Source organism: Anolis sagrei, chromosome X, assembly GCF_037176765.1.
Source record: "Anolis sagrei isolate rAnoSag1 chromosome X, rAnoSag1.mat, whole genome shotgun sequence".
Taxonomy (NCBI): Eukaryota; Metazoa; Chordata; class Lepidosauria; order Squamata; family Dactyloidae; genus Anolis; species Anolis sagrei.
In genome coordinates, this window is record NC_090034.1 from 4,688,736 (window position 1) to 4,967,374 (window position 278,639).

At 46.1% G+C, this 278,639-nt stretch overlaps 3 protein-coding genes across 4 annotated transcripts in view; 1 reads left to right on the top strand and 2 right to left on the bottom strand.

Moving 5' to 3' along the window:
- Nucleotides 1-15,915: 15,915 nt before the first annotated feature.
- Nucleotides 15,916-17,203, bottom strand: LOC137097862 (urotensin-2 receptor-like). Its single transcript, XM_067473059.1, has one exon. It carries the CDS (start codon nucleotides 17,198-17,200, stop codon nucleotides 16,058-16,060), a length of 1,143 nt encoding a protein of 380 aa, XP_067329160.1. The 5' UTR covers nucleotides 17,201-17,203; the 3' UTR covers nucleotides 15,916-16,057.
- Nucleotides 17,204-27,823: 10,620 nt separating this feature from the next.
- LOC137097891 (E3 ubiquitin-protein ligase RNF216-like) lies at nucleotides 27,824-168,040 on the top strand. Its single transcript, XM_067473263.1, has 17 exons — nucleotides 27,824-27,933; nucleotides 38,939-39,077; nucleotides 40,658-40,794; nucleotides 44,401-45,189; nucleotides 49,062-49,138; nucleotides 54,849-54,951; nucleotides 55,581-55,745; nucleotides 60,114-60,228; nucleotides 65,165-65,304; nucleotides 68,308-68,358; nucleotides 70,920-71,057; nucleotides 72,455-72,603; nucleotides 72,786-72,864; nucleotides 130,975-131,072; nucleotides 143,654-143,876; nucleotides 162,583-162,652; nucleotides 167,182-168,040. Exons 2-17 carry the CDS (start codon nucleotides 39,011-39,013, stop codon nucleotides 167,499-167,501), a joined length of 2,721 nt encoding a protein of 906 aa, XP_067329364.1. The 5' UTR covers nucleotides 27,824-27,933; nucleotides 38,939-39,010; the 3' UTR covers nucleotides 167,502-168,040.
- A 31,868-nt stretch (nucleotides 168,041-199,908) lies between these two features.
- Nucleotides 199,909-278,639, bottom strand: part of LOC132780001 (fascin) — an 87,078-nt gene continuing 8,347 nt past the window's right edge. The window contains exons 3-7 of one of the 2 annotated variants that reach the window (XM_060783524.2): nucleotides 274,224-274,509; nucleotides 210,992-211,148; nucleotides 208,904-209,025; nucleotides 206,964-207,131; nucleotides 199,909-205,105 (exon numbers count right to left, since the gene is read on the bottom strand). In XM_060783524.2, the coding sequence (XP_060639507.1) occupies nucleotides 204,903-205,105; nucleotides 206,964-207,131; nucleotides 208,904-209,025; nucleotides 210,992-211,148; nucleotides 274,224-274,509 (936 nt within the window). In that variant the 3' untranslated portion in view covers nucleotides 199,909-204,902. Of the gene's footprint in view, nucleotides 205,106-206,963; nucleotides 207,132-208,903; nucleotides 209,029-210,991; nucleotides 211,149-274,223; nucleotides 274,510-278,639 lie in introns of both variants that reach the window. The other variant, XM_060783523.2, reaches the window with a different exon arrangement.

A 278,639-nucleotide genomic window follows, 5' to 3' on the forward strand; every position in this document is an offset into this window, starting at 1 on the left:
AGTGAAAGTTAGAGATGAGCGTCATTAGTCTATTTCCCTCCAAGTGTGAAGTTTGCTCTGTAGTACACTACCTAAATGCTAAGTGCACGAATGCCGCTGCAATTAACCGCAAAGTAATTTCAGTTTATGGAGAGGACGTAATATGAAGACAGCATGTGACAAATTGGGTATGGAATATATTGTGAAACCATGAAGAGACTTTGCAGAGCTATCCAAAACAAACCTCGTGGGATGCTGATGGCGGGAGTCTGTCTCCTTCATGACAATGCGTGTACTCACACTGCTCATGCAACACAAGAGTGGTTGACTTCGTTTGGCTGGGATGTTTGAAGCCACCCCTCTCATAGCCCCAATCGTGAGGACCCAGGGACTATAATCTGTTCAATAAATGGAAGGGATGGAAAACACTTTTCTGACGATGAGGTGAAAATCGAAGTGGCAAACTGGCTGAAAAAGGCAGAGGGAAACTTATATGACAGGCATCAAAAACCCGTCCCACGGATGACAAAATGTATGCAATTTAATGGCGATTATGTGGGAAAATAATGTAATACCTATGCTACAACCCATGCAAGTTTTACTAGAAGATTAGAATTCTTTGTATTAAAAATAAATGTCACCTTACTTTCCGGATATCCCTTGTATTTTAACTACAGGAAAGTACATTATGCATACCATTTAAGACCTTTGTTGAATTCAAAGAAATAACAGTACCACACAGAATAAATACAATAAAATGTTTACTAAAGAGACAGAACCAGTCTGTTGTTCCGTGGTCAGTTCTTACTGTTGCTACTTGGTCCTTGAGGAATCTGTACAAGGACCAAGTAGCAACAGTAAGAACTGACCACGGAACAACAGACTGGTTCGAGATTGGGAAAGGCGTACGGCAAGGCTGCATCCTCTCACCCAACCTTTTCAACTTGTATGCAGAACACATCATGCGAGGATGTGCGGGGCTGGATGAATGCAAAGCTGGGGTGAAAATTGCTGGAAGAAACATTCACAACCTCAGATATGCAGATGACACCACTCTGATGGCCGAAAGCGAGGAGGAGCTGAGGAGCCTTCTAATCAAGGTGAAAGAAGAAAGCGCAAAAGCCGGGTTGCAGCTAAACGTCAAAAAAACCAAGATTATGGCAACAAGAATGATTGACAACTGGAAAATAGAGGGAGAAACCGTGGAGGCCGTGACAGACTTTGTATTTCTAGGCGCAAAGATTACTGCAGATGCAGACTAGCCAGGAAATCAGAGGACGCTTACTTCTTGGGAGGAGAGCAAGGTCCACTCTCGATAAAATAGTAAAGAGCAGAGACATCACACTGGCAACAAAGATCCATTGCCTAGTCAAAGCCATGGTATTCCCTGTAGTAACCTACGGATGTGAGAGCTGGACCTTAGGGAAGGCTGAGCGAAGGAAGATCGATGCTTTTGAGCTGTGGTGTTGGAGGAAAGTTCTGAGAGTGCCTTGGACTGCGAGAAGATCCAACCAGTCCATCCTCCAGGAAATAAAGCCCGACTGCTCACTGGAGGGAAAGATACTAGAGACAAAGTTGAAGTACTTTGGCCCCATCATGAGGAGACAGGAAAGCCTGGAGAAGACTATTATGCTGGGGAAAGTGGAAGGCAAAAGGAAGAGGGGCCGACCAAGGGCAAGATGGATGGATGGCATCCTTGAAGTGACTGGACTGACCTTGAGGGAGCTGGGGGTGGTAACGGCCGACAGGGAGCTCTGGCGTGGGCTGGTCCATGAGGTCACGAAGAGTCGGAAACGACTGAACGAATGAACAACAACAACAAAGAGACAGAATGCAAGGTCTCTCAACATAACCTCTGTGTCCATTGGGAAAAATTGCCTTCCATTGATGCGGCAGCAAAAGTGTGCATGTCCAGGTAAACCGATGAGTATTCTTGCATCTGTGGATATATTTGCAAAGCAGTCATCTGCATAGGCGTTTGAAAGCCTGCTTTAAATTGTGGGAATCTCCATACATCTTTCTCCCCTTTTTTGTAAAAATAAAGCTTTACATCTTGCTCCTGAGACTAGAGAATTGTGGGGACTTGCTGTTAGCAATTTTTTCAATACACTTTATTTGCAACCCGCCCTATCTCCCCAAGGGTGGTTTCCAGAACAAAAGTGGAAAACATTCAGTGCCGGAATTTACAAACAAAGAGGATGATTGTTGTAACAAGCTGTTTACATATATACATATATAATATGATGCTTAAACACATCTCGAAGCAAATACAGTAGATTCTCGCTTATCTGACATTCTGTCTTATCCAAAGCTTATGTATTGTCGAAGGCTTTCATGGCTGGAATCTTTAGGTTGTTGTAGGTTTTTTGGGCTGTATGGCCATGCTCTAGAAGCATTCTCTCCTGACATTTCACCTGCATATGTGGCAGGCATCCTCAGAGGTTGTTGGAAACTAGGAAAATTTGGGTTTTTATTTATTTATTTATTTATTATTTAAGCTTCTATGCCGCCACTCCCCTGGGGCTCGGAGCGGCTTACAAGAATAGTTAAAATCTAAAAAAAATTAAAAGCAGTTTAAAACAATTTAAAAACAACACTATCAAACATTAAAATCCCTGCTCTAACTGTGTGTAACTTCTACCACCCATGTTTCCATCTGCTCCTTGGCAGCTGCTGACTTGGTTGCTAATTTTATATGTGGGTAAGGATAAATGGAATAGTGCGAGGGACCTTGAATATAGCTTAACGGGACTGAAGTACACCTGGAAGGATAAGCTATGGCAAAATGCAATTATAACATCGTATGTAAACCATAACGATCCCTGGTTTATTAGTATAAGCACCAAATGCGTCATGGAGGAGGGAGAGGCTTCCGTTAACCGAGGAGCCCCCATAGAAGTCGTGGTGGGGAAGGGGAGATACGGGAAAAGGAGACCTTTAATTCGGCCTAGGGACCGTGGAACAACTTTAGTAATCCCAAATCGGTCTCCTGATACGGTAAGCAGGTGTAACCAGGATGGCGGTCCCTCGGGATTGAAAGTGGTGCTGTTGAACGCCAGATCTGTCAACGGCAAAACAACTGTCATCCAGGATTTAATCTTGGATGAGCGGGCAGATCTGGCGTGCATCACGGAAACCTGGCTGGACGAAGCTGGAGGTGTAAATCTGACCCAGCTTTGTCCACCCGGGTTCTCTGTGCAGCATCAACCGAGATCCGGAGGGCGGGGAGGCGGGGTTGCAGTAGTCTATAGAGATTCTATTCCCCTGACCAGGACCCCCATCCCGCAGTCAACAAATTTTGAATGCGTCCACCTGAGGGTGGGTGACCGGGACAGATTAGGGATTCTGTTAGTGTACCGTCCACCTCGCTGCACTACAGTCTCCCTACCTGAGCTAGCGGGGGTAGTCTCGGACCTGGCATTGGAGTCCCAGCGGCTGCTTGTGCTGGGGGACTTCAATGTCCATGCTGAGGCTGCCCTAACGGGAGCGGCTCAGGACTTCATGTCTACCATGGCGACCTTGGGGCTGTCCCAACAAGTATCTGGCCCCACCCACAGTGCTGGACATACATTGGACTTGGTTTTCTGTCAGGGATGGGAGGAAGGTGGCGGTGTTGAGGAGTTATCCATCTCTCCGTTGCCATGGACCGACCACTTCCTGGTCAGCTTTAGACTTACTGCGCCCCTTAACCTCCGCAGAGGTGGAGGACCTATTAAATTGGTCCGCCCCAGGAGGCTTATGGATCCGGAAGGATTCCTGATGGCTCTTGGGGATTTTCCCGCCACCGCGGTTGGTGATCCTGTTGATGCCCTGGTCGCTCTCTGGAATGGGGAGATGACCAGGGCAATAGACACGATCGCTCCAGAACGTCCCCTCTCAAGTAGCCGATCTAAACCGGCCCCTTGGTTTACTGAGGAGCTGGCGGTGCTGAAGCGAAAGAAGAGGGAACTAGAGAGCGTGTGGCGTTCGGATCCGAGCGAGTCAAACCGAACACGGTTTGTGGCCTTTTTAAGGTCATATGCCGCGGCAATAAGAGCCGCTAAGAAAATTTTCTTCGCGGCCACTATTGCGTCTGCAAAGAACCGTCCGGCTGAACTGTTCCGAGTTGTCAGAGGCCTTTTAAAACCCACCATTCAGGATGGGTGCCCTGATGACTCGGCTGTTCGCTGTGAAGCTTTTGCTCGGTTCTTTGCAGACAAAGTCGCTTTGATCCGCTCTGGACTGGACGCCGCATTAACGGCAGTCTCTGAGGATGTAACACGAGCATCTGCTTGTCCGATTTTGATGGATTCATTTCAATTGGTTCAAACCGAGGATGTGGACAAGGTGCTTGGAGGGATGAGAGCCACCACATGCATCCTAGACCCCTGCCCATCCTGGCTTCTAAAGGAGGCCAGAGGGGGATTGGCCGAGTGGGTTAAGGTGGTGGTTAATGCCTCCCTTCGGGAAGGCATTTTTCCAGCCAGCTTAAAGCAAGCTGTGATAAAACCGCTGTTGAAGAAGCCATCGCTAGACCCCACTCAATTGGTAAACTATCGGCCTGTTTCCAATCTTCCCTTTTTGGGCAAAGTCATGGAACGTGTGGTGGCCTCACAACTCCAGGCATTCTTGGTAGACACGGATTATCTGGATCCGGCACAGTCTGGCTTTAGGCCGGGACATGGTACCGAGACAGCCTTGGTCGCCTTAGTGGATGATCTCCGTCGGGAGCTCGACAGGGGGAGTGTGTCCCTGTTGGTGCTACTCGACCTCTCAGCGGCCTTCGATACCGTCGACCACGGTATCCTTCTGGGACGCCTCGCGGGAATGGGTCTCGGAGGTACTGTTTTGCAGTGGCTCCGGTCATTCCTCGAGGGTCGGTCTCAGAAGGTGTCACTGGGGGACTCCTGCTCTACCCCACAACCTTTGTCTTGTGGGGTTCCTCAGGGTTCAATACTGTCCCCCATGTTGTTTAACATCTACATGAAGCCGCTGGGTGAGATCATCCGGAGTTTCGGAGTGCGATGTCATCTGTACGCAGATGATGTCCAACTCTGTCACTCCTTCCCACCTGCTACTAAGGAGGCTGTCGAAGTCCTGAACCGGTGCTTGGCCGCTGTGACGGTCTGGATGGGGGCGAACAAATTGAAATTGAATCCAGACAAGACAGAGGTGCTCTTGGTCAGTCGCAAGGCCGAACAGGGTATAGGGTTACAGCCTGTGTTAGACGGGGTCGCACTCCCCCTGAAGACACAGGTTCGCAGTTTGGGTGTGATCCTGGACTCATCGCTGAGCCTGGAGCCCCAGGTTTCGGCGGTGACCAGGGGAGCATTCGCACAGTTAAGACTCGTGCGCCAACTGCGACCGTACCTTGGGAAGTCTGACTTGGCCACGGTAGTCCATGCTCTGGTTACATCCCGTCTTGATTACTGCAACGCTCTCTACGTGGGGTTGCCTTTGAAGACTGCCCGGAAGCTCCAACTAGTCCAACGGGCGGCAGCCATGGTATTAACAGGGGCTGGACGCAGGGAGCACACAACTCCTCTGCTGTTCCAGCTTCACTGGCTACCGATTAGCTACCGAGCCCAATTCAAAGTGCTGGTTTTGACCTTTAAAGCCCTAAACGGTTCTGGCCCTACATACCTATCCGAACGTATCTCGGCCTATCAGCCCACCAGGACCCTTAGATCTTCAGGAGAAGCCCTTCTCTCTATCCCACCTGCTTCACAGGTGCGGCTCGTGGGAACGAGAGATAGGGCCTTTTCTGTGGTGGCCCCCCGGCTTTGGAATGCCCTCCCTACTGAATTAAGATCAGCCACCTCGCTAATGGCATTTAGGAAAAAACTAAAAACCTGGTTATTTCAGCAAGTCTTCAATTGACCTTCGATGTGATGTTTTATCTGACCATGGATTAGCAATCAAGATAACGAATTTGGATGATGATTTTAACTATGAGATGTCCCGATCTGTATTGGTGGCCCAATACTGTGTATGTTTTTTGTATGTATTTTTAATTTTAATTTTATATGCTTAAATGAATTGTATATTTTAACATGTTGTAAACTGCAATGAGTCGCCGCACAGGCTGAGATATTAGCGGTATACAAGCATACCAAATAAATAAATAAATAATAAATAAATAAAATAAAAGCCTGTCGAAACAGGTATGTCTTACATGCCCTGCGGAAAGCTGGTAAGTCCTGCAAGGCACGGACTTCAGGTGGCAGAGTATTCCAGAGTGATGGCGCCACTGCTGTGAAGGCTCTGCGTCTGGTTGCTGTTAGATGCAAGGTCTTGACGCTGGGGACTTCCAATAGATCTTGGTCCTCAGAACGGAGGGATCTCTGGGGTTGGTAGGGGGTGAGGCGGTCCCTCAGGTACATCAGCCCCAGACCACGCAAGGCCTTCAAGGTGAGTACCATCCCTTTGAAAGTGATCTGGTGCTCAATTGGTAACCAATGCAGCTGCTGTCAGATTGGTGTGATGTAGCATCTCATTGGAATTCCCGCAAGAAGCCGAGCAGCTGCGTTTTGTACCAACTTGAGCTTCCGGATCACCGACAGAGGGAGGCCAATGTAGAAGGCGTTACAGTAGTCCAGTCTTGAGATGACCATGGCCTGGATCACCGTAGCTAGGTCATCCCTGGACAGGGAGGGGGCCAGCCGTCTAGCCTGCCGCAGGTGAAAGAAAGCGGTTCTGCTCACAGCGGAGACCTGGGCCTCCATCGTCAGCAGAGGGTCCAAAAGGACTCCCAGACTCTTGACCAACGATGACGGGCGTAGCGCCTCGCCATCCAGGGTGGGCAGATGGATGTCCCCACTGCCCGGTTGACCCAGCCATAGGATCTCCGTCTTTGCTGGATTCACCCTCAACCTGCTGGCACGCAGCCATCCAGTCATGGCCTCGAGGCACTGATGGAAACAATCGGGTACAGAGTCTGGTCTGCCCTCCATCTTCAGCACCAGCTGAGTGTCATCGGTGTACTGGTAACACTCCAGCCCAAAACCTCGAACCAGCTGAGCAAGTGGTCCCATATAGATGTTAAACAACAGAGGGGAGAGAATGGCCCCCTGAGGAGGAACCCCACAAGAGAGAGAGGGGGGACCTCTCAGAAACCAGGCCTCCCCTCTCCACTCGCTGTCCACGGTTGTGAAGGAAGGAGGGGAGCCAGTTTCAAGCTCTCCCCCTGACTCCAGCAACAGCAAGGTGGTGGGTCAAAAGATGGTGGTCGACTGTGTCCAATGCTGCTGGGAGATATATCTGTGAAAAGTCCAGGGAGACTGCATAGGGAAGCTGATGAGGAAACACAGCATATAAACTAAGAAAACCCAACAAATCCTATGTTCAGCAAAGGACAAGAGAGATCCTCTCACCTCTGCAGGAGTCTCCTTTCCACCTGCTACTAAGGAGGCTGTCCAGGTCCTGAACCGGTGCTTGGCCGCTGTGACAGTCTGGATGAATCCAGACAAGACAGAGGTCCTCCTGGTCAGTCGCAAGGCCGAACAGGGTATAGGGTTACAGCCTGTGTTGGATGGGGCCACACTCCCCCTGAAGGCGCAGGTTTGCAGCTTGGGTGTGATCCTGGACTCATCGCTGAGCCTGGAACCCCAGGTTTCGGCAGTGACCAGGGGAGCATTCGCACAGTTAAAACTCGTGCGCCAGCTGCGCCCGTACCTTGGGAAGTGTGACTTGGCCACGGTAGTCCACGCTCTGGTTACATCCCGCTTAGACTACTGCAACGCTCTCTACGTGGGGTTGCCCTTGAAGACTGCTCGGAAGCTTCAAATGGTCCAACGTTCGGCAGCCAGATTGCTAACAGGAGCGGCACTCAGGGAGCACACCACTCCTCTGCTGCGCCAGCTCCACTGGCTGCCAATCTGCTACCGGGCACAATGTAAGGTGCTGGCTTTAGCCTATAAAGCCCTAAACGGTTCTGGCCCCACTTACCTCTCCGAACGCATCTCCACCTATGAACCGACTAGGACATTAAGATCGTCTGGGGAGGCCCTGCTCTCGGTCCCGCCCGCATCGCAGGCGCGGTTGGCGGGGACGAGAGACAGGGCCTTCTTGGTGGTGGCCCCCCGGCTGTGGAACGCCCTACCTGTGGACATCAGACAGGCCCCCTCACTGCTGGCATTCCGGAGGAAGGTCAAGACTTGGCTTTATGAACAAGCGTTTGGCTAATTGTGCAATGAAACACAGTAAGATGGTAAAATTGATCATAGGAATTGGTATAAGGATTATGACTACGGATTCTGATTCTGATTTGTTTGCTGAGGCGCACGTTTATGATAATGATTGTTGTTGATTTGATATGTTTTGTTTTGTATAATGTGCTTTTAATTGCCTTTTTGATGTTGTTGTGTTAATCTTTACTATGTAAACCGCCTTGAGTCGCCATTTCGGCTGAGAAAGGCAGTATAGAAGTAAAGCAAATAAATAAATAAATAAATAACGTATACCATGGAGCTGTGGACAAGTCTACAGAGGGACCCCCAAACACAGACACGAATAAACATGAAAGGCACTGCAGACTTCTCTTGTTTGTATCCCTTTTCTCACCACTTTAATCTTTATTAATATTTTGTATATCATACTTGTTATCCCTTTTGAATGCTCATTTTCTTCTTTAGCCTGTTCTTTTAATATTTTCAAATTTCATTGGTTCTCTTTCCCCTAGAATCATAGAATCCTAGATTTGGAAGAGACCTCCTGGGCCATCCAGTCCAACCCCATTCTGCCAAGAAGCAGGGATATTGCATTCAAATCACCCCTGACAGATGGCCATCCAGCCTCTGTTTAAAAGCCTCCAAAGAAGGAGCCTCCACCACACTCCGGGGCAGAGAGTTCCACTGCTGAACGGCTCTCACAGTCAGGAAGTTCTTCCTCATGTTCAGATGGAACCTCCTTTCTTGTAGTTTGAAGCCATTGTTTCGCGTCCTAGTCTCCAGGGAAGCAGAGAACAAGCTTGCTCCCTCCCTCCCTGTGACTTCCTCTCACATATTTATACATGGCTGAGATCTTTCCTTTCCAGTTTTTGAACCATTGGTCCAGTTGGACCCAATAGAGCCATGATATATTTAATTTACCTAAGATTTCCTTAATGCTGCTCTTCTCCTTTATGTTCAATCCAATTTCCAATTTTGTCTAACTTCTTATTTTTCAACTCCTTACCCATCACATTTTTTTCCTGATTTTTAGGAAATTTCCCCTCCATTATAACTGGCATTATTTTAGAATTCCTTTTGATTAGGTTTTTCTTATATCTGCCGGCCCGTTTATGTTGGATAAGCGGGACTCTACTGTAATACGGAAAGCAAGTATGCAAAGGCATCTTTCCGCACCTTAGAGACGAACTGGGAGAACAACGTTCGTAGCATGAGCTTTAATATACTACTTTTGCTCTTCAGATACATCTATGAAGGCTTTGTTCTCTCATTCCCTAAGGTGCTACAACAGTGGTTCTCAACTGATGGGTCCCCAGGTGTTTTGGCGTTCAACTCTCAGAAATCCTAACAGCTGGTAAACTGGCTGGGATTTCTGGGAGTTGTTGTAGGCCAAAACATCTGGGGAGCCACAGATAGAGAACCACTGTGCTTGAAGATCTCCTTGCATGCCTGTTTTCAGTATCATTTGCTTCAAGATTCATTTGCCTCTCTTGTTCAAAGGAAACATGCAGGGGCGGCTCGTCCATTATGCGAAGTGAGCGGTTGCAGAACACTTTTTTTTTTTTGCCAGGGGTGCAGAGGCGCCTCTGTAAATGCCCCTCGACTGCCACTTGAGGAGCGCCCCCTCCGCTCACAACAGCCCTAGCAGTCCGGGGGGAGCCTTGGCTTTCTTGCCTCGCTGCTGGGCGATCCTTTTCCCAAAGGGGCCGGGCCCTTGAGCCTCGCCTAGCCCCTCTCGTTCCTGCTCCACCCAGCCACCGGGTGCGCGAGCAGAGCCGGCGCTCAATCGTTCTCCTCGTTCGATCCCTTTCCCATGACCGGCTCCCTTTCCTGATCCCCCGGCACTCCACCCACCTCCTCTCCTCTCCTCTCCCCAATCTGCGGGTGGGCCAAGGGGCGGAGCCGCCGCACCTGGCCTGCTTCGGGTTCGGAGGCATGTCTGAACACCCAGGGTGCGCACCAAAAATCGACTCTTCTCCTGACTTTCTCTTCAGCCATTGGGACCAAGAGAGAGAGAGAGAGAGAGAGAGAGAGCCCCTCCAACTGGAGGTATCTCCCACCTCCGCTCCCTCCTTTGTTTTTGCGCCTACCTTCAGGAAAGGTGGGCATCTCCACCTCTGTGTCTCTGTCTCCGTCTCTCTCTCTCTCTCTCTCTCTCGGTCCCAATGGCTAAGAAGAAAGTCAGGAGAAGAGGTGACATGCAGGGGCGGCTCGTCCATTACGCGAAGTGAGCGGTCGCAGAACATTTTTTTTGCCAGGGGCGCAGAGGTGCCTCTGTAAATGCCCCTCGACCGCCACTTGAGGAGCGCCCCCTCAGCTCACAACAGCCCTAGCAGTCCGGGGGGAGACTCGGCTTTCTTGCCTCACTGCCAGGCGATCCTCTTCCCACACCGGGGTCTTCAGGCACGCCTCCGGACCCAAAGCGGGCCACGCAAGGGAGCAAGTCCGGCAAGTGTAGTTACTGGGATGTATAGTTCACCTACAATCAAAGAGCATTCTGAACTCCACCAATGATGGAATTGAACCAAATATGGCACACAGAACTCCCATGACGAACAGAAAATATATATCAATGATTGGTTTGGGGGGGGGGGGGCGCCAAAATACTGTTTGCTTACCGTTGAAAATTACCTAGGGCCGCCTCTGGAAACGTGGCAGCCCTGACTTCTCCATCCCATCCATTGAGAAGGAATGAGTGCATATGAACTCTTAATGGAGAGAAATGCTGCCGCCCCACGTGCCTTTCCGAAAGTAAACCTGACAGCACGTGGGGAACAACCGCTGATGCACTGATCTGGGCTGTATTTCTCCTTCCTCCTTCCTTGGGAGGAACAAGGGATTGCCTGTAAATGGCTTGAAGCAGCCAGTTGGTGTCAAAGGCACTTGTGTGAGACCGGCAGCATGGTGCCAACCTCAGTCCGGCACGTGTGAGCAATCTAGCAAGATTTGCCTCAGGCCTCTTGGACACATGAGATGGGAAGCCTGATGGATTAGATCTATGCACATGTCTGTTGTTACTTCCCTAAGAGCCAGGACTTTCCAGCTTTCCTGCTTCATCAGCCAGTTTGAACTGTTTGCCTTGGGATTCTTTGTCCATCCCAGAACTTCTGGGAACTTCAGACATTTCTGGAAAAGAGGTCTAAAATTCCCACCAAAGTTGTGCTAGTGTAGTATAGGGTTAGGGAGTTTTGCCGCTGCTTTTCCTGGAGGCACCAGATCCTTCTAAGCAAGGGCAGGTGTGATTAATATTTGGATGAGAGACTACCAAGAGATGCCAGGTACTGTCGGTTATATGTTATTTACTCACATCTAATGCACCATCGAATCTATTGTGCACTTCACTTTCAAAACACCGAAACAAAACAAACAAAAAAGGATTTGCTGCCGAATAAAATGTGCAGCTGCAAAAAGTGCCCAATTTGTAATTTGGCCCCAAAAGGTACACATTACAGTGGCTGCCTGGTTATAATTCCTTCTTTAAAAACAAATTAATGGGCTGCGAAAGAAGGCTGATGCCTCACCAAACTACAAATCCCAGGATTGTATGAGCCATGGCAATTAAATTGGGGGTTCCCATCTCTCAAACAGCTTGGGTGTGACCCTGGATTCATCGCTGAGCCTGGAGCCTCAGGTCTCAGCGATGGCCAGGGGAGCATTTGCACAGCTCCGGCTTGTGCGCCAGCTGCGCCCGTACCTCGGGAAGTCTGACTTGGCCACGGTAGTCCACGCTCTGGTCACATCCCGTATAGATTACTGCAACGCGCTTTACGTGGGGCTGCCCTTGAAGACTGCCCGGAAGCTCCAGATGGTCCAGCGCTCGGCAGCCAGGTTGCTAACAGGAGCAGCTCTCAGGGAGCATACCACTCCTCTGTTGAGCCAGCTCCACTGGCTGCCAATTCCCTACCGGGCACAATTCAAGGTGCTGGCACTAGCCTACAAAGCCCTAAACGGTTCCGGCCCCACCTACCTCTCCGAACGCATCTCCTCCTATGAACCGACACGGACATTAAGATCGTCCGGAGAGGCCCTGCTCTCGGTTCCGCCTGCGTCACAGGCACGGTTGGCGGGAACGAGAGACAGGGCCTTCTCGGTGGTGGCCCCTCGGTTATGGAATGCCCTACCAAACGACATCAGACAGGCCCCTTCGCTGCTGGCGTTTAGGAAGAAGCTCAAAACCTGGCTCTTTGAGCAAGCGTTTGGCTAATCAGCGCAATTGAACACAGAATGACGGTAAACTGAACATAGGAACGGCATAAGGATATGAGACTGGATCTTGTTTGTGATCGAGGCATTGGTATGAATGCTGTGTGTTTGCTATTGTGTATGCTGTGTTTTAATTGTTATTGTTGTGGTAATTAATATTGTGTAAACCGCATTGAGTCACCTAATTTAGGTTGAGAAACGCAGTATAGAAATAAAGCAAATAAATAAATAAATAAATAAACAGGAGCTCCAGACGCTTAGAATCATAGAATCCTAAGAGTTGGAAGAGACCTCCTGGGCCATCCAGTCCAACCCCATTCTGCCAAGAAGCAGGAACATTGCATTCAAAGCACCCCTGACAGATGGCCATCCAGCCTCTGCTTAAAAGCCTCCAAAGAAGGAGCCTCCACCACACTCCGGGGCAGAGAGTTCCACTGGTGAACAGTTCTCACAGTCAGGAAGTTCTTCCTCATGTTCAGATGGAATCTCCTCTCTTGTAGTTTGAAGCCATTGTTCTGGGGAGGAGAGGGAGGCATTTTTAGTTCAGTCTTACAGAAGGAAACTAAGCTAAAGGACGTGGACCAGCTTCGCCTGCAGAAAAGCTTCATTTCTTAAGAATTTCCGGGGGAAACAGAATTTCCAGGGAATTTCCACGGGAAAAGTCCCAAAGCTTTGGCTGGGAGCTTACAGCCTCTCAGCCTTACAGCATGTATGAATTGTTGTTAACTATGAATTTGTAATAATTTTTGTATTGATTGTTTTGTGACGCGGGCATCAAATGGTGCCTTGCTTTTGTAAGCCGCCCTGAGTCCCCCCCGGGGTGAGAAGGGCGGGGTATAAGAACCTGTAATAAATAATAAATAAATCTGGGGAAAAACAGCTTTACAGACCCAAAGAACTCCAGCTGGAGAATCTACAAGCCTTGACTGGTAGGTCTACTCGGTGCCCAAGAAGCAGTTTGGATCCGGTAGTAGAGCCCACATCAGCAAAGCTTAGATAGTAGACAGCCTGGGAGAGGTTAAAAAAGGGTTTTCCTTGTTAAAGAAAGAAATAGTTCTACAAGCAAGGTGCCTGTCCATTGTAGACAAGTTAAGAAGCATTTGTTTGACTCATTGAAGATTTGGGAAGTATTTGTTTAATTTGTTCAGTAATAAAGGACTTTGTTAAACCTTTCAAGCCTCTAAGACAATTGTACAGGAAAATCTTTGAAGGCCTCTCTTTCGAGGCGCCCTGGCTTCCCGCTGGGCACAAAGTGCACGTCCTATTCAAAAGACAATTTTTACAGGCCCAGCGCGTGACAGAACAATAGCCATGTATGGGGCTATGCTCAGGAGGACAGAAACGGAGAGGCTGTCCTCTCCTGGTCTGAACTGCACAAACTATCACTTACTCGTGATAGTAAGCTCCTACCATCCTACAACAGCGGGAGACAGCACCAAGGTTATAACCCTCTTATTTGTGAGCGACAGCATTGCACAGCAATGCACTAAATCAGTGAGACCACCAATCCCAAACACACAGCACTGACCAATAGTATGCCAGTTGTTCCCAACTATAAGATCCCGGGAAGTTGGATTTAAATGAAGATTCAACTTCAGAAAGGCAGATTGGACCAAATTCTCAGACATGTTAGATGACAAGAACATGACCATACAGCCTGAACAACCTACAACAGTGTTTCTCAACCTTCCTAATGCCGTGACCCCTTAATACAGGTCCTCATGTTGTGGTGACCCCTAACCATAAAATTATTTTCATTGCTAATTCATAACTAATTTTACTATTGTTACGAATTATAATGTAAATATCTGATCTGCAGGATGTATTTTCATTCACTGGACCAAATTTGGCACAAATACCCATTACACCCAAATGGGGTTGAGGGCGGTTGCTTTTGTCATTTGGGATTTCTAGTTCACCTACAATCAAAGAGCATTCTGAATTCCACCACTGATGGAATTGAATCAAACTTGACACACAGAATTCCCATGACTAACAGAAAATACTGGAAGGGTTTGGTGGGCATTGACCTTGAGTTTTGGAGTTGTAGTTCACCTACATCCAGAGAGCATAGTGGACTCAAACAATGATGGATATGGGCCAAACCTGTTACAAATACTCAACATGCCCAAATGCGAACACTGGTAGAGTTTGGGGGAAAATAGACCTTGACATTTGGGAGTTGTAGTTACTGGGATTTCTAGTTCACCTACAATCAAAGAGTATCCTGAACTCCACCAATGATGGAATTGAATCAAACTTGACACACAGAATTCCCATGACTAACAGAAAACACTGGAAGGGTTTGGTGGGCATTGACCTTAAGTTTTGGAGTTGTAGTTCACCTACATCCAGAGAGCACTGTGGACTCAAACAATGATGGATATGGGCCAAACCTGTTACGAATACTCAACATGCCCAAATGCGAACACTGGTAGAGTTTGGGGAAAATAGACCTTGACATTTGGGAGTTGTCGTTACTGGGATTTCTAGTTCAAACACAATCAAAGAGTATCCTGAACTCCACCACTGATGGAATTGAATCAAACTTGACACACTGAATTCCCATGACTAACAGAAAATACTGGAAGGGTTTGGTGTGCAGTGACCTTGAGCTTTGGAGTTGTAGTTCACCTACATCCAGAGAGCATAGTGGACTCAAACAATGATGGATATGGGCCAAACCTGTTACGAATACTCAACATGCCCAAATACGAACACTGGTAGAGTTTGGGGAAAATAGACCTTGACATTTGGGAGTTGTCGTTACTGGGATTTATAGTTCACCTACAATCAAAGAGCATTCTGAACTCCACCAATGATGGAATTGAATCAAACTTGACACACAGAATTCCCATGACTAACAGAAAATACTGGAAGGGTTTGGTGTGCATTGACCTTGAGTTTTGAAGTTGTAGTTCACCTACATCCAGAGAGCACTGCGGACTCAAACAATGATGGATATGGGCCAAACCTGTTACGAATACTCAACATGCCCAAATGCGAACACTGGTAGAGTTTGGGGGAAAATAGACCTTGACATTTGGTGTCGCAGCTATGGTGTTGCTGCTTTATAGCTGGAGTTGTATTCAAACATTCAAACCACCTTCTTGGAAGCTGCGCCCCGTTGAGAAAATAATGCAATCCACAGAAGACAAACTTTCTTCAAATAAAGTAAATGTTTATGCCACAGTAACAAATAACAGTTTCAGTCCATCCCAATACTCCAGCAAACCTTCCTTGAGCTTTTACAGGAATCTATTCCTCTTCCTTGCTCTCATCACCATCATCAGCATTCTCTGCTCATATTCTTCTCACACTCTCCACTCTCCACTCCACTCTACTCTGTTTCTTCTCTCAATTTGTAGTAGCTAAGCTCTCACAGGTGCTGGTCATACAATGACTGGACATGATTCCTGCAACCACTTATCCATTTTTCACTTAAGAAATGATCTACATAACATAAAACTCTGACATTTGGGAGTTGTAGTTACTGGGATTTATAGTTCACCTACAATCAAAGAACAATCTGAACACTACCAACGAAAGAATTGGGCCAAACTTCCCACGCAGAACCCCCATGACCAACACAAAACACTGTTTTCTCTGATGGTCTTTGGCGACCCCTTTGACACCACCTTGCGACCCCCAGGTTGAGAAACACTGACCTACAACAACCAAGATCATATTGGTCGCCCCAATCCCTGAGTCCTGTGTTCACACATTGGTCACCCAATCCCTGAGTCCTGTGTGCTTTGGAGGCTGATGCCCTCGAGGTGGGCAGTGTCCATGCTCTCTGTGCATGCCTGGCTTCCAGAGAGCATGGATTTCCTTGACAAGTCCCTCTTGGCCTTCACCTTGGAGAGGAGGGTGCTGTTCTTCTGCTGGCTCCTTAGGTACTCCTTGTAATTCTTGGAGAGCAGCGTATAGAGAAAAGGGTTGATGCAACTGTTGCTGTAAGCCAGGCAAGTCACCAGGAAGTTGATGCAGACCACCGCCGGGCTGTTGAGCTTCGCCAGCTGGTGGTGATGGTAGACACTGAGGAGCTGCCAAAGCCAGAAGGGGATAAAGCAGGTCCAATAGGTGAGGATAATGCAGAAGATCATGTACAGAACTTTCCGCTTAGGGCACCGCTTCACGTCGTGGTGGCCAAAGACGGCCGCTTGGGATCTCCAGTAAGTCCTGGCCAGCTGAACATACAGAAAGCAGATGATGAGACCTGGGGCCAAGATGCTGGTGTTGAAAAGGAGGGTGAGGTAGACTTTGTAGGACTCCAAGCGCCACGTGGGGTGGCACATGCGCTTGGTCACGCCTCCTCGGCTGCTCACCTGTAGGTCAATGAGGATCATGGTGGGCAAGGTAAGGAGGAAAGAGGCGGCCCACACAGAACCAGCAATGGCTCTTCTGTAGACCTTCCTCCTGAGGGTCTCCAAGGGCTTCACAACCGCCAAGTACCGCTCGGTGCTCATGACGGTGAGCGTGAAGATGCTGGCATGCATGGTGAGCAAGTCCAAGCCAAAGAGGACCCTGCAGCCCACCTCCCCGAAGTACCAGTCCTTCATGACGTAAGTGCAGATGACGAAAGGGATGGTGGAGAGGTACAGGAGATCCGCCACGGCCAAGTTCACAATGTAAACATACATCGAGCCGTTGAGTCTCCTGGAGAGGCTGACCACCACCAAGGTGTAGATGTTCCCAACCATCCCAATGAGGCACATGGTGGCTAGGATGCCTCCAAGGAACGTGGTGACCAAGACCTCGTTGGTGTTGATGAGAACTTCTGCTGTAGCGCTGCCATTCATAAGATCAGATTGATTGTCATGTGGGCTTGGTTCCATCATGTCTGAATCATACTCTGGGTCAGCATGCATTGGTAGTTCAGGTAAGTCTTAACCTCCCTTCCCAGAGATCTGTAGTATCTTAACATATCTATTTGCCAACTAACTTAGTGGCACAATTTTATGGTTGACTCCACAGCCTGGCTTGGTGTTGATCTTCTCCTGATGCACAATTTTCTGACTTGCAGCACTGTTTTGCCCAGTGGAAAATGTTCAAGCAGAATGGAAGGCTTGTAGGCTTTGTCCCAATCCAATTCCCAGCAAGCAAAGTAAATTGAGACAATTATAGCAAGGGAGTTGGTTTGCAATAAACTTCTTGCAATAGCAGTTTTGCAATTCAGAACAGGAAAAAAACACAAACTAAGCTCAACTTTGAGAACTCCGCTCCTTTCCAGAATCAGCCTTACCTTCCTGCAGGTGTGGAAAATGTCTCCATTTGGTGCTGCTCGCTGTGACGGCAACCCTCTCCAGACCTTTCCATGCAGAACAGTGATCAGTAAATGCCGACAAACTGAGCAAAAATACTTTTTTGTCAGACGAATAATTGCATACTTTGCTGGTTGGAACACGAGCAACTCACTTGTCTGGGAGATGTGAACATGCAAATAGAGAACGATGATTGAGCGCACTGTTAATGTGGGCACAGTTTGTGCTGAATGCAAGTGCTGGAACTCGGAGGTGAATTGTTCTGTCTGCCTTTTCCTTCTTCTATTCTCTTTGCCATGAGAAGCAGGAAGGAGATGGATTTGCTGGAATGCCAAGTGGAGTTGCCTCCCATGTGAGAAGACGTAGCCAACTGCAGATCAAATTCTGGCAATTGGTTTATTATTTATTTATTTATTTAGAGGTTTTCTATACCGGCCTTCTCAAACTTGACGAGGGACTCAGGTCGGTTTACAACATATATAAAGTACAATCATATAAAAGAACAACAGGTACAAATCATTACATAATAAAATAGTACAACACAGTACAATAAAACATCATCATTACATCATTACAGTTTCCTATGCCAAATTGTCAATCCAGTCATAGTCATGTTCGTAGTCACAGTTCATCATAATTCATCACAGGGAAGGTTCTAGGTTCAGTCCTCGAATGCCACATTCCAGAGCCAGGTTTTTAGTTATATCCTGAATGTTAGGAGGGAGAGGGCAGATCTAACCTCTAGTGGGAGGGAGTTCCAAAGCCGGGGAGCCACCACCGAGAAGGCCCTGTCTCTCGTCCCCACCAACCGTGATTGTGAGGGTGGTGGGACCGAGAGCAGCCCCCCCCCCCGGAAGATCTTAATAGCCTTGATGGTTCATAGGGGAGAATCCGTTTGGACAGGTAAACTGCGCCAGAGCCGTTTAGGGCTTTATAGGTCAAAACCAGCACTTTGAATTGTGCCCGGAAGCTGATCGGCAGCCAGTGGAGCTGGCGTAACAGAGGGGTTGTATGGTCTCTGTACCCTGCCCCTGTTAGCAATCTGGCTGCCGCACGTTGGACTGATTGAAGCTTTTGGGCAGTCTTCAGAGGCAACCCCACATAGAGAGCGTTGCAGTAGTCTAAACGGGATGTAACCAGAGCGTGGACTACCGTGGCCAAGTCAGACTTCCCAAGGTACGGGCGCAGCTGGCGCACAAGTTTTAATTGTGCAAAAGCTCCCCTGACCACCGCCGAGACCTGGGGCTCCAGGCTCAGCGACGAGTCCAGGATCACACCCAAGCTGCGAAGCTGCACCTTCAGGGGGAGTGTGACCCCGTCCAGCACAGGCTGTAACCCTATGCCCTGTTCGGCCTTTCGACTGACCAGTAGGACTTCTGTCTTGTCTGGATTTAGTTTCAATCTGTTGTCCCTCATCCAGTCCGTTACAGCGGCCAAGCACCAGTTCAGGACTTCAACAGCCTCCTTAGTAGCAGGTGGGAAGGAGTGACAGAGTTGGACATCATCTGCGTACAGGTTGGCCACTTTGTATTAGGGCAGCCCTAGGATGTTGACAGGATCCTTGGGGAAGCGAGACCCACCACATGCATCTTGGACCCTTGCCCTTCCTGGTTAAGCAAACTAGCCAGAGGATGGGTAGACTGGGTGGTGAAGGTAGCGAATGCCTCCCTCACCCGAGGCAAATTTCCAACTAACCAAAAAACAGCAATATTTAGACCACTGCTAAAGAAACTGTGCTGTTGCACGCTGAGCCTGAAATAATGTCTGTTTAGAGGACGTGCTCTCTGTATGCCCAACGGGACGCCGGGGTGCCTCAGCTGAAGGGCCCCTTAGATTTCCCAACACAAAGTTCTATTGAGGCTTAAGATAAGTTAGACAAAGTTCTTTATTTGGGCTTAAATCTTCAAACAAATGAATCAAACACTTTATTTATTGGGTTGTTGTAGGTTTTTCCGGGCTATATGGCCATGTTCTGGAGGCAATTTTTCTCCTGACGTTTCGCCCGCATCTATGGCAAGCATCCTCAGAGGTAGTGAGGTCTGTTGGAAGTACGAAAAATGGGTTTATATATCTGTGGAATGACCTGGGTGAGACAAAGGACTTTTGTCTGCTGGGGCTAGCTGTGATCACCTTGATTAGCATTCAATGGCTTGGAAGGGCCTGGGGGGAATCTCTTGTTGAGAGTGATTTTATGTGCCTGTTTGTTTCCCCTCTGTTGTTTTGCTGTTGTAATTTTTGAGTTTTTTAATACTGGTAGCCAGATTTTGTTCAGTGACCTGTCGGTCTTCAGTCCTGCCGGCACAAGGGTTTAACCCACTGCGCCACCGGGGGCTCCTCTCATTTGCCACAGAATATAGACATGTCAGAGCAATTTCAGAAAAGGTCAACAAGAATCAAGAACAGGTAAGACGGACTACTCTACCTGTAATTGATCTCAGAGCCCCATCTGGTGGTGCAGACTGGCAATTTTACTGTGATGCCATTGGGGAAGAGACAAAAACCTACACATATTAAATTCTGACTGGGAAGACAATTTGGTCAACAGAGGAAAACCAAGACCTGGGAGGCCATGATGGCAAACATGAGGCAGAGCCCCTAAACTAGCAGAGGACGTGGTAGTTTGCTTTTGCAGAGCCAATCTCAGGAAATGGGGCCAGAATGCAGAGTGCAGGACATGCGAGTGTGGAGAAGAGCAAATCACAGACCACTTACTACAACGAGGTCTGAGCTCTGCCACACGCACAATGGAAGACCTTCTCACAACGACACCAGCCACATTATCACAGGATGTTTACGCCCAACACTGCTGGAGAAATCATACTGTTTAGCTGATATTGCACCACCTGACATCTGCTGGGAAGTAGCAGCCAATAATGGCAGTGACATCTCTGGCCCAGCCTCTGTTCGGATATCAGTCAACATGTCACTGCGTTAAATCAAGAAATGACTTCCCAAAATCTACAGAGATACTTGCAGAAGCACCTTGGCAAGCGAGAGTCCAAAAGTGGCAGGCTAAAACCTGAAACCTCAATTCATGGTGGATACCAAATGAGAGACCCCCCTGGGCACACAGAAGACTGGGTGACTTGGAAGGAGCTGAACAGACTGCGTTCTGTCACCACGAGTTGCAGAACCAGCCTTAAGAAATGGGGCTACAGGGTGGAATCCTCGGCATGCGAGTGCACAGAAGAGCAAACCACAGACCACCTACTATAATGCAGCCTGAGCCGTGCCACATGCACAATGGAGGACCTTCTTGCAGCGACACCAGAGGCACTCAAAGTGGCCAGATACTGGTCAAAGGACATTTAATCAACTACCAAGCTTGCAAACTGTGTGTTTTGTTTGTTTGTTTGTTAAAAATGCAATACAACTGTTTGGTTTGCTCCTGAGACGATAAATAAGCGACACCAGTGACCAGCTTCTGGTCAAAGGACATTTAGCATCATGCCAAGTTTTTAACTTTGATGTGGTTTTTCTATATATTATAATTGCATTCTCAATTCACTCCTGCCAAGCCATCAAATGCTAATCAAGGTGGTCACTTGAAACATTCACACCTAGCTCCAGCAGACAAGAGTTCTTTGTCCCACCCTGGTCATTCCACAGATATATAAACCCATTTTCCTAGTTCCAACAGACCTCACTACCTCTGAGGATGCTTGACATAGATGCAGGTGAAACGTCAGGAGAGAATGCTTCTAGAACATGGCCATATAGCCCGGAAAAACCTACAACAACCCATAGAATCATAGAATCAAAGAGTTGGAAGAAACCTCCTGGGCCATCATCCAGTCCAACCCCATTCTGCCAAGAAGCAGGAATATTGCATTCAAAGCACCCCTGACAGATGGCCATCCAGCCTCTGTTTCAAAGCTTCCAAAGAAGGAGCCTCAACCACTCTCCGGGGCAGAGAGTTCCACTGCTGAACGGCTCTTACAGTCAGGAAGTTCTTCCTCATGTTCAGGTGGAATCTCCTTCCTTGTATTTGGAAGCCATTGTTCCATTGCGTCCTAGTCTCCAGGGAAGCGGAAAACAAGCTTGCTCCCTCCTCCCTGTGGCTTCCTCTCACATATTTATACATGGCTATCATATCCTCTCTCAGCCTTCTCTTCTTCAGGCTAAACATGCCCAGCTCCTTAAGCCGCTCCTCACAGGGCTTGTTCTCCAGACCCTTGATCATTTTAGTCGCTCTCCTCTGGACACATTCCAGCTTGTCAATATCTCTCTTGAATAAGATAACCCAACAAGATAACCCAATACTAAAAACACTGAGATTATGGTATTACGTGGATCTAATGCACACCCTGATTTGGCAAGATAATTTAGCCAGAAAAGGTGAGCATTAGAAAGGAGTAAAGATGATGTATTAAGTCTCCTTTTCTTAAGAAAACAAATTCGTGATCCGCAAGCAAGAGATAGACTCCAGAAGGCTGCAAGCTGCTTGTTATGTTCCCCACGAGAACCGATCCTTGTTTTCTTTTGTCTTCTGCTGCCAAGGCTTTTACCTCGGTAATTAATAAACCCATTAATGCAGTTAGTTATCCTTGTGAGGCTCGAGGGAGGTTCTTGAAGCAGCCAGAGTCCAGTTTTCTCTGCTGCCAACAACAAAAAGGGGTTGAGTTTCATGCCGTTGTCGGAAAGAGATGGCGCCCAAATGCCATGGCAAGAACGCTACTCTTTGGCACTGCGCTTAGAATCATAGAATCATAGAATCAAAGAGTTGGAAGAGACCTCATGGGCCATCCAGTCCAACCCCATTCTGCCAAGAAGCAGGAATATTGCATTCAAATCACCCCTGACAGATGGCCATCCAGCCTCTGCTTAAAAGCTTCCAAAGAAGGAGCCTCCACCACACTCCAGGGCAGAGAGTTCCACTGCTGAACGGCTCCCACAGTCAGGAAGTTCTTCCTCATGTTCAGATGGAATCTCCTCTCTTGTAGTTTGAAGCCATTATTCCATGGAAGTCTCCAAGGAAGCAGAAAACAAGCTTGCTCCCTCCTCCCTGTGGCTTCCTCTCACATATTTATATATGGCCCTCACCATGTCTCCTCTCAGCCTTCTCTTCTTCAGGCTAAACATGCCCATTTCCCTAAGCCGCTCCTCATAGGGCTTGTTCTCCAGACCCTTGATCATTTGAGTCGCCCTCCTCTGGACACATTCCAGCTTGTCAATATCTCTCTTGAATTGTGGTGCCCAGAATTGGACACAATATTCCAGGTAAAGTGGTCTAACCAAAGCGGAATAGAGCATGGGGAGCATTACTTCTTGGTCTCTCTAACCCAAAAGCAAGGCACTAGCTGCTGGAGCTGATGAACAACTGCACTGCATCCTGTCAGATCCCCAAAATCTGGAGGAAAGCAAGAGCCATCACCATCTTAAAGCCAGGCAAAGACCACAATGATCCAAAAAGCTACAGACCAATCTCCCTGTTGTGCCACCTCTACAAAGTTCTGGAGAGACTTATTTTGCATAGAATTACGGAAAAAATAGACCCATGTCCAATTCCACGGCAAGCTGGCTTCAGGAAAGGCAAAAGCTGCACATCGCAAGTGCTGAACCTGACTCAGCACATAGAAGGTGGCTTTGAAAGGCAGCAGATCACAGGAGCTGTCTTCATAGACTTGTCAGCGGCTTATCATACTGTGAACCACCGCCTCCTCCTGAGAAGAATGTATAATATCACAAAGGACGACCACCTCATCCGCCTCATAGGAAACCTGCTACAAAACAGGAGCTTTTTTGTTGAGTTCCAGGGCCAGAGAAGCAGAGGGCGGAAACAGAAGAACGGCCTGCCTCAGGGGAGCATGCTTGCTCCATCCATGTTCAACATCTACACAAATGACCAGCCACTGCCAGAAGGGACAGAGAGCTTCATCTATGCTGACGATCTTGCCATCGTCGAAGGCTTTCATGGCTGGAATCACTCAGTTTTTGTGGGTTTTTTCGGGCTATATGGCCAAGTTCTAGAGGCATTCTCTCCTGACGTTTCGCCTGCATCTATGGCAAGCATCCTCAGAGGTGAGGTCTGCTGGAACTGGGAAAAAAGGGTTTCTGGTTTCTTCCGCAGGGGAGAGACCACCGCGTCTTTTAAACCCTCTGGCAAAACTCCTTGCTCAAGGGAGCTGTTTATAATCTTTAGGGCTTTATAGGTTAACACCAGCACTTTGAATTGTGCTCGGAAGCTAATTGGCAGCCAGTGGAGCTGGCGCAACAGAGGAGTAGTATGCTCCCTGTATCCTGCTGATGTTAGCACTCTGGCTGCCGCACGTTGGACTAGTTGGAGTTTCCGAACATCTCAAAGCTCCCTGCTTGAGCGGTGATGGCATGATCGTCAGCATAGATGAAACTGTCAAAGGCTTTCATGGCTGGAATCACTCAGTTTTTGTGGGTTTTTCTGGCTATATGGCTATGGTCTAAAGGCATTTCTCCTGCCTCTAGAACATGGCCATATAGCCCGAAAAACCCACAAGAACTGATAGATGAAACTCTCTGTCCCTTCTGGCAATGGCTGGTCATTTGTGTACACAAATATAAAAGTAATAGGATCAATCTCCCCTTCTTGGGCAAAGTCTTGCAACGTGTGGTGGCCTCACAACTCCAGGTATTCTTGGTAGACACGGATTATCTAGACCCGGCACAGTCTGGCTTTAGGCCGGGACATGGTACCGAGATAGCCTTGGTCGCCTTAGTGGATGATCTGCGCCGGGAGCTCGACAGGGGGAGTGTGTCCCTGTTGGTGCTGCTGGACCTCTCAGCGGCCTTCGATACCGTCGACCACGGTATCCTGGGACGCCTCGCAGGGATGGGTCTCGGAGGGACTGTTTTGCAGTGGCTCCGGTCATTCCTGGAGGGTTGATCTCAGAAGGTGTTATTGGGAGACACCTGTTCAACCCCACAACCTTTGTCTTGTGGGGTTCCTCAGGGTTCAATACTGTCTCCCATGCTGTTTAACATCTACATGAAGCCGCTGGGTGAGATCATCCGGAGTTTCGGGGTACGGTGTCATCTGTACGCGGATGATGTCCAACTCTGTCACTCCTTCCCACCTGCTACTAAGGAGGCTGTCGAGGTCCTGAACCGGTGCTTGGCCGCTGTGACGGTCTGGATGAGGGCGAACAAATTGAAATTGAATCCAGACAAGACAGAGGTACTCCTGGTCAGTCGCAAGGCTGAACAGGGTATAGAGTTCAACCTGTGTTGGATGGGGTCGCACTCCCCCTGAAGACGCAGGTTCGCAGCTTGGGTGTGACCCTGGACTCATCGCTGAGCCTGGAACCCCAGGTTTCAGCGGTGACCAGGGGAGCATTCGCACAGTTAAAACTCGTGCGCCAGCTGCGACCGTACCTTGGCCACGGTAGTCCACGCTCTGGTTACATCCCGCTTAGACTACTGCAACGCTCTCTACGTGGGGTTGCCCTTGAAGACTGCTCGGAAGCTTCAAATGGTCCAACGTTCAGCAGCCAGGTTGCTAACAGGAGCGGCACTCAGGGAGCACACCACTCCTCTGCTGCGCCGGCTCCACTGGCTGCCAATCTGCTACCGGGCACAATTCAAGGTGGTGACTTTAGCCTATAAAGCCCTAAACGGTTCTGGCCCTACTTACCTCTCCGAACGCATCTCCTCCTATGAACCGACTAGGACATTAAGATCGTCTGGGGAGGCCCTGCTCTCGGTCCCGCCCGCATCGCAGGCGCGGTTGGCGGGGACGAGAGACAGGGCCTTCTCGGTGGTGGCCCCCCGGCTGTGGAATGCCCTACCTGCGGACATCAGACAGGCCCCTTCACTGCTGGCATTCCGGAGGAAGGTCAAGACTTGGCTTTACGAACAAGCGTTTGGCTAATTGTGCAATGAAACACAGTAAGATGGTACAACTGAACATAGGAATTGGTATAAAAGATTATGATTGCGGATTCTGATTCTGATTTGTTTGCTGAGGCGCACGTTTATGTTAACGATTGCTTGATTTGATATGTTTTGTATAATGTGTAATTATTTTGTATAATTTAATTATAATTGTATAATTAAATAAATAAATAATTAAATAAAAAATAATAATAATGGGGTTTTAATAGTAATAATAATGTATTGTCGAAGGCTTTCATGGCCGGAATCACTAGGTTCTTGTGGGTTTTTTCGGGCTATATGGCCATGTTCTAGAGGCATTTCTCCTGACATTACGCCTGCATCTATGGCAAGCTTCCTCAGAGGTAGTGAGGTTCTGTTGGAAATAGGACAATGGGTTTATATATCTGTGGAATGGCTGGGGTGAGGCAAAGAGCTCTTTTCTGCTGGAGCTAGGTGTGAATGTTTAGCTGATCACCTTCATTAGCATTTGAAGGCCTGCCTGAGCCTGGGAAAATCTGTTGCTGGGAGGTGTTAATCTGTGCCTGGTTTTTTCCTCTCTGTTGTTTTGCTGTTGTAATTTTAGAGTTTTCTAATACTGGTAGCCAGATTTTGTTCATTTTCATGGTCTCTTCCTTTCTGTTGAAATTGTCCACATGCTTCTTGTGGATTTCAATGGCTTCTCTGTGTAGTCTGACATGGTGGTTGTTGGAGTGGTCCAGCATTTCTGTGTTCTCAGATAATATGCTGTGTCCAGGCTGATTCATCAGGTGCTCTGCTATGGCTGACTTCTCTGGTTGAAGTAGTCTGCAGTGCCTTTCATATTCCTTGATGCGTGTCTGGGCAATGCTGCGTTTGGTGGTCCCTATGTAGACTTGTCCACAGCTGCATGGTACACGGTAGACTCCTGCAGAGGTGAGAGGCTCCCTCTTGTCCTTTGCTGAACGGAGCATTTGTTGGATTTTCTTGGTGGGTCTGGAGATCGTTTGTATGTTATGTTTCCTCATCAGCTTCCCTATGCGGTCAGTGGTTCCCTTGATGTATGGCAGGAACACTTTCCCTCTGGGTGGATCTTCATCTTGACTCTCGTGGCTTCTTCTCGGTTGTCTTGCAGCTCTTCTGATGTCTGAGGTGGAGTCTCCATTGGCCTGGAGAGCCCAGTTGAGGTGGTTCAGTTCCTCTTGGAGGAGAAGGTGGGCTTCGCAGATTCTTTTTGCACGGTCTGCCAAGGCTTTTGAACTGTGGTGTTGGAGGAAAGTGCTGAGAGTGCCTTGGACTGTGAGAAGATCCAACCAGTCCATCCTCCAGGAAATAAAGCCCGGCTGCTCACTGGAGGGAAGGAGACTAGAGACAAAGTTGAAGTACTTTGGCCACATCATGAGGAGACAGGAAAGCCTAGAGAAGACAATTATGCTGGGGAAAGTGGAAGACAAAAGGAAGAGGGGCCGACCAAGGGCAAGATGGATGGATGGCATCCTTGAAGTGACTGGACTGACCTTGAGGGAGCTGGGGGTGGTGACGGCCGACAGGGAGCTCTGGCGTGGGCTGGTCCATGAGGTCACGAAGAGTCGGAGACGACTGAACGAATGAACAACAAGCCAAGGCTTTAATGGTGATTCTTTTTATTAGAGAACACAAAAATGCTGGACCACACCAACAACCACCAAGTCAGACTACACAGAGAAGCCATTGAAATCCACAAGAAGCATGTGGACAATTTCAGCAGAAAGGAAGAGACCATGAAAATGAACAAAATCTGGCTACCAGTATTAAAAAACTCTAAAATTATAACAGCTAAACAGCAGAGAGGAAACAACCAGGCACATCTTAACACCTCTCAACAAAAGATTTTCCCAGGCTCAGGCAGGCCTTCAAATGCTAATGAAGGTGATCAGCTAAACATTCACACCTAACTGCAGCAGGGAAGAGCTCCTTGCCCCACCCCAGCCATTCCACAGATATATGAACCCATTTTTCCCACTTCCAACAGACCTCACTACCTCTGAGGATGCTTGCCATAGATGCAGGCGAAACGTCAGGAGAGAATGCCTCTAGAACATGGCTCTATAGCCCGAAAAAACCCACAAGAACCTAATAATAATAATGATAATACTAGGAATAGGATTTAAATATAAATATAATAATAACTGGGCATCAATCAACCTCATCACCAACATCCTCAAAGGGAAATCCCGTGGCTGTCTTCCTGTGGGAAGAGAAGAGAAACAGCTTTCCTGAAGGGAAGTCCAAACCCGGAAGTCACGTGGCGCGGCTCCGACCAATCCCGAGCGCCGTTTACCATGACCAGCGAGAGGGGGGCGTGGCTTGCCTCCTGCCCTGAGTGTGTCAGGAAGGGCTCGGACCGGAAGTCGCGCGCCACTCAACCGGAAGAGCGGAGGGCGGAAGCCGGAAGAAGAAGAAGAAGAGGAGCAGAAGAAGAAGGGGGCGGAGGAGAGAGAGAAAGAGAGAGAAAGAGAGAGGCAGAGCCGTGCGAGGTGAGTAGGCCTTTCCTCCCTAACTTATTCCTACCGTAGGAAGGAACCCCCTTCTTCCACCCAAGCCTCCCCGACAGATGGCCATCCAGCCTCTCTTTCAAAGCCTCCAGCAAGGCCTTCCTTTGGCAAACCTCTTTCCCCACCTTGTGACCTTCTTCCAAGCCAACTAGTCCAGAAGATAATACTCTTAGGTGGGTCTGGAAAGGGGGAAGCGAACTAGGCCAATCAAGGCTATTATGGGGGGTCTGGAAGCACTGATTGAGGTTCTGGGTTTGAGCCTGCCACTTTTGGACTCTCGCTTGCTGAGGTGTTCCAGTGAGTGTCTCTGTAGATCTTATAAAACTATTTCTAGATTTAAGTTGTTGACGTGCTGGCTGATACCCAAACAGAGGTTGTGCTGGAGACGTCTCTGTCTTGGTCCTTTCACTATTGGTTGCGACTCCCCGGCGGATGTCAGGTGCTAAGCATTCTGAACACCACCAATGATGGAATTGAACCCAACCTGGCACACAGAACTCCCATAACCAACTTGGGAGTTGTGGTTACTGGAAGGGTTTGGTGGGGATTGACCTTGAGTTTGGGAGTTGTAGTTCACCTACATCCAGAGAGCATTGTGGACTGAAATAATGATGGATCTGGACCAAACTTGGCACGAATACGCAATATGCCCAAATATGAACACTGGTGGAGTTTGGGGAAAATAGACCTTGAAACTTGGGAATTGTGGTTGCTAGGATTTATAGTTTACCCACTATCGAAGAGCATTCTGAACTCCACCAATGATGGAATTGAACCAAACTTGGCACACAGAACTCCCATAACCAACTTGGGAGTTGTGGTTACTGGAAGGGTTTGGTGGGGATTGACCTTGTGTTTTGGAGTTGTTGTTCACCTACCTTCAGAGAGCACTATTTATATTTCACCTACAATTCAAGAGCATGCTGAAATCCACCAACAATGGAATTGAACCAGACTTGGCACACAGAACTCCCATGACCAACAGAAAATACAGGAAGGGTTTGATGGGCATTGACCTTGAGTTTGGGAGTTGTAGTTCACCTACATCCAGAGAGCACTGTGGACTGAAATAATGATGGATCTGGACCAAACTTGGCACAAATACTCAATATGCCCAAATGTGAACACTGGTAGAGTTTGGGGAAAATAGATCTTGAAACTTGGGAGTTGTGGTTGCTGGGATTTATAGTTCACCTACAATCACAGAGCATTCTGAAATCCCCCAACAATGGAATTGAACCAAACTTGGCACACAGAACTCCATGACCAACAGAAAATACAGGAAGGGTTTGTTGGACATTGACCTTTATTTTTGGAGTTGTAGTTCACCTACATCCAGAGATCACTGTGGACTCAAACAATGATAAATCTGGACCAAACTTGGCACGAATACTCAATATGCCCAAATGTGTGCATTAATGAAGTTTGGGGAAAATAGATCTTAACACTTGGGAGTTGTGGTTGCTGGGATTTATAATTCACCTACAATCAAAGAGCACCCTGAACCCCAACAGTGAGAGAATTGGGCCAAACTTCCTACACAGAACCCTACACAGATTACGAGGTGGGATGTAGGGGTAGATGCGTTCGGACAAATAAGCTGGGCCAAAACCGTATAGAGCTTTCTAGGTCAAAACTAGCACTTTGAATTGGGCTCCGAGACGGACCGGCAGCCAGTGGAGCTGGCATAGCAGGGGGTTCATATGCTCCCTGTATGCCGCCCCGGTTAGTAATCTGGCTGCCGCTCGTTGGACTAGCTGAAGTTTCCGAACTGTCTTCAAAGGCAGCCCCACGTAGAGTGCATTGCAGTAATCTATTTGGGATGTAACCAGAGCTTGGACCACCGTGGCCAGATCAGACCTCCCATGGTCCATATGATCTGCTGTGAACTGGATGATATGAGTCCACACTGCTACATAATCCAGATCAAAGCAGAGAATCTGGATATTATATGGCAGTGTAGAAGGGGCCTCTGTTATCTGACTTCTTCCCCCTCTCTTTACTTTCCTCCTTCCCAAAGCTATTTTATTTCCTTGGAAACATAGCTCATTGTGGGTAGTTATGGGCTGGCTCCTTTGGGATTGGACTCATCTTCCTACGGTAGATTACCAAGGGAGGAATCTGTGGCCCTCAGTATGTTGGTAAAATAGTATTCCAGTCACTGTTGGCCGGGTTTTATTTATTTACTAGCTTGGGTACCCGGCGCTGCCCGGGTTATTAGAGAAAGTGGGTAATGGGGGTTCTGTATGCCAAGTTTGGTCTTTATTGGTCATTGGATAAGAGTTGCAGTGGTTTCAGTAAGTGAATGAAGGTACTGCAAGTCCCATCATCCATGGTCCATCCTCCTTCAAACTGCAATAGGATGTAGAGTGGGTAATGGGGGCTCTGTGTGCCAAGTTTGGTCTTGATCAGTCATTGGATGAGGGTCGCAGTGGTTTCAGGAAGTGAGTGAAGGAACTGCAAGTCCCATCATCCATGGTCCATCCTTCAAACTGCAGCAGGATGTAGAGTGGGTAATGGGGGCTCTGTGTGCCAAGTTTGGTCTTTATTGGTCATTGGATAAGAGTTGCAGTGGTTTCAGTAAGTGAATGAAGGTACTGCAAGTCCCATCATCCATGGTCCATCCTCCTTAGAACTGCAGCAGGATGTAGCTAGGGTCATGGGGGCTCTGTGTGCCAAGTTTGGTCTTGATCAGTCATTGCATGAGGATCACATTGTTTTCAGGGAGTGAAGGTACTACAAGTCCCATCATCCATGGTCCACCCTCCTTAAAAGCACAGCAGGATGTACAGTGGGTCATGGGGGCTCTGTGTGCCAAGTTTGGTCTTGATCAGTCATTGGATGAGGGTCGCAGTGGTTTCAGTAAGTGAGTGAAGGTATTGCAGATCCCATCATCCATGGTCCATCCCCCTTAGAACTGCATCAGGATGTAGAGTGAGTCATGAGTACTCTCTGTGCCAAGTTTGGGCCTGGTCTGTTAAAATGAACTAAATTTCCTTTGACCAGGTGCTGGCCACTCTGAGTGTTTCTGGTGTCACTGTGAGAAGGTCCTCCATTGTGTATGTGGCAGGGCTCAGGCTCTATTATAGTAAGTGGTCTGTGGTTTGCTCTCTTCCACACTCGCATGTCATGGACTCCACTTGGTGGCCCCATTTCTTAATGTTGGCTCTGCATCTCATGCCAGAGCGCAGTCTGTTCAGCACCTTCCAAGTTGCCCAGTCTTCTGTGTGTCCAGGAGGGAGTCTCTCATCTGGTCTCAGCCACTTATTGAGGTTCTGGGTTTTAGCCTGCCACTTTTGGACTCTTGCTTGCTGAGGTGTACCTGCGAGTATTTCTGTAGAATTTAGGAAGCTGTTTTTGGATTTAAGGTGTTGGCGTGCTGGCTGATATCCGAATAGGGGATGGGCCGTAGATGTCACTGCCTTGGTTCTTTCACTATTGGCTGCTACTTCCCAACAGATAGCAGGTGGTGCAATACTGGCTGAACAGTATAATTTCTCCAGCGGTGTAGAGCATAGACATCCTGTGATAATGCAGCATGTCTCATTAAGATCCACATCCACTGTTTTAACGTAGTGATAAGTTTTCCACCCTGGGCATGCATATTCAGCAGCAGAATAGCAAAGCACAAGGGCAGATGTCTTCACTGTGTCTGGTTGTGATCCCCAGGTTGTGCCAGTCAGTTTTTGTATGATGTTACTTCTAGTGCCCACTTTTTGCTTGATATTCAAGCAGTGCTTTTTGTAAGTCAGAGCACGGTCCAGGGTATCTCCCAGGTATTTGGCTGTTCTGCAATCTTCCAGTGGGATTCCTTCACAGGTCATCCTCTGAGCTCGAGATGCTTGTCTGTGTTTAAAATGAAAAGCACACGTGTGCGTTTTAGATGGATTAGGAATCAGCTGGTTTTCCCTGGAATAGACAGGAAGAGCACCTAAAGCTTCTGAGAGCTTCTGTTAAACCATTTCAAAGCTCCCTGCTTGGGCGGTGATGGCATGATCGTCAGCATAGATGAAACTCTCTGTCCCTTCTGGCAGTGGCTGGTCATTTGTGTAAATGTTGAACATTGATGGTACAAGCTGTTTTTCCCTATAATAGGCAATAAGAGCATCTAAAGATTTGGAGAGCTTCTGTTCAACCATTTCAAAGCTCCCTGCTTGGGCGGTGATGGCACGATCATCAGCATAGATGAAACTCTCTGTCCCTTCTGGCAATAGCTGGTCATTTGGGTAAATGTTAAACATTGATGGAGCAATCACGCTTCTCAGAGGCAGGCCGTTCTTCTGTTTTCTCCATCTGCTTCCCTGGCCCTGGAACTCAACAAAAAAGCTCCTGTTCTGTATAATAATAATAATAATAATAATAATTATTATTATTATTATTATTATTTATTTCTTACTTGCCTATCCTTGTGTCTCGAAGTGGGTTACAGCATCATTGAAATACATATTGTAAAAATTCTATAAATATACATATTTTTATAAAATACGTGTATGAATATGTATTTTTGTAAAATGCATATTAAAATACACAGAACAGAGATCAAACACAAGAGATGAGTTTAAAATCCATGCTTAAAAGTGGCTGGTTTGAGTGGAAATCTGCATACATCCAAGGACCGTCGTGGAGTTGGGCAGAAAACTAATTCCCGACTTTTGAGTGACATAAGCAAGTCTTGGTTCTTGTGAGAGTTTCCCGCTTGTAGTTTTGATTGGGGTTTTGATTTCTAGAAAGTTGGTTGTTTACATCCATTCCAGGCTGTAAATTGTGCAGAACAACATCTGTTATAGAACTTCAGTATGCTGATGACAACGTCATCTGCGCACATTCAGAAGAAGACCTACAAGCCACTCTAAACACCTTCGCAGAAGCATACGAGAAGCTCGGCCTGTCATTAAACATCGAGAAAACCAAAGTGCTCTTCCATCAGTCACCAGCCAATCCCTCTCCAACGCCAGAAATATAGCTTAATGGTGTAACATTAGAAAATGTGGACCATTTCCGCTCCCTTGGCAGCTACCTCTCCACAAAAGTCAACATTGACACTGAAATACAACACCGCTTGAACTCTGCGAGTGCAGCATTTTTCCAAATAAAGCAGAGAGTGTTTGAGGACCGGGACATCCGTAGGGAGACCAAGGTGCTTGTCTATAAAGCTATTGTCCTCCCAACCCTGATATATGCCTGCGAGACGTGGACTGTCTACAGACGTCACATGCAACTCCTGGAACGATTGATCAGCGCTGCCTCCAAAAATCTTGCAAATCTCTTGGGAAGACAAGCAGACAAATATCAGTGTGCTGGAAGATATCCGTAAAAAGACCAAGGTGCTTGTTTATAAAGCTATTGTCCTCCCAACCCTGCTCTACGCCTGCGAAACGTGGACTGTCTACAGACGTCACATGCAACTCCTGAAAGGATTCCATCAGCGCTGCCTCCGGAAAATCCTGCAATCTTTTGGGAAGGCAAATGGACAAATGTCAGCATGCTGGAAGAAGCAAAGACCACCAGCATTGAAGCGATGGTCCTCCACCATCAACTCCGCTGGGCCAGCCACCTTGTCCAGATGCCTCATCACCGTCTCCCAAAGCAGTTGCTCTACTCTGAACTCAAGAACGGAAAACGTAATGTTGGTGGGCAGGAAAAGAGATCGAAAGATGGGCTCAAAGCCAACCTTGAAAACTCTGGCATAGACACTGAGAACTGGGAAGCCTTGGCCCTTGAGCGCTCCAGCTGGAGGTCAGCTGTGACCAGCAGTGCTGCAGAATTTGAAGTGGCACGAATGGAGGGCGAAAGAGAGAAACATGCCAAGAGGAAGGCGCATCAAGCCAACCCCAACCGGGACCACCTTCCACTTGGAAACCAATGCCTTCATTGTGGGAGAAGATGCAGATCAAGAAAAGGGCTCCACAGTCACCTACGGACCCTCCCTGGAGGATTATCCTACTCGGACAACGAGGGATCGCCTAAGTAAATACGGAAGCCTTGTCCCGTTCGGGTTCCTTGCCCGGCAGCTCTGTCAACTTTCAGTTCCAGTTCCCGAGAAGGTTGCTTAATTGGCGTAGTCAGAGCTTTTGCTCCATCTCGCTACGGAGGCAATTTCCCTCTGTGGCTGGGATTGGATCGAGGCTTCGGCATGGTTAACAAGCCTTGGCTTTCATCTCTGGGATTCGCTCCAGTAACTCAGCACATTCCTTTTCCGCCACGCGGGCATTCTCTGAATTACTACTGGTAAGATCTCGCGCCACGCTGCTGCTTAGGCAAGGAGAGCGTTGCCCAGATTGGGTTGTTGTAGGTTTTTCCGGGCTATATGGCCATGTTCTGGAGGCAATTTTTCTCCTGACGTTTCGCCTGCATCTATGGCAAGCATCCTCAGAGGTAGTGAGGTCTGTTGGAAGTAGGAAAAATGGGTTTATATATCTGTGGAATGACCAGGATGGGACAAAGGGCTCTTGTCTGCTGGGGCTAGCGGTGAATGTTTCAGCTGATCACCTTGATTAGCATTCAATGGCTTGGAAGTGCCTGGGGGGAATCTTTTGTTGAGAGTGATTTTATGTGCCTGTTTGTTTCCCCTCTGTTGCCCAGATTGTCTCGTGCCCAAAGGCTGGGAGACTTGCAGAATTTTCCGACTGGCACGGCCACGACTTGTGCTGCTCCTGTGAAAGGGAAAAGTAAAGTGATCCAGGAACTTCAGCTTGCAGTGTTGAGTCACTGTGATGCATCTATATAAATAAAAATGTAATGTTCATTTGTGGGATGAACAAAACTCAAAAACCACTGGATGAATTGACACCAAATTTGGACACAAGAAACCTAACAACCCAATGTATGACCTTCACTAAAAAAAAAATTGATTTTGTCATTTGAGAGTTGTAGTTGCTGGGATTTATAGTTCGCCTACAATCAAAGAACATTCTGAACCCCGCCAATGATGGAATTGAACCAAACTTGGCACACAGTTCTCCCATGACCAACAGAAAATACTGGATAGGTTTGGTGGGCAGTGTCCTTTGGTTTTGGAGTTGTAGTTCACCTACATCCAGAGATCAATGTGGACTCAAACAATGATGGATCCGGACCAAACTCTACACGAAGACTCAATATGCCCAAATGTGAACATTGGTGGAGCTTGGAGAAAATAGAATCTTGACATTTGGGAGTTGTAGTTGCTGGGATTTATAGTTCACCTGCAATCACAGAGCATTCTGGACCCTCCCAACAATAGAATTGGGCCAAACCTCCCACACAGAACCCCTATGTGGACCACAGCAACGCATGGCATGGGATGGCTAGTATACATAATATCATAGTATCCTAGAGTTGGAAGATACCTCGTTGTCCATCCAGTCCAACCCCCTTCTGCCAAGAAGCAGGACAATTGCATTCAAAGCACCCCCAACAGATGGCCATCCAGCCTCTGTTTCAACGCCTTCTCCTACAATCAAAGAACATTTTGAACCCCACCAATGATGGAATTGAACCAAACTTGGCACACAATTCTCCTATGACCAACAGAAAATACTGGAAGGGTTTGATGGGCATTGACCTTGAGTTTGGGAGGTTGTTGTTTTTTTTTGTCGTGCAGGAGCAACTTGCAAAACTACAAGTCACTTCTGGTGTGAGAGAATTGGCCGTCTGCAAGGACGTTGTCCAGGGGATGCTCGGATGATTTGATGTTTTTATCTTCTTTGTGGGAGGCTTCTCTCATGTCCCCGCAGGGAGGAGCTGGAGTCGATAGAGGGAGCTCATCCGCCTCTCCCTGGAGGCGCAGTTTGGGAGTTGTAGTTCGCCTACACCCACAGAGAGCACTGTGGACTCAAACAATGATGGATCTGGACCAGATTTGGCACAAACACTCAATATGCATTGGGATTGTGGTGCAGCTGGCTGAGTGTCAGCTGCATTAAGATCACCCTGTCCAAAAAGGTCATGAGTTCGAAGCCAGCCCGGGTTAGAGTGGGTTTCCAACCAATTGTGTAGCCCGTTGTCGACCTTTGTAAACCCGAAAAACAGTTGCATCTGTCAAGTAGGAAAATAAGGTTCCACCTTAAAGTGTGGGGAGGCTAAATTAACTAATTTATGAGGCCATAAAGACTTCAGCAAAAGCATGCAGGGAATGCAGAAGTACTTCATCAGTGTCGCAGATCTACGATGAAAGCGACAGCTCCCCTGGCGGCCAGAAAAAAAAGTTAAATAGCCTCTGTGTATGTCTGTATACAACAACAACAGACTGGTTCAAGATTGGGAAAGGCGTACGGCAAGGCTGCATCCTCTCACCCAACCTTTTTAACTTGTATGCAGAACACATCATGCGATGTGCGGGGCTGGATGAATGCAAAGCTGGGGTGAAAATTGCTGGAAGAAACATTAACAACCTCAGATATGCAGATGACACCACTCTGATGGCCGAAAGCGAGGAGGAGCTGAGGAGCCTTCTAATCAAGGTGAAAGAAGAAAGCGCAAAAGGCGGGTTGCAGCTAAACGTCAAAAAAACCAAGATTATGGCAACAAGAATGATTGACAACTGGAAAATAGAGGGAGAAACCGTGGAGGCCGTGACAGACTTTGTATTTCTAGGTGCAAAGATGAGTGCAGATGCAGACTGTGGCCAGGAAATCAGAAGACGCTTACTTCTTGGGAGGAGAGCAATGTCCAATCTCGATAAAATAGTAAAGAGTAGAGACATCAGACTGGCAACAAAGATCCGCCTAGTCAAAGCCATGGTATTCCCTGTAGTCACCTACGGATGTGAGAGCTGGACCTTAGGGAAGGCTGAGCGAAGGAAGAGAGATGCTTTTGAGCTGTGGTGTTGGAGGAAAGTGCTGAGAGTGCCTTGGACTGCGAGAAGATCCAACCAGTCCATCCTCCAGGAAAGAAAGCCCGACTGCTCACTGGAGGGAAAGATACTAGAGACAAAGTTGAAGTACTTTGGTCACATCATGAGGAGACAGGAAAGCCTAGAGAAGACAATTATGCTGGGGAAAGTGGAAGGCAAAAGGAAGAGGGGCCGACCAAGGACAAGATGGATGGATGGCATCCTTGAAGTGACTGGACTGACCTTGAGGGAGCTGGGGGTGGTAACGGCTGACAGGGAGCTCTGGCGTGGGCTGGTCCATGAGGTCACGAAGAGTCGGAGACGACTGAACGAATGAACAACAACATGTCTGTATATGTTGTATTTTGTATGTCAAAATTGGCATTCAATGTTTGTGATATATGTGTACACTGTAATCCGCCCTGAGTCCCCTGCAGGGTGAGAAGAAGGGCGGAATATAAAAGCTGTAAATAAATAAATAAATATGCCAATATGTGAACACTGGTGGAGTTTGGGGAAAATTGACCTTGGCATTTGGGAGTTGTAGTTGCTGGGATTTATAGTTCACCTACAATCACAGAGCGTTCTGAACCCCACCAACAATAGAATTGGGCCAAATCTCCCACACAGAACCCCCATGTGGGCCACAGCAACGCGTGGCAGGGGATGGCTATTCTATAAATAAAAATGTAATGTTTGCTTGTGGGATTAACATAACTCAAAAGCCGCTGGGCGAATTGACACCAAATTTGGACACAAGACACCTCTCCGGCCAATGAGTGACCATCATTCATAAACACACTGAAAAATACAGTGGAAGAGACTTAAAAAGCCAAAAAAAATTAACCATACATTGCAACGCATGCACAAAACCACCTATATACACACAAGCGTACACATATGCACAAATATACACACACATATATTACTTACTTACTTAGGCGATCCCTCGTAGTCCGAGGATGATGGTCCTCCAAGTTCGGTGTCCTGGGGGTGGTTTCGTAGGTGGTTGTGCAGCCCTATTCTCACAGTGAGGGCATTGGTTTCCAAGTGGGATGTGGTCTCGGTCGGGGTTGGCTTGACGCGCCTCCCTCTTGGCACGTTTCTCTCTTTCGCCCTCCATTCATGCCTCTTCAAATTCTGCAGCACTGCTGGACACAGCTGACCTCTAGCTGGAGCGCTCAAGGGCCGGGGCATCCCACTTCTCTGTGTCTATGCCAGAGTTTTTAAGAGGTTGGCTTTGAACCCATCTTTAAATCTCTTTTCCTGTCCTCCAACATTCTGTTTTCCATTCTTGAGTTCGGAGTAGAGCGACTGCTTTGGTAGATGGTGATGAGGCATCTGGACAAGGTGGCCGGTCCAGCGGAGTTGATGGCGGAGGAGCATCACTTCGATGCTGGTGGTCTTTGCTTCTTCCAGCACGCTGACATTTGTCCGCCTGTCTTCCCAAGAGATTTGCAGGATTTTCCGGAGGCAGCGCTGATGGAATCGTTCCAGGAGTTGCATGTGACGTCTGTAGACAGTCCACGTTTCACAGGCATAGAGCAGGGTTGGGAGGGGAATGGCTCTATAGACAAGCACCTTGGTATCCCTCCCAGTCCTCAAACACTCTTTTCGAAGGCACTTCATGAGGATGGCAGTGAGTGTGGTGCAGGCTTCTTCTTTGGAGGCTTTTAAGCAGAGGCTGGATGGTCACCTGTCATTGGTGCTTTGAATGCGATTGTCCTGCGTCTTGGCCGAATGGGGTTGGACTGGATGATAGCCCACGGGGTCTCTTCCAACTCTAGGATTCAATGAGTGTCACTGATTTGTAGTCCTGAAAATTACCAGGAGGGAATTTTAGTGTGGGGAGGCTAAATTAACTAATTTATGAGGCCATAAAAAAGACTCCAGCAAAAGCATGCGGGGAATGCAGAAGTGCTTCATCAGTGTCGCAGATGGATGATGAAAGCGACAGCTCCCCTGGCGGCCAGAAAAAGTTAAATAGCCTCTGTGTATGTCTGTATATGTTGTATGTCAAAAATTGGCATTGAATGTTTGCTATATATGTGTACACTGTAATCCGCCCTGAGTCCCCTGCGGGGTGAGAAGGGTGGAATATAAAAGCTGCAAATAAATAAAATAAATAAACTTCTTTGGTGTGTGACCATGTCGATCTCTTCTTCTTCTTTCCAGGAGCCCTTGAAGGAGCGAGTGCCATGGTCCGCGGTTGGCTCTTGAGTGCATAGGGTTGTGTTTTTTTTTAACATGGAAGAAGGAGGTGGAAAAGAAGAAGTCATCGACCTGAATAGTTTCCGGAGCCACCGAGGGAAAGGTAAATTGTGTTCTTTTCCTTTCTTTCAGGTGTGTTGCATGTGGATTGTGAAAACATTTTCCCACCCTTTGTGTTTGATTTTTATTATGCTACTAGCTGTACCCGCCACGTGTTGCTGTGGCCAACCTTCCCTTATTGCAGCGCAGACTTTGGAAACATACTTCAACGTGGAGTCACAGGGAGTACAGAATAAATATAAATAAATAAATGAGAGGGTGCTCACCAATGCTTCACCCTGGAAAGAAGTGACGAGTGGAGTGCCCTCAGCAGGGTTCCCCCCTGGGCCCGGTCCTGTTCAACATCTTTATTAATGACTTGGATGAAGGGCTAGAAGGCAGGATCATCCAGTTTGCAGACGGGACCAAATTGGGAGGGAGAGCCAAGACTCCAGAGGACAGGAGCAGGACTCAAAGGGATCTTGACAGATTAGAGAGATGATTGGCCAAAACTAACAAAATGAAGTTCAACAGTGACAAATGCAAGATACTCCACTTTGGCAGGAAAAACGAAATGCAAAGATACAGAATGGGGGACAATGCCTGGCTCGAGAGCAGTACGTGTGAAAAAGATCTTGGAGTCCTCGTGGACAACAAGTTAAACATGAGCCAGGAATGTGATGTGGCGGCAAAAAAAGCCAATGGGATTTTGGCCTGCATCAATCGGAGCCTAGTGTCTAGATCTAGGGAAGTCATGCTCCCCATGCTCTATTCTGCCTTGGTTAGACCACACCTGGAATATTGTGTCCAATTCTGGGCACCACAATTGAAGAGAGATATTGACTCTAAGCTGGAATGTGTCCAGAGGAGGGCGACTCAAATGATCAAGGGCCTGGAAAACAAGCCCTATGAGGAGAGGCTTAAGGAGCTGGGCATGTTTAGCCTGAAGAAGAGAAGGATGAGAGGAGATATGATAGCCATGTATAAATATGTGAGAGGAAGCCACAGGGAGGAGGAGGGAGCAAGCTTGTTATCTGCTTCCTTGGAGACCAGGACACAATGGAACAATGGCTTCAAACTACAAGAGAGGAGATTCCATCTGAACATGAGGAAGAACCTCCTGACTGTGAGAGCCGTTCACCAGTGGAACTCTCTGCCCCAGAGTGTGGTGGAGGCTCCTTCTTTTGAAGCTTTTAAACAGAGGCTGGATGGGCATCTGTCAGGGGTGATTTGAGTGCAATATTCCTGCTTCTGACTGTGAGAGCCGTTCAGCAGTGGAACTCTCTGCCCCGGAGGGAGTGTGGTGGAGGCTCCTTCTTTGGAAGCTTTTAAACAGGGGCTGGATGGCCATCTGTCGGGGGTGATTTGAATGCAACATTCCTGCTTCTGACTGTGAGAGCCGTTCAGCAGTGGAACTCTCTGCCCCGGAGTGTGGTGGAGGCTCCTTCTTTGGAAGCTTTTAAACAGAGGCTGGATGGCCATCTGTCAGGGGTGATTTGAATGCAATATTCCTGCTTCTTGGCAGAATGGGGTTGGACTGGATGGCCCAGGAGGTCTCTTCCAACTCTTTGATTCTATGATTCTATGATTTATGAGCTGCCGTAAACCTTTAGCCGGTCGATAAGTGTCTCCTCCTTCCTTCAGATAGGATTAACCACAGAGACGAGGGGCTTATCACCATTTCGGACTCTTCGGATGAAGACTTGCCTGTGATGCTGGACGTTCCCGTTCACAGACAGTGGGAGGATGAGGAGGATGATGATGTCGTCATCTTGATGGAGGTAAATCTGTCCCCCCATCTCATCAATACGCAAAATCAAACCTTTTATATGTTTCCATTGGTCAACAATAATCTGATGGATTGCTGTGAGTTTTCTGGCCATGTTCCAGAAGCATTCTCCCCTGACGTTTCGCCCACATCTATGGCAGGCATGCTCAGAGGTTGTGAGGTCTGTTGGAAATTAGAACAAAATGGGTTTATATATCTGTGGAATAATGTACAGGGTGGGAGAAAGTCCTCTTGTCTGTTTGAGGCAAGTGTGAATGTTGCAGTTGATCACCTTGATTAGTTAAATGTGTGTGACACACATTTGTGCAACACACATTCTGGACACTGTATTCCAAGCTAATCTACCCCAAAGAGCTGTTAAGAAAGCATTAAAAATTGAAATTAACTAAAAATTGAAATCAACTGAAATAATATTGCAATTGATCACCTTGATTAGCACTGAATAGCCTTGCAGCTTCAAAGCTTGGCTGCTTCCTGCCCGGGGGAATCCTTTGTTGGGAGGTGTTAGCTGGCTCTGACTGTTTCTTGTCTGGAATTCCCCTGTTTTTTGAGTGTACTTGTTTATTTACTGTCTTGATTTTAGAGTATTTTTAAATACTGGTAGCCAGATTTTATTCATTTTAATGGTATCCTCCTTTCCGTTTGTGTTTCTGGTTTTTCTTTATTGTAATTGTTGTTTGGGCTTGACCTCATGTAAGCCGTTCCGCGTCCCCATCGGGGAGATGGTGGCGGGGTATAAATAAAGATTATTATTATTATTATTATTATTATTATTGTTATTTTGAAATTGTCCACATGCATGTGGATTTCAGTGGCTTCCAGACAAGAAACAATCAGGGCCAGATAATCACCTCCCAAAAAAGGATTCCCCCGGGCAGGAAGCAGCCAAGCTTTGAAGCTGCAAGGCTATTCAGTGCTAATCAAGGTGATCCATTGCAATATTAATTAACTTCAATTAATTCCAGTTAATTTCAATGTTTAATGCCCTCTTAACAGCCCTTTAAGAGAGGGCTGCGCCTCTCTTAAAGAGAGGGAGCCCCCGGTGGCGCAGTGGGCTAAAGCACTGAGCTGCTGAGCTTGTTGATCGAAAGGTCGCAGGTTCGATTCCGGGGAGCGGTGTGAGCTACCGCTGTCAGCCCTAGCTTCTGCCAACCTAGCAGTTCGAAAACATGCAAATGTGAATAGATCAATAGGTACTGCACCGGCGGGAAGGTAACGGTGCTCCATGCAGTCATGCCGGCCACATGACCTTGGAGGTGTCTACGGACAACGCTGGCTCTTCGGCTTAGAAATGGAGATGAGCACCACAACCCAGAGTCAGACATGACTGGACTTAATGTCAGGGGACTACTTTTACCTTAACAGCCCTTTGGGGTAGATTAGCTTGGAATACAGTGTCCAGAATGTGTGTTGCACAAATGTGTGTCACACACATTTAACTCTCCCTAACTGAGATGAGGATTTGAACTCAGGCCATCCTTGGACCATGGTGAGTGTTGCACTCCAAGGCTGGGAACCCCCTCTGTATTTATTTATTTATTTACTTTATTTATATACCGCTTTTCTCAGCCCTCAGGCGACTCAAAGTGGTGAACAACATCAATACAAAACATCACAAGACAAGTATTTGGCAATTAAAAACAATTGTAAGATAAATAATTAAACATCAGTATAACAATCATTATAATTAACACAAACTCTGTACTTAACACAAACTCCAGTAAAAGAGCAAAGCAATTTATTGAAGAATATATATACAAAGCAATTTAGCAAAATAATATAAAAAACCAAAGTCCAAATATCAGGAATAATCTACAGAAATCAAAATACATTAGTAGCATCAAAAACCAGAAATACAAAAGCAGAATAAATCCAAAATTTATTTTGGTTGAAAGTATTTTTAAAAAGCTTGGCCAACCGTGAGGGTTGACGGGAAGGATGATTGATTACACTGTTCAACGGAGAAAAAGTTTCGGGCCTGAAAGTAGTTGTTCTTTTATGATTTTGGGGTGCTGAAAACGAAAATGACATTTATATATTGGCTCTAGTTTTTATGATATAAGCAATCACATGATCACGTATGGTTGAAAAAATGCATGTTGCGATTTACTTAGGCGATCCCTCGCTTTCCGAGGATGATTGTCTTCCAGTGTTCTTGTGGGTCCGTATGTGGCTGTGGAGCCCTATTCTTGCTCTGCATCTTCTCCCGCAGTGAGGAGGGCATTGGTTTCCAGGTGGAAGGCGGTCTCGGCCGGGGTTGGCTTGACACGCCTTCCTCTTGGCACGCTTCTCCCTTTCACCCTCCACTCGTGCCTCCTCAAATTCTGCAGCACTGCTGGTCACAGCTGACCTCCAGCTGGAGCGCTCAAGGGCCAGGGCTTCCCAGTTCTCAGTGTCTATGCCTATGAGTTTTTAAGGTTGGCTTTGAGCCCGTCTTTAAATCTCTTTTCTTGCCCTCCAACATTCCGTTTTCCATTCTTGAGTTCGGAGTAGAGCAGCTGTTTTGGGAGACGGTGGTCGGGCATCCGGACAACATGGCCGGTTCAGCGAAGTTGGTGGCGGAGGACCATCGCTTCAATGCTGGTGGTCTTTGCTTCTTCCAGCACGCTGACGTTTGTCTGCTTGTCTTCCCAAGAGATTTGCAGGATTTTCCGGAGGCAGCACTGATGGAATCGTTCCAGGAGTTGCATGTGTCGTCTGTAGACAGTCCACGTCTCACAGGCGTAGAGCAGGGTTGGGAGGACAATAGCTTTATAAACAAGCACCTGGGTATCCCTACGGATGTCCCGGTCCTCAAACACTCTCTGCTTCATTCGGAAAAATGCTTACACTATGGAAGATTCTAGAATACTCTAGAAAGTTTGATGACGCAGTATTAGTGCCGTGTGCAAAAGCCAGAAAGCCCTCTATAAGGCCAGACTTTTGAACGGTGAGGGTCAGTCAGTTGAAGACTGAGACAGTATCGTTAAACATCATTTTACATTGTTCTTTTGACTGTCGTGATGCCTCCTCGCACGTGTGTAAATAAAGCACTATGGAAAAAAGAGATCAAGGCCAATGGACTCCGTCAATGCTGTCAGACTCCTGCTGGAGCATTGGAAGAGGGAATCCTTTCCTTGAATACAAAAGAAAAGTCAAGAGAAGCAAACAGGATATAAACTAAAGTCACGATTAAAGCAACATTTACACTTTCAGACTTTTCAACTGCATTAGGCCTACTCATATAGTTTCTTGCTGCACAAACATAAACAATAGACTAATTAAATAAATATTTCTCATGTATAAACTATTGGCAATATAATTTGACTAAAATTTAGTAAATATTCACGGTTTATATACATGCAATAAGGTTAGGCGCATTATCATAATTATTAAAGAATTACCTATTGTGGAGAAAATTGAAATAGCTGTTGCATAAAAATTTAATTATTATATTTGAATTCAGCATGTTAAATTTATTAAGAAACGGCACATTTAGTTTCCGCAACTGAGAAAAACTGAAAATTTGCAGAACAGTGTTATCACTGGGATGATCTCAGGTTCCGTGTCCTGTGTTCATCTCATTGCTCTCTATGTCTTTTTTGTTTTTGTTTGAAAGACGGCTTCCAAGAAGCTGCTGCGCCCCAACGTGATCCGTCCGGCCGCTCCCTGGCAGAGTGCAAACAAGTCAGGGGAAGGCGGATCTCAAAGCGACATGACGGCAGGGTCAAACGAGAAGCAAAAGGCGAGGAGCCCTCCTTCTCCGAGACGGCACGGAACCCGTCGGAACTGCGTGACGTTGGGCCGGCAGGAAAGCCAGGACGAGGTCTTGGAGCTGCTGGAGCCCCCGGAGCCTGCGGGGCCAAGAGGAGCAGAGCCCGGTCCCAGCGTGGCTCGGACACACGGCGACAATAAGGAGATCATTAACGTGGAAGAAGTGGTCTTGATCGCGGATCAGGAGGGGCCGGACCGGGAAGAGCCGCAGCCGAGGCTGGTGCCAAACCTCGTGGGCGCCGTCCGGTGCATCGAGGAGAACATGAGACTCGATCATCCTTACTTCCAGCCGGCCGAGAAGGAGGCGCACGCCGTAGTCAACCTCCTTTCTCCTCGGCACGTGCCGTTGGAACTTGAGCTGGGAGGGCCGTTGCCGAGGGTCTACCAAGAGGAGATCCCCGGGCCCGCCTTTCCCAGGCCGGAGCCGCAGCAAGACGGGATCCCGGGCCGCACGTCCCCTCAGCTGGCTCACCCGCCCGAGGAAAAGGAAGGGCAGCCGGCAGCAATAAACGAGCAGGCCGGCCCGGCTTTTCCGGTCCAGGGGTCGCTGGATTCTGGCGCCAGCGAGATCCCAAAGCAAAGCGCTGCTGTTCAGCTGGACAAAGACCTCAAGGCTCTTCTCGTCAGAGAAACAGTAAGTGGGTTTACTTACTGTAAGGGCTGGAATGGGCAGTGAGGTGGTTTTACTTGTTAATTATTGAAAGTCTTACAGATTTAATTCTAAAATGCTGTATATACTCAAATATAAGCCGAGGCACTTAATTTTGCCACAAAAAACTGGGAAAACATATTGACTGGTGTCTAAGCCAAGAGTGGGAAATGCTGCCGCTACGGGTAAATTTCGAAATAAAAATACGAGTAGATACCAATAAAATTACGTTAATTGAGGCACCAGTAGGTTCAGTGTTTTGTATCTATATAAATAAAAATGTAATGTTCGTTTGTGGGATTAACATAACTCAAAAACCACTGGACAAATGACACCAAATTTGGTCACAAGACACGTATCAGGCCAATGAGTGACCATCATTCATAAAAACATTGAAGACAGAGCAGAAAGGACTTAAAAAGCCAAAAAAACAAAAAATACATTGCAATGCATGCGCAAAACCACATATATACATGCAAACACACATATATACACATATACACAAAGATATACACACTTATATTTATTTATTATTATTTTATTTATTTATTTACGGTTTTTATATTCCGCCCTTCTCACCCCGCAGGGGACTTAGGGCGGATTACAGTATACACATATATGGCAAACATTCAATGCCAGTTTGACAGACAACGAATATAGACAATACACAGAGGCTATTTAACTTTTTTCTGGGCGCCAGGGGAGCTGCTGCTTTCATTGTCCATCAGCGATACCGATGAAGTTCTTCCACATTCCACATCCCGGAGTTTTCTTTATGGCCTCATAAATTAGTTAATTTAGCCTCCCACACAAGGTGGTCCCTTATTTTCCTACTTGACAGATGCAACTGTCTTTCGGGTTGCAAAGGTCGACAACAGGCTACACGATGGCTGGACATCCACTCCAGCCTGGGCTGGCTTCGAACTCATGACCTTTTGGTCAGAGTGATCTTAATGCAGCTGACACTCAGCCAGCTGCGCCACAATCCCGGTGTTATATGCATACATACACACACAAAACACACACACAGAAAGGGGGAAGGAAGGAAGGAAGGAAGGAAGGAAGGAAGGAAGGAAGGAGAGAAGGAAATAAAAAAGTGAAAGAAGAAAGGAAAGAGAGAGAGAAGGAAGGAGAGAAGGAACGAAAGAAAGAAGGAAGGAAGGAAGGAAGGAGACAAGGAAGGATGTAACCAAAGAGCAAAGGAAGAGAGGAAAGAAACATGTAGAGAAGAAAGGAAAGAGAGAGGGAACGAAGGAAAGAAGGAACGAAAGAGAAAAAGAGGGAGGGAAGGCAGAAAAGAGACAAGGAAGGATGGAACCAAAGAGCGAAGGAAGGGAGGAAAGAAACAGGTAGGGAAGGAAGGAAGAAGAAGGGAAAGGAGAAGAGAAAGAAAAAGAAGGAAAGAGGGAGGGAAGGAAGGAAGGAGAGAGAGGGAAGGGTTAGGGTTACAGCTAGTATTTACATAAAACTGTAATTTAAGATATGTGTCGGGCTGGCTTATACTCAAGTATATATGGTAGTTTGGAATCCCTGAGTCCCCTTGAGCTGGCTGCCTTTCTCTTTCGGTGATAAGGGGCCTGTAGTAAAGTGAGCTAGAATTGGATATTGACACCTCACATATACATACAACTTTTATTTTATTACTTTTTCTATTCTCTTGTTGTCTTTTGTCTATGATTTTAGTGTATCTATATGTTTTGGAATCTGTTCGATCTTCATTTCCCACAGCTATGAAATGCATGGTGGACGTGTGATTTAAAAGTACCGGTATTTAAAGTAAATCCATAAAAGGGAATTCAATTCCAATTGATCTGAAGATCTCAGGTGCACAATAACACCTTTAGAAGATAACATTGAGTGCAATTGCAGATGTGCAGACCCTGGAGTGGGAATGTTTAGCTTCATTACTTGGTTTGTGCTTTTGTGAATTGAAAGTCCTTTGCGACTTGTTTGTCAGTCAGAATATTTATTTGCTAATTATGTCTCATATTTTTAATTTCCAGTCTTCTTCAGTTGGGTTTTCTTTGGTCTTCCACTTTCTAGCATACACAATTCTGGCTGCAGTAGTTATGTAATTAAATAGAATATCTTGAATCTTGTCGAGTTTCATGTCTGTTATCCTGAATAGATAGTATTCTGGTTACTTCCTAATAGTAACTAATACTACCTAATTCTGGTAATAAAAAATAGTAGACATAATGAACATGGACACATTAACCTATTATTTGAAATCACATCAAGGCAAACATAAATCTGTAACCGATTGGGCTTTATTAAGGAATTTTTTGAAAATAAAAGAAAATAAAACAAACACAGGATGATGGAGAGAATAACTAGACTCAATAATCAATGGATATAAAACCAAGACAGAAAAAATTGGAAGTCAAACATCAACTCTCTCTCTCTCTCTCTCTCTCTCTCTCTATATATATATATATATAAATAAAAAAATTAATGTTCGTTTGTGGGATTAACAGAACTCAAAACCCACTGGGGGAATTGACACCAAATTTGGACACAAGACACCTAACATCACAATGTATGTCCTTCACTCATAAAAACACTGAAAAACATAGCAGATGGGACTTAAAAAGCCCCAAAAAGCTAAATGACGAAAAGCTAAATTACAATACAGAAAAAAGGGAATAAAGAGGGAGGGAAGGGGAGAAAAAGAAAGAAAGAAAAAGAAAGAAAGAAAGAAAGAAAGAAGGAAAGAGAGAAGGAAGGAAAGAGGTAGAAAAGGAAGAAAGTAGAGAAAGAGGAAGGGAAAGAAAAAGGGGGAAAGGAAAGTTAGAGAAGGAAGGAAGGAGAGAAGGAAAGAAAAAAGGGAAAGAAGGAAGGAAAGAGGGAGCGAAGGAAGGGGGGAAGATGTAGAGAAAGGAGGGGAAAGGAAAGAAGGAAAGAGAGAAAGAGGAAAAGAGAGACAGCAGAAGAAAAAGAAAAGGGGGAAGGAAAGAAGGAAGGAAGGAGATAGAGAAGGAAGGAAGAAGAGAAGGAAAGATGGGAAGGAAGAAAGGAAGGAAAGAGGGAGTGAAGGAAGGAGGGAAAGAAGGGGAGAAAGAGGGAAGGTTGGCCACAGCAACGTGTGGCGGGTACAGCTAGTGTGTGTGTGTGTGTGCGTGTATGTATATATATATATCTTTTTTCTCCTTTTCCTTTCTTTTTTCTTCTTTTTTCCCTTTTCCCTCAGTTTTCCTTACCATATTCTTACCCATATAGTGTGAGTAATATTCGGCCTTAATGCAACTGCTATGAGGCATGCAATGAAAACAAAGTGCACAGTCTTCCATCAGCTTCAAAGCCTTGAAGCAGCACATTTATTTAGTTACTTTCTAACAGCTACATAAAAATAACAAACATAACTATGTACAAGAGAAAACACAAACACATCTTGCTTCTTCTCCGGCATGGCTGGAAGAAAAAATGCCCAACAGTCCGTTATCTCAAATCCACATCATTGGAATGTGTGACGTATACAGGAAGAGCTCACCGTTCACTCTCTAGGCAGTAAATCACTCTATGCCTTTAACTCTTGCATAGCATTACGTTCTTTGCAGGACACCCAGAGTCTAAAAACTATAAACTATATTTCACACCAGTAAAAACGCTATTGTACTGACAATAGTTACCCTTTTTCTCCCCCACCCCCTTTTTTACCTTTTCTCTGAGAAACTTTCCCACCCTTTCTTCCCAAACCTGCTACCCTGAGTTTTCATAAATAAATAAAAAATATTTTTAAAAAAGAATATTTATTTGCAATATTTATATATTTGTGATATTTATATACTGCCTTTCTCAACCCTGAAGGGGACTCAGGACGATTCATAGAATAGCATTTGTCTTTTTTCTCTGCCTAGGAAGCAAGGTTTCCAGATGCAACAAAAGAGTACATTGAGGAACTCATACAGAACAAAAACTGCTGCGACTTAAACATGTAAGTATGGGAATCTTTGCGGTACAATCACAAAGTAATGTTAATGAGGCTTAAAAATGGGTGAATGAACAAAGAGAGGCGGCAGCCCCCTTCGCTCTCCTCTAGCAGAAATAGAGACAACGTTCAGAAATTTGAGGTTTGATGCATACTGTATTTATTCCATTCTAAGACTCACTTTTCCCCCTATCTCTGCACATGGGGTGCATCTTAGAATCAGAGATGTATTTTATGTATTTTTGTTGTTGGTGATGGTGTTGAAATTAGGGTGCGACTTATGATTGATGACATCCTACCCTTGAAAAAATGTGATAATCCCCACCCTCACCTCACCCACCCCCATAACATAGATAGCAACGACCCACCACTTGGACACATGTAGAATGGTGTCTGTGGGCCATTTACTTAGCCTTACAATAGAACACAGATTCTCCAGTGGTCCGAAGATCAACTGGATGAGAGCACAGTTTTGTAATCACTGTGTTGCCCCCCCTCCAGGCCTGAAGCCACCTATGACCGTAGCACCCCACAAGATTCCAGAGTAGAAGCAAACAAGTTATTGCAAAACACACACACATATATAGTTTTTTTTTTTGTCGTGTCAGGAGTGACTTGAGAAACTGCAAGTCGCTTCTGGTGTGAGGGAATTGGCCGTCTGCAAGGACGTTGCCCAGGGGACTTATGCCCAGGGGATGCCCGGATGATTTGATGTTTACAGTAAAAATATATAATAAAAGTAGGAATAATGACTAGAGAAGACAATTATGCTGGGGAAAGTGGAAGGCAAAAGGAAGAGGGGCCGACAAAGGGCAAGATGGATGGATGACATCCTTGAAGTGACTGGACTGACCCTGAAGGAGCTGGGGGTGGTGACGGCCGATAGGGAGCTCTGGCGTGGGCTGGTCCATGAGGTCACGAAGAGTCGGAGATGACTGAACGAATGAACAACAAAGGAATAATGAAATAAGGTATAGAATCCAAAAGATCAGCATTCAGTTGTTTCTTATAGATCCAAAAGCAACACAGTCCAAAAATAATCCCAAAATCCAAAGGCAGCTTAAGTCCATAAGCAAAACTTGAACAAGAATACAAAACAAGAACATGAAGGACTTCCAGAATATTTAAATCCAAAACCAAGACTTGAAACAAGAACTAGAGAACTCAGGCCTAGCTATACTTGAAAGCCACGTTGCCTGAACTGAAAGCAGAGTGTCTGTGAGCTCCTAATAAACAGACATGAAAGCATTACATCTGCCCTGGAATTTCTGCTTCCCGTGAAGGTTTTTTCTGTGCTTTTTAATTGTGGAATATTTTGGATTTTGGAAAAAGGCAAGCCCCCCCACCCCCAAAAAATCTGTAACACAGTATATTAGTACATGCCAGTGGTTCCCAACCTGTGGTCTGTGGACCATCATTGGTCCACAAGAACTAAAAGATGGTCCACAGCTTCACTGTTACTACACCATTGCAACAAGAGCGACTGGTCTCACGCAACCCTCTTATAGTGCCAAGGCTTATGAAATACGGTTTTCTGTGAGCGAGCAGATGGCGACTACTGCGTGGCATATGTTCTGTATCAGAAACTAGAGCTGATGTGGTTTATCCAATGCAATTTTCTGAATCAGCACCCCAAATAACCAAACCGAATCTAAAGTTGACCAAACCCCTTTTAGTACTAATGTTGATGTGTGGTCCTTGGTCAGAGTGGTCCCTGATCAAGTGGTCTCTGGTTAAGTGCTCCCTGGTCAAAGTAGTCCCTGGTTGAGTGGTTCCTAGTCAAAGTGGTCCCTGGTCAAAGTGGTCTCTGGTTAAGTGGGCCTTAGTCAAAGTGGTCCCTAGTCAAAGTGATCCCTGGTTAAGTGCTCCCTGGTCAACGTGTTCCCTGGTCAAGTGGTCTCCGGTTAAGTGCACCCTGGTCAAAGTGGTCTCTGGTCAAGTGGTCTCTGGTCAAAGTAGTCCCTGGTTAAGTGGTCCCTAGCAAAAGTGGTCCCTTGTTAAGTGGTTCCTAGTCAAAGTGCTCCCTGGTCAAAGTGATCCTTGATCAAGTGGGCCCTGGTCAAGTGAGCCCTAGTCAAAATGGTCTCTGGTTAAGTGCACCCTGCTCAAAGTGGTCCCTGGCCAAAGTGGTCCCTGGTCAAGTGGTCCCTAGTCAAAATGGTCTCTGGTTAAGTGCACCCTGCTCAAAGTGGTCCCTGGTCAAGTGGTCCCCAGTCAAAGTGGTCTCTGGTCAAGTGGTCCCCAGTCATAGTGGTCCCTGGTCAAAGTGGTCCCTGGTAAAGTGGTTCCTAGTTAAAGTAGTCCCTTGTTAAGTGGCCCCTAGTCAAAGTGGTCTCTAGCCAAGTGGGCCCTAGTCAAAGTTGTCCCTAGTTAAGTGATCCCTGGTCAAGTGGGCCCTAGTCAAAGTGGTCCCTGGTCAGTGGACCCTGGTCAAAGTGCTCCCTGGTTAAGTGGTCTATGTTCAAGTGGTCTCTGGTCAAAGTAGTCCCTGGTTAAGTGGTCCCTTGTTAAGTGGTCCCTAGTCAAAGTGGTCCCTGGTCAAAGTGGTCCCTGGTCAAAGTGGTCTCTGGTCAAGTGGTCTCTAGTTAAGTGCTCCCTGGTCAAAGTGGTTCCTGGTCAAAGTGGTCCCTGGTCAAGTGGTCCCTAGTCAAAATGGTCTCTGGTTAAGTGCACCCTGCTCAAAGTGGTCCCTGGCCAAAGTGGTCCCTGGTCAAGTGGTCCCTAGTCAAAATGGTCTCTGGTTAAGTGCACCCTGCTCAAAGTGGTCCCTGGCCAAAGTGGTCCCTGGTCAAGTGGTCCCTAGTCAAAATGGTCTCTGGTTAAGTGCACCCTGCTCAAAGTGGTCCCTGGCCAAAGTGGTCCCTGGTCAAGTGGTCCCTAGTCAAAATGGTCTCTGGTTAAGTGCACCCTGCTCAAAGTGGTCCCTGGCCAAAGTGGTCCCTGGTCAAGTGGTCCCTAGTCAAAATGGTCTCTGGTTAAGTGCACCCTGCTCAAAGTGGTCCCTGGCCAAAGTGGTCCCTGGTCAAGTGGTCCCTAGTCAAAATGGTCTCTGGTTAAGTGCACCCTGCTCAAAGTGGTCCCTGGCCAAAGTGGTCCCTGGTCAAGTGGTCCCTAGTCAAAATGGTCTCTGGTTAAGTGCACCCTGCTCAAAGTGGTCCCTGGCCAAAGTGGTCCCTGGTCAAGTGGTCCCTAGTCAAAATGGTCTCTGGTTAAGTGCACCCTGCTCAAAGTGGTCCCTGGCCAAAGTGGTCCCTGGTCAAGTGGTCCCTAGTCAAAATGGTCTCTGGTTAAGTGCACCCTGCTCAAAGTGGTCCCTGGCCAAAGTGGTCCCTGGTCAAGTGGTCCCTAGTCAAAATGGTCTCTGGTTAAGTGCACCCTGCTCAAAGTGGTCCCTGGCCAAAGTGGTCCCTGGTCAAGTGGTCCCTAGTCAAAATGGTCTCTGGTTAAGTGCACCCTGCTCAAAGTGGTCCCTGGCCAAAGTGGTCCCTGGTCAAGTGGTCCCCAGTCAAAATGGTCTCTGGTTAAGTGCACCCTGCTCAAAGTGGTCCCTGGCCAAAGTGGTCCCTGGTCAAGTGGTCCCTAGTCAAAATGGTCTCTGGTTAAGTGCAACCTGCTCAAAGTGGTCCCTGGCCAAAGTGGTCCCTGGTCAAGTGGTCCCTAGTCAAAATGGTCTCTGGTTAAGTGCACCCTGCTCAAAGTGGTCCCTGGCCAAAGTGGTCCCTGGTCAAGTGGTCCCCAGTCAAAATGGTCTCTGGTTAAGTGCACCCTGCTCAAAGTGGTCCCTGGCCAAAGTGGTCCCTGGTCAAGTGGTCCCTAGTCAAAATGGTCTCTGGTTAAGTGCACCCTGCTCAAAGTGGTCCCTGGCCAAAGTGGTCCCTGGTCAAGTGGTCCCCAGTCAAAATGGTCTCTGGTTAAGTGCACCCTGCTCAAAGTGGTCCCTGGCCAAAGTGGTCCCTGGTCAAGTGGTCCCTAGTCAAAATGGTCTCTGGTTAAGTGCACCCTGCTCAAAGTGGTCCCTGGCCAAAGTGGTCCCTGGTCAAGTGGTCCCTAGTCAAAATGGTCTCTGGTTAAGTGCACCCTGCTCAAAGTGGTCCCTGGCCAAAGTGGTCCCTGGTCAAGTGGTCCCTAGTCAAAATGGTCTCTGGTTAAGTGCACCCTGCTCAAAGTGGTCCCTGGCCAAAGTGGTCCCTGGTCAAGTGGTCCCTAGTCAAAGTGGTCTCTGGTTAAGTGCACCCTGCTCAAAGTGGTCCCTGGCCAAAGTGGTCCCTGGTCAAGTGGTCCCTAGTCAAAATGGTCTCTGGTTAAGTGCAACCTGCTCAAAGTGGTCCCTGGCCAAAGTGGTCCCTGGTCAAGTGGTCCCTAGTCAAAATGGTCTCTGGTTAAGTGCACCCTGCTCAAAGTGGTCCCTGGCCAAAGTGGTCCCTGGTCAAGTGGTCCCCAGTCAAAATGGTCTCTGGTTAAGTGCACCCTGCTCAAAGTGGTCCCTGGCCAAAGTGGTCCCTGGTCAAGTGGTCCCTAGTCAAAATGGTCTCTGGTTAAGTGCACCCTGCTCAAAGTGGTCCCTGGCCAAAGTGGTCCCTGGTCAAGTGGTCCCCAGTCAAAATGGTCTCTGGTTAAGTGCACCCTGCTCAAAGTGGTCCCTGGCCAAAGTGGTCCCTGGTCAAGTGGTCCCTAGTCAAAATGGTCTCTGGTTAAGTGCACCCTGCTCAAAGTGGTCCCTGGCCAAAGTGGTCCCTGGTCAAGTGGTCCCCAGTCAAAATGGTCTCTGGTTAAGTGCACCCTGCTCAAAGTGGTCCCTGGCCAAAGTGGTCCCTGGTCAAGTGGTCCCTAGTCAAAATGGTCTCTGGTTAAGTGCACCCTGCTCAAAGTGGTCCCTGGCCAAAGTGGTCCCTGGTCAAGTGGTCCCTAGTCAAAATGGTCTCTGGTTAAGTGCACCCTGCTCAAAGTGGTCCCTGGCCAAAGTGGTCCCTGGTCAAGTGGTCCCTAGTCAAAGTGGTCTCTGGTTAAGTGCACCCTGCTCAAAGTGGTCCCTGGCCAAAGTGGTCCCTGGTCAAGTGGTCCCCAGTCAAAGTGGTCTCTGGTCAAGTGGTCCCCAGTCATAGTGGTCCCTGGTCAAAGTGGTCCCTGGTAAAGTGGTTCCTAGTTAAAGTAGTCCCTTGTTAAGTGGCCCCTAGTCAAAGTGGTCTCTAGCCAAGTGGGCCCTAGTCAAAGTTGTCCCTAGTTAAGTGATCCCTGGTCAAGTGGGCCCTAGTCAAAGTGGTCCCTGGTCAGTGGACCCTGGTCAAAGTGCTCCCTGGTTAAGTGGTCTATGTTCAAGTGGTCTCTGGTCAAAGTAGTCCCTGGTTAAGTGGTCCCTGGCCAAAGTGGTCCCTTGTTAAATGGTCCCTAGTCAAAGTGGTCCCTGGTCAAAGTGGTCCCTGGCCAAAATGGTCCCTGGTCAAAGTGGTCCCTGGTCAAAGTGATCTCTGGTGAAGTGGGCCTTGCTCTGGTCAAAGTTGTAATAATAATAATAATAATAATAATAATAATAATAATAATAATCTTTATTTATACCCCACCACCATCTCCCCAGTGGGGACTCGGAGCGGCTTACATGAGGCCAAGCCCAGACAACAATTACATAAAATAAAACTGAAAACGCAAACAATAAACGACAGCAATGTAACTCTGCCAGCGGTGGCCCTTTCCAAATAACCGTTCCTCTTTTCCTTTGCAGACTTTGTAATTTTCTATTGGAAAACCCAGATTATCCAAAGAAGGAAGGCAGAGTGATGTTGAATCCAAACAGCAGCCTGCTCTCCAGCCAAGATGAGACAAAGGCGAGTGAGACACGCTAATTTATGCGCCTTCCTTCACGTTCTGTAACACTGATCTGTTAGTTTTGTTCTGTTTTTAATCCATCTCAAGAGCTTTGTAGTGTGAGAAAGTGGGGGCTTTATAATTGAATTTTGTACTCCTGGCTTGATTGCATCTCCATATTTTGCTGTGTAATTACCGCTTTCCTGTAATGGAAGTTGAAGACCTTTATGAAATTTTTGTGGTTGGTTCGAACTGTTGAGAACCAGTGTTGTCTAATAGTTAGAGCAGGCATGGGCAAACTTGGGCCCTCCAGGTGTTTTGGACTTCAACTCCCACAATTCGGCTGTTAGGAATTGTGGGAGTTGAAGTCCAAAACATCTGGAGGGCTCATGTTTGCCCATGCCTGGATTAAACAACTCTAGAAACCAGGGTTAGATTTCCCATTTGGTCATAGAAACTCAATTGAATGACTTGGGGAAGGTCACATTCTCTCAGCCCCACAAAAACCCTGTGATGGGTTCACCTTTGGGTTGCCATAAGTTGGAATCAACTTGAAGGCACAAAACAATAGCAAAAATTGTCTGAGAATCGGCTGACTTTCTCCTCTCTCTCCCCACGTTGCGCTCACACCCCTGCCCATCCCTTTTAGGTGCCTAAAGTGGACTACTTTGATTTCTCCAAGCTCGATCTGCTCGACCAGCGCTGCTTTATCCAAGCGGCGGACCTCCTCATGGCGGACTTCAAAATGCTGAGCAGTCAGGATATCAAGTGGGCGCTGCACGAACTCAAAGGACACTATGCAATCACACGAAAGGTGGGTTCCTCCCTCTCTGCCCCTTGAATCCAGCTCAGTTCGGTTTGATTCGGTGTTCGGGAAAAGACAGACCTCTGTACAAGCCTCTGAGGATGCTTGCCACACATGCAGGTGAAGCGCCAGGAGAGAATGCTACTGGAACATCTATATAAATAAAAATGTATTGTTCGTTTGTGGGATGAACATAATTCAAAAAACACTGGACGAATGGACACCAAATTCGGACACAAGACACCTCTCAGGCCAATGAGTGACCATCACTCATAAAAACACCGAAAAACACAGCAGAAGAGACTTAAAAAGCCTATCTATCTATCTATCTATCTATCTATCTATCTATCTATCTATATATACACACACACATTACAATGCATGCGCAAAACCACACATATATACACAAACACACATATACACTCACACCTATATGCATATACCTATACAAAACACATACACAGAAAGGAGGAAGAAGGGAAGGAGAGAAGGAAGGAAAGAAAGAAGGGTAGAGAAGGAAGGAAGGAGAGAAGGAGGGAGAGAAAGAGGGAAGGAAAGAAAGAAGGAAAGAAAGAAAGAAGGGTAAAGAAGGAGAGAAAGAGGGAAAGAAGGAAAGAAAGGTAGAGAAGGAAAGGAAAGAGAAGGAGGGAGAGAAAGGGAAGGAGGGGAGATAAAGAAGGAAAGAAAGAAAGGTAGAGAAGGAAGGAAAGCAAGAAGGGTAGAGAAGGAAGGAAGGAGAGAAGGAGGGAGAGAAAGAGGGAAAGAAGGGGGAAGGAGAGAAGGAAAGAAAGAAAGGTAGAGAAGGAAAGGAAAGAGAGAAGGAGGGAGAGAAAGAGGGAAGGAGGGGAGATAAAGAAGGAAACAAAGAAGGATAGAGAAGGAAGGAGAGAAAGGGGGAGAAAGAGGGAGGGAACGAGAGAAGGAAAGAAAGAAAGGTAGAGAAGGAAAGGAAGTAGAGAAGGAGGGAGAGAAAGTTGGAAAGAAGGAGGGAAGGAGAGAAAGAAGGGTAGAGAAGGAAGGAGAGAAGGAGGGAGAGAATGAAATAAGTGAAAGAGGGAAGGAAAGAGAGAAGGAACAAAAGAGAGAAAGAGGGAGGGAAGGAAGGAAGGAAGGAAAGAGACATGGAAGGATGAAACCAAAGAGCAAAGGAAGCGAGAAAAGAAACAGGTAGAGAAGGAAGAAAGAAGAAGGGAAAGAAAAAGAGGGAGGGAAGAAAGGAGAGAAAGAAAGGAGAGAAAGAGGGAGGGAAGGGTGGCCACAGCAATGCGTGGCAGGTATAGCTAGTCTATATAAATAAAAATGTAATGTTCGTTTGGGGGATGAACATAACTCAAAAAACACTGGACGAATGGACACCAAATTTGGACACAAGACACCTCTCTGGCCAATGAGTGACCATCACCCATAAAAACACTGAAAAACACAACAGAAGGGACTTCAAAAGCCCCAAAAGCAAAAAGACGCTACAGCCCATGCACAAAAACAACTCCCCCTGGCAAGCAAAAAACACAATAGTATATCTACACTCTCTTCCAGACTCCAGCTCCCAGCATCCCCTAGACCAGGTCCTTTAGGAGAGGAGGATGCTCCAAATGCACAGCTTCCAAGCTGAAAGCTTGCTTCTCCTTGGATTTCTTTGAGAGCATCCCAATCCCTGCAGATTTCCAATTTCTTATTCCTGGACTGCAACTCCCAGCAATCCTCCAGATAGATTATAGATAGATTAAATAGATAGATAGATTAGATAGAGATAGGTAAATGCACTTTACTATGGATCTAGGAATGTCTGCATGCCCCATCCCTCTCTGAAAACTCTATCCTAGTTCATTTTTCATCTGTTCATGCTCAGCATTATCTTTAAGTTTTAATTATTACATTTGGCCCAGCCATAGTTTTTAATTGTCGTTGCGTTACTGTTAATGTTTATAGCTTATTTTTGTTATGAGTTTTATTTTATTGTTTTGTATTATTTGTTGTTATTGCTTTATTATTGATGTATTGTGGGCTTGGCCTCATGTAAGCCGCACCGAGTCCCTTGGGAGATGGTAGCGGGGTATAAATAATAATAATTATTATAATTATAATTATTATTATTATTGTTATTATTATTGATAGGTAGATAGATCGATCGGGAGGACTGTTGGGAGTTGCAGTCCAACAATAGGTAGAGAAGGAAGAATGGGGAGAAAGAGGAAGGGAAAGAAAAAGGGGAGAAGGAAGGAAAGAGGAAGAGAAGGAAGGAACGAGAAAAAGGAAGGAAGGAAGGAAGGAAAGAGGAAGAGAAGGAAGGAACGAGAAAAAGGAAGGAAGGAAGGAAGGAAGGAAGGAAGGAAGGAAGGAAGGAAGGAAGGAAGGAAGGAAGGAAGGAGAGAAAGAAAGGACGAGAGAAAGAGGGAGAAAAGGTTGGCCACAGCAACGTACAGCTAGTAATAATAATAAATGATTATTATTTATCGTGTCATCAGCAACCAGACCATTGTATTACATTTCTAACAGAACAAAACAAACAAACAGATAAAAAAGCACAAATTTTGCAAACTTGGTAGTTGATTAGATGTCCTTTGAGCAGTATCTGGCCCCTTGGAGTGCCTCTGGTGTTGCTGCAAGAAGGTCCTCCATTGTGCATGTAGCAGGGCTCAGGTAGCATTGCAGCAGGTGGTCAGTGGTTTGTTCTTCTCCACACTCGCATGTCGTGGATTCCACTTTGTGGCCCCATTTCTGAAGGTTGGCTCTGCATCTCGTGGTGCCAGAGCGCAGTCTGTTCAGCGCCCTCCAAGTCGCCCAGTCTTCTGTGTGCCCAGGGGGGAGTCTCTCATCTGGTATCACCCATGGATTGTGGTTCTGGGTTTGAGCCTGCCACTTTTGGACTCTCGCTTGCTGAGGTGTTCCAGCACGTGTCTCTGTAGATCTAAGAAAACTATTTCTTGATTTAAGTCGTTGATGTGCTGGCTGATACCCAAACAAGGGATGAGCTGGAGATGTCTCTGCCTTGGTCCTTTCACTATTGGCTGCTACTTCCCGGCAGATGTCAGGTGGTGCAATACCAGCTAAACAGTGTAATGTCTCCAGTGGTGTAGGACGCAAACACCCTGTGATAATGTGGCATGTTTCATTAAGAGCCACATCCACTGTTTTAGTGTGGTGAGATGTGTTCCACCCTGGGCATGCGTACTCAGCAGCAGAATAGCATAGCGCAAGGGCAGATGTCTTCACTGTGTCTGGTTGTGATCCCCAGGTTGTGCCAGTCAGCTTTCGTTCTTCCTCATGTACAGGTGGAATCTCCTTTCTTTCCTGTAGTTCGAATCCATGGTTCCATTGTTTCCTAGTCTCGAGGGCGCGTCCCCCATTGTATATCTTTTCATTTCATTTTTTCTTCCTAAGCGGAGTATCAGACACACTTACGATCCAGAGAAAGGTTAAATCAAAACAAGCAAATCAAGAAAGACAAATGACAACACAGAGAAGAAAAATAAATTCCAATAAACATAGTAATTATAGGGGTTGTTGTAGGTTTTTCCGGGCTATATGGCCATGTTCTGGAGGCAATTTTTCTCCTGACGTTTCGCCTGCATCTATGGCAAGCATCCTCAGAGGTAGTGAGGTCAGTTGGAAGTAGGAAAAATGGGTTTATATATCTGTGGAATGGCTGGGGTGGGGCAAAGAGCTCTTTTCTGCTGGAGCTAGGTGTGAATGTTTCAACTGACCACCTTCATTAGCATTTGAAGGCCTGGCTGAGCCTGGGAAATTCTTTTTTTTTTGTTGAGATGTGTTAAGATGTACCTGGTTGTTTCCTCTCTGCTGTTTTGCTGTTGTAATTTTAGAGTTTTTTAATACTGGGTTTATATACCTGTGGAATGACCAGGGTGGGACAAAGGACTCTTGTCTGCTGGGCCTAGGTGTGAATGTTTCACCTGATCACCTTGATTAGCATTCAATGGCTTGGAAGTGCCTGGGGGGAATCTTTTGTTGAGAGTGATTTTATGTGCCTGTTTCCCCTCTGTTGTTTTGCTGTTGTAATTTTTGAGTTTTTTAATACTGGTAGCCAGATTTTGTTCATTTTCATGGTTTCTTCCATTATAGTTATAGTTATAGTAATTATAACTCACAAACATCACCCATATCACTATAAAAGGTTACAACAATTAAGACATCTAGCATCACTAACGTGGCCAAACAGCCCAGAAAACCCATAACAGACCATTACGGATCCTATCTACCTATTGAACCTGAAGTCTTGGAAGTCTGTGTTAGACCAGGCTTGGGCAAACTTTGGCTCTCCAGGTGTTTTGGATTTTGGACTCCCACAATTCTTAACAGCCGGTAGGTGATGATAATGTGTGTTCGCTTGCTTGAATTTTTTTTTTGCTTTGTCTCTAGGCCTTTTCTGATGCCATCAAAAAATGGCAGGAGCTGTCTCCCGAAACCAGTGGCAAGCGGAAGCGGAGGAAAGAAATGAACCAGTATTCCTTCATAGACTTCAAATTTGAACAAGGTGAGGGGTCACTATGTGGATAGTGTTTTATTATTATTTATTTATTTACAGTATTTATATTTCACCCTTCTCACCCTGCAGCGGACTCTGGGCAGATTACAATGTACACATATATGGCAAACATTCAATGCCAAACAAACAGGCACATAAAATCACTCTCAACAAAAGATTCCCCCCAGGCACTTCCAAGCCATTGAACACAAATCAAGGTGATCAGCTGAAACATTCACACCTAGCCCCAGCAGACAAGAGTCCTTTGTGTCACCCTGGTCATTCCACAGATATATAAACCAATTTTTCCTACTTCCAACAGACCTCACTACCTCTGAGGATGCTTGCCATAGATGCAGGCGAAATGTCAGGAGAAAAATTGCCTCCAGAACATGGCCATATAGCCCGGAAAAACCTACAACAACCCATTCAATGCCAAAGACACACAACAGATAGAGACAGATAGTCAGAGGCTATTTAACTTTTCTGGCCGCCCGGGGAGCTGTCGCTTTCATCGTCCATCTGCGACACTGATGAAGTAGGTTTTTTCGGGCTATATGGCCATGTTCTAGAGGCATTCTCTCCTGACGTTTCCCCTGCATCTATGGCAAGCATCCTCAGAGGTCGTGAGGTCTCTTGGAACTAGGAAAAAGGGTTTATATATCTGTGGAATGACCAGGGTTTAGCATTTGATTGCCTGGCAGTGCCTGGAGCAATCTTTTGTTGAGAGGTGATTAGATGTCCTTGTTTGTTTCCTCTCTGTTGTTGTGCTGTTCTAATTTTAGAGTTTTTTTTAATACTGGTAGCCAGATTTTGTTCATTTTCATGGTTTCCTCCTTTCTGTTGAGGTTGTCCACATGTTTGTGTTATTTCAATGGCTTCTTTGTGTAGTCTGCCATGGTGGTTGTGAGAGTGCTCCAGCACTTCTGTGTTCTGAGATAATATGCTGTGTCCAGGCTGGTTCATCAGGTGCTCTGCTATGACTGACTTCTCTGGTTGAAGTAGTCTGCAGTGCCTTTCATGTTCCTTGACTCGTGTTTGGGCATTTCTGCATTTGGTGGTCCCTATGTAGACTTGTCCACAGCTGCATGGTACACGGTTGACTCCTGCAGAAGCGAGAGGGTCCCTCTTGTCCTTTGCTGAATGAAGCATTTGTTTCAACAGAAAGGAAACAAACAAGGACATCTAATCACCTCTCAACAAAAGATTGCTCCAGGCACTGCCAGGCCATCAAATGTTACTCAAGGTGGTCAGTTGAAACATTCACACCTAGCTCCAACAGACAAGAGTCCTTTGTTCCACCCTGGTCATTCCACAGATATATAAACCCTTTTTCCTAGTTCCAAAAGACCTCACTACCTCTGAGGATGCTTGCCATAGATGCAGGCGAAACGTCAGGAGAAATACCTCTAGACCATGGCCATATAGCCCGAAAAAACCTACAACAACCCAGTGGTTCCGGCCATGAAAGCCTTTGACAATACACTGATGAAGTACTTCCACATTCCCCACATGCTTTGCTGGACTCTTTTTTAATGGCCTCATAAATTAGTTAAATTAGCCTCCCCACACATAGGTGGTACCTAATTTTCCTACTTGACAGATGCAACTGTCTTTCGGGTTGCAAAGGTCGACAACAAGCTACATGATTGGTCGGAAGCTCACTCCGACCCAGGCTGGCTTCAAACTCATGACATTTCAGTCAGAAGTGATCTTAATGCAGCTGACACTCAGCCAGCTGTGCCACAGTCCCGGTGCTATAGTGTTCCCTCGCTACTTTGTGGTTCGCTTTTCGTGGATTCGCTGTTTTGCGGTTTTTAAAAAATATATATGAATTTAAAATATACAATACAAGTAGCGAGGGAACACTGAAAAGAAAGGCCGCGCCAATGCATGAGTATGTGAGAGAGAGAGGCACCACGTCGCCGCCTGGGCCCTGTCCCCAGTTCTTCTTCTTCCCTCGAGGGGTGGCTCTTCTTTCCTCCTTTCCTTCCTTCTCCTCCTTGGCGCCTCCCTTCCCGCCAACAGGCCTAGGCACCGCGGTTGCTGCTGCTCCAGAAACAGCGGAGGAGGCACCTCGTAGCTGCCTGGACCTCTCGCCGCCACTTGGGCCCAGTTTCTGGACCAGCAGTAGTTGCTGCGTGATTGCGGACACAGTGGAGACGTTGTGAGGCCCAAGTGGTGGCAAGAGTCCCAGGCGATGACAAGGTGCCTCTGCTGCAGTGCAATTGAGGAGGGGGCGGAAGCGTCGCAGGGCCGAAGCGGCGACAAGGTGCCTCTTCTGCTGCTTCTGGAACAGCTGCAGCCGCGGCACGATTGAGGAAACGGCGGAGCCGTTGCAGGGCCCAAGTGGTGGCAAGAGGTCCAGGCTGCGATGAGGTTCCTTATCCGCTGCTTCTGGAGCAGCAGCAGCCGCAGCGCAATTCAGGAGGTGGCGGAAGCGTTGCAGAGCCGAAGCGGCGACAGGATGCCTCTTCTGCTGCTTCTGGACCAGCAACAGCCGTGGCGCGATTGAGGAGGCAGCGGAGGCGTTGCAGGGCCCAAGCGGCGGCAAGAGGCCCAGGCGGCGATGAGGTGCCTCTGCTGCAGCGCAATTGAGGAGGTGGTGGAAGCATCGCAGGGCTCAAGCGGTGACAAGGTGCCTCTTCCGCCGCTTCTGGACCAGCAGCAGCCGCGGCGCGATTGAGGAAGTGGTGGAGGCGTTGCAGGGCCCAAGCGGCGGCAAGAGGTCCAGGCGGCAATAATAATAATCATCATCATAATCTTTTAATAACTTATTAATCGCCCTCCATCCAAGAATGCATACATACAAAAATTAAAAATCAACAGAGATCGAATGCTCTAGTAAAAGTGCGAGAGTAAAAGGCCCAAAGTCACGCATGGCTCTCATGTAGGGCGGCAAGGAATTCCACAAGGCAGGGGCAGAAATAGAGAAAGCTCACCTGCGTCTGGTCCTTTCCAAGGGCACTTCTCTAGGACCCGGTATATGGAGTAAGTCACGTTGGGCTGGTCGTTGCTACCACCGCTGATGGGAGAAGGAGAGGCGGTTCCTAAGGTACGATGGACCCTGGCCGTAAAGAGTTTTAAAGGTCAAAACTAACATCTTATTCAGGCCACGGTACTCAGTTGGAAGCCAATGTAAATGTTGCAGCACTGGTGTTATATGGCATTATTTCATGGGCGTTCTTGTGAGTAGCCTGGCTGCCGCATTCTGAACAATACGAAGCTTTCTGGTCGTAGACATCGGAAGGCCCACATACAGGGCGTTGCAGTAGTCCAGCCTAGACGTGACCGTGGCATGGATGACAGTTGCCAGAGCCTCGTCAGATAGGGAGGGTGCCAGTTGCCTCGCTTGTCATAGATGGAAAAAGGCCTGTTTGCTGGCAGCAGTGACCTGAGCTTCCATTGTCAGCTGTGAATCCAGGACGACACCTAAGCTCTTAACAGTGGTCGATGGAGACAGGGCGGCACCATCGAAGCTGGGCAATGGAGAAGTTAGACCAGCCAGGCGGCCATGCCAGAGAATCTCAGTCTTCGCCTGGTTCACCTTCAGTCTGCTAGCACGTAGCCAGTTTGACAGAGCTTCCAGACATAGGGTGCAATTGTCTGGAATTAACGTTGCTCCAGGCTCCAGGTGCAGAAGGAGTTGGCTATCGTCCGCATATTGGTCGCAGTCCAGGCCAAAACTCCGAGCCAAACTAGCAAGGGGTCTAACGTAGATGTTGAAGAGAAGAGGAGAGAGAATTGCACCTTGGGGGATCCCACATAGGAGGGGTGATCTATCGGAGACTTGATCCATGTACTCCACGCGTTGACTCCGGTTCCGGAGAAATGAGTTGAACCAATTGAGGGCCTGACCACGAACCCCGGACATGGCAAGACGGTGAATCATTAGATCGTAGTCAACGGTGTCAAACGCTGTGGTAAGTTCGAGAAGTACCAGTAGTGCGGATCCACCGTTGTCAGACTGGCGACGGAGTTCATCCGTAATGGCAACCAGGACTGTCTCCGTCCCATGATCCGGGCGAAAACCTGACTGGAAAGGATCCAGGCCAGCTGTGTCATCCAGGAATTGCTGCAATTGTCCCCGCCACCATCTCCCCAGTGGGGACTCGGAGCAGCTTACATGAGGCCAAGCTCAAATGACAATTACAATAAAGCAAACCAAAAACGCAAACCGAAAACGCGAACAATAAACAATAACATCATAGTTACACAAAAGATATGAATACATAACAATATAAAAAATAAAAAATACACACAGGCGCAATGAGGTGCTTCTTTGGCCACTTCTGGAGCAGTCACAGCATCTGGGCCGGGCCTGTTGGCAGGAAGAAGAGCACCGAGGAGGAAGGTAAAGAGGGAGAGGAGGGAAGAAGAGCCACCCCTGGAGAGAAGAAGAAGAGCCAGGGAGGGGGCATCCCTACTTTGCGGAATTTCACTTATTGCGGGTGGTCCTGAACGTAACACCTGTGATAAGTGGAGGGAACAAACACTGTTTGTTGTTGTTCATTCGTTCAGTCGTCTCCGACTCTTCGTGCCCTCATGGACCATCCCACGCCAGAGCTCCCTGTCGGCCGTCACCACCCCCAGCTCCTTCAAGGTCAGTCCAGTCACTTCAAGGATGCCATTCATCCATCTTGCCCTTGGTCAGCCCCTCTTCCTTTTACAAACACTGTATACACATAATAAAAGTGAAAATATGTATGCACGTTTTTGGCTGGGGTGCCCACTTACACATATAGCCTCCTGCCTCCAACGACACTTCTCCGTCGTGGTCCCTGTGAATCGCACATATGGCCCCAGTGTTAGATTCTAATAAGAATTTGCTTTGCCAAGGTTGCAGATTTGTGTGCAGCTTGTGCTTCCCTCCTCCCTCTCTCCTTCCTCATTAAAAGGAGTGTTTGTATTAACCTGCCAGCCATTCTTTGCAATAACGTTTTAGGAGATATGAAAATCGAGAAGCGCATGTTCTTCTTGGAGAACAAGAGGCGGCACTTCAGGAGCTACGATGCCCTCGCGCTCCTCCCGGCCGTGCAGATGGAACGGGAGTTTTACGAGCAGAAAATCAAAGAAATGGCAGAGGTGAGTAATAAGTAAGGCCTTATTCCTAGGTTTTGAAGCTTTGGTGGCAACTGAGGCTGAATGAGGCTTAGATCAGTGTCTCTCAACCTTCCTAATGCCGTGACCCCTTAATAGAGTCCCTCATGTGGTGGTGACCCCCAACCATCACATTATTTTCGTTGCTACTTCACAACTGTCATTTTGCTTTTGTTATGAATCGTCATGTACATATCTGATATACAGAATGTATTTCCATTCACTGGACCAAATTTGGCACAAATATCTGATACGTCCAAATTTAAATACTGGTGGATATGGGGGTGGGGTGATTGATTTTCTCATTTGGGAGTTGTAGTTGCTGGGATTTATCGTTCACCTACAATCAAAGAATATTCTGAGCTCCACCAGCAATGGAATTGAACCAAACATGGCACACAGAACTCCCACGACCAACAGAAAATAAGGGAAGGGTTTGGTGAGCATTGACCTTGAGTTTGGGAGCTGTAGTTCACCTCCATCCGGAGCCCCTGTGGGCTCAAACAATGATGGATCTGCACCAAATTTGGCACAAACCCTCAATATGCCCAAATGTGAAAACCGGTGGAGATTGGGGAAAATAGACTTGGCATTTGGGAGTTGTCGTTGCTGAGATTTATAGTTCACCTACAATCAAAGAATATCTGAGCTCCACCAGCAATGGAATCGAACCAAACATGGCACACAGAATTCCCATGACCAACAGAAAATAAGGGAAGGGTTTGGTGGGCATTGACCTTGAGTTTTGGAGTTGTAGTTCACCTCCATCCAGAGAGCACTGTGGACTCAAACAATGGTGGATCTGGATCAAACTTGGCACAGATACTCAATATGGCTAAATGTGAAAACTGGTGGAGTTCGGGGGAAATAGACTTGGCATTTGGGAGTTGTCGTTGCTGGGATTTATAGTTCACCTACAATCAAAGAATATTCAGAGCTCCACCAGTGATGGAATTGAACCAAACTTGGCACACAGAACTCCCACGACCAACAGAAAATATGGGAAGGGTTTGGTGGGCATTGACCTTGAGTTTGGGAGCTGTAGTTCACCTCCATCCAGAGAGCACTGTGGACTCAAACAATGATGGATCTGGACCAAACTTGGCACAGATACTCAATATGCCCAAATCTGAAAACTGGTGGAGTTTGGGGGAAATAGACTTGGCATTTGGGAGTTGTAGTTGCTGGGATTTATAGTTCACCTACAATCAAAGAGAATTCTGAACCCTACCAGTGATAGAATTGGGCTAAACTTCCCACAGAACCCCCATGACCAACAGAAAATCGTGCGTTTTCTGATGGTCTTTGGCTACCCTTCTGATACCCCCTCATGACCACCCCAGGAGGCCTGACCCCCAGGTTGAGAAACACTGCATTAGGTGCTTTCAGAGAAAGAAGTAGACACAGAGACCCATTACTGGTTTTATCATAGCTATATTGGTTACACAGACAAAAGGGGGAACATTCACATTTACTCAGCATTCACTCTACATACATTCATTTACGTTCATACTCACCACCTTCTTTATTCAGGCCATTTTGGAAGGAGGCGGCGGGTGGTCAGGCTCAGCATTCCTCACACATCTGCCACACTTTTCAAAGAAGAAAGGGTCTCTTTATGTAGCAGTATGGATTGATTGACAACTTGTTATTCAGCTAAAACTTGTGGAAGCTCGAACAATTCCAATTGTTTTTCTTCCATTAACATAAGGAACCATTGTTTTTTTACTTCCTTAACTTAAAGAATGTAACCATGTAAACATATCCTGTTTACACCAAAAAACTTCCCAGGTCAGGTATTGTCAGTTCAGCAGTTTTCTGCCACTGTCAATCTTCACCTTCTCCGTAATGTCATTTTTGCCCCCAATTTTCATAGGTTTTTCCTATCTTCAGTCTTGCCAAGCCTTAATGCAGTGTTTCTCAACCTGGGGGTCGGGACCCCTGTGGGGGTCGTGAGGGGGTGTCAGAGGGGTCACCAAAGACCATCAGAAAACATAGTATTTTTTGTATTGTCGAAGGCTTTCATGGCCAGAATCACTGGGTTGTTGTAGGTTTTTCTGGGCTATATGGCCATGTTCTGGAGGCAATTTTTCTCCTGACGTTTCGCCTGCATCTATGGCAAGCATCCTCAGAGGTAGTGAGGTCTGTTGGAAGTAGGAAAAATGGGTTTATATATCGGTGGAATGACCAGGGTGGGACAAAGGACTTTTGTCTGCTGGGGCTGGCTGTGAATGTTTCAGCTGATCACCTTGATTAGCATTCAATGGCTTGGAAGTGCCTGGGGGGGGGGGGATCTTTTGTTGAGAGTGATTTTATGTTCCTGTTTGTTTCCCCTCTGTTGTTTTGCTGTTGTAATTTTTGAGTTTTTTAATACTGGCAGCCAGATTTTGTTCATTTTCATGGTTTCTTCCTTTCTGTTGAAACAAGGTGAGAACCTGTACTAAGGGGTCGCAGCATTAGGAAGGTTGAGAACCACTGCCTTAATGGAACGGTTGAGGAATTGAACAAGAAAACATAGTTTTTTATAATTTTTATTGTTTATTGCTTTTATGGTTTTTGAATGTATTGTGATGTGATTTTTTGCTTTTAATCGATGTATATATTTTTATATATGGCATCTAATTGTTACCGGTTTGTACACCGCCCTGAGTTGCCTTCGGGTTGATATGGGCGGGATAAAAGTGACGTAAATAAATCAATTAATAGGCCCTTAGCCAGACATCAATCATGCAGTTTCATTCATCCATCTACTCATGACACTGGTTTTCTCCTTTCAGCTCTCTCTTTTGAGGTATAGAACATAGGTCATTTGCACACTCATACAGAATCATGATAAGCATATGTAAGAAACTAGAGCTGATGTGGTTTATCCAGTGCAATTTTCTGAATCAGAACCCAAATAACCCCAGGAACAGACCTGAAAACCAAAAACTGTGTGTGTAATGAAGGTCTGGAGGTTCATGGTTGGACCATCTTCTCTCGTTTCAGCATGCGGACTTTCTCCTTGCCCTGCAGATGAATGAAGAACAGTATCAAAAAGTAAGTTGTTTGGTGTCCTAAGCAGAGACTTCCATTTCAAACTTTAATAGAAAACGACATTTCCCTGATTTCAGAGGAGGGGGAGAGGGAGAGGGAGGGTGGAGTAGACGCCCAACTCTACTACTCCTTTCCACCTAATTCCAAGGAAGCACCTTGGGTGCTGGACGAGTTCCTGACCTCTGCGATGGTCTGGATGAGGACAAATAAGCTGAGGATCAATCCTGACAAGACAGAGGTCCTCCAGGTCATTCGTAGGCCGGATCGAGGTATAGGGTGGCAACCTGTGCTTGATGGGGTTGCACTCCCCCTGAAGACACAGGTCTGCAGCTTGGGCGTCCTCCTAGATTCAGAGCTGATGCTTGAAGTTCAGGCATGGGCAGCGGCTGGGAGGGCCCTCGCACAATTGAAGCTCGTGTGCCAGCTGCGACCGTACCTTGTGAAGTTGGACTTGGCCACGGTGGTCCACGCCTTAGTTGCCTCTAGATTGGACTATTGCAATGCGCTCTACGTGGGGCTGCCCTTGAAGATGGCCCGGAAATCCTAACTGGTCCAACGATCACCTGCGCGACCACATTTCCCTCTACGAACCCACACATAGAATCATAGAATCAAAGAGTTGGAAGAGACCTCCTGGGCCATCCAGTCCAACCCCATTCTGCCAAGAAGCAGGAATATTGCATTCAAATCACCCCTGACAGATGGCCATCCAGCCTCTGCTTAAAAGCCTCTCTTCGATCTTCTGGAGAGGCCCCCCTCTCACTCCCGCCACCTGGTGGGGATGAGGGAGAGTGCCTTCTCTGTGGTGGCCCCTCAGCTCTGGAATTCGCTCCCCAGAGATATTAGGCAAGCCCCACTCTGGCAGTCTTCAGGAAGAGCCTGAAAACTTGGCTGTTCCAATGTGCCTTCAGTGATTGATTACATGATAATTATTCAAATTTATAAAGCTCAGAGCGGCTTACAAGAACAACCTAAAATCTAACATAATTTAAAAACAATTTTAAACAATTTTAAAACGATTTAAAAACAACAATATCAAAGATCAAAGGCCTGTCTTACATGCCCTGCGGAAAGCTGATAGGTCCCGCAAGGCACGGACTTCAGGTGGGCAGAGTATTCCAGAACGATGGTGCCACTGCTGTGAAGGCCCTGCGACATATGAGTGTCACATCTTCAGAAGAAAAACCAGATTGGGTGGCCATCTGACAGGGGTGATTTGATTGTACTTTTCCTGCTTAACAGAAGGGGGTAGGGCTGGATGGCCCGTGTGGTTTCTTCCAACTCGATGATTCTCTAAAACAGTAGTTCTCAGCCTGTGGGTGTTTTGGCCTACAACTCCCAGAAATTTCAGCCAGTTTACCAGCTGTTAGGATTTCTGGGAGTTGAAGGCCAAAACATCTGGGGACCCACAGGTTGAGAACCACTGCTCTAAAACATGCCATGGTCTGGATGAGGGCGAACAAATTGAAATTGAATCCAGACAAGACAGAGGTCCTCCTGGTCAGTCGCAAGGCCGAACAGGGTATAGGGTTACAGCCTGTGCTGGGCGGGGTCACGCTCCCCCTGAAGACGCAGGTTCGCAGCTTGGGTGTGATCCTGGATTCATCGTTGAGCCTGGATCCCCAGGTTTCAGCGGTGACCAGGGGAGCATTTGCACAGCTCAGGCTCGTGCGCCAGCTGCGCCCGTACCTCGGGAAGTCTGACTTGGCCACGGTAGTACACGCTCTGGTCACATCCCGCCTTGACTACTGCAACGCTCTCTACGTGGGGCTGCCCTTGAAGATGGCCCGGAAGCTCCAGCTAGTCCAGCGCTCGGCAGCCATGTTACTAACAGGAGCGGGACGCAGGGAGCATACAACGCCCTTTTTGTTCCAGCTCCACTGGCTGCCGATCTGCTACCGGGCCCAATTCAAGGTGCTGGTGCTGGCCTTCAAAGCCCTAAACGGTTCCGGCCCAAAATACCTGTCTGACCGTATCTCGGCCTATGAGCCCACGAGGACTTTGAGATCATCTGGGGAGGCCCTTCTCTCGATCCCGCCTGCCTCACAGGCACGCCTGGCGGGGACGAGGGATAGGGCCTTCTCGGTGGTGGCCCCCCGGCTGTGGAACACCCTCCCTGTAGACATCAGACAGGCGCCCTCCCTTATGACATTCCGCAAGAGACTAAAGACGTGGTTGTTTGAGAAGGCGTTTGATTAGTGCTACAACAATTGGCAATGACGATTGGAACGGAATTTGGAAAACGAGATTGGATTGTGATTCTATGATGAGACGTCGCGAATGATTTAGTGTAATTGTATTATTGATAGTGATGTTGTTATTGTTGTTTGTGATATTGCCTTTATTGTAAATTGTTTTTTATATGCTGTACACCGCCGTGAGTCGCCCTAGGGCTGAGAACGGCGGTCTACAAATGCAGTAAATAAATAAATAAATAAATAAATGGCCAAATAATTGATTTTTTCACTGGCAACCTCCCAAACAAGCGGGGCTCCTATTAATAGAGAAGTGGCGGCATGTTCGGGACGACACTAGTGAACTCACCTTTGGGAACCTACTTGCAGGATGGCCAGATGATCGAGTGCCGCTGTTGCTATGGGGAGTTTGCGTTTGAGGAGCTGACGCAGTGCGCCGACGGACACTTGTTTTGCAAGGAGTGCCTAATAAAATATGCTCAGGAGGCGGTCTTTGGCTCTGGAAAGGTAAGAGCGTCTGATTGGGGAGCGAAAGCAGCTAGTCTAGGCCTTGAGCCAGTGATTGCTCATCATTTCAGCTCAGGTTACTGTTCTTTTTTCTGGGATTTAAACTGAGTATTTGTGTCTTAGTGAGAGTTGTATATCTAGCAGTGAAGTTTTCAGTGTTCTTATGAGAATGGTAATTATTGTTATGAATATTTTTTACCCACCTCTCCTCATAAATAGAGTAAAGGTAAAGGTTTTCCCCTGACGTTACGTCCAGTCGTGTCCGACTGGTGGTTGGTGCTCATCTCCATTTCTAAGCTGAAGAGTATTTACAGCATTTATTTTATTTACACCATTTATATTCTGCCCTTCTCACCCCGCAGGGGACTCAGGATGGATTACAGTGTACACATACATGGCAAACATTCAATGCCAATTATGACATACAACGTATACAGACATACACAGAGGCTATTTAACTTTTTCTGGCCGCCAGGGGAGCTGTCGCTTTCATCGTCCATCTGCGATGCTGATGAAGTACTTCCGCATTCCCCGCATGCTTCCCCGCTGGAGTGCTTTTTGCTGGAGTCTTTTTATGGCCTCATAAATTAGTTAATTAGCCTCCCCACACATAGGTGGTACCTAATTTTCCTGCTTGACAGATGCAACTGTCTTTCGGGTTGCGAAGGTCGACAACAGGCTACACAATTGGCTGGAAACCCACTCCAACCCGGGCTGGCTTTGAACTCATGACCTTTTGGTCAGAGTGATCTTAATGCAGCTGATACTCAGCCAGCTGCGCCACAATCCCTCCAAACACCTCCATGGTCATGTGGCCACTGGCATGATTGCACGGAGCGCCGTTACCTTCCCGTCGGAGCAGTACCTATTGATCTACTCATATTTGCATGTTTTCGAACTGCTAGGTTGGCAGAAGCTGGGGCTAACTGCGGGAGCTCACCCCGCTCTCCAGATTCGAACCTGTGACATTTCAGTCAGCACGTTCAGCAGCTCAGCACTTTACCCCCCTGCGCCATCAGCATAAATACATACGTTAAAACATATTGCAATGAAATACGTATAGTGAGATACACAGAACAAAGATGAGACTGTCTTCCTGAAGAAGAATGGAAGACCCAATGTGTAGGAAAAGCTTGAGGAACAAGCGATTTCCCCAGATCTGGTTGCATTGCAGAACATAGTTTAAAAAAGACATCATTCTAAATACATATATTAAATTGCAATGAAATACATATATTAAGATACACAGAAGATAAGGAGAATGGAAGACCCAATGTGTACGAAAAGCATGAGTCCAAAACACCTGGAGGGCCGAACTTCGCCCATGCCTGGTCTAAGCATCAAATTAACTACTACTAATCCATTTTCCTTCCTTGCTCCCTTCTTTCTGTATCTAGTCAGAGCTCAGCTGCATGGAAGGGAGCTGTACGTGTTCCTTTCCAACCAGCGAACTGGAAAAAGTGCTTCCTGAAAACATACTGTGCAAATACTATGAGCGGAAAGCTGAAGAGGAGGTGGCTGCGGCCTGTGCGGATGAATTAGTCAGGTAAGGGTTGCGGTTTGTGTCTAAATAATTTGGGGAACTGTGAGGCTCTAAAAGTTGTGAGATCAACATTATGATTTGGTTAAAGTAGGCATGGGTCGACTTCGACCCTCCCTCCAGGTGTTTTGGACTTCAACTCCCACCATTCCTAACAGCCACCATTTCCATGTCTTCTTGGTTCCCAGGTGTCCCTTCTGCAACTTCCCGGCCCTCTTGGACAAGGACGTGAAGCGGTTCAGCTGTCCGAACCCTCGTTGCAGGAAGGTAGGAATCGGATATTGGGTTCAGCAATTTACTGCTGGCCTTGTTGAAGCACCGAGGCTGTTGAAACAGCTACAGAGTGGGACTTGGAGGTCTCAAACAGGGAACTTGGCATTCTGGTGTATTTCAGGGTGAATAGTTGTTTTTTTCCAGGGCTGCTTTGCAAGAAGTGTCGTGCATCTTGATAGGTTTTACGAAAGGAGAGCTGGGAATATCATTGGGGTTGCTTTGGGTTTTTCAGGCTGTATGACTATTTTCCAGTAGCATTCTCTACTGGAGGGAATGCTACTGGAACATGGTCATACAGCCTGATAACCTCACAGCAAGCCAGTGATTCTGGTCATGAAAGCCTCTGAGATGTTATTTGGAAGGTACGAAGGTTGAATGAAAAGTAATGCCTCCACCTACGTATGTTGGGTTTGGATGGGAATATTTAAATAAATCAAACACAGAAATCACCCTTAGGATGTGCTCTTTAACGACCACTATTCACTTTTCCACATAATCACCAGACAATTGGATACATTTCCACCAACAATGAACAAGTTTTCTGAAAGTCACGGAAGAAGTCAACACTCTGTTTCCGCAACCAGCGTCTCACAGTTTTATCCATGTACCCATTGTGCACAGATCTTCCGATAGCACAGTAGACTCTCTTCTACAGTTCCATTTTGGTGGGAAGCCTTAGCATTGAACAGTTGTGTTGTTATGTTAAAGTGCGAAGTATGGAACCCTTTGCAAACGGTCAGTCAATGCGACTTAAACAACGTGCAGTCATTGAATTCTTGACAGCCAGAGGTGTCACCCCAAAGGAGATACCTCAGAGAATGCTAGCTGTTTATGGGGTTGTGTTGATGTGAGTACTGTGCGTTGTTGGGAGAGTAAGTTTAAAGATGTTGAGGTGGGAACATCTGACTTGCGTGGCAAACAGAGAGCTGGACGTCCTGTGACAGCAACCACCGAGTTTCACAAGTTTCTCCAGTGGTGTAGGGCGCAGACACCCCGTGATGATACGGCATGTCTCATTAAGAGCCACATCCACTGTTTTAGCATGGTGAGATGTGTTCCACACTGGGCATGCATACTCAGCAGCAGGGTAGCCAAGCGCAAGGGCAGATGTCTTCCCTGTGTCTGGTTGTGATCCCCAGGTTGTGCCAGTCAGCTTTCGTTTCTACCGCCCACTTTTGGCTTGATATTCAGGCAGTGCTTCTTGTAGGTCAGAGCAAAGCCCAGAGTGACTCCCAGGTATTTGTGTGTGCTGCAATGATCCAGTGGAATTCCTTCCCAGGTAATAATCCTCAGAGCTTGAGATGCTTGTCTGTTCTTACGGTTAAAATGGATTAGGAATTAGCTGTTTTTCCCTGTAATAGGCAGTAAGAGCAGTAAGAGCACCTTCTGTTCAACCATTTCAAAGCTCCCTGCTTGAGCGGTGATGGCATGATCATCAGCATAGATGAAACTCTCTGTCCCTTCTGGAAGTGGCTGGTCATTCGTGTAAATGTTAAACATTGATGGAGCAAGTTGGTTTTCCCTGTAATAGGCAATAAGAGCATCTAAAGCTTCAGAGAGCGTCTGTTCAACCATTTCAAAGCTCCCTGCTTGAGCGGTCATGGCACCATCGTCAGTGTAGATGAAACTCTGTTCCTTCTGGCAGTGGCTGGTCATTTCTGTAAATGGTAAACATTGATGGAGCAAGCTGGTTTTCCCTGTAATAGGCAGTAAGAGCACCTAAAGCTTTCGAAGAGCTTCTGTTCAACCATTTCAAAGCTCCCTGCTTGAGCAGTGATGGCACGATCGTCAGTGTAGACGAAACTCTCTGTCCCTTCTGGCAGTGGCTGGTCATTTGTGTAAATGTGGAACATTGATGGAGCAAGCTGGTTTCCCTAGTAATAAGCAATAAGAGCATCTAAAGCTTCAGAGAGCTTCTTTTCAACCATTTCAAAGCTCCCTGCTAGAGCAGTGATGTCATGATCATCAGCATAGATGAAACTCTCTTTCCCTTCTGGCAGTGGCTGGTCATTTGTGTGAATGTTAACATTGATGGAGCAAGCTGGTTTTCCCTGTAAGAGCATCTAAAGCTTTGGAGAGCTTCTGTTCAACCATTTCAAAGCTCTCTGCTTGGGTGGTGATGGCACGATCGTCAGCATAGATGAAACTTTCTGTCCCTTCTGGAAGTGGCTGGTCATTTCTGTAAATGTTAAACATTGATGGAGCAAGCTGGTTTTCCCTGTAATAGGCAATAAGAGCATCTAAAGCTTCAGAGAGCTTCTGGTCAACCATTTCAAAGCTCCCTACTTTGGTGGTGATGGCACCATCATCAGTGTAGATGAAACTCTGTTCCTTCTGGCAGTGGCTGGTCATTTCTGTAAATGTTAAACATTGATGGAGCAAGCTGGTTTTCCCTGTAATAGGCAATAAGAGCATCTAAAGCTTCAGAGTGCTTCTGTTCAACCCTTTCAAAGCTCCCTGCTCAAGTGGTGATGGCACAATCGTCAGCGTAGATGAAACTCTCTGTTCCTTCTGGCAGTGGCTGGCCATTTGTGCAAATGTGAAACATTGATGGAGCAAGCACGCCTCTGAAAACACATTTACACACCGCCAAAGGGAGAGAACCGCTAGGTGGCAGCATTGGCTTGTTGTCAGCCAAACATTGTCTTTTTCTCTGATTTTTTAAAGCTGGCTTGTCCCTTTAGAAGCCAAACAGAGTATTTTTCAGCCTGTCACGTTTTGTAAGCCCTCTCTTCCTCTAAGGAGTTTTCCCATTTAATCCTGAACTCCACCAACAATGGAATTGAACCAAACTTGGCACACAGAACTCCCATGACCAACAGAAAAATACTGGAATGGGTTTGATGGTCATTGACCATGAATTTTGGAGTTGTAGTTCACCTACATTCAGAGAGCACTGTGGACTCAAACAATGATGAGTCTGGACCAAACTTGGCACGAATACTCAATATGCCAAGATGTAAACACTAATGGAGTTTGGGGGAAATAGACATTGAAATTTGGGAGTTTTAGTTGCTGGGATTTATAGTTCACTTACAGTCAAAGCACATTCTGAACCCCACCAACGATAGAATTGGGCTGAACGTCCCAAGCAGAACCGACATGACCAATATGAAATATTGGAAGGGTTTGATGGTCATTGACCTTGAGTTTTGGAGTTGTAGTTCACATAAATCTAGAGAGCACTGTGAACTCAAACAATGATGAGTCTGGACCAAACTTGGCATGAATACTCAATATGCCAAGATATAAACACTGATGGAGTTTGGGGAAAATAAACCTTGACTTTTGGGAGTTTTAGTTGCTGGGATTTATAGCTCACCTACAATCAAAGAGTAGTCTGAACTCTACCAACGATGGAATTGAACCAAACTTGGCAAACAGAACTCCCATGACCAACAGAAAATACTGGAATGCGTTTGATGGTCATTGACCTTTACTTTTGGAGTTGTAGTTCACCAACATTCAGAGAGCACTGTGGACTCAAACAATGATGAGTCTGGACCAAACTTGGCACAAATACTCAATATGCCAAGATGTAAACACTGATGGAGTTTGGGGAAAATAGACCTTGACATTTGGGAGTTGTTGTTGCTGGGATTTATAGTTCATTTACAGTCAAAGCACATTCTGAAACCCACCAACGATAGAATTGGGCTAAACCTCCTACGCAGAACCCCCATGATGAACAGAAAATACTGTGCTTTCTGATGGTCCTTGGTGACCCCTCTGACACCCCCTTGTGATCCCCCCAGGGGTCCCAACCCCCAGGTTGAGAAACACCGTTCTGCAATATGGCCAGACAGCCCGGAAAACTCACAGCAACACAGTGATTCCAGCCATGAAAGCCTTTGACAACACAATCAGTGGATCAGTGGCCAGTGGATCTTTGGTGACCCCTCTGACATGCCCTCGTGACCCCCCACAGGGGTCCCGACCCCCAGGTTGAGAAACGCTGTTCTGAAATATGGACAGACAGCCTAGAAAACTCACAACAACCCAGTGATTCCAGCCATGAAAGCCTTCGACAACATGATCAGTGGCTCCGTGGCCAGGGGCTGCCACTCCCCACTGTTCAGGCAGGAAAAGCTGTTCCGGCATTGCAGACTGGGCTCCGAAGCAACTTTATGATTATTGGAAAGGTTGTCTTTCCCAAGCTAGTTCCACAATGTCTGAAAGAACATGTCGGTTTGCAAACAGGGCTTCCATTAAGATGCCATTATTTGCTGGGCTGGGGAAATAGGTTGAAAGCTTAATTCATCAAATGCAAACCGTGATGCCAATATTGAAGAATGCGCTGAACATTTCTCTTGTTCAGCGCATGCAAAGCAGGCTCTTCCAGATGCATTTGTAATTTGGTATTGATAAGAGCGAATGGCTAGCATCCGAGCGCCATGCTGCTTTTGCAAGAAAATAATGAAACTTGCCAGTGAAATTGCATTTTGCATCCAGAGATGAATTTCTAGGCATGTTTTCCTATGACTGAATGGATGGTTTGGGGAAAATAAACCTTGACATTTGGGAGTTGTCATTGCTGGGATTTATAGTTCACCTACAGTCAGAGAGCATTCTGAACCCCACCAACGAGAGAATTGAGACAAACTTCCTACACATAATCCCCATGACCAACAGAAAATACAGTGTTTCGTGGGCATTGACCTTGAGTTTTGGAGTTGTAGTTCACCTATAGTCAGAGATCACAGTGGACTCAAACAATGATGGATCTGGACCAAACTTGGCACGAATCCTCAATATACTCAAATGTGAATGGTGGAGTTTGGGGAAAATAGACCTTGACATTTGCGAGTTGTAGTTGTTGGGATTTGTAGTTCACCTACAATCAAAGAGCATTCTGAACCCCACCAATGATAGAATTGGGCCAAACTTCCTACACACAACCCCAATGACCAACAGAAAATACTGTGTTTGGTGGGCGTTGACCTTGAATTTGGGAGTTGTAGTTCACCTACATCCAGAGAGCACTGAAGACTCAAACAAGGATGGACCAAACTTGGCACGAATACTCAATATGCCCAAATGTGAACACTGGTGGAGTTTGGGGAGAACAGACCTTGACATTTGGGAGTTGTCATTGCTGGGATTTATAGTTCGCCTACAATCAAAGAGCATTCTGAACCCCACCAATGATAGAATTGGGCCAAACTTCCTACATGGAATCTAGATCCAGGGAGGTGTTTTCTGATGGTCTTTCTGATGGTCTTTGACCCCCTCCCCAGGTTCTGAACTCTATTATTGAAGATTGAAGATGGATAGATAGATGGATCATAAATGGATGGATGGGTGAATGAATGGGGTAGTGATGGAGAGAGAGAGGTGCCTTTCCCTTCCTTCATTCTCAATCTGGACAGATAGATGGTGGCAGATAATCCTCTTGGATCCCCCCCCCCTCCTCCGTTGCCTACTACACCAGATGTGATTGGTGTAAACTATGTGTGTGTATGTGTGTCTTAGCAGGCAGCCTGCTTGCTGACTCTTGCATTTTCCGTGCCAATAGCGTACATACCCTTGTTGTATATCACGGGCGGTCTGTTCCTCCTTTGCAGTCTCAGCACAGGGCACTGCAGCGTTTCCAGCGAGCTGGAAGACGGGGACGTAAAAGATACCGTTGCCATGGCAATAACTCATCTTTGAAAGGGTACATCATCCCGCTCGCTCGGTGCCGGGGAAGGAGTTGGGGCGGAAAGGTGGGAGTTTAGAACATCAGAAGCTTCGCATGCGTCTCCTTTCAAGTCCCCCTTCATTGCCAGGCATCAAAGCGCAAATAAATTCCACCTCCTTCCTGGTTTGGAGGGCTTCGTCTTTTAACTATGTGTGTGGGGGAGAGTTGTCTTTCCGTCCCTCCCTCTGGTTTATTCACAGACCATCTATGAAAATCAATAGTTGGTTGTAGTAAAGGGTTTGGAAGTCGACCGTTGAATGGGAGTTGGGTTAGGGTCATTGAGTGTTTTTAGGCATCCTCAAAAATTGGATAAATAATTCAGTTTTCCTGCACTTTTCCAAGGCACAGATGTTCACGTCAGGGCATCTCCTGCATACTGGGAATCACCTCTGCACTCCACACACACTCCAGTCCAAGGTAAAATAGCAAAGCAGCTTATTGGGGCAAGTGACCATGTGCTCCTGCAATTTGAGGTACAAAGGAAGGCCGAAACTAAGACAAGTCAAACCCGCATTTTGGACTTTAGGAGAGCTGATTTCCAAAAAATGAAGGAAACGCTGAGCAACATTCCGTGGACACAGATATTAAAAGACAAGGGAGTTACGGGTGGATGGGAATTTCTCAAGAGTGAAATACTCAAGGCGCAATTGCAAACCGTGCCAACAAAGAGAAAAAATAGGACAAGTGCAAAGAAGCCAGAATGGATGTCCAAAGAACTTCTAACTGTGCTAAGACACAAAAGAGACATGCACAAGAAGTGGAAAAAGGGAGAAATCACCAAAGAAGAATTCAAACAAATAGTCAACACCTGTAGGGAAAAGGTCCGCAAGGCTAAAGCAAAAAACGAGCTCAGACTTGCCAGGGACATTAAAAACAATAAAAAGGGCTTCTATTCTTATGTCAGTAGAAAAAGGAAAAACAAGGAGGCAATAGGACCTCTTCGAGGAGAAGATGGGGCAATGCTGACAGGGGATAGGGAAAAGGCTCCTTCTTTGGAAGCTTTTAAGCAGAGGCTGGATGGCCATTTGTCAGGGGTGATTTGAATGCAATATTCCTGCTTCTTGGCAGGGGGTTGGACTGGATGGCCCATGAGGTCTCTTCCAACTCTTTGATTCTATGATAATATATATGAAAAGCAATTCAGCAAAATAGTACAAAAAACCAAAGTCCAAATATTTATTTATTTATTTATTTAGGCCATTTCTGCCCCGTCCTTCTCAGCCCCGAGGGGGAACTCAGGGCGGCTAACACAGGCAACAATACAATGCCAACAGTATCAAAACAACAATATAAAATCCATTACATAACAATTAAACAGTGATATTAATTGTATTGTCGAAGGCTTTCATGGCCGGGATCACTGGGTTGTTGTAGGTTTTTCCGGGCTATATGGCCATGTTCTGGAGGCAATTTTTCTCCTGACGTTTCGCCTGCATCTATGGCAAGCGTCCTCAGAGGTAGTGAGGTCTGTTGGAAGTACGAAAAATGGATTTATATATCTGTGGAATGACCAGGGTGGGACAAAGGACTTTTGTTTGTTGGGGTTAGCTGTGAATGTTTCAGCTGATCACCTTGATTTGCATTCAATGGCCTGGAAGCGCCTGGGGGGAATCTCTTGTTGAGAGTGAATTGATGTGCCTGATTGTTTACTCTCTGTTGTTTTGCTGTTGTAATTTTTGAGTTTTTTAATACTGGTAGCCAGATTTTGTTCATCTTCATGGTTTCCTCCTTTCTGTTGAAATTGTCCACATGCTTCTTGTGGATTTCAATGGCTTCTCTGTGTAGTCTGACATGGTGGTTGTGAGAGTGGTCCAGCATGTCTGTGTTCTCAAATAATATGCTGTGTCCAGGTTGGTTCATCAGGTGCTCTGCTATGGCTGATTTCTCTGGTTGGAGTAGTTTGCAGTGCCTTTCATGTTCCTTGATGCATGTCTGGGCAATGCTGCATTTGGTGGTCCCTCTGTAGACTTGTCCACAGCTGCATGGTACACGGTAGACTCCTGCAGAGGTGAGAGGAGCCCTCTTGTGCTGAACGTAGCATTTGTTGGATTTTCTTGGTGGGTCTGTAAGTGATATTAATTGAAATTACATAACCACATAGAGCAGATCACATAATCACAGGTCATAAAGCCATTTCCAATTTTCAAACAATCCTATTGTCCAAGTTCAGTGCCTAAAGTGCTGTTGTGCCCATTAGCCAAAATCCTGGCTTCAAAACCACGTCTTTAGTTTTTTCCTAAAAGTAAGGAGGGAGGACGCCGACCTAATCTCGCTGGGGAGCGAATTCCATAAGTAGGGGTCACCACCGAGAAGGCCCTGTCCCTCGTCCCGACCAGACGCATTTGAGACGCTGATGGGACCGAGAGCTGGGCCTCCCCAGTAGATCTTAAATTACGAGGTGGAACGTAGAGAGAGATACATTTGGATAAGTTGGGCCAGAGCCGTATAGGGTTTTATAGGCCAAGACCTATATCAGGATAAATATCAGGATAAATCCACAGAAATGAAAGTACACGAGTAGCATCAAAAACCAGGAATACAAAAGCAGAATAAATCCAAAACATGAGGTTCAGGAACAGTCCACAAAGACATGGAATCATGAAAAATGAACAAAAAAGGAAACATGGAACTGGAAATCTCTTGACTTGACAGAAGTTTTGTACTTAAACATCAACATTGCTTCGACTGGCAAAACACTTTGTTGATCTAGCTAGTATAGATAGAAAATCATACCTTCTCCCCTGGGAAACTGATAAGGACTTCTTGGCTAGTAGGCGTCTTGACCTTTGTTCACTCTCCTGAGAAGCTCTATGTTGACGAAACACAAGTTTCCTATCTAACTGCTCATTAGACTGTCCACCTGGAGTTTCATTTCCATCCTCTGAGCTCAGTTCTGTTTCTGAGCATGAACAAAATGGAAACATGGAACTGGAAATTCCTTGACTTGACAGAAGTTCTATACTCAATTACCAATGTTTCCTCGACTGGCAAAACAGTCTGCTGGTCTAGCTAATATAGACAGAAAAGCATGCCTTCTCCCATGGGAAACTGATAAGGACTTCTTGGCTAATAGCCGTCTTGACCTTCGTACACTCTCCTGAGAAGCAAATCTCCTCTCTAACTGCTCATTAGTCTGTCCACCTAGACTTTCATTTTCATCCTCTGAGCTCAGTTCTGTTTCTGAGCATGAACAAAAAGGAAACATGGAACTAGAAATCCCTAGACTTTACTCAAACACGTTGCCTCAACTGGGTTGTTGTAGGTTTCTTTCGGGCTATATGGCCATGTTCTGAAGGCATTTCCTTCTGACGTTTCGCCTGCATCTTTGGCAAGCATCCTCAGAGGTCATGAGGTCTGTTGGAACTAGGAAAAAGGGTTTATATATCTGTGGAATGACCAGGGTGGGACAAAGGACTCTTGTCTGTTGGAGCTAGGTGTGAATGTTTCAACTGATCACCTTGATTAGCATTTGATTGCCTGGCAGTGCCAGGAGAAACATCAGGAGAAAATGCCTTTAGAACATGGCCATATAGCCCAGTGATTCCGGCCATGAAAGCCTTCGACAATACATTGCCTCAACTGGCGAAACAGTCTGCTGGTCTACCTAGTATAGACAGAAAATCATGCCTTCTCCCCTGGGAAACTGATAAGGACTTCTTGGCTAATAGCCGTCTTGACCTTCGTACATTCTCCTGAGAAGCTCTATGTTGATAGGACGCAAGTCTCCTATCTAACTGCTCATTAGACTGTCCACCTGGACTTTAATTTCCATCCTCTGAGCTCAGTTCTGTTTCTCAGCATGAACAAAAAGGAAACACGAACAAAAAGGAAACATGGAACTGGAAATCCCTTGACTTGACTCAAACACCAACGTTGCCTCAACTGGCAAAAGAGTCTGCTGGTCTAGCTAATATAGACAGAAAATAGACAGAGACGGCTCATTTTCAGAGCTCAAAATCTCTTGCTGGCTCTCCTGCTGACTTACAGACCCAGAATCCCTAGTGTCATCAGGCTGACTAACAGGCCCAGAATCCCCAGAGAGATCAGGTGCAGGCACAATCAAAGGCTGAACTACAACACATACCTAGATTCATGATTTATCTATTGCATTTCATGGGTTTTGTTAGTATACGTGCAGATCACCAGTCCTTGAATGCTGCAAGTCCTTTCAACTCAAGATGGTGATTGCCAAGCCATTGGCTACCATAGAATTATAGAATCATAGAGTTGGAAGAGATGTCATGGGCCATCCAGTCCAACCCTCTGCCAAGAAGCAGGAATATTGCATTCAAATCACCCTTGACAGATGACCATCCAGCCTCTGCTTAAAATCTTCCAAAGGAGGAGCCTCCACCACACACCGGGGCAGAGAGTTCCACTGCTGAACCAGTCCTTGAAGTGTTTCTTGGAGAGAGAAAAACAACTCTGGTTAGTGGGCACAGACTACAATGCAGGCCTTGGGCACAATTGGGAAAGCACAAGGATTCATCTGCATCAGATATAAAATGGTATTGTTGGGAAGAGGCAAACAAGCACAATGGATGTATTTGCTGAAATACTGATTCCTTGTCGCTTTTTCATTGTTCTTGGTGATGAGACACAAACAACCACAATGGACTTGTTTACTTAAACGGAGTTCCCATGTCACCTTTCCATTGTTATTCGCCTCCAAGGTTAATAGAAGAGAGTGATGCCATTTTAGAGGCAGAACTAAATTATCCCAGCTAGTTAAGATAGCAGGAGGAAGGAGAAGCCAAGGAGACCATTTCACAACTCCCTGATTGAATGGCCCTTGAAGGCGTTCTGTTTATTTCTTTATATCCTGCAACTTCCAAAGATTTTTAAAACACTGTTTAAAAAGAAGGATTCATCTCTTGTTTTAAAAAATGCCAATTTAGTCAGTCGCAAGGCCGAACAGGGCCTAGGGTTACAGCCTGTGCTGGATGGGGTTCCACTCCCCCTGAAGACGCAGGTTCGCAGCTTGGGAGGGATCCTGGACTCATCGCTGAGCCTGGAACCCCAGGTCTCAGTGGTGGCCGCGAGAGCTTTCGCACAATTAAAACTTGTGCACCAGTTGCGCCCGTACCTTGGGAAGTCTGATCTGGCCACGGTGGTCCACGCTCTTGTTACATCCTGAATAGACTACTGCAACGCTCTCTACGTGGGGTTGCCCTTGAAGACTGTTCGGAAACTTCAACTAGTCCAGCGAGCGGCAGCCAGACTGCTCACCAGAGCAACATACAGGGAGCACACCACCCCGCTGTTGTGCCAGCTCCACTGGCTGCCGGTTTAGTTCCGAGCACAATTCAAGGTGCTGGTTTTGACCTACAAAACCCTGTACGGTTCCAGTCCAGCGTATCTGTCCGAACGCATCTCCCTCTACGTCCCACCCCGGAGTTTGAGATCAGCTGGGGAGGCCCTGCTCTCGACCTCACCACTGTCACAAGTGAAGCTGGTGGGGACAAGGAGCAGGGCTTTCTCAGTGGTGGCCCCTCACCTGTGGAACTCACTCCCGGGGGAAATCAGGGCATCATCATCCCTCCTTTTCTTCAGGAGGAGGGTGAAGACGTGGTTATGGGACCAGGCCTTTGAGCAATCTGGCAATTAAATAAGACAATCAGACGAGTAAGACCAGCAGGATTGACGAAGTGGAATTGAAAATGAGAACTATGAGTTAGCGAACGCTGACCATGTAGGAGGAAGAATTGGGTTTGTATTGGTTTTTTATTGATTTTATTGGTATAATGCATGAATTGTTGTTAACTGTGAGTTTGATATAATCTTGTGTTTGACTGTTCTGTGTTGCAGGCATCAAATTGTGCCTAGCTTTTGTAAGCCGCCTTGAGTCCCCTTTGGGGTGAGAAGGGCGGGGTAAAAGAATCCGAAATAAATAAAGGGTAGGACAAGGTAACACACAATTAAGCCATAGTGGTGTCTGGGAGGGCTTTTGCACAATTGAGACTCGTGCGCCAACTGCGACCGTACCTCGCAAAGGCTGATCAGGCCGGGGTGGTCCATGCCTTGGTCACCTCTAGATTGGACTACTGTAATGCGCTCTACGTGGGGCTGCCCTTGAAAACGGCTCGGAAATTCCAACTAGTCCAACGGGCAGCGGCCAGGATGTTAACTGGTGCTCCTTACAGAGAGAGGTCAACCCTCCTGTTCAAGGAGTTCCACTGGCTGCCATTTATTTTCCGAGCCCAATTTAAGGTGCAGGTGCTTACCTACAAAGCCCTGAACGGTTTGGGACCAGCCTACCTGCGTGACCGCATTTCCATCTACGAACCCACACGTTCACTTCGTTCATCCGGAGAAGCCCTGCTCGTGATTCCGCCAGCGTCGCAAGCGCATTTGGTGGGGACGCGAGACAGGGCCTTTTCTGTGGTGGCCCCCCGACTCTGGAACACCCTCCCAAAAGATCGTAGAAAGGCCCCTACATTGGCAGTCTTTAGAATGAACTTGAAGACCTGGTTGTTCCGATGTGCCTTCCCAGATTAGGAAAACTCCAATAACAAGTCCCAGAATCACTTTATTAGAACTAAGATTGCCGCACACTGCACACTGCACTTACCCTATAATCCTTACATATCACCTGTCACATCAGCACTTTTAACCTTGTACCCATTACTCTGGCCCGGCCCAGTTTTATAGTGTCTTGATGTATTGTTTATTGCTTGTTGTTTAATATTGCTTAATTGTTTTTAATTTGCTTTAGGTGTTGTATGGTTATGTTGTGTTTTGAGGCCTTGGCCTTTGTAAGCCGCATCGATTCCTTCGGGAGATGCTAGCGGGGTACAAATAAAGATAATAATAATAATAATAATAATAAATAAAGGATGAAATCAACAGTCCATTTAAACATGTTTTGTTGCATACCTTTTAAGCCAGCAATATGACCGTCCCAAAGTCTCTGGGTTAGACAGAAAAGCAGGGCATAAATAAACATAAACATAATAATAATAATAATAATAATAATAATAATAATAGGTTTGCAAAGGAAACAAACAGTAGAAGAAGACAAACATGCACTGGCAGATGATGTGAAATGCAGTCAAGAACCAACATTCAGGGAAGTCAATAGTAGAAAATTGCTCAAAGTGCAAATGACAGAAAGGGAATGCCATAAAAAGACAATCCAGAGCAAAAGAGAATACTGGCCAAAGAAGGCTCTCTCTCCATGGACAGTTCCTGGGAAATATGGAGAGCCAAATGGACAAAGAAAAAACATGACTGTGGCTCACAAATGGAACTTGGAAAAAGGAGACAAAGGAGGGCCTGATTCTGGCAGCCCAAGAACAAGCCATTAGAATGAATCCCATCAAAGACAGAATTGAAAAGTTGACAACAGATCCCAAGTGCAGACTCTGCAAGGAAGCAGATGAAACAATAGATCAAATCCTCCGCTGCTGCAAGAAGATCGTGCAGAGAGATTACAAGCAGAGGCACAATACTGTTGCTCAGATGATTCATTGGAACTTGTGCCAGAAAGACCATCTACCTGCAACAAAGAACTGGTGGGATCACAAGCCAGAAAAAGTTATGGAAAATGGACTCTAGGACTTTCAAAATCAGACCGACAAGAGTTTTGGAGCACAAGACTCCTGACCACACGATCGTGGGGAAAAAACCAAATATGAATTGCCGATGTTGCAATTCCAGGTGACAACAGGATTGATGAGAAGCAACTGGAAAGGTTTACACAAAACTGGGATTTAAAGATTGAACTGCAAAGTCTCTGGCACAAGCCAATCAAGGGGGTCAGAGTGGTGATGGGCACACTGGTGCAGTGCCTGTTGAAATGAAGTTCACTTAGTACTCCACTTAGGCAGAAGATACAGAATGGGGGACGAGGCCTGGCTCGAGAGCAGTACGTGGGGAGAAGATCTTGAAGTCCTCGTGGACAACAAGTTAAACATGAGCCAACAATGTGATGTGGCGGCAAAAAAAAAGCCAATGGGATTTTGGCCTGCATCAAGAGGAGCCTAGTGTCTAGATCTAAGGAAGTCATGCTACCCATGCTCTGTTCCGCTTTGGTTAGACCACACCTGGAATATTGCGTCCAATTCTGGGCACCACAATTCAAGAGAGATATTGACAAGCTGGAATGTGTCCAGAGGAGGGCGACTCAAATGATCAAGGGTCTGGAGAACAAGCCCTATGAGGAGCAGCTTAAAGAGCTGGGCATGTTTAGCCTGTAGAAAACAAGGCTGAGAGGGGATATGATAGCCATGTATAAATATGTGAGGGGAAGCCACAGGGAGGAGGAGGGAGCAAGCTTGTTTTCTGCTTCCTTGGAGACTAGGACACAATGGAACAATGTCTTCAAACTACAAGAGAGGAGATTCCATCTGAACATGAGGAAGAACTTCCTGACTGTGAGAGCCGTTCAGCAGTGGAACTCTCTGCCCCGGAGTGTGGTGGAGGCTCCTTCTTTGGAAGCTTTGAAACAGAGGCTGGATGGCCATCTGTCAGGGGTGATTTGAATGCAATATTCCTGCTTCTTGGCAGAGGGTTGGCCCATGAGGTCTCTTCCAACTCTTTGATTCTTTGGTTCTAAGACCTTGGCCTGCACTTGAAAACAATTGGCGCTGACAAAAATCACCATCTGTCAGGTGCAAAAGGCCACCCTACTCGAATGTGCACACCAATACATCCCACAGTCACGTCCAGCCTGTGATCCAATACAACAGGCAGCAGAGTGTTGTGTATCTAATGATGATGATGATGATGATGTACGAAGCAGTGTTTCGCTGAGTCGGCCCTTTGGTCCCTCTGTTTCAGGCATGTGTATTCTAGGTGTTTCTGGAGCTTTGCAAATTCATTTTTGGGCTATACGCAATTCCACCGCTCTCCATCGAGCATATCTGGTGTTTTGCCAAGCTCTGCTCTTCCCACCGTGGCCTTAAGTAAGTGTGGCCTCTGATTCCAAGCTGTTTTGGGGTGAAAATGCGTGAGAGTTGAGCCTGGGACTTCCTGCCTGCAAAGAATGTGCTCTGGCCACTCCTCTGGTCCTTAACAGCACTTTTGCAAAGGCTTATGCTTGGAGCAGTGGGTGGAAGTCTGTCTAAATACATTGACAACTGTGAATGGAAAAATCCAGCCTGGCCATTGATTTGGACATCAATGTTTTGTTCCTTCCTGGCCAAGGTTGGTCTTCTCACTCATATTATCAGCAGGGAGAGAATTGCTCAAGTTGGATGTTGTAATTCTCACCCCCCAGTCGTTGAAGTCTTTGCTGATTCTGAACTCTCACTTCCTCTCTGTGGCAACACATTTTTATCATTCCATGACCAGGTTGTGCTCAGAAGCGCAAAGCCTGTGCTGATACGGCAGAATGCACATTTCTAAAGCAAACTGCAGTGCCTTCTTGCCCCAGTTCGCTTTCCATTAAGCTTTGCTTTCTGTAGGGTGAGGTTTGGTCACTCGCTTTGCTCTTCCTGCCTTCTGCAGCGTACACCAGGCTTGAAGCTATCTTCAGCGGATGGCTTTTGGGAGGAAAAAGAGAGAGATCTTTGTAGGGTGTCCAAAGGAAAGTGCAGTTGAAGCTCAGTAATGGATGGACATGAGTGTGCCAGTGGTCTCCATGACCCAGATTGGATGTGGAGGGGCATGTCTTTAATTTCTCTAATATTTATTTATCGTGTCAGGGGCAACCAGACCATTGTATTGCATTTCTAACAGAACAAAACAAACAAACAGATTAAAAAAACTCAAAGTTTGCAAGCTTGGTAGTTGATTAAATGTCCTTTGACCAGTATCTGGCCACTTGGAGTGCCTCTGGTGTTGCCGCAAGAAGGTCCTCCATGGTGCATGTAGCAGGGCTCAGGTTGCATTGCAGCAGGTGGTCTGTAGTTTGCTCTTCTCCACACTCACATGTCGTGGACTCCACTTTGTGGCCCCATTTCTTAAGGTTGGCTCTGCATCTCATGGTGCCAGAGTGAAGTCTGTTCAGCCCCTTCCAAGTCACCCAGTCTTCTGTGTGCCCAGGGGGGAGTCTCTCATTGGTATCAGCCATTGGTTGAAGTTCTGGGTTTGAGCCTGCCACTTTTGGACTCTAGCTTGCTGAGGTGTTCCAGTGAGTGTCTCTGTAGATCTTAGAAAACTATTTCTAGATTCAGTTCTTGTGGGTTTTTTCGGGCTATATGGCCATGTTCTAGAGGCATTTCTAGATTTGCTGGCTGATACCCAAACAGGGGATGAGCTGGAGATGTCTCTGCCTTGGTCCTTTGACTATTGGCTGCTACTTCTCGGCGGATGTCAAGTGGTGCAATACCGGCTACACAGTGTAATTTCTTCCATAGTGTAGGGTGCAGGCACTCTGTGATAATGTGGCATGTCTCATTAAGAGGCACATCTACTGTTTTAGCGTGGTGAGATGTGTTCCACACTGGGCATGCATACTCAGCCCTGGAGATGAGGAGACCGAATAATGGCTTCAAATTACAAGAAAGATTCCACCTGAATATTAGGAAAAACTTCTTGACTGTGAGAGCCGTTCAGCAGTGGAACTCTCCGCCCCGGAGTGTGGTAGAGGCTCCTTCTTTGGAAGCTTTTAAACAGAGGCTGGATGGCCATCTGTCGAGAGTGCTTTGAATGCAATATTCCTGCTTCTTGGCAGAATGGGGTTGAACTGGATGACCCACGAGGTCTCTTCCAACTCTAGGATTCTATGAATTGATGTCCTGTGCACAGCATTCAGGCACGTTCCCAAACTCATCCGTTGGGATCTTCCCGTGCCCAGCTGAGAACCTTGGCTTTGTTTTGTGCCCTTGGCTACGATCAATGGTTAGGTAGCGCTGGCGTGGCTGGGAACGTGCTGCCTTGACTCCTTGCCAAAGCCACAACAAATGGCAAGTTTCCGCCAGCTTGCGCGTGCTCCTTCTCTCCCTCCCTCCCTCCGCACTCGGCTGCTCGGCAGGCAGTTTTCATTTTTCTACCATAAAAGGGCAGTGGAAACTCCTCAGCGGCAATTGCGGTGTTCTTGAGCATGAGAGGAACGGAAGAAGGCAGAGGAGAAGCTGGGCCACGGCAATGGTGGAAGCCTAGCTCCACTGCAACCAAGTGGCTGGCCACAGAGCCAGAAAGCTCCAGTTCTCTGGGAATTATATCTACACCAGGCATGGGCAAACTTGGGCCCTCCCTCCAGGTGTTTTGGACTTCAACTCCCACAATCCCCAACAGCTGGTGGCGCATGCCTGGTGTACACATAGCACCATTTGATCCTGCAAATTTGAGCCCCTTTGTGTATCTTGCTTGGATGAGTTTCTTTCTCCCTAGAGCCAACAATGTGATGTGGCGGCAAAAAAAGCCAATGGGATTTTGGCCTGCATCAATAGGAGCATAGTGTCTAGATCTAGGGAAGTCATGCTCCCCATGCTCTATTCCGCTTTGGATAGACCACTTTACCTGGAATATTGTGTCCAATTCTGGGCATCACAATTCAAGAGAGATATTGACAAGCTGGAATGTGTCCAGAGGAGGGCGACTCAAATGATCAAGCCCTATGAGGAGCGGCTTAAAGAGCTGGGCATGTTTAGCCTGAAGAAGAGAAGGCTGAGAGGAGAAATGATGAGAGCCATGTATAAATATGTGAGAGGAAGCCACAGGGAGGAGGGAGCAAGCTTGTTTTCTGCTTCCATGGAGATTAGGACAAGGAACAATGGCTTCAAACAAGAGAGGATATTCCATCTGAATATGAGAAAGAACTTCCTGACTGTGAGAGCCGTTCAGCAGTGGAACTCTCTGCTCCGGAGTGTGGTGGAGGCTCCTTCTTTGGAAGCTTTTAAACAGAGGCTGGATGGCCATCTGTCAGGGGTGATTTGAATGCAATATTCCTGCTTCTTGGCAGAATGGGGTTGGACTGGATGGCCCAGGAGGTCCCTTCCAACTCGCATATTGTGGACTCCACTTTGTGGCCCCATTTCTTAAAGTTGGCTCTGCATCTCGTGGTGCCAGAGCGCAATCTGTTCAGTGCCTTCCAAGTTGCCCAGTTTTCTGTGTGCCCAGGGGGGAGTCTCCCATTTGGTATCAGCCATTGATTGAGGTTCTGGGTTTGAGCCTGCCACTTTTGGACTCTCGCTTGCTGAGGTGTTGCAGCAAATGTCTCTGTAGATCTTAGAAAACTATTTCTTGATTTAAGTCGTTGATACCCAAACAAGGGATGAGCTGAAGATGTCACTGCCTTGGTCCTTTCACTATTGGCGGATGTCAGGTGGTGCAATACCGGCTAAACAGTGTAATTTCTCCAGTGGTGTAGGGTGCAGACACCCCATAATAATGCAGCATGTCTCATCCAGAGCCACATTCACTGTTTTAGCGAGGTGAGATGTGTTCCACACTGGGCATGCATACTCAGCAGCAGAGTAGCATAGTGCAAGGGCAAATGTCTTCACTGTATCTGGTTGTGATCCCCAGGTTGTGCCAGTCAGCTTACGTATGATATTGTTTCTAGCACCCACTTTTTGCTTGATATTCAGGCAGTGCTTCTTGTAGTTAAGAGCATGGTCCAGAGTGACTCCCAGGTACTTGGGTGCGCTGCAATGCTCCAGTGGGATTCCTTCCCAGGTCATCCTCAGAGCTCGGGATGCTTCTCTGTTCTTGAGATGAAAGGCGCATGTCTGTGTTTTAGATGGGTTGGGGATCAGCTGGTTTTTCCTGTAATAGGCAGTAAGAGCACCTAGAGCTTAGGAAAGCTTCTGTTCAACTATCTCAAAGCTCCCTGCTTGAGCGGTAATGGCACGATCATCAGCATAGATGAAACTCTCTGTCCCTTCTGGCAGTGGCTAGTCATTTGTGTAAATGTTAAATATTAATGGAGCAAGCTGGTTTTCCCTGTAATAGGCAATAAGAGCACCTAGAGCTTCAGAGAGCTTCTGTTCAACCATCTCAAAGCTCCTTGCTTGAGCGGTGATGGCACGATCATCAGCATAGATGAAGTTCTCTGTCCCTTCTGGCAGTGGCTGGTCATTTGTGTAGATGTTGAACATGGATGGAGCAAGCATGCTCCCCTCAAGCAGGCCGTTCTTCTGTTTCCGCCATCTGCTTCTCTGGCCCTGGAACTCAACAAAAAAGCTCCTGTTTTGTAGCAGGTTTCCTATGAGGCGGGTGAGGTGGTCGTCCTTTGTGATATTATACATTTTTCTCAGGAGGAGGCCGTGGTTCAGAGTCTCATAAGCCACTGACAGGTCTACGAAGACATGAGAGAAGCCTCCTCACAGGATTGCAAGACATCCGGGCATCCCCTGGGCAACGTCTTCATAAATGGCTGATTCGCTCACTCCAGAAGCGACCAGTAGCTGTCTCCAGAGGAGGGTGACTCAAAGCGTCAAGGGCTTGGAGAAGAAGCCCCGGGAAGAGTGGCTTCAAGAGCTGGGCATGTTTAGCCTTTAGAAGAGAGGAGTGAGAGGAGACATGATGAGGGCCATGGATCAAGATATGAGAGGAAGTCATAGAGAGGAGGGAGCTTGTTTTCTCCTGCCCCGGAATAGGGTGCAATGGAACAATGGCTTCAAACTACAGGAAATAAAGGAAATTCCACCTGGACATGAGCAAGAACTTTCTAACTGTGAGAGCTGTTCAGCTGTGGAACTCTCTGCCCCAGAGTGTGGTGGAAGCTCCTTCTTTGGAGGGTTTTAAGCAGAAGCTGAATGGCCATCTGTCAGGGCTGCTTTGAATGTGACTTTCCTGCTTCTCTGGCCCTGGAACTCAACAAAAAAGCTCCTGTTTTGTAGCAGGTTTCCTATGAAGCAGGTGAGGTGGTCGTCCTTTGTGATATTATACAAAGCACTCTGTCAGGAGTGCTTTGAATGCAATTTCCTGCTTCTTGGCAGAATGGGGTTGGACTGGATGGCCTTCCAGGTCTCTTCCAACTCTAGGATTCTATGATTCCGTTGCTTCCAAAGTAGGGTAGTCCCATGGAGGCTGGACCAAACGATGGGCCTAAAAGTGTGCCTCCAAATGATTGGAACTGAAATAAGCATCGTTGGGTTCCTTCACGCCTTGCAGATGAAAATCCATATTGGAATCTATAGTCTGCAAGGTTTGCAAATGTTCTGAAAGGATGAAACAGACTTGGAGGCGGATCTCTCTTCCAAAAGGCAGATGTCCAACGCTCCTTTGTCCTTCTTCTCCGCCTCCCCTTCCAAGCCCCAAATTACTTGTGGTTGTGTGTATTGCCCCAAATCTCCAAAAAGAGGAATTCTCCAACCACTGGTTTATAAATAGACTCTGCAAGTTTGGGAAGCAAAACTTTTGTTTCTTTTTCCTTTTTGCCCTGCCTTAGGCTCCTGCCATATATAGCCATATCATTCGGGGAGAAGATGATTCCGCGTTGGGCCTATCAACTTGGGAAATATACCCATAAGAGGCTGTCTCGGTTGTCTGGCGCTTCGGCTTGGTCGACCTTTGGGCTCAATCAAGCCGGAAGCAAGGCTGACCGCATACGTTGCTGGAGAAATGGGTTGTTTGAAGGCTGATCTGGTTCAACCCAAGAATAGAAATTCATTGTTTTACTTCCTCACATGCCCAGCTTGGGGCATGAGGAAAAAGTGGGCACCTGGGGTGCAGAGCCTTTATCACCTTGGCATTTTCTAAAAGCAAAGGATTAAAAATAAAAATAGAAATCTGGGTTGTTGTAGGTTTTTTCGGGCTGTATGGCCATGGTCTAGAGGCATTTTCTCCTGATGTTTTGCCTGCATCTGTGGCAAGCATCCTCAGAGGTGAGGTCTGTTGGAACTAGGAAAAAGGGTTTATAAAAGGGTTGGAAATCTATATAAACAAAAACATAATGTTCATTTGTGGGACTCACAAAACTCAAAAACCACTGGACGAATTGGCACCAAATTTGGACACAATACACCTAACAACCCAATGTATGTCCTTCACTAAAAAAAAAAAAAAAAGATTTTGTCATTTGGGAGTTGTAGTTGCTGGTATTTACAATCAAAGAGCACTCTGGACCCCACCAACGATGGAATTGAACCAAACTTGGCAAACAGTTCTCCCATGACCAACAGAAAATACTGGAGGGGTTTGGTGAGCAGTGTCCTTTGGTTTTGGAGTTGTAGTTCACCTACATCCAGAGATCACTGTGGACTCAAACAATGATGGATCTGGACCAAACTCTACACAAATACTCAGTATGCCCAAATGTGAACACTAGTGGAGTTTGGAGAAAATAGAGTCTTGATATTTCATATGAACATGTGGTTCAATGAGAGGCCGAGCTTCTCGTATGCTTCTGCAAAAGTGTTTAGAGTGGCCTGTAGGTCTTCTGAATTTGCACAGACTGTGTTATCATCAGCATATTGGAGTTCTATAACATGTTGCTGTGACCTTGGTTTTTGCTTTCAGCTCACTGAGGTTAAAGAGCTTGCCATTGGGGGTATTTGAACCCTGGTCTCCAGAATATTAGTTCAGTGCTCAAAAGATAGACAAGATTATTGAACCTGAAAATAGTGGTAGATGTGGCTGCCTCCCTTCTTTAGGAGTTTTTTGCATGCAGCCCAAGACAGTGCTCAGCTGCAGTGGTCAGAGAGGCCAAATGCAGGCCAGAGTGTCTCAAATGTCCATCTTTGTAGAGTTTGTTTCCTAATTTGGTCACATCATAAGCCAGGCTGTCTTGCTTAACCTCTTTCTTGCTTTAGAGGGGAGGGAGGGAGGGAGGGGGGAAGAGAGCTTCCTTTGTTGTTGGGAAGCAAGAAGAGGACACTTTGCACAGAAGATGACTTCAGCTTTGGTCTCACTTCTTCTGCGTGGAGCAATTCACTGGATTTGTTTTCCAAGTTGCACCTTGGTGCAAAGGGCTGTTTGAAGTTCCCTGAGTACCTGGGGAGTTTGTTTTGTCAGGATGGAAATCCAGAAATACTAAAAACATGAGAGTTAGTTGTGTGTGTCAAGTCCTGGCGAAGGATCCGCCGCTGCGTCAGACCTGGGAATGTCGTGGATGGAGCGTACCTGGATTTTAGGAAGGCCTTCTTTGACAAGGTCCCCCATGACCTTCTGGCAAGGAAACGAGTCCAATGTGGGCGAGGCAAAACTACGGAGAGGTGGATCTGGAATTGGTTAAATGGACGAACCCAGAGGGTGATTCTCCCCAAGGCTTCCTCTTCATCCTGGAAAGAAGTGACGAGTGGAGTGCCCTCAGCAGGGTTCCGTCCTGGGCCCGGTCCTGTTCAGGATCTTTATTAATGACTTAGACGAAGGACTAGAAGGCATGATCATCATGTTTGCAGACAACACCAAATTGGGAGGGAGAGCCAAGACTCCAGAGGACAGGAGCAGGATTCAAAGGGATCTTGACAGATTAGAGAGATGAATGGCCAAAACTAACAAAATGAAGTTCAACAGGGACAAATGCAAGAGACTCCACTTTGGCAGGAAAAACGAAATGCAAAGATACCAAAAGGGGGACAATGAAGCCTGGCTTGAGAGCAGTACGTGTGAAAAAGACCTTGAAGTCCTCATGGACGACAAGTTAAACATGAGCCAGGAATGTGATGTGGCGGCAAAAAAAGCCAATGGGATTTTGGCCTGCATCAAGAGGAGCATAGTGTCTAGATCCAGGGAAGTCATGCTCCCCATGCTCTATTCTGCCTTGGTTAGACCACACCTGGAATATTGTGTCCAATTCTGGGCACCACAATTCAAGAGAGATATTGACAAGCTGGAATGTGTCCAGAGGAGGGTGACTAAAATGATCAAGGGTCTGGAGAACAAGCCCTACGAGGAGCGGCTTAAGGAGCTGGGCATGTTTAGCCTGAAGAAGAGAAGGCTGGGAGGAGATATGATAGCCATGTATAAATATGTGAGAGGAAGCCACAAGGAAGAGGGAGCAAGCTTGTTTTCTGCTTCCCTGGAGACTAGGACGCAATGGAACAATGGCTTCAAACTACAAGAGAGGAGATTCCATCTGAACATGAGGAAGAACTTCCTGACTGTGAGAGCCGTTCAGCAGTGGAACTCTCTGCCCCGGAGTGTGGTGGAGGCTCCTTCTTTGGAAGCGTTTAAGCAGAGGCTGGATGGCCATCTGTCGGGGGTGATTTGAATGCAATATTCCTGCTTCTAGGCAGAATGGGGTTGGACTGGACGGCCCATGAGGTTTCTTCCAACTCTTTGATTCTATGATTCTATTCTATGATTCATGTTCAGGTGGAATCTCCTTTCTTGTAGTTTGAAGCCATAGTTCTTTGTCCTAATCTCCAGGGAAGCAGTAAACAAGCTGGATGGCCATCTGTGGGGGGTGATTTGAATGCAATATTCCTGCTTCTTGGCAGAATGGGGTTGGACTGGATGGCCCATGAGGTCTCTTCCAATTCTTTGATTCCATGATTCTATGATTCATGGGCCATCCAGTCCAACCCCATTCTGCCAAGAAGCAGGAATATTGCATTCAAATCACCCCTGACAGATGGCCATCCAGCCTCTGTTTAAAAACCTCCAAAGAAGGAGCCTCCACCACACTCCTTATTATTCTTATTATTTGGGACAACCCATAGGAGTTGTATAATCATCAGACAGGTGTTAGAAAATAGGACCACCTCTGTCTGCAGAAATACAATATAATACCTGGCACAAAAGGGAAAAAATGGAATAGGAAACGGAGAGCAAACATGAGCAAGCCGTGCCTTCGGAGGCTACCCGATCTCCCTTAGCCACAATATTATTCCGGGCAGACAGAACGCCCAGCCTTATTTATTATTTATTTATTTTGGTTTCTTCTACCCCGCCCTTCTCACACCGAAGGGGACTCAGGGCGGCTTACAGAGGCACTATTCGATGCCAGCATCACCTAACAGTAGTAAACAAATAGCAGCAATTAACAATTAAACAGCAGTTCCTGCATTACAACAATTAAAACCAATAAAAACCAATACAAACCCAATTACTCCTCATTGACGGTCAGCGTTCGCTATCTCATAGTCCAAATTCCAATTCCACATTGTCAGTCCTAATCGTCAGATTGCCCACAACCACGTCTTTACTTTCCTCCTGAAGGAGAGGAGGGATGTTGATGCCCTAATTTCCCCCGGGAGTGAGTTCCACAGGTGAGGGGCCACCACTGAGAAGGCCCTGCTCCTCGTCCCCACCAGCCTCACTTGTGATAGCGGTGGGGTCGAGAGCAGAGCCTCCTCAGATGATCTCAAACTCCGGGGTGGGACGTAGAGGGAGATACGTTTGGACAGATACACTGGACCGGAACCGTGTACGGTTTTGTAGGTCAAAACCAGCACCTTGAATTGTGCTCGGAACTGAACCGGCAGCCAGTGAAGCTGACACAGCAGGGGGGTGGTGTGCTCCCTGTATGGCGCTCCAGTGAGTAATCTGGCTGCCGCTCGCTGGACCAGTTGAAGTTTCCGAACAGTCTTCAAGGGCAACCCCACATAGAGTGCGTTGCAGTAGTCTATTCAGGATGTAACAAGAGCGTGGAACACTGTGGCCAGATCAGCCTTGTAATGACCCTTGCTCTGGCAACTGGTAGAAGATGTCAGGGCATGTTGGGTCCTCGGAAATCCCATCTCTTTTGGGGCAGGGAGCCTGCCATGCTGATATTCCGCTCCAGCCGCCAAGCCCTGGCAGCATCTTAACCTTGAGAGCCTCTCTCTGCCTTGTTAATGCATTCAGGCTCAAACGGCTCTTGCATTATTAATGGAGTTACATCAGGCTGTCTCGAATGCTGACATTTTGGAATTGCTATTTGTCGTGGAGGAGTGAGCGGCTCCCGTGTTGCAGAGAGCGTGGTATGTGGTGCACATTCCATTAAATCTGTGCAGAGGAACATCTGAAGCGCTGAGGTCACGAAGAGTCTGAGACGACTGAACGAATGAACAAGATGGCAGGCATCCTCAGAGATGCAGGCAAAACATCAGGAGAGAATGCTTCTAAGAATATGGCCAGACAGCCCAAAAAACCTGCAACAACCCAGGGATTCCAGCCAATACATTGCTTCTATGTTCCATATCTCCTCATAGAATCATAGAATCAAAGAATCAAAGAGTTGGAAGAGACCTCCTGGGCCATCCAGTCCAACCCCATTCTGCCAAGAAGCAGGAATATTGCATTCAAATCACCCCTGACAAATGGCCATCCAGCCTCTGCTTAAAAGCTTCCAAAGAAGGAGCCTCCACCACACTCTGCAGCAGAAAGTTCCACTGCTGAACGGCTCTCACAGTCAGGAAGTTCTTCCTCATGTTCAGATGGAATCTCCTCTCTTGTAGTTGGAAGCCATTGTTCCATTGCGTCCTAGTCTCCAGGGAAGCAGGAAACAATCTTGCTCCCTCCTCCTCCCTGTGGCTTCCTCTCACATATTTATACATGGCTATCATATCTCCTCTCAGCCTTCTGTTCTTCAGGCTAAACATGCCCAGCTCCCTAAGCCGCTCCTCATAGGGCTTGTTCTCCAGACCCTTGATCATCTTAGTCGCCCTCCTCTGGACACATTCCAGCTTGTCAATATCTCTCTTGAATTGTGGTGCCCAGAATTGGACACAATATTCCAGATGTGGTCTAACCAAAGCAGAATAGAGGGGTAGCATTACTTCCTTAGATCTAGACACTATGCTCCTCTTGATGCATGCCAAAATCCCATTGGCTTTTTTTGCCGCCACATCACATTGTTGGCTCACGTTTAACTTGTTGTCCACGAGGACTCCAAGATCTTTTTCACACGTCCTGCTCTCGAGCCAGACATAGTCCCCCATTCTGTATCCTCCTGTCGTACCTCTAATATGTGGTGACTTCTGGGATGGATTTCACTTGCTAGGAAATTGCAAATTGTAAATTGCAAAACGTATGAATGCGTCCTCCTTGGAAGCATGGCAAGGCATGGCTTTTTGTGCTCCTTCCACCACTGCAGTGCCTGGACCCCATCCCCACAAACGTGTCCTTTCCAGCCACCTCTGTAGCGAAGCAGGGCTCAAAGGGGGGTGTTGAGAGGAATGGTTCCCCCTTCCATTTCTCCCAGTGCAAACGGAGCAGATGTTTCCACGAGGGGGAGCATTCATGGAACGCATCGTCCAGGCCAAGCGAAAGCATCGCTGCAATTTTTTCAGAATGAGGTCAGCACCACTCAGAGTTGATGGGCGCTCAGCAGTAGATGTGTCCTAAAAGCAGCAGAAGGGAAAAGCCAAGAGGTCAGTGGGGAAAAAGAGCAACTAATGGAAGAGCATGAATGCTCAGGATGAACCCGAGTTGAAACACCACTTTGCTGCCCTGAGCTGTTGCTCCTCACAGAGCGTTAACTGCTCACGACCCAGCTATGTTTTTCTCCACTTGGTTCGTTCTGGTTTGGTCTCCAGCTTTTGTTTCGTTTCAACAAGCAGAGTGATGGCACAATAGTGTCCTCTGTTTGCACACCCAAAAATAGCACATGCTTGTATGTTTTAGGTTCCATGGTGGAACCATCTTTTATTATTTACTATCTGTACCCACCATGCATTGCTGTGGCCAACCTTCCCTCCATCTTACCCTCCTCCCTTCCCTTCTTCATTCGCTCCCTCTTTCCTTCCTTCCTTCCTTCCTTCCTTCCTTCCTTCCTTCCTTCCTTCCTTCCTTCCTTCCTTCCCTTTTCTTCTACCCTTCTCTCCTTCCTTCTCTACCTCTTTCCTTTCTTCCCCCTTGTCTTTTCCTACCTTTCTCTCCTTTCTTCCTTCTCTACCTCTTTCCTTCCTTCCTTTGCTTTTTGCTTCCATCCATCCTTCCTTCTCTCTTTCCTTTCTTCCCTCTTTCTCTCCTTCTTTCCCTCCTTCCTTCGCTCCCTCTTTCCTTCCTTCCCTTTTCTTCTACCCTTCTCTCCTTCCTTCTCTACCTTTTTCTTTTCTTCCCCCTTTTTCTTTTCCTCCTTTTCTCTCCTTTCTTCCTTCTCTACCTCTTTCCTTCCTTCCTTTGCTTTTTGCTTCCATCCTTCCTTCTATCTTTTCTTTCTTCCCTCTTTCTCTCCTTCTTTCCCACCTTCCTTTGCTCTCTCTCTCCTTCCTTCCCTTTTTTCTTTCTTTCTCTCCTTCCTTCCTTCTCCACCTCTTTCCTTTCTTCCTCCTTTTTCTTTTCCTCCCTTTCTCCCTTTCTTCCTTTTCTACCTCTTTCCTTCCTTCCTTTGCTTTTTGCTTCCATCCTTCCTCCTCTCTTTCCTTTCTTTCTTCCCTCTTTCTCTCCTTCTTTCCCTCCTTCCTTTGCTCTCTCTCTCTCCTTCCTTCTCTTTTTTTCTTTCTTTCTCTCCTTCCGTCCTTCTCTACCTCTTTCCTTTCTCCCCCCCTTTTTCTTTTCCTCCTTTTCTCTCCTTTCTTCCTTCTCTACCTCTTTCCTTCCTTCCTTTGCTTTTTGCTTCCATCCACCCTTCCTTCTCTCTTTCCTTTCTTCCCTCTTTCTCTCCTTCTTTCCTTCCTTCCTTCACTCCCTCTTTCCTTCCTTCCTTTTTCTTCTATCCATCTCTCCTTCCTTCTCTACCGTTTTCTTTTCTTCCCCCTTTTTCTTTTCCTCCTTTTCTCTCCTTTCTTCCTTCTCTACCTCTTTCCTTCCTTCCTTTGCTTTTTGCTTCCATCCTTCCTTCTCTCTTTCCTTTCTTCCCTCTTTCTCTCCTTTTTTCCCTCCTTTCTTCGCTCCCTCTCTCCTTCCTTCTCTTTTTTCTTTCTTTCTCTCCTTCCTTCCTTCTCTACTTCTTTCCTTCCTTCCCCCTTTTCTTTTCTTGCTTCTTTCTCTCCTTCCTTTCTTTGCTCTTTGCTTCCATTCTTACTTCTCTCTTTCTTTCTTTCTTTCTTTCTTTCTTTCTTTTCTTCCTTCCTTCCTTCCTTCCTTTCTTTCTTTCTTTCTTTCTCCCCTTCCTTCCTTCCCTCCCTCTTCCTTCCCTTTTTTCTGTATCATCATTATTTAGCTATTTATCATTTTGCTTTATGGGGTTTTTAAGTCCTTTCTACTGTTTTTTGGTGGGATTTTATTAGTGATGGTCACATGTTGTCTTGTGTCCAAATTTGGTGCCAATTCATCCAGTGGTTTTTGAGTTATGATAATCCCACAAACGAACTTTACATTTTTATTTATATAGATTTATTTACAGTGTTTGTGTTCCACCCTTCTCACCCCGCAGGGCACTCAGGGCTGATCACAATTCACATATACATGGCAAACATTCAACGCCATTAGACACACAACATATATAGACAGACACACAGAGGCTTCATGAGGGTATGCTTTGAATTCCAGCCACCGGGGGAGCTGCTGCTTCATCGTCCACTTGTGACACTGCTGGAGTACTTCCTCATTCTTTTGCATGCTGCTGGAGAGTTTTATGGTGTTGTAAATGGCAGGAAAGGAGATTCCACTTCAACATTAGGAAGAACTTCCTAACTGTAAGAAGAGCTGTTACCAGTGGAACTCTCTGCCTTGGAGACTGGTGGAAGCTCCTTCCTTGGAAGCTTTGAAACAGAGGTTGGATGGCCATCTGTCAGGGGTGCTTTGATTGCACTTTTCCTGCATGGCAGGGGGTTGGACTTGATGGCCCATGTGGTCTCTTCCAACTCTATTATTCAATAATTCTGTGATTTGTCAAGCTGGAAATACCGACTTGTGGAAGCCAATGTTTACCACTGTATTGATATTTTTTACATCAAACAGACGTCAAACAATGTGTGTTATGAGAGCAGATCCATGAAGAGGAGAGAGATAAGGTACATGCAAACCATGGTTACCTTTACAAGAAAGGCAGGTACCAAAGTGAAGCTTCTACCACATTTAATTTATTTATTTTTATTTATTTACAGTATTTATATTCTGCCCTTCTCACTCCGCAGGGGACTCAGCGTGGAGCACAATGCACATGTGCATAGCAAATATTCAATGCCGTAGACACACAACATATATAGACAGACACACAAAGGCCATTTAAAATTCCAGCTTCATGAGGGTATGCTCGAATTCTGGCCACCGGGGTAGCTGTTGCTTCACCATCCACTTGTGACACTGATGGAGTACTTCCTCATTCTTTTGCATGCTGCTGGAGAGTTTTATGGCATTGTAAATTAGTTAAATTAGCCTCCCTGCATAAGCAGTGCCTAAATTTCCCACTTGACAGATGCAACTGTATTTTCAGGCTGAAAAAGGTCGACAGCAAGCTAGAGAAATGGTCGGAAGCTTACTCCAACCCGGGCTGGCTTCGAACTCATGACCTTTTGGTCAGTAGTTATTTTTAATGCCGTAGACACACAACATATATAGACAGATACACAGAGGCTATTTAACATTCCAGCTTCATGAGGGTATGCTTTGAATTCCGGCCACCGGGGGAGCTGTTGCTTCACTGTCCACTTGTGACACTGATGGAGTACTTCCTCATTCTTTTGCACACTGCTGGAGAGTTTTATGGCATTGTAAATTAGTTAAATTAGCCTCCCGGCATAAGCAGTACCTAAATTTCCCACTTGACAGATGCAACTGTATTTTCAGGCTGCAAAGGTTGACAGCTAGGTAGACAAATGGTCGGAAGCTTACTCCAACCGGGGCTGGCTTCGAACTCATATATAGACAGAGACACAGAGGCTATTTAACTTATAGCTTCATGAGGGTATGCTTTGAATTCCGGCCACCGGGGGAGCTGTTGCTTCACCGTCAACTTGTGACACTGCTGGAGTACTTCTCATTCTTTTGCACGCTGCTGGAGAGTTTTATGGTGTCGTAAATTAGTTAAATTAGCCTCCCCGCATAAGCAGTACCTAAATTTCCCACTTGACAGATGCAATTGTATTTTCAGGCTGCAAAGGTCGACAGCAAGCTAGACAAATGGTCGGAAGCTTACTCCGACCCAGGCTGGCTTTGAACTTATGACCTTTTGGTCAGTAGTGATTTTTAATGCAGCTGCACCACAACCCGGTCCGTATTATTACCGGACTCCTGTCTTCTCTTCTGCCATTGACATATACTGTTCTTCCTATAGAGCTCAGCGTGTCACAATAAATCTGTTGGGTATCAGAAAAGCATCATGGATCACCAGAAAAGAGTAATCGAATCATAGAATTGTAGAATCATAGAATCAAAGAGTTGGAAGAGATCTCATGGGCCATCCAGTCCAACCCCATTCTGCCAAGAAGCAGGAATATTGCATTCAAATCACCCCTGACAGATGGCCATCCAGCCTCTGCTTAAAAGCTTCCAAAGAAGGAGCCTCCACCACACTCCAGAGCAGAGAGTTCCACTGCTGAATGGATCTCACAGTCAGAAAGTTCTTCCTCATGTTCAGATGGAATCTCCTTTCTTGTAGTTTGAAGCCATGGCTCCATTGCGTCCTAGTCTCCAGGGAAGCAGAAAACAAGCTTGCTCCCTCCTCCTCCCTGTGGCTTCCTCTCACATATTTATACATGGCCCTCATCATATCTCCTCTCAGCCTTCTCTTCTTCAGGCTAAACATGCCCAGCTCCTTAAGCCGCTCCTCATAGGTCTTGTTCTCCAGACCCTTGATCATTTTAGACTTGGAAGAGACCACGTGGGCCATCTAGTCCAACCCCCTGTCATCCAGGAAAAGCACAAAGTATCCCTGACAGATGGCCATTCAGCCTCTGTTTAAAAGCTTCCAAGGAAGGTGCTTCCATTGGACTCCGAAGCAGAGGGTTCCACTGATGAACAGCTCTCCTTACGTTCAGGAAGTTCTTCCTAATGTTCAATGGGCTTAACACCTCCAGGTGTTTTGGACAATTCCTAACAGTCGGAGTTGAAGTCCAAGACAACCGGAGGGCTGAAGTTTGCCCATGCCTGGGATAGAAGTTTCAAGACCTGCAGGCATATTTCTTGCCGCTCGTCCTCTCGATCAGTCAGAGAGAAGAGGACCATATTGAAACCATTCAACATCTGCAGAGGGTTGTACAGCCGATGACCACGAGAGGGCTGTATAAGCTTGGGTTTTCGTTTCTGTTTGGCGTGAGCAGCCTTTGTCGTGGCCAACTTTTGCAAAGTGGTTCAAACTCACAGTCTAGGTCAGGCCTGAGCCAACTTTGGCCCTCCCTCCAGATTTTTTGGACTTCAACTCCCACAATTCCTAACAGCCGGTGACTTCCTCCCAGAGGTTTCAAAGATTGTATTTATTGTGTTGTTCAAGGCTTTCATGGCCAGAATCACTAGGTTGCTGCGAGTTTTCTGGGCTGTATGGCCATGTTCCAGAAGCATCCTCTCCTGACATTTCACCCACATCTTTTTTATTATATTTCATATCAAAAGCATTGCATAAATTAGTATAAAACCGATAAAAAATAAAAGGAGCACAGGTGGCTAAATATCTTTTGACCAAAATCAGGCAACAGTAATGGCATTGTCTGTAGCCTCGAACAATTCTTCTGCTGTGCATGAGGCAGGGCACAGTGGACAAGCATACAGATGCAGAGTGGTCTCTTCTACTCTGCAGTCACATAATTTTTTTAACCCATAGATGTGGGCGGAACATCAGGAGAGACACAGTATTCGTTTGATCCAGATCTATCATTGCTTGAGTCTACAGTGCTCTCTGGATGTAGGTTAACTACAACTCCAAAACTCAAGGTCACAATGCTCACCAAACCTTCTCAGTATTTTCTGTTGGTATGGGAGTTCTGTGTGCCAAGTTTGGTTCATTTCTATCATTGGAGGAGTTCAGAATGTTCTTTGATTGTAGGTGAACTATAAGTCCCAAACTCAAGGTCAATGCTCACCAAACCCTCCCAGTATTTTCTGTTGGTCATGGGAGTTCTGTGTGGCAAGTTTGGTTCAATTCCATCGTTGGTGGAGTTCAGAATGCTCTTTGATTATAGGTGAACTAGAACTCCCAAATTCATGGCCAATACCCACCAAACCTTCCCAGTACTTTCTGTTGGTCATGGAAGTTCTGTGTGCCAAGTTTGGTTCATTTATATCATTGGTGGAGTTCAGAATGCTCTTTGATTGTAGGTGAACTATAAGTCTCAAACTCAAGGTCACAATGCCCACCAAACCTTCCCAGTATTTTCTGTTGGTATGGGAGTTCTGTGTGCCGAGTTTGGTTCATTTATATCATTGGTGGAGTTCAGAATGCTCTTTGATTGTAGGTGAACTACAACTCCCAAACTCAAGGTCAATCTTACCAAACCCTCCCAGTATTTTCTGTTGGTCATGGGAGTTCTGTGTGGCAAGTTTGGTTCAATTCCATCGTTGGTGGAGTTCAGAATCCTCTTTGACTCTAGGTGAACTACAACTCCCAAACTCAAGGTCAATACCCACCAAACCTTCCCAGTATTTTCTGTTAGCCATGGGTGTTTTGTGTGCCAAGTTTGGTTCATTTATATTATTAGTGGAGTTCAGAATGTTCTTTGATTGTAGGTGAACTATAAGTCCCAAACTCAAGGTCAATGCTTACCAAACCCTCCCAGTATTTTCTGTTGGTCATGGAAGTTCTGTGTGCCAAGTTTGGTTCATTTATATTATTAGTGGAATTCAGAATGCTCTTTGATTGTAGGTGAACTACAACTCCCAAACTCAATGTCAATGCTCACCAAACCCTCCCAGTATTTTCTGTTAGCCATGGGAGTTCTATGTGCCAAGTTTGGTTCATTTCTATCATTGGTGGAGTTCAGAATGCTCTTTGATTTTAGGTGAACTACAATTCCCAAACTCAGCAACCGTAATGGACACCTTGTGCATGTGGCAGGGCTCAGGGTGCATTGCAGCAGGTGGTCAGTGGTTTGCTCTTCTCCACACTCGCATGTTGTGGATTCCACTTTGTGGCCCCATTTCTTGAGGTTGGCTCTGCATCTCGTGGTGCCAGAGCGCAGTCTGTTCAGTGCCTTCCACGTCGCCCAGTCTTCTGTGTGCCCAGGAGGGAGTCTCTCATCTGGTATCACCCATGGATTGAGGTGCTGGGTTTGAGCCTGCCGCTTTTGAACTCTCGCTTGCTGGGGTGTTCCAGCGAGTGTCTCTGTAGATCTAAGAAAACTATGTCTTGATTTAAGTCGTTGATGTGCTGGCTGATACCCAAATAAGGGATGAGCTGGAGATGTCACTGCCTTGGTCCTTTCACTATTGGCTGCTACTTCCCGGCGGATGTCAGGTGGTGCGATACCGGCTAGAAAGTGTAATTTCTCCAGTGGTGTAGGGCGCAGACACCCCCTGGTAATGCGGCATGTCTCATTAAGAGCCACATGCACTGTTTTAGTGTGGTGAGATGTGTTCCACACTGGGCATGCGTACTCAGCAGCAGAGTAGAATAGCGCAAGGGCAGATGTCTTCACTGTATGTGGTTGTGATCCCCAGGTTGTGCCAGTCAGCTTTCGTATGATATTGTTTCTAGCACCCACTTTTTGCTTGATGTTCAGGCAGTGCTTCTTGTAGGTCAGAGCACGGTCCAGAGTGACTCCCAGGTATTTGGGTGCGCTGCAATGCTCCCGTGGGATTCCTTCCCAGGTAATCCTCTGAAAATTGAGGTGTGCATTAGATTCAATTTTGTAGTGATAAAGGTAGGTCTTTGCTTTGTGAGTGTTACTTTCTCTGCAGTGTGGGTGGAATACTGCAAGTTCCACAGATGTTATTTTTCTTTCTGTTCCATAGAACAGATGCAGTTTGTGTTCCTTCCCCTTCTTTTGGGAAGACGGTATCTGTCGCACCTGGCCCATTATTTCAGGAGAGACAGCTGGTCAGAAACGATACGCTCGTTGAAGTGAGGATTTTCAAGGCCTTTCTTCAAAATAACTCCTCCCCAAACAATACACAATGGGTAATTCTGGTATATTTATGGGCCATCTTACTCATCATGTTTTCCCCATTTGACGGGTTTTGTTTTGGCAACGGCCTTCAAAACGTCCCCCTAAAAAACATCAGACAGGGTTGGGCTGCTTCCCAAATTCAGTGGAAGTGTCGGGCTCTCCGTGCATGTGTTGTGTGGGAGAGCAATCACACATCACGTCCAGGTCAACCAATTCCTAAATTTTTGCAAGCAGTAGCTCATTGTGTTATGCTGCCTAGCAGAATTGTTTTTGAAAGGAAGGGGAGGCTGTTTCCCTCCCCCAAACAGCCAATAGCATGTTACATGTCGGGAGTCGGCAACTCAGTAGGTGTCAGGCATTTGCTCCATCAGCAGAAATCCAGGCATAAATCTGAAGTAGCGTACTATGTCTTGTTCTCATCCCATACCTGTAGTTGAGGTTCCTTTAGGCCAGTGTTTCTCAACCTGGGGGTTGGGACCCCTGAGGGGGTTGCGAGGGGGTGTCAGAGGGGTCGCCAAAAAAAAAACCACAGTATTTTCTGATGGTCATGGGGATTCCATGTGGGAAGTTTGAGCCAATTCTATCGTTGGTGGAGTTCAGAATGTTCTTTGATTGTAATTGCGAGGAGGTGATCAGAGTGGAGAGAAAGCACACGTGCTGTCGTGTGACAGGAGAGTAGGGGGGAATTATTGTTTATTTCTCTGAATTCTGCCACCAACTGGTATAGTGGAGGCCAATTGTTATTTGTAATCTATGGTAACTGCCACCAACGTGAGATATGGGGTATTACTGTGAGATATGGCAATACAGACGCAGAATGGATGGAGATGAGACTGTCTTCAACAAAAATTAACTGGTTTATTGAGTACAAAGCGTGTGGTTGCAAGATTGTAACTTATTTTATAGAACTTTGAATAATACTTGGTTAGTTAAACATTTCACTCTTCCAGGTTACACAGTATCTTACTGAGGTGAAGCTCTTGTTACTAAACAATGTTTCAGTACAGGAATATCTTCCCTATTTGATCTTTCCCTGATCAAATAAATTAACAAGCTTATCCTTTAAAAGCCTTCCCCTTGACTAAAGAAAACTGGCCATGTTTCTCCTTTCAGCCTCCTTAGACTGAGAAACCTCTTGTAGCTATTCAGGCTTCCCCAAAGCCACAATTCTTTGCTTCACACTTCACTCTCCCACTCTACTCTTCACTTCCACTCTTTTACTCCTCTCAGATACAAAATCAACTCCTCACTGACTCTCAAACTGTTTTTTTCAAAATTCTCTCCACTTGGCTCCTCCCACTTCTCCTTCTGCCAGCTTGCCTTAGTCTCCATGGTAACGCTGAGGATCTCTGAAATAGGCTGCTCCAGTGTTACTGTAGCTAACCCAAACACATATATATACAGTTTAAAACATGCAAAGTATTAATAACTTCTGCACAGTAATGAACTATAAATCCCAGCAACTACAACTCTCAAATGTCAAGATCTATTTTCCCCGGACTCCACCAGTGTTCACATTTGGGCATATTGAGTATTCGTGTCAAGTTTGGTCCAGATCCACCATTGCATGAGTCCACAGTGCTCTCTGGATATAGGTGAACTACAACTCCCAAACTCAAGGTCAATACCCATCAAACCCTTCCAGTGTTTTCCATTGGTCATGGGAGCCAAGTTTGGTTCAAATCCATCACTGGTGAAGTTCAGAATGCTCTTTGATTATAAGTGAACTATAAATCCCAGCAACTACAACTCCCAAATTACAAAATCAATCCTCCCCCAACCCCACTACCATTCACATTTGGGTGTATTGGGTATTTGTGCCCAGTTTGGTCCAGTGAATGAAAATGACTCCTGCATATCAGAAATTTACATTGTGATTTATAACAGTAGTAAAATGACTGTTATGAAGTAGCAACGAAAACAATATTATGGTTGGGGGTCACCACAACATGAGGGACGGTATTAAGGGGTGACGGCATTAGGAAGATTGAGAACCACTGCTTTAGGCGATCCCTCATTGGCCAAGTAGGATAGTCTTCCAGGATCAGTATTCTTGTGGGTCCGTAGGTGGCAGTGGAGCCGTATTCTTGACCTGCATCTTCTCCCGCAGTGAGGACATTGGTTTCCAGGTGGAAGGCGGTCCCGGTCGGGGTTGGCTTGACGCGCCTTCCTCTTGGCACGTTTCTCTCTTTCACCCTCCATTCATGCCGCTTAAAGTTCTGCAGCACTGCTGGTCACAGCTGACCTCCAGCTGGAGCGGTCAAGGGCCAGGGCTTCCCAGTTCTCAGTGTCTATGCCAGAGTTTTTAAGGTTGATTTTGAGCCCCTCTTTCAATCTCTTTTCCTGCCCACCAACATTCCGTTTTCCGTTCTTGAGTTCGGAGTAGAGCAACTGCTTTGGGAGACGGTGGCCGGGCATCTGGACAACGTGGCCGGTCCAGCAGAGTTAATGGTGGAGGACCATTGCTTCAATGCTGGTGGTCTTTGCTTCTTCCAGCACGCTGACGTTTGTCCGCCTGTCTTCCCAAGAGATTTGCAGGATTTTCCAGAGGCAGCGCTGATGGAATCGTTCCAGGAGTTGCATGTGACGTCTGTAGACAGTCCACGTTTCACAGGCGTATAGCAGGGTTGGGAGGGGAATAGCTTTATAAACAAGCCCCTTGGTCTCCCTACGGATGTCCCGGTCCTCAAACACTCTCTGCTTCATTTGGAAAAATGCTGCACTCACAGAGCTCAGGCAGTGTTGTATTTTGGTGTCGATGTTGGCTTTGGTGGAGAAGTGGCTGCCAAGGGAGCGGAAATGGTCAATGGTTGAGCTATGACAGAACCCTGTATGAAGCTGTGGGTTTTGAAGAGGCACAAATAGAGGGTGGAAGGGAAAAATAGGCTAAGAGGAAGATGGTGCGTCAAGCAAACTCTTGCTGAGACCGTCTTCCATCTGTGAAAGATCATGAGGCTCCAGAGTAGGTCTCTACAGTCTCTTATGAACCCACCACCAAGACTCTATCCTTGGACGACAATCATTCTTGACCACGAGAAGATGTGTCATGCATTTGCTCCATCAGCAGAAATTCATCTGAAGCAGCATATGGTCTGGGTTGTTGTAGGTTTTTCCGAGCTATATGGCCATGTTCCGGAGGCAATTTTTCTCCTGGCGTTTCGCCTGCATCTATGGCAAGCATCCTCAGAGGATGCCATATAGCCCGGAAAAACCTACAACAACCCATTGATTCCGGCCATGAAAGCCTTCGACAATACATTGAGCATATGGTCTCTTGTTCTCATCCCGTACCTGTATTTAAGGTATGACACTTGTAACAGAACCCTGTAAGAAGCTGTGGATTTTGAAGAGACCTCCTTCCATCTGGAAATGTATGTCCTCCCTGCAAAAGGATCCAGAATAGGTTCCAGAATAGGTCTCTGTAGTCACTTATGAACCCACCAGCAAGACTGTACTCTTGGAAAACAGTCATACTTGGCCACAAGTGATAGCCTATGCTGATGATGTGTCAGGCATTTGCTCTGTCAGTGGAAATTAAAGTATCAATCTGAAACTGCGTAAGGTGTCTTGTTCTCATCTCGTACCTGTATTTGAGGTATGACAGTCCCAACGGAACCCTGTAATTTTATAAAACGCTTTGCAGAAACTGTGTTCTGTAGTAGGTAACTGCAGGTGTTCCAGATCCAAATCCTTGCATGTCCATTGCCTCATAACCTCATGTGTTCTTGCCTTTACACAAATACTTAATGATGCATCACAATTGACAACATCCACCTTGACTGTACCATGGATGGGGAACCTTTGGACGTTTTCTGGTTTCTCCAGATGAGCCCATCTTTTTCCTCATGATACTATTTGATGATTTGAAGTCCAGTGGTGTCCAGCCTTTGATCCTCCAGGTGTTTGGGACTCCAACTCCCAAAAGTGCTAGCCAGGCTTGCCATGAATTCTGGGAGCTGAAATCTGAAAGTCCTGAAGGACCAATGGTTGGACACCATTTTTCCAGAAGGTTGAGAAGTAATGCTACCCCTCTATTCTGCTTTGGTTAGACCACACCTGGAATACTGTATCTAATACTGGGCACCACAATTCAAGAGAGATATTGACAAGCTGGAATGTGTCCAGAGGAGGGCGACTAAAATGATCAAGGGTCTGGAGAACAAGCATTATGAGGAGCGGCTTAAGGAGCTGGGCATGTTTAGCCTCAAGAAGAGAAGGCTGAGAGGAGATATGATAGCCATGTATAAATATGTGAGAGGAAGCCACAGGGAGGAGGAGGGAGCAAGGTTCCTTTCTGCTTCCCTGGAGACTAGGACGCGGAACAATGGCTTCAAACTACAAGAGAGGAGATTCCATCTGAACACGAGGAAGAACTTCCTGACTGTGAGAGCCGTTCAGCAGTGGAACTCTCTGCCCTGGAGTGTGGTGAAGGCTCCTTCTTTGGAAGCTTTGAAACAGAGGCTGGATGGCCATCTGTCAGGGGTGATTTGAATGCAATATTCCTGCTTCTTGGCAGAAGGGGGTTGGACTGGATGGCCCATGAGGTCTCTTCCAACTCTTTGATTCTATGATTCTATGATCTCTCTCTTTTTCTCGAGCCTTAAACTAAAGGAGGCTTCTTTTTTTATCTAAACCAGTAGTTCTCAACCTATGCATCCCCAGATGTTTTGGCCTTCAACTCCCAGAAATCCTAAAAACTGGTAAACTGGCTGGGATTTCTGGGAGTTGCAGACCAAAACACCTGGGGACCCACAAGTTGAGAACCACTAATCTAAACCTTTTGTTTTTGACCATGCCCAACACTGGACTGAGACCCTCTAAGAAACTGAATAAGTGGGTTGTTGTAGATTTTTCCGGGCTATATGCCCATGTTCTGGAGGCAATTTTTCTCCTGACGTTTCGCCTGCATCTATGGCAAGCATCCTCAGAGGTAGTGAGGTCTGAATAAGGCCTTCAAGCTCACCATCTTTTGATCAATGCAATTCTGGGTTCCTTGGAAAAGGCTGAAATAGAACCCAACTCTGCCCGTTTGATCTTTCATTTGATCAAAGGTGGAGAGCTCTAGGTTCTTGTGGGTTTTTTCAGACTATAGAGCCATGTTCTAGAGGCATTTCTCCTGACGTTTCGCCTGCATCTATGGCAAGCATCCTCAGAGGTAGTGAGGTCTGTTGGAATTAGGACAATGGGTTTATATATCTGTGGAATGGTTGGGGTGGGGCAAAGAGCTCTTCCCTGCTGCAGTTAGGTGTGAATGTTTAGCTGATCACCTTCATTAGCATTTGAAGGCCTGCCTGAGCCTGGGAAAATCTGTTGCTGGGAGGTGTTAATCTGTGCCTGGTTTTTTCCTCTCTGTTGTTTAGCTGTTATAATTTTAGAGTTTTTTAATACTGGTAGCCAGATTTTGTTCATTTTCATGGTCTCTTCCTTTCTGTTGAAATTGTCCACATGCTTGTGGATTTCAGTGGCTTCTCTGTGTAGCCTGACATGGTGGTTGTTCGTGTGGTCCAGCATTTCTGTGTTCTCAAATAATATACTGTGTCCAGGCTGGTTCATCAGGTGCTCTGCTATGGCTGACTTCTCTGGTTGAAGGAGTCTGCAGTGCCTTTCATGTTCCTTGATGCGTGTCTGGGCGCTGTGTTTGATGGTCCCTCTGTAGACTTATAACAGCTAAACAACAGAGAGGAAAAAACCAGGCACAGATTAACACCTCCCAGCAACAGATTTTCCCAGGCTCAGGCAGGCCTTCAAATGCTAATGAAGGTGATCAGCTAAACATTCACACCTAACTGCAGCAGGGAAGAGCTCCTTGCCCCACCCCAGCCATTCCACAGATATATAAACCCTTGTCCTAATTCCAACAGACCTCACTACCTCTGAGGATGCTTGCCATAGATGCAGGCGAAACGTCAGGAGAAATGCCTCTAGAACATGGCTCTATAGCCCGAAAAAACCCACAAGAACCTAGTGATTCCAGCCATGAAAGCCTTCGACAATACGGTGGAGAGCTCCTTTGCAAGTGTGACATCAGTGTATTGGTTCTTCCTTTGAAGGAAGCTTCCTGCAAAGCCCTGCGTGCAGCTGGAGGGTGTCTGCTGCTCACCTGCCCCAATCCTATTGCCTGTTTTGCGGCCCAAAATGGAAACCACGACAATTCCCGAGAGCTGCAAAGGCCACAAGCTGTGAGGAAGTCCCTTTAGTTCCTTGATCATGCTGCTTGCTGGTGGCCTTTGTTCTTTCCTTATATGGCTAGCCTGCAGCTGGTTTCCTGTTCACAATGAAAGACCTGGTCATATATGGGGCAGAGAGTGTTGTGTTTGTGGAGGGTGGAGACCTTCGGCCGGCAATCAGAGATGAATTTCAACCTCTTCGGAAAGGTGTTGCTCACTCTGTGATCGCTCCTTACATGTCATTCCGGTTACTCAGAGTGGCCCAAAGCGTTCCTGATGGTCTTCTTAGCCTTTACTCATTGAAATTCTCGAAAACTCCCCAGATAAACATTGAGCTAGGAAACGCCTTCAGTTACAGAGCAATGATGCATTTAGTGTGAGCTTATGAAGCCAAGAAGGTTGTTGTAGGAACAGATATTGGGAATATAAGAAGGTAGCTATGAGGCTCCTCCGTTTTCTTTCACAATATAGATCCAAACCAGTTGCTAAGCTGATTTATATGATTACATTTTTATCCTTACATCAGCTTCTCATCATTGTAACAAGAATTTCAACCAGAATATGCAGAATACCACCCAGAGTTTCTTCTTACTGCAGATCTGGGCTTCTTAAACTGGGCGTCACAACCCAAAATTATCCTCTTGACTAAATGTTGGAGTCCCAATACATTTTCCAAATGCCACCTAGTGGCTGTTGTAGACATTTATATGAATCTGGTGTGTAGTGTCGAAGGCTTTCATGGCTGGAATCACTAGATCCTCTCACTCTGCAGGAATCTACCGTATACCATGCAGCTGTGGACAAGTCTACATAGGGACCACCAAACGCAGCATTGCCCAAACACGAATCAAGGAACATGGAAGGCACTGCAGACTACTTCAACCAGAGAAGTCAGCCATAGCAGAGCACCTGAGGAACCAGCCTGGACACAGCATATTATTTGAGAACACAGAAATGCTGGACCACTTTCACAACCACCATGTCAGAGTACACAGAGAAGCCATTGAAATCCACAAGCATGTGGACAATTTCAACAGAAAGGAGGAGACCATGAAAATGAACAAAATCTGGCTACCAGTATTAAAAAACTCTAAAATTACTACAGCAAAACAGCAGAGAGGAAACAACCAGGCACATCTTAACACCCCTCAACAAAAGATTTTCCCAGGCTCAGCCAGGCCTTCAAATGCTAATGAAGGTGGTCAGTTGAAACATTCACACCTAGCTCCAGCAGAGAAGAGCTCTTTGCCCCACCCCAGCCATTCCACAGATATATAAACCCATTGTCCTAATTCCAACAGACCTCACTACCTCTGAGGATGCTTGCCATAGATGGAGGCAAAACGTCAGGAGAAAATGCCTCTAGAACATGGCCCTATAGCCCGAAAAAACCCACAAGAACCTACTGGTGTGTATGTTTACAGTTGTCTTTGCAGAAGTTACTTCAGCTGTACTTCCTAAAAAGGAAAATCAGGCTGTTTAGCAGGTCTTGTTATCAGTGTACGTTGGATTTTTGTACCTATTTCATATGCCTGTATACCTGGGGTCATAAAAATATTTCTCAGGTTACGAGGGATCCCGAGTGGAAGAGCTGTAGATAACAATTCAAGAGCAGTGTCCATTGAAAAGACAAATAAATCAACCCTAGAGTAAATCAGGTCTGAGCTCTCACTAGAAGCCAGGATGCTTAAACTGAGGATGTCATACTTTTGACATATCATAATGTGCCTCATTGAAAAAGTTGGTGATGTTTAGTAAAGCAGAAGTCAGTAGAAGCTGAGAAAGACCTCCCAACAGGTGGAATGATTCACTCTACAAAGCTACACTCTTCAACTTGCAAGATTTGCATGTGGATGACCAGAAGATCTCTCATTCGTGGAGTCACCATAAGTCACAGTTGACTTGATGACTTCTTTCTTAAGTGATCCAAATCCCTGGCTGTCTTCAATAGCCCTCCAAATGAGCCCTTCTCCAGGATCATCTACCCACAGAACACCCTGAAAATATTGAGGAACATAGGAACAAACTGAAGACCTCCGTCATCACAGCCTGCGAAGAAACCTTTGGATGCCAAACTAAGAAACATCAAGACTGGTTTGACAGAAACGACAAAGAGATCCAGCAGTTAATTGATAAGAAAAGGAAAGCCTTCCAAACATGGCAGAAGGAGACCAACTGCACTGCTAAGAAAAGATCTACAGTAGTGCAAAAGCTGAGGTCCAAAGAAGGACCAAAGAACATTTGGGGACAAAGAAAGCTGAAAAAATCCAACACTTTGCAGATACCCATGATGTTAGGGATTTTTAAAAAGCCACAAAGGTCATCTACGGACCAAGAAATCATGGCATACATCTTCTGCGCTCATCAGATGGAACCAAACTTTTGAAGGACAAAAAATCAGTTGCACTACGTTGGAAAAAGCACTACCACAACCTCCTTAATCACAGCTCCAATGTGGCCAAAGAGGCTCTCTCACAAATCTCTCAACTACAAACCAAGGGTGAACTTGCAGAACTTCCTAGTTTGGAGGAAGTCAACAAAGCCATCAACCAACAAAAAATAACAAAGCCAGCGGACCTGATGGGATCCCTGCTGAAATCTTTAAAGAGGGTGGACCTGAGCTGACACAACAACTCCACCAGCTCATTGAAAAAGTGTGGGTGACTGAAAAAATCCCAGCAGACTTCAAGGATGCCACTTGATGGCTAATAACAATAACAAAGGGCTTGGGGATGATCTCCATAAAGTCCATGTCTCCCCACATTTGTGGACAGTACAGTGTCTGTATTCCACCTTCAGTCTCAACAACACAAGACTGTTTTATGGTTTTGTTTTGTTTTGTTTTGTCAAATCTACACTTCAACTTTTGTCTGTAGTAGAACGGAAAGGCTTGGTGTTGCGGTTGAGGAACTATGGGTCTCAATCATGTGTAGTCCAGTGACCGTCATCTGCTGCTTTGTCGACTTAAATTAGATTCCTCTGTGTCTTGTGACTTTTCAAAACATCTTTATCTGTAGGGTTAGTCTCTGTCTCTCGCTCCGTCTGTGTGCGAATCGATTCAGTCTGCGTCATGCTGATTCATGGCAAATTGCATACTGGGCCAGCACTTTTTAAGGCTGGTTTTCAATCAACAAGACATTACTTCTCTTCCTTTGAAATCTAATTGGAATTTAGCATAGCCAGTGGGCTGTAAACTTGCGTACAGCGATTGACTTTTAACTGCCGTCAAATGAACTTTGACATGTAGATTTGAGGGCCGGGAGAATGAGAAAACAAAGAAGAAAATGCCCCAAACTGGAAGAATGTGAGATAAAAAAATAAGTTGCGAGGAAGAAGAAAGCCCCAGGCTTAATCTTCACTCACTCCATGGCTTTTTTAATTACACAATTTTCTCTGTCGGCCTCAGCTATACATCTCTATACATCATGATGGGCCACAATGCAGATGGGATGTATATATCATGCTCTTGGAGACATTCTTGGGCAGACTGCAAAAGTTTTTTTAAACTATATTGCACTAGGAACTTACTTACTTAGACAATCCCTCTTAGCCTGAGGATGATGGTCCTCCAAGTAATGTGTCTTGGCGGTGGGTCCATAAGTGGCTGTGGAGCCCTATTCTTGATCTGCATGTTCTCCTGCAGTGAGGACAAATCTTTTATTCTACCCTGTTCACATACTGGGTGCTGATGTTCCTACTGCTATTGTCCTCCCAACCCTGCTCTACGCCTGCAAAACGTGGACTGTCTACAGATGTCACACTCAACTCCTGGAACGATTCCACCAGTGCTGCCTCCGAAAAATCCTGCAAATCTCTTGGGGAGACAAGCGGAGAAATGTCAACGTGCATTTGACTGGCCACGTTGTCCAGATGCCCGGCCACTGTCTCCAAAAGCGGTTGCTCTACTCTGAACTCAAGAATGGAAAATGGAAGAGAGCTGGAATACTGTGTCCAGAGGAAAGCGACTCAAAGTATCCAGGGTCTGAAGAACAGACCCTATGAGGAGCGGCTTCAAGAGCTGGGCATGTTTAGCCTGCAGAAGAGAAGAATCATAGATCATAGAATCAAAGAGTTGGAAGAGACCTCATGGGCAATCATCCAGTCCAACCCCATTCTGCCAAGAAGCAGGAATATTGCATTCAAATCACCCCTGACAGATGGCCATCCAGCCTCTGTTTAAAAGCTTCTAAAGAAGGAGCCTCCACCACACTCCGGGCAGAGAGTTCCACTGCTGAACGGCTCTCACAGTCAGGAAGTTCTTCCTCATGTTCAGGTGGAATCTCCTCTCTTGTAGTTTGAAGCCATTGTTCCCATGTGTCCTAGTCTCTAAGGAAGCAGAAAACAAGCTTGTTCCCTCCTCCCTGTGGCTTCCTCTCACATATTTATACATGGCTATCATATCTCCTCTCAGCCTTCTCTTCTTCAGGCTAAACATGTCCAGCTCCTTAAGCTGCTCCTCATAGGGCTTGTTCTCCAGACCCTTGATCATTTTAGTCACTCTCCTCTGGACGACTGAGAAGAGTGAGAGGAGACATAGAATCACAGAATCCTACAGCTGGAAGAGACCTTGTGGGCCATCCAGTCCAACTTGATTCTGCCAAGAAGCAGGAAAATCACATTCAAAGCACCCCCGACAGATGGCCATCCAGCCTCTGTTTAAAAGCCTCCATAGAAGGAGTCTCCACCATAGAATTAAGGCGGATCACCATAGTCATAGAATCCTAGAGTTGGAAGAGACCTCGTGGGCCATCCAGTCCAACCCCATTCTGCCAAGAAGCAGGAAAATTGCATTCAAAGCCCCTCCGACAGATATCCATCCCACTTCTGCTTCAAAGCCCCCAAAGAAGGAGCCTCCACCACACTCCGGGGCAGAGAGTCCCACCGTTGAACAGCTCTCTCACACAGTCAGGGAGTTCTTCCTAATGTTCAGGTGGAATCTCCTTTCTTTCCTGTAGTTTGAAACCATGGCTCTATTGCGTCCTGGTCTCCAGGGCAGCAGAAAGGAAGCTTGCTCCCTCCTCCCTAGGACTTCTCATCACATATTTATGGGAACTTGATAAAGATGCCCTCGAAACCTTCATCCAAGTCATTAATAAAGATGTTGAACAGCACTGGGCCCAGGACCGAATCCTCTTTATGGCACCAAAAAGTCACTTCTTTCCAGGATGAAGAAGAGGAACCATTGGTGAGCGCCCTTTGGGTTTTCTCATTTTCCTGGAAAGGAGCGTCTTGGATCACCAAAAGAATCTTAGGCCACCAGATGTTGCTGGACATAGATGTCTGGAAGTCCTTTATGGCAGAGATGCTTTATTCCTGGCTTCCAGGATGGAAATGTTACATGCACCTTGTGTATGAAAGCTGGGATGTGTCCAGAGGAAGAGGATGACTCAAAGGATCAAGGGCCTGGAGAATAAGCCCTATGAGGAGTGGTTTCAAGAGCTGGGCATGTTTAGCCTGCAGAAGAGAAGGGTGAGAGGAGACATGATGAGGGCCATGGATCAAGATGTGAGGGGAAGTCATAGAGAGGAGGGAGCTTGTTTTCTGCTGCTCTGGAGATAGGGTGCAATGGAACAATGGAAGAACTTCCTGACTGTGAGAGCCGTTCAGCAGTGGAACTCTCTGCACCACACTCCGGGGAGTGTGGTGGAGGCTCCTTCTTTGGAAGCTTTTAAACAGGGGCTGGATGGCTATCTGTCAGGGGTGATTTGAATGCAATATTCCTGCTTCCTGGCAGGGGGTTGGACTGGATGGCCCAGGAGGTCTCTTCCAACTCTTTGATTCTATGATTCTGTGAACTACAGGAAATAAAGGAGATTCCACCTGAACATGAGCAAGGACTTTCCGACTGTGAGAGCTGTTCAGCAGTGGAACTCTCTGCCCCGGAGTGTGGTGGAAGCTCCTTCTTTGGAGGCTTTTAAGCAGAAGCTGCATGGCCATCTGTCAGGGCTGCTTTGAATGTGACTTTCCTGCTTCTTGGCAAAATGGGGTTGGATTGGATGGCCCGCAAAGTCTCTTCGAACAATGATTCTATTATTCTATGTGTTATATCTATTTCATTGACTCATATTTCAGCAAAACGAAAATACATGGACTGGAAGACGAGCTTAGTTGTTTTGATTTTTCAGATACTCTATGCATCCTGAGGGATGGGTACCCCAAAACCACCACAGCATATAGATTTGGGGTTTTCCCTGCCACCAAATCTCTCCTTGAGGTCGGACGTTTTGCCCTCCTCCTTTGGGCCACATCTGCATGCGTTTTGCGGGAAAGTTCTGAGATGTGGTTCCTCAACGGAGCAACACTGTTCTTTCCGTTGTGCAACGGTCAGCTGTAAAACAAAAGCCCACGTGGGGCGTGGAGCAAAAGTCACATTTCACAACCCCTCTTTCCCCGTAGCAGGGCCATAAACACGACGTGCAAATGAACCATGGAAATTTACTCTTGTGTTTGTCCATGGGTATCGGTTTCCCTTATCGGAGGAGAAAAGCAAATGTCATAGGCCTGTGTCAGCTGGCCATTCAACTTCCTTATCCTATGTGTTTCATTGTTTTGGAGGATCGCCTTATATGGGAAACCACCAAAACAAAGGGCACGCAGGGTTGCAACAAAGGTATGAAGAGGGAAACAGAGATTGTTAAGGGAATGTGGGGAAGAATAATACAATAATAGAATAATAGAATCCAGCCTCTGTTTAAAAGCTTCCAGGGAAGTAGCGTCCACTGGACTCCAAGGCAGAGAGTTCCACTGCTGAACAGTTCTTCTTAAAGTCAGGAAGTCATGGAATCATAGAGTTGGAAGAGACCTGGTGAACTATCCAGTCTAACCCTCTTCTGGAAAGAAGCAGGAAAATTGCATTCAAAGCACCCCCAACAGATGGCCATCCAGCCTCTGTTTCAAAGCTTCCAAAGAAGGAGCCTGCATTACACTCCAGGGCAGAGAGTTCCACTGCTGAACAACTCTCTCACACACAGTTGGGAAGCTCTTCCTCATGTTCAGGTAAATTTTCCTTGCTTTCCTGTAGTCTGAATCCATTGCGTCCTAGTCTCCCTCCTCCCTAGGACTTCTTCTCACCTCTTGATCCATGGCCCTTATAGTGTCTTCTCACAGCCTTCTCTTTCAGGCTAAACATGCCCAGCTCTTTTAGTCGCTCCTCCTAGGGCTTGTTCTCCAGACCCTTGATCCTCTCTGGACACCTTCCAGCTCAGAGTCAACATCTCCCTTCAATTGCGGCGCCCAGAATTGGACTCAGTGTGATTCCAGGAAGAATATAACAGAGGGGTAGCATGACTTCCCTGGATCCAGGCACTAGGTTCCTCTTGATGCAGAACAACGTCCCATTGGCATTTTGAGTTGCCATCACATTCCTGGCTCTTGTTCACCTTCCTCCCCACGAGGACCCCAAGATCTTTTTCACACGTATTACTCTTGAGGGACAGAGCTTTTCAGATTAGAAATCCCACAACGGCCACTGGAAACCGTAGTCCAAAAAATCCAATCTCTGGGTAGGAGGTTAGATTCATGATGAGGGAGATAACCTGGGATTTTATTATTTTTGACATTTTGTAGGATGCGGATAGTGAAGTCGAGAGGGTTTATACCTGCCAATGGTCCTCTGGTTAGTTTGTGACATACATGACATTTTAAGGGGAACATTATCCTTCCTTCACCCACTCAGTCCATCTGTAACCACTGTCTAAACCAGGTATGGGCAAACTTGGACCCTCCAGGTGTTTGGACTCCAACTTCTACCATTCCTAACAGCCTCAGGCCCTTTCCTTTTCCCCTTCAGCCGCTTAAGTGATTTGCCGGCCCCTCAAGCAAGGGGAAGGCTGTTTCAGAGACTCCAAGTAGGGAGATGAGAGCAGGCATGCTCGGTGCATGGCAGCATTGCAGGGAGAGCTTGCGAGGCTGGAGGGAGGCTCGCTCCAGCAAGTCCCTTCAAGGCAGGAGGGCTCTGTGTGGGAAGTTTTGCCCAACTCTATCATTGCTGGGTTTCAGAATGCTCTTTGATTGTGGGTGAACTATACATCCCAGCAATGACAACTCCCAAATGGCAAGGTCTATTTTCCCACCAAATACAGTATTTTCTGTTGGTCATCGGAGTTCCCTGTGCCAAGTTTGGTTCGATTCCATTGTTGGTGGCGTTCAGAATGCTCTTTGATTGTGGGTGAGCTATACATCCCAGCAACTACAACTCCCAAATGTCAAGGTCTGTTTTCCCCAAATTCCACCAGTGTTCACATTTGGGCATATTGCGTATTTGTGCCAGGTTTGGTCTGGATCCATCATGGTTTGAGTCCACAGTGCTGTCTGTATGTAGGTGAACCACAACTCCCAAACTCAAGATCAATGCCCACCAAACCCTTTTTTCTGCCAAAGTATTTCAGTATTTTATGTTGGTCATGGGAGTTCCGTGTGGCAAGACTGGTTTGATTCCATTGTTGGTGGAGTTCAGAATGCTCTTTGATTGTAGGTGAACTATAAATCCCAGCAATCTCAACTCCCAAATGATAAAATCAATCCCCCCACCCCCCAAACTCCACATTTGAGCGTATCAGGTATTTCTGCTAAGTTTGATTCGATTCCATTGTTGGTGGAGTTCAGAATGCTCTTTGATTGTAGGTGAACTATAAATCCCAGCAACTACAACTCCCAGATGACAATATCAACTCTCCAACCTCACCAGTATTCAAATTTGGGTGTATCAGGATTTGTGAATGGAAATACATCATTCATATCAGATATTTACATTACGATTCATAACAGTAGCAAAACGACGGTAATGAAGTAGCAGCAAAAATAACGTTGTGGTTGGGGGTCACCACAACATAACGAACTGTACTAAGGAGTCGTGGTATTAGGAAGGTTGAGAAACACTAGTCTGGACTTAAACTGTCTCTGCTTTGTATGCATTGGAGCAATGTTTCTTAAATAGAGTAAGGAAAAGTGTTTGTTTATTTCTTTGTTAGTGGAATGCGCTTCACTTTGTCTACGCTCTCCGGCATTTTGGATGGCTTCCCTTTCCATGGCGTTACTTTCAGTAGTAATCCTTACGCAACTCTTCTAGCTGCAGGAGGTCCAGACTTCGCAGTTTGGAAGTGTTTCCTCTGCATATGATCAGCCTTATTTACTTTGGCTTGGAAAGACTCGAGCCCTTGCACAATTCAGATTTCTGAGACTGATACCGACCTCGGCTTGGTCTTACTTAGCAGTCACAGCGTGGGTTCGGAGCGTCCAATGACTGAAATTGCAACTTGGCTTCCTGTCCCGGCAGAAGGCAAAGCAGGCCTAATGTATGCTAATTTAGAAAGCATGAGGTCACGGCTATATATATCCCAGCTATATAAGGCGAACCAGATAACCTGCCTCTTCTGAGAAGTCCCACACCAAGTGCAAACTGTTTGAACTCTTGTGTGTGCAACGCAAAACCCAGTGTAGTGCCAACTTTGCTCCTTTTTTCACTAAAATGCAAGAGGAGCCTAGTGTCTAGATCTAGGGAAGTCATGCTCCCCATGCTCTATTCCGCCTTGGTTAGACCACACCTGGAATATTGTGTCCAATTCTGGGCACCACAATTCAAGAGAGATATTGACAAGCTGGAATGTGTCCAGAGGAGGGCGACTCAAAGGATCAAGGGTCTGGATAACAAACCCTATGAGGAGTGGCTTAAGGAGCTGGGCATGTTTAGCCTGAAGAAGAGAAGGTTGAGAGGAGATATGATGAGGGCCATGTAGCCTCATATAAATATGTGAGAGGAAGCCACAGGGAGGAGGGAGCAAGCTTGTTTTCTGCTTCCATGGAGACTAGGACGAGGAGCAATGGCTTCAAACTACAAGAAAGGGGATTCCATCTGAACATGAGGAAGAACTTCCTGACTGTGAGAGTCGTTCAGCAGTGGAACTCTCTGCCCCAGACTGTGGTGGAGGCTCCTTCTTTGGAAGCTTTTAAGCAGAGGTTGGATGGCCATCTGTCAGGGGTGATTTGAATGCAATATTCCTGCTTCTTGGCAGAATGGGGTTGGACTGGATGACTCACGAGGTCTCTGTCAGGGGTGCTTTGAATGCAATATTCCTGCTTCTTGGCAGAATGGGGTTGGACTGGATGACTCACGAGGTCTCTTCCAACTCTTTGATTCTATGAGGAAGGCAACAAAAATGATCAAGGGTCTGGAGAACATGCCCTATGAGGAGTGGCTTAAGGAGCTGGGCATGTTTAGCCTGAAGAAGAGAAGGCTGAGAGGAGATATGATAGCCATGTATAAATATGTAAGAGGAAGTCACAGGGAGGAGGGAGCAAGCTTGTTTTCTGCCACCCTGGAGACTAGGACGCAATGGAGCAATGGCTTCAAACTACAAGAGAGGAGATTCCATCTGAACACGAGGAAGAACTTCCTGACTGTGAGAGCCATTCAGCAGTGGAACTCTCTGCCCCGGAGTGTGGTGGAGGCTCCTTCTTTGGAGGTTTTGAAACAGAGGCTGGATGGCCATCTGTCAGGGGTGATTTGAATCTTCAAACTACAAGAGAGGAGATTCCATCTGAACATGATGAAGAACTTCCTGACTGTGAGAGCCGTTCAGCAGTGGAACTCTCTGCCCCGGAGTGTGGTGGAGGCTCCTTGTTTGGAAGCTTTTAAACAGAGGCTGGATGGCCATCTGTCAGGGGTGCTTTGAATGCAATATTCCTGCTTCTTGGCAGAATGGGATTGGACTGGATGGCCCACGAGGTCTCTTCCAACTCTTTGATTCTATGAAAGTCCAGACAACCGTCAGACTCAGAGAAACGTAGGGAGTGTTTAAATTTCCTTTGTGTGATTAATACATATTTTTCAAAACTTGGTGAAGTTTTTACGTGATGAGCAAGTCCCATCAAAGCCTGTGGGAGATGCTCGATAATCTCAGTGTATCCATGGAGCTCTGTGGGGTTGGGTTTACATAATCCTCTTGGATTGCAGGGTGGTGGAAGCCGGCCCAGATGGCTTCCAGATTCATGTCAACACTTAACGGTTTCCCAAAGCACTTAGCTATGCTAAGGAGGCTTGGCTCCCATCTTCCTTGGCTCTACAGCTGTCGACGGCATGTTTTATCCTCTTAGCACCTTGATGTTACTTACGGCCGGCCGTCATGTGGCCACGGCACTGCTTTGGGTGGCTATGAGCGGCCCAGACCACTAGGAGGTAGCATTCACTGACAAATGGACCCGTCTCATGAATGTCTTCTTCCTTCTTCCAGGAGAAGGGAAAAGCTGTAATTCCTCGCTGTAGATTACAGGCTCTTTCAGAGGAAAATCTACATCTCCCTCTCTCTCTCTTCTACAACAAATAGATCAAAATGTATTGTGAAAAGTATTTGCTGCCATACTATTTCCGTCCTATTTCCAACCTCCCCTTTTTGGGCAAGGTTCTGGAGCATGTGGTGGCCTCTCAACTCCAACGATTCTTGGATGAAACCCATTATCTTCATCCATAGCAGTCTGGTTTTAAGCCTGATCACGGTATGGAGATGTCTTTGGTTGCCTTGGTGGATGGCCTCCACAGAGAGCTGGACAGTAGGAGTGTGTCCATGTTGGTTCTCTTGGATATCTCAGCAGCTTTTGATACCATCAACCATGGTCTCCTTATCTTCATCCTTTGCCATCTGGTTTTAAGCCTGGTCACTAAACGGAGATGGCTTTGGTCGCCTTGGTGGATGACCTCCACAGAGAGCTGGACAGCAGGAGTGTGTCCATGTTGGTTCTCTTGGATATCTCAGCAGCTTTTGATACCATCAACCATGGTCTCCTTATTTTCATCCTTTGCCATCTGGTTTTAAGCCTGGTCACTAAACGGAGATGGCTTTGGTCGCCTTGGTGGATGACCTCCACAGAGAGCTGGACAGCAGGAGTGTGTCCATGTTGGTTCTCTTAGATATCTCAGCAGCTTTCAATACCATCAACTATGGTCTCCTTCTGGGGCGGCTCTCCAGAATAGGTCTTGGGGGGGCATTGCGTTGCAATGGTTCTGCTCTTTCCTAGAGGATTGCACCCAGTTGGTGAAGTTGGGGGACACCTCCTCAGATCCCTGGTCATTGATCTGTGGGGTCCCCCAAGGTTCCATTCTATCCCTCATGCTTTTTAATATCTACATGAAACCGCTGGGAGAGGTCATCTGGAGTTTTGGAGTTTGTTGTCATCTGTATGCAGATGACTAGCAACTCTACTGCTTCTTTCCACCTAACTCCAAGGAAGCTCCCCGGATCCTGGACCAGTGTCTGGCAGCTGTGATGGATTGGATGAAGGCTAACAAGCTGAGGCTCCATCCAGGGAAGACAGAGGTCCTTCTGGGCAGTCATGATGCAGATCAGGGTCTAGGGTGGCAACCTGTGCTTGATGGGGTTCCTCTCCCCCCGAAGACACAAGTCTGCGGTCTGAGGGTCCTCCTGAACTCAGCTGACGCATGAAACTCAGGTGTCGGCGGTGGTTGGGAGGTCCTTCGTACAATTAGAACTTCTGCGCCAGCTCCGACTGTACCTCAAAAAGCCTGACTTTTTGGTGGTCCATGTCTTTTGATGGTGGTCCATGTCTTAGTTACATCAAGATTGGATTACTGCAATGCACACTACATGGGGCTGCCTTTGAAGACGGCTCGGAAACGGAAATTGGTGCAAAGATCGGCAGCTAGGCTAGTAACTGGAGCTGGCTCTAGGAAGGACACAGTACCCCTAGTAAAGCAGCTCCATTGGCTGTCGAGAAGTTTCCAGTCTCAATTCAAAGTGGAGGTTATCACCTATAAAGCCCTAAACTCTATGAACCTGCACGAGCCCTACTTTCAAAGCATCATTTCCTCTTTAATTGTGTAGCCCTAGCTTTGAAAGTAGTTGTTGTGTAGATCTGCCGGGGAGTCCCTCCTCTTGGTCCCACCACCATCACAAGTGCTGTTGGTGGGGGCAAGGGAAAGATAGGGCCTTCCTTCTTGGTGGTGGCCCCCCAGCTTTGGAACATCCTCCCCAGGGAGATTAGGCAGGCTCCCACATTGTCCTCCTTCCATAGGGACCTGAAGACTTGGATGTTTCAACAAGCCCTTGAAAATGTCTAGCTCCAATAGTCTGCAATCAATGACACAGCACTGTACTCCATAACTACCATTTGTGCTATCCCATTCCATTGACTAGTTTCCAGTCTGGCTATGGCCCCTTCCCTACAAATATTGTGGGACCCCAAAGCAATTTTATCTGGTGGCAATACCCTATACATATAGATATATCATGAGATATATATATATATGTATATAAAGAGAGAGAGAGAGAGAGACCAATTGAACATTGAAAAAAAAAAAGAGATTGGGTTGCTGTGAGTTTTCCAGGCTGCTTGGCCAAGTTACAGAAGCATTCCCTCCTGACATTTCACCCACATCTATGGCTGGCATACTCAGAGGTTGTGATGTCTGTTGGAAACCTGGCGTGTGGGTATATGTATGTATGTGTGTGTATGTCTATCTATCTATCTATCTATCTATCTATCTATCATCTATCTATCTATCTGTTGAAGAGCCAGGGTGGGAGAAAGAACTCTTGTCTGTTTGAGGCAAGTGTGAAGCAGCCAGTCTTTGAAGCTGCAAGGCTATTCCATGCTAATCAAGGTGTCTAATTACAACATTCACACTTGCCTCCAACAGACAAGAGTTCTTTCTCCCACCCTGGACATTATTCCACAGATATATAAACCCCATTTTCCTAGTTTCCAACCAACCTCACAACCTCGGTGGATGCCTGCCATATTTATTTATTATTTATTTACAGTATTTATATTCCGCCCTTCTTCTCACCCTGCAGGGGACTCAGGGCGGATTACGGTGTACACATATATGGCAAACATTCAATGCCAATTTTGACATACAACATATACAGACATACACAGAGGCTATTTAACTTTTTCTGGCTGGCAGGAAAGCTGTTGCTTTCATCGTCCACCTGCGACGCTGATTAAGCACTTCCGCATTCCCCGCATGCTTTTTGCTGGAGTGCTTGCTGGAGTCTTTTTTATGGCCTCATAAATTAGTTAATTTAGCCTCCCCACACTTTAAGGTGGTACCTAATTTTCCTACTTGACAGATGCAACTGTCTTTCGGGTTGCAAAGGTCAACAACAGACTACACACAATTGGTTGGAAACCCACTCCAACCCGGGCTGGCTTCGAACTCATGACCTTTTGGTCGGAGTGATCTTAATGCAGCTGACACTCAGCCAGCTGCACCACAATCCCATATAATAAATGGATCAAAATATATTGTAAAAAGTATTTGCTGTCGTACTATTTCTGGCCTATTTCCAACCTCCCCTTTTTGGGCATGGTTCTGGAGCATTTGGTGGCCTCTCAACTCCAACGATTCTTGGATGAAACCCATTACCTTCATCCATCGCAGTCTGGTTTTAAGCCTGATCATGGTATGGAGATGTCTTTGGTTGCCTTGGTGGATGACCTCCACAGAGAGCTGGACAGTAGAAGTGTGTCCATGTTGGTTCTCTTGGATATCTCAGAAGCTTTTGATACCATCAACCATGGTCTCCTTATCTTCATCCTTTGCCGTCTGGTTTTAAGCCTGGTCACTGAACGGAGATGGCTTTGGTCGCCTTGGTGGATGACCTCCACAGAGAGCTGGACAGCAGGAGTATGTGTGTGTGTGTGTGTGTGTATGTGTGTGTGTGTGTGTGTGTGTATATATGAATATAAACATAAAAATAAAAATGTAATATGAGTTTGTTCATTTTTCTGATGTATAATAACTTTTGGGACACCCTATATTTGACAAGCACACGTTATACAAGGCATTTTCTACAAAGGGTCACCTCATCCCTCCTCCCTTTTCCTCATCCTCTTCTGTGTAGCTGGAATGTTTTTTAGCAGTATCTGCTTTTGGATTCCACTATTGTCAGTTGTACTGTAAATACACGCCACGGTGACATTTTGTGTGTCGTCAAAGGCTTTCATGGGTGGAATCACTGGGTTTGCTGTGAGTTTTCTGGGCTGTATGACCATGTTCCAGAAGCATTCTCTCCTAACGTTTCGCTTGCATCTATGGTGAGGTCTGTTGGAAACTAGGCAAGTGAGGTTTATAGATCTGTGGAAGGTCCAGAGTGGGACAAAGAACTCTTGTCTGTTTGAGGCAAGTGTGAAGCAGCCAGTCTTTGAAACTGCAAGGCTATTCAGTGCTAATCAAGGTGGCTAATTACAACATTCACACTTGCCTCCAACAGACAAGAGTTCTTTCTCCCACCCTGGACATTATTCCACAGATATATAAACCCCATTTTCCTAGTTTCCAACCAACCTCACAACCTCGGTGGATGCCTGCCATATTTATTTATTATTTATTTACAGTATTTATATTCCGCCCTTCTTCTCACCCTGCAGGGGACTCAGGGCGGATTACGGTGTACACATATATGGCAAACATTCAATGCCAATTTTGACATACAACATATACAGACATACACAGAGGCTATTTAACTTTTCTGGCCGGCAAGGGAGCTGTCACTTTCATCGTCCATCTGCGACACTGATGAAGTACTTCCGCATTCCCGCATGTTTTTTGCTGGAGTGCTTTGCTGGAGTCTTTTTTATGGCCTCATAAATTAGTTAATTTAGCCTCCCCACACTTTAAGGTGGTACCTAATTTTCCTACTTGACAGATGCAACTATTTTTCGGGTTGCAAAGGTTGACAACAGGCTACACAATTGGTTGGAAACCCACTCCAACCGGGCTGGCTTCAAACTCATGACCTTTTGGTCAGAGTGATCTTTATGCAGCTGACACTCAGCCAGCTGCGCCACAAGCCCGGTGCCATAGATGTGGGCGAAACATCAGAAGAGAATGCTTCCGGAACATAGTCATACACTGAGTTGTTGTAGGTTTTGGGGCTATATGACCATGTTCTAGAAGCATTCTCTCCTGATGTTTTGCCTGCATCTACGGCAGGCATCCTCAGAGGTTGTGAGGTCACACAGCCTAGAAAACTCACAGCAAGCCAGTGATTCCAGCCATGAAAGCCTTGGAGAACACACAAAATGAGATTGGTTTCACTCACTATCATATATATTTTGATGACGACCTTTCAGTGTGTGAACTGGAAGCGTACATTGCAAACCTTTCTTTACTAATTCCTGGTTTTTGTTGATTTCTTGGGAAATATTTTTGCATTTGCTGCACTTAAGCAAACAGAAAGTGCATTTTGTTTGGCAGGGTTTGTGCAAGAGAATATCACAGGAGGGTCATCATTCAAGTCTGGAAAGCTGAAGGTTTTGGATTTTTCCTCTTGCATTGCAGTGTGTTTTCGGTTAGTGTTGTACTTTGTGCCCTTTCTTCTTGGAGATTTGTGTTTCAGTCCCACTGGATTCTCCTTGATTCAGAAGGACGGGTGCCAAAACACAGGGATTTCTGGGTCATTGAGCCATCAAATAGCATTACAAATGACCAGGATGTTGAGTGTGAATTGCTTCCATTCTCGTAAGGAAATGTTCTCACAACGTTCTCAATAATAAACCCCTTTAGAAGAGTGTTTTTGTCAAGCTGTGTCTGCCTGCCATTTCCTGTTCTCCTTCAGCCATATATGGAGGCCTTGTGGTTTAAGCTAACACATCAACCAGGAAATGAGCATCTTATTTCTTTGTGGCTTTGTTGGTTTCGCACAGTCTTCTCTCCCCATTTATTTTGATATGTTCACTTTGGTACAACATGAAGACACACACACACTCATATATATGCATGTTGCACAACCTACAAAACCATTTGAAGGCAATACAGCACATGTGTGAAAATCAAGGCTTGTGGACCATATCATTTTATGTAGCCCTCTGGATGCTGGACTACAATTCCTGCATTCCTCATCATTTAAACATGACTAGAACAGATGGGAGTTGTGATACAGTCACATCTGGAAGGTTGCAGTGTCTTCTGTTCAGTCTGGAGAATGGGATTTGAATTTAGATACAAGACTTGTACATATAATGTCCTTTACCCTTTCCCCAACCTGATATCCACAAGTGCTCTTGGGTTGCAATTCCCATTATCCACAATCTGCATGGAGAATAACCAGAACTGATGGGGTTTGTCATTCATTAGAACTTGGGGACACAAGTTGGGTAAAAACTAAAGAGCATTGACCAGTATTGATTAGCTCCCATTATTAAAAAAACCTTCTAAAATCAGGACAGTTTGGAATTCAGGGTAATTCCAGACAGTAAACAATCAAGTGCCAGTTAACACCTCCCAAACAAAGGATGCTCCCAGACAATAACAGCCAGGGTTTGCAGCTGCAAGGCCACTCACTGCTAATCAATAGCTTTTACCCAACTTGTGTCCCCAACTGATGGGAGTTGTCATTCATTAAGACTGGGGACATCCTTTGTTTGAGAAGTGTTAACTGGCACTTGGTTGTTTACTGTCTGGAATTACCCTGAATTTCAGACTGTCTTGATTCTTGTGTTTTTTTAATACTGGTAGCCAGGTTTTGCTCATTTTCATAATTTTCTCCTTTCTGTTGAAATTGTCTACCTGCTTGTGGATTTCAGTGGCTTCTCTGTGTCATCTGACACGATGGCTGCCAGACTACACCTCCCAAACAAAGGATGCCTCTGGGCAATAACAGCCAGGCTTTGCAGCTACAAGGCCACTCACTTTTAATAGTGGACAGCGCTCTTTAGCTTTTACCCAACTTGTGTCCCCAACTTGTCATTCATTAAGACTGGGGACATCTTTTGTTTGAGAAGTGTTGACTAGCACTTGGTTGTTTACTGTCTGGAATTACCCTGAATTCCAGACTGTCTTGATTCTTGTGTTTTTTAATACTGGTACTCAGATTTTTCTTCATTTTCATGGTTTCCTCCTTTCTGTTGAAGTTATCCACCTGTTTACAGATGTCAATGGCTTCTCTGCGTCATCTGACATGATGGTTGTCAGACTACACCTCCCAAACAAAGGATGCCCCCAAGCAATAACAGCCAGGCTTTGCAGCTGCAAAGCTACTCAGTAGTACTCAAGCTGGCTAATTGCAACATTCACACTTGTTTCAAACAGACAAAGGTTCTTTCTCCCACCCTGGACATTCCACAGATAGATAGATAGATAGATAGATAGATAGATAGATAGATAGATAGATAGATGAGTGGATGGATGGATGGATGGATGGATGGACAGACGGACGGACGGACGGATAGACAGACAGACAGATAGATGGGTGGATAGATAGATAGATAGATAGATAGATAGATAGATAGATAGATAGGAAGATAGATAGATAGGAAGATAGATAGATAGATAGATAGATAGATAGGAAGATAGATAGATAGATAGATAGATAGATAGATAGATAGATAGATAGGGAGACAGACACACACACACACCACTTGCCTCATTTCCAACAGACCTCTGAGGAAACTTGCCACAGATGCAGGCGAAACATCAGGAGAGAATACTACTGGAACATGGCCATACAGCCCAAAAAACTCACAGCAACCTAAAGGGTGGAATATTTGTGAGGGGAGCGTGACACCCAAAGGTGTGTGTTGTATCCTTCTGATGCTTAATGTCTCTCTCTCTCTTTTCCAGGAAACCTGCAGAAAGTGCCAAGGCCTGTGGAAAGAGCACATGAACCTTACCTGTGAACAGCTGGCTGAGAAGGATGACATTAAATACAGGACATCGATGTAAGTAACTTTCGGAAAGGGCGGATGGAGAGGAAAATAGATTGGAAAACTCTCCCATTTTACACTGGAAAGGTTTATTGCAGAAGGCATGTGCTAATAATGGTTTGTGTGTTTATATTTATATATGTATATCTTGTATATGTGTTTGCTTGTCTGTATGCATATTTGTGTGTATATATGTGTGTGTACGTATATATATGTATGTGTATATTTGTGTGTACTTGTATGTGTGTGTGTATATATATATATATACACACACACACACGTGTATGTATATGTACATGAGTGTATGTATATATTGTATATATAGTGTATTTTTGGTGTTTTTAAGTCCGTTCTGATGGGGGGTTTTTGTGTGTGTGTGTGTGTGTTTTAGGGGTGATGAACACTCATTGGACTGTTGGGTGTATTGTGTCAAAATTTCATGTCAATTCATCCAGTAGTTTCTGAGTTATGTTTCTCCCACAAATGAACATTACATTTTTATTTATATAGATTGACCCGTAGCAGCTGCATTTCCCATCGTTGGCTTATACTCAAGTCAATATGTTTTCCCAGGATTTTTTGTGGTAAAATTAGGTGCCTCAACTTATATTCGGGTCGGCTTATATATAGTCGCTGTAGCTTTTGCACAACAGCCATGACACAGTTGTGTTTGGGACACAAATACCTCCTTAAATACCCTTTTGAAGTAGCAAGGTTTTAGCTTTATCCTAACAGTGCTCAAGGGAAGGGGAAGAGCTGCTTTGAATTGCATTTATTTGCTTTGGGATGATCTGCTGCGGTGCAGCTGAGATTCTCCTCTGCTGCAGACAATAAAACTTCCTGTTTAAGGCAGAGGAAGAGGAAGCACAGCTGGAGTTCACATCCAGCTTCCTGCTGTGTTTGGGGCTTCCTGTTGGGGAGGATGAGAGGGGAAGCCTGCTGAAGAGAGTTGCGCCCTGATTTACTACCAACCTGAAATGCAGACCCTTACCAAGGAGGAACCGGCTGTGGGAAGAGACGGAGCCTTGCAAAGCAGGCTGTGCCTCATTGCCAACACACTATCGTGTCAGGAGCAACCAGACAGTTATATTTTTAACAAAACAAACGGGCAAAACACAAAGTTTGCAAGCTTGGTATTCTATTAAATGTCCTTTGACCAGTATCTGGCCACTTGGAGTGCCTCTGATGTTGCTGCAAGAAGGTCCTCCATTGTGCATGTGGCAGGGCTCAGGGTGCATTGCAGCAGGTGGTCAGTGGTTTGCTCTTCTCCGCACTCGCATGTCGTGGATTCCACTTTGTGGCCCCATTTCTGAAGGTGGTGCCAGAACGCAGTCTGTTCAATGCCTTCCAAGTCGCCCAGTCTTCTGTGTGCCCACTTCTGTGGGGAGTCTCTCATTTGGTCTCAGTCATTAGTTGAGGTTCTGAGTTTGAGCCTGCCACTTTTGGACTCTTGCTTGCTGAGGTGTCTCTGTAGATCTTAGAAAACCATTTCTAGATTTAAGTCGTTGACGTGCTGGCTGATACCCAAACAGGGGATGAGCTGAAGATGTCACTGCCTTGGTCCTTTCACTATTGGTGGATGTCAGGTGGTACAATACCGGCTAAACAGTGTAATTTCTCCAGTGGTGTAGGGTGCAGACACCCCATGATAATGCAGCATGTCTCATCCAGAGCCACATCCACTGTTTTAGTGTGGTGAGATGTGTTCCACACTGGGCATGTGTACTCAGCAGCAGAGTAGCATAGCGCAAGGGCAGATGTCTTCACTGTGTCTGGTTGTGATCCCCAGGTTGTGCCAGTCAGCTTTCGTATGATATTGTTTCTAGCGCCCACTTTTTGCTTGATGTTCAGGCAGTGCTTCTTGTAGGTCAGAGCACGATCCAGAGTGACTCCCAGGTATTTGGGTGCGCTGCAAGGCTCCAGTGGGGTTCCTTCCCAGGTGATCTTCAGAGCTCGGGATGCTTTTCTGTTCTTGAGATGAAAGGCACATGTCTGTGTTTTGGATGGGTTGGGGATCCCTGTAATAGGGTTATAGTAGCAAAATGCAATCCCATAATAACAATGGTCAGTCGTCATAGTGAATTCGTTGTCCATCATTCATCGTCATCTATCCGATCACAGAAATATTGATTCACTCGTCGAAAGCCAAACCCCATAGCCAGGTTTTCACCCATTTTCTGAACGACAGAATGGAGGGGGCAGTTCTGATCTCCAGTGGGAGAGAGTTCCAGAGTCGAGGGGCCACCACCGAGAAGGCCCTGTCCCTCGTCCCTACCTGACGCGCCTGAGAGGCCAGTGGGACCGAGAGCAGGGCCCCTCCAGACGATCTTATACAGATTCCTCAGGAGAGAGGCAAAGTGGCTTGGTCTCTCCACTCATCCCACCAAGAACTTGCCACAATTTAGTATGAATAAATAATGCCAAAGTTGAGAGCTTTGGTTAGACCACATCAGGAATATTGTGTCCAATTCTGGGCCCCACAATTCAAGAGAGATATTGACAAGCTGGAATGTGTCCAGAGGAGGGCGACTAAAATGATCAAGGGTCTGGAGAACAAGCCCTATGAGGAGCGGCTTAGGGAACTGGGCATGTTTAGCCTGAAGAAGAGAAGGCTGAGAGGAGATATGATAGCCATGTACAAATATGTGAGTGGAAGCCCAAGGGAGTAGGGAGCAAGCTTGTTTTCTGCTTCCCTGGAGACTAGGACGCAATGGAACAATGGCTTCAAACTACAAGAGAACATGAGGAAGAACTTCCTGACTGTGAGAGCCGTTCAGCAGTGGAACTCCCTGCCCTGGAGGGAGTGTGGTGGAGGCTCCTTCTTTGGAAGCTTTTAAACAGAGGCTGGATGGCCATCTGTCAGGGGTGATTTGAATGCAATATTCCTGCTTCTTGGCAGAATGGGGTTGGACTGGATGGCCCATGAGGTCTCTTCCAACTCTTAGATTCTATGATTCTAAGAACTTCCTGACTGTGAGAGCCGTTCAGCAGTGGAACTCTCTGCCCCGGAGGGAGTGTGGTGGAGGCTCCTTCTTTGGAAGCTTTTAAACAGAGGCTGGATGGCCATCTGTCAGGGGTGATTTGAATGCAATATTCCTGCTTCTTGGCAGAATGGGGTCTGACTGGATGGCCCAGGAGGTCTCTTCCAACTCTTTGATTCTATGATTCTAAGAACTTCCTGACTGTGAGAGCCGTTCAGCAGTGGAACTCTCTGCCCCGGAGGGAGTGTGGTGGAGGCTCCTTCTTTGGAAGCTTTTAAGCAGAGGCTGGATGGCCATCTGTCAGGGGTGATTTGAATGCAATATTCCTGCTTCTTGGCAGAATGGGGTTGGACTGGATGGCCCAGGAGGTCTCTTCCAACTCTTTGATTCTAGGATTCTATGATCTGTAGCAATAGGAAGCGATTCAGCGTTTGGTGCATTGCTTGAACTTGCGTGAGGAAGGAAGACTTGCCACAATTGTCAGTCTCTAAACATGGGCTGTTTGCAGACCAGAATAGCTGGAAAGTCCTGCCTTTTCTCAGCATGCCTGTTACCAAAGAAACCAGCCATAGCTTTTAAATTCCGTCAAGTGACAACACAGAGTTTTTTTCTTGCCTCTTTGATTGCCTTTCCTCTATATGATCTGTCTGTCAAAGGTAGGGCTCCTCATGGCCTTTGACTCCAGAGGGGACATTATTTCTAGGTAAGACTTTCTGGCTGACTAGGAAACCCAACCTCAGCCAGCAGAATGCTGACCTCCAGTAAACTTTCCCACTTAATTTGTTTCCAAATGTAATTCTCAATAGGTAGCGGTGGAAGCCTCCTTGGAAACATTATTGCCTTGCAAGAGAAAGAGCATGGATTCTTTCAACCTCATCTCCTAGGGATGTGGATATTTGGGAAGACAGGGGACTATGGAGACGGTTGCTAAAGAATTGGAGAGGAGAGGGTTCATGTCTTTGGAAACCGTAAATGAGAAGTTCTGTGTTGGGTTTAGTGCACATCGATGGCCCAGAATCACTGTGAAAAGAGTAAGAGTGCCCACTGAAGCTAATTGAATATAGAATCATAGAATCCTAGCATTGGGAGAGACCTGGTGGTCCATCCAGTCCAACCCCATTCTTCCAAGAAGCAGGAAAATCACACTCAAAGCACCCCCAACAGATGGCCATCCAGCCTCTGTTTAAAAGCTTCCAAAGGAGGAGCCTCCACCACACTCCGGGGCAGAGAGTTCCACTGCTGAACCGCTCTCACGGTGAGGAAGTTCTTCCTAATGTTCAGGTGGAGTATCCTTTCTTTCCTGTTGTTTGAAGCCATTTCTCCATAGAATCATAGAATCAAAGAGTTGGAAGAGACCTCCTGGGCCATCCAGTCCAACCCCATTCTGCCAAGAAGCAGGAATATTGCATTCAAATCACCCCTGGCAGATGGCCATCCAGCCTCTGTTTAAAAGCTTCCAAAGAAGGAGCCTCCACCACACTCCGGGGCAGAGAGTTCCACTGCTGAACGGCTCTCACAGTCAGGAAGTTCTTCCTCATGTTCAGATGGAATCTACTTTCTTTTCTGCCGTTTGAAGCCATTGCTCCATGGAATCAAAGAGTTGGGAGAGACCTCATGGGCCATCCAGTCCAACCCCATTCTGCCAAGAAGCAGGAATATTGCATTCAAATCACCCCTGGCAGATGGCCATCCAGCCTCTGTTTAAAAGCTTCCAAAGAAGGAGCCTCCACCACACTCCGGGGCAGAGAGTTCCACTGCTGAACGGCTCTCACAGTCAGGAAGTTCTTCCTCGTGTTCAGGTGGAATCTCCTCCCTTGTAGTTTGAAGCCATTGTTCCATTGTGTCCTAGTCTCCAGGGAAGCAGAAAGGAAGCTTGGTCCCTCCTCCCTGTGGCTTCCTCTCACATATTTATACATGGCTATCATATCTCCTCTCAGCCTTCTCTTCTTCAGGCTAAACATGCCCAGCTCTTTAAGCCGTTCCTCATAGGGCTTGTTCTCCATACCCTTGATCTGCTCCCTCCTCCCTGTGACTTCCTCTCACATATTTATACATGGCTATCATGTCTCCTCTCAGCCTTCTCTTCTTCAGGCTAAACATACCCAGCTCCTTAAGCCGCTCCTCATAGGGCTTGTTCTGCAGACCCTAGATCTGCTCCCTCCTCCCTGTGGCTTCCTCTCACATATTTATACATGGCTATCATGTCTCCTCTCAGCCTTCTCTTCTTCAGGCTAAACATGCCCAGCTCCTTGAGCCACTCCTCATAGGGCTTGTTCTCCAGACCCTTGATCGTTTTAGTCGCCCTCCTCTGGACACATCCCAGCTTGTCAATGTCTCTCTTGAATTGTGGTGCCCAGAATTTGTTTATTTATTTATTATTTACTTTATATGTATACCGCTCTTCTCAGCCCTTAGGCGACTCAGAGCGGTTTACAACGATTTAGGTATACACAATACAAAATCATTAAGCAAAATCATTAAAAGCAATAGCATCACAAATCATTAAGCATCAATATCAATACATCATTACATCAGTATAACAAATCCATCAGGTCTCGTCAATGAAATCAGAATCCAAACTCGTTATCCGATATTCCGTGTTCCGATAGTCAGTCAATCAATCACACTGCTTAGTCGAATGCCTGTTCAAACAGCCAGGTCTTTACTTTCCTCCGGAACGCCAGCAAGGAGGGGGTCGATCTAATATCTGCAGGAAGCGCGTTCCACAGCCGAGGGGCCACCACTGAGAAGGCCCTGTCTCTCGTCCCCGCCAGGCGTGCTTGTGAAGCCGGCGGGATTGAGAACAGGGCCTCCACAGACGATCTTAATGTCCTGACTGGTTCATAGGAGGAGACGCGTTCGGACAGGTAGGTCGGGCCAGAACTGTTTAGGGCTTTGGACACAATATTTGGACACAATATTCCAGGTGTGGTCTAACCAAAGCGGAATAGAGCATGGGGAGCATGACTTCCCTGGACCTAGACACTATGCTCCTATTGATGCAGGCCAAAATCCCATTGACTTTTTTTGCCGCCACATCACATTGTTGGCTCATGTTTAACTTGTTGTCCACGAGGACTCCAAGAGGAGGGCGACTAAAATGATCAAGGGTCTGGAGAACAAGCCCTATGAGGAGCGGCTTAGGGAACTGGGCATGTTTAGCCTGAAGAAGAGAAGGCTGAGAGGAGATATGATAGCCATGTATAAATATGTGAGAGGAAGCCACAGGGAGGAGGAGGGAGCAAGCTTGTTTTCTGCTTCCTTGGAGACTAGGACGCGGAACAATGGCTTCAAACTACAAGAGAGGAGATTCCATCTGAACATTAGGAAGAACTTCCTGACTGTGAGAGCCGTTCAGCAGTGGAACTCTCTGCCCCGGAGTGTGGTGGAGGCTCCTTCTTTGGAAGCTTTTAAACAGAGGCTGGATGGCCATCTGTCAGGGGTGATTTGAATGCAATATTCCTGCTTCTTGGCAGAATGGGGTTGGACTGGATGGCCCAGGAGGTCTCTTCCAACTCTTTGATTCTATGATTCTATGATTCTAAGATCTTTTTCACACGTACTGCTCTCGAGCCAGGCATCGTCCCCCAATCTGTAAGAGTAAAAGAGTAAGATTTTATCGGGGATAAAATCTTAGAAAATGATAAAAAGCATCAGATATCTTAGAAGAGACTCTCTCTTCTTTATGAGGGTAAAGAGCATTGGGATAGGAACTGTTTGGCCTTTCAAAACGTTGCCAAATTGTGGTTCCCAGCATTCCTTCTGTCGGCAATGCTGGCTAGAATATACGGCTCCGGCCCAGCGTACCTGTCCGAACGTATCTCCTTCTTTGTCCCACCTCGGAGTTTAAGATCTTCTGGGGAGGCCCTGCTCTCGGCCCCGCCTCTATCACAAGTGAGGCTGGTAGGGACGAGGGACAGGGCCTTCTCAGTGGTGGCCCCTCGCCTGTGGAATTCACTCCCCGGGGAAATTAGGTCATCAACATCCCTCCTCTCCTTCAGAAGGAAGCTGAAAACATGGATATGGGACCAGGCCTTTGGGTAATCTGGCAGACTGACAAGTTAATGATGACCAGAATCTGGAAAGGACTGTGGTAATGCTGAATGGACTTGCGGATTTTAGAACTCGGTGAACGTTTGGCCACTAGATTGGCTTTTTAGTTGTTATTGTATTAATTGAATGTTTTAACTATTGTGGCTATTGCTGTTATGTATTTATCTGTTGAATTGTTGGCATCGAATTGTGCCGGTTGTAAGCCGTCCTGAGTCCTCCCCCTCTGGGGGTTGAGAAGGGCGGGGTAGAAGTGCCCAAAATAGATAGATAGATAAGATAGATAGAGAGATAGATAGATAGATAGATAGATAGATCGAACTGCTGGAAATTGCAGTCCAACAAGTTATGTGCGACTGTGCAATTCCCATGCCTAGTGAAGAAGGAAAGCTGTTCCTAAGATGATGTTCAGCTCTTTGTGTGTGTGGGTGTGTATATTTTATATAAATAAGTAATAATAATAATTATAATGATGATGATCTTGTTTGCTGTGTACTAATCTTGTTGTGTTTCTAATAATAATAATAATAATAATAATAATAATAATAGGATTTAAAGATCGAACTGGAAAGACTCTGGCACAAGCCAGAGAAGGGGGGTCCCAGTGGTGATGGGCACACTGGGTGCAGTGCTAAAGACCTTGGCCTGCACTTAAACACAATTGGCGCTGACAAAATTACCATCTGTCATCTGCAAAAGACCACCTTACTGGGATCTGCACGCATTATTCATTGATATATCACATAGTCCTAGACACTTGGGAAGTCTCTGACGTGTACAGAATCATAGAATCAAAGAGTTGGAAGAGACCTCATGGGCCATCATCCAGTCCAACCTCATTCTGCCAAGAAGCAGGAATATTGCATTCAAATCACCCCCCCCCCCCACAGATGGCCATCCAGCCTCTGTTTAAAAGCTTCCAAAGAAGGAGCCTCCACCACACTGTGGGGCAGAGAGTTCCACTGCTGAACGGCTCCCACAGTCAGAAAGTTCTTCCTCATGTTCAGATGGAATCTCCTTTCTTGTAGTTTGAAGCCATTGTTCCATTGCGTCCTAGTCTCCAGGGAAGCAGAAAACAAGCTTGCTCCCTCCTCCTCCCTGTGGCTTCCTCTCACATATTTATACATGGCTATCATATCTCCTCTCAGCCTTCTCTTCTTCAGGCTAAACATGCCCAGCTCCTTAAGCCGCTCCTCATAGGGCTTGTTCTCCAGACCCTTGATCATTTTAGTCGCCCTCCTCTGGACACATTCCAGCTTGTCAATCTCTCTCTTGAATTGTGGTGCCCAGAATTGGACAATTGATCCAATACAACAACCAGCAGAGGGATCCTGTTTGCTGTGTACCCATCTTGTGTTTCTAATAATAATAAAAAACTTTATTTCTATTCCTCCCTCTCTCCCTTTGGGGACTCGGGGCAGATTCCAACAAACAAAAAGGCAGACATTCAATGACTCAATAACAATAAGTACAAATTTATTTATTTATTGTGTCATCAGCAACCATACCATTGTATTACAGTTCTAGCAGAGCAAAGCAAACACACAGATTAAAAAGAAAAAGAAAAAAAAACACAGATTTTGCAAATTTGGTAGTTGGTTAAATGTCCTTTGACCAGTATCTGGCCACTTGGAGTGCCTCTGGTGTTGCCGCAAGAAGGTCCTCCCTTGTGCATGTGGCAGGGCTCAGGGTGCATTGCAGCAGGTGGTCAGTGGTTTGCTCTTCTCCACACTCGCATGTCGTGGACTCCACTTTGTGGCCCCATTTCTTGAGGTTGGCTCTGCATCTCGTGGTGCCAGAGCGCAGTCTGTTCAGCGCCTTCCAAGTCGCCCAGTCTTCTGAGTGCCCAGGGGGGAGTCTCTCATCTGGTATCACCCATGGATTGAGGTGCTGGGTTTAAGCCTGCCACTTTTGGACTCTCACTTGCTGGGGTGTTCCAGCGAGTGTCTCTGTAGATGTAAGAAAACTATGTCTTGATTTAAGTCGTTGACGTGCTGGCTGATACCCAAACAGGGGATGAGCTGGAGATGTCTCTGCCTTGGTCCTTTCACTATTGGCTGCTACTTCCCGGCGGATGTCAGGTGGTGCAATACCGGCTAAGCAGTGTAATTTCTCCAGTGGTGTGGGGCGCAGACACCCTGTGATAATGCGTCATGTCTCATTAAGAGCCACATCCACTGTTTTAGCATGGTGAGATGTGTTCCACACTGGGCATGCGTAGTCAGCAGCAGAGTAGCACAGCGCAAGGGCAGATGTCTTCACTGTATCTGGTTGTGATTCCCAGGTTGTGCCAGTCAGCTTTCGTATGATGTTGTTTGTAGCGCCCACTTTTTGCTTGATGTTCAGGCAGTGCTTCTTGAAGGTCAGAGCACGGTCCAAAGTGACTCCCAGGGATTTGGGTGTGTTGCAATGCAATAAGTACAAATATAAAAACCCAAGAGGACCCCACATAAAGAGCAACTTAAGCATCACAACTAATTAAAATAAAACATAATCAATTGAAAATTATAACTAACAGAACTTAAACATCTGAATTAATATACTAAACAACACAACGTGAAAAATTACGATAATGGAATACAATTTGAGTTAGTTAAACTGACTTAGACGTTGCGTAACTTACTGTTCTCTATTAAAATCATCAGTTTCTCCAGTTCAGTGGCTAATCTTGTTTTTTGCCTGCTTCCTTGACTAGCCTGGTGCGGCAAGCCTATGTTGATTCTTCTTATTCTGTGCTTCCACCACAAATATTCCCACAGTTCTTGGAATTGTACCACTTCTGCATGGTTGAAATCAACATTGGCTTAGGATGGCAAGAGAGGATTTGTGGGATCCAGTGATTTTGGACTCCAGGTCATGGAAGTGTAGCCAATGCGGGGTGATGGGAATTGGGTGGGAATGATTCCACAGCCTGCCTAGAAGAAGATTTTGGGGGAAAGCAGAACCAGATTTGTAGCTGCCAAAAAGCAAGTTGACGTGTGCTTCCATGAACACGCATAGACACAGGAAATTCTGTTCTGCTACCTCAGTTGACCCACTTCCTAATATCATCTAGTTCAGGCCTCCTTAACCTGTGACTTCATTACAGAGGTGAAAGGTAGATGTTACCAAACCATTTACAGCTGAACCCAAATCACCAGTTTCCATTATTATAATATTACTAGCTTTACCCGCCACGCATTGCTGTGGCCAACCTTCTCTCCCTCTTTCTCTCCTTCTTTCACTCCTTCCTTCATTTCCTTTTCGTCTTTCCTTTCTTGCTTCTCTACCTGTTTACTTCCTTCCTTAGCTTTTTGCTCCCATCCTTCCTTCTCTTTATTTCTTTCCTTCCCTCCCTCTTTCTCTCCTTTCTCTTCTTCCTTTGCTCCGTCTTTCCTCCCTTCCCTTTTTTCTTTCCTTCTCTCCTCCTTCCTTCTCTTCCTCTTTCCTTCCTCCTCCCTTTTTATTTTCCTTCCTCTTTCTCTCCTTTTTCCCCTCTCTATCTCTTTCCGTCTTTCCTTCGCTCTTGACTTCCAGACATCCTTTTCTTTCTTTCTTTTCTTCCCTCCCTTTCTCTTCTTCCTTCGCTTTTTTCCTCTCTTCCCCTTCCCAAATTCCCCTTCCTTCCTTCCTTCCTTCCTTCCTTCCTTCCTTCCTTCCTTCCTTCCTTCCTTTTGACACCTTCCCTTCCCCTTCCCTTTCTTCTTTTTTTCTATCTTTCTTTCCTTTCCTCCTTCCTTACTTTCTTCCTTTTTTCCCATCCTCCTTCTCTCTCTTTATTCTTTCTTTCCTACCTTTCTTCTTTCATATACCTTCTCAACTTCTCCTTCCTTCCTTTATACACCTTCCCTCCCTCCCTCCCTTCCTTTCTTTCCTTCCTTCCTTTCTCTGTTCTTTCCCATCCTCCTTCTCTCCCTTTCTTCTTTCTTTCCTTCCTTTCTTCTTTCATATACCTTCTCAACTTCTCCTTCCTTACTTCCTTCATACACCTTCCCTTCCCTCCTTTCTCCTTCCTTCCTTCCTTCCTTCCTTCCTTCCTTCCTTCCTTTCTCCCTTCTTTCCCATCCTCCTTCTCTCCCTTTCTTCTTTCTTTTCTTCCTTTCTTGTTTCATATACCTTCTCAACTTCTCCTTCCTTCCTTCCTTCCTTCCTTCCTTCCTTCCTTCCTTCCTTCCTACATCTTCCCCTTCCCACTTTTCTTCTTTCTTTCCTTCTTTCCTTCCTTCCTTCCTTCCTTGCTATTTACACCCCTTCCCCTTATTTCCGTACTTCCTTCCCTCTCCTGCTTCCTTCCCTCCTTCCCCTTCCTCACCGATGGCGGAGCCAGACGGCCGTGTGCGGGGGCGGCCTGGGCTGGGCGTTGCAGACGGCCAATTCTCTCACACCAGAAGCGACTTGCAGTTTCTCAAGTCACTCCTGGCACGACCAGTTTCCAGGATGGGATACAGACTGTATCCCAACTGAAGTTGGAAGCAATTGTTTTGTTTTCTCAAGAAGCAGAGCTGCTTCTAGAGCACCTTCTGTTTTCCCAAGCTGTGGACCCAATCAATAAAGAAGCGCCATTTCACCCAGAACTGAATTTCTGCCATCTTTCCCACTACGTAGCCCATCATGTTCTCCAAGCTTCTCTTACATGAGGAGCTGTCATGGCACAATGGGTTGAACCCTTGTGTCCACTGAACTGCTGATCTGAAGGTCAGTAGTTTGAATCCACGAGACGGGGTGATCTCCCATCTGTCAGCTCCAGCTTCCCATGTGGGGTCATGAGTGAAGCCTCCCACAGGATGGTAACACACAGGGGCATTGCAACTGACAGATGGTAATTTTTGTCAGCGCCAATTGTTTTTAAGTGCAGGCCAAGGTCTTGAGGCACTGCACCCAGTGTGCCGATCTCCATTGGGACCACCTTTACTGACTTGAACCAGAGTCTTTGCAGTTCTATCATTGTTGTTGTTGTTCTTATTATTATGATTATTCTTTGAAAAACAACAAGATTAGCCCACAGCAAACAAGATCACTGGTTGTTGTGTTGGATCACACGTCGGACACTTCTCAAGTGTCTAGGACTGTGCGATGTATAGACAAATAATGCCTGCAGAACCCAGTAGGGTGGTCTTTTACAGCTGGCAGGTGGTAATTTTGTCAGAGTCGATTGTGTTTAAGTGCAGGCCAAGGTCTGGAGGCACTGCACCCAGTGTGCCAATCACCATTGCCCCTGCAGACAGCCAATTCTCTCACACCAGAAGTGACTTGCAGTTTCTCAAGTCACTTCTGACACGATTTTAAAAAAACAACCTGGCAACTTTCCAGATGTGGGCCTCCAACTCCCAAAATCCTTACTCAGCTTGTTCAGTGAGCAGGAATTCTGGGAACTGAAGTCCAAAAAAACCTGGAGGGCTGCAGGTTGAAGAGTCCTGGTGTAGTCTGTTTGGTAGCCTCTGTCCATTGACTGAGGCCGAGGTCTTTCCAAGCCATCTCTAGGTTCCAGGAGCTCCCACCGTGACCATCTTCGTGCTTTCCGAAATCTTGAACCCGGACCCTGGAGAAGGACACCACCTTACCCTTTATTCCCCTTTCCTGTTTCAGAGAGGAGAAGATGACAGCGGCCCGCATTCGGAAATGCCACAAGTGCGCGACCGGCTTGATCAAATCGGAAGGCTGCAACCGCATGTCGTGCCGCTGTGGCGCCCAGATGTGCTACCTCTGCCGAGCTGCCATTAACGGCTACGACCACTTCTGCCAGCACCCCCGCTCCCCGGGAGCCCCCTGCCAGGATTGCGCCAAATGCTCCCTGTGGACAGACCCAACGGTGAGTGCCTTGAACACACGTGTTTCCATCTTGCCTGTAGTTGCTTTCGCAGCCTGATTTCCATACTACAACATGATATTGGGCCTTCTAGGGGTTTGTTTGAGCATGATATCTTACGGAGATGTATATTACAAAGGGGTTGAGGCTTTATTTGGGAATAAATCCCACCAAGTATAATGGAATTTGAGGCTTCTGTGTTTTAAAACCCAAAAACAAAAGCTGGAAGGAAAGCTGGAACTTTCTTCTGGCCGAAAAACCTTTTGAAAACACTCTGGCCACCACCAAATTTAAAAGCACTGATAAGCCCTTGGCTTTCAGGAAGTATCTAGGCAAAAGTGTGTTGGATTAGCCCTCAGGCTTGGGGTAACACTAAAAGATTATTCTTTAAATTATACGCTGCCACCATAGACTCTTGTTTGCTGCAGGAAACTGCTTTAAAACTTCACCCACAGAGGCACACGTGAGGCAGATGTTGTGAACAGCAAAACAATGGTGTTTATTTAAGAGAACTGGAACAATTCAGGTATAAAGCTTAGCTGTTTCAGAGGGCGGATCACAATGCACATATACACAACAAACTTTCAGTGCAATTTTCTAGACATGCAGACAGACAAATAGAGGTATTTTTGGCATTTCCAGTTTGGAAATTTCCAGTATGGCATTTCCAGTACGGAAAGCCTGGAGGTTATGCTCGATTCCGACCATGGGGGAGCTTTTGCTTAATCCAGTATGACACCGGGTTATTTAGTCATATTTCCTCATTGCTCTTTGACCTCTGGCATTTTATGGTGTTGTAAAATATTTCCCCGCTTTAAGCGGTCCCGAATTTCTTTACTCACAGCTCAGCTGTTTTCGAACTGCTTAGGTGGACAGTAACCTAGGCTGTACAGTCGTGTGCTCAATCCGACTCGGGCTTCGAACCTGTCACCTTTCAGTTGGCAGTGATCTGTTGCAGCTGGTGATTAACCAACTGTGCTACAACTCGGCCCTGTACTACAGCATATGTGTGTCATTGGAGAAGCATCAGCCCACAAACTATCCTCTAATGTTGCCAGCCAATCATTTGTTGGCATTACTGCAGTGGCATTTGCATCTAGAGGTGATGAAAGTGTTGGAATTCAACCCCACACTGCTCAAGTCTCAAGTCCTCAACGAGGAACAGTTCGTTTACTATAAGCTGAGGGAATTCCCTTTCCCCATGTCTCCTATATGATAGCTGGGAATGTATATAATTGTATTGTCGAAGGCTTTCATGGCTGGAATCTTTTGTGGGTTTTTTCAGGCTATAGAGCCATGTTCTAGAGGCATTTCTCCTGACGTTTCGCCTGCATCTATGGCAAGCATCCTCAGAGGTTGTGAGGTCTGTTGGAAGTGGGAAAAATGGGTTCATATATCTGTGGAATGGCTGGGGTGGGGCAAGGAGCTCTTCCCTGCTGCAGTTAGGTGTGAATGTTTAGCTGATCACCTTCATTAGCATTTGAAGGCCTGCCTGAGCCTGGGAAAATCTCTTGCTGGGAGGTGTTAATCTGTGCCTGGTTTTTTCCTCTCTGTTGTTTAGCTGTTATAATTTTAGAGTTTTTTAATACTGGTAGCCAGATTTTGTTCATTTTCATGGTCTCTTCCTTTCTGTTGAAATTGTCCACCTGCTTCTTATGGATTTCAATGGCTTCTCTGTGTAGTCTGACATGGTGGTTGTGAGAGTGGTCCAGCATTTCTGTGTTCTCAAATAATATGCTGTGTCCAGGCTGGTTCATCAGGTGTTCTGCTATGGCTGACTTCTCTGATTGACTTAGTCTGCAGTGCCTTTCATGTTCCTTGATGCGTGTCTGGGCAATGCTGCGTTTGGTGGTCCCTATGTAGACTTGTCCACAACTGCATGGTATACGGTAGACTCCTGCAGAGGTGAGAGGATCCCTCTTGTCCTTTGCTGAACGGAGCACTTGTTGGATTTTCTTGGTGGGTCTGTAGATTGTTTGTATGTTGTGTTTCTTCATCAGCTTCCCTCTGCGGTCAGTGGTTCCCTTGATGTCTGGCAGGAACACTTTCCCTCTGGGTGGATCTTTGTCTTGACTCTCGTGGCTTCTTCTCGGTGGTCTTGCAGCTCTTCTGATGTCTGAGGTGGAGTCTCCCTTGGCCTGGAGAGCCCAGTTGAGGTGGTTCAGTTCCTCTTGGAGGAGGTGGGCTTCGCAGATTCTTTTTGCACGGTCTGCCAAGGCTTTCATGGGGCTTCTTTTTTGACTTGGGTGATGGTTGGAGTTTTTATGTAGATATCTATCTGTGTGTGAAGAGCTCCTTGCCCCACCCCAGCCATTCCACAGATATATGAACCCATTTTTCCCACTTCCAACAGACCTCACTACCTCTGAGGATGCTTGCCATAGATGCAGGCGAAACGTCAGGAGAAATGCCTCTAGAACATGGCTCTATAGCCCGAAAAAACCCCCAAGAACCTAATGTATATAATTCCTTCCCTCTTCCTTCCTTCCCTCTTCACTGTTTCTGCTCTCATTCTGATTGGTTGTTTAAAATGGAGACTTTGCTACTGCAAACCTTTCTTGCATCTGACTTTTGTCTTCTTGCACTTTAGTATGGAGAGTATGTGCTGTGTGCTTTGAGATCTCTCTCTGCTTGTGTTGTGTCAAGAGAGATGTAGGGATTGGGTTTTTCCATCTCGTGAAATCTCGTGTTCAAGGACAGAGGTGTTCCTGCTCTGGGATACAACACGATGCATCTCTGCCTGATGCCACCCTTCCATCTACCCTTCCTTCCCTCCCGCTTGCGGTCTCCATCCCATCCCTGCATCTGCTTTACTTTCAGTTTTCAGCTCCATTGCCCTTTGCCTATTGTTCCTTCAACGTTCCCGTCTAAGCTGGGAATGATTTAAAATTAATGCTTCTTCCCAGCATCCCTGCCTTATGAAATCATTTTGAGAGCTTATTGGGAACGGCTGTGCCCACACATGGATGAAAAAAGGAGGCCTTTCGTTGAGAGATACAATGCTATAAATATATAGCATTGCAGATGGAGAAACCAGTTCTTCTAAGGTTGTAAAATGGGTTTTTAAAATATTTCCACCCTGAAATAATTAGCCAGCCCTGAGTTCATTGATGAGGTTGCAGCATTGGGGGCATGATGGCGAAATCCTATAAAAAATATTTTACGATAGGATGATGATGATTATTATTATTATTTTCCTCTGTGTGTGGTTTGGAGTGCTTTTCTCCTTTATTGACACTGTATATTTTGTTTCTCCAGTTAGTTTAGTGCTTTTGCTGTGCTGGAGCAATGAAACAAAAGCCCAAGGATCTCACACATCCCGTGATTTGCTCATGGAGTTCATGTCTGTGAGATGGTGGCAGTGGGTTTTTTTGGCTTGTTGTAGATTTTTTTCGGGCTATATGGCCATGGTCTAGAGGCATTCTCTCCTGATGTTTCGCCTGCATCTGTGGCAAGCATCCTCAGAGGTAGTGAGGTCTGTTGGAACTTGGAAAAGGGGTTTATATAACTGTGGAATGACCAGGGTGGGACAAAGGACTCTTGTCTGCTGGAGCTAGGGGTGAATGTTTCAACTGACCACCTTAAATCATGGCCTGACATTGCCTAGGGCAAACTTTTGTTGAGAGGTGATTAGATGTCCTTGTTTGTTTCCTCTCTGTTGTTGCGCTGTTGCAATTTTAGAGTTTTTTTTATACTGGTAGCCAGATTTTGTTCATTTTCATGGTTTCTTCCTTTCTGTTGAAATTATCCACATGCTTGTGGATTTCAATGGCTTCTCTGTGTAGTCTGACATGGTGGTTGTTGGAGTGATCCAGCATTTCTGTGTTCTGAGATAATATGCTGTGTCCAGGTTGGTTCATCAGGTGCTCTGCTATGGCTGACTTCTCTGGTTGAAGTAGTCTGCAGTGCCTTCCATGTTCCTTGATTCGTGTTTGGGCAATGCTGCTGCGTTTGGTGGTCCCTATGTAGACTTGTCCACAGCTGCATGGAATACGGTAGACTCCTGCAGGATTCAAAACGATATTGACAGATTAGAGAGATGATGGGCCAAAACTAACAAAATGAAGTTCAACAGTGACAAATGCAAGAAACTCCACTTTGGCAGGAAAAACGAAATGCAAAGATACAGAATGGGGGACAATGCCTGGCTCGAGAGCAGTACGTGTGAAAAAGATCTTGGAGTTCTTGTGGACAACAGGTTAAACATGAGCCAGGAATGTGATGTGGCGGCAAAAAAGCCAGTGGGATTTTGGCCTGCATCAAGAGGAGCGTAGTGTCTAGATCTAGGGAAGTCATGCTCCCCATATCTATTCCGCTTTGGTTAGACCACACCTGGAATATTGTGTCCAATTCTGGGCACCACAATTCAAGGGAGATATTGACAAGCTGGAATGTGTCCAGAGGAGGGCGACTAAAATGATCAAGGGTCTGGAGAACAAGCCCTATGAGGAGCGGCTTAAGGAGCTGGGCATGTTTAGCCTGAAGAAGAGAAGGCTGAGAGGAGATATGATAGCCATGTATAAATATGTGAGAGGAAGCCACAGGGAGGAGGAGGGAGCAAGCTTGTTTTCTGCTTCCTTGAAGATTAGGACAAGGAACAATGGCTTCAAACTACAAGAGAGGAGATTCCATCTGAACATGAGGAAGAACTTCCTGACTGTGAGAGCCGTTCAGCAGTGGAACTCTCTGCTCTGGAGTGTGGTGGAGGCTCCTTCTTTGGAAACTTTGAAACAGAGGCTGGATGGCCCTCTGTCAGGGGTGATTTGAATGCAATATTCCTACTTCTTGTCAGAATGGGGTTGGACTGGATGGCCCACGAGGTATCTTTCAACTCTTTGATTGTATGATTCTATTATTCTTGTCCTTTGCTGAACGTAGCATTTGTTGGATGTTCTTGATGGGTCTGTAGGTGGTTTGTATGTTGTGTTTCCTCATCAGCTTCCCTATGCGGTCAGTGGCTCCCTTGATGTATGGCAAGAACACTTTTCCCGTTAGCATGGCTCTAAAATGTGGCCTAGATTTAATGTCAAGGGGAAACCTTTACCCTAACCTGTGGAGACAATGCTGGAGCAAGCATAATATGTGCTTCTATGGGAAACACTGACAATGCCCCACAATACTAATAGCTGCTAGAAAAATTACTTGACACAACTGCTCGAAATTCCTGGCTTCATCTGGAAACTCCTGAGTCAGGTGATAATTTTTTTGTCCTGTAGCATTTATTTATTTATTTATTTATTTATTTATTTATTTACGACATTTATATGCTGCCCTTCTCACCCCGAAGGGGACTCAGAGCGGCTTACAAACAAAGTGTAAATACAATATATGTATTATATTATTACCATAGCACAATATTAATATTATATATTACATTGTACTATAACATTATACTAATATTATTAGTAATATTCCATGTAATTTAAAATACATAATTATAATATCGTATTATTATTTATTATTTACTACATTTATATACCGCCCCTCTCAGCCCAAGGGCGACTCGGAGCAGTTATTAGTATTAGTACTATTATATTGTATTACATTATAATATTGTCAATATTATATGTATATACAATATATTGTTGTTGTTCATTCGTTCAGTCGTCTCCGACTCTTCGTGACCTCATGGACCAGCCCACGCCAGAGTTCCCTGTCGGCCGTCACCACCCCCAGCTCCTTCAAGGTCAGTCCAGTCACTTCCAGGATGCCATCCATCCATCTTGCCCTTGGTCGGCCCCTCTTCCTTTTGCCTTCCACTTTCCCCAGCATCATTCCCTTCTCTAGGCTTTGCTGTCTCCTCATGATGTGGCCAAAGGACTTCAGCTTTGTCTCTAGTCCCCTTCCCTCCAGTGAGCAGTCGGGCTTTCTTTCCTGGAGGATGGACTGGTTGGATCTTCTCGCAGTCCAAGGCACTCTCAGCACTTTCCTCCAACACCACAGCTCAAAAGCATCGATCTTCCTTGGCTCAGCCTTCCCTCAGGTCCAGCTCTCACATCCGTAGGTGTCTACAGGGAAGACCATGGCTTTGACTAGGCAATGGATCTTGGTTGCCAGTCTGATGTCTCTACTCTTTACTATTTTATCGAGACTGGACATTGCTCTCCTCCCAAGAAGGAAGCGTCTTCTGATTTCCTGGCCACAGTCTGCGTCTGCAGTCATCTTTGCGCCTAGAAATACAAAGTCTGTCACGGCCTCCACCGTTTCTCCCTCTATTTTCCAGTTGTCAATCATTCTTGTTGCCATGATCTTGGTTTTTTTGACGTTTATCTGCAATCCGGCTTTTGCGCTTTCTTCTTTCACCTTGATTAGAAGGCTCCTCAGCTCCTCCTCGCTTTCGGCCATCAGAGTGGTGTCATCTGCATATCTGAGGTTGTTAATGTTTCTTCCACCATTTTCACCCCAGCCTTGCATTCCTCAAGCCCCGCACATCCTCGCATGATGTGTTCTGCATACACGTTAAAGAGGTTGGGTGAGAGGATGCAGCCTTGCCGGACGCCTTTCCCAATCTTGAACCCGTCTCCTGTTCCGTGGTCAGTTCTGACTGTGGCTCCTTGGTCCTTGTACAGATTCCTCAAGAGAGAGGGAAGGGGGCTTGGGATGCCCATCCCACCCAGAACTTGCCACCATTTATGATGATCCACACAGTCCAAGGCTTTAGAATAGTCAATGAAGCAGAAGTAGATGTTTTTCTGAAACTCCCTGCCTTTCTCCATTCTCCAGCATCCGGAGATTGGCAATCTGGTCTCTCGTTCCTCTGCCTTTTCTAAACCCAGCTTGAACATCTGGCAACTCTCGCTCCATGTCTTGCTGGAGTCTATATTATATTATATTATATTATATTATATTATATTATATTATATTATATTATATTATATTATATATAAATGCTCTGTGCATAATGAGTACCTTAAAAACAAAAGAACCAATTAATGTAAACACACCAAATTTGACAACAAAACGTCTCACAACACAAGGAGTGACCATCACTCAAAAAATTATAATTTTGTCGTTTGGGAGTTGTAGTTGCTGGGATTTATAGTTCACCTACAATCAGAGAGCATTCTGAACTCCATCAACGACGGAATTGAACCAAACTTGGCACTCTCATGACCAACAGAAAATACTGGAAGGGTTTGGTGGGCATTGATCTTGAGTTTGGGAGTTGTAGTTCACCTACATGCAGAGAGCACTATGGACTCAAACAATGATGGATCTGGACCACACTTGGCATGAATACTCCATATGCCCAAATATGAACACAGATGGGGTTTGGGGGAATAGACCTTGGGAGTTGTAGTCACTGGGATTCACAGTTCACCTACAATCAAAGAGCATCCTGAACCCCACAAATGAAAGAATTGGGGCAAACTTCCCACAGAGAACCCCTGTGACCAACAGAAAATACTTAAGGCCATCCAGTCCAACTCCCACAAAACACAAATACACAGACTAGGCCACAGCAACGCGTGGCAGGGGACGGCTAGTTATATTATATTGGTCCAGATCTATCATTGTTTGAGTCCACAGTGCTCTCTGGATGTAGGTGAACTACAACTCCCAAACTCAAGATCAATGTCCACCAAACCCTTCCAGTATTTTCTGTTGGTCGTGGGAGTTGGTCATGAGAGTTCTGTCCCAGCCAAGTCACAAAGGGAAGATGTCATCCCAGCCAAGTATTCTTCACCCTTTCAATGGCACTTCCATTGAGGGCGACTAAAATGATCAAGGGTCTGGAGAACAAGCCCTATGAGGAGCGGCTTAGGGAACTGGGCATGATTAGCCTGAAGAAGAGAAGGCTGAGAGGAGATATGATAGCCATGTATAAATATGTGAGAGGAAGCCACAGGGAGGAGGGAGCAAGCTTGTTTTCTGCTTCCTTGGAGACTAGGACGCAATGGAACAATGGCTTCAAACTACAAGAGAGGAGATTCTATCTGAACATTAGGAAGAACTTCCTGACTGTGAGAGCCGTTCAGCAGTGGAACTCTCTGCCCCGGAGTGTGGTGGAGGCTCCTTCTTTGGAAGCTTTTAAGCAGAGGCTGGGTGGCCATTTGTCAGGGGTGATTTGAATGCAACATTCCTGCTTCTTGGCAGAATGGGGTTGGACTGGATGGCCCAGGAGGTCTCTTCCAACTCTTTGATTCTATGATTCTAAGGGAGCAGAAATGGTCAACGTTTTCTAACGTCACACCATGAAGCTGTATTTCTGGCATTGGAGAGCGATTGGCTGGTTACTGCTAGAAGAGCACTTTGGTTTTCTCAATGCTTAATGACAGCTTCTTGTATGCTTCTGCGAAGGTGTTTAGAGTGGCTTGTAGGTCTTCATCTCAATGTGCACAGACAACGTTGTCATCAGCATACTGGAGTTCTATAACAGATGTTGTTGTAACCTTGGTTCTGGCTGGTGTGTGCTGGAAGAGGTCTTTGGTTTTCTCGATGTTCGATGAGAGGCCGAGCCTGTCATTCCCTAGACTAACAAGGAAGGACTAAGTGACTTAACAAAAGGCACAGTGCTACTAATGCTTAGACGAGCTGTGAATTTCCCCATTGCTGTTTACTCTTTTAACTGTATTGATTTATGGCTTCCATATTAAAAAGCAATTATCCAAATAGCTCAGTAAAAAGGAGGAGGATGCCCGCAGGAGCCTAAAATAAACATGCAATGCAGATGATGTACCCCTTGAGTCAGTCGTGTTCACAGTTATAGGTTTCAGCCTGTTATTTCCATTCTGGTATCTTTAAATCTGACGAGCTGATAAGCCTTTGCTTTCTCAGACCTTCCTTTAGAAGAAGGGTGGAAGAAATATAGATTGTTTTCGCAGTCCTCTGTGTTTCCAGATGTCCCTGGCTGCCCCTTTTTTTAAAGCATCCGTTTGAAAACTCCCAAGAATAACAATTCGCTCTTAAAATAGTTTGCAAGCATAGCCTTTCCTCCTCACTGTTAGAATCATAGAATTATAGAGTTGGAAGAGACCTCATGGGCCATCCAGTCCAACCCCATTCTGCCAAGAAGCAGGAAAATTGCATTCAAAGCACCCCCAACAGATGGCCATCCAGCCCCTGTTTAAAAGCTTCCAAAGAAGGAGCCTCCACCACACTCCGGGGCAGAGAGTTCCACTTCTGAACAGCTCTCATAGTCTGACACTGAGAACTGGGAAGCCCTGGCCCTTGACCGCTCCAGCTGGAGGTCAGCTGTGACCAGCAGTGCTGCAGAATTTGAGGAGGCGCGAGTGGAGGACGAAAAAGAGAAATGTGCCAAGAGGAAGGTGCGTCAAGCCAACCCTGACCGAGACTGCCTTCCACCAGGAAACCAATGCCCTCACTGCGGAAGAAGATGCAGAGCAAGAATAGGGCTCCACAGCCACATACGGACCCACAAGAATGTTGGAAGACAATCATCCTCGGAAAGCGAGGGATCGCCTAAGTAAGTCAGGAAGTTCTTCCTAATGTTCAAATGGAATCTCCTTTCCTGTAGTTTGAAATCATTGTCCCATTGCGTCCTAGTCTCCAGCAGAAAACATGCTTGCTCCCTCTTCCCCATGACTTCCTCTCACATATTTATTTGCACATAGAATCATAGAATCAAAGAGTTGGAAGAGACCTCCTGGGCCACCCAGTCCAACCCCATTCTGCCAAGAAGCAGGAATATTGCATTCAAAGCACTCCTGACAGATGGCCACCCAGCCTCTGTTTAAAAGCCTCCAAAGAAGGAGCCACCACCGCACTCCGGGGCAGAGAGTTCCGTTGCTGAACGGCTCTGACAGACAGGAAGTTCTTCCTAATGTTCAGATAGAATCTCCTTTACTGTAGTTTGACGCCATTGTCCCATTGCGTCCTAGTCTCCAGGGAAGCAGAAAACAAGTTTGCTCCCTCCTCCCTATGACTTCCCCTCACATATTCATACATGGCCATCATCATGTCTCCTCTCAGCATTCTCTTCTTCAGGCTAAACATGCCCAGCTCTTTAAGCTGCTCCTCATAAGGTTTGTTCTCCAGACCCTTGATCATATGAGCCGCCCTCCTCTGGACACATTCCAGCTTGTCAACATCTACCTTCAGTTGTGGTGCCCAGAATTGGACACAGTGTGATTCCAGGTGTGGTCTAACCAAGGCGGAATAGAGCATGGGGAGCATGACTTCCCTGGATCTAGACACTAAGCTCCTATTGATGCAGACCAAAATCCCATTGACTTTTTTGCCGCCACATCACATTGTTGGCTCATCTTTGACTTCTTATCCACGAAGACTCAAAGATCTTTTCCACACGTCCTGCCATTGAGCCAGGCATCGTCTCCTATTCTGTCTTTTTGCATTTCATTTTTTTCTACCAAAGTGGAGTCTCTTGGGTTGTTGTAAGTTTTTTCAGGCTATATGCCCATGGTCTAGAGGCATTCTCTCCTGACGTTTTGCCTGCATCTATGGCAAGCATCCTCAGAGGTAGTGAGGTCTGTTGGAACTTGGAAAAAGGGTTTATATATCTGTGGAATGACCAGGGTGGGACAAAGGACTCTTATCTGCTGGAGCTAGGTGTGAATGTTTCAACTGACCACCCTGAATCATGGCCTGACAGTGCCTAGAGCAAACTTTTGTTGAGAGGTGATTAGATGTCCTTGTTTGTTTCCTCTCTGTTGTTGTGCTGTTGTAATTTTAGATCTTTTTAAATACTAGTAGCCAAGCTTTGTTCATTTCCATGGTTTCCTCCTTTCTGTTGAAATTGTCCACATGCTTGTGGATTTCAATGGCTTCTCTGTGTAGTCTGACATGGTGGTTGTTGGTGTGGTCCAGCACTTCTGTGTTCTCAAATAATATGCTGTGTCCAGATTGGTTCATCAGGTGCTCTGCTATGGCTGACTTCTCTGGTTGAAGTAGTCTGCAGTGCCTTCCATGTTCCTTGAGTCTCTTGCATTTGTCTCCATTGAACTTCATTTTGTGAATTTCAGCCAATCATCTCTCTAATCCAGTATTTCTCAACCCCTGGGGGTCATGAGGGGGTGTCAGAGGGGTCTCCAAAGACCATCAGGAAACACAGTATTTTCTGTTGGTCAAGTGGGTTCTATGTGGGAAGTTTGACCCAATTCTATTGTTGGTGGGGTTCAGATTGCTCTTTGATTGTAGGTGAACTATAAATCCCAGCAACTACAACTCCCAAATGTCAAGGTCTATTTTCCCCAAACTCCTCCAGTGTTCACATTTGGGCATATTAAGTGTTTGTGTCAAGTTTGGTCCAGATCCATCATTGTTTGGGTTCACAGTGCTCTCTGGATGTAGGTGAACTGCAACTCCAAAACTCAAGGTCTTTACCCACCAAACCCTTCCCATAATTTCTGTTGGTCATGGGAATTCTGTGTACCAAGATTGGTTCAATTTCATTGTTGGTGGAGTTCAGAATATTCTTTGTTTGTAGGTTAACTATAAATCCCAGCAACTACAACTCCCAAATGACAAAATCAATCCCCCCGCCCCCCCCCCCCCCAACCCCACCAGTATTCAAATTTGGATGTATTGGGTATTTGTGCCAAATTTTGCCCAATGAATAAAAATATATCTTGCTTACCAAATGTTTACATTACGATTCATAACAGTAGCAAAATGACAGTTATGGAGTAGCAACGGAAATAATTCTATGGTTGGGGGTCACCACCACATGAGGACCTGTACTAAGGGGTCGTGGCATTAGGAAGGTTGAGAACTACTGCTCTAATCTGTGAAGATAGTTTTGCTTCTCCCTCCCAGTTTGGGTAGGTAGATGATTTTGACACCAATTTGGTCCCCTCTGCCAACTTGATGAGCCTGCCTTCTGACCCTTCGTCTAAGTCATTAATGAAGATCCTGAGCAGGACTGGGCCCAGGAGGGGGCCCAGTCCTGTAGTTGCTTGTGTCCCATTCTGGGCACCACAATTCAAGAGAGATATTGACAAGCTGGAATGTGTCCAGAGGAGGGCGACTAAAATGATCAAGGGTCTGGAGAACAAGCACTATGAGGAGCGGCTTAGGGAACTGGGCATGTTTAGCCTGAAGAAGAGAAGGCTGAGAGGAGATATGATAGCCATGTATAAATATGTGAGAGGAAGCCACAGGGAGGAGGAGGGAGCAAACTTGTTTTCTGCTTCCTTGGAGACTAGGACGCAATGGAACAATGGCTTCAAACTACAAGAGAGGAGATTCCATCTGAACATTAGGAAGAACTTCCTGACTGTGAGAGCCGTTCAGCAGTGGAACTCTCTGCCCCGGAGTGTGGTGGAGGCTCCTTCTTTGGAAGCTTTTAAGCAGAGGCTGGATGGCCATTTGTCAGGGGTGATTTGAATGCAATATTCCTGCTTCTTGGCAGAATGGGGTTGGACTGGATGCCCCATGAGGTCTCTTCCAACTCTTTGATTCTATGAGGGAACCCATGGGCCATAATATGCTGTGTCCAGGTTGGTTCATCAGGTGCTCTGCTACGGCTGAGTCTGCAGTGCCTTTTGTGTTTCTCGATTCGTGTCTGGGCAACGCTGCTGTGTTTGGAGGTCCTTCTGTAGACTTTGGTGCCCTGTACAATATCCCACTGAATCTGTAACTATCCACATCAGAGCAATTCAGGCCAAATTCAGTGCTGGCTTTGGCCTTTAAAGCCCTAAACGGTTCTGGCCCTACATATCTATCCGAACGTATCTCGGCCTATCAGCCCACCAGGACCCTAAGGTCTTCGGGAGAGGCCCTTCTCTCCATCCCGCCTGCTTCACAGGTGCGGCTCGCGGGAACGAGAGACAGGGCCTTTTCTGTGGTGGCCCCCGGCTTTGGAATGCCCTCCCTATAGAGATAAGATCAGCCACCTCGCTGATGGCATTTCGGAAAAAACTGAAAACATGGATGTTTGAGCAAGCATTCGGCTAATCCGATGCGATGAAGTTTTTTGGATCAAGGACTGGCAATCACAGACAACGAAATTGGATTATGATTTTAACTAAGAGATGCATTGGTCTGTATTGGTGGCCCAATACTGTGTATTGTATATGTATGTGTTTTATATTTTTAATCGGAATTATTGTTGTTTTTAAATGTTGTAAACCGCAATGAGTCGCCGTTTTAGGCTGAGATATTAGCGGTATACAAGTGTACTAAATAAATAAATAAATAAAATAAATAAATATGTGTTCTTTGTGCAAATATGTACGATACCCAGTGAAGAAAAGCATTCAAATATGGCTGAATCTTTGTGCTGGAGGGAGAGGGCAGGGTCAAGCAGAGATGGGCGACTGAGCTAACGGAAATCCGCAGGAGTTGTCTTGGAAAGTCTCTTGTGTTTCAGTTGCTGACTCAGGGAAAGCCTGGGATGGGATGGAGGGCACCAGCCAGCCTCGCCACACACCAGCTCAGCATTTATGCTCTTCCCAGTGCACCGCTCAACCTTTCCCTGCAGAAAACAGAACAGGAAGGTTGGGCGGGGAGGATGCGAGATCTCCAAATCGAGAAAGCTGGCAGGCTTCTCACATCCGCGCATGTTCTTAACGCGGACACAGCAGCTTTCATAGTAGTATCCCAGGGCGCTCCCCAAAATCCAGACCATTTTCCACATTGGGGGGAAGTTACAGGATGACATTAAAAAGGGGGAAATGGAAACAAGATGTTCTAAGCCCCCCCCCCCCTTCCAGCTAGCCGTGCGCTTTCCTCCCAACCCTGCAGCTAACAATCTCTCCTTCTGCCCACCTCTTTCTGTGTCCTAGGCTTGGTTGCTCCTGCACTCTAAATTTGTTTGTTTATTTATCTATCTATTTACAGTGCTTGTAACCCACCTTTCTCAGTCATAAGACAACTCAAGGCAGATCACAGAATTGGCAGCAATTTGATTATTATTTATTTATCGTGTAAGGAGCAACCAGACATTTGTATTACATTTTTAACAAAACCAACAAACAGACAAAACACAAAGTTTGCAAGCTTGGTGGTTGATTAGATGTCCTTTGACCAGTATCTGTCCCCTTGGAGTGCCTCTGGTGTTGCCGCAAGAAGGTCCTCCATTGTGCATGTGGCAGGGCTCAGGTTGCATTGCATTTTGGAAAATTTGGCATGATGCTAAATGTCCTTTGACCAAAAGCTGGCCACTTGGAGTGTCTCTGGTGTCGTTGTGAGAAGGTCCTCCACTGTGCATGTGTCAGAGCTGTATTGTAGTAGGTGGTCTGTGGTTTGCTCTCCTCCACACTCGCATGTCGAGGATTCCATTTTGTAGCCCCATTTATTGAGGTTGGCTCTGCATCTCGTGGTGCCAGAGCACAGTCTGTTCCGCGCCTTCCAAGTCACCCAGTCCTCTGTGTGCCCAGGGGGGAGTGTCTCATCTGGTATCAGCCATTGATTGATGTTCTAGGTTTGAGCCTGCCACTTTTGGACTCTCGCTTGCTGAGGTGTGCCAGCGAGTGTCTCTGTAGGTCTTAGAAACTATTTCTAGATTTAAGTCATTGACGTGCTGGCTGATACCCAAACAGGGGATGAGCTGGAGATGTCACTGCCTTGATCCTTTCTCTATTGGCTGCTACTTCCTGGGGATGTCAGTGTATTTTCTCCTGTGGTGTAGGGCGCAGACACCCTGTGACAATGCGGCATGTCTCATTAAGAGCCACATTGACTGTTTTAACGTGGTGAGATGTGTTCCACACTGGGCATGCGTACACAGCAGCAGAGTAGCATAGCGCAAGGGCAGATGTCTTCACTACTGCAATGCACTCTGTATGGGGTTGCCTTTGAAGACTGTCTGGAAGCTTCCAGTATGTTAACAGGAGTGACGCTAAGAGAGCAAACAACTCCTCTTTGTGCCAGCTCCACTGGCTGCCAATCTGCTACCGGGCACAATTCAAAGGGCTGGCTTTAGCCTATGAAGCCCTAAACAGTTCTGGCCCAACTTACCTGTCCAAACGCATCTCTCCTTATGAACCATTTAGGACTTTAAGATCGTCTGGGGAGGCCCTGCTCTCGATCCTGCCCTCATCACAAGTACGTTTGGTGGGGACGAGAGACAGGGCCTTCTCTGTGGTGGCCCCTCGGCTATGGAAAGCCCTCCCTCGGGAAATTAGATCAGCTCCCTCACTCTTAATGTTTCGGAGACAAGTTAAGACATGGTTATATGAGCAAGCGTTTACAAATGCAGAGTAACTAACATAGGAAATGGAATCACTCGACAACGGAACTTGGATAACGTTATTTACTAGGAGATGCTGGTGGTAACGATGTTGGCTTTTATTGTTTTTATTGCTGATACTAGCTGACCCCTGCCACACTTTGCTGTGGTCCAGTCTGTGTATATGTGTTTTGTGTGTGTATATATGTGTTTGTGTGTGTATGTATATATTTGTACATATATGTGTGTTTGTGTGTGCGTATATATATATATATATATACACACACATATGTGTGTACATACACAGACACATATAAACCCATATATATACACACACACACACACACACACACATACATATATATATATATACACACACAAACACACACACACACGTGGGTTTATATGTGTCTGTGTATATATGTGTGTATATATTTGTGTATTTGTGTGTTTATATGTGTACATGCATATTGTGTTTATGTGTGTGCTTGTCTATATGAATATTTGTGTGTATACGTATATGCGTGTGCATATGTGTGTGTGTGTGTGTATATATATGTTGTGCATGTATATATGTATGCGTGTGTGTATTTGTGTGTGTGTATGAATGTGTGCATGTGTATAAGTATATGACTGTATGTGTATATGTATATATTGTGTATTTTGGGGTTTTTTAAAGTCTGTTCCGCCGGGGTTTTGTGTGCGTGTTTAGGGATGATAGACACTCGTTGGATTGTTAGGTGTCTTGTGTCCAAATTTGGTGTCAATTCGTCCAGTTGTTTTTGAGTTCTGTTAATCCCACAAACGAACATTACATTTTTATTTATATAGTTTGTTGTTTATTTACTGTTTTAATGTTCAATTTGTATTTTGTTGTTCTGTGTACTAACTTGTTGTGAACTGCCTTGAGTCGCCGATATGGCTGAGAAAGGTGGTATGCAAGTATAGTAAATAAATAAATCGATAAATTCCTCTGCCCCCAAATTCAACTCTTCATCTCAAGCCGAAAATGCACCTCATTTCAATTTACCTCCTTCTCCAAATGTATTTTTTCCTTTTTTTCCAGATAGGCTAAATGACCTCGCTGATTGGCTCCCAAAGCCAGTGTCTTCCACGGGAAGCCTTCCCTGCTTGATGGGGCCTAGCGTTCAGAAGCTGCCGCTTTAATCTAAATATTTAATGGCCGAATGCCATTTAAAAGATTAGCTGCGCTCCAGCTGCCTCTCGGAAAGGCTGGAAGCGAGGGGGGAAGCGAGGGTTTGGGGGTGGAGGGGGTTGCTTGCTGCCATCTGCTTTGTTGGGTCGGGAAACCGCCGGTGGGATCAGTGTTCCCTCTGTAAGCGGCTTAGTCACGCTCCGCCGTCCGTCCGTCGTGTGGGTGAGGACGCCATCCGGGAACGCAGCGAGTTCTCGGCGACATGACGGTGCAGCTACCATTTCGCCCTCCTTCTTCTTTCCAACTTGTTTAGAATTCTGCCCAAAAGTGCTCACCTTCACGGCGAGCCGGCTGCACCCAACACATTTACTTACTTACTTAGGCGATCCCTCGTTGGCCGAGTAGGATAATTCTCCAAGGTGACTGTGGAGCCCTATTCTTGACCGGCATCTTCTCCCGCAGTGAGGGCATTGGTTTCCAGGTGGAAGGTGGTCCTGGTCAGGGTTGGCTTGATGCGCCTTCCTCTTGGCCCGTTTCTCTCTTTCGCCCTCCATTCATGCAGCACTGCTGGTCACAGCTTACCTCCAGCTGGAGCGCTCAAGGGCCAGGGCTTCCCAGTTCTCAGTGTCTATGCCAGAGTTTTTAAGGTTGGCTTTGAGCCCATCCATTCGTGCCTCTTCAAATTCTACAGCACTGCTTGTCACAGCTGACCTCCAGCTGGAGCGCTCAAGGGCCAGGGCTTCCCAGTTCTCAGTGTCCATACCAGAGTTTTTAAGGTTGGCTTTGAGCCCATCCATTCGTGCCTCTTCAAATTCTACAGCACTGCTTGTCACAGCTGACCTCCAGCTAGAGCGCTCAAGGGCCAGGGCTTCCCAGTTCTCAGTGTCTATGCCAGAGTTTTTAAGGTTGGCTTTGAGCCCATCTTTAAATCTCTTTTCCTGTCCTCCAACATTCCGTTTTCCATTCTTGAGTTCGGAGTAGAGCAACTGCTTTGGGAGACGGTGGTCGGGCATCCAGACAACGTGGCCGGTCCAGCGGAGTTGATGGTGGAGGACCATCGCTTCAGTGCTGGTGGTCTTTGCTTCTTCCAGCACGCTGACGTTTGTCCGCCTGTCTTCCCAAGAGATTTGCAGGATTTTCCGGAGGCAGCGCTGATGGAATCGTTTCAGGAGTTGCATGTAACATCTGTAGACAGTCCACGTTTTGCAGGCATATAGCAGGGTTGGGAGAACAATAGCTTTATAAACAAGCCCCTTGGTCTCCCTACGGATGTCCCAGTCCTCAAACACTCTCTGCTTCATTAGGGAAAATGCTGCACTTTCAGAGCTCAAGCAGTGTTGTATTTCAGTGTCAATGTTGACATCTGTAGACAGTCCGCGTTTTGCAGGCGTATAGCAGGGTTGGGAGGACAATAGCTTGATAAACAAGCATCTTGGTATCCCTACGGATGTCCCGGTCCTCAAACACTCTCTGCTTCATTTGGAAAAATGCTGCACTCGCAGAGCTCAGGCGGTCTTGTATTTCAGTGTCAATGTTGACATCTGTAGACAGTCCACGTTTCGCAGGCGTATAGCAGGGTTGGGAAGACAATAGCTTTATCAACAAGCACCTTGGTCTCCCTACAGATATCCCAGTCCTCAAACACTCTCTGTTTCATTTGGAAGAATGCTGCACTTGCAGAGCTCAGGCAGTGTTGTATTTCAGTGTCAATGTTGACATCTGTAGACAGTCCACGTTTTGCAGGCGTATAGCAGGGTTGGGAGAACAGTAGCTTTAGAAACATGCACCTTGGTATCCCTACCGATGTCCCGGTCCTCAAACACTCTCTGCTTCATTTGGAAATATGCTGCACTCGCAGAGCTCAGGCGGTGTTGTATTTCGGTGTCAATGTTGACTTTGTTGGAAATGTGGCTGCCAAGGGAGCGGAAATGGTCAACATTTTCTAATGTTGTATTTCTGACATTGGAAAGGGATTGGCTGACGACTACTGGAACAGCACTTTGGTTTTCTCAATGTTCAATGACAGGCCGAGCTTCTTGTATGCTTCTGCAAAGGTGTTTAGAGTGGCTTGTAGGTCTTCTTCTGAATGCGCACAGACCCAACACATGGAAGCCTTTACAATGTTGTCGTTCCCAGAGGAAGCAACCAGGATTGCTTCCCGATGCAGATTCCCGAGAAACTTAGCTCTCTCTCCTTCCATCTTTGCAAAAAAGATAAGTTCCTAATCCTCCGTTCGAAGAGTTGTCAGCAAAATCTCAGAAACCAGAAGGGATTACCACGTTAAGATTTCAAACGATCCGGGAGGATTAATAAAAAGCGCCGAATGCATATTTATGCTAACCAAGTGGGGGTCACATATATTTGCATGTTTCCATAACTGAGACTGGCCCGTTAATAGAACGGAAAGGGACTTTGCGCAGAATGTCGTCCGCCGGTATTAAGATCTCCTTTCCCATTTGTAGGAGGACGATGAGAAGATAATCCAGGAGATTCAGAAAGAAGGCGAAGAGGAACAAAAGAGGAAAAATGGAGGTTAGTCGGTGGATGCCTCTTTAAGCACAGAACATATTTGTTATTTATTTATTTACAGTATTTATATTCCGCCCTTCTCACCCCGCAGGGGACTCAGGGCAGATTACAATGCACATAGACATGGAAGACATTCAAAGACATAGACACACCACATATATAGACAGACACACAGAGGCTATTTAACCTTCCAGCTTCATGAGGGTGTGCTTTATGAATTCTGGCCACCGGGGGAGCTGTTGCTTCACTGCCCTCATGTGACATCGATGGAGTACTTCCTCATTCTTTTGCACGCTGCTGGCATCCTAAATTAGTTAAATTAGCCTCCCCGCATAAAGCGGTATTTAAATTTCCTACTTGACAGATGCAACTGTCTTTCAGGCTGCAAAGGTCGACAGCAAGCTAGACAAATGGTCAGGAGCTTACTCCGACCTGGGCTGGCTTCGAACTCATGACCACGCACTCACTCTCCAAGTCTTGACATTGGATGATATTGTAAGAACTCTGTATCCACATGGGTGAAGTTCCTTGTTGGCTCACGAACTGTTATTTATTAATTGTTATTTATTTACAGTATTTATATTCCGCCCTTCTCACCCCGCAGGGGACTCAGGGCGGATTACAATGCACTTAGACATGGAAAACATTCAATGCCATAGACACACAACATATATAGACAGACACATAGAGGCTATTTAACTTTCCAGCTTCATGAGGGTATGTTTTTTGAATTCTTGCCACCGGGGGAGCTGTCGCTTCACTGTCCACTTGTGGCATCGATGGAGTACTTCCTCATTCTTTTGCATGCTGCTGGAGAGTTTTATGATGTCGTAAATTACTTAAATACCGCATAAAGAGGTATTTAAATTTCCTACTTGACAGATGCAACTGTCTTTCGGGCTGCAAAGGTCGACAGCAAGCTAGACAAATGGTCAGGAGCTTACTCCGACCTGGGCTGGCTTCGAACTCATGACCACGCACTCACTCTCCAAGTCTTGACATTGGATGATATTGTAAGAACTCTGTATCCACATGGGTGAAGTTCCTTGTTGGCTCACCACCTGTTATTTTTAATTATTATTTATTTACAGTATTTATATTCCGCCCTTCTCACCCCGCAGGGGACTCAGGGCGGATTACAATGCACTTAGACATGGAAAACATTCAATGCTATAGACACACCACATATATAGATAGACACACAGAGGCTATGTAACCTTCCAGCTTTATGAGGGTGTGCTTTATGAATTCTGGCCACTGGGGGAGCTGTCGCTTCACTGTCCACTTGTGACATCGATGGAGTACTTCCTCATTCTTTTGCATGCTGCTGCAACTGTCTTTCGGGCTGCAAAGGTCGACAGCAAGCTAGACAAATGGTCAGGAACTTACTCCGACCTGGGCTGGCTTCGAACTCATGACCACGCACTCACTCTCCAAGTCTTGACATTGGATGATATTGTAAGAACTCAGTATCCACATGGGTGAAGTTCCTTGTTGGGTCACTACCGGTTATTTATTAATTATTACTTATTTACAGTATTTATATTCCGCCCTTCTCACTCTGCAGGGGACTCAGCATGGATCACAATGCACATATGTATGGCAAACATTCAATGCCATCGACACACAACATATATAGACAGACATACAGAGGCTATTTAACGTTCTAGCTTCATGAGAGTGTGCTTTATGAATTCTGGCCACTGGGGGAGCTGTTGCTTCATTGTCCACTTGTGACATCGATGGAGTACTTCCTCATTCTTTTGCACGCTGCTGGAGAGTTTTATGGCATCTTAAATTAGTTAAATTAGCCTCCCCGCATAAACAGTACCTAAATTTCCCTCTTAATTTTTTTATATATATATATATATATATATATATATATATATATATATATATTCGTGTCAGGAGTGACTCCTGGTGTGAGAGAATTGGCCGTCTGAAGGACGTTGCCCAGGAGACGCCTAGATGATTTTGATGTTTTATCATCCTTGTGGGAGGCTTCTCTCATGTCCCCGCATGAGGAGCTGGAGCTGATAGAGGGAGCTCATCCGCCTCTCCCCGGATTTGAACCTGTGACCTGTCGGTCTTTAGTCCTGCCAGCACAGGGGTTTAACCCACTGCGCCAATAATAATATATAATAATAATAATAATAATAACAACAACAACAACTTTATTTATACCCCGCCACCATCTCCCCAAGGGACTCGGAGCGGCTTACATGAAGCCAAGCCCAACAACACATCAAAACAACAAAGCAATAATAAAACAACAAGCAATAAACAAAAATAAAAAATACAGTTAATATAACTCATAAGTAGACAGTAACACACAAGAATTAAAAAAACAGTGGCTGGGCCAGATGCAATAGTTAAAACTTTAAAAATAAATTCTTGACGGGCTGAAAAGGGTGGAATAAAAGTGTAGTAAATAAATGAATAATAAATGAATATATATTATTTTCTTACCCGCACTTCCTTACCCTCCTCCTGGCCCATCCCAAGGGCACCTGCCACTCTCCAAAAAAAATACCATCTCCTTCCCATGGAGAAGAACGGTGGTTGGGCCAGACTCCCCCGGTCTGCCACACTTTTTGGATGGTAATAAGGTCTCTTATATAGCAATATTTCGCTGATGTAGATGCCTTTCCAGCCTGGAACATCCTGGCTTCCATCTCGGTTTCCTGGACAGATGTTGACTCTTCTTAATTGGTGTTGTAAACGATAAGCCTTGTGTTGACTTCCTCCTTAACCTAAGGAATCTTTGTAAACGTTTCCTTAACTTAAAAGAGCCATTGTCTCTGATTATGTAAACACATTGTTTTCCCCCAAAAGTTCAGCAGTTAATCATTGTCACAGTAATTATCAATGTCAGCAGTTTACTATGGCAGGTCAACCATTTCAGTTCTCATTAGCAGGTTTTCATTACAATCCAGCAAGCAGGCAATTGTTTTCCAGACTGTAAGGTGTCTTCAGAAGTATTAGCTCTCATTCATTCACCTTTCATACAATTCCTTTCAAACCATATATCATACTAGCCGTCCCCTGCCACGCATTGCTGTAGCCCTCATGGGGGTTCTGTATGAGAGGTTTGGCCCAATTCCATCGTTGGTGGGGTTCAGAATGCTCTGCGATTGTAGGTGAACTATAAATCCCAGCAACTACAACTCCCAAATGTCAAGATTCTATTTCCCCCAAACTCCACCCGTGTTCATATTTGGGCATATCGAGTATTCTTGTAGAGTTTGGTCCGGATCTATAATTGTTTGAGTCCACTGTGATCTCTGGATGTAGGTGAACTACAACTCCAAAACCAAAGGACACCGCCCACCAAACCCTTCCAGTATTTTCTGTTTCTATTATATTATTAGTATAGTGTTTTCCCCCAAAAGTTCAACAGTTAATCATTGTCACAGTAATTATCAATGTCCACATCCAGAGATTACTTTGGACTCAAACAATGATAGATCTGGACCAAACTCTACAGTTCACTATGGCAGGTCAACCATTTCAGTTCTCATTAGCAGGTTTTCATTACAATCCAGCAAGCAGGCAATTGTTTTCCAGACTGTAATGTGTCTTCAGAAGTATCAGCTCTCATTCATTCACCTTTCATACAATTCCTTCCAAACCATATATCATATTTTATCATGACAAGCCTACTGGCTGTTGGAGTTCAGCCTGAGTTTGAACTTGAACCTGATTCTCTGTTTGTTCCTCCTGATGCTAATGAAAATATATTTACTGATGCTAATGAAAATATACCTCTTGATGTCAATGCTCCTGAAATTAGTGAGGAAGAAACTTCTGTAGATTTGGAAAATGAAAGTACCAGTGTTCATGAGAATGTTTCAGAGGGAAGCCATGACCTTTCACTCCCTTCTGCACGTGGTAACTTTAATGAGAACAGAAGGGGTCAGATCTGGTAAGACAAAAGTAAATCATTCAGCTTGCGAAGGTCTTCCAGATTAAAAGAAATACAAACAACGGCTTCAAAGCAGGGAGGCGGTTCACGGAACCAATTCTTCGGCTTTAAGTGCCTTCCGTGCCTTAAGTGACTTTCTCAGTTCAGGCATCATTTCAGATTGATGAAGACCTTGGCAGTTCTTCCGGTTTTCCTGGCCATTGTCTTGAAAGATTTCTGGGATATCAAGTACGGTTAGTGGATTGCTAACAGGTTCCAGTATTTTACTGTGTGGCTTTGGGTTTTGTTTTTGTCCATTTAAATTCATGTTTGCTGATTTTGCTGTGGCTTTTGACTTGCATTTTTCCTTTATTCTGTAACTATTTTTCTTCAATAAAAAAGGATTGTTTTTCACAGTCAAGTGTGGTGGAGAGTTATCTTAGGGCCTCGTTTCCTGCTCTGGATTGCAACAGGCTGTTAGGAATTGTGGGCGTCGAAGTCCAACCGAAGTTGGCCCATACCTGATGTGATGAATCCATCAGCTTTCCTGCAATATATTCAACCAACCTATATTTTCTGCTTTCCTGTCTGTCTACTCAGGCATTTTCCTCTTTTGTTTTCCTTCCAGAGAACAGTTTCAAGCGGATCGGTCCCCCTGCGGAAAAGCCTTCGGAGAAAATCCCCCGGATCGACGCCATCCCCAGGCCGGTCCCGCAGAACCTCCACCACCAAATGGCCCCGTACCCCTTTGTGCACCCTCCCTTCCCTTTGCCCCCCGTCCGCCCGCTGTACAACAACCTTGGCCCCATTAACCTCGGCCCCATCCCGGCCCCGTACGTGCCCCCGCTGCCTAACATGCGAGTGAACTATGACTTCCCGCAGATGAACCTCCAGCTGGAGCACAACCTTCCTATGCACTTTGGTCCACAGCCTCGGCATCGGTTCTGACCCGGTTGCGAGCGGCGCCGATGCTTCGGGGAAGTCACTGCAGGGAAAGTCCACACACTGGCGGGCACCGCCCTCCCCTCCGCTCCCCTTCCAGAAACCCACCAGCCCAGAAATCCCATGTTTGCCCTGTTCACATCCACCCATTCCTTCATGAAGCCATGCTCTCTGCACTGTGTAGATGTTCCACATTCGGGCAGCGGCTGTGAGAAGAGGAGCGGATGGGAGTCATGCCGATTGCTTCGAGGGGAGATTCTCAAGACGGAGATGGGATGGCACCGTTTGATGAGGGAAGGCAGCGCATTTAAACCCATGTGCCAAAACCGTAATTTGCCTACCTGCCAAAATTTCATTGCGAGCCAGGATTAGTCCCAATTGGCTGTTGTAGATCCTGAACCGGAAGTTGTTTTGCTTGGCCAATCTTGTGTCCACTAATACAGGTCAAACCATCGATGCCTTGAGGGTGAAGCAGAAGTTGGCACGATCCCAGGCTCCTTTCAAAGTGGCATAGTCCGAGCCAGAGGCCTTTCTAGCATAGCGACCCCCTTATTACTAATTCTGAGAAGTCAAACCTGTGAATTTGCTTTCCGTGTGTCTTCCATGGTGTGTGGGAATCTTTTGCCCTGAAGGTTTGGGTCGAAGCAAGATCTACAGCTTGGTAACAGTATGGCTCCTCATCTTTGTTTACATCCTTTATGGCCACTTGCTGCTGAGTTACATTGCAAATTGAAAGGCTTGGGTTGAGGTAGGGCCTCCAGCTTGGTAACAGCACGGCTCCTCGTCTTTGTGTATGTCCGTTACGGCTACTTGCTACTGAGTTACGTTACTTTGTGGGCACAACTCTGGTTGGTTTTGCATTAGAGAGCAATGTCATCAAACTGGTTGAAGAACCTAGAACTCTGGGACAGGTCGAGTACAGATTGATGTCATTGCTTTGTGGGCACAACTCTGGTTGGTTTTGTGTTAAAGAGCAATGTCATCAAACTGTTTGAAGCACCTAGAACTCTTGGACAGGTCGAGCACAGATTGATGGCGTTGCTTTGTGGGCAAAAGTCCGGTTGGCTTTGTGTTAGAGAGCAATGTCATCAAACTGGTTGAAGCACCTAGAACTCTTGGACAGGTCGAGTACAGATTGATGGCATTGCTTTGTGGGCAAAAGTCCGGTTGGCTTTGTGTTAGAGAGCAATGTCATCAAACTGGTTGAAGCACCTAGAACTCTTGGACAGGTTAAGCACAGATTGATTGCTTTGCTTTGTGGGCACAACTCCGGTTGGTTTTGTGTTAGAGAGCAATGTCATCAAACTAGTTGAAGCATCTAGAACACTTGAACAGGTCGAGCACAAATTGATCGGCTTGACTTGTGTGGCTTGGCTTTCTCTGGTGCCGAGATGCCACCTGGTTTGCCGTTCTGGGTTTGGAGCTTTGACTTGGTGACTTGTGTCGCTGTGAACCACAGCAATCTTTGGGTCACTCTGTGCAAATTGTCGTTATGTCCTCCAAAAGGGCCCATGAACCTATAGATTGCACAGTAACGTTGTGGAATGACTGTGACCCTTTTTGTGATTGCTATCAGATCTCTGGAGCCATTCCTTCCCCCGGTTCTGAAGTCGCTTCTCTCGCTCCGGAGCATTTCTCCTTCGAGAAACATCCATGGGTCGACCTCTCCGGTCGCAAATTAAATCCACTGGGATTCAATCCCAACTTTAGTTTATAATACACGAAATATTCTTGCCTTTTGATATGTTTGGTTTTTTAGAATCCATATAGTTCCTTTTTAAAATGTTTGTTTGGGGAGGATTTGAAATGCGAGCTGGTCTGGACGTGCGCTTTCCTCCTCCTTCCTACCCTGGAAATGAGCAAAGTTAAGAATCCAGGTTAATTTCCAGTCACCGTTACGACGTTTGCCTCTTTCTCTTGGCTTCTGGAAATCAAATAATCTCTCCCACCCCCATTCTCCTTGAATATAGTAATATTTGCAAAGGACTATGGTAGTAGACCATTTGGAAAGGAATATAGCAGAACAATTTGCAAACTTTGGATCAAACTTTGGTCCTTTGCCATAAAATATACCTGCTTTCCCCCCCCCCCCCCCCCCTTTTGAAGCAGATTTTTGGTCTATTCTACGGAGCCCACCGCTCTCTCCTCTGGAGCCATGTGCTGCACATGGTAACGCAATGAGTTCGGGGCAGAATCTTCCTATGTTGACACTGTGGAACATTTGAGGGATGGCACCTCTCCAGTATGGCAATAATTGTTTTTGTCTGCATTTCCTTGATCTTTCTTGAAGTTGTCTGTTGACTTTTGGGTGCATCTCCTGTTTGGTTTCATCCCTGGTTAACGAATCGTTTGGGGATCTGTTTCTTAACGACGCTGCTGGCCAGTCATGATTCTTTTTTACGGAAGGAAGGCAAAGCTGACCAGTTGCTCCTTGTTTGGTGCTTAAGCATCAAAATCCTGCTTTCATTGAAGTGGAAGCCATGCTTTGAAGCAGCGGTTTAGTGTTGCCGCAGCGTCCCCAAAGATCGCGGTGCCTGTTGGCAAAGTGTGCGTTTGGTTGCTGCCATAATCCAAGATTGTTCAGAATTTTGTTTTGTTTCATTTTTATGGCATAAAATAAATATTTTCCTGCACCACGGTTATTGACTTGGGAGAAACTGGGAGTGAAGAGGAATCAAAACGGGTTCCGTTCACAAATTAGAGAATCCGCCTCTTCTGAGTTTGCATGTTGTTTGTTTGTTCTCCATGCGCCGCACTCTTCTACCTAGTTCAGCCATTTTCCTGATTTTCCAGAAATCTTGGAGTGTGGAATAGGATCCAAAGCGTATTCCAAAGTATTGTCGAAGGCTTTCGTGGCCGCAATCACTGGGTTGTTGTAGGTTTTTTTGGGATATATGGACATAGTCTAGAGGCATTATCTCCTGATGGCAAGCATCCTCAGAGGTAGTGAGGATGCTTGCCATAGATGCAGGCACTACCTCTGAGGATGCTTGCCATAGATGCAGGCACTACCTCTGAGGATGCTTGCCATAGATGCAGGCAAAACGTCAGGAGAGAATGCCTCTAGACCATGGCCATATAGCCCAAAGAAACCTACAACAACCCTGTATTCCAAAGGCTACCCAACTCCATTGTAACTCGTTTCGAGAAATGTATTGTCGAAGGCTTTCGTGGCCAGAATCACTAGGTTATTGTAGGTTTTTTCGGGCTATATGGACATAGTCTAGAGGCATTCTCTCCTGACGTTTTGCCTGCATCTATGGCAAGCATCCTCAGAGGTAGTGAGGATGCTTGCCATAGATGCAGGCACTACCTCTGAGGATGCTTGTCGTAGATGCAGGCGAAACGTCAGGAGGGAATGCCTCTAGACCATGGCCATTTAGCCCAAAGAAACCTACAACAACCCTGTATTCCAAGGGCTACCCAACTCCATTGTAACCCGTTTCGAGAAATGTCTTGTCAAAGGCTTTCATGGCCGGAATCACTGGGTTATTGTAGTTTTTTTCGGGCTATATGGACATAGTCTAGAGGCATTCTCTCCTGACGTTTTGCCTGCATCTATGGCAAGCATCCTCAGAGGTAGTGAGGATGCTTGCCATAGATGCAGGAACTACCTCTGAGGATGCTTGCCATAGATGCAGGCAAAACGTCAGGAGAGAATGCCTCTAGACCAGTGGTTCTCAACCTGGGGTCCCCAGATGTTTTTGGCCTACAACTCCCAGAAATCCCAGCCAGTTTACCAGCTGTTAGGATTTCTGGGAGTTGAAGGCCAAAAACATCTGGGGACCCCAGGTTGAGAACCACTGCTCTAGACCATGGCCATATAGCCCAAAGAAACCTACAACAACCCTGTATTCCAAAGGCTACCCAACTCCATTGTAACCCGTTTCGAGAAATGTATTGTCAAAGGCTTTCAAGGCCGGAATCACTGGGTTATTGTTGGTTTTTTGGGCTATATGGCCATGTTCTTAGAAGCATTCTCTCCTGACATTTCGCCTTCATCTCTGAGGATACCTGCCATAGATGCAGGCAAAACATCAGGAGAGAATGCTTCTAGAACATGGCCATATAGCCCGAAAAACCAACAACAACCCATTTCTAGGAAAACTCTGTTCCTGGGTTGTTGTGAGTTACATGGCAATGTTTCATATGGCACACATACTCGGAGGTTGTGAGATCTGTTGGAAACTTGGCAAGTGATTCAATCCCAACTTTATAATACACAAACTATTCTTGCCTTTTGATATGTTTACATATCTGTGGAATGATGTCCAGGATGGGAGAAAGAACTCTTGTCTGTTGGAAGCAAGTGTGAAAGTTGCAATTGGTCGCCTTGATTTGTATTGAAAAGCCTGGCTGCTTCCTGCCTGGGGGAATCCTTTGTTTATTTAACAACACTCAAAAACACGGGAATTCCAGACAAGAAACAATCAGGGCCTGCTAATCCCCTCCCAACAAAGGATTCCCTCAGGCGGTAAGAAGCGAGAACTTGAAACTGCTAGGTCATTCAGTGGTAATCAGGGTGGGCAATTGCAACATTCACACATGCCTCCCACAAACAACAACAACAACAATAATAATCTTTATGTATACCCCGCCACCATCTCCCCCCAACGGGACTCGGAGCGGCTTACATGGGGCCAAGCCCGAACAACAAATTGCAGTACAAAAATACACATTGCAATAAAATAAACAACATAACAATAAAGTATAAAACATCAAACATATAAACAATATATTGTCGAAGGCTTTCATGGCTGGAATCACTAGGTTCTTGTGGGTTTTTTCGGGCTATAGGGCCATGTTCTAGAGGCATTTCTCCTGACGTTTCGCCTGCATCTATGGCAAGCATCCTCAGAGGTTGTGAGGTCTCACTACCTCTGAGGATGCTTGCCATAGATGCAGGCGAAACGTCAGGAGAAATGCCTCTAGAACATGGCCCTATAGCCCGAAAAAACCCACAAGAACCTATATAAACAATATATACAAAACAGACAAGGGTTCTTGCTCCTACCCTGGACATCATTCCACAGATATATAAACCCCATTTTCCTAATTTCCAACAGACTTCACAACCTCTGAGGATGCCTGCCATAGATGTGGGTGAAACATCAGGAGAGAATGCTTCTGGGACATGGCCAGACAGCCGAATGATTCCGACCCTGAAAGCCTTTGACAATACATAAAACTCTATCCCATCCCTAGTGGACCTTTACCTGTTGTGCCAGACACCGTTACTGTGCGACATCGGTGTTTCCTACACCGCAAAGGATGTGTAGATGCCATATCTGTGTATTGTGAAGCCTGTGTACAATTTGGCCTGAGTTTCCATGCAAACAAAAAGTACAGGACCTTTGGTTATTGGGGACGTTACAGAAAGTTGCGCCCCAAATTGTTGCTTCCTCCCAGCATTGAAGGAAAATTGAGTGTGAACCATGTGCTGGTGTTTCTCAGCATCTTGTCGTCACATCCAACACAAGCTCCCTTCTCCATAAGGCAAAGGCCCAAGTGGGTTCCTACCAAGATGATGGCCCTCATGCACCATCTTCGAGATGGATCAAACCTGTCCAGGTGCACAAACTTCCTTCTCAGGAGGCATTTCCCACCCAAGATCTTCTTGCGTAGTCCGGGATGGACATCTATCCCACACCTGTCTTCCACTGCTAGCCTCAGAACATTGGTGATTCCCATCGGTCATCACAAGGTTGAGCCTGGGAACCAACCAATATCATTAGAACTAGAGTTCCCACTGGGTAGAGATGGAAGGAGACACGAAGATCGGCCTCTTCCTGCCTGTTTCCATGGCCCTTCTTTGTGGAAGTCTTCCAATGAGTACGGTATGCATTAACGAAGCTTGGAGGCCTTGGCTTCTTGGAGACCTTGGCCAACGTCCCATCATCTGTGCAATTCTTCAATTGGTGCTAAGGCGGTTGCTGTCCATTCTTGGCCAGATAGCAATAGGGGGAATCCGCTTGCCTTCAGGCTCTCTTTCAGCCTCCAAATACATGTTTTCCCTGCCACCTTTTGAGGTGCAAGAATGACGCAAAATACCTAAATCTGGAGTTGGGGATCTCCGAATTTTCACTAAAGTCTGGCGTCTTCTTGGACTCTTTAATTGAAACATCTTCTATATTAAGTTGGTGGAAGAGTTTACTTCTATCAGGCATGGGCCAACTTTGGCCCTCTCTCCAGGTGTTTTGGACTTCAACTCCCACAATTCCTAACAGCCGATAGGCTGTTAGGAATTGTGGCAGTTGAAGTCCAAAACACCTGGAGGGAGGGCCAAAGTTGGCCCATGCCTGACTTATGCTTCTCCATAAAAAACAATGCTTGAATGTGCATCACAAACCGGTCAGTCCGTGGATCCTATTCAAAGCTGTATTCCTGAAATTCCTTGTATTGTGGCTGAAAGGGACTCATCTCAGAAGAACCAAGATAACTTTGGGATATCAACAGTTTAGGCCGCTGACAGTCAATGCCAGAGTTTGGGAGAATCACTTGGGAGGACTGTTGACTCTCAAATGCCGCTTTTACCGTTGTGATCAGTGTAGTCCCAAAAACGTGAATATTTGCAGGCCTCCATGAAAACACCCTGCTTCCCTCTCCCATCAGTGTTGCACAATATGGTAGACCCATTTGCAAAGAAATATGGCAATCCCATTTGCAAAATAATATGGTAGACCCATTTGCAAAGGAATATGGCAGACCTATTTGCAACAGAATATGGCAGTTCCATTTGCAATGGGGTATGGCAGTTGCATTTGCAAAGGACTATGGTAGTAGACCCATTTGGAAAGGAATATAGCAGAACCATTTGCAAAGGAATATGGCAGTTCCATTTGCAACGGGGTATGGCAGTTGCATTTGCAAAGGACTATGGTAGTAGACCCATTTGGAAAGGAATATAGCAGAACCATTTGCAAAGGAATATGGCAGTTCCATTTGCAACGGGGTATGGCAGTTGCATTTGCAAAGGACTATGGTCGACCTATTTGGAAAGGAATATAGCAGAACCATTTGCAAAGGAATATGGCAGTTCCATTTGCAACGGGGTATGGCAGTTGCATTTGCAAAGGACTATGGTCGACCTATTTGGAAAGGAATATAGCAGAACCATTTGCAAAGGAATATGGCAGTTCCATTTGCAACGGGGTATGGCAGTTGCATTTGCAAAGGACTATGGTCGACCTATTTGGAAAGGAATATAGCAGAACCATTTGCAAAGGAATATGGCAGTTCCATTTGCAACGGGGTATGGCAGTTGCATTTGCAAAGGACTATGGTCGACCTATTTGGAAAGGAATATAGCAGAACCATTTGCAAAGGAATATGGCAGTTCCATTTGCAACGGGGTATGGCAGTTGCATTTGCAAAGGACTATGGTCGACCTATTTGGAAAGGAATATAGCAGAACCATTTGCAAAGGAAGATGGCAGTTGCATTTGCAAAGGAACATGACATTCCAATTTGCAAAGGAATAGCATAGACCCATTTGCAAAGGAACATGGTGATTCCATTTGCTAAGGAATGTGGCAGTCCCATTTGCAAAAGCATATATGGCAGACCCACTTGCAAAGGAATATGCCAGTTGCATTTGCAAAGGATTATGGTAGACCCATTTGAAAAGGAATATGGCAGACCCATTTGCAAAGGAATATCCCAGTTGTGCATTTGCAAAGGAATATGGTAGACCCATTTGAAAAGGAATATAGCAGTCCCATTTGCAAAGGAATATGCCAGTTGTGCATTTGCAAAGGACTATGGTAGACCCATTTGCAAAGGAATATGGCAGGCAGACCCATTTGCAAAGGAATACAGCAGTCCCATTTGCAAAGGAATATGCCAGTTGCATTTGCAAAGGAATATGGCAGTTGCATTTGCAAAGGAATATGCCAGTTGCATTTGCAAAGGAATATGCCAGTTACATTTGCAAAGGAATATGGCAGACCCATTTGCAGTGGAATATGTCAGTCCCATTTGCAAAGTAATATGGTAGACCCATTTGCAAAGGAATATAGCAGACCCATTTGCAGTGGAATATGGCAGTCCCATTTGCAAAGTAATATGGCAGACCCATTTGCAGTGGAATATGTCAGTCCCATTTGCAAAGTAATATGGTAGACCCATTTGCAAAGGAATATGGCAGACCCATTTGCAGTGGAATATGGCAATCTCTTGCAAAGGAATATGGCAGATCCATTTGCAGTGGAATATGGCAATCTCTTGCAAAGGAATATGGCAGACCCATTTGCAGTGGAATATGGCAATCTCTTGCAAAGGAATATGGCAGACCCATTTGCAGTGGAATATGGCAATCTCTTGCAAAGGAATATGGCAGATCCATTTGCAACAGAATATACCAGTTGCATTTGCAATGGCATATGCCAGTTGCATTTGCAAAGGACTATGGCAGACCCATTTGCAACGGAATATGGCAGTCCCATTTGTAAAAGCATATATGGCACACCGACTAGCAAAGGGATATGGCAGTTGCATTTGCAAAGGATTGTGGTAGACACATTTGCAAAGAAATATGGCAGTTCCATTATTCAAAGGAATGTGGCAGTTCTGTTTGCAAAAGTATATGGTAGACCAGTTTGCAAAGGAATATGGCAGACCCATTCTACTCAACCCGGCCTTCGGAAAGCCATGTTTTTTCTCTTTCTGCCATCGCCCAAGTTGCTTTTTCCTCTTCCCTTCCGTCAACATCTCCTACATTACTTTGAAGAGGCGTGTATTTGGATTTCTTCTTCCTTTCTTTTTCCCTCTCCTGGATTTCTCTCGTTTGTGTTTCATCTGCGACTTCCTTTTGCGTTTCAGTCCATCTCTCTCTCTTTACGGGTAGACAAGGGGAGGCGTGTGTTTTTTCGTAAACAGGTACTTTCTATTATTAATAATTTTAAAAAAAATTGCCGTGTCTCATGTAACTTGCCTTAAAAGGTGGAGAGAGAGAAAAAGAAAAAAAATCTTAGCAATTTGCACTTAGCAAAATGAAAAAAAAGGGAAAAATTAATTGAAAAGAAAAGAAAAAGCAAACCCACTTAAGGGGAGGTGTGCATGTCCTGCAACTTTGTATTGAAATAGCTGACAATGAATCCTTTGGTATATTAATGGGAAAAGAGAGAGAGAGAGAGAGAAATGGGGGAGAAAAGGAATATTTTTTCTTTACCGCCTGGTAGGAAATTGTTCTAATATTCTCTTGTGTACAAAGTCTCTGTATTATATTGTAATTTGAATTTTTTTGTAATTAAAAAAAACAGCATTGTGCACCTTGGGGACTTTTTGTGTGTCTTGTTTCTTGTGGAGACTCCATGCACGCAAATCTATCGATACTCGCAAGCGGCGGCAAAAAGACGAGCCATGGTGGTCTCCCAATGTTCAGGTTGCACCAACTCAAAGCAGGCCAGGTGTGGGCAAACTTTGACGTCCAAAACTCCAGGTATTTTGGACGTCAACTCCCACAAATCTGAGTTAGTGATGCTTGAGCTGTACGGGAATTTAGGAAACGTATTAGCATATATGCCCAGCGTTGATGCCAGAGGGGCCGCTGCCCCCCTGCTTTCGTCCCTACTTTCTCTCCACTCATTTCCTTTTCCTTTCCCTTCTTTTTCTTCCTTCCTTCATTTTTTCGTCCTTGCCCTTTCTCTCCCTTCCTTCCTTCCTTCCTTCCTTCCTTCCTTCCTTCCTTCCTTCCTTCCTTCCTTCCTTCCCTTTCCCCATATGATTGACGTCTGTTGCACAATGCCGCTGCGACAACACGACTCTTGATGCCCCCTATTTCCTTCCTCCCTTTCCATCATACCTTTCTTTCCCAGTAGCCTCGCAGAGAGCCACTTCACCTAGCAACAGTCAATCCAGTGGCATCACAGAGGACCACTTCACCTAACAAGTCAACCCAGTTGCACCATAGGGACACTTCACCTAGCAATGGTCAATCCAATAGCAACATTGATGGACACTTCACCTAGCAGCAGTCAATCCAGTGTTGCGGTCAGTTCAGTGGCATCATAGAGGGCCATTTCACCTAGCAAAGGTCAATTCAGTGGCATCACAGGGCCAATTCACCTAGCAGCAATCAGTCCAGCATCATCACAGGGCCAATTCACCTAGCAGCAGTCAATCCAGTGGCATCATAGAGGGACACTTCACCTAACAACGGTCAATCCAGTGTTATCACAGTGCCAATTCACTTAGCAGAGGCCAATCCAGTGGCATCATAGAGGGACACTTCACCTAACAACAGTCAATACAGTGTCATCACAGGGCCAGTTCACCTAGCAGAAGTCAATCCAGTGGCATCATAGAGGGTCACTTCACCTAGCAATGGTCAATCCAGTGTCGTCACAGGGCTTAGCAGTGGTCAATCCATTGGCACCATAGATGTGGCTTAGCAGTGGTGGCTTAGCAGTGATGTGGCTTAGCATTGGCACCATTGGCACCATAGATGTGGCTTAGCAGTGGTCAATCCATTGCACCACAGATGGCCACTTCACCTAGCAACGGTCAATCCAGTGTCATCACAAGGTCAATTCACCTAGCCACCGTCAATCCAGTGTCATCACAGGGCCAATTCACCTAGCAGCAGTCAATCCAGTGGCATCATAGAGGGTCACTTCACCTAGCAATGGTCAATCCAGTGTCGTCACAGGGCTTAGCAGTGGTCAATCCATTGGCACCATAGATGTGGCTTAGCAGTGGTGGCTTAGCAGTGATGTGGCTTAGCATTGGCACCATTGGCACCATAGATGTGGCTTAGCAGTGGTCAATCCATTGGCACCATAGATGGCCACTTCACCTAGCAACGGTCAATCCAGTGTCATCACAAGGTCAATTCACCTAGCCACCGTCAATCCAGTGTCATCACAAGGCCAATTCACCTAGCAGCGTCCAATCCAGTGGCATCATAGAAGGCCACTTCACCTACCAACAGTTAATCCAGTGGCATCGCAGGGCCAATTCACCTAGCAGCAGTCAATCCAGTGGCACCACAAGGTCAATTCACCTAGCAGTAGTCAATCCAGTGGCATCATAGAGGGCCACTCCACCTAGCAACAGTCAATCCAGTGCCATCACAGGGCCAATTCACCTAGCAGCGGTCAATCCAGTGGCATCAAGGGGCCAATTCACCTAGCAGCGGTCAATCCAGTGGCATCATAGAGGACATTTCACCTAATATCAGTCAATCCAGTGGTCTCACAGATGGCCACTTCACCTAGCAACAGCCGTAGTGGGACAAACAGGTATCGTTTGCTAAGGCTGGAAACTGGATGTACATTTACTTTCACTGCATGTATTGGGAGGACTCTTGAGAGTGCGTTTTGATGGTGAAATCAAGTGAAAATCCACCAGAGAGTGATTTGGATCTACGTTGGTGACAGAGAGAGTCAATGGGAGGGAGGGTAGTTCCACAGACCGGCCGTTCATTTAGTAAGTCCAGAGATTGGCCAACATCAGCCTTGCCATCTTTCTGCTTGGTTCTTGTGGGTTTTTTCGGGCTATGGGGCCATGTTCTAGAGGCATTTCTCCTGACGTTTCGCCTGCATCTATGGCAAGCATCCTCAGAGGTAGTGAGACCTCACTACCTCTGAGGATGCTTGCCATAGATGCAGGCGAAACGTCAGGAGAAATGCCTCTAGAACATGGCCCCATAGCCCGAAAAACCCCACAAGAACCTAGTGATTCCAGCCATGAAAGCCTTCGACAATACATCTTTCTGCTTTCTTGGAGGGTCTCCCCCCATTAAACGAATGTGCAGCTGTGTGGGGATGAGTGACAGGCGCATCCAGACAGATTAATGCGGCATTGGAGATGTGGAGCGCCTTCGGTGTGCCTCCCTGCCCCACAGCTCTGCCGTCATGTCATAGGAGTGACCAGCGCAACCTCTGCTGCGGGATTACTGGCGAGAGAGGCTTCCCTCCTCCCGTGCCTTCATTCTTGCTGTCTGTCGGCCTCCGGATACCCTTTCCCTTCCTTGCCTTTCCTTGTTTTGATCCTGCTTCCAAGGCGAAAATGTGTTCTTCTTGAAGCTGGGCCTCCTCTAGGTCAACAACTGGTGACCTGAAGGTCAGGAGGCTCCAATCCAATCTCATTTGTGGATACACAAAGAGTGATAATCCACCGAAACTAGCAATCTCAGCCTTCTTCCATGGTGGAGGTTGCCCTCCACAGCTCTACCATTCCTGGTGGGATTTTCCCAAGATATGGAAAGCTGAACATTAACCACTACCAACTTTCTACTCCAGATTACTGCAGATGCAGACTGTAGCCAGGAAATCAGAAGACGCTTCCTTCTTGGGAGGAGAGCAATGTCCAATCTCGATAAAATAGTAAAGAATAGAGACATCACACTAGCAACCAAGATCCATTGCCTAGTCCAAGCCATGGTATTCCCTGTAGTAACGTACGGATGTGAGAGCTGGACCTTCGGGAAGGCTGAGCGAAGGAAGAGAGATGCTTTTGAGCTGTGGTGCTGGAGGAAAGTTCTGAGAGTGCCTTGGACTGCGAGAAGATCCAACCAGTCCATCCAGAGGCGGCCCTAGGTAATTTTCAATGGTAAGCAAACAGTATTTTGGCGCCCCCCCTCCCCCAAAACCAATCTCTATCTATCTATCTATCTATCTATCTATCTATCTATCTATCTATGGGGGCATGGACAAATTTTGGCCCTCCAGGTATTTAGGACTTCCTACTGGCTGTTTGGAATTGTGGGAATTGAAGTCCAAAACACATGGAGGGCTGAAGTTGGCCCATGCCAGCCATACATACACACACACACTACTCATCCCCTGCCACGCGTTGCTGTGATCCAGTCTAGTGATCTTGAAAAGAAAGTAATAAGAAAGTTGGTTTCTAATATATGTAATTTCTTAATGCTTGTGGGTAAATAGTATTTCTTGTTGTTTCTTTGTCAGTGTTGATGTAGTTCCAACACAAAATACTGAAGGGATTTGGGGAAAATAGACTCTGATACTTGAGGGGTTTTGGGGGAGCATGTACAATAATTTAGATTTGCAGTACCTTCAGTCACTTCCATTCATGAAGAAACCTCCTTGCCGCCCTGAGAGGGGTGATGGCACAGCTGCCTGGAGAGGCACTCGCAATGCTGCCCCTCTTCACACAGGAGAAGAGGCCCTGTGCTCCATCGGCTCCTGGGTATGCGCTTTGCATTCTCTTCCCCCACACGCTTTGCAACTCCGGGAGAGGGACACGCGCCGGCATTACCAGGCGCACGGAAAAAGAGCCCTCATGCAGGGAGCATGCTCTCCCTCCATCCTTCCCTCACAAGTGCGCACGTTGTCCTCCTCTCCTCCTCCTCCTTGCAGGCCAAGGGAGACAACAACGCCAGTGTGCATCCTTCTCCCAGCGTTAGGAAGTGCATGGAGAAGGAGGGAGATGCAGGGCGCACATTTCCTAATGCCGAGAGAGGGATGCGCAGCGGCATTGCCGGGCACGAGGAAAAAGAGGCCTCGTGCATGCCTCTTTTGTGTTTCATCTTGGGTGCTATCTTTGAAATGTGTCATTGTGTATGTAAACAGCTATCCCATGATCCCAAACATTTTATTTATTTATTTACAGTATTTGTATACTGCTTTTCTCACCCTCAGGAGGACTCAAAGTGATTTACACACTTCTAGTTCAAAGCACTTTGGATCAGGGATACTCAACCTGTATTACATTACAAACTGCTAGACTGGCTGTTAGGTATTGTGGGAGTTGAAGTCCGAAACACCTGGAGGGCTGAAGTTTGCTCTTGCATGTGTTTGACCCAGAAGCAGATGAAGAGCCCTCCTTCCATCCAACTGCCACTGCTTTGGCCTTGGAGAAACAGGTGGCATGTGAAGCCATGGAGCCCTTCCAGACAGGCCCTATGCCGCATTATCACAGGGTGTTTACGCCCTACACCACTGGAAAAATTACACTGTCTAGCCGGTATTGCGCCACCTGACATCCGCCGGGAAGTGGCGGCCAATAGTGAAAGGACCAAGGCAGAGACATCTCCAGCTCATCCCCTGTTTGGGTATCAGCTGGAACACCTCAGCAAGCGAGAGTGGAATCCTCGACGTGCGAGTGTGGAGAAGAGCAAACCACTGACCACCTGCTGCAATGAACCATGAGCCCTGCCACATGCACAAGGGAGGACCTTCTTGCGGCAACACCAGAAGCACTCCAAGTGGCCAGATACAAATGACAAATCAGATAAAGGAATACTGGGGAAATTAATATAAAGCAGTGTGTATAAAGGGACATTACATTTGGTAATCTAATGCAGGCTTTAAAAGGTTTTAAAGATCAAGTCAGGGTCTGCTGCAGTTTTTAGTTTTGGATATGTTTTTTATGGATTTTAACTGAATTTTTAAAATACCAATGATATTTAATTCCATTTTAATGTTTGCATATTTGTGGATTTTAAACTGTACTGAAATGTTTTTAATCTAAGCCAACTTGAGTCTTCGTGGGGAGAGAAAAAGCAGGGTATAAATAAACATAATAATGTGTTGTGGAAGGCTTTCATGGCCAGAATCACTGAGTTGCTGTGAGTTTTCTGGGCTGTATGGCCATGTTCCAGAAGAATTCTCTCCTGACATTTTCCCCACATCTATGGCAGGCAACCTCAGAGGAACAAAATCTGGCTACCAGTACCCTCTAAAATAACCCTCTAAAATCAGAACAATAAATAAAGAGCAACACTAAAAAAAGGGGGGGGGGAATTCCTGACATGAAGCAATTAGGGCCAGTTAACCGCTCCCAACAAAGGATTCCTGGGCAGCAACTAGCTCGGCTTCGAAGCTGCAAGGCCATTAAATGCTCATCAAGATGACCAATTGCAACATTCACACTTACCTCAAGCAGACATGAGTTCTTTTTCCCACCCTGGATATTCCAGATATACAAACCCCACTTGCCTAGTTACAAACAGACCTCACAGCCTCTTGAGGATGCCTGCCATAGATGTGGGTGAAACATCAGGTGAGAATGCTTCACCAAGCACCAAAGAGCATTCTGAACTCCACCAATAATAGAACTGAACCAAACTTGGCATACAGGACTTCCATGACTAACAGAAAATACTGGAGAGGGGGTTGGGAAAAATAGACCCTGACATTGGGAATTGCAGTTTACCAAGCACCAAAGAACATTCTGAGCTCCACCAACAATAGAATTGAACCAAGCTTGGCATATAGGACTTCCATTATTACCAAAGACTAGAGGGGTTTGGGGCAGGCATGTACAGAAGATGACATTTGCAGTACCTTTTGACCGGGCCTCCTTGCTGCCCTGAGAGGGGTCCAGGCTCAGCTGCAGCAGGGAAGGAAAGCGAAAGCGAAAGAGCCTGGCTGGCTGGCTGCCTCCCTCCTGGCAGCACGTGGAGGGAGGGAGGACTTCCCTCTCGCCTAGTGGGCGGGGCCTGCGCTTCTCCATTAGAAGGCTGTGCCTCCGCCCCTCAATCCTCTCTCTCTCTCTCTCTCTCTCTCTCTCTCTCTCTCTCTCTCCCAGGACCCTCCGTGCTAGTTTCTTTCTCCTGCACATGTGGCGAGGCCTCCAGGCTCCTTGCGGCTGCCTGCCTTCCCTTCCTGGCTGGAGGGCCCAAGAAGAGCGAGTGGGAGAAGAGGCCTTGGGAGCATGCACGCAGGAAGGGAGGGAAGGCAGCCGCATGGCGCCAGGAGGCCTCGGCACATGTGTAGAAGAGTCAAGCACGGAGGGCCGGGGTGGGGGGAGGCACAGCCTGCTGCTAATGGAGAAACGCAGGCCCTGCCCATTAGGTGAGAGGGAAGCCCTCCAGGTGCAAGGAGGCCTGCAGCTAGGCTCTTTCTCTCCTCTCTTCCCTTCCCTTCTCTCTTACACGCTGTGGAGGGTGCATGGGGCCTGCAGGAGGAGGCGTGGCCTAAGGACAGAACAGCACCCCCTGGCAAAAAAAGTATTCCGCCACCGCTTACTTCGCGTAATGGACGGGCCGCCCCTGAGTCCATCCTCCAGGAAAGAAAGCCCGGCTGCTCACTGGAAGGAAAGATACTAGAGACAAAGTTGAAGTACTTTGGCCACATCATGAGGAGACAGCAAAGCCTAGAGAAGACAATTATGCTGGGGAAAGTGGAAGGCAAAAGGAAGAGGGGCCAACCAAGGGCAAGATGGATGGGTGGCATCCTTGAAGTGACTGGACTGACCTAGAGGGAGCTGGGGGTGGTAACAGCCGACAGGGAGCTCTGGCGTGGGCTGGTCCGTGAGGTCACGAAGAGTCGGAGACAACTGAACGAATGAACAACAACAACAACAAACTTTCTACTCATAGATGAATCCTAGAATCCTAGAGTTGGGAGAGACCTGGTGGGCCACCCACTCCAACCCCATTCTGCCAAGAAGCAGGAAAATCGCATTCAAAGCACCCCTGAAAAATGGCCATTGTCACATTGCCAGGGCTCTGCCAATATTTAGGCAGAGATGAACCAAACTCCCAGTTTGTGTTAAACAATTTAATTGAAACAGCACTTACTTCCTGGCTGGTTTAATAGTCCAAAATATCTATATCTATCTATCTATAATAAAAGTGAATGTTTGTATGTATGTATGTATGTATGTATGTATGTGGCAGGCGGACATAGGGAGGTGTATGTGGCAGCTTTCTGATTGGCCGCCACTTTCACAGACCACTGCAACCAGCCCAGGTGATGGACCTGAACCAAACTTGGCACACATAACCTCCATGAGGTTTGGGGGATGGCAATGGATGATGGGATTTGTACTACTTTCAAACACTTCGGTTCCCACAGACTACTGTGGGACAAAGACAGATAAAGACCAAACTTGGCACACAGAGCCCCCATGACCCACTCTACATCCTACTGCAGTTTGGAGGAGGGAGGACCATGGTTGATGGGACTTGAAGTACCTCCACTCACTTCCTGAGACCACTGCGACCTTCATCCAATGACTGATGAAGACCAAACTTGGCACACAGATCCCCCATGACCCCCTTTATGTGCTGGTTTGGTTTGGGGGAAGATGGACAATGGATGATGGGATTTGTAGTACTTTCAAACCCTTCGGTTCCCACAGACCACTGTGGCCCCCAACAAAGACTGGTAAAGAACAAACTTGGCACACAGAGCCCCCATGACCCACTCTACTGACAGCAGACGCTGTTGCAGGTTCAAGAGAACATTGTAGTAAAAAGGTCCAGTCCAGTGGTCAAACGCCGAGAGTTCAATGATCAAAGTCCAGGGATCAAGAGTCTATACTGTAGTCCAAAGCCAGTCTAGAGATTAAAGGTTCCAAGGATTCAAGAGACAGGTCAGGATACCGAAAATCAACAAACTTGGGGGAAAACCAGCAGCATCTACCACCAAAATAAGACAAATACTTTTCTCCCAAAAATCAGTCCCAAGGCTAGCTCCTTATATCCAGAAACACCCAGCTGCAACCTATCTCTTGCAAACCTCCACCCTTAATTGCTTTCACCCATGAACTCTTACTTACAGATTACTCAACCCTTTAGAACTAAGACTTACATTAACCCTTCCATCACCAACTGCTAGGCCTACCACCACCAACCACCATCAACTACTGAGCATGATAGATGACAACCATCCAGCCTCTGCTTAAAAGTCTCCAAAAATAAGCTTCCACCACATTCTGGGGCAGAGAGTTCCACTGCTGAACAGTTCTCACAGCCAGGAAGTTCTTTCTAATGTTCAGGTGGAATCTCCTTTTCCTGTACTTTGAAGACATTGTTCCATTGCATCCTAGTCTCCAGGGAAGCAGAAAGGAAGCTTGCTCCCTCCTCCCTATGACTTCATCTAACATCTTGATCCATGGCCCTCATCATGTCTCCTCTCAGTCTTCTCTTCTTCAAGTTAAACATGCCCAGCTCTTTAAGCCGCTCCTCATAGGGCTTGTTCTCCAGACCCTTGATCATTTTAGTCACCCTCCTCTGGGACACCTTCCAGCTTGGCAACATCTCCCTTCAATTGTGGTGCCTGGAATTGGACACAATATTTCAGGTGTGGTCTGACCAAGGCAGAATAGAGCATGGGGAGCATGACTTCCCTGGATCTAGGCACTAGGCTCCTCTTGATGCAGGCCAAAATCCCATTGGCTTTTTTTGTCGCTGCATCACATTGTTGGCTCATGTTTAGCTTGTCCACGAGGACTCCAAGATCTTTTTCACACGTACTGCTCTCAAGCTAGGCATTCTGTAACTAATAGTTTTGTATTAGTTAAATGCAGGTTAACTTTTGTATACCTGTCTTCTCACCTCCGTGGAGGGACTCAGGCCGGTTTCCAACAATAATAGCACAAGCAAACATCACATTCCGTAATACACTAACACATTAAAATACCAAAAATACAACCATATAATTACAATGGCCAAGTCGTCTCAATAAAATCGTTGTTCATCACCATCCATCCATATAGCCACGAGTTATTGACTCACTCGTCAAATTCCAGTTTCCAGAGCCAGGTTTTCACCTGTTTTCTAAAAGTCAGGAGGGAAGGGGCAGTTCTAATCTCCAGTGGGAGGGTGTTCCAGAGCCGAGGGGCCACCACCGAGAAGGCCCTGTCCCTCGTCCCCACCAGGCTTCTGATGAAGACGTTGAGAGAACTGTGAGACGCTGGTTGCGGGAATAGAGTGTCGACTCCTTCCGTGACAGGAGAGAAGTGGCAGTTCTAATCTCCAGTGTGAGGGTGTTCCAGAGCCCAGGGGCCACCACCGAGAAGGCCTTGTCCCTCGTCCCCACCAGGCTTCTGATGAAGACGTTGAGAGAACTGTGTGACGCTGGTTGCGGGAACAGAGTGTCGACTTCTTCCGTGACAGGAGAGAAGTGGCAGTTCTACTCTCCAGTGTGAGGGCGTTCCAGAGCCGAGGGGCCACCACCGAGAAGGCCTTGTCCCTCGTCCCCACCAGGCTTCTGATGAAGACGTTGAGAGAACTGTGAGACGCTGGTTGCGGGAACAGAGTGTCGACTCCTTCCATGACAGGAGAGAAGTGGCAGTTCTACTCTCCAGTGTGAGGGCGTTCCAGAGCCGAGGGGCCACCACCGAGAAGGCTTTGTCCCTCGTCCCCACCAGGCTTCTGATGAAGACGTTGAGAGAACTGTGAGACGCTGGTTGCGGGAACAGAGTGTCGACTCCTTCCGTGACAGGAGAGAAGTGGCAGTTCTACTCTCCAGTGTGAGGGCGTTCCAGAGCCGAGGGGCCACCACCGAGAAGGCTTTGTCCCTCGTCCCCACCAGGCTTCTGATGAAGACGTTGAGAGAACTGTGAGACGCTGGTTGCGGGAACAGAGTGTCGACTCCTTCCGTGACAGGAGAGAAGTGGCAGTTCTACTCTCCAGTGTGAGGGCGTTCCAGAGCCGAGGGACCACCACCGAGAAGGCCATGTCCCTCGTCCCCACCAGGCTTCTGATGAAGACGTTGAGAGAACTGTGAGACGCTGGTTGCGGAAACAGAGTGTCGACTTCTTCCGTGACGGCTTCAGAAAACTTGCTCATTGTTGGCAGAAATGTATCCAATTGTCTGGTGATTATGTGGAAAAGTGAATAGCGGTAGTGAAAGAGCACATTCTACAGATGGTTTCTGCGTCAGGTTTCACTTTTGCAGAGAATGGTCTTATAACCTGAGGTTCTTAAAAGCAATGTTCCACACACAGGAATGCAAACAGGTTATTTTGAACCTTTTGAATATTTTAAGTTATTAAAATGTTGTTGTTGTTCATTCGTTCAGTCGTCTCCGACTCTTCGTGACCTCATGGACCAGCCCATGCCAGAGCTCCCTGTGGGCCGTCACCACCCCCAGCTCCTTCAAGGTCAGTCCAGTCACTTCATCCATCTTGCCCTTGGTCGGCCCCTCTTCCTTTTTCCTTCCACTTTCCCCAGCATCATTCCCTTCTCTAGGCTTTGCTGTCTCCTCCTGATGTGGCCAAAGGACTTCAACTTTGTCTCTAGTCTCCTTCCCTCCAGTGAGCAGTCGGGCTTTATTTCCTGGAGGATGGACTGGTTGGATCTTCTCGCAGTCCAAGGCACTCTCAGCACTTTCCTCCAACACCACAGCTCAAAAGCATCTCTCTTCCTTGGCTCAGCCTTCCCGAAGGTCCAGCTCTCACATCCGTAGGTGACTACAGGGAATACCATGGCTTTGACTAGGCAATGGATCTTTGTTGCCAGTCTGATGTCACTACTCTTTACTATTTTATCGAGACTGGACATTGCTCTCCTCCCAAGAAGGAAGCGTCTTCTGATTTCCTGGCCACAGTCTGCATCTGCAGTCATCTTTGCGCCTAGAAATACAACGTCTGTCACGGCCTCCACGTTTTCTCCCTCTATTTCCCAGTTGTCAATCATTCTTGTTGCCATAATCTTGGGTTTTTTGATGTTTAGCTGCAACCCGGCTTTTGCGCTTTCTTCTTTCACCTTGATTAGAAGGCTCCTCAGCTCCTCCTCGCTTTCGGCCATCAGAGTGGTGTCGTCTGCATATCTGAGGTTGTGAATGTTTCTTCCAGCCATTTCCACCCCAGCTTTGCATTCATCCAGCCCTGCACATCCTCGCATGATGTGTTCTGCATACACGTTAAAAAGGTTGGGTGAGAGGATGCAGCCTTGCCGGACGCCTTTCCCAATCTTGAACCAGTCTCCTGTTCCGTGGTCAGTTCTGACTGTTGCTACTTGGTCCTTGGTAAGTTATTAAAATTGGTAAGTTATTAAAATATTCCCATCCAAACCCCAGTAACGAAGGTGGAGGCATTACTTTTCATTCAACCCTTGTATTTGACAAGAAATAGAAAAAGCTGGGATTGGTGGACATGTATCCTTCTTTTCCTCCTCCCCTCCTTTTTGCTTTTTGCTGCCTGCCTCCCTTCCCTTCGCTTTCCCTCTCGCTGCGGCCCTTCTCTTGTTCCCTTAATGAGACCAGGGAGAATCAGGAGGGTCAAATGGCAGCAGCTGGGCTCGGGTTCAAAAGCGCTCGGGGAAGCCGATGATGGTTGCCGATAATTGCTATTTAAGAAGGAAGCAACGGTAATGGCCAAGAAGAGCCTGGGGGAGAGAAATGGGGGCTGCTTCCCATTGGTGATTGCAAGGCCCGAGCATGTCTTCATTGGGTTGTTGTAGGTTTTTCCGGGCTATATGGCCATGTTCTGGAGGCAATTTTTCTCCTGATGTTTCGCCTGCATCTATGGCAAGCATCCTCAGAGGTAGTGAGATCTGTTGGAAGTAGGAAAAATGGGTTTATATATCTGTGGAATGACCAGGGTGGGACAAAGGACTCTTGTCTGCTGGAGCTAGGTGTGAATGTTTCAGCCGATCACCTTGATTTGCATTCAATGGCTTGGAAGTGCCTGAGGGGAATCTTTTGTTGAGAGTGATTTTATGTGCTGGACCACTCTCACAACCACCATGTCAGACTACACAGAGAAGCCATTGAAATCCACAAGCATGTGGACAATTTCAACCGAAAGGAAGAAAACATGAAAATGAACAAAATCTGGCTACCAGTATTAAAAAACTCTAAAATTACAACAGCAAAACAACAGAGAGGAAACAACCAGGCACATAAAATCACTCTCAACAAAAGATTCCCCCCAGGGAGCATTGCAGCGCACCCAAATACCTGGGAGTCACTCTGGACCGTGCTCTGACCTACAAGAAGCACTGCCTGAACATCAAGCAAAAAGTGGGCGCTAGGAACAATATCATACGAAAGCTGACTGGCACAACCTGGGGATCACAACCAGACACAGTGAAGACATCTGCCCTTGCGCTATGCTACTCTGCTGCTGAGTATGCATGCCCAGTGTGGAACACATCTCACCACGCTCAAACAGTGGATGTGGCTTTTAATGAGACATGCCGCATTATCATGGGGTGTCTGCGCCCCACACCACTGGAGAAATTACACTGTCTAGCCGATATTGCACCACCTGACATCCGCCGGGAAGTAGCAGCCAATAGTGAAAGGACCAAGGCAGAAACATCTCCAGCTCATCCCTTGTTTGGGTATCAGCCAGCACATCAACGACTTAAATCAAGACATAGTTTTCTTAGATCTACAGAGACACCCGCTGGAACACCTCAGCAAGCGAGAGTCCAAAAGTGGCAGGCTCAAACCCAGAACCTCAATCAATGGGTGATACCAGATGAGAGACTCCCTCCTGGGCACACAGAAGATGGGGCGACTTGGAAGGCGCTGAACAGACTGCGCTCTGGCACCCCGAGATGCAGAGCCAACCTCAAGAAATGGGGCCACAAAGTGGAATCCACGACATGCGAGTGTGGAGAAGAGCAAACCACTGACCACCTGCTGCAATGCAACCTGAGCCCTGCCACATGCACGATGGAGGACCTTCTTGCGGCAACACCAGAGGCACTCCAAGTGGCCAGAGACTGGTCAAAGGACATTTAATCAACTACCAAGCTTGCAAACTTTGTGTTTTGTCTGTTTGCTTGTTTTGTTCTGTTAGAAACGTAATACAATTGACTGGCTGCCCTGACTCGACAAATAAAATCTTGTTTCTGTGGTTTAAACTAAAAAAATGGCATCATCTAAAATATTTTTATTTGTGTGCCCCTTCTTCGTCCCTTTTCTCAAAGTATGAAATGTGGAAGCTGAGATATTAGACATCGAAAGCTCAAAAGAGCTAAACGTGGGGAACGCCGACTGCAATTTGTTGGAAGTTGGAGTCTCCAAGGAGTTGTTAACGAATGCATATTTCAGGAGGAAAAAAGGGGTCGGTGCTTGCGGAATTGGCCTTCCAAGGAGCAGCTGGAATTGGGGAGGGGGCTTCTTTCTGCTCTCCATCCCATTCACAAGAAAGCTTGGAGAATGGGAGGAAAGGAGGGGCTGAAGAACAGGAGCCTGGCTATTGAAGCTGCCATTCACAACCAATGCTCCCCCATCCCTCCCTCCGCCTTCTGCCCGGGATCAAAGCCTTGCAGGGGCCCCAAAGCCTTGCGTTTTGTATTGGAGGTCAGGGACCTTCCCCCCCCCCCTTCACCCTCGGAGAAAGTAATGGTGACAGGGTTCGGCTTGGCTGCTTTTGCGGTTGGGATGGAGATGCCCAGGCGCCAGTGAGGGCGTGGAGGTGAAAAGGGCAAGAGCGGGTCCTCTCTGGAGTCTCTCTTGTTTTTCCAGACTGCATCGTAGTCCACCTATAGCCATGCAATGGGTTTGCATGGGCAAAAGTGGGTTTTTATTTATTTATTAATGCACAGTATTTATATTCCACCCTCTCACACCACCAGGGACTCAGGGCGGATTACAATGTACATATACATGGTAAACATTCAATACCATAGACACACAACATATATAGACAGACACACAGAGGCTATTTAACATTCCAGCTTTTTCATGAGGGTATTCTGGCCACCAGGGGAGCTGTCGCTTCACCGTCCATTTGTGACACTGATGAGGTACTTCCTCATTCTTTGCATGCTTGCTGGAGATTTTTATGGCGTCGTAAATTAGCCTCCCCGCATAAGCAATTCCTAAATTTCCTACTTGACAGATGCAACTGTCTTTCGGGTTGCAAAGGTCGACACAAATTGGTCGGAAGCTCACTCCGACCCAGGCTGGCTTCGAACTCATGACCTTTTGGTCAGTAGTGATCTTAATGCAACTGCGCCACAGTCCCGGAGTGTGGGTCTAATATCATATTAGGAAATACCTCGTTTCTGAGACGGATTTCAAACAGGTCCCATCACACAGTGCTTGCCCCATCCCGTCAGCATTCAGTTGGAATCCGTCTGCAAAGCGTCACAGAAACGGATTATTTGCAGACGGAATCCTAATTGTAAATACTACGGATTTCGGAACTACTTCGGCTTAGAAATGGAGATGGGCACTGAAAAAAAGCAGGGGAGCGGAGGGATGATTTATTGTTGCCACCAATTTGAAAGGAACCAGTATTCAGGAGATTTTACCCCAGTTCCCAATTTTAAAAAGACTTAGCCAATTTGCAATGGAGGTTGCCGATTAGGAACCAAATCTACCATCAAGTTAGGAGGGAGGCTGTTCAATTGCACCTCCTCCTTTATTAAGAAAGTAATAACTTAGTAGTAATTACACTGTATTTACTGTAGCGTGACTGGAGAGAAGAATGTAGATTTATTTGGTTACTTTTCCCTACGTTTCTGCCACCACGTGAGGTAAGTTGTAATATTGTGAGAAATGGCACTTTGTACACAGAATAGACGGAGCTGAGGGAATCTTCAAATAAAAGTTAACAATTTTATTAAGTACACAGCGTGTGGTTGCAAGACGTAACTTTTCCTTGTTGCACTTGGAATAATACTTGTAACTTTAACAGTTCATTCTTTCAAGTAACACAGTATCTTTCTGACGTAGAGCACTTGTTTCAGACAAAGTTTCCATACAGGGAATGTTTCCCTTAGTTGATCCTCCCTAGATCAAATACTAAGTAAACTATTCTTTAGCCTCTCCTCAGACTAAAAGAATACCAGCTATGTTTCACCATTCGGCTGCACTAGCCTGAGAAACTTCCAATAGCCAAACCCAGCTTTTCAAAGGCTCAAAGTTTTGCTTCACAAGTCACTCCACCACCTTTCCTTTCCTTCTCTCCCAACTCCTCACTCCTCTGAACCTAACTCCTGACTGCTCACTCCTCTAAAACTAAACCCTAACTGATTTTTAACTGTCATTTTTTCAAACTCTCCTCTCTAAGCTCCTCCCACTTCCCTCTCTCCTGCAACGCACATGGAGGACTCCTCTGACTTAGGCCGCTCCAGCATTACTGCAGCCAATCTAAACACAAATACAGTTAAAATCATACAATTTATAATCAACTCCTGTACAGGCACCAACCCCCCAAGTCGGACACGACTGGACTTAACATCAGGGGAAAACCTTTACCTTTACTACTGTGTATAGATGTTGTATGTCTAAAATGGCATTGGATGTTTGCTATATATATCTCCATTGTAATCCGCCCTGAGTCCCCTGCAGGTTGGGAAGGGGGGAATATAAATACTGTAAATAAATAAATAGATTTGCTGCAAGAGCCAGATTATGGGCATCATGACAACTCCATGCTCTCACGGAATGAATGATGTGGTAGGGGAACAAGCTGTCTTTGCTGCAAGAGCCAGATTATGGGCATCATGACAACTCCATGCTCTCACGGAATGAATGATGTGGTAGGGGAACAAGTTGGCTTTGCTGCAAGAGCCAGATTATGGGCATTATAACAACTCCGTGCTTGCACGGAATGAATGATGTGGTAGGGGAACAAGCTGTCTTTGCTGCAAGAGCCAGATTATGGGCATCATAACAACTCCATGCTTGCACAGAATGAATGATGTGGTAGGGGAACAAGCTGTCTTTGCTGCAAGAGTCAGATTATGGGCATCATGACAACTCCATGCTTGCACAGAATGAATGATGTGGTAGGGGAACAAGCTGTCTTTGCTGCAAGAGCCAGATTATGGGCATCATAACAACTCCATGCTTGCACAGAATGAATGATGTGGTAGGGGAACAAGCTGTCTTTGCTGCAAGAGCCAGATTATGGGCATCATGACAACTCCATGCTCTCACGGAATGAATGATGTGGTAGGGGAACAAGTTGGCTTTGCTGCAAGAGCCAGATTATGGGCATTATAACAACTCCGTGCTTGCACGGAATGAATGATGTGGTAGGGGAACAAGCTGTCTTTGCTGCAAGAGCCAGATTATGGGCATCATAACAACTCCATGCTTGCACAGAATGAATGATGTGGTAGGGGAACAAGCTGTCTTTGCTGCAAGAGCCAGATTATGGGCATCATAACAACTCCATGCTTGCACAGAATGAATGATGTGGTAGGGGAACAAGCTGTCTTTGCTGCAAGAGCCAGATTATGGGCATCATAACAACTCCATGCTTGCACAGAATGAATGATGTGGTAGGGGAACAAGCTGTCTTTGCTGCAAGAGCCAGATTATGGGCATCATAACAACTCCATGCTTGCACAGAATGAATGATGTGGTAGGGGAACAAGCTGTCTTTGCTGCAAGAGCCAGATTATGGGCATCATAACAACTCCATGCTTGCACAGAATGAATGATGTGGTAGGGGAACAAGCTGTCTTTGCTGCAAGAGCCAGATTATGGGCATCATAACAACTCCATGCTTGCACAGAATGAATGATGTGGTAGGGGAACAAGCTGTCTTTGCTGCAAGAGCCAGATTATGGGCATAATGACAACGCCATGCTTGCACGGCATGAATGATGTGGTAGGGGAACAAGCTGTCTTTGCTGCAAGAGCCAGATTATGGGCATCATGACAACGCCATGCTTGCACGGCATGAATGATGTGGTAGGGGAACAAGCTGTCTTTGCTGCAATAGCCAGATTATGGGCATCATAACAACTCCATGCTTGCACAGAATGAATGATGTGGTAGGGGAACAAGCTGTCTTTGCTGCAAGAGCCAGATTATGGGCATCATGACAACGCCATGCTTGCACGGCATGAATGATGTGGTAGGGGAACAAGCTGTCTTTGCTGCAATAGCCAGATTATGGGCATCATAACAACTCCATGCTTGCACAGAATGAATGATGTGGTAGGGGAACAAGCTGTCTTTGCTGCAAGAGCCAGATTATGGGCATCATGACAACGCCATGCTTGCACGGCATGAATGATGTGGTAGGGGAACAAGCTGTCTTTGCTGCAATAGCCAGATTATGGGCATCATAACAACTCCATGCTTGCACAGAATGAATGATGTGGTAGGGGAACAAGCTGTCTTTGCTGCAAGAGCCAGATTGTGGGAGTCAAGATCCAAAACTCTGCTCTTGGCTGACTTGCAGGCTTCCACATTTGTGAGTATTGAGACTGCTTCCAAAATCAGGCGGATTGCTTCGATCATTCTGAGAATCAAAGAATACGATACAGGTAGGGGAGAACCGTCTTAGTTTCTTTGTGTGCTAGTGGGGAGAAGGGTTAATGAATCTTGATGTATCCAATGTTTGCCTCAATGGTGCGCGGTCTCTTAAAAGTTTGGGACCACTGCGAGTCTCATGAGAACCTCCTCCCAATTACATCAGCATCCTTTTGCTTGGAAATCTCATGGCTTTGTTCCGAATGGATGGGGAGCGGAAAAAAGAAAACCCAGGCAAGTTGCTAGGGGCAACGAAGAGCGCATTGTACGGCAGGGAAAAAGCTCACAAACCCACCTCTTGTCGGCCGTCTTCGCACACCAGCTGCAGGATGAATAGCTGCAGAATGTTAACACAAATGCAGCAAAGTCACCAGCCAGCCAGCCCTCCTTTCTGCAGCGCCGTGCAGCGCTACCTTCACATTCCTAGCCCCCTCCTCAAAATATTCCTTTCCGGGTTATCTTCTTATTAAATAACATATATGAGTTAAGACTGCTAGGGAAAGAAAATGGAATATTTAATATTTATACTAGTGGTCCCCTGCCATGCATTGCTGTGGCCCAGCCTGGTGATCTGGAAAATAAAGTAATGAGAAAGTGTTGGTTTCGAATATATGTCTTGATGCTTCTGGGTAAACAGTATTTCTTGCTGTTTCTTTGCCAGTGTTGATGTGGAGAGTGTCTGGTTTGCCCACCCTGGAACATGCAACACATAATTGTCCCTCTTTAGGGGTCCCTTTCAAATCTTTTCATACTGCATCTGTCATATACATATGTGTATGTGTGAATGGCTGGATGGCCCTTTGTCAGGAGGGCTTTGATTATGCTTTCTTGCCCTGGTGAAGGGAGTTGGACTGGATGGCCTTAAGGCATTTCTCAACCTGGGGTGTCTGAAAGGTCACCCAAAAAAGGTAAAGGTAAAGGTAGTCCCCTGACATTAACTCCAGTCATGTCTGACTCTGGGGTGTGGTGCTCATCTCCATTTCTAAGCCGAAGAGCCAGCGTTGTCCGTAGACACCTCCAAGGTCATGTGGCCGGCATGACTGCATGGAGCGCCGTTACCTTCCCACCAGAGCGGTACCTATTGATCTACTCACATTTGCATGTTTTCGAACTGCTAGGTTGGCAGAAGCTAGGGCTGACAGTGGAAGCTCACGCCGCTCCCCGGAATCGAACCTGCGACCTTTCGATCAACAAGCTCAGCAGCTCAGTGCTTTAAACCACTGCACCACCGAGGGCTCCAAAGACCACCAGAAAACACAGAATTTTCTGTTGGTCATGTGGGTTCTGTGTGGGATGTGTGGCCCAATTCCATTGTTGGTGGGGTTCAGAATGCTCTGTGATTGTAGGTGAACTATAAATCCCAGTAACTACAACTCCCAAATGTCAAGGTCTATTTTCCCCAAACTCCATCTGTGTTTATATTTGGGGATATTGAGTATTCATGCCAAGTTTGGTCCAGATCCATCATTCTTTGAGTCCACACGGCTCTCTAGATGTAGGTGAACTATAACTCTAAAACCCAAGGTCAATGCCCACCAAACCCTTCTAGTGTTTTCTGTTGGTCATGGGAGTCCTGTGTGCCAAGTCTGGTTCAATTCCATCATTGGTGGGGTTCAGAATGCTCTTTGATTATAGGTGAACTATAAATCTCAGCAACTACAACTCCCAAATGACAAAATCATATCTTTTTGTGTAATGGTCACTCCTTGTGTAGTGAGATGTTTTGTTCCCAAATTTGGTGTGATTTCGTTCATTGGTTCTTTTGTTTTTAAGGTACTCATTATGCACAGAGCATTTATACGTATATAGATGTAATATTATTGAGTCTCTACAGAGACTCAAAGTGGCTCACAACAGCGTCCCTACTTCTCGGATTTTCACTTTTCGCGGATGGTCCTTGAGCGTAACACCCACGATAAGTGAGGGAACACGGTATACACATATAATATTGATAATAATAATGTAATACAATATAATAATACTACTAATAATACAATATAATAATTATATATATTTATATTACATGTAGTATTACTAATAATATTACAGTATAGTACAGTGGTTCTCAACCTTCCCAACGCCACGACCCCTTCATACAGTTCCTCATGTTGTGATGACCCCCAACCATAAAATTAGTTTCCTTGCTACTTCATAACTGCAATTTTGCTCCTGTTCTTGGTTTTATTTTGTTGTTTATTTTGGCCTCATGTAAGCCGTCCCAAGTCCCCTTTGGGGAGATGGTGGTGAGGTATAAATAAAAAATTATTATTATGATTATTACTATTATTATTATTATTATGAATCATAATGTAAATATCTGATATGGAGGATGTATTTTCGTTCACTGGACCAAATTTGGCACAAATACCCAATACACCCAAATTTGAATACTGGTGGGATTGGGGGAGGGTATCGATTTTGTCCTGTGGGAATTGTAGTTCCTAGGATTTATAGTTCACCTGCAATCAAATAGCATTCCGAACTCCACCAATGACAAAATTAAACCAAAGTTGGCACACAGAACTCACATGACCAACAGAAAATACTGGAAGGGTTTGGTGGGCATTGACCTTGAGTTTGGGAATTGTAGTTCACCTACATCCAGAGAGCACTGTGGACTCAAACAATGATGGATCTGGACCAAACTTGGCACGAATCCTCAATATGCCCAAATGTGAACACTGGTGGAGTTTGGGGAAAACAGACCTTGACATTTGGGATCTGTTGTTGTTGGGATTTATAGTTCACCTACAATCAAAGAGCATTCTGAACCCTACCAATGATTGAATTGGGCCAAACTTCCCACACAGAGCCTCCATGACCAATAGAAAATACTTTGTTTCCTGATGGTCTTTGGCGACCCCTTTGACACTCCCTCACGACCCCTCCAGGGGTCCCGACCCCCAGGTTGAGAAACACTGCTATAGTACAATATAGTAACATATAATACTAATATGGTGCTATGCTAATAATACAATATATTGTATGTACATATATCTTGTACGCCGCACTGAGTCCCCTTCGGGGTGAGAAGGGCAGGATGCCATAAATAAATAAATAAATATGCACTTATGTTCCAGGACCACCCGCAAAAAGTGAAAATCCGTGTATATCGAGTTCCAAGGGTGGGGCAGAAGCGAGGAGAGATTTAAAGACACCACACACCTTTTTTTTGTGCTAGCTATCTCTGCTTTGCAATCTCTCTTGACTGGCTGTCTCTCTCCCCAGGAGGAGGGTGAAAGCCCCTTCCAAACTCCATCATTGCCAGGACGCGGGATCAGAACACCACTCTGGGCATCGGCAACCATTCATAAATTGGGAGGCAAAAACCCACGAAACAGCGAGACTGCGAAAAGCAAACTGTGAAGTTGTGAGGGAACACGGTATACTCGGGTTTGGATAGAATATTTTAATAAATCAAATGTAGAAATATAATCCTTAGAATGGGTTGTTGTAGGTTTTTTCAGGCTGTATGGCCATGTTCTAGAGGCATTCTTTCCTGACGTTTCGCCTGCATCTATGGCAAGCATCCCAGAGGTTGTGAGGTCTGTTGGAATCTTTAACTACCACTATTCACTTTTCCACATAATCACCAGACAATTGGATACATTTCTGCCAACGATGAACAAGTTTTCTGAAGCCATCACGGAAGAAGTCTGTGCGCTTTCATTTAAGCATCAGCATCCTGGGTACCCATCGTGCACAGATCTTCCGATAGTCAAGCAAAGCAATAATGTGACCCTCACGTTCTTGTGAAATGCCAATTATGCTTGAAAATTCTCTCCAACAATGAACAAGTTTTCTGAAGCCGCCAGTGAAGAAGTCGACACTGTTTCCGCAACCAGCGTCTCACAGTTCTCTCAACGTCTTCATCAGAAGCATCATGGTGTCCCCGCAGATCTTCTTTCATTATCGGGAACAGATGGAAGTCAGACGGTGATAAATCTGGACTGTATGGGGGTTGCCGTACGGTGGTGAGATCCAGTCTCTGAAGTTCTGCTGTGTACCCATCGTGCACAGATCTTCTGATAGCCAAGCAAAGCAATAACGTGACCCACACGTTCTTGTAAAATGCCGATTATGCTTGGAATTTCTCTCTGAGTGATACGCTGATCGTCCTGAATCAGTCAACCTTTTGTCGAAGGCTTTCATGGCTGGAATCACTCAGTTCTTGTGGGTTTTTTCGGGCTATATGGCCATGTTCTAGAGGCATTTCTCCTGACGTTTCGCCTGCATCTATGGCAAGCATCCTCAGACCTCACCTCTGAGGATGCTTGCCATAGATGCCGGCGAAACGTCAGGAGAAATGCCTCTAGAACATGGCCATATAGCCCAAAAAAACCCACAAGAACTGAGTCAACCTTTTGCTTGTGAAACTCGGTGGTTGCCGTCACAGGACGTCCAACTCTTTGTTTGTCATGCATGTCAGATTTTCCCACCTCAACATCTTTAAACTTACTCCCCCAACAACGCACAATACTCACATCAACACAATCACCATAAACAGCTTGCATTCTCTGATGAACCTCCTTTTGGGTGACACAGGCATGTAGCTGGGGGGGGGGGGCTTTGGGGGCTTCAGCCCCCCTCCCTGAAATTCTCATGGTGGTCTGCGAAAAGGCCTTCCTGGTACATGATTTAAACTGTTATGTTTATTCATATCATGATCTGATCACCATGCTCAATATATCTCATATGCATGGGGGTATTGGGGTAACGATACAAAAGGTTTGCTAGGGTAGACCCTCTTTCACTCAGACTCAGCCCCCCCAATCAAACTCACACCCCCCCCCCGGAATCAAAATCCTGGCTATGGGCCTGGGGTGACACCATCTGCTGTCAAGAATTCAATGACTGCACGTTGCTTAAGTCGCACTGACCGACTATCTGCACAGGGTTCCATACTTTGCACTTTAACAACACAACCGTTCAAATGGAACTGTAGAGGAGAGACTACTGAACAAGCCAGTACCTGTCGCTTGCCAGTACTGTTGAGGAGTTACAAAGATGGAGGCATTACTTTTCATTCAACCCTTGTACTGTGCAGGGTTCCATACTTTGCACTTTAACAACACAACCGTTCATTGCTAAGGCTTCCTGCCAAAATGGAACTGTAGAGGAGAGTCTACTAAACAAGCCAGTACCTGCAGCATACCAGTACTGCCAACTGTTGAGGAGTTACGAAGGTGGAGGCATTATGTTTCATTCAATCCTTGTACTGTACAGGGTGCCATACTTCGCACTTTAACAACACAACTGTTCAATGCTAAGGCTTTCCACCAAAATGGAACTGTAGAGGAGAGACTACTGAACAAGCCAGTACCTGCCGCATGCCAGTACTGCCATCCGTTGAGGAGTTCCGAAGGTGGAGGCATTACTTTTCATTCAACCCTTGTATATCCAGAGCGCACTGTGAACCCAATGATGGATCTGGACCACACTTGGCATGCATACCCAATATGCTCACATTTGAATACTGGTGGGTTTTGAAGGACAAAATCACTTTTAAGACAAAAGGAAGGAAGGACTCACTCGGACGATTCTTTCTTATCTGAATGCGGGTTTTTTATTTATTTATTATTATTATTTATTATTATTATTTTGTCACTTTCTCTTCTCCATTTGAAGCTTGTTATACAAATGGCACTTACAAAAGTGTTCTTTAAAAAAAGGAAAACAAAAAAAAAACAATCTTAACAAAATATACCAGAATGTGAGATGCTTTTTTAATAATATTTTTTTTTTGTCAGAAAGAGCCACAAAAAAAAGCTGAGGAAGAAGGCAAGGAGAAAACTCCCGAGATGAAATCGTTTTTTAACACAGGAGAGAAGGCAGCGGGGTTACACAGCGTGACCCAAAACCAAACGTCGTCCGGAAAAGAGGAATCGGAGAACGCCGTACGCAAGGGACGAGGATTGGGAACGGATTCTCGGATCGCTGAACGAGCCGTTCTTGTGGCCAAAGTTTGCGCTGGCGTTCATAAGGAAAGCACCCAATTTGAATGCTCCAGAAATCCCAAATTAGCCCACTTCTGTACCCATCCTCCAGGTGAGACCGCCCTTACCTATAAGGCAAGTTAACTCCAGTTGTTTGGAAATCTAGCACCAAGTATCCATGGCAGAAAAACCCTTGTGATGAGTTTTTTCAAGGCTCAAAGACTTTTGGCAAAAAGTATTAAGCCATAGGACAGGCATGGGCAAACTTGGGCCCTCCAGGTGTTTTGGACTTCAACTCCCACCATTCCTAACAGCCGGTAGGCTGTTAGGAATGGTGGGAGTTGAAGTCCAAAACACCTGGAGGGCCCAAGTTTGCCCATGCCTGCCATAGATAGGGGTTTTCGTAAGGTAGTGTGCTTAACAAGGCATGGAACAGATGGAGTTTGGCGGGTTCAAAGCACCTTTCCTCTGAAGACGCCTCCAGAACGGAGCAAAGGATTGGGCAAGAGAGGCATCGAACAGGCTGGCTTTAAGAGGGTACAGAGATTAATGCCCTATCTTCCCCAGGAAGGCATCCTACATGAAGAAACAAGATGTCCATGATTACAAAACGTATCCAAAACTATTGAAGAGCCAAGCAGCATGGTACAAATGTTTACGTCGGGTTATACAGTACGGCTTGAAGATGAGCTCTGTTTGGAGAGTTACGACAAATAGGGAAGGGGGAATCGCAAAGTTTGGATTTGAGACTGGAATTGTGAAGTATTCTACAGAATGGGAGGAACGGTTTTGGATAGACCTTCCCTCAAAATAGGTCAATATGTTCGGCTAGTAAGACACACACTCACACACAAGCTAGAAGCAAATGCCGCGACACGTATCCTCAGAACGACAACTGGCTGAGAATGCGGACATGTCGGTACGATGAAGGGAAGCTCTGCTTGGAGAGTTGCGACAAATAGGGAGAGGGAAAGTCGCACTTTTGGATAGACCTTCCCTCAAAAAAGTTCAATGTGTTTGGCTAGTAAGACACACACTCACATACAAGCCAGAAGCAAATGGCGCAACACGTATCCTCAGAATGACAACTGGCTGAGAATGGGGACATGTTGGTACGATGAAGCTATCCAAATTCAGTTTGAAGATGTTTGGAGAGCTTTGATAAATAGGGAAGAGAGAATCGCACTGTTATGATTTGGTACTGGAATTGGGAAGCAGTCTGCAGAATGAGAGGAATGGTTTTGGATAGACCTTTCCCCCAAAAAGGTCAATATGTTCAGCTAGTAAGACACACAATCACACACAAGCCAGAAGCAAATGCCGCGACACGTATCCTCAGAATGACAACTGGCTGAGAATGGGGACACGTCGGTATGATGAAGCTATCTGAATTCAGCTTGAAGATAAGCTCTGTGTGGAGAGTTGCGACAAATAGGGAAGGGGAAATCGCACTTTTGGAGAGACCATCCCTCAAAAAATGTCAATAAGTTTGGCTAGTAAGACACACACTCACACAGAAGCTAGAAGCAAATGCTGTGACATGTGTCCTCAGAATGACAACTGGCTGAGAATGGGGACATGTCGGTACGATGAAGCTATCCGAATCCAACTTGAAGATGTTTGGAGAGTTATGACAAATAGGGAAGAAGTAATCACACTGTTTTGATTTGGGACTGGAATTGTGCAGCAGTCTGCAGAATGAGAGGAATGGTTTTGGAGAGACCTTCCCCCCAAAAAGTTTAATATGTTCAGCTGGTAAGACACACAGTCACACAAAAGCCAGAAGCAAATGCCGCGACACGTATCCTCAGAACGACAACTGGCTGAGAATGGGGACATGTCGGTACGATGAAGCTATCCGAATTCAGCTTGAAGATGAGCTATGTTTGGAGAGTTGCGACAATGTTCACGTCGGGTTATACAGTACGATGAAGCTATCCAAATTCAGCTTGAAGATGAGCTTTGTTTGGAGAGTTGCGACAAATAGGGAAGGGGGATCTCACTGTTTTGATTTGGGTATGGAATTGTGAAGTAGTCTGCAGAATGAGAGGAATGGTTTTGGATAGGCCTTCCCTCAAAAAAGGTCAATATGTTTGGCTAGTAAGACACACACTCACACACAAGCCAGAAGCAAATGCCATGACATGTATCCTCAGGACGACAACTGGGTGACAAATGGGGACAGAAATTCCAGCGAGGCTAAGTGATAAAGAGATGGATTGAACACACACTGTGCAAACGTTGCCCATTTTTAAAAAGCTTTCTAGAACTGTAAATTGAGATTTAGCAACTCGTTTCCTTTTTTTCTCCCCCAGCCACTGTCTAGAAGTGACCAGGAACGAATGAGGCCGTCTCCCTCCGAAATGCACTCACACAAAGTATGGCTCGCTCCTTCCCGTTTCGTCTCTTCTCCTCCCAAACATACCTTGATTTCCGCACACACACGCACACACAGAAAGCTACTGAGATACAGGGCTCTCCTTGAGGCATGGGAAACTCTCAAGAAGAACCAGAAAGAGGGAGAGGTAACTTATTCATTAGGCAACGAAAGAAGGGGTGTCGGGGAATCTGGAACCGGTCAATGAGGTGCAGTTGAGCCGGAGAACAGAGCATGAGAAGCTTCTCCGGTTGAGCTGGTGGAGGCAATGCTCACTCTTGAGATGGAAACAACGAAGATTTTCCAAAGGAGAAATTGTGCAGCTTGATGCCTGTCCCATCCTAATGGAAACCGGCAAGGAACTGGACCCTCCAATTAGGGCAGATGGATTGGAAAGCTAAAGAAGACTCTTGTATTCTCAAGAGGGACATTGAGAAGGCATTGCTTGGAAAGCAACCAGGCAACAAGAGGGACCCCTCTATATGTTTTCACTTGGATTACAAAAAGGGAGGAAGGTTCTATAAAGACTTTAGAAGTGGAGGAACCATAAGGCAGTGTCAACAGCTTCAGTAGTCCAAGAGAAGCTCAAGAGATGCTCCTTGGGGCACTTGAAACACTCAAGATTGTGCTGGGAAGAGACAGAGTGACGGAAAGTTGAACTATTCCGTCAGTTCTGCCGCCCATGAGATGAATGAACGGAGCTTCTGCAGAGTCCGCGTCCTACCCGAAGTTACTCCTTATGCCTACGGCTCTCTAGTTCCCATTTGCTTCATGTATTTGCTGATTTGTGCCATTTCGTCTCGAACCGACCCTTTGTCTTTCCTCACAAACCCTTCTTAGGGTTTGCGGAATATGCCTGGAAACCTCTTCTCTGCTTTGGCTAGAGAAAAGAAGGAGCTCAACATAGGGATCAAACCCCAAGGAAAGTAACCGCCAACGAACCAACTGCAGAAGGCAAATCCAGTTTCAGAAAACTGGTAGAAGGATAATTGTGCCGAGCCATTGGGCATGATGACAGCGACTCAAACGACAACTGAGCTCGATAGGCACTCTTTCAAGAAGACCACCAAGAGATCAAGAGAGCTGGTTGCTACTTCCCTGCTTTTGTTAGAAAAAGGAAGGAGCTCGACGTAGGGATCAAACCCCAAGAAAAGTGACCGCTAACGAACCAACCGCAGAAGGCAAATCCAGTTTCGGAAAACCGGTAGGAGGATAATAATTGTGCCGAGCCGTTGGGCATGATGACGGCGACTCAAACGACAACCGAGCTCGATAGGCACTCTTGCGAAAAAACCGCCAAGAGATCAAGAGAGCTGGTTTCTACTTCTCTGCTTTTGGCTAGAGAAAGGAAGGAGCTCGATGTAGGGATCAAACCCCAAGAAAAGTGTCCACCAACGAACCAACTGCAGAAGGCAAATCCAGTTTCGGAAAACCGGTGGGAGGATAGTAATTGTGCCGAGCCATTGGGCACGATGACGGCGACTTAAACGGCAACCGAGCTCAATAGGCACTCTTGCGAAGAGGCCGCCAAGAGATCAAGAGGGCTGGTTTCTACTTCCCTGCTTTTGGCTAGAGAAAGGAAGGAGCTCGATGTAGGGATCAAACCCCAAGAAAAGTGACCACCAACGAACTAACCGCAGAAGGCAAATCCAGTTTCAGAAACTGGTAGAAGGATAATAATTGTGCCGAGCCGTTGGGCATGATGACGGCGACTTAAATGGCAACTGAGCTCAATAGGCACTCTTGCGAAGAGGCCGCCAAGAGATCAAGAGGGCTGGTTTCTACTTATACAGTGGGATACATATTCCCTTTTCGATTCAGAGGATCAGCACAGAGGCCAGGAGGTTTCCAACGCAACCCTCCAAAAAATAGTCTGTGCAGAAGAGTGCACCTTGGTTTTGTTTTTTGTTTTTTTCCTGCAGGTTAGTTAACATTTTCCAGTTTTCGTCATCATAATAATAATAAAAAAGAGGCTGACATAACAAAAAGAAGTAACCCCCTACACCCCCACCCCACCCCCAAAAAACTTATACAGAGATATATAAGCAGCAGGCCAATCTGAAAGATCACCCCCCTTTTTTAGGGAAAGACACACCAGAACATTGAAAAAATAACCCACAAACGGAAAATATATATATATTGGCAACTGAAAGGGAAGAGGAGGAGGAGGAGGAAGAAGAAGAGAGCACGAAAGAGCAGAGGGAAGGAGGCTAAAGTGCATTCAATACTCCCAGAGGGTGGAGGGGTCGATGGAGTCGGCGGTGGCTTTGAGGACGCCGGCGTGGTCGCCCTTCAGGTATTTGCCGTTGACTTTGATGGCCACCTTGTTGTAGTCGCAGAACTCAAAGAAGAAGTCCACCGGCGTGTCGCTGCTGCTGGTGATTGAGGACTCGTTGCCCACCATCCAGTATTTCCCAGTGGAATCTGAAAAGTCAGACGGGAAACGGTCAGCAGGTCATTGATGGCACTGTGGGAAGAGTATCACCAGCAGAAAAGCTGGAAAAGTGTTGTAACAGGCATGGGCAAACTTTGGCTCTCCGGGTGTTTTGGACCTCAACTCCCAGAATTCCTAGCAGCCCGTAGGCTGTCAGTATAGATGTGGCTTCAGAACGTTGTGGAATAAAACCATAATTTAAATCAGTGCCCATGATTTTCTCCATTTTCCCTATGATTTATGCTACCAAGTCAGAGTAAGGATAGGAAGGAGAGAATGGTGAAGTGCAAAGACAGCCCATCTGCTGGCATTGACCAGATAGCTTGTAACATCTCTAGAAACTAAGCTTCTCAGTTTGAACAGTGAATGCAGGTCTTCTTGGGAAGCGGAGTTGTTTGTCCCTCCATGGGACTTTAGCAGGAAGGCCTGGTTTTAGAGCTAGGGAATGAATCAAGGATGCATCGTCACTCGATCATCAAAAGAGTCTGCCCTTTCTAAGGGAGATAGGTCATAAACATGATGTGTGAATTGAATGAAATTTTATGAAATGTGTATGAATGGGGTCTGGTGAAGACTGAAAATACCATTCTGACAATAAAACCTGGAAAAATGGCAAAACTGAGGTAAAGAATTCATGAACTGCTGACATGGCCAGAGACAATGTTTAACTCTTGGTTGAAAACAACATGTTTACATAGAATCACGGAATCATAGAGTTGGAAGAGACTTCATGGGCCATTCAGTCCAACCCCTTGCCTAGAATCAGGAATAGCCAAAGTCATTGTCTTTGACTATGTAAACATGTTGTTTTCAACCAAGGCAATGTTTAACTCTTGGTTGAAAACAGCATGTTTACATAGAATCATGGAATCATAGAATTGGAAGAGACTTCATGGGCCATCCAGTCCAACCCCTTACCTAGAAGCAGGAATAGTCAGAGTCATTGTCTTTGACTATGTAAACATGTTGTTTTCAATGTTTAACTCTATGTAAACAAGACAATGTTTAACTCTTGGTTGAAAACAACATGTTTACATAGAATCACGGAATCATAGAGTTGGAAGAGACTTCATGGGCCATCCAGTCCAACCCCTTACCTAGAAGCAGGAATAGTCAGAGTCATTGTCTTTGACTATGTGAACATGTTGTTTTCAACCAAGAAAATGTTTAACTTTTGGTTGAAAACAACATGTTTACATAGAATCATGGAGTGGGAAGAGACTTCATGGGCCATCCAGTCCAACCCCCTGCCTAGAAGCAGGAATAGTCAAAGTCATTGTCTTTGACTATGTAAACATGTTGTTTTCAACCAAGACAATGTTTAACTCTTGGTTGAAAACAACATGTTTACATAGTCAAAAACAATGATTCTTTTAAGTTAAGGAAGTCAAACAATGCTCCTAACGTTAAGTAGAAAAGACATCTGTCCAGAACTGATGGAGTCAGCATGTTTTAGTGGTTAATAGGTCAATCAATTTGGAACAACAACAGCAAAAAATTGCAATATAAGAGACCTTCTTGTTTTCCAAAAGTGTGACAGACAGCAGGAATGGTCACCCGCCTCTTTCTCCAAGAGACAGAAAGGGATGGTATATTGTCAGAATGGTAGATTTGCAGGGAACACAATCTGACCCTCATTCAGTTCTCTTCTCCAGGAGAGGGAATGAATGTTTATATGTGTGTGGATGTTGAGTAAAATGTAATATTCCTTTGTTGTGTAATCAATTTTGCTATATGTAGTCTGTGTGACTATTTCTTTCTCTGTAAAATGCCCAATATACTCTGTCTCACTGGAAATGGGATAAAAGAACATTTTCAATATTTAAAAAGTATTCCTGGAATTAATACCTTTGATATTGTAAGCTCCGTCATTGAACTCCAGTTGAAAGACGTCGTAAGAGGAGCGGTTCGAATCCAGGGTGCCGGTCACCTTCCGGCAGCCAATGAAGCCATGCTCTCCCCGAAGGACAATGATTGGCCGGTTAATCAGCTTCATGAGGAAGGACTCCGTCTCACCTGTCGCCAGAGAAAGGATGGGCAAAGACGGGTTGGTTGACTTCATATCACAATATTAATTTTCATCATGGGAAACATCCATGAAATGCCCTGAAATCCTTTTAAACCAAAGACGGCCAACAATCTGGCATCTTCTAAGTATCTTGGACTTGACTCTCATCATTCCCAGCCAGTACAGCTAAAGATCAGAGATGAGTGAAACATTGTGGAAGTCAACAAGTCCTGAGCTAAACATTTAAGACCCACTGTGGTTGGTTAAATTTTGGCTACTTATTTCTTCCATTTTAGTTTTATTACTCTTAGCTCCCTCCAGTTTCACCTTTTTCAACATAAATAATATAAAGGTATTCATTGCAATTTTCTTTCCCGTGCTTGTAGATGACAACAGCTGCTACTTCTTCTTCTACTACTACTACTACTACTATTACTGCTGCAATACAGTGTTCCTTTGCTACTTCGCGGTTCACTTTTCGCAGACTCGCTGTTTTGCGGTTTTCCCTGCGTGGCCCTTGCCTCCTCACCTTCCTCCTCCACTTTTCTTCCTCTTCTCCCACTCGCTGGGGTTGGCAGCTCCCGAGTGAGAAGGAGAAGCAGAGGGAAAGGGAAGGAGGAAAGAAGGCAATCCCTTCCTCCTCCGCTTTTCCTCCTCTTCTTCCTCTCGCTGGGGTCGGCAGCTTCCGAGCAAGAAGGAGAAGCGAAGGGAAAGCAAAGGAGGAAAGAAGGCAAGGAGGGAGGGAGGGAAGGTGAGAAGGAGGAGTGCCGCGCAGGTGAAAGTGTCTCTCTGGGGAGGGTGCCATGGACACCTGAGGGAGGGAGGGGAAAGAGGAGAGGAAAAAGAAGGTGAAGTGAGAGAGGGGAGGAGGGAGTGTCCCTATTTTGCGGTATTTCACTTATCGCGGGTGGTCCTGGAACAGAACAGAAAGTGTGACTGGATGACACCTGTTCGGCTCCACAACCATTCTTTATTTATTTATTTATTTATTTTGAGTTTATTGCTTGTCCTGGAACTCCATCTGAAATGTCTACAGGCCTTGGCTGGTAGGTCTACTCGATACCCAGACACATTTTGAATCGGTAGTAGGACCCACACTGATGAGGCATAGACAGTAAACAACCTGGGAGATGTTAAAAAGGGTTTTTTCCTACAGAGAAAGTACAGTTAATCAAAGTCAGGTACCAGCCCATTGAAAGCCTTGAAGTGTTGTTTGAACCATTGAAGATTTGTTGTTTGTTCCATAATAAAGACTTTGTTGTATCATCAAAGACTCTAAAGACCATCACTTCAGAAAAATCCCTGAGAACCTCTCTTTGAGGCGTCCCTGGCTTCCCGCTGGGCTTAAAGTATACGTCCTATAGAAAAGACAGCTGTTACAGGCCCAGCGCGTGACAGAACACTCATAGATGTATTTTTTAATTGGATTTATGTCTAATTGTAGTGAATAATTGTAATTGTTTGTACTGGCACTGAATTTTTGCCATTACTTATGTGTAAACCGCTTTGAGTCTCCCTCGGGGTGAGAAAAGCGGTGTACAAATACTGTAAATAAATAAATAAATAAATACCTGTGGAAAAGTGAGGGAACACTGTATGTCTCTTTTCCGCAAAAAAAATTAATTTGGGCAAAGAAGACATCTGTGCAGAAAATTATTTATATTCCACAAAATACGCAGTTTTTCAAGCTCCTCAATTTTTCTTGTACATCATGAGCAATAAAACACGTAAGACTTTATTTAGCGTCTCCAAACGTGCACGAGGGACAAAGCCTCCTTACCGGGAGTTTCCACAGAGGCCGCAAGCTGCCCGTTCTTCTTTGCCGTGACGTATTTGCCATTGGTGGCCTTCAGGGTGATGCGCCGGTCACACCACTCGATGTCGAAGTAACAATTAGCATTCCTGCTGTGGCACAGAGAGAGAGAGAGAGAGAGAGAGAGAGAGAGAGAGAGAGAGGACAGGTAGGCTATTAAGATGGAGGAAGACCCGTTGCTACTTCCTAACTGTAATTTTGCTCCTGTTCCGAATGGCATGGCTCCTCCTCACTCCCTTCCCTTTCCCTCTCGCCTTCCTTGCCTGACTGATGCAAAAGGTTTGCTTGCTTCTTTGCTTCTTCTGTCCCTCCGTCTGTCCTTCTTCCTCTCCTCCCTCCCTCCCCTCTTCTCTCTCTCTGTCTCTCTGTGAGAAGGCTCTAAAGGCTGCTTTTCAGAGCAGCTTTGCTGGGCTGTTCTGGCTTCTCGGCTTGGCTCCCGAAGCAGGGATGGCCAGCTGCTTTGCTACGGATGACTGTTTGTTTCCCCCTCTCGCACAAGAAGGGGCGGGGCTAGGTTTTGCACATGCGTGGCAAGGTACTTGGACAGGAGTTGATTATAAATTGTATGATTTTAACTGTATTTGTGTTTAGATTGGCTGCAGTAAGGCTGGAGTGGCCTAAGTCAGAGGAGTCCTTCATGTGCGTTGCCATGGAGACTGATGCAGGAGAGAGGGAAGTGGGAGGAGCTTAGAGGGGAGAGTTTGAAAAACGACAGTTAAAAATCAGTTAGGGTTTAGGTTTAAGGGAGTGAGCAGTCCGGGTTTAGGTTCAGAGGAGTGAGGAGTTAGGAGTTGGGAGAGAAGGAAAGGAAAGGTGGCAGAGTGACTTGTGAAGCAAAGCTTTGAGGCTTTGAAAAGCTGGGTTTGGCTATTGGAAGTTTCTCAGGCTAGTGCAGCCGAATGGTGAAACATAGCTGGTATTCTTTTAGTCTAAGGAGAGGCTAAAGAATAGTTTACTTAGTATTTGATCTAGGGAGGATCAACTAAGGGAAACATCCCTGTATTGAAACTTTGTCTGAAACAAGTGCTCTATGTCAGAGAGATACTGTGTTACTTGAAAGAATGAACTGTTAAAGTTACAAGTATTATTCCAAGTGCAACAAGGAAAAGTTACGTCTTGCAACCACACGCTGTGTACTTAATAAAATTGTTAACTTTTATTTGAAGATTGCCTCAGCTCCGTCTGTTCTGTGTCCAAAGTGTCATTTCTCACAATATTACAACTTACCTCACGTGGTGGCAGAAACGCTGGGAAGAGTAACCAAATAAATCTACATTCTTCTCTCCAGTCACGCTACAGTATATACAGTGTAATTACTACTAAGTTGTTACTTTCTTAATAAAGGAGGAGGTGCAATTGAACAGCCTCCCTTCCAACTTGATGGTAAATTTGGTTCCTAATCGGCAACCTCCATTGCAAATCGGCCAGTTCTTTTTAAAATTGGGAACTGGGGTAAAATCTCCTGAATACTGGTTCCTTTCAAATTGGTGGCAACAATAAATCATCCCTCCGCAACCCCTGCTTTTTTTCAGTACTTTTTATTTAAGCTATTTTCATGGTTTTGGGTTTTTTAAATTGTTGGTCATACCCTTGCAGTATGAGAAGTTTGGAGGCCAAATTTTATGTCAGTTGGCCCCATAGTTTGTTTGTTTTGGCTACTCACGACGCCTAGAAGCTTTTTATATATTAAGATTAAAGGGTTTAGCTTTGATAAGAGTTTGGGGTACAGTTGCTACTGGGTCTTTCCGGAGCCTCCATCAGCTTTGATATTGCAAAACTTTGAAAAAGAAAAAAAATCATATTTTGCTTGAAGTCTTATTTATCACAATCTTTTGGGGAAGGGGCGTGCCATGGTTTGACAACATATAGCCATCACCACTGGTAGTTGTTGACATCCTTACCCTCCACAAATGTAAGGATGTCAACAACTACCAGTGGTGATGGCTATATGTTGTCAAACCATTGTACCCCCCTCCCCAAAAGATTGTGATAAATAAGACTTTCCCCATCTAAAATAATCAACTATTTCCCACAGTTCCCTCTGGGAGGACTCACTTAGTTGAGGCAGTGGACTGCACTCCGCCGTTGGAGGTGAGGGTCCAGTATTTCCCAGTATAAGTCCTGAAGGTGCATTTCTTGGTCTCTTTGTTGATTTCCAGTTGGAAGGTTTCTTGATCACTCTCTTCATCCTGGTTGGCTGAAAGGTCCATCCCTAGATCAGAAGAGAGAGAGAAAGGTGTGGGAAAAGTCAACCATGGATCATAGGATAATGGCTGGGGATGTTCTAGTTGAAGGCCATGCATCGAGTAGGGAGTTGGACCAGATGGTCCATAAAGAACCTTCTAACTCAAGGAGTCTCTTCTATGAGAGCCCTTCATGGTCACATAGAATGAGTCTACTGTTGTTACAACTTGTTTGCAGAAGCATATGAGAAGCTCGGCTCCTCACTGAACATCGAGAAAACCAAAGTGCACTTCCAGCAGAAGGCACCAGCCAATCCATCTGCAATGCCAGAAAAACAGCTTCATGGTGTAACATTAGAAAACTCCTGAGCATCTGGAGGCCTGGACAACCTTTCCCATTGACCTTAGCTGATGTTGTTGTTAGTCTGAGAAATTGCAGTTTCCACCCTTGCTGGGCATGATTAGCCTGAAGAAGAGAAGGCTGAGAGGAGATATGATAGCTATGTATAAATATGTGAGAGGAAGCCACAGGGAGGAGGAGGGAGCAACTGACCGTAACTGAGAGAAGAACTTCCTAAACCAAAAAGAAAATTATCTATTCAAATTGCAGCTTCCTTTCTGCTTTCTTGGAGACTAGGACGCAATGGAACAATGGCTTCAAACTACAGGAAAGGAGATTCCATCTGAACATGAGGAAGAACTTCCTGACTGTGAGAGCCGTTCAGCAGTGGAACTCTCTGCCCTGGAGTGTGGTGGAGGCTCTTTCTTTGGAAAACAGAGGCTGGATGGCCATCTGTCAGGGGTGATTTGAATGCAATATTCCTGCTTCTTGGCAGAATGGGGTTGGACTGGATGATGGCCCAGGAGGTCTCTTCCAACTCTTTCTATGATTCTATAATAATAATAATAATAATAATAATAATAATAATAATAATGGCAGCAACCCCAGGGACCACCCAGTCCAACCCATTTCTGCCATGCAGGAAAAGCAGCAATCAAAGCACCCCCAATAGATGACCATCCAGGCTTTGAAATCATAATAATACATCTGGCTCTGCAGCTGGAGTTTTTGCTGCTCTCTGGGTCTCAAAGAGCCAAGCGCTCTGTGTGTGATTCACGCCTCTGCAAGGATTTGGAGGACAAAACTTGCCAAATATGTGGGGGTTGGTGCGCTGCCGTTGTGTGCGCGTGGAGGCTGCTGCCTGCTGACAAAGCACTTTTGCTCAACGCTCAGATTCCTGGCTGCTGCGCGGACTGTTTGTTTTGTCTAGCTTTGCAACAAACAAGGTTGTTTGTGGGACTCCTGCTCACCGGCTCAGAAGTGCTTTTTGGCGATCTCAATGCCGCTCTTCTTCACTATCGTGTATCTTCGATATCTCTGCCTTTCAAAGTGTCTGATAATGGGGTCTGGCATCCCCCCCCCCCCCCCCATGTGCCAAAGACTCAGACGATATTTGTAGCCACTGGCCATAGTTGTCCCTTGCATTTCCAGAAATGCAAAAGAGATCAGAAGCCAAAGACTCTCTTGTAATGTCTTGCAAACTAATCGTCCTATTAAAGCGCCTCTTTTGCCTCAACCACTAACTTTGAGATTGCTATACTGGTGTATTTTTGCTTCAACACCAATATTTACCAATAGTGTAAAGTCTGCTTTGGCTGAAGATGTGCAAAGTCAAAATGTGGCCTAGGACTTACCCATAGTATGAAACACAACTGCAATTTTGCATGGAGGTTGCATAGGTTTGGTACACTCAACATGTTGATGTTGGATGCCGACAAAATACTATTTTAGTCCAGGATTGAGAAGACCTCATTGAATCCAGTAGATGTGTCTACATGTCATAAATTCATAGAATCTTAGAGTTGGAAGAGACCTCGTGGGCCATCCAGTCCAACTACAAGAGAATTTCCTCTCTTGTAGTTTGAAGCCATTGTTCTGTGTTCTAGTCTCCAAGGAAGCAGAAATCAAGCTTGCTCCCTCCTCCCTGTGGCTTCCTCTCACATATTTATACATGGCTATCATATCTCCTCTCAGCCTTCTCTTCTTCAGGCTAAACATGCCCAGCTCCTTAAGCCACTCCTCATAGGGCTTGTTCTCCAGACCCTTGATCATTTTAGTCGCCCTCCTCTGGACACATTCCAGCTTGTCAATATCTCTCTTGAATTGTGGTGCCCAGAATTGGACACAATATTCCAAGTGTGGCCTAACCAAAGCGGAATAGAGCATGGGGAGCATGACTTCCTTAGATCTAGACACTAGGCTCCTCTTGATGCAGGCCAAAATCCCATTGGCTTTTTTTGCCGCCACATTACATTGTTGGCTCATGCTCCACTTCCTCCCCACGAGGACTCCAAGATCTTTTTCACACGAAGACCTACACTTAGAAGGCCATCCTTCTTGGACTTGAGTTTGGGAACCTCCTTTCAGACGTAGGATGGCCAAAAGATGACAAAAGACATTGTGATCTGGCACCTAGCTAATGATCCCAAAGCCAAAGTACAGAATTAATAATGCACTACTGTCCGTCCATCTGGGATCTCCTGGAAGTCCTTTGATGGTCCTCCAGCAGATTCCACAGTATGCATCTGAGTTGACCTGGAGGACCAAAACAATTCCTAATTGTCTAGTCTTCCACGGCAACTCTGTGATCCCTTCTGATCATTTGTTCCAGCTGGGTTGACTCTAATCCATGGTTTCACGTCTCCACAAGTAGGCCTTCCCTCAGACAGACGGTTGCAGGCTGGAGAGCTTCTCCTCTACAGCTGCAGCTCATTCACATCTGGGACTCGTCATTCCTTGGCTGGAGGAGCCAAAAATATTCAACCCAAAGAAGAAGGAGGAATGCAGAATGTAGCAACATGGGTTGAGGGAAAGGAGGGAAGGAAGAGAGGAAGACAGAAGAAAAACTGGCTTTCGTGGAGTCTCACGTGAATGGATGTTGAGATGACCTAGACTATGTGGAACTCTCTGCCCCAGAGTATGGTGGAAGCTCCTTCTTTGGATGGCCATCTGTCGGAGGTGCTTTGAATGCAATGTTCCTGCTTCTTGGCAGAATGGGGTTGGACTGGATGGCCCATGAGGTCTCCTCCAACTCTAGGATTCTATGATTCTATGTTGGAAGGAGACCAAGCAACCAAAGATCTTGAGAAGGTCTTCCCAAAGAAGAACCGGGCAGAATGTCAAGACCTGTCTTTTCCAAATGGACCTGGATGAGAACTCTGATAATCCCCATTGGGCTGAGATAAGACTCTAGTCCGCCTAACACAGTGTTTCTCAACCTTCCGAATGCCACGGACCCTTACATACAGTTCCTCATGTCGTGGTGACCCCCAACCATAACATTATTTTCATTGCTACTTCCTAACTGTAATTTTGCTACTATTGTGAATTGTAACATAAATATCTCATATGCATTTTCATTCACTGGACCAAATTTGGCACAAATATCCAATACACCCAAATCTGAATACTGGTGAGGTTGGGGAGGGGGGTTGATTTTGTCATTTGGGAGTTGTAGTTTCTGGGATTTATGGTTCACTTACAATCAAAGAGCATTCTGAACTCCATCAACAATGGAATTGAACCAAACTTGGCACACTTAACTCCCATGACCAACAGAAAATACTGAGTAGTGTTTGGTGGGCATTGACCTTGAGTTTTGGAGTTGTAGTTCACCTACATCCAGACAGCACTGTGGACTCAAACAATGGTGGATCTGGACCAAACTTGGCACTAATACTCCCCATGCCAAAATGTAAACACCAGTGGAATTGGGGGAATATAGACCTTGACATTTGGGAGTTGTACTTGCTGGGAATTATAGTTCACCTATAAACAAAGAGCATTTTGAACTCCACCAACGATAGAATTGAACCAAACTTGGCACACAGAATTCCCTTGACCAACAGAAAATACTGGAAGGGTTTGACCTTAAGTTTTGGAGTTGTAGTTCAGCTTCATCCAGAGAGCACTGTGGATTCAACCAATGATGGATCTGGACCAAACTTGGCATAAATACTCCCTTTGTCAAAATGTAAACACTGGAGGAATTGGGGTAATATTGACCTTGACATTTGGGAGTTGTAGTTGATGGGATTGATAGTTCACCTAAAATCAAAGAGAATTCTGAACTCCACCAACGATGGAACTGAACCAAACTTGGCGCACTTAACTCCCATGACCAACAGAAAATACTGAGAAGTGTTTGGTGTGCATTGACCTTGAGTTTTGGAGTTGTAGGATTAACATTAACTCAAAAACCACTGGACGAATTGACACCAAATTTGGACAGCGTACACCTAACTACCCAATGTATGTCCTTCACTCAAAAAATGTTGATTTAGTCATTTGGGAGTTGTAGTTGCTGGGATTTATAGTTCACCTACAATCAAAGGGCATTCTGAACTCCACCAACGATGGAACTGACCCAAATGTGGCACACAGGACTCCCATAAACAACAGAAAACACTAGAAGGGATTGGTGGGCATTGACCTTGAGTTTGGAAGTTGTAGTTCACCTATATTCAGAGACCACTATGGACTGAAACAATGATGGGTCTGGACCAAACTTGGCATGGATATTCCATATGTCCAAATATGAACACAGATGGAGTTTGGGAGAAATAGACCTTGACATTTGGGAGTTGTAGTTGCTTGGATGTATAGTTTACCTACATTCTGAACCTCACTAATGATAGAATTGGGCCAAAAATCCCACACAGAACCCAATGATCAACAGAAAATACTTTGAGTTTTCTGAAGGTCTTTGGCAAACCTTCTCACACCATTTTGTGATGCACCCCACCCCAGGGGTCCCGACCCCCAGGTTGGGGGAGGAACCCATTTTGGTGGCATAACCATTGCAGACACAGAATGAATACGCATCACCTTCCCCAGGATGGGAGTGACTGGAGAACAAAAACAGCTGAAGGAAGCCAAATATTTCCCTTTTGCAAAGCAACAGAAAGACGTCTCAAGGTCTCCCCTCAAGGTCTCTCCTTCCTTGTACCTTAGATAATGTCTTCAAGCAACCTCCCTCCCCCATTTAGCAATATTAGCATCTTTGAAGTCTCTGCTGCCTTTGGACACCTCAACTGAGATTCCATAATCTTAGTTTTTGCAGAGATCTCTCCCTCAAGGCTAATAGGGGTTCGGGAAAGGTTGCATGTGTGCAAACCCAAGACACTTACTTGCCTTCCATTGGGGGGAAATGTGAAGGAAAAGGACTTCCAAAATGCAAGGGGCGTTCATTAAAGATTTCCCCTGACCCACTTCTATTTATGACAGGATGCTGATTCTGTGTAATGATAATGTAATCAAGTATCTACAGGTTACATGCCAATTTACAACTCAGAACTGAGAACGGTCTTGTTGTGACAGGTGCGGAACTGGCATAAGGTTTGAGAATTGACCCAACAGAATCCGGAGCAGTCCTCAAGTTCCTTTCCTTGAAAGGCCACACACCAAAGGAGATGTTTGATGAGATGCAAGAGGTTGATGGTGAGGATTCCCCATCACAGGATGGAGTCAAGAATTGGCATAGTCCATTCCAATGTGGTTGGACTTCACTGGAAACAGCTCCAATTCCAGGTTGACCTCACTCTACTATTGATGAACACACCATCCAGCAAGTGGAGGTCATCATTTTGGAAAATCACCATGTAATAAGTCCTCAAGTTCCTTTCCTTGAAAGGTCACACACCAAAGGAGATGTTTGATGAGATGAAAGAGGTTGATGGTGAGGATTCCCCATCATAGGATGAAGTCCAGAACTGGCATAGTCCATTCCAATGTGGTTGGACTTTGGTCCAAACAGCTCAAATTCCAGGTTGACCTCACTCTGCTATGGATGAACACACCATCCAGCAAGTGGAGGTCACCATTTTGGAAAATCACCGTGTAATAAGTCCTCAAGTTCCTTTCCTTGAAAGGCTACACACCAAAGGAGATGTTCGATGAGAGGAAAGAAGCTGATGGTGAGGATTCCCCATCACAGGGTGGAGTCAAGAATTGGCATAGTCCATTCCAATGTGGTTGGACTTTGGTCCAAACAGCTCAAATTCCAGGTTGACCTCACTCTGCTATGGATGAACACACCATCCAGCAAGTGGAGGTCACCATTTTGGAAAATCACCGTGTAATAAGTCCTCAAGTTCCTTTCCTTGAAAGGCCGCACACCAAAGGAGACGTTCAATGAGATGAAAGAGGTTGATGGTGAGGATTCCTCATCATAGGATGAAGTCAAGAACTGTCATAGTCCATTCCAATGTGGTTGGACTTTGGTCCAAACAGCTCCAATTCCAGGTTGACCTCACTCTGCTATTGATGAACACACCATCCAGCAAGTGGAAATTGCCATTTTGGAAAATTGCCATGTCACCATTCGCCATCTAACCCAAAATGCCAAGATGATGGTGGGATCCATGGAAAAATCACCCAAGATCATCTCCACATGCATAAGGTCTCCGCTGGCTGGGTCCCCCGGCTACTCACAGTTGGATGAGACCTCATGGGCCATGCAGTCCAACCCCATTCTGCCAAGAAGCAGGAAAATTGCAATCAAAGCACCCCCGACAGATGGCCACCCAGCCTCTGTTTAAAAACTTCCGAAGAAGGAGCCTCCACCACACTCCGGGGCAGAGAGTTCCACTGCTGAACGGCTCTCACAATCAGGAAGTTCTTCCTCATGTAGTTTGAAGCCATGGCTCCATTGCGTCCTAGTCTCCAGGGAAGCAGAAAACAAGCTTGCTCCCTCCTCCCCCCTGTGGCTTCCTCTCACATATTTATACATGGCTCTCATATCTCCTCTCAGCCTTCTCTTCTTCAGGCTAAACATGCCCAGCTCTTTAAACCGCTCCTCATAGGACTTGTTCTCCATACCCTTGACCATTTTAGTCACCCTCCTCTGGACACATTCCAGCTTGTCAACATCTCCCTTCAATTATGGTGTCCAGAATTGGACACAGTATTCCAGATGTGGTCTGAATAAGGTAGAATAGAGCATGGGGAGCATTACTTCCCTAGATCTAGACACTATGCTCCTCTTGATGCAGGCCAACATCCCATTGGCTTTTTTTGCCGCTGCATCACATTGTTGGCTCATGGTTAACTTGTTGTCCACGAGGACTCCAAGATCTTTTTCACACGTACTGCTCTCGAGCCAGGCATCGCCCCCCAATCTGTATCTTTAATGAATGCCCCTCATAATGCATTTGTTCCTTCTACTTGGAAGACGGAAATTGCTGTAGAAATAAGCCTTGCAAGTGAGGGATACGTTTTCTAAACCCTTGTGAAAATTGAAAATATTGCAAAATCATGCAACTATTGCTAAATATTCAAAAGTCCCTTGATAGCCACTCATTCTCTCCTCTAGAGCAAAAGACAACCTTGATTTCAACGCGACAGGTGGCTGGCCGATGTCAAATCCAGGGAAAGCAAAGGGGAAACAATGCTCTCCCTTCTGGGAATCGTCCTGAGCCAAAAACTGATTGGAGGGGGAAAATCTGAGCCCCAAAGCAAACAGCTGCACCGAAGAAGACGTCTCAGCTTCCCATGAATTGCTGCAGAAGGAAGAAACCAGCTGCTGGGTTGTTGTTTTGGGAATGCAAGTTGGAGCATTCAGGAACGGAAGGATTTTCATCACTTCTCCTCCCGGAATGGAGCAGAGCAATCAAATCCCATCCTTTTAGGGAAATCACATCTGCCAGAAGGTGATGAGATGGTTATTTATAAATGCATGCACATACTTATATCCCAACTTTATTATTTTGGTGCAAGAGAATTCATTTGTCTAAGGGACAACTGAGGGGCCTCTTGGTTCTCCTCCCAGAAACGGAATAGAGAAATGTATGCATTTCTGTGGAACAACAGACGGGTTCAAGATTGGGAAAGGCATCCGGCAAGGCTGCATCCTCTCACCCAACCTTTTTAACTTGTATGCAGAACACATCATGCGAGGATGTGCAGGGACCTAACAGAAGCTGAAGAGATCAAGAGAAGGTGGCGAGACTATACGGAAGATCTGTATAGGAAGGATAATAATATTGAGGATAGTTTTGACGGTGTGGTGAATGAATTAGAACCAGACATCCTGAGGAGTGAGGTTGAATGGGCCTTAAGAAGCATTGCTAACAACAAGGCAGCAGGAGATGATGGGATCCCAGCTGAACTGTTTAAAATCTTAAAAGATGATGCTGTCAAGGTGATGCATGCCATTTGCCAGCAAATATGGAAAACACAAGAATGGCCATCAGACTGGAAAAAAATCAACTTCTATCCCCATACCAAAAAAGGGAAATGCGAAAGACTGCTCAAACTTCCGTACAGTGGCCCTTATTTCTCATGCCAGCAAGGTAATGCTCAAGATCCTGCAAGGAAGACTCCAGCAATACATGAAGCGAGAGTTGCCAGATGTTCAAGCTGGGTTTAGAAAAGGCAGAGGAACCAGAGACCAGATTGCCAATATCCGGATGCTGGATAATGGAGAAAGGCAGGGAGTTTCAGAAAAACATCTACTTCTGCTTCATTGACTATTCTAAAGCCTTTGACTGTGTGGATCATAATAAATTGTGGCAAGTTCTTAGTGGGATGGGCATCCCAAGCCCCCTTCCCTCTCTCCTGAGGAATCTGGACAAGGACCAAGTCGCAACAGTCAGAACTGACCACGGAACAGGAGACGGGTTCCAGATTGGGAAAGGCGTCCGGCAAGGCTGCATCCTCTCACCCAACCTTTTTCAGTTGTATGCAGAACACATCATGCGAGGATGTGCGGGGCTGGATGAATGCAAAGCTGGGGTGAAAATGGCTGGAAGAAACATCAACAACCTCAGATATGCAGATGACACCACTCTGATGGCCCAAAGCGAGGAGGAGCTGAGGAGCCTTCTAATCAAGGTGAAAGAAGAAAGGGCAAAAGCCGGGTTGCAGATAAACATCAAAAAAACAAAGATTATGGCAACAAGAATGATTGACAACTGGGAAATAGAGGGAGAAAATGTGGAGGCCGTGACAGACTTTGTATTTCTAGGCGCAAAGATGACTGCAGATGCAGACTGTGGCCAGGAAATCAGAAGACGCTTCCTTCTTGGGAGGAGAGCAATGTCAAATCTCGATAAAATAGTCAAGAGTGGAGACATCAGACTGGCAACCAAGATCCATTGCCTAGTCAAAGCCATGGTCTTCCCTGTAGTCACCTACGGATGTGAGAGCTGGACCTTCGGGAAGGCTGAGCGAAGGAAGAGAGATGCTTTTGAGCTGTGGTGTTGGAGGAAAGTGCTGAGAGTGCCTTGGACTGCGAGAAGATCCAACCAGTCCATCCTCCAGGAAAGAAAGCCCGGCTGCTCTTTGGAGGGAAGGAGACTAGAGACAAAGCTGAAGTCCTTTGGCCACATCATGAGGAGACAGCAAAGCCTAAAGAAGACAATGATGCTGGGGAAAGTGGAAGGCAAAAGGAAGAGGGGCCGACCAAGGGCAAGATGGATGGATGGCATCCTTGAAGTGACTGGACTGACCTTGAAGGAGCTGGGGGTGGTGACGGCCGACAGGGAGCTCTGGCGTGGGCTGGTCCATGAGGTCACGAAGAGTCGGAGACGACTGAACGAATGAACAACAACATGCATTTCTGCTTCCAACCCTGGGACACTAGATATATGACCTATTTGCCTCTAGGGCAGGCCTGGGTAAGCTTTGGTCCTCCACGTGTTTTGGACTTCAACTCACACAATTCCTAACAGCCGATAATACTTGATAGACCCAAATTTGAATACTGGTGGGGTTGGAGGGGGGATTGATTTTGTGACTTGGGAGTTGTAGCTGCTGGGATTTGTAGTTCACCTACAATCAAAGAGCATTCTGAACTCCACCAACGATGGAATTGAACCAACCTTAGAACACAGAACTCCCATGACTAACAGAAAATACTGGAAGGGTTTGGTAGGCATTGACCTTGAGTTTAGGCGTTGTAGTTCACCTACATCTGTGGACTCAAGCTGGGTAGATGCGGGGAATGCCATGGATGTAGCGTACCTGGATTTCAGGAAGGCCTTCTTTGACAAGGTCCCCCATGACCTTCTGGCAAGGAAACTAGTCCAATGTGGGCTAGGCAAAACTACGGTGAGGTGGATCTGTAATTGGTTAAGTGGACGAACACAGAGAGTGCTCACTAATGCTTCCTCTTCATCTTGGAAAGAAGTGACAAGTGGAGTGCCCTCAGCAGGGTTCCGTCCTGGGCCCGGTCCTGATCAGGATCTTTATTAATGACTTAGATGAAGGGCTAGAAGGCAGGATCATCAAGTTTGCAGACGACACCAAATTGGGAGGGATAGCCAATAGTCCAGAGGACAGGAGCAGAATTCAAAACGATCTTGACAGATTAGAGAGATGGGCCAAAACTAACAAAATGAAGTTCAACAGTGAAAAATGCAAGATACTCCACTTTGGCAGAAAAAATGAAATGCAAAGATACAGAATGGGGGACGCCTGGCTCGAGAGCAGTACGTGTGAAAAAGATCTTGGAGTCCTCATGGACAACAAGTTAAACATGAGCCAACAATGTGATGTGGCGGCAAAAAAAGCCAATGGGATTTTGGCCTGCATCAATAGGAGCATAGTGTCTAGATCTAAGGAAGTAATGCTACCCCTCTATTCTGCTTTGGTTAGACCACATCTGGAATATTGTGTCCAATTCTGGGCACCACAATTCAAGAGAGATCTTGACAAGCTGGAATGTGTCCAGAGGAGGGCGACTAAAATGATCAAGGGTCTGGAGAACAAGCCCTATGAGGAGCGGCTTAGGGAACTGGGCATGTTTAGCCTGAAGAAGAGAAGGCTGAGAGGAGATATGATAGCCATGTATAAATATGTGAGAGGAAGCCACAGGGAGGAGGAGGGAGCAAGCTTGTTTTCTGCTTCCTTGGAGACTAGGACGCGGAACAATGGCTTCAAACTACAAGAGAGGAGATTCCATCTGAACATCAGGAAGAACTTCCTGACTGTGAGAGCCGTTCAGCAGTGGAACTCTCTGCCCCGGAGTGTGGTGGAGGCTCCTTCTTTGGAAGCTTTTAAGCAGAGGCTGGATGGCCATTTGTCAGGGGTGATTTGAATGCAATATTCCTGCTTCTTGGCAGAATGGGGTTGGACTGGATGGCCCAGGAGGTCTCTTCCAACTCTTTGATTCTATGATTCTATGACTCAAACAATGGTGGATCTGGACCAAACTTGGCACGTATGCTCAATATGCTCAATATGCCCAAATGTGAGCACCTATTTTCTAGCGAGCCTTTGTCTTCTTTGTCTAGCTTTTATCAGTGGAGCGCTTTGGCCTGGTTGGTCTCTTGAGCGACAAGCAAACAACTGGAGACAGTATTTTTTGCAAGATTTTTTGCTCTCACCATACCATGTCTCATTTTTCAGTCTGCTGGGTCACACTTCCAACTGCATTCCTTTCTGATGAACCCTTGAAACTCGATTCCCCGGCTGGCTTTTGAGAGGGGAGGAAGAACGGTGTTGCTGAACCCAGTCCATCCCCCTCCCTTACATTTGGTGGTCTTGGGCTCTAAATCGGGGCCGTGGGACCATCTGAACCTCTTGCAAAGGAATAATGGGGATCTTGAGGATCTCCAATTCCCAGTGTTGCTCACAACTGAGCATGCTAGCTGCTGGGACTTGTAATCCATCGAAAGCATGAGGGGTACATAGTTCCCACTCATGAGCATCTGGACTACCTTTCCCATTGACCTTAACTGATGTTGTTGGAGGTTGTTAGTCTGAAGATTGCAGTTTCCAACCTTGCCCCAAACACGCTTTCCATGAGTCCTAGCTAGTTATAGAACTCCAATATCCTGATGACAACATCGTCTATGTGCATTCAGAAGAAGACCTACAAGCCACTCTAAACACCATCGCAGAACCATACAAGAAGCTCGGCCTGTCATTGAACATCGAGAAAACTAAAGTGCTCTTCCAACAGTCACTAACCAATCCATCTGCAATGCCGGAAATACAGCTCAATGGTGTAACATTGGAAAAATGTGGAACATTTCCACTCCCTTGGCAGCCACCTCTCCACAAAAGTCAACATTGACACTGAAATACAACACCGCCTGAGCTCTACAAGTACAACATTCTTACAAATGAAGCAGAGAGTGTTTGAGGATTGGGACATCCATGTGGAGACCAAGGGGCTTGTTTATAAAGCTATTGTCCTCCCAACCCTGCTATTCGCCTGCGAGACGTGGACTGTCTACAGACGTCACATGCAACTCCTGGAACAATTCCATCAGCGATGCCTCTGAAAAATCCTGCAAATCTTTTGGTAAGGCAGGTGGGGAAATCTCAGTGTGCTGGAAGAAGCAATGAAGCGATGTTCCTCCGCCATCAACTCCACTGGACCGGCCACATTGTCCGAATGCCTGACCACCATCTCCCAAAGCAGTTCGTCCACTCTGAACTCAAGAACGGAAAGTGGAATGTTGGGGGACAGGAAAAGAGATTCAAAGATGGGCTCAAAGCCAACCTTAAAAACTCTGACATAGACACTGAGAACTGAGAAGCCTTGATCCTTGAGTGCTCCGGCTGGAGGTCAGCTATGACCAGCAGTGCTGGGGAATTTGAAGAGGCACGAATGGAGGGCAAAAGGGGCGAAACATGCCAAAAGGAAGGCGTGTCAAGGCAAACCCCGACCGGAACCGCTTTCCACCTGGAAACCAATGCCCTCACTGCGGGAGAAGATGCAGGTCAGGATGCAGGTCACAGTCACCTATGGACTCACCGCCAGAACACCGCACTTGGACAATCTTACTCAGACAACGAGGGATTGCCTAGGTAACTAAGTGAGGAGAAGTGATGGGAATGGCTAGAAGACTGCATTATTGCCATCCCTGCATTGTTGTAGTCACCAGACTTCACCAGTGTTGAAGGAGAATGAAAGCTGTGGTCCAGCTCCCTCCAGAGGGTTACTCCTTTCCCACTCTTGATGTAAATGGTGCATGATAAGCTCTGCTATGGGATCCATGAGGAAGTTTAGAAGGAAGTATGGGTTGTCCTTGGGTTTGTAGGACTGACTTGGTCCTATTCAGTAAAAAGTGTATCCAAGAGACCCCGTATTGCCTACTCAGGATATAGAATCCTAGAGCTGGAAGAAACCCCCAAGAGGCATCCAGTCCAACCCCGTCGTGCACGAAGGCACAATCAAAGCACTCCCGACAGACAGCCTTTGCGGAAAAGCCTGCAGAGAAGGAGACTCCACCACACTTCGAGGCTACCTATGCCACTCTCCAGGAAGTTCTTCCTAATATTTTCAGTCGACTCTTTCCTTGGCATTTGAACCCATTGCTCCCTGGCTGGCCTGTAGAGTAGCAGAAAATATGTCTCCCCCCCCCTTTCCTCCTCCTCAATGGGACCCATTTTGAAATCTTGACACATGGTCCTCATGTTTCCTCTCTTCTCCCAAGTAAACATCCCCAGGAGGAAGGCAAAAGAGAAAGAAGGGAGGGAGGGAATGGAGGAAGGGACAGGAGAAGGAAGGAAAGACAAAAGGGAAGGAAGGGATGGAGGAAAGACACAGATAAAGGTAAAAGCTAATAATAATAATAATAATAATAATAATAATAATAATACTTTATTTATATACCACAACATCTCCCCGAGGGGACTCAGAGGGTGGACCATCTTAATGGGTCCACCACCCCTGCAGAGGTTGAGATTGCGGTAAGCCTAAGGCTGATAAGGTAATGGTTGGTCCATGACAATTGAAATTTTTTTTAGCTATTCCACACCGACATTACCCCCGTCCGCAATAAAGACCAGATACCACTTGGGACAGCCCCATGGTTGTCATGGCAACCATGAAGTCCCGAGCCGCACCAGACAGGGTGGACTCTGTGTGGACATTGTAGTCCCCCCCCCCCCCCCCCCCAGCATTATTAGCCACTGGGACTCCAATGCCAATTCAGAGCTCAGGCAGGGAGACTGCTGTGCAGCGGGGTGGATGGTACACCAGCAGAATCCCCAAGCTGTCCCAGTTACCCACTTTTAGGTGAACACTCTTGAAGCAAGAACATTGCGTCAAGGGGCACAAAAGACCACCACAACCCCTCCTCCCCGCCCCCTGGGTCTGGCCTGCTGATGCACACCAAAACCTGGAGGACAGAGCATGATGAGGTTGACCAGCCCCACCCCCAGCTCATCCAACCAGGTCTCAGTGATGCATGCTAGGCCCGCTTGTTCATCCAGGATCAAATCCTGGATGGCCGCTGTTTTACCATTTATGGACCTAGTGTTTAGCAGCAGGACCTTGAGCCCGAGGGGACTGTCATGGTGGCACTCACTCCAACCTATCTCGCTCCAGGGTTACAGTTGTTCTGTTGTGCTTCTCCCTGGAAAGGCATTTGCGAAAGCTTTTACATCTCCCCAGCATGACTTCAATAGAGGACCCTCTTCATCTCTGACTCTGGGGTTGGTGCTCATCTCAATTTCTAAGCCGAAGAGCTGGTGTTGTCCGTAGACACCTCCAAGGTCTTGTGGCCAGCATGACTGCATGGAGTGCCATTATTTATTTATTTCTGTTACTTCTACCCCACCCTTCTCACTCCAGAGGGGGACTCAGGGTGGCTTACAAAGGCACAATTCGATGCCGGCATCAACATAACAGTAGAATAAAAACAATATAACAGCAATTAAACAATTAACAATCAGTTTCTGCACTGCAACAATAAAACCAATAAAACCAATAAAACCGATTTCACCTAATTAACACTCAGCGTTCGCCATCTCAAAGTCCAAATTCCATGATGATTTCAAAGCCTGGATGGTCATCTGTTGGGGGTGCTTTCATAGAATCATAGAATCAAAGAGTTGGAAGAGACCTCCTGGGCCATCCAGTCCAAACCCCATTCTGCCAAGAAGCAGGAATATTGCATTCAAATCACCCTTGACAGATGGCCATCCAGCCTCTGTTTCAAAGCTTCTGAAGAAGGAGCCTCCACCACACTCTGGGGCAGAGAGTTCCACTGCTGAACGGCTCTCACAGTCAGGAAGTTCTTCCTCATGTTCAGGTGGAATCTCCTCTCTTGTAGTTTGAAGCCATTGCTCCGCGTCCTAGTCTCCAAGGAAGCAGAAAACAAGCTTGCTCCCCCCTCCTCCCTGTGGCTTCCTCTCACATATGTATACATGGCTATCATATCTCCTCTCAGCCGTCTCTTCTTCGGGCTAAACATGACCAGCTCCTTAAGCCGCTCCTCATAGAGCTTGTTCTCCAGACCCTTGATCATTTGAGTCGCCCTCCTCTGGACACATTCCAGCTTAGAGTAAATATCTCTCTTGAATTGTGGTGCCCAGAATTGGACACAATATTCCAGGTGTGGTCTAACCAAAGCGGAATAGAGCATGGGGAGCATGACTTCCCTGGATCTAGACACTAGGCTCCTATTGATGCAGGCCAAAATCCCATTGGCTTTTTTTGCCGCTGCATCACATTGTTGGCTCATGTTTAACATGTTGTCCACGAGGACTCCAAGATCTTCTTCACACGTACTGCTCTCTTGGATCGCCACCAACAAACTCCAGTTCTAGGCTGGCTAAAGATAAGGTACAACGAGAGAGCCATTTCCACAACATCTGGAGGATTAACCGTTTCCTGTTGCTGCTCTGAAATTATGGGAGTATTTGAAGCATGTAGAGATGGAATGAGTCGTTTATGAAGGCAACGTCTAAGTATTCCTAAGTCTCTTTCTGGATATGGTTCAAGGAGGGACGCTTGGGAAGGCATGGCGACAAGCCTCCAGCGGCAGCAACGCAAAGCAAATTAATTGCTCCGAGGCTCCAAAGCCGCAGGTGTCGGGTTCGAGAGAGCAGCTAATTCAGGCTTTCCAGGGGGAACCAAGGCAATTAGAAGCACAGCTGGGAACAGGCAACAAGCATTGCTGTTTCCCCAGGCTTTGAGCTTCTGCAGGACACTGTGGACATTTTTAAAAACTTATTTCAATGGGCTGTTGCAGCCCTTCCGTTTTGGAGAGACAGCAAAGCGCAGAGAGAGATCACACTAAGGCTTTGGGCATCCAAGGAAGAGAACGGAACTAGTTCTGGCTGCTAACTAGTTTCGGATACTTCGACGTACCCAAACCTTGCTTCATTGCACAAAACTATGAAATATATATCTATCTATATAAAAATGCTCTTGTGCAAAACAAAATAACCATGTTCTAGCAGCATTCTCTCCTGACATTTCACCCACATCTATGGCAGGCATCCTCAGGGGTTGTGAAGTCTGTTGGAAACCAGGCAAGTGAGGTTTATGTATTAGGGCTGGGCAATTTCGTTCGTTAATTTCATAATTTGTTATTAATTCGTTATTTTTTTGATAACGAAGAGATATTGAACCATTCAGGAGCAACTAAAAAACGAAACGAATTTTTTCAATCCGTTTCGTAATTGTTTCGTAATTGTTTCGAAATCGATTCGTAATTGATTCGAAATCGTTTCGTTATTATTTCCGCATGTCTGGTGCAAGTTTTAGGGTTGCTGTTTGTTTTCTCAGTGAAAAAAAAATAAATCATCACACCAACAGTCAACAACAGAGGGAGAGGGAAGCTTCCTGTCCCATTTGGAGGTTTTTTTAGCGTATTGCGCGATCGCGCCCGCCATTAACGAATCGATTCGTAATTGTTTCGAAATCGATTCGTAATTGATTCGTAATTTACGAAATTTTGTAAATATTGAAAAAATTTTAAGGAAAATTTCGGAATTCTTTTAAAAATCGAAACGCAAAAACCCCCTAAAAACGAATCGAGTTTAGAAACAAATTTTTCCGTGGTTGCCCAGCCCTATTATGTATCTGTAATGTCCAGGGTGGGAGAAAGAACTCTTGTCTGCTTGAGGCAAGTGTGAATGTTGCAAATGGCCACCTTGATTAGCATGTAATGGCCTTGCAGCTTCAAAGCCCGGCTGGTTGCTGTCTGGGGGAATCCTTTGTTGGGAGGTCTTAACTGGCCCTGATTGATTCTTTTCTGGAATAAATAATAATAATAATAATAATAATAATAATAATAATAATACAATGGACCATGGCCATACAGCCCGAAAAAACCTACAACAACCCAGTGATTCCGGCCATGAAAGCCTTTGACAATACAATAATAATAATAATATAGAGACCGGTTCACATGCAGATGTTTCCTCCAATTTGCCAATTTTGAAATCTGCCAATTTCGGGTCGCATAGTGCCACCAGGACTCCTATTTTCTTTGCCTGCATGCGGTCTCTAACTTTGGCCTCGCATTCCATTCAAGTTCACCCCGTCAGGGTGTCACAGCCCTTGCAGGGTTGGCATTTATTCTCATGCCAACATTATGCCAGCTGTGCATTCATGCGGATAATGCGATAATTCACGGTGCCCGTTCCCAGGTTTACGACGGAGGAGGAATTAACCGGGTCTCAGCTTGAAGCCTGTTTGCCACCTGTTGCTGCCCAGGTGCAATGGCGAGGCGTTTGGAGCAGTGCGCATTCAAGAAAGGAGAGTCATGCGCTGACACCTCACTCTGCTGATTGTGTGTGCAAACTTTCTCTGTATTGTGTTGTCATGGCTGGAATCACTGAGTTGTTGTGAGTTTTCCGGGCTGTATGGTCATGCTCCAGAAGCATTCTCTCCTGACGTTTCGCCTGCATCTAGGATAGGCATTCTCAGAAGTTGTGAGGTGTGATATACTCTGTTTTATTGACTATTCTGAAGCCATGGACTGTGTGGGTCATAATCAGAGGCGGCCCTAGGTACTTTTCAACAGTAAGCAAACAGTATTTTGGAGCGCCCCCCCCCCCCCCCAACCAATCATTGATATATATTTTCTGTTCATCGTGGGAGTTCTGTGTGCCATATTTGGTTCAATTCCATCATTGGTAGAGTTCAGACTGCTCTTTGATTGTAGGTGAACTATACATCCCAGTAACTACACTTGCCCCACGGCCCGCTTTGGGTCCGGAGGTGTGCCTGAAGACCCCGGCGTGTGCACCAAAAGGCACCTCTTCTCCTGACTTTCTCCTCAGCCATTGGGACCAAGAGAGAGAGAGAGAGAGAGAGAGAGGTGGAGATGCCCACCTTTCCTGAAGATAGGCGTAAAAACAAAGGAGGGAGCGGAGGTGGGAGATACCTCCAGCCGGAGGGGCTCTCTCTCTCTCTCTCTCTTTCTCTTGGTCTCAATGGCTGAAGAGAAAGTCAGGAGAAGAGGCGACTTTTGGTGCGCACGCTGGGGTCTTCAGACACGCCTCCGGACCCGAAGCGGGCCACCCATGGATTGGCCCACCCATGGATTGGGGAAAGGAGTGGAGGCGGGTGGAGCGCCGGCGAATCGGGAAAGGGAGCCGGTCATGGGGAAGGGATCGAACGTGGAGAACGATTGAGCGCTGGCTTTGCTCGTGCACCCAGTGGCCAGGTGGAGCAGGAACGAGAGGGGCTAGGTGAGGCTCAAGGGCTCGGCCCCTTTGAGAAGAGGATCGCCCGGCAGCGAGGCAAGAAAGCCGAGGCTCCCCCCGGACTGCTAGGGCTGTTGTGAGCTGAGGGGGCGCTCCTCAAGTGGCGGTCGAGGGGCATTTACAGAGGCGCCTCTGCACCCCTGGCAAAAAAAAAAGTGTTCTGCGACCGCTTACTTCGCGTAATGGACGAGCCGCCCCTGTTCATAATAAATTGTGGTGGTATGGGGGTCCCAAGCCCCCTTGTCTGCCTCCTAAGGGATCTGTATAATGGCCAAGTAGCAACAGTAAGAACTGACCATGGAACAACAGACTGGTTCAAGATTGGGAAAGGAATATGTCATGGCTGTCTCCTCTCACCCTCCTGATTCAATCTGTATGTGTCACAAATACTGTACCATCTGCCTGTGACAAAGAACTGGTGGGATCACAAGACAGAAAAAGTTAAGAGAGAATGAACACGCCGAACTCCTCTGGGACTTCCGAATTCAGACAGAGTTTTGGAGCATAATACTCCTGACCTCACCATCGTGTTAAAAAACTAACTATGGTTCGTCGATGTCGCAATCCAATATTAGAAAATACTGAGAAATATATATTTTCCCAGCTGTGGATAAATGAAACCAGGGGTCTGGTTCTGTGGATACAGGAGCCATACTCTTCCAAAAATGCTTGCCTAGCAAAGCGGACTAGCACTAATGATATCACTACAAGGGCCTTGGCTGCAAGATAAGAGTGGCAAGAGATTGCTTAGGGGGCTTGAAAGAGATTATCCAGATCTATGTAGAGGGGGATCCGGCACCAGCTGTTAGAACAGGAGGGTGGAAACCCCGGGATCTGATTCCACTCGTATTCCCAGCATTTGCAATGTTCCTCTCCCAGTCTAAAAGGCTGACTTGCCTCTCTTAAGGCAGCGAAGACCTGTTAAGATGGACTATGGGGATTTCTCAGACCAAGCCCTGAGAAACCGAACCCAGCCTCAGGTTGGAAGGGTTCCTGTCCTTGTGTTCGTCCACAACAATTGTCTATGGCAGTGGTTCTCAACCTTCCTAACGCCGCGACCCCTTAATACAATTCCTCATGTTGTGGTGACCCCCAACCCTAAAATTATTTTCGTTGCTACTTCAGAACTGGAATTTTGCTATTGTTACAAATCATCATGTGGTGGAGGCTCCTTCTTTGGAAGCTTTTAAACAGAGGCTGGATGGCCATCTGTCAGGGGTGATTTGAATGCAATATTCCTACTTCTTTGCAGAATGGGGTTGGACTGGATGGCCCAGGAGGTCTCTTCCAACTCTTTGAGTCTATGGTTCTATCTGATAAGAAGTATGTATTTTCATTCTCTGGATCTTGAGAGTTGTAGTTGCTGGGATTTATAGTTCACCTACAATCAAAGAGCATTCTGAACTCCACCAGAGATGGAATTGACCCAAACTTGGCACACAGAATGCCCATGACAAGCAAAAAATAATGAAAGGGTTAAGTGAGCATTGGCCTTGAGTTTGGGAGTTGTAGTTCACCTATCTCCAGAAAGCACTGTGGACTCAAACAATGATAGATCTGGACTAAACTTGGCACAAATACTCAATATGGCCAAATGTGAACACTGTTGGGAGTTTGGGGGAAATAGACGTTGACATTTGGGAGTTGTAGTTGCTGGGATTTATAGTTCACCTACAATCAGAGAGCATTCTGAACCCCACCAACGATAGAATTGGGCCAGACTTCCCACACAGAACTCCCATTACCAGCAGAAAATACTGTGTATCCTGATGGTCTTTGGCGACCCCTCCGACACCCCATCGCGACTCCCCCAGGGGTCCCGACCCCCAGGTTGAGAAACACTGGTCTATGGAATCTCATCACTCATGAACAAATGCGCCAATGAGGGAGAGTGGAGTCCCTAGTCCACATGTCCCGTTTCTGTGCTTCCCAGAAGGCCATCGATCACGCAAACATTCATCCGGCTTGTTGGGCTTCTTGCAACTATTAACCTACGAGGTACAGAACTCAAAACTCTGTAACGCAACACAATCGCGCCGCTACGATCCCACTTAAACCTGTCAGGATTAATTTAGTTATGTATGTATTTTTCAGTGTGCTTCTATGTATTGCCAAGATGGATGCTACTGTGAATTGAAAATGCCATGCAGAAATGTTTATACTTTGAGGCTGTGATTAATTGAACTTGAAAAAGTAAGATAAGGTTTGTTCTTGCTGAGAACAGAAGGGAGTTGCCAGTCTCAGCAAGAGAAGATAAGCAGATGTGAAGAGGCTTTCGGTTTTGACTAGTTCCTGGATTGTAGCTCACTGTAGTAAGACGTGTCTGTTGAATGTACTTAGTAAACTTAGTTTTTTTTGTATTGTCGAAGGCTTTCATGGCTGGAATCACTAGGTTCTTGTGGGTTTTTTCGGGCTATAGAGCCATGTTCTAGAGGCATTTCTCCTGACGTTTCGCCTGCATCTATAGCAAGCATCCTCAGAGGTTGTGAGGTCTGTTGGAATTAGGACAATGGGTTTATATATCTGTGGAATGGCTGGGGTGGGGCAAGGAGCTCTTCTCTGCTGCAGTTAGGTGTGAATGTTTAGCTGATCACCTTCATTAGCATTTGAAGGCCTGCCTGAGCCTGGGAAAATCTGTTGCTGGGAGGTGTTAATCTGTGCCTGGTTTTTTCCTCTCTGTTGTTTAGCTGTTATAATTTTAGAGTTTTTTAATACTGGTAGCCAGATTTTGTTCATTTTCATGGTCTCTTCCTTTCTGTTGAAATTGTCCACATGCTTGTGGATTTCAATGGCTTCTCTGTGTAGTCTGACATGGCTGACTACACAGAGTAGTCAGCCATGTCAGTACCAGTATTAAAAAAACCAGCTACCAGTATTAAAAAAACTCTAAAATTATAACAGCTAAACAACAGAGAGGAAAAAACCAGGCACAGATTAACACCTCCCAGCAACAGATTTTCCCAGGCTCAGGCAGGCCTTCAAATGCTAATGAAGGTGATCAGCTAAACATTCACACCTAACTGCAGCAGGGAAGAGCTCCTTGCCCCACCCCAGCCATTCCACAGATATATAAACCCATTTTTCCTACTTCCAACAGACCTCACAACCTCTGAGGATGCTTGCCATAGATGCAGGCGAAACGTCAGGAGAAATGCCTCTAGAACATGGCTCTATAGCCCGAAAAAACCCACAAGAACCTTAGTTTTTTTTGTAACTCAAAGCCTGCAGAGTCCTTATTTTGCAACTCAGTGTCTTCTGATCTAGCATTCCTTCTGCTGGGCATCATCAATCTCTTGACAAAACCGTCATGGCAGCTTCATGAGAAATCCAGGGGATTATACTCTATTATCATTATTATTATTTGAAACACAACAAGATGAGTCCACAGCAGACAGTAAGGTGGCCTTTTGCAGCTGGCAGATGGTAACATTGTCAGCGCCAGTTGTGTTTAAGTGCAGACCAAGGTCTTTAGGCACTGCACCCAGTGTGCTGATCACCACTGGGACCACCTTGACTGGCTTGTGCCACAGTCTTTGCAGCTCGGGTTTATATATCTGTGGAATGACCAGGGTGGGACAAAGAACTCTTGTCTGCTGGAGCTAGGTGTGAATGTTTCAACTGACCACCTTGATGTTTTTTTAATAAAATCTGGCTACCAGTATTAAAAAAACTCTAAAATTACAACTGCACAACAACAGAGAGGAAACAAACAAGGACATCTAATCACCTCTCAACAAAAGTTTGCTCTAGGCACTGTCAGGCCATTATATGTCTAGGCACTGTCAGGCCATTATATACTAATCAAGGTGGTCAGTTGAAACATTCACACCTAGCTCCAGAAGACAAGAGTCCTTTGTCTCACCCTGGACATAATTCCACAGATATATAAACCCTTTTTCCTAGTTCCAACAGACCTTACAACCTCTGAGGATGCTTGCCATAGATGCAGGCAAAACGTCAGGAAAGAATGCCTCTAGAACATGGCCATATAGCCTGAAAAAACCTACAACAACCCAGTGATTCTGGCCATGAAAGCCTTCGACAATGACATCTAATCACCTCTCAACAAAAGTTTGTTCTAGGCACTGTCAGGCCATTATATACTAATCAAGGTGGTCAGTTGAAACATTCACACCTAGCTCCAGCAGACAAGAGTCCTTTGTCTCACCCTGGACATAATTCCACAGATATATAAACCCTTTTCCTAGTTCCAACAGACCTCACTACCTCTGAGGATGCTTGCCATAGATGCAGGCGAAACGTCTGGAGAGAATGCCTCAGTCTAGACTATGGCCATATAGCCCGAAAAACCTACAACAACCCATTATTATTATTATTATTATTCCATCAGTCTGTTATTTATTTTTCTCCCCTTTTAACAAACGGATAAGAACATGTTGTGCTATCCTTCTCAAGCTCGGCCCCACCTTCCTTGCAAATTCCCACATTGGTACAGCCAGAAGATTGCTGACATCACTCCATGTGAAAGATCCTCCAGCATCTTCTGTTTTGATAAAAAAAGAAACGAGACGGCTCTGACGGTTCTCCATCTTTGGAGCCCATCCTTGCTTCTCTTTGTGAGACGACAGCGTTTGCAGCTGCTTCAGAGCCGTATCATGAGGTTGCTTAGCAACCGCCCCGCACATCCCAGCTTGTCGCCCTTGGTGACTAAGCTTTGCAGAGTATTCGGGTGGGCTCTTGACACTCATCACATTTTTGCTAAAGGAATGGACAGTTCAGAGCTGTGTCGCAGGATGTTGGTACGTTGGTACATTGGCATTAAAAAGGTTCTTTTATTTAATCCACAACGAGACAGATTATGTTTGTTGTTTATTCGGTCAGTCTCTTCTGCTTCTTCGTGACCTCCTGGACCAGCCCATGCCAGAGCTCCTTGTCCATGGTGGCCACCCCAAGCTCCTTCAAGGTCAAGTCAGTCCTTCAAGGATGACATCCATCCATCTTGCCCTTGGTCAGCCCCTCTTCCTTTTTCCTTCCTTTTCCCTCAGCGTCATTGTCCTCTCCAAGCTTTCCTGTCTTCTCATGATGTGGACAAACATCCCGAGCTCTGAGGATCATCTGGGAAGGAATCCCACTGGAGCATTGCAACGCACCCAAATACCTGGGAGTCACTCTGGGCCGTGTTCTGACCTACAAGAAGCACTGCCTGAACATCAAGCAAAAAGTGGGTGCTAGAAACAATATCATACGAAACCTGACTGGCACAACCTGGGGATCACAACCAGACACAGTGAAGACATCTGCCCTTGCGCTGTGCTACTCTGCTGCTGAGTATGCATGCCCAGTGTAGAACACATCTCACCACGCTAAAACAGTGGATGTGGCTCTTAATGAGACATGCCGCATCATCACAGGGTGTCTGCGCCCTACACCACTGGAGAAATTACACTGTCTAGCCGGTATTGCACCACCTGACAGCTGCCGGAAAGTAGCAGCCAATAGTGAAAGGACCAAGGCAGAGACATCTCCAGCTCATCCCTTGTTTGGGTATCAGCCAGCACGTCAACGACTTAAATCAAGACATAGTTTTCTAAGATCTACAGAGACGCTCGGTGAAACACCCCAGCAAGCGAGAGTCCAAAAGTGGCAGGCTCAAACCCAGAACTTCAACCAATGGCTGATACCAAATGAGAGACTCCCCCTTGAGCACACAGAAAACTGGGCGACTTGGAAGGCACTAAACAGACTGCGCTCTGGCACCACGAGATGCAGAGCCAACCTTCAGAAATGGGGCCACAAAGTGGAATCCACGACATGCGAGTGCGGAGAAGAGCCAACCACTGACCACCTGCTGCAATGCACCCTGAGCCCTGCCACATGCACCATGGAGGACCTTCTTGCGGCAACACCAGAGGCACTCCAAGGGGCCAGATACTGGTCAAAGGACATTTAATCAGCTACCAAGTTTGCAAACTCTTTGTCTTTTGTATGTTTGTTTGTTCTGTCAAAAACGTAATACAACTGTTCGGTTGCCTGACACGATAAATAAATAAATATGATGTGGCCAAAGGACTTCATATTGGCCTCTAATAGCCTTCCTGTTGGAGTTCAGCCTGTGTTTGTGTTGCAGAATCAAGGTGCTTCTGATGTGGGGAATGATGTCACTGAGGGTCAAGATGGAGATGGTTTGGTCAATGATATTAATGCAGAGAATGACATAGGGACACCAGTTCAAAGTGTAGTTTTTCCCATGAGAATGTTCCTACAGGGTATATGGATGATAGTTTACTCCCTGACCCAGAGAGTTCCCAAGATTTGGGGTTTGAAAACAACTTGACACCTGGAGAAATTAATGAGCAGAAAGATAGTAAGCACATAGACAGACAGATGGAATTTAGCCTGCAAAATTCCATCCAACCAAGGCCTTTGACATTCTACTAGGCTTTGAGAGATAACTATAAATCCCAGCAACTACAACTCCCAAATGACAAAATCAATTTTTTGAGTGAAGGACATACATTGGGTTGTTAGGTGTCTTGTGTCCAAATTTGGTGTCAATTCGTCCAGTCGTTTTTGAGTTCCGTTAATACCACAAACGAACATTACATTTGTATTTATATAGATTCTAGCTGTACCTGCAACACGTTGCTGTGGCCAACCTTCCCTCCCTTTTTCTCTCCTTCTTTTCCTCCTTCCTTTGCTCCTTCTTTCCTTTATTCCTTCTGTTTTCTTCTTTCATTCTTGCCTTCCTCCCTTATCTACTTCCTTCCTTCGCTTTTTGCTTCCACCCTTCCTTCTCTCTTTCCTTCTTCCCTTCCCTCCCTCTTTCTCCCCTTCTTTCCCTCCTTCCTTCACTCCATCGTTCTTTTATTTCCTTTTTCTTTCTTTCTTTCCTTCCTTTTCTACCTCATTCCTTCCTTCCTCCCTTTTTCTTTTCCTACTACTTTCTCTCCTTCCTTCCCTCTCTACCTCTTTACTTCCTTCCTTTGCTCTTTGCTTCCATGCTTCCTACTCTCTTTCCTTCTTTCTTGCCCTTCCTTCCTTCCTCTCTCCCCTTCATTCCCTTTCTCTTCTTTCCATTTTTTCTGTATGTCATTTAGCTTTTTGGGGGGTTTTAAGTCCTTTCTGCTGTTTTAGGTTTTTTTTATGAGTGATGGTCACTTGTTGGTCTGATAGGAGTGTAGTGTCCAAATTTGGTGTCAATTCCCCCAGTGGTTTTTGAGTTATGTTAACCTCACAAACAAACATTACATACATACATACATACATACATACAAACACAGAATATATATATATATATATATATATATATATATATATATATATATTATTTACAGCTTTTATATTCCGTCCTTCTCCTCACCCCGCAGGGGACTCAGGACAGATTACAGTGTACACATATATGGCAAACATTCAATGCCAATTTTTGACATACAACATATGCAGACATACACAGAGGCTATTTAACTTTTTCTGGCCGCCAGGGGAGCTGTCGCTTTCATCGTCCATCTGCGACACTGATGAAGTATTTCCGCATTCCCCGCATGCTTTTGCTGAAGTCTTTATGGCCTCATAAATTAGTTAATTTAGCCTCCCCACACTTTAAGGTGGTACCTTATTTTCCTACTTGACAGATGCAACTGTTTTTCGGGTTGCGAAGGTCGACAACAGGCTACACACAATTGGTTGGAAACCCACTCCAACCTGGGCTGGCTTCGAACTCATGACCTTTTGGTCAGAGTGATCTTAATGCACCCTGTGTATATATATATACATACATACATACACACACACACAATCCACTTGCCTCACTTCCATCAGACCCGGTGGTGCAGTGGGTTAAACCCCTGTGCTGGCAGGACTGAAGACCAACAGGTCGCAGGTTCGAATCCGGGGAGAGGCGGATGAGCTCCCTCTATCAGCTCCAGCTCCTCATGCGGGGACATGAGAGAAGCCTCCCACAAGGATGATAAAAACATCAAAATCATCCAGGTGTCCCCTGGGCAACATCCTTGCAGACGGCCAATTCTCTCACACCAGGAGTCACTCCTGACACGACCAAAAATCAGACCACTGAGGATACAAGGGCTTCAAACTACAAGAGAGGAGATTCCATCTGAACATGAGGAAGAACTTCCTGACTGTGAGAGCCGTTCAGCAGTGGAACTCTCTGCCCCGGAGTGTGGTGGAGGCTCCTTCTTTGGAAGCTTTTAAACAGAGGCTGGATGGCCATCTGTCAGGGGTGATTTGAATGCAATTTTCCTGCTTCTTGGCAGAATGGGGTTGGACTGGATGGCCCAGGAGGTCTCTTCCAACTCTTTGATTCTATGATTCTATGATTTAAATAGAGGCTGGATGGCCATCTGTCAGGGGTGCTTTGAATGCAATATTCCTGCTTCTTGGCAGAATGGGGTTGGACTGGATGGCCCAGGAGGTCTCTTCCAACTCTTTGATTCTATGATTTTATGATACCATTAACCACAGATGCAGGCAAAACAGCAAGAGAGAATGCTTCTGGAACATAGCTATACAGCCCAGAAAACTCACAGCAACCCAGTGCTTCCAGCCATGAATCCCTTCGGGAACACATTGGGGAGTCACTGCACTAGACGATGGAGGGACCCATATAGTTAAGTTAGATAGAAAGGAATGGGTTGGCCACCAAGTTACACTGATGAAAACTGTTTCGGAAGAGGCGGAAAGGTGCAAATATCGCTTTGCTTTCAGCATGACAGCTCTGATGGCTAGAAACAGAGGAAATGGCTGCTTGGTTTTGAATGGGAAACTTGATCTCCTCGGGAGAGAGGAAGAACAGCCGAGAACGGGCTTCGGAGGAGAGGAAAAGGCACACATCTGGCAAGAGAGGCCTCCGACGTGAACAACAGCCAAACTCAGATCCCCAGGGATGGTGCAAGGAGAGAAATATCCCTTTGTTGTAATAGTCCCCAAAGGCTCCAAAGAGCCCTGGCTGCAGCAGATGAGGAAAGCAAGGCGGGTTCCTGGTTAACATCGAGGCCACGTCATTCCAGCCTGAAATTACAAGCAGCTCTTTCCCATTCGTTCCCATTTCTGAACACAGGTATTCAAGAAAAAATACCTCATCGGAGGGGGAAAATCCATGCACGAATTAGAACGAGGATGCCATATTGCACTACATCGTCTTGACGAAAGCAGGCTGTAATGCACAAAAGTCTGTGCGAAAATAAATCCAGGTAACAGCCCCATTTGGAAGAGTTACCATATATACTCAAGGATAAGCTGACCCAAATATAAGCCGAGGCACCTAATTTTGTCACAGAAAGATGGAGTAGCTATGGGGAGCCCTCTCAGCCTGGTCATAGCAAATTCCTACATGGAACACTTTGAAAAACAAGCCCTGGAAACAACAACATAAAAGCCTGATAAGGACATGATGGATGGATGGTATCCTTGAAGTGACTGGCTTGACCTTGAAGGTGCTGGGGGTGGTGACGGCCAACAGGGAGCTCTGGCCTGGGCTGGTCCAGGAGGTCACAAAGAGTGGGAGGCGACTGCACGAATAAACAACAACAATGGATGACACCTTCACCATTTGGAGCCATGGAGAAGGAGAACTCAACAAGTTCCTGGACCACCTCAACAACATGCACAACAACAATGGTTTCGATATGAGGATGACACCTTCACCATTTGGAGCCATGGAGGAGAACTTAACTAGTTCCTGGACCACCGCAACAACGTTCACACAAATATCCAATTCTCCACGGAAAAAGAAAACGAAGGAAGACAGCCATTTCTAGATGTCCTGGTCATCTACAAACCCGTCCAACAATTGGGCCACACAGTGTACAGAAAACCTACATACACAGATAGATACCTCCGTAAAAACGTCAATCATCATCCAAGTAAATGAAGAATTATTTGTTTACAACATTTCTACCCCGCTCTTCCAAACCCTCAAGGGGGGACTCAGAGTGGCTAACAATGACAACTATTCGATGCTGCAAATATCACAGTAAACAACAATATAAAACCACTAGCCATCCCCTGCCACGCGTTGCTGTGGCAGTCAGAAAACAGAGGAATTCCAGGCATGAAACAATAGACAAAAGAGACATATGGAAGGGGCACTGATAGATGGAACAGAAGATAGATGGATAGAACATAGATAGGTAGGTAAGATGGATGGTCAGAAGACACACACACATCTTTAAGGGGGCTGGACTGGATGGCCTTTGGGGCTCCCTTCCAACTGGTTGGCCATCTGTTGGGTAGGCTTTGTTTGTGTCTTCCTTTACCGCCCAATGAGGTTGGAATCAATAGTTTTTGGGGCTTCTTTCTAACTGGATGGCCATCTGTTGGGAGGGCTTTGATGGTGTCTGCAAAAAGTGGTTGGGCTGGATGGCCTATGGGGCCCCTTTAACTACCATGGCTTAATGCTGTGGAATAATTCCACAGTGTAGACCAGATAGGGGCAGACTTTGGCTCTCCAGGGGTTTTGGACTCCAAATCCCACAATTCCTAACAGCCTTTTGGGGTTGGAGTTGTTTTTGTCGGTGTGTTTTTCAGTGTTTTTATGAGTGATGTTCACTCATTGGCCTGACAGGTGTCTTGTGTCCAAATTTGGTGTCAATTCACCCAGTAGTTTTTGAGTTATGCTAATCCCACAAACAAACATGACATTTTTATTTATATAGATAAATAAAGAATAGATTAAAAACAATAACATTAGTTATACAATCATATAGCCGTTTCCATTATTAAAACAATCCTATGGTCCAGTTCAATGTCCAAAGTGCCATTATGCCTGCTAACCAAAGACCTGGTTCCAAAACCACAATTTCAGTTTTTTTCCTAAAGGAAAGGAGGGAGGATGCTGATCTAATCTTGCTAGGGAGCGAATTCCAGAAACGGGGGGCCACCCCCAAGAAGGCCCTGTCTCTCATCCCCACCAGACGCGTTTGCGAGGCCAGTGGGACCAAGAGCAGGGCCTCCCCGGAGGATTTTAAACTACGAGGCGGAACGTACAGGGAGATACGTTCGGACAAGTGAGCTGGGCCAGAGCCATATAGGGTAAGAAGCACAATTAAAGCCCTGGCAGACAGGTTGTTGGGGTTGTTATTGTTGGGGTAGCTTGGGCAAAATATCCTCAGAAGGGTCTTTCTTTATGCTGGTGCCATCCCCTTGCCTCCCTTGTGCCTATTCATTTGCTCTTTAACTCCGGTCCCGGTCTGTACCATCAGGCGGAGGAAATGCTGGAAGAAAACGTTGCAAGACAAGCAACAATCTTTCCATTGTGATCTCTTCTCAGAGAGAATAACTGAAAGAGCATTGCTGTCCAGAAAAAGGCCAGGAGGGAAGGCTGAGAACATATTCCCACACGGATAACAGGGGTTGTACTGCACTGTTGTTGCTGCTGCTACTGTTATTGGATCATGGAACTGGAGTTCAGCTGTGACCAGCAGTGCTGCAGAATTCGAAGAGGCATAAACTGAGGGCAAAAGGGAGAAACATGACAAGAGGAAGGCATGTCGAGGAAACCCTTACTGGGACGATTCAGTGAAGGATGAGAACATATTCCCACGTGGATAACAGGGGTTGTACTGCACTGTTGTTGCTGCTGCTACTATTATTGAGTCATGGAACTAGAGGTCAGCTGTGACCAGCAGTGCTGCAGAATTCGAAGAGGCATAAACTGAGGGCAAAAGGGAGAAACATGACAAGAGGAAGGCGTGTCAAGGAAACCCTGACTAGGACGATTCAGTGAAGGATGAGAACATATTCCCACACAGAAAACAGGGGTTGTTGCTGCTGCTGCTATTATTGGGTCATGGAACTGGAGGTCAGCTATGACCAGCAGTGCTGCAGAATTTGAAGAGGCACAAATTGAGGGCGAAAGGGAGAAACGTGACAGGCATATCAAGGAAACCCTGACTGGAACAATTCAGTGAAGGCTGAGAACATATTCCCACACAGATAACAGGGGATGCACTGCACTGTTGTTGCTGCTGCTACTATTATTGGATCATGGAACTGGAGGTCAGCTGTGACCAGCAGTGATGCAGAATTCGAAGAAGTACAGATTGAGGGTGAAAGGGAGAAATGTGACAAGAGGAAGGCATGTCAAGGAAACCCTGACTGGGACAATTCAGTGAAGGCTGAGAACATATTCCCACATGGATAAAAGGGGTTGTACTGCACTGTTGTTGTTGCTGCTACTATTATTGGCTCATGGAACTGGAGGTCAGCTGTGACCAGCAGTGATGCAGAATTTGAAGAGGTACGAATGGAGGGTGAAAGGGAGAAACATGACAAGAGGAAGGAATGTCAAGGAAACCCTGACTGGGATGATTCAGTGAAGGCTGAGAACATATTCCCACACAGATAACAGGGGTTGTACTGCACTGTTGTTGCTGCTGCTACTATTATTGGGTCATGGAACTGGAGGTCAGCTGTGACCAGCAGTGATGCAGAATGCAAAGAGGCACGAATTGAGGGTGAAAAGGAGAAATGTGACAACAGGGAGGCGTGTCAAGGAAACCCTGACTGGGAGGATTCAGTGAAGGATGAGAACATATTCCCACAGGGATAAAAGGGATTGTACTGCACTGTTGTTGTGCTACTACTATTATTGAGTCATGGAACTGGAGGTCAGGTATGACCAGCAGTGCTGCAGAATTCAAAGAGGCACGAATGGAGGGCGAAAGAGAGGAACGTGACAAGAGGAAGGCGTGTTAAGGAAACCCTGACTGGGACGATTCAGTGAAGGCTGAGAACATATTCCCACATGGATAAAAGGGGTTGTACTGCACTGTTGTTGTTGCTGCTACTATTATTGGCTCATGGAACTGGAGTTCAGCTGCGACCAGCAGTGATGCAGAATTCGAAGAAGTACAGATTGAGGGTGAAAGGGAGAAATGTGACAAGAGGAAGGCATGTCAAGGAAACCCTGACTGGGACAATCCAGTGAAGGCTGAGAACATATTCCTGCATGGATAAAAGGGCTTGTACTACACTGTTGTTGCTGCTGCTACTATTATTGGGTCATGGAACTAGAGGTCAGCTGTGACCAGCAGTGCTGCAGAATTTGAAGAAGTACAAATTGAGGGCAAAAGGGAGAGCCATGACAAGAGGAAGGTGCATCAAATCAACCTTGACCAGGACCGCCTTCCTGATGTCCTCACTGCAGGAGAACATACAGATCAAGAAGAGGGCTCCACAACCACCTATGGACCCACCACCATGACATTACACATGGAGGACCATCATCCTTGGGCTATGAGGGAACACCTAAGTAAGTATTATTGGGTTAGCTTAGTGTCACCATAAGTTAGAAATGATTGAAAGGCACCCAACAAACAATGGAGGGTCCAAATGTTGGAATGGACTCGAAGGTGTATTAGCAAAGGAGATGTTCCTCTGACCTACAAGGAACCGTGGGCTAGAAATCCACCAGTGTTTTGCTCCCCGACCTTTGTCATTGGTTGCCACTCTCTTCGGTGGTTTCCCCAGTCTTGCAGAGACACCCATTTCCTCCTGAGCATCTGCTTGCGGACACGCGTGGTTGATTCTCCACTTCCTCTCCTAGGTGACCAAAGGCCCTCCAGGAGGCCTTCTTCTCCAAGCCAACCATCTGGTATCGACGATGGCTTAACCCTAATGAGGAACAGATGCTCGGTGGCCCGTCCCCATCTGCCAGGTCCCTCTACTAATTAGGAGAGACGGGCAGCAGCTCCATCTCCATTTGGTCGAGACGTAAAGGTCCTCCGACCACCCACCAATGTGCTCTGCCACCGCGCTCATTGGCCTTTGCATGGATGCACATGTGCAAGGCTGCAGATGTACCCAAAAATGCATCTCAGTGGGTTTTCTTATGGCTGGCCCAATTCTGAAAGCAAGAGATCAGCCTCGCACCCAATATGTTTCCATTTTACAGCCTGGAATATTTGGCTGGTATCATTTGGTGTTGTTGAATTTGGGACCCCCGTGGCATGAAAGTATTTCATATGCCGTATTGACACAAACCAAATACTCATCTTTTTGGACTAAGTTACCTTCCCAAAATTAAGGTGCGCATTAGGTAAAGGTAAAGGTTTTCCTCTGAAATTAAGTCCAGTCGTGTCCGATTCTGGAACTCTGGTGCTCATCTCCATTTCTAAGCCAAAGAGCCGGCGTTGTCCGTAGACACCTCCAAGGCCATGTGGCCAGCATGACTGCATGGAGCGCCGTTACCTTCCCACCGGAGCAGTACCTATTGATCTACTCACATTTGTATGTTTTCGAACTGCTAGGTTGGTAGGTCCGCATTAGATTCATGCAATTCAAACTGTTAGGTTGGCAGGTGCGCATTAGATTCATGCAATTCGAACTGCTAGGTTGGCAGGTGCGCATTGGATTCATGCAATTCGAACTGCTAGGTTAGTAGGTGTGCATTAGATTCATGAACTGCTAGGTTGGCAGGTGTGCATTAAATTAATGCAATTCGAACTCCAAGGTTGGCAGGTGTGCATTGGATTCGTGCAATTCAAACTGCTAGGTTGGCAGGTGCGCATTGATTCATGCAATTCGAACTGCTAGGTTGGCAGGTGCGCATTGGATTCATGCAATTCAAACTGTTAGGTTGGCAGGTGCGCATTAGATTCATGCAATTCGAGCTGCTGGGTTGGCAGGTGTGCATTAGATTCGTGCAATTCGAACTGCTAGGTTGGCAGGTGCGCATTAGATTCATGCAATTCAAATTGCTAGGTTGGCAGGTACGCATTAGATTCGTGCAATTCGAACTGCTAGGTTGGCAGGTGTGCATTAGATTCATGCAATGCAAACTGCTAGGTTGGCAGGTGCGCATTAGAGTCATGCAATTCAAACTGCTAAGTTAGCAGGTGCGCATTGGATTCATGCAATCCGAACTGCTAGGTTGGCAGGTGCGCATTAGATTCATGCAATTCGAACTGCTAAGTTGGCACGTGCACATTAGATTCATGCAATTCGAACTGCTAGGTTGGCAGGTGCGCATTAGATTCATGCAATTCGAACTGTTAGGTTGGCAGGTGCGCATTAGATTCATGCAATTTTGGGGTATTGGGGTTTTGAAAATCAAGGTGCGCATTAGATTCGATGGCACATTCGACTTGAGTAAATATGGTATATCCCAGTAGATCACAAACATGAAACAATGGAAACAATGGATCACAACCAGACATAGTGAAGACATCTGCCTTTGTGCTTGGCTACTCTACTGCTGAGTATGCATACCCAGTGTGGAATATATCTCACCACGCTAAAACAGTGGATGTGGCTCTTAATGAGACATGCCGCATTATCCCAGGATGTCTACGCCTCACACCACTGGAGAAATTATACTGTTTAGCCGTTATTGCACTTCCTGACATCAGCCGAGAAGTGGCAGCCAATAATGAAAGGACCAAGGCAGTGACATCTCCCGTCTATCCCCTGTTCAGATATCAGCCAGCACACCAACACCTTAAGTCAAGAAATAGCTCCCTAAGATCTACAGAGATACTCACAGGAAGACCTCAGCAAGCGAGAATCCAAAAGTGGCAGGCTAAAACCCGGAACCTCAATCAGTGGCTGAGACCGGATGAGAGGCTCCCCCCTGGACACACAGAGGACTGGGCGACTTGGAAGGCACTGAACCACGAGATGCAGAGCCGACCTAAAGAAATGGGGCCACAAAGTGGAGTCCACGACATGCGAGTGCAGAGAAGAGCAAATCACAGGCCACCTACTAGAGAGGAGATTCCATCTGAACATGAGGAAGAACTTCCCGACTGTGAGAGCCGTTCAGCAGTGGAACTCTCTGCCCCGGAGTGTGGTGGAGGCTCCTTCTTTGGAAGCTTTTAAACAGAGGCTGGATGGCCATCTGTCAGGGGTGATTTGAATGCAATATTCCTGCTTCTTGGCAGAATGAGGTTGGACTGGATGGCCCACGAGGTCTCTTCCAACTCTTTGATTCTAGGATTCTATGATGCGAGTGCGGAGAAGAGCAAATCACAGGCCACCTACTACAATGCAACCTGAGCCCTGCTACATGCACCATGGAGGACCTTCTCACAGCAACACCAGAGGCACTCCAGGTGGACATCTTCTGGTCAAAGGAAATCTAGCATAATGTCAAGTATTTAACTTTGTTTCTCGTTTTCATACATTATAACTGTATTTTCAATTTATTGTCGGAGGCTTACATGGTTGGATTCACTGGGTTGTTGTTGCAAAATTGCAGAGAAGCAGCTATTGCCCAATAGCTTGGAGGAAAAAAATGGGAATAAAAGGTGTCTTATTGTTAGAGACCCTAAATTGGGTCTTCTTAGGTCCACCGGAACATGTAAGGAAGGAGACAATCCCAAAAAAAGATCAAAAAACAAGGTTTATTTTAGTTTCTTCATGAAGAAGACGGACAGCCAGGCAGCATACGCAGATGCTACCCTTCAAGTGACTGCCGCGCCCCTCCTCTGTTTCTGCCGACTTTTATACTCAAGTAATAGGTCATGGAAAGTACTCTCTTTCCAGCCCCTGATGGAAAGTACCTTCTTGTACCTGCAGACTCTGCGCTTAACCACAACCTTTGGCTTAACCACAACACAACTACTTTCTATGTAGGCTTGAACTTTGTATGACCTCTACATGACAAATCTTGTTTCTTAAAAACATTTTATTCCGTGTTGATCCTTTTCTACAGAGAAAGGGTCTATTTCTCTTTTGCTGTTAATTTCGTTCAAAGCCCCTTGCTTAGCATTTGGAAATTTCACTCAGAGACCACCAGTAAAGAGACCCCAGCGGTGCAATGGGTCAGAGGTTCGAATCCGGGGAGAGTGCGGATGAGCTCCCTCTGTCAGCTCCAGCTCCCTATGCGGGGACATGAAAGAAGCCTCCCACAAGGATAGTAAAACATCGAAACATCCGGGGGTCTCCAGGGCAACATCCTTGCAGATGGCCAATTGTCTCACACCAGAAGTGACTTGCAGTTTCTCAAGTTGCTCCTGACACGTAATAATAATAATAATAATAATAATAATAATAATAATAATAATACCAGCAAAGACCAGCAGACTTGGCTACCTTATTGAACAAACTAAGTAACTAGACCTAAAAGCAAAGGCGTTCCCATGCTAGCCAGAAAACCATCCCTGAGCCTCTTTTCCTCACTTCCTACAAAGTCATTTTGCAACCAAAACATGGTGAGGTTGATGGCAATGGTATCCAGATATTGTTGGTTGCTTTCACGCCCAGCAAGCATGATCAATGGCCAAGGACGATGAGAGTTGAAACCCAACATGTCAAGCAACCCAGGTTTCCGCTGCCCCCACTTCATGGCACAATAAGCAGGCCCATCACTCAACTTAAGCAAGCTTAGCTAGTTAATCTTTGCAGTTTTAGCAGATTACTCCCCTAGTCACATTTGATTACATCTCCATCAAGGGGGGGGGGGGACTTCTTAAGAAAGAGCTAAAGGACATTTCCCGTTCACCAAAATCCTGGAAATAATCGCTGCGGGGTTTGAAAACAGTTCCAACTTATGGAGGAACACATTGGATGAAGATAGTGCTTGCCACCTCCAAGGTTAGGAGGGAGTTCAATAACCAAAGGTTTAATAGGAAGCATAAGAAAGCCATAAGGAAAACAAATTCCAAAATTGGTATTTTGGTAATATATTGTGCTCTCGGTATCTGCTCTCATTTGGTCTCAGTATCCACCCCAAAATCCATGAATGCTCAGGTCACATAATACATAGTGGCATTGTATATATAGGGCAAGACAAAAGGACAAGAGGGATCCTCTCACCTCTGCAGGAGTCTACCGTGTACCATGCAGCTGTGGACAAGTCTACATAGGGACCACCAAACGCAGCAGCATTGCCCAGACACGCATCAAGGAACATGAAAGGCACTGCAGACTACTCCAAGCAGAGAAGTCAGCCATAGCAGAGCACCTGATGAACCAGCCTGGACACAGCGTATTATCTGAGAACACAGAAATGCTGGACCACTCTCACAACCACCATGTCAGACTACACAGAGAAGCCACTGAAGTCCACAAGCATGTGGACAATTTCAACAGAAAGGAAGAAACCATGAAAATGAACAAAATCTGGCTACCAGTATTAAAAAACTCTAAAATTACAACAGCAAAACAACAGAGGGGAAACAAACAGGCACATAAATTCACTCTCAACAAAAGATTCCCCCCAAGCACTTCCAAGCCATTGAACACTAATCAAGGTGATCAGCTGAAACATTCACAGCTAGCCCCAGCAGACAAAAGTCCTTTGTCTCACCCTGGTCATTCCACAGATATATAAACCCATTTTTCCTACTTCCAACAGACCTCACTACCTCTGAGGATGCGGATGTAGGCGAAACGTCAGGAGAAAAATTGCCTCCAGAACATGGCCATACAGCCTGGAAAAACCTACAACAACCCATTGTGTATATATGTTTGCTTTTTTGGGGGGAAAAAATTGGAATATTTTCAGTCCCTAGATCAGCGGTTCTCAACCTGGGGGTTGCGACCCCCAGGGGGGTCGCCTGGCCATTTTGGTGGGGTCGTGAGGCCACCTCCATTGGCCCCGCCCCAAGGGCGCAGGCCAGGCAAGGTCTACCTTGCGTGAGGCCTGGCCCCGTGTAAAGCCCGCCTCACCAGCCTCGCACTCCTGCCATGCCCACCTTGCCCTTCTGCCATTCGGCAAGTGGGTGAGGCAAAGTGGTTGCCAAAGGCCATAAAAAAACAGTGTTTTCAGTTGGTCATGGAGGTTGTGTGTGAGAAGTTTGGACTAATTCTATCGTTGTTGGGGTTCAGAATGCACTTTGATGGTAGGTGAACTGTAAATCCCAACAACTACAACTCCCAAATGTCAAGGTCTGTTTCCCCCGAACTCCACTAGTATTCACATTTGGGCATATTGAGTATTTGTGACAAGATTGGTCCAGATTCATCATTGTTTGAGTCCACAGTGCTCTCTGGATGTAAGTGAACTACAACTCCATGAGGAACTGTAATAAGGGGTCGCAGCATTAGGAAGGTTGAGAGCCACTGCCCTAGATGGTGGAAGCCGTGAATGCAGAATCCATGGATATGGAGGACCAACCTCAACCTTTACCAGGTCATTACGCGAAAATGGATTGTAAGATTAAATTCCCCAGCCAGCCATTCTGTCCATGATAGACTCCCAAATAATCCCTTTTAATGGCTTATTAAAGTTGATATGCAGCCTTAAGAAAGGCAAGATGGGGAGGGAGTGGACGTCAGGGGAAAATGTCCTTTGACCCGATGAAAGGAAGGAGAAGTGGAGGGTGGTGATGATGAAGAAGAGGAGGAGGAGGAAGTGGAAGAGGAGGAAGAAGGAGAGGAGGAGGAGGAGGAGGAAGAAAAGGAGGAGGAGGAGGAAGAAGAGGAAGAAGGGAAAGAGAAAGAATAGGAGGAGGAAGAAAAGGAAGGCGGAAGAAGAGGAGGAGGAAGAAGAAAAGGAAGAAGAGGAGCAGGAGGACGAAGAGGAGGCAGAAGACGAAAGGAAGAAGATGAGGATTAGGGAAAGGAGGAGGAAGTAAGGAAGGATTGAGAGTTCTTAATTGTCAAGAAGAAGAGGAAGAAGAGGAGGAAGAAAAGGAAGAACAGGAGCAGGAGGACGAAGAGGCAGAAGACAAAAGGAAGAAGATGAGGATTGGGGAAAGGAGGAGGAAGTAAGGAAGGATTGAGAGTTCTTAATTGTCAAGAAGAAGAGGAAGAAGAGGAGGAGGAGGAAGAAAAGCAAGACAAGGAAGAAGAAAAGAAGGAGGAAGAGGAGGTGGAAGATGAAAGGAAGAAGATGAGGATGAGGGAAGGGGGGAGGAAGTAAGGAAGGATTGAGAGTTCTTAATTGTTAAAAGGAAGAGGAGGAGGAGGAAGAAAAGGAGGAGGAGGAGGAAGAGGGAAGGGAGGAGGAAGTAAGGAAGGATTGGGAGTTCTTAATTGTCAAGAGGAAGAGGAGAAGGAAGAAGAAAAGGAAGAGGAGGAGGAAGAAGAGGCAGAAGACGAAAGGAAGAAGATGAGGATGAGGGAAGGGGGGAGGAAGTAGGAAGGATTGAGAGTGCTTAATTGTCAAGAGGAAGAGGAAGAAGTGGAGGAGGAAAAACAAAACAGGGAGGAGGAAAAGGAAGAGGAGGAGGAAGAAGAAGAGGTAGAGGGAAGAGAGGAGGAACTAAGCACGGATTGAGAGTTCGTAATTGTCAGGAGGAAGAGGAGGAGAAGGAAGAACAAAAGGAAGAGGAAGAAGAGGAGGAGGAGGAAGAAGAGGAGGTGGAAGATGAAAGAAGATAAGGATGAGGGAAGGGGGAAGGAAGTAGGAAGGATTGAGAGTACTTAATTGTCAAGAGGAAGAAGGGGAGGAGGAAAAAACAAAACAGGGAGGAGGAAAGGGAGAAGGAGGAAGACGAGGGAGAGGGAAGGGAGGAGGAAGTAAGCAAGGATTGGGAGTTCATAATTGTCAAGAGGAAGAGGAGGAGAAGGAAGAAGAAAAGGAAGAGGAAGAAGAGGAGGAGGAAGAAAAAGAGGAGGAGGAAGAAGAGGAGGCGGAAGATGAAAGGAAGAAGATGAGGGAAGGGGAAGTAAGGAAAGATTGAGAGTACTTAATTGTCAAGAGGAAGAGAAAGAAGAGGAGGAAAAAAACAAAACAGGGAGGAGGAAAAGGAGTAGGAGGAAGAGGGAAGGGAGGAGGAAGTAAGGAAGGATTGAACATTCTTAATTGTCAGGAAGAAGAGGAGGAGGAGGAGGAGGGAAGGATGGAGGAATGATTGAGAGTTCTGAATTGTCAGTAAATGTTTTGTGGCTGTTTTCCTCGTCCTCTCCTTGACTTCCTCAGAGGCTTTTGGGGGTTAGCCAGAATGTCCAGTATACGTCCAACAGCCCTGGATTTTGAAAGGAAAGGCTTTGGGGTGACCCAGGAGTGTTTCTGCCAGAGGAACCCGGCTCCTCCTTTGAAAGCTGGCCGTGCAGAGTTTCCAGCCTCGTCTGTAATTACCTTTTGGAATGAAATCACGTCTTCTCCTCTTGGGAGGAGGGAAGGGAGGAAGGGGGAGAGGGAGGGAGGGAGACCGCCAACCCAAGGCACAAATGTGTCCCAGCTGTGCGCCGGTGGAGGAGGCCGCAAGAGCTGAATCACCAATGGAAACTGCTTCCCTGGTTGCAGAGAGATGGATCGGATTGCAGGGAATTTGGGAATACGGATGAGTCTTGGGGGGGGGGGGGGGGAGCCATTCTTTTCATTACTCTCTGCATGGAAAGAGACCTCCCCCTTAGTCCCAAAAGTTACTTTTTGGGACTAAAACACAATGCTGGATGGATAAGATTGATTGGGGAGTGTTGCAATCCAGAGCAGGGAACGAGGCCCTAAGATAACTATCCACCACACTTGGCTGTGAAAAACAATCCTTTTTTATTGAAGAAAAATGGTTACAAAATAAAGGAAAAATGCAAGTCAAAAGCCACAGCAAAATCAGCACACATGAATTTAAATAGACAAAGCAAAACCAAAAGCCTCACTGTGAAATACTGGAACCTGTTAGCAATCCACTAACCATACTTGATATCCTAGAAATCTTCCCAAACTATGGCCAGGGAACCGGGAGAACTGCCAAGGTCTTCATCAATTCTGAAACGATGCCTGAACTGAGACAGTCAGCCCGGCGTAAGGCAATTAAAGCTCAAGAATTGGTTCCGTGAACCGCCCTTCTTCTTTGAAGCCAATGTTTTTAATTCTTGAATTCGGGAGGATCGACACAAACTGAGTGATTTACTTCTGTCTTCCCAAATTTGGCCCCTTCTGTTGTCATTACAGTTAACAGGTGCAGAAGGGAGGGAAAGGTCAAGGTCTCCCTCTGAAACATTCTCATGAACACTGGTACTTTCATTTTCCAAATCTACAGAAGTTCCTTCCTCACTAATTTCAGGAACATTGGCATTTTCCAAACCTACAGCAGTTTCTTCCTCACTAATTTCAGGAGCATTGGCATCAAAAGGTACATTTCCACTAGCATCAGTAAATATACTTTCATTAGCATCAGGAGGAACAAACAGAGAATCAGGTTCAAGTTCAAACTCAGGCTGAACCCCAACAGGGAGAGGGATCCCGGGATGGGTGGTCCAAACTCTGCCCAAAGTTTTCAGACCAAAAACAGAACAAGCCCATAATTTTGGATGCAGTGGGCCAAGTTGGAAGGCCAGCCATTTCTTCGCCCAAATACAAGAGTTGAGGGTTTCAAAGCTTAGATGGAACCTGTTTCTCATAGCCGGGCATGATGACTGCTGTGTGATCTGCCATTTTTGCAGTCGACATTTGACAACATCAGGGCAAAACAGGGTTTGTTTGCAATCATAGAATCATAGAATCAAAGAGTTGGAAGAGACCTCCTGGGCCATCCAGTCCAACCCCATTCTGCCAAGAAGCAGGAATATTGCATTCAAATCACCCCTGACAGATGGCCATCCAGCCTCTGCTTAAAAGCTTCCAAGGAAGGAGCCTCCACCACACTCCGGGGCAGAGAGTTCCACTGCTGAACGGCTCTCACAGTCAGGAAGTTCTTCCTCATGTTCAGATGGAATCTCCTCTCTTGTAGTTTGAAGCCATTGTTCCGCGTCCTAGTCTGCAATGGATTGGAATAAGGGCCGAGATGGACCTCTTGCCACCTTCCACGATTCCACCAGTATCACCCCGCCCATCTATTGTTAACAGTGGGAAAGATGGACGTCCTGTTCTCACCCTGGTTTTGTCTTGTTCAAGGTAAAAATAAATAAAAGAGTGAGCAAACAGCATTCTTGGATTGATCCCACATTTTCAATTTTCAACCCAAGCTACCTATTCAGCAAAATGGCTGCACCACGTCACTCCTGAATTGTAACACTGCAGAGGACAGAGTCCAACTTTTAACCCACACCTCTTTCCAAGTTTGATATACAATGGAACCTCAGCTTACGAGAGTCCCAACTTAAAAGTAGTCGCTTGGGCCTAGTTTTGCTTTGACATATGAGCATTGCTTTGAGTTATGAGGGAGTGCTATCCTAAGAGTACATAAGAGCACCGGGACTGTGGCGCAGCTGGCTGAGTGTCAGCTGCATTAAGATCACTCTGACCAAAAGGTCATGAGTTCGAAGCCAGCCCGGGTTGGAGTGGGTTTCCAACCAATTGTGTGTAGCCTGTTGTCGACCTTTGCAACCCGAAAGACAGTTGCATCTGTCAAGTAGGAAAATTAGGTACCACCTAAAAGTGTGGGGAGGCTAAATTAACTGATTTGAGGCCATAAAGAAGACTCCAGCAAAAGCATTCCAGCGGGGAAGCATGCGGGGAATGCGGAAGTGCTTCATCAGCGTCGCAGATGGACAATGAAAGCAACAGCTCCCCTGGTGGCCAGAAAAAGTTAAATAGCCTCTGTCTATATCTGTATATGTTTGTATGTCAAAAATTGGCATTGAATGTTTACCATATATGTGTACACTGTAATCCGCCCTGAGTCCCCTGCGGGGTGAGAAGGGCGGAATAAAAAAGCTGTAAATAAATAAATAAATAAATAAATAAATAAATAAATAAGGGCTTCAAGGAAGCAGCCTCCAGGCCTTGTGCTCTTGTCCACTTTGGGAGATTGCTATCTGCTTTGCTCTTGTCCAGCAATTCTGCAGAATTTTGAGTTAGTTGATTTTGTGCGGGTTTTATTCCCGGTATGTTTAGCTTTTTGAAGGGAAAGAGAGAGAGAGAGAGAGAACAACAAAGGGAGGGAGGTTGGAAGGAGGACAGGAGAAAAAGAAGGAGGCTTCTGCTTTGTGCTTCCTTGTTACAACTTTGTGCTTCTACCATTTACAAGTTGATCTTTCTTTTTTATTGTTCCATGTTTTATATACAGTGGAACTTCAGCTTTTTATTGTTCCAAGTTTTATATACAGTGGAACTTCAGCTTAAGAGAGTCTCACTGAAAAGTGGTTGCTTGGCCCTGGTTTTGGTTTGACATATGCGCATCGCTTTGAGTTACGAGGGGGCGCTAGCATAAGAGCACATAAGGGCTTCAAGGAAGCAGCCTCTAGGCCTTGTGCTCTTGTCCACTTTGGGAGATTGCTGTCTGCTTTGCTCTTGTCCACTTTGCAGAACTTTGAGTTAGTTGATTTTGTGCGGGTTTTATTCCCGGTATGTTTAGCTTTTTGAAGGGAGAGAGAGAGAGAAAGAACAACAGAGGAAGGGAGGTTGGAAAGAGGACAGGAGAAAAAGAAAGAGGCTTCTGCTTTGTGCTTCCTTGTTACAACTTTGTGCTTCTACCATTTACAAGTTGATCTTTCTTTTTTATTCTTCCATGTGAATGTGCATTCATACCTCATGTTTTATTTATAAGTACATATTCTCATTTAAAACCGTGCAACAAAAGAAATGGGAGGGTTCGGGAAGTGAATAGATAAATAGCATTTCAATGGGAAATTTTGCTTCGAGTTAAGAGTTTGGCAATGGCACAAATTACACTCGTAAGTCAAGGTATCTCTGTAGTTCTCTTTGCAAAACTTGTGCACCAAAGAGAGGAGTCCCAGCTTAGTCTTCCCTCTTTAACTCATGAGTTTTAAATTAGAGGGCTGCAGCCAGCTTAAGACAGGACCTACTTCCAGAAGATCAACTGAATGCCTAGATCAGCTCCATCTGTCACCTTCCATCCCTGGCTCAATTGTAAGACACAGTTAATCCATGTTGATGTGAGCCCCTCAATGTAAGAGATCCAGGTCAGTTGCCTTCTATTATCCACAAGCCCTGTATTTTCCAAATATTAGCCGAGTTCTGATGGTGCAATAGGTTAAACCCTTGTGCTGGCAGAACTGCTGACCAAAAGGTCGGCAGTTCGAATCCGGGGAGCTTCCAATATGGGGAGTTGGGTGAGCTCCTGCGTGTTAGCTCCAGCTACCCATGTGGGGACATGAGAGAAATATCCCATAGGATGGTAACACATCTGGGCATCTCCTGGGCAACATCCTTGCAGATGGCCAATTCTCTCACGCCAGAAAAGACTTGCAGTTTCTCGAGTCGCTTCTGACACACACAAAAAAGCAGATTTCATGATCAGACTTCAAGATCCACCCCACAAAAGCAAATTGTGAAAGCTGTTAAAGAAGAAGGTGTCTAGGGATAGGTTTCTTTTCCCTCTGTTGTTCTCTCTCTCTCTCTCCCTTCAAAAAGCTAAACATTCTGGGAATGAAACCCACACAAACCAAGTTTTCAAGCAATTTCCATCGAGCTTTGCTCCTCATTACTCATAAGATGTCCATTCCAACATGGCTAATGAAGGTCGAAAGAACCATTGTCGACACATACAAAAAAGCAGAGTTCATGATCAGACTTCAAGATCCATCAACAAAAGCAAATTGTGATAGCTGTTAAAGAACAAGGTGTCTAGGGGTAGGTTTTCTTTTCCCTCTGTTGTTCTCTCTCCCTCTCCCTCCCTTCAAGAAGCTAAACATTCTGGGAATGAAACCCACACAAGCCAAGTTTTCAAGCAATTTCCATCAACCTCTGCTCCTCATTACTCGTAAGATGTCTTCATTCCAACAAGGCTAATGAAGATCAAAAGAACCATTGTTGTTGTCGTCGTCGGACAACTGGGAGTCCAGTCTAACTACGTCAACCAAGAAATCAACATTCCCACCTAACCTTGGATCACGTCAATGTTTTGGAAGATTTCAAACCAATGAGGAAACACAACCCGCTTCTCAGCCTCTTCAAGGTATCTCATGAACTGGAAATACGGATACATTCGTAGGAAGAAGCTTGATTCCACATGTTGTGTGCCTTCAAGTTGCCAGTTAACTTATGGTGACCCCATGAATTGCTAAGGCTTTTCTGAGGCAAGAGGTGGTTTTGCCAGTTCCTCCCTCTGAAATAGAGCCCGAGGCACAAGATACTCATCGAAGCTCTCCCATCCAAGAATAAATTAGCAAAGCATTAAGAATCATAGAATCAAAGAGTTGGAAGAGACCTCATGGGCCATCCAGTCCAACCCCATTCTGCCAAGAAGCAGGACCATCGCGTTCAAAGCACCCCCAACAGATGGCCATCCAGCCTCTGTTTCAAAGCCTCCATAGAAGGAGTCTCCACCACATTTCGGGGCAGAGAGTTCCACTGCTAAACAGCTCTCACAGGCAGAAAGTCCTTCCTAATGTTAAGGTGGAAGCAATGGATCTCTCCTCCATGAAAGATGTGGCCCTTCCTTGCATTCCTATTGTTTAGTAAATAGCTTACCAAAAAACCCCCATCTATTTGCACAAGTTTAAGCAAGTGTTTGAGTTTTGGTTTCTCTCTGCTACTTGTTTGTTTTGTCGGGTTTGTGAGCTAAGAAGCAACAGCGAATGTGGGTAGCACAACAATGGTGGAATTGGGGCTTTCTTTCTCTTTGTTACCCCTCTCTAGTATGTTCAGTTGGTGATCAATTCCTCTGTTTTCATTGGAAAGGGTAGGGAAGGGTAAAGGGAGAGGCAGTGGGCAGGGTTATGCAAATTCCAAACCAAAGAAGAGATTCCAAAACACTGGGATGCCTGTGGTGGAGGAAACACATGAACTCTAGGCTGAAATTGTCCCTGTATGAAAGCCTTTGCAGTATAATAGTAAAGGGTAGGAACGGGTAAAGAGAGAGGCAGTGGGAGGAACAGGATGCTTAGAGACTTCATTGGACTTTAAGAGTAGACAGAGACTCCATTAAATTCTCTATTAGATTCTCAGAACAGAGAGATGCTATGGACTATGGACTCTAAGGAATAATGCCCTGTATTACCTACACAGAGAAGGGGCTACTACAGACCATGTGATCTGGGCTTGTTCAGGACTCAGACTCCATTTTAGAACAGCTTCAGACTTCAATGTATTATTATTATTATTTACAGTATTTGTATACCGCTTTTCTCACCCCGAAGAACTGTTTGTTTTGGACTTCACTAGGAACAGGATGCTTAGATACTTGGAGAAGCAAAGACCACCAGCATCAAAGCGATGGTCCTCCGCCATCAACTCCACTGGACCGGCCACACTGTCCGAATGCCCGGCCACCATCTCCCAAAGCAGTTGCTCTACTCCGAATTCAAGAATGGAAAAAGGAATGTTGGTGGATGGGAAAAGAGATTGAATGATGGCTTCAAAGCCAACCTCAAAAGCTGTGGCATAGACACCAAGAACTGGGATGCCCTGGCCCTTGAGCACTCTAATGGGAGGTCAGCTGTGACCGGCAGTGCTGCTGAATTTGAAGAGGCACGAATGAAGGGCGAAAGTGAAAAATGTGCCAAGAGGAAGGCATGTCAAGCCAACCCTGACCGGGACCACCTTTCGTCTTGAAACTGATGTCCTCACTGCAGGAGAACATGCAGATCAAGAAGAGGGCGCCCCAGCCACCTATGGACCCACCACCAAGACACCACGTCTGGAAGACAATCATCCTCGATCTACGAGGGATCGCCTAAGTAAGTAAGTAAGTATTCAGCAAAACCCTAAAGCAGACCTGGGCAAACTTTGGCCCTCCAGGAGTTCTGGAATTCAACTCTTTGTTGTGGGAGGGGCTACAGACCACGTGATCAGGTCTGGGCTTGTTCAGGACTCAGACTCAATTTTAGAACAGTTATGTTTCAGACTTCAACGTAGGAACTGTTTGTTTTGAACTTCAGAAGGAACAATACGCTTAGACATTTCATTGGACTTTTAAGAATAGACAGAGACTCGATTAGATTCTCAGAACAGAGAGATGCTTTGGACTATGGAGTCTAAGGAATTATGCCCTGTATCAGGGCCGTAGCCAGAAAGAATTTCAGGGAGGGTTGACAATTTTGGGGGGGGGGGGTTGAAAATTTCGGGGGGGGGGTTGAAAATTTCGGGGAGGGTTGAAAATTTCAGGGGGGGGGAGTTGAAACCTGCCTCCTAGCTCACACTGAAGCAAAGAGCACAGCAGGGGGCAGAGCAGCCTTCCATAGCCTGCAGCTCTGCCCTTTTCAACCACCTCCACCAAGTCTGGCCTCCTTAATGAGAGCATTCAACACACACACACACCCAACTTGGTTGCTTCACTACATCGGCTATTGCTGCAAGTAATGATAGTGTGAATAAATTGTCAATATTTGCTTGAGATAGTGCTTGCAGTTCTGGAGGGACTCTTAATTTTTTGCATCTCATAGACTTAGCAGCATGAGGATTTGGTTAACCAGTTAAAATTCATGAGCAAACCAGGTTTTTTTAAAAAAAATCTGAAACATTTGGGGGGGGGGTTGAACCCCTAAAACCACCCCCTCGCTACGGGCCTGCCCTGTATTACCTACACAGAGAAGGGGCTACTACAGATGATGTGATCTGGGCTTGTTCAGGACTCAGACTCCATTTAAGAACAGTTATGCTTCAGACTTCAATGTAGGAACTGTTTGTTTTGGACTTCAGTAGGAACAGGATGCTTAAAGACTTCATTGGACTTTAAGAATCGACAGAGACTCGATTAGATTCTCAGAACAGAGAGATGCTTTCGAATTGATTCTAAGGAATTATGCTCTGTATTACCTACACATCTGGGCTTGTTCAGGACTCAGACTCCATTTTAGAACAGTTATGCTTCAGACTTCAGTGGGAACAATATGCTTAGACACTTCATTGGACTTTAAGAATAGACAGAGACTCGATTAGATTCTCAGAACAGAGATATGCTTTGGACTATTGATTCTAAGGAATTATGCCCTGTATTACCTACACATCTGGGCTTGTTCGGGACTCAGACTCCATTTAAGAACAGTTATGCTTCAGACTTCAACATATGAACTGTTTGATTTGGACTTCAGTAGGAACAGGATGCTTAAAGACTTCATTGGACTTTAAGAATCGACAGAGACTCGATTAGATTCTCAGAACAGAGAGATGCTTTCGAATTGATTCTAAGGAATTATGCTCTGTATTACCTACACATCTGGGCTTGTTCAGGACTCAGACTCCATTTTAGAACAGTTATGCTTCAGACTTCAGTAGGAACAGGATGCTTAAAGACTTCATTGGACTTTAAGAATCGACAGAGACTCGATTAGATTCTCAGAACAGAGAGATGCTTTTGAATTGATTCTAAGGAATTATGCTCTGTATTACCTACACATCTGGGCTTGTTCAGGACTCAGACTCCATTTTAGAACAGTTATGCTTCAGACTTCAATGTAGGAACTGTTTGTTTTGGACTTCAGTAGGAACAGGATGCTTAAAGACTTCATTGGACTTTAAGAATAGACAGAGACTCGATTAGATTCTCAGAACAGAGAGATGCTATGGACTATTGATTCTAAGAAATTATGCCCTGTATTACCTACACATCTGGGCTTGTTCAGGACTCAGACTCCATTTTAGAACAGTTATGCTTCAGACTTCAGTGGGAACAATATGCTTAGACACTTCTTTGGACTTTAAGAATAGACAGAGACTCGATTAGATTCTCAGAACAGAGAGATGCTTTCGTATTGATTCTAAGGAATTATGCTCTGTATTACCTACACATCTGGGCTTGTTCAGGACTCAGACTCCATTTTAGAACAGTTATGCTTCAGACTTCAATGTAGGAACTGTTTGTTTTGGACTTCAGAAGGAACAATATGATTAGACGCTTCATTGGACTTTAAGAATAGACAGAGACTCGATTAGATTCTCAGAACAGAGAGATGCTTAGGACTATGGGTTATTGATTCTAAAGAATTATGCCCTGTATTACCTACACCAGTGGTTCTCTACCTGGGGTCCCCAGATGTTTTTGGCCTCCAACTCCCAGAAATCCTAATATCTGGTAAACTGGCTAAGATTTCTGGGAGTTGTAGGCCAAAAACATCTGGGGACCCCAGGTTGAGAACCACTGACCTACACAGAGAAGGGGCCACCACAGACCATGTGATCTGGGCTTGTTCAGGACTCAGACCCCATTTTAGAACAGTTATGCTTCAGACTTCAATGTAGGAACTGTTTGTTTTGAACTTCAGAAGGAACAGTATGCTTAGTGCAGTGGTTCTCAACCTGGGGTCCCCAGATGTTTTTGGCCTACAACTCCCAGAAATCCTAGCCAGTTTACCAGCTGTTAGGATTTCTGGGAGTTGGAGGCTAGAAACATCTAGGGACCCCAGGTTGAGAACTTCATTGGACTTTAAGAATACTCTATTAGATTCTCAGAACAGAGAGATGCTTTGGACTATGGACAATTGATTCTAAGGAATTATGCCCTGTATTACCTACACAGAGAAGGGGCTACTACAGACCATGTGATCTGGGCTTGTTCAGGACTCAGACTCCATTTTAGAACAGTTATGCTTCAGACTTCAACGTAGGAACTTTTTGTTTTGGACTTCAGTGGGAACAGTATGCTTAAGAATAGACAGAGACTCTTATTAGATTCTCAGAATTGTGGGAGTTGAAGTCCACAACACTTGGAGGGCCAAAGTTTGCCCAGGCCTGTATCTAACTCCAGAGTCAGCCATCTTCCCCCCAGTTTGCAACTGAACATGGCAAACAGGCTGCTTGCAAGAGGCCCGGAGCTGAGCATAGGCTCTGTTTCGCTATACAATGAACCCAACCTCCCCCCAAGCCAATGCCGGCCCCACATCTGGTTTTGCGCAGCGACAAAAGACTGAAACAGGAGCCTTTCGCTCCTTCCCCTCAACGCTAAGCTCCGCAATGGTCCTCCCCCACCTCCGCCACAATCCTCCCCTTGTTCTCCCAGGCCCGGCGCCCGCTTCCCACCCTCCCTCTTTCCAAGCAGACAAATGCTTCACATCTGCCAAAAGAGAAAAGCGCAGCACTCCAGGGATGAGGATGCTGCTGCTGCTGCGCTCAAAGAGGCGGTGGGCGGGCGGGGTGGCAGGGAAGGAAAGATGGACACACACACAGACACACTGGGCAAAAATAGTGGCTGCAAAAAAAAATGGTACCTATGGCTCATTCAGACCAAACATTGGCCACAGACCCCTCCCTCCATGACTCATTTTATGTCTTGGTGAGGTTTCAGGGAGGATGGACCATGGATGATGGGATTGGCAGTACCTTCATCCACTTCCAGGGACTACTACAAACCCCATCAGTCATGGATATGGACTAAACGTGGGACATGGACCTCTCATGACCCACTTTGCATCCTGGTGAGGTTTTGTCGAGGATGGACCGTGGATAATGGGATTTGGAGTACTGTCACCCACTTCCATCAGCCGTGGATATGGACCAAACTTGCAACATGGACCTCCCATGTTCCACTTTGCGTCCTGGTGAGGTTTCGTCAAGGATGGACCATGGATGAGGGAATTTGGAGTATCTCCACCCACTTCCAGGGACTACTACAAACCCCATCAGCCATGGATATGGACCAAACTTGCGACATGGACCTCCCATGACCCACTTTGCGTGCTGGTGAGGTTTTGTCGAGGATGGACCATGGATGATGGGATTTGCAGTACCTTCAACCAGTTCCAAGGACTACTGCAAAGTCCATCAGCCGTGGATATGGGCCAAACTTGAGACATGGACGCCCCATGACCCAGTTTGCGTCCTGGTGAGGTTTTGTCGAGGATGGACCATGGACGATGGGATTTGCAGTACCTACACCCACAACCAGAGACTACTGGAAAACCCATCAGATATGGATCTGCGCCAGTTTCTAATGGGTCCGTTCATAACATCCAAAAACAAAACAATGCTTTTTTCAAATAACCCGGGCATCGCTGGGTACCAAACCTTGCGTGTATATGTATGTGTGTGGCAGGGGTTGCACTTACATAGTGTACCTGTTCCGACTTACATACAAATTCAACTTAAGAACAACCCTTATTGTTAACTTGGAGGCTGCCTGTGCAGTGCTCCCATCCTTAGAGATCTCAGCCCATGATAGGGTTTGCATCCTCCAAAATGTCATGCACGGCAAGTTCGACCATTCTTGCCAGCCAGTCGTGCGGAGAGCCTGCATCCCGGCCCCACTTTGCATGAGCACACATTGCCTGTCGCTTGGCTGCATGCGCGCTTCCAAAGTTCACGATCCGCAAGCCGAAAAGAGTGGGGGGGGGGGAGGTTTGGCCGGCGTCTGAGTGGGCCGAAGGGCCAGCCGGGAGAGGCAAAGCCGCCTTTGTGTTACCCCAATGTAGGTCACCCTTGGCCCGGCACAGCTTAGAAACCGGCCACTCGACTCAGATTTTCAGGGAAAATCCATTTATAAAAACTGTGTCAGCGGCAGAATTCCGCAGGCTGCAGGCGCCGGAACATGCGAAGGAAATGGTGGGATTTGAGACAGGTTTCCTTTCCGCATATATATCCCCAATCGGAGGGCAGAATAAAGGAGAGGGCGAAACTCTCCCACTTGGACATAAGATCTCCACCCAAGGCAGTCTCGGGGTTCATTTACACTAGATCAGTGGTTCTCAACCTTCCTAATGCGGTGACCCCTTAATACAGTTCCTCATGTTGTGATGACCCCCAATCATAAAATTTGTGTTGTTACTAGGGCTGGTCAATTCGTTTCGTTAATTCGTAATTCGTTAAAAAATTCGTTAATTTTTGAATTACGAAACGATTACAAATCTTATTTTTAAACCTGGAAGTGTTTTTAAATATCGAAATGGCAGACGCCAAAAAATTTTGTATTTCCGTCCATTTCGGAAATACGTAAGATGGCCGCCTGGCTTGCTGGGAGCTCTCCTCTCTTGGCGCCGGCTGAGCAAGCGAGAGGGCGAGCGAGAGGGCGAGCGGCGAGCGAGAGGGCGAGGGCGAGCGAGAGGGCGAGGGCGAGCGAGAGGGCGAGCGAGAGGGCGAGCGAGAGGGCGAGCGAGAGGGCGAGGGCGAGCGAGAGGGCGAGCAGCGAGCGAGAGGGCGAGCGAGAGGGCGAGCGAGAGGGCGAGCGAGAGGGCGAGCGGCGAGCGAGAGGGCGAGCGAGAGGGCGAGCGAGAGGCGAGCGAGAGGGCGAGCGGCGAGCGAGAGGGCGAGCGAGAGGGCGAGCGAGAGGGCGAGGGCAAGCGGCGAGCGAGAGGGCGAGCAAGAGGGCGAGCGGTGAGCGAGAGGGCGAGCGGCGAGCGAGCGGCGAGCGAGAGGGCCCGCCAGAGTGAGTGCCTGCCTTCCCTCAATAATAATTTCTCCTCCCTATTCTACAAAATTAATAATTAAATTTAAAAAATATTTTAAAAATATTGAAAAAAAAAGGGCGCCATCTTTACAAAATGTTTTGTAAATATTTACGAAATTTCGTAAATACCGAACTTTTTTTTGGAAAATTTTGTAATTATTTTAAATATCGAAACAAAAAAACACCCCAATTACAAATCGATTTTAGAAACAAATTTTTGCGTTGTTACCCAGGCCTAGTTGTTACTTCATAATTGTAATCTTACTCCAATTAAGAATCATAATGTAAATATCTGATATGAAGGATGTAATTTCGTTCACTGGACCAAATTCAGCACAAATATCCAATACGCCCAAATTTGGATACCAATGGGGTGGGGAGGGATTGATTTTGTCATCTGGGAGTTGTAGATGATGGGATGTATAGTTCACCTACAATCAAAGAGCATTCTGAACTCCATCAATGATGGAATTGAACCAAACTTGGCACACAGAGCTCCCATGACCAACAGGAAATACTGGAAGGGTTTGGTGGGCATTGACCCTGAGTTTTGGAGTTGTAGTTCACCTACTTCCAGAGAGCACTGTAGACTCAATCAATGATGGATCTGGACCAAACATGGAAGGAATATTCAATATGCCCAAATGTGAACACTGGTGGAGTCTGGGGAAAATAGACCTTGACATTTGGGAGTTGTAGTTGCTGAGATGTATAGTTCACCTTCAATAAAAGAGCATTCTGAACCCCACCAATGATAGAATTGGGCCAAAATTCCCACACAGGAGCCCCATGACCAACAGAAAATACAGTGTTTTCTGATGATCTCTGGTGACCCCTCTGACACCCCCTCGTGACCCCTCCAGGGGTCCCGACCCCCAGGTTGAGAAACACTGCCCTAGATAATTAATCCAGTTGGATAGTACTATGGTTCTTTGCTATGGGATCCTGGGAGGCAACAGCACTCTTTAACCGAGAAGGAAGGAGAAGAAGGAAGGAGAAGGAGAAGAAGGAAGGAGGAGAAGAAGGAAGGAGAAGGAGAGGAAGAAGAAGAAGGAAGGAGGAGGAGGAGGAGAATGAAGGAGAAGAAGGAAGGAGAAGGAAGAAAAGAAGAAGGAAGGAAGAGGAGGAGAAGGAAGGAGAAGAAGGAAGGAGAAGGAGGAGGAGAAGGAAGGAGAAGGAGAAGAAGGAAGAAGAAGGAAGGAGAAGGAGAAGAAGAAGGAAGGAGAAGGAGGAAGGAGGAGGAGGAGGAGAAGGAAGGAGAAGGAGAAGGAGAAGAAGAAGAAGAAGGAAGGAGGAGGAGGAGAAGGAAGGAGAAGGAGAAGAAGGAAGGAGGAGGAGGAGAAGGAGAAGGAAGGAGAAGGAGAAGAAGGAAGAAGAAGAAGAAGAAGAAGGAAGGAGAAGGAGAAGAAGAAGGAAGGAGAAGGAAGGAGAAGGAGAAGAAGGAAGAAGAAGGAGGAGGAAAAGAAGGAAGGAGAAGGAGAAGAAGGAAGAAGAAGGAGGAGGAGGAGGAGGAGGAGGAGGAGGAGGAGAAGGAGAAGAAGGAAGGAGAAGGAGAAGAAAGAAGAAGGAGGAGAAGGAAGGAGAAGGAGAAGAAGGAAGGAGAAGGAGGAGGAGAAGGAGAAGAAGCTGATGAAACTATGGATCTTCTCCTCAGCTGCTGCAAGAAAATCGCACAAACGGACTACAAGCAGAGGAACAACTCTGTGGCCCAAATGATTCATTGGAACTTGTGTCACAAGGACCACCTGCCAGTAATAAAGAATCATAGAATCAAAGAGTTGGAAGAGACCTCATGGGCCATCCAGTCCAACCCCATTCTGCCAAGAAGCAGGAATATTGCATTCAAATCACCCCTGACAAATGGCCATCCAGCCTCTGCTTAAAAGCTTCCAAAGAAGGAGCCTGAACTGGTAAAAGGATCATAAACCTGCAAAGGGAGTGGAAAATGAACATGCAAAAATACTCTGGGACTTTCGAATCCAGACTGACAAAGTTTTGGAACACAATATACCAGACATCACAATTGTGGAAAAGAAAAAAGTCTGGATTATTGATGTCGCCATTCCAGGTGAGAGTCGCATTGAGGAAAAACAACAGGAGAAACTCAGCCGCTATCAAGACCTCAAAATCGAACTGCATAGGCTCTGGCATCAACCAGTACAGGTGGTCCCAGTGATGATCGGCACACTGGGTGCTGTGCCAAAAGATGTAGAAGCCACCTTTCTGCAGAATCCCAGGAACCTAGGACTGCAAGCAAACATTCAATACAAAGCAAATAAAATTGGAGCTCCTGGTACAGCCGTACCAGCACATAACCAAAGCGTGGACGACTGTGGCCAGATCAGACTTCCCAAGGTACAGGCGCAGCTGGTGCACAAGTTTTAACTGTGCAAAAGCTCCCCTGACTGCAAAAACTTGGGGTTCCAGGCTCAGCGATGAATCCAGGATCACTCCCAAGCTGCAAACCTGCGTCTTCAGGGGGAGTGAAACCCCATCCAACACAAGCTAGTTGTAGTTCACTCACAACCTTATGCAACACCGGGTACCCAAGCTAGCATTCAAGAAAATCCTTTTACAAAGGGCTTGGAGAGCTTCATCGCTGCACCTAAAGAAGAAGGAAGGACCAGAGCTTTGATGGAAAGGTTGGCTGCGCTGCTTTTGATCTCCCTTTGAGTCAGCTTTTATTCAAAATGAGCTGACTTCCCAAAATGACAGGGTTCATGAAGAGCTGCGTTTTGCCAAATGAAAAGCCAGGAGGGATGACAAAAACCACCAATTTCGTCGCTGCCCATCCCATCCAATGGCACACAAACCCTCAATTTGGATATCTTCCCAAGAAGAAAGAGTGGAATTTTGGGGGAATCTCTCTTTCCAGCACACTGGAATGAATAGACATTGCAGGGATAGGAGAGGGCAGGGCATTGATCTGGAAAAGCAAAGACACAAAATACATAAAGCAACCTGTTCTGGTAAAGCTGTACCAGGAGCTCCAATTTCGTTTGCTTTGTATTAAATGTTTGATTGCAATCCTAGGTTTCAGGGACTCTGCAGATAGGTGGCTTCTTTTGGTTGCAGTTATAGGGCAAGCCACCTGTCCATCATCATTAAGTTTTGGTCCCGCCCCTTGCTCAGGGCAATTGGGAAGGGAAGGGAGCCATTTTTAGTTAGTCTCAGCCAGGTTAGCCAATGTACAGGACGTGTGTAAACTTCCCCTGTACAAAAGCCTCAACCTTTAAGAATTCCCAGGGGAGAATAGATTTAAGAGTCTCCTAAGAATTTCCAGGGAAGCATCCCCACAGCTTTGAGAATTTCCAGGAAAACAGCCCTAAAGACCAAAGAATTCCAGCTGGAGAACATCTACTACCTTGCTGGTAGGTCCACTCGGCATTCGAGACGCAGTTTGACCCAGTAGCAGAGCCCACATCAGTAAGGGTTAGATTACAGTCCGCCTGGGAGAAGTTAAAAAGCGGATTTTCCTTTAAAGAAGAAGTTATTGAAGACAGTTGCCTGTCCTTCGTGGGCAAGATTAGGAATTCACCAGTTACCTAAAAGCTTGGAATCGTTTGCTTAATTTTACTAAAGACAAGAGAAGTTTCTGTTTGATTGTTCATTAATAAAAGACTTTGTTGTACTTCTCAAGCCATCTAAAGACTGTTTGTGGTGGAAACCTCTGAGAACTTCTCTTTGGGGGCCCTGGCTTCCCTTTGGGCAAAGGTTTCACGTCCTGTTTTAAAGACAACTATTTACAGGCCCAGCGCGCGACAGAACACAACCCATTCCCCAAAAGAGAAATGCTGCGACGAGGGCGGGCAATGTCTCGTTTGCTCTTGGAAAGAGCTGACTCAAGAGGCGAGCAAAATCCACCCGTTCAATTCTGCAAAGCCAACCTTTCCATCAAAGTTCTCCTCCTCCCTTCCTTCCTTCTCATTTTGGAACAGCTAAAAAGGCAGCAATTACGTTCCCGATTCCCACTCCGCCCCCCAAAAAGATGTGCAGAATCTCACAAAGGGGTTTTGCATTTAACGGAGAGGAAGCCAAGAAGGAGAGCAGAACACACCAGGAAACAGCTGCAGCAAAGGGATGGGAGAGGAAGGAAAAGGAGAAGGAGGAAAACAACAGAGGAGAAGAAGGAATACAACAGTGTTTCCCATCCTTCCTAATTCCGCAACCCCTTACATACAGTTCCTCATGTTGTGGTGACCCCCAACCATAACATTATTTCCATTGCTACTTCATGACTGTCATTTTGCTCCTGTTATGAATCATCATGTCAATATCTGATAAGCAGGATGTATTTTCATTCCCTGGACCAAATTTGGCACAAATACCCAATACGCCCACATTTGAATACTGCTAGGGTTGAGGGGGGGTTGATTTTTCTCATTTGGGAGTTGTAGTTGCAAGGATTTATAGTTCACCTACAATCAAAGAGCATTCAGAACTCCACCAAAGATGGAATTGAACCAGTCTTGGTACACAGAACTTCCACGACCAACAGAAAATACGGGAAGGGTTTAATGGGCAATGACCTTGAGTTTTGGAATTGTAGTTCACCTACATCCAGAGAGCACTGTGGACTCAAACAACAATAGATCTGTACTTAACTTTGGCACGAATATTCAATATGCCCAAATGTGAACACTGGTAGGGTTTGGGGAAAACAGACCTTGAGATTTGGGAGTTGTAGTTGCTGGGATTTATAGTTCACCTACAATCAAAGAGCATTCAGAACTCCACCAATGATGGAATTGAACCAAACTTGGCACACAGGACTCCCACGACCAACAGAAAATACGGGAAGGGTTTGGTGGGTATTGACCTTGAGTTTGGGAGTTGTAATTCGCCTACATTTAGAGAGCATTGTGGACTCAAACAACAATAGATCTGGACTTAACTTTGGCACAAATATTCAATATGCCCAAATGTGAACACTGGTGGGGTTTGGGGAAAAGAGACCTTGACATTTGGGAGTTGTAGTTGCTAGGATTTATAGTTCACCTGCAATCAAAGAGCATTCTGAACTCCACCAATGATGGAATTGAACCAAACTTGGCACACAGGACTCCCACGACCAACAGAAAATACGGGAAGGGTTTGGTGGGTATTGACCTTGAGTTTGGGAGTTGTAGTTCGCCTACATTTAGAGAGCACTGTGGACTCAAACAACAATAGATCTGGACTTAACTTTGGCACAAATATTCAATATGCCCAAATGTGAACACTGGTGGGGTTTGGGGAAAACAGACCTTGACATTTGGGAGTTGTAGTTGCTAGGATTTATAGTTCACCTACAATCAAAGAGCATTCTGAACTCCACCAATGATGGAACTGAACCAGACTTGGCACACAGGACTCCCATGACCAACAGAAAATACGGGAAGGGTTTGGTGGGCATTGACCTTAGGTTTGGGAGTTGTAGTTCACCTACATTTAGAGAGCACTGTGGACTCAAACAATAGATCTGGACTTAACTTTGGCACGAATATTCAATATGCCCAAATGTGATGGGGTTTGGGGAAAACAGACCTTGAGATTTGGAAGGGATTTATAGTTCACCTACAATCAAAGTGCATTCTGAACTCCACCAATGATAGAATTGGGCCAAACTTCCTTTACAGAACTACCACGACCAACAGAAAACACTGGAGGGATTTGGGAAGGATTGACAGTGATTTAGGGGAGATGTAGTTCACTTATATCTGGAGAGCACTGTGAACCCAAATGACTATGCCAAAGGGGTTCCTCAGACTATCAGAAATATGTGTTTTCTGATGGTCTTTGGCAACCCCTCTGAAACCCCCTTGTGACCCCCCCTCAGGGGTCCCAACCATAAAGTTTAGAAACACTGGAAGAAAACATGAGGGAAGGAGAAGTTGGAGGGAACCTGGAGGTGTGGATGATATGATATAGATCTGGCTTCAACTCCCACAATTCCTAACAGCCTACTGGCTGAAGAACCAAAATTTGCCATTGCCAAGAGGGTTGTACATATGGAAACCACAACTCCCATCAATCATGGAGGCTGGGGATGATAAGGGTACAAATCTCTGCTCAGTCATGAATACAGCAACAGCAAAACCCTCTGGATAAACAAATCTGGCTAAGAAAACACCATGAAGTCTGCTTTAGGTCCACCTTATGTCAAAAAATGAAAAACCTTGAAGCAACACAACAATAATAAGAGCCAAAAAAGGTATAAGTTGGAACCCTGTATACAAGGATTCAGCATCCACAGATCCCACCATCCCCAGCTTGAAAACATTCCATGTTCCACAAAAAAACTTCCTAGATCAGTAGTTCTCAACCTGGGGGTCAGGACCCCTGTGGGGGTCATGAGGGGGTGTCAGAAGGGTCACCAAAGACCATCAGAAAACATAGTATTTTCTCTTTGTCATGGGTGTTCTGCGTGGGAAGTTTGGTCCAATTCTATCATTGGTGGGGTTGAGAATGCTATTTCATTGTGGGTGAACTATGAATCCCAGCAACTACAACTCCCAAATGGCAAGGTCTATTTTCTCCAAACTCTACCAGTGTTCATATTTGGGCATATTGATTATCTGTGCCAAGTTTGATCCAGATCCATCACTGTTTGAGTCCACAGTGTTCTATGGATGTAGGTGAACTACAACTCCAAAAACTCAAGGTCAGTGTCCACCAGACATTTGGGCATATTGATTATCTGTGCCAAGTTTGATCCAGATCCATCACTGTTTGAGTCCACAGTGTTCTCTGGATGTAGGTGAACTACAACTCCAAAAACTCAAGGTCAGTGTCCACCAGACATTTGGGCATATTGATTATCTGCGCCAAGTTTGATCCAGATCCATCACTGTTTGAGTCCACAGTGTTCTCTGGATGTAGGTGAACTACGACTCCAAAAACTCAAGTTCAGTGTCCACCAGACATTTGGGCATATTGATTATCTGCGCCAAGTTTGATCCAGATCTATCACTGTTTGAGTCCACAGTGTTCTATGGATGTAGGTGAACTACAACTCCAAAAACTCAAGGTCAGTGTCCACCAGACTCTCCCAGTATTTCTCTTGGCCATGGGAATTCTGTTTGCCAAGTTTGATTCAATTCCATCATTGGTGGAGTTCAAAAGGCTCTTTGATTTTAGGTGAACTATAAATCTCAGCAACTCCAACATTCCCAAATGATAAAATCAATCCCCTCCAACCCCACCTGTATTCAAATTTGGGCGTATCGGGTATTTGTGCCAAATTTGGCCCAATGAATGAAAATGCATCTTGCATATCAGAGATTTATATTACGATTCATAACAGTAGCAAAATTAAAGAAGTAGCAATGAAAATAACATTATGGTTGGGGTCAACACAAGGTGAGAACCTGTACTAAGGGGTCGCGGCATTAGGAAGGTTGAGAACCACTGTCCTAGATGCTGCCATTTTATATAAGAGAGGTCACCTCTTATCCAGCTCTCATGTATGTTGCTATGCGGTGATATGAAACCACATTGCAAAACGACATCTCTGTGGACTTGAGCATCCACAGGTGTTGGTATGCTTTGGGGATCCTGGAACCAAACCCCAATCAGAGACCAAGCTCCCACTGTATTTTTATTCCCTCTGACTCCAGGTAGTTTACATAAGAGCGGAGTGTGTGCCTGCCTGCGCCCATCAAGCCATTCGACCACAACAGTTCCAGGTTGGAGAGAGAGAGAGAGAGAGAGAGAGAGGAAGGAAAAGATAAAGAGAGATGCCAAGGTCTGGACAATGGCTCAGCAGGGAGTCAGAGCCCAGCTGAGGAAGAAAGGAAGGAAGGAAGGCTGGTCAGAGGAGCAAAAGGCAGCTGGAGAGAATAGGATTGAGGAGGGGGAGGCATGGGCAAAGTGCAGAGGCTGCCGGGAAGGAAAGGGGAGGGAGCACCACATGGCTGAGATGTGGGTTGCTGCGGTGGAAGGACATGTTTGCACATGGCACCCACTTGGCCTCATTCATCCAAGGATGCTCTACACACAGAGCAGGATCAGAGGCGTTGAACAGAGTGCATAAGAGGCAATCGTTCATCTTGTCGAGTCATATAGCTAGTCACTATTGCTGATGTCATCTTTTCCCACTTAATTATTTGTTGACTCAGTTTAGTTTTATCTAGTTGTGGATGAGCAGTTCAGGAGAAGGTACAACATTTCGACCAGGCCATAGAACTGAGACAGCCTTGGTTTCCTTAGTGAATGATGTACGCAGGGAACTGGACCGGGGAGCGTGTTCCTGTTGGTTCTCCTGGATCTCTCAGTGGCCTTCGATACTGTAGATCACAGAATCCTTTTGGAGTGCCTCCTGGGAAAGTGACTTGGAGGTACTATCCCACAGTGGCTCTGGTCCTTTCTGGAGGTCATGTTCAGAAGATGTATTCTCCCCTATGAACCATCAAGATTATTAAGATCGTTTGGAGAGGCCCTGCTCTCGGTCCCACCGGCCTCACAAGCCCGTCTGGTGGGGACGAGGGACAGGGCCTTCTCGGTGGTGGCCCTGCGACTCTCCCACCGGAGATCAGAACCGCCCCTTCTATCCTGACTTTTAGGAAACAGGTGAAGACGTGGTTATGGAGACAGGCTTTTGATGAGTGAGACAACACCCTAAGACATGGATGGAAGATGATGTATAATTGTTTTTTAGTATGACGACTGACCACTGTAGTTTTGGATATATTTGTTGTTTTGATGTGTTATTGTAATATGAACTATGATGTTTTTACCGATTGTATGTGTTTTTATGGTTGGAAACCGGTCTGAGTCCCTCAAAAGAGGTGAGAAGGTCGGTATATAAAACTCTGAAATAAATAAATAATAAATAAAGATGTTGTTGGGGGACTCCTGCTTGACCCCACAGCCTTGTCCTGTGGGGTCTCACAGGGTTCAGTATTGTCCCCCATCTTGTTTAACATCTATAGGAAGCCATTGGGAGAGATCATCCAAAGTTTTGGAGTTTGATGTCATCTGTATGCAGATGACATCCAGTGCTACCACTCTTTTCCACCCACTGTTCAGGAGGCTGTCCTGGTCCCGAACCAGTGCTTGGCAGCTGGGACAATCCGGATGAGGACAAACAAATTGAACTCAGACAAGACAGAAGTCCTTCTGGTCAGTTGAAAGGTCAAACAGAGTATAGGGTTACATCCTGTGCTGGATGGGGTGACACTTGCCCTGAAGACACAGGTTTGCAGTTTGGGAGTCCTCCTGGATTTATTGCTGAGGCTGGAACCCCAGGTCTTGGTAGTGGCCAGGGGAGCATTCGCACAATTAAAACTTAAAACACACAGTGCAATGGCATATCTTTGTCCCCAACAGTTCAAAGACCTATATAAGTTTATCAGTCTAACAGCTGAGAAACTTAACTGCCTTGCATGAACACTCGTGGAAATTTACCAGTGGAGAAATTACACTGTTTAGCCAGTATTGCACCACCTGACATCCCCCAGGAAGTAGCATCCAACAGTGATAGGACCAAGGCAGTGACATCCCCAGCTCATCCCCTGTTTGGGTATCAGCCAGCACGTCAACAACTTAAATCAAGACATAGTTTTCTAAGATCTACAGAGACACTCGCTGGAACACCCCAGCAAGCGAGAGTCCAAAAGTGGCACTAAGGAGAACCTTCTGAAACTCTGTGCTATACACACACACATACATATAGTGCATTGACATATCTTTGTCCCTAACAGTTCAAACAGCTATCTAAGTTTATCAGTCTAACAGCTGAGAAACCTAATTGCCTTGCATGAACACTCGTGGAAATTTACCACTAAGGAGAGGGTTAAGTCAAGCAAGTTCTTAACTCTTCTCAAGAAGATCATACTTTGCAAAAGGTTGTGATCTCTCACAAGGTCATGTTCTTTCCAAAAAATTCCTGATTTCCCCAAAAGATTTCCAAAAGGTTATGGTTTTCCGAAAGGTTATAATTTTCCAAAAGGTTATGGTTTTCCGAAACATACTCTGTGTCCCTCAGATGAGAAGAGACAAACAAAAAGTGCTGAGAATTCGTCGCCATTTCCTGCACGCTGTTCCACTCTGAGCATTAATTTTTCAAGGGCTCTCCATCCATCCTGTTACCACCGGATACAATTTTCCACCCATAGGACAAACTCTTGTTTCCTTCCTGCTTCGGATTCAAACAAAGGCGTACCACCAGGAAGGGCTGATCCACTCATCAACCTCTTCCTAATTGAATAGCTTCCAAAAAAATCAAATCGTTTTGCACATTTTGGGCGGATTGAAGCACCCAAAGCATCTTTGGACACAATGCCTTTGAAACTGTCTAACTATTCAATGCACAAACCAGAAGAAAGGAAAGGAATCCAAGTGCTAAGTCCAATCATATTTAGATACAACCAAAACCCAGGTCAAGCAAAGAGTAAGGTAAACAGACCATTGCCTTCCAATGGCTCCACTCGTAGACAAAGGACCCTTCTGCACTGCCATTTAAATCCTGATTTTCTCTGCTTTGAACTGGATTATGTGGCAGTGTAGACTAGTCATGGGAAAACTTTACCCTTCCAGGTGTTTTGGACTTCAACGCCCACCATTCAGGAATGATGGGAGTTGAAGTCCAAGCATTTGGAGGGCCAAAGTTTGCCTATGCCTCGTGTAGACTCACCAGATAAGCAGATAATCTACTTTGATAATCTGGATTATATGACAGTTCAGAAGGGGACAAAGCCAGTCTCAAGTCAGAAAAACATACCCAAAAGGAGGGTTAAGCATCACAACAACAACAACAACAAACAGATGACTCCATTATCGTACACATGTATGAACCCAACCTCGGGTCAACAAATGGGTAGAAGAGAAAAGGAAAGCAGAGAGCCCACATTATCTGCTTTGAACTGGATTATATGAGTCTACACTGCCATATAATCCAGTTCAAAGCAGATAATCTGGATTTTATATGGTAGTGCAGAAGGGGCCTGTGATTCTTTTATGATGTCTAATCCCAGCTTGTGCCAACCTCTGCCCCTTCTACACTGCCTTATAATCCAGATTATCAAAGCAGATAATCCAGGTTAATATTAATTAAGACTTGACTTTTCCTGCTAGCTCAGGCAAAGGCAAACTTCGGCCCTCCAGGTGTTGTGGACTTCAACTCCCACAATTCCTAACAGGGTCTATTTCGATGTATTGTCGAAGGCTTTCATGGCCGGAATCACTGGGTTGTTGTGGGTTTTTCTGGGCTATATGGCCATGTTCTAGAGGCAATTTTTCTCCTGACGTTTCGCCTGCATCTATGGCAAGCATCCTCAGAGGTAGTGATCCTCACAACCTCTGAGGATGCTTGCCATAGATGCAGGCGAAACGTCAGGAGAAAAATTGCCTCCAGAACATGGCCATATAGCCCGGAAAAACCTACAACAACCCAGGGTCTATTTCATTACCTTCACAGAGGCATAGTCTTTGGGATTAAGGAATTCCAGACAGTCTGCCTCTTAGCATCTCTCTGGGGAAAATACCGGTTGTTAGGAATTGTGAGAGTTGAAGTTCAAAATACCTGGAGGGCCAAAGTTTGCCCACGCCTGTGCAAGCTGCTTTGAGTGGGCCACATTGGAGGAAAGACGTCATACAAATGCAATGGGAAAAAGACAGAAAGGAGCAGCTCGTACCTTGCCGGGTGGAGACGTTCCTCTCGTTGCCGGCACGGAGGACGACCTGCGGGCAGCTCTGCTCCAAGACGAAGAGCTCGTCCTTTCCCACTTTGGTGCTCTTGCCAGCCTTGAGGGTGCCGCTGGGCCCGGAGGGGGAGAGGTACTTGCCCTCGCAGTCCCGGAAGGCCACCTTGCCAGAGCGGAACTCCAATGTGTAGCCCGTGCCCGGTTCCGGCCGCGCCACTAGCTTGCCATCATGGCGGAGGAAGCGGTAGTCAGCCGTCTGGATGCTGTAGCGTTGGTCCTGGAAAAATGGGTGAAGAATTCACCGTCAGCCACTAATAAAAGCAATGCAATTATAGGCCGCATCAACAGTAGTGTCTAGAGACTTCATCCCACTGAACGTGTCAAGGGTTCGGAAGAGTAGATTTACCATACAGTTTAAGCATGCTCCGGACCAGCGTACCTATCCGAATGTATCTCCTTCTACATTCCACCTAGCTTAAGATCTTCTGCTCCCGGCCCTGTCTCTATCACAACTGCACTTGGACAAGGGGCAGGGCCTTCTCGGTGGTGGCCCCCCACCAGTGGAATTAACTCCCCAGAGAAATTAGGCTGTCTTCATCCCTCCTCACCTTTAGAAAAAAAGTTAAAAACATGGATGCAGGACCAGGCCTTTGGGTAACTATACGGACTATGACAATGACTATGACGACAGCTGCTATGGGAATGGACTATGGACAAGCTTGATGAGTCTCCGACTACAGCAGTGGTTCTCAACCTTGCTAATGCCGTGACCCCTTAATGCAGTTCCATATGTTGTGGTGACCCCCAACCATAACATTGTTTTCGTTGCTACTTGATACCTGTCATTTTACTACTGTTATAAATCGTAATGTAAATATCCGATATGCATTCACTGGACTAAATTGAGCACAAATACCCAATATGCCCAAATGTGAATGCTAGTGGGGTTGGGATTTATAGTTCAAAGAGCATTCTAAACTCCACCAGTGATGGATTTAAACCGAACTTGGCACACAGAACTCCCATGACTATTAGAAAACACTGGAGGTTTGTTGGGCATTGACCTTGAGTTTGGGAGTTGTAGTTCACCTATATCCAGAGGAGTGCTCTGGATTCATGCAATGATGGATCTGGACCAAACTTGGCACGAATACTCAATATGCCCAAATGTGAACACTGGTGGAGTCTGGGGAAAATAGACCTTGACATTTGGGAGTTGTAGTTGTTGGGATTTATAGTTCACCTATAATCAAAGAGCATTCTGAACTCAACCAACAATAGAATTGGATCAAACTTCCCACACAGAATCCCAATGACCAACAAAAAATACTGTGTTTTCTGATGGTCTTTGGCGACCCCTTTGACACCCCCTCACAACTCCCTCAGGGGTCCCGACCCCCAGGTTGAGAAACACTGGACTACAGAATTCGGCGAGATAACGGCCACCAGATTGGTATATTTGACTAGATTTTAATTGTATTGACTTAATCTTTTTAACTATATATAATTATTGTTTCTGTTCTGTATTTTGTTATGTATACATGGAGGCATTGAATTGTTGCCGGCTGGAAGCTGCCCTGAGTCCCCCCCAAGGGGGTTGAGAAGGGCGGGGTAAAAATACTCAAAATAAATAAATGTTTATAAAATTTTTGAAAATTCACCAAAAATCCTAGGATAAGTGAAACAATCTGAAATTTGGTGGGCTAACAGTGGTAAATGTGGACAATTTCAACAGAAAGGAAGAAACCATGAAAATGAACAAAATCTGGCTACCAATATTAAAAAACTCAAAAATTACAACAGCAAAACAACAGAGAGTAAACAATCAGGCACATCAAATCACTCTCAACAAAAGATTCCCCCCAGGCACTTCCAAGCCATTAAATACTAATCAAGGTGGTCAGTTGAAACATTCACACCTAGCTCCAACAGACAAAAGTCCTTTGCCCCACCCGGGTCATTCCACAGATATATAAACCCATTTTCCTACTTCCAACAGACCTCACTACCTCTGAGGATGCTTGCCATAGATGCAGGCGAAACGTCAGGAGAAAATGCCTCTAGAACATGGCCATATAGCCCAGAAAAACCTACAACAACCCAGTGGTAAATGTGTTTTATCATTGTAGCAAGTAGGCTTGGTTGATCAAAAAAAAAATACTTCAAAACTTGTTTATGAATACCTGGTGGTTCGATTATAAAGTCACTTCTGAATTATTTGAAAAAAAATATTAAAAACTTTCCGAAACTTCTGAATTGATTTGTTAATGCGGACACGCATGCGCAGTAGAGAGAAAAAACAGCACTGTGAAGTGTTTGGAAGAGTAGGTTTACCATACAGCTTAGGCATTCTCATATTGTTTATAAAAACTTTGAAAATTCACCAAAAATCCTAGAATAAGTGAAACATTCTGAAATTTGGTGGGCTAACAGTGGTAAATGTGTTCTATCATTGTAGCAAGTAGGCTTGGTTGATCCAAAAAAATGGTTCAAAACTCGTTTTGGATGTAGGGGGTGCTGGTGGTTCAATTCTAAAGTCACTTTCGAATTTTTCCAAAAAAAATTTTGAAACTTTCCGAAACTTCCAAATCGATTCGTTAATGCGAACGCGCATTCGCAGTAGGAAAAAAAATCACTGGGGAAACTTCTGGGGATTCTCCCTCCCTCATTTTCAGACCAATCCTGATGAAATTTGCTACAGTGGTAGAACACATGGACCACTGTTAGCTCACCAAATTTCATAACCTTTGACTTATCCATGGATTTTTGGCAAATTTTCAAATTTCTTAAAATAAAAAAAAAACATTTTTAATAATAAAGAAAATCTATTCCGGGGTTGAAAGTGTTATTTCCTATTTCATTGGGTGGTGTTTACTTTTAAAGTAGTTATTCTACTCCAGAAACTTTGTTTGTGTGGTACAAACTGTGTTAAACAGAAATCATAGCACAGACCCCCATCAAAGGACATCTGGACTGACCCCCTTCTTCTGGGCAGAAAGGCACCATCCAAACTCTCCTCACATCAGTTTGCTTCCTCTACTAAGTTGGAGGGGACCCTCAAGACACATCCATCCATTTATTCCTTTTTGCAGATGCAATTAATCATTTTATTTTATCATTACTTACTGGCTGTAAAGGGCTGGCTGGCTGTGGCTGGCTATCCCAGTGACTTGTTCACGGCAATCAGGCCAAAGTAAAAGGATTGATTTTTAAGCAGTTTATGTTCTCTTGGCTTTGCAAAAGTTACTTATTGCTTTGCTGGCTTCTTTAGACCTCTTTGTAGATTCAATCGCTTTATTTTATATTTAGGCAAAGACTGCTACAGGCAGCTATTTTGGGTCCTTCAGCCATTTTGGCTAATGATCAGGCAAGCATTGTGGGAAATGTAGTTTTAACAGCAGGGTATTTTGCAATCCTACCATTGGGGGCCGGGCCTTTACAAACTACAACAATGGCTGTGCTTAGCCATGCCCACCTCATCCTTCCCTTTCATCGCTGGAGAGAGAAAGCATGAGATTTTAAAACTGTTTAGGCTTTACCAAAGTTGCTTAATAGTTGTGAAAATTAAAATAACCTTGGGAGACATCCGAACGTTATATAATATTTCCGGGGGAAAAAGGTAAGTGGTTCAAATTCGGATTCCCCCTCCCACCTTTCCTGCATAGTTCAAAAATGCATCGGAAGCCCAAATTCGTAAGCTTTTTCCGACTTTCAGGCTCTTCCGAATGAACCTATCCAACCCTAGTAGATCTCTTGGAGCATGTACAGGCCAACTTTGACCTATCACATGTTTCGGACTTCAACTCCCACAATTCTATTTGCTTTGCTGTCTTCTTCAGACCTCTTTGTAGATTTAATCAGTTTATTTTATATTTAGATGAAGACTCCTACAGACAGCTATTTTGGGTCCTTCAGCCGTTTTGGCTAATGAGCAGGCGAATTGTGTGAGTTGAAGTCCAAAACACCGGAGGACCAAAGCTAGCCCGTTCCTGCCTAAGATGCATTCCAACCTGCCATTCGAAGACTCCTACAGACAGCTATTTTGGGTCTTTCAGACATTTTGGATAATGAGCAAGTGAATTGTGGGAGTTGAAGTCCAAAACACCCAGAGGGCCAAAGCTGGCCCATTCCTGCCTAAGATGCATTCCAACCTGCCATTCGAAGACTCCTACAGACAGCTATTTTGGGTCCTTCAGACATTTTGGATAATGAGCAGGCGAATTGTGTGAGTTGAAGTCCAAAACACCCAGAGGGCCAAAGCTTGCCCGTTCCTGCCTAAGATGCATTCCAACCTGCCATTCGAAGACTCCTACAGACAGCTATTTTGGGTCCTTCAGCCGTTTTGGATAATGAGCAGGCGAATTGTGGGAGTTGAAGTCCAAAACACCAAGAGTGCCAAAGCTGGCC

What these genes read in the sequence shown, in the direction of transcription:
- LOC137097862 (XM_067473059.1), bottom strand. Translation starts at nt 17,200, where the DNA reads ATGCATGCTGACCCAGAGTATGATTCAGACATGATGGAACCAAGCCCA.
- LOC137097891 (XM_067473263.1), top strand. Translation starts at nt 39,011, where the DNA reads ATGGAAGAAGGAGGTGGAAAAGAAGAAGTCATCGACCTGAATAGTTTC. An exon ending in ATGTCGTCATCTTGATGGAG is followed by an intron (nt 40,795 to 44,400) that starts GTAAATCTGTCC and finishes TTTGTTTGAAAG; the next exon opens with ACGGCTTCCAAGAAGCTGCT. An exon ending in CGAACCCTCGTTGCAGGAAG is followed by an intron (nt 72,865 to 130,974) that starts GTAGGAATCGGA and finishes TCTCTTTTCCAG; the next exon opens with GAAACCTGCAGAAAGTGCCA.